Source organism: Copadichromis virginalis, linkage group LG2 (genome assembly GCF_057382275.1).
Source record: "Copadichromis virginalis isolate Kocher_CV1m ecotype Utaka linkage group LG2, C_Virginalis_male_GT1.1, whole genome shotgun sequence".
In the NCBI taxonomy this organism is placed as follows: Eukaryota; Metazoa; Chordata; class Actinopteri; order Cichliformes; family Cichlidae; genus Copadichromis; species Copadichromis virginalis.
Genome location: NC_140619.1, coordinates 6936308 through 7173807, shown reverse-complemented (window position 1 = coordinate 7173807; position 237500 = coordinate 6936308). Strand labels below are relative to the sequence as shown.

At 38.3% G+C, this 237500-nt stretch overlaps 9 protein-coding genes and 1 long non-coding RNA gene across 31 annotated transcripts in view; 4 read left to right on the top strand and 6 right to left on the bottom strand.

Moving 5' to 3' along the window:
* Positions 1-4509: 4509 nt before the first annotated feature.
* On the bottom strand, positions 4510-17260 carry LOC146716898 (uncharacterized). Its single transcript, XR_014922440.1, has 2 exons — positions 17077-17260; positions 4510-5027 (listed from the first exon to the last, which is right to left on the bottom strand). It is a non-coding gene; the product is annotated as an uncharacterized LOC146716898 (long non-coding RNA).
* Positions 16488-24216, top strand: tmem33 (transmembrane protein 33). The gene is made up of 8 exons (XM_085469466.1): positions 16488-16597; positions 17691-17758; positions 18471-18565; positions 18677-18864; positions 22019-22086; positions 22514-22647; positions 22876-22959; positions 23170-24216. The coding sequence occupies exons 2-8, from the start codon at positions 17711-17713 to the stop codon at positions 23297-23299; spliced, it is 747 nt and encodes a 248-aa protein (XP_085325592.1). The 5' UTR covers positions 16488-16597; positions 17691-17710; the 3' UTR covers positions 23300-24216.
* A 1040-nt stretch (positions 24217-25256) lies between these two features.
* On the top strand, positions 25257-33127 carry bbs7 (Bardet-Biedl syndrome 7). Of its 4 annotated transcripts, none has more exons than XM_085469439.1 (20): positions 25257-25735; positions 25835-25900; positions 26630-26692; positions 26767-26942; positions 27042-27228; positions 27316-27385; positions 27477-27584; positions 27908-28038; positions 28217-28301; positions 28409-28511; positions 28619-28811; positions 28936-29010; positions 29114-29179; positions 29297-29436; positions 30527-30631; positions 31281-31445; positions 31559-31668; positions 31779-31882; positions 32420-32543; positions 32648-33127. In XM_085469439.1, the coding sequence occupies exons 1-20, from the start codon at positions 25700-25702 to the stop codon at positions 32779-32781; spliced, it is 2241 nt and encodes a 746-aa protein (XP_085325565.1). In that variant the 5' UTR covers positions 25257-25699; the 3' UTR covers positions 32782-33127. The 4 variants fall into 4 exon arrangements, with proteins under 4 accessions (XP_085325565.1, XP_085325555.1, XP_085325581.1 ...); XM_085469429.1 differs by having other exon boundaries at positions 25258-25735; positions 29111-29179; XM_085469455.1 differs by lacking the exon at positions 30527-30631 and having other exon boundaries at positions 25258-25735.
* Positions 33128-35178: 2051 nt separating this feature from the next.
* Positions 35179-38756, top strand: ccna2 (cyclin A2). Of its 2 annotated transcripts, XM_085469420.1 has the most exons (10): positions 35179-35289; positions 35402-35479; positions 35589-35836; positions 36355-36613; positions 36695-36801; positions 36970-37193; positions 37284-37488; positions 37569-37682; positions 37911-38044; positions 38155-38756. In XM_085469420.1, exons 3-10 carry the CDS (start codon positions 35627-35629, stop codon positions 38204-38206), a joined length of 1305 nt encoding a protein of 434 aa, XP_085325546.1. In that variant the 5' UTR covers positions 35179-35289; positions 35402-35479; positions 35589-35626; the 3' UTR covers positions 38207-38756. The 2 variants fall into 2 exon arrangements, with proteins under 2 accessions (XP_085325546.1, XP_085325536.1); XM_085469410.1 differs by having other exon boundaries at positions 35402-35836.
* A 12030-nt stretch (positions 38757-50786) lies between these two features.
* Positions 50787-74268, top strand: anxa5a (annexin A5a). Its single transcript, XM_085435420.1, has 12 exons — positions 50787-50825; positions 50981-51065; positions 52273-52367; positions 54643-54756; positions 57627-57717; positions 59538-59617; positions 59960-60010; positions 62066-62159; positions 64709-64804; positions 65027-65085; positions 66381-66503; positions 73665-74268. Exons 1-12 carry the CDS (start codon positions 50787-50789, stop codon positions 73722-73724), a joined length of 987 nt encoding a protein of 328 aa, XP_085291546.1. The 3' UTR covers positions 73725-74268.
* Positions 74269-84527: 10259 nt separating this feature from the next.
* On the bottom strand, positions 84528-85325 carry fgfbp1a (fibroblast growth factor binding protein 1a). Its single transcript, XM_085435408.1, has one exon. It carries the CDS (start codon positions 85315-85317, stop codon positions 84682-84684), a length of 636 nt encoding a protein of 211 aa, XP_085291534.1. The 5' UTR covers positions 85318-85325; the 3' UTR covers positions 84528-84681.
* A 1560-nt stretch (positions 85326-86885) lies between these two features.
* fgfbp2a (fibroblast growth factor binding protein 2a) lies at positions 86886-88208 on the bottom strand. The gene has a single exon (XM_085435398.1). It carries the CDS (start codon positions 88190-88192, stop codon positions 87557-87559), a length of 636 nt encoding a protein of 211 aa, XP_085291524.1. The 5' UTR covers positions 88193-88208; the 3' UTR covers positions 86886-87556.
* A 3337-nt stretch (positions 88209-91545) lies between these two features.
* prom1a (prominin 1a) lies at positions 91546-177144 on the bottom strand. 13 transcript variants are annotated; one of them, XM_085469324.1, is made up of 30 exons: positions 176569-177144; positions 141735-141793; positions 141198-141224; positions 136048-136253; positions 116898-117018; positions 116383-116446; positions 115895-115984; positions 111850-112079; positions 111393-111467; positions 111148-111211; positions 110622-110781; positions 110050-110202; positions 109707-109830; positions 108514-108617; positions 107679-107763; positions 105817-105963; positions 104713-104784; positions 103811-103903; positions 101156-101173; positions 100576-100629; positions 100412-100492; positions 100260-100328; positions 99199-99288; positions 98707-98822; positions 97945-97968; positions 97443-97511; positions 95851-95951; positions 95595-95634; positions 94410-94442; positions 91546-93002 (listed from the first exon to the last, which is right to left on the bottom strand). In XM_085469324.1, exons 1-27 carry the CDS (start codon positions 176795-176797, stop codon positions 95882-95884), a joined length of 2694 nt encoding a protein of 897 aa, XP_085325450.1. In that variant the 5' UTR covers positions 176798-177144; the 3' UTR covers positions 91546-93002; positions 94410-94442; positions 95595-95634; positions 95851-95881. The 13 variants fall into 13 exon arrangements, with proteins under 13 accessions (XP_085325450.1, XP_085325452.1, XP_085325449.1 ...); XM_085469326.1 differs by having other exon boundaries at positions 94406-94442; positions 95595-95951; XM_085469323.1 differs by having other exon boundaries at positions 95595-95951.
* A 3001-nt stretch (positions 177145-180145) lies between these two features.
* On the bottom strand, positions 180146-211119 carry tapt1a (transmembrane anterior posterior transformation 1a). Of its 3 annotated transcripts, none has more exons than XM_085469316.1 (15): positions 210870-211119; positions 209156-209286; positions 207374-207492; positions 202624-202656; positions 196812-196974; positions 195304-195439; positions 194528-194625; positions 194192-194261; positions 193191-193271; positions 191754-191863; positions 191562-191621; positions 191368-191436; positions 191084-191160; positions 189443-189612; positions 180146-182953 (listed from the first exon to the last, which is right to left on the bottom strand). In XM_085469316.1, exons 1-15 carry the CDS (start codon positions 211057-211059, stop codon positions 182625-182627), a joined length of 1836 nt encoding a protein of 611 aa, XP_085325442.1. In that variant the 5' UTR covers positions 211060-211119; the 3' UTR covers positions 180146-182624. The 3 variants fall into 3 exon arrangements, with proteins under 3 accessions (XP_085325442.1, XP_085325444.1, XP_085325443.1); XM_085469318.1 differs by lacking the exon at positions 210870-211119 and adding an exon at positions 207942-208016 and having other exon boundaries at positions 209156-209217; XM_085469317.1 differs by lacking the exon at positions 202624-202656.
* Positions 211120-212930: 1811 nt separating this feature from the next.
* The window catches only part of ldb2a (LIM domain binding 2a), a 115884-nt gene continuing 91314 nt past the window's right edge, over positions 212931-237500 (bottom strand). The window contains exons 5-9 of one of the 4 annotated variants that reach the window (XM_085469321.1): positions 232372-232455; positions 224725-224848; positions 222697-222750; positions 221782-221918; positions 212931-214955 (exon numbers count right to left, since the gene is read on the bottom strand). In XM_085469321.1, coding sequence (XP_085325447.1) covers positions 214725-214955; positions 221782-221918; positions 222697-222750; positions 224725-224848; positions 232372-232455 — 630 coding nt within the window. In that variant the 3' untranslated portion in view covers positions 212931-214724. Of the gene's footprint in view, positions 214956-221781; positions 221932-222696; positions 222751-224724; positions 224849-232371; positions 232456-237500 lie in introns of all 4 variants that reach the window. The other 3 variants (XM_085469322.1, XM_085469319.1, XM_085469320.1) reach the window with 3 other exon arrangements.

The following is a 237500-nucleotide window of genomic DNA, read 5'->3' as shown; positions in this document are numbered from 1 at the left end:
GAGAGCACGCATATTGGATTTGTCCGTGCTGTACAACCATTTCCAAAAACAAAACAAAAAACAAAAAATGGTATGCTGAGTAAAATATAAATAAAAATACATATGCATTTTAAATTTTACTTCAATAACACTTTTTAAAAAACAATTAGGACAGGGCCCAAAAAAGACTATAAAAAGTGGCAAAAATGCAAAAAATTAGGTGATTTTATCACCTGAAGTATAAAATATCGTTAAAAGACTCAGAGAATGTGACTGAATATGTGACCATCATTAAAAACATCCATATCAACAGTGTCAACTTTTTGGATTTACTTACTTGGATGATCAAGCATGCATTGAGACTACTGTGCGTAGAATATACGTATAAAATACTGAGAGAAGATTCCAGAAATAGCATTGCCCTTTCCAGGCTTGAACTTCTTCAACATGGATAGAGTGAAGTGGAAAACTGCCCTGTGGCAATGAAAATTTGAAATTCGTTTTGGAGTCCATGGACAAAGAGTACATCCCAGCCACAGATAAGGGGGACTATACTTCATGTTACGAGTGCACATTTCAAAAACTATTACCAGGGATTGTATGGGGGTGTACACAGTATGGAAAACTTAACATCTCTGAAAGCACCATTCATGATAGTGGAGAAACATATGCAGTAATCAAGTCAATATGAATTTTCTTATTTCAGCAAGAGAATCCTGCACCAATTCTGCACATAATGTAACAGGATGGCTCCATGGTGAAAGAGTTCAGGTGTTATACTAGCCTACAAGCTAAACTCATCTCACGTTAAAGCAAGAAGGAGAAGACATTTTGCTTTTAAAATTAGAGCAACTGTTCTCATCAGTTTCTAAATGGTTACAGGAAAAAGTGGGAAATTGTTACAAACCTTCTAATTTGTTTCCAGCACACAAGCATCAGTGAACATTGCATGTATCCCCCTGATTTATACCCAAAACACCATAAACTCCAGCCAGCACCACTGAGGTGAATTTGTGCTAGTTTCCACTGCCCTCAACTTACTTTGGAGTCTGACATCTGACAGATAATTTTCCAGACATTGTTTGAGGACAAAGAACTAAATGTACTTTCAGTTGTAATTTGGAAGATTGTTCTCTGCCACTACATTAACATTTCAACCACAAATATGAAAAGAGCACAGCCAGCTTTCGCTTTGAGTGTATATAGACAAAGTCTTTTTCAGCTTTTATTACTATGAACCATTGAGACCAAATTTTGGACATGCACCATAAAAATAAAAAGTCTATCCAAATATTGCATTTTTATGACAAAGGATGCATCTGAGGCTTTCCTTTTTACTGGTCCTTTAAGATATCTGACTGCTAGTAGGTAAACTAGTTTAAATCAGATTAACCTCATCCAGCTAAAATATTAAATTATGAATGGATGTCACATAAAAATAATTTACTGCAAAAGGAGTTTAGAAGCAGGATTTGAATGCAGGGGCTTTTATTTGCAATGCAGAACTTGTAACTGTATGCTTCAACATGACTTTCAAGCACTGTTGACTCATTCACGTGTACAGAGGGGGGAACAGGTGGATTGGTTTCCCATTGCTAAATAATCACTCCAATTAAGCAATTAAAATATGAGACAAAATCAAGTTATGGATACCCCACGAATGAGCCCCCCACACTAATCACAAATCAATAAAGACACATTTGATTGTTATCTTTCATCAACCTATTGCTTTTGAACTGCTCACACAGATTTTTCTTGTGGCTTTAATTGACTGTAAAGCAATAAGATGTAATTTGTTGCTAGCTAGGCAGTTTTAGGTTCATTAGTAAATAGTACAAGTCATTCATTCACATCATAAGGAGATTACAAAACCCTAATAACAGGCCATGGATAAGAGGGGTTGACAGAAAAGCCAAGCAGCTTCACACTCCTGAACATTAGTCATTATCATTATTGTTTATTTCATAAACCTAGTTCGTTTGTTTGTTTTTAAACCAGTCTTCCTGTGTTGTTTGAATCTTGAAACCTGACCAGTGTTTTCTAGCTTTGCTGTCTCCTTTGTTTTTATTTTTCTCCTTGTTGTAAGTCCGTCCCCAGAGTTCATACAGTTCATCTAAAAACCCCGAAGTCCTGTCTGATCAGACAGTGTGGCCCTAAACCTGCTTTAAGAGGGTTTGTGAATTTTTTTCGCCCTGTGCAATGCTGCTAAAATATTAAACAATTTAAAATGCTCAGTGTCCTGATATAATTTGTGCTCTATATATTTTGAATTAGTTAAATACACTACATTAATAATCAACAAACGGCAAAAGTTGAGTACAGGTCTAATTTACAATCATGTTGCTTTATGTTTATTTTGAACATCTCTACATCCACCTTTATTTCAAATCAATCCTTATGTGAGTGGATTATACTGGTCTGTCACCATTTTTGACAGAAGTACCTCTTTTCTAGTCTACTTTTAATTTGTTAAAGTGCTCTTAAAATATATTTTAACTCAGGGTTAATTCTTGTCCAGTTAAGTGTTTTTTTCTTCTTTTAAAAGTTCTTGCCTGGTTATTGCAGCACTGCAATAGAAATATCCTAAAAGACAAACTTAACTTTTTCTTTAGTGTTTGGTAAGAAAATGTGTATTTGTAGTGCTTCTATAAGACTCATCTACTTTTTTGCACCTTTAGCAGTCATTTCGAATGCTCAGTCGACTACCACCTTTGATTCAGGGTGTGGGCATTTTGGCCAGGTCAGCAGCAAGGCATCATTGTTCAAGGACAGCCCCTGCACCTTCTTCAATGTTTGACTCTTTGGCTGACATTCATTGACTCTTCCTTTACCTGCTAATCCACTGCTGGAGGTTAGGTTCTGTAGGTTTTGATGCTATTTTGGCTTTAATCGCTTTAATGAATCACATTTCTTTCTTGTTCAGGCTGTTCTACTCAGTTTACAGATGGAGTTTTTTCTTTAATGCTTCCAGCTTTAATAGGAAATTGCGTGATTGTTGTTTCAGTATGTCTGCAGTGTGTCTATCCTGTTTTTTAAAATTATCCTTAGGATCAAATACTTGAAAATTCAGTGACTGATACAACTTTGGATATCCAATTTAGTGTTGATGTTGGATCGGTGATAAATATAACTGCAAATATCTTAAGTTTAGACTATTTATTGGACTTTTGGTACATCTTACATGGCAAACATACAAATATAAAGCATGCTATAGCTATGCCTTCTTTATATTGGTTTTATCATAACATATCAAAAAACACCTTCTCCTCATTCTCTAATCTACTAAAATTACAATTTGCTATTAAAATGTTGTTGACTTGAATCTTCTGCTTAGGTTCACCTAAAATCACCCAGTCAACTACTGCTTTGAGGTCTCAACAGCCTGAGGACGTTAGACTTGAAAGCAAAAACTTGATTAGTTTTAACCTCATAAGGCAATAAAAACTGACCTCACAGTCAATGCCTTCATTCACTGGAGAAATTTGTGCTCTGGGTTACTAGTAAGATTTGGGAGATGTGTGTTTATTCTGTTATTGTGATTCCATTTTTGACCTCCATTGTTTTGACCTCCGATGCTATGCCCTCCTGTCACTGTGCTGCAAGGACACATCAGCGGTAACTATGTCCTGGGATATGTTGTTCTTATATGGCTTACAAACCCTTATACCTTTCCTTGAATCTTCATGCAGGTGAGAATCCTCCATTCAATGTCCAGTGCCAGATAACCTCTAAATTTAAATTTAAAATCTTGACTTCCTTTCTAAAATTTGTGAGATATGGTTTGGACATGTGCTTATGAATATATATATATATATATATATATATATATATATATATATATAATATTATTGCATGGTGTGCAAGAGCAGATTAATCAAAGAGCAGATGTAGTTGGTGAAAACTTTGGTAGATTTATTTTTAGAATGCGTTAACACAATGTTCATTAACATGCAATACAAATTCAACGGAAGAAAATGCAGATCTGAATGAGTTAAAATCTGTGCAAAGTATTCTTGGGAGAAGCGCATTCAAACCAGGCCGCAACTGTTATGAAACTTTCATTTATTTGTAAATTGATAGCAAACTTTTTTTTAATATTCGTCCTTATTAGCCCAAGCTCTGGAAAATGTTTCCCTACAACTTTGATCTTTCCAGACCCTCATCAGGCCAACAGTCATCAGGCCAACAGTCCATTCTCTCAACTCCAGCCAGGAGGGTCTGCAGGACATCGTGTAGCCATGCTGGAGTCGCTGAAAGCTGGCTTGGTAGGAGCAGATTATTGCCTAATTGTGCTTTTCAGAGTTGCTGTGAACTAGGGGTTGCAACAGGGCTGCATGGGGCCACAGCCGTGGACGCAGCACCGAAGGAATCCAACCTAGCAGGGTCTCATTGATTTGCTGAAGCAAAGGTCACCGCAGTTATGCATCTGTAGGCTGAATAATGGCCACCAGAGTGGCAGCACTGGGGTCAGATCACTCAGTTTGAGTCTCCAGTCACTTTCTTGTGGTCAACTTTTTTGGCTTTTGATCATTTATAGTGTGCGTGTATGTGTGTGTGAAAAGCAGCCTGCAGATCTCATTTCCAGTTTGGTTCATCCGCTTCCCTTTTTTCCATTATGCATGCTGAGACTGGATGATCCATCTCTCGCTCTGTTTTTCCCTCTCTCTCTTTCCCTGTATCTCCCCTCCAGCACTCCACCAGCCAACCCCTGCTATTTTCACCCCACACACATCCGTCGCTGCACTTATCCAGCCTCAGACGGCTGCTGGCTCGATAGCTAAACAGATTATCCAACAACAGAGCACCTCTCCTTCTCCCTCTCTTCCTCTCCCTCTCTCCATGCACTCTTCTAGCCGTGGGTCCTTAGAGGCGGAGGGGCCCTATTGAGCGGGGCCCAGGCTCTCCACTAGCCAGGCTCTTTATTGAGGCATCTATGGGGCTTTATGCTGCTAGCGCTCGGCCTTGCCCTCGCCATCATCAATCATCCTCGGCTCCAGGGCTGCTATCACTGCCCAGACAGACGGCCAATCACAGCCTTCCAGGAAGCTCTATAGGAGATGGAGAGAGAAGCAGAGGAGATGGCAAAAAAAAAATAAAAAATAGAGAATCAGTGTGTTTCTGTTGCTGCCAGTCTGATTTGATTGGCATCTTCTGTACCTTCTGGGTGAATGACAACAGTGGACTGTGTGATATTTGATTAGATCATGAACTAAGAGTGCGAGTCATGAAAGCACATATAACCATGTTAAAATAATAATTATAGAAGGCGCATTTGTCAGCAATATCAAAGCCTTTTATGACAGATCTATATTAATCTTGTAAGAGTTCAGTATAAAAAATATTGCAAACCTATAAATCCCAAAGGAGAAAAAGGCTATTCTGACAGATTAAAAAAAATCACTAATGAGTGCTGCAGCCGCACTGGAGGGTTCTATAGTAATAATGTGGGTTTATTTAAAGAAAAGTCAGGCAATTTGTATGTTAAAGCCGACTTTCCTCTTTTTCATCAAGCCTCAACAGTATGTTGAATTTCTACTCAAGGCTTAACTTTTTTAATAACGATTTTTCCCCCCCCCCCCTGTTCTTTCTTTTTTTGCCCCATCTCTTTCTCTCCGCAGCCCTGAGCTCTCATCCTGCTCCAGGAGGAATAGGCGGAATCTGATTACAGACCTATTTTACAGCAGACGCCGGGGCGCAATAAAGGGAGAGAGAGCACGGAAACGGGACTCGGCCCATCAATTAGATCTCTATTAGCAGCCAATGCAGACCTCACCTCAGGAAACGCCGGGGCTCTGAAATTAAACAATTCTTCAAGCTCGACAAGCCAGTCAGTTCTGTTGTATCTTTTAGAGGGAATGAGGGAGGGGAAGAGTCCTTACAAGAATGCACTACTAGCCTAAAATCATTAAAAGAAAATACGCTATATGAAAACAGAAATATAACCGTGGTGATAAAAGCAAAAAGAAAGATACAAACCTAAACCGAAAGTCGCTACTTATAAAGTAGAAACTATAAATTCTCATTTGAATAATAAATAATGTAGGAGGGCCATTGATGGGATTTTATATGAGCAGTAAACACGAAGGTAAAAACCACCCCAACAATGTCTGAGTAACATTACACGGCCTGTTATAGCCGAAAACATTGAAGTGAACAAAATCTTAAGTATTATATTGCAATATAAAAAATTACAGTCAGGTTTCCTTGTTACCTCTTCCTACAACCTCCTTCCGGTGTCATTAATCTCCAACTGCTGACCTGTTGCCCTGAGGCGGGACAATATGTCAATACTGGATAATTAGCCGCGGCATTAAGGCCATTTAGATAGAACACCTTCATGGGCTTCTGAATGACCATTAAATCAAAACGGCTTTTTGGGGAAATTAAAAGTTTTAGTCCACTCTAAAGATGCTGCGAGTCTGCACATAATTGAGTTTTAGTCAATGGGATGTGACATTTCCATGTTAATAGAGGTTTATTGGATGGGAGGGAGGGCAGGAATAGTGGACCAGCTCCCTATAGTTCCAGGCCAAAACCTCCTTTAAGTTTATGAGCACGCGTTTCATTTGTTACACTTAACCTGGTAAAATAAAGACCAATATTATCGGTATGATATGGCACCCGTTGATGAACTTAATGTCTGTCTGTCACTCACTGTTTCGGCTTGAGTAGTTGAAAAATAACCTTCATGGCACTAGTGTAAAAAGAGTTTTAACATTTTTCTTAAGCGTGCGTAATACTTATCGTTCTGGTAATAGTGGCCATTAAGCTACTTAAGTTTTACGTAAGTGTGGATCAGTTAAGATCTAGCCTGCTCTTAAGCCTTACAGATTTCCAGGGTTTGGGAAAATGCAGTCGCTAATGATTTGTGGTGATTCATTTCTGGCATGATCTGACGCAAGACCATGAGTCCTCGCCTCACAATCTTCGCCTGTTTCTCAGTACTATGGCACGTATTTCTCTATTTGCTCAATCAAAGGATGGCCATTTATCATCGAGAAGGACAGCTTCGTATTTTCTACCTTGCCCGCTCGGTTCCAGGACCAAATTCAGCATTTTTATGGAAAACTGCAGTCATTTTGATTGATGAAATCCAAAGATGTCCAAAACAATCATGGAGATCCCCAACTGTGGCGCACCGGCGGGGTGCTCCAGTGTTGTCATTGTTCCGCAGAAAGAAAGGAGCGCGTCCGGAGAACACCAGGGGAAAAATCACGATTTTCAGTTCAAAAGGCCCAGAAAAGCAGCATTTCTTTACAGGCAGTGGGAAAGTGCAGGAAAACCTTTTTCCACTTGCAGACGAAAACAATACTTGCTTGGCTTTTTCCTCCTGATGCATTCAGCTATAAAGACATGGTCTAATAGAAACAGGCCAGAATAATGAATTGATTATTTTACTGTGAGGGGTGATGTTATTTGTGTCTGAGCCAGCTGAATGGCTGGTGCAACACATCCCCCTGAAGTCATCCGATTTGCGCATACAGGCTCATTGTGTGTCATGTAGCTGCGAAAAGTAAAATAACTTTTCCTTAAAAGCGATTTCACATAGCCTTTATTTACCCGCGCTTGTCTTGTTTGCTGTGATTCATAATGTCACAAGAAATGTCACCTGTCTGGCCTAATTGCCACCTTCTGTTATTAATACCAGGAGTGTGACTCCCTTTTGCACCCGTGGATATAAGCCTATATTGCGTACTTAATACAGCGTCACCCAAAGGGAGATTCAATAAATCTCCCTTTAACGGCGTTTCCCCTCAAAACTCCTTCAGGCGAGTGGAGGCCGTGTCAAGATTGCGATTGTGCGCCAGTGCTTAGGACCAGCTGCTCCCAGGACAGACAAGCCCTTGTCAATTAGGCGGTGACAAGCAGGTCCTCCAACTGCCTGCAGGCGCTCCACTAGCCAGCAGTGTACAGTCCCTGCAATTAGTATCAATTTCTGTCGAGACCTCCTTGGAGCGCGCAGACACAGGCTGGGTAAATGGCCAAACATTGTCCAAATAACACCAAGAGCCACAAATGACAACGTGTAATGGGCCCAGTGTTAACCGCACGGCGCGCTGCAGAGAAAGAAAAACGTTTGAATTTAGGAAGAGCGGGACATAAACCCAGGATAGCTTTCACATAAACGCACAAACCTTTCGCTTATGACCGCCTTATTGCCTATAATTACCGTTACTATTTGCGTTGCTGCAGTTTACCCCAGGCACTGTTTATATTGGTGGAAGAATGACAACATTATTAAATATTTAATCGGAATAATCTTGTTAACTAATCACTTCTCTGGCAGGCGATGCATTCATTAATCAGTCTAATGAATAAACACAAAAATATGTTGCATGAACATTTTGCATTGCTGCGAAAGCACTTTCTGGTTTAAATGTTGCTGGTATTAGCAATTCATAGATACTTACCGCTGTTAGACTGCAGATCGCTTTTATTTATTTATTTATTTATTTATTTACTGCACTAAGAAAAAAGCTGCAAATTTCTAACTACTGACTTTCAAATGATCAAACACAATGCTATTAGACCTGGGGTCTTTCCTCCCTTAATTACGATGGCAAAAGTTACAGCGTGGGTCTACCAGGTTGTTAACCTCTGTATTTGATGCCTTATTTAAACATATTAATACTTCACTGATAAATTGTATGGTTCTTGTCTATAGTTATTAGCATTAATACGTTTTACGAGTCAGTAATTAACACAGATTATCTACAGACTGTTCTCCCCAGTCAGGTAGTTTTCATCACCTGCCAACTGCCAGCATCTCATTATTAGTGGAATATAACTAATTTATAAAGCATTAGCAGATGCTTTCTTTACCTTTGAACCAATGTACAACTTGGCTCTTTGCTTAAGCCAAACCGTCAGTTTTGATCCTACAAGTAAATAAATGTCAGAACAGCACTGTCACAACACTGACAACCCATAGAAGGATTGCTCACCAAGCCCCCTTTGTAAATGGTGTCACCGCAAGCAGCTGGTGGTGACATTCCCGGGCCTTGGACGCTGCCCTTTGCCCTCTGTGGGGGTTGGACTCCGGACAGGGCGGTCCAGCCATCTACACAGCTTCGTGATAGCTCGGGTCAGCAGGGCCAAGTTTCCAGCGGGGGAAGTTGGGGGAAAGTAGGCGAACAAAAACCCCGAAGCTCACCAGGCCAGTGGGATCATTAGTATGAACGTTTGTTTAACTAATTAGCAAGCTGGGCAACCAGAGGGAGGCTTGTATAGACGACATGGACGTCATATATGGCAAAGGTACGGGCATCCGTCACTCTGATTCAACAGAGGATGAATGCAGTTTGGATCATGTGGATGGAGCACACAAATCCAGCCAAGACTGCGTGGATAGTGAGCATCAAGGATCAGATAATAATCCGTCACATCGGCCAAATTATGATGCTCGGACAGTCCGTCCACTCTGTTTTATAGCAAATTAAAGAGTGTGCAACATTTAAGGGACTGACTCCATCCGTTGGCGAACAATGCGTGTTTTTTTTTTCGACGGAAGATTTTACTGCAGAGTTCAAAGTACAGGATGAGGACAGGGCAGCGCACTGAAGTTCAAGAACAGTGCAAACAGCACATGCCAACAAAAGGAGCCACTGAGCATTCAGCTATGGCAGAGCAGAAGAAGTTGGTGGGGAGGAGGCTGCGGGTCCCGCGTTAAATATGGGAAAGTTTGGGGAACGAGGTCGGCAGGTCAAGAAAAGTCAACAAGAGAGCAGTCTTGATGACAGAAGGAATTTAATATCAAAAATACATAAATCTTCAAGTGAGGGCAGGCGCATAATGGGCACAATGGAGGCGAGTGTTAGAGTCAACACAGATTTGTTGGCGATTAAATGAATCAGGCCAAGTTGTTAACATTTAACACAAAACGTTGGCACTAGAATAGAGGTTGAGCGGGATGGAAGGGGGTTTCCTGGCTGGAGCAGAACTGTCAGGGCGTGCAGAAAGACAGCCAATGTGCAGCGACAGATCTGGCGCAAGACTGCACATTTTGTGCGTTTGATATTATGCAGCAGCTTCGTTATTTTAAATTTGAACAAATAATTCCAATTTAAGTTATATGAGTGTTCTTAGACGATTTGCTGATCATTTGTGCCGAGTTGTTGGTGCGCAATTACACACTAAGTTTTAAGAATTGGGTGACTTATCGCGCGTTAAGATAAACCCACCTCAGTTTGTTGAATCATATGTCACTGCAAGGATATCGGTCATCTCGAACAATAGGTATTAATCTTCCCATGGTGTAGGAAATAAGCCTACATTTGTCTCCACTTCCCTTCTGACTGCTGTGCTACACTGGACGCAGCGCTGAGAACTCTGTCTGACCTTCGCCCTCGCCCCTGCAAAGCCCTGCAAGTTCCCCGGCAGTCGCAAACAACTCTGAATTCCATAATTCTTCACGAAAAGGCACTATTAGGGAAAAATCCTTCCTTTTTGACAATTTAATAGTGCAAACTAATCATCTGGTTGACACGGGCCATTCATCTCCGTACAGGCAGACAAAGACAAGGCCTTTTCCATAGGTTTGTCTGGATCCTGGAGTCAGACCAGCCTCTATTTTGAGATCAAGTGCACAATAAAAGCATTGTGACTGCTTAATGGCTATGTTTGCGAAGCCACCCAAAACCCAGTGTATTAAATGCATTTTTTTGTAAAGAATGAAAAATAGGCAAACGTGGACAAAAGGCCGCAGAACTGACAATAAACCTGTTTCCACGGTATAAAACTTTGTTTGGGTGCTTAAAGCAATCAAAACACGAAATAAAAGAAAAGATTGGGGATAAAAACTGGGCGCCACAAAATTGCTTAAACGCCTCAAGTTATGAATTCGTTTCTGAATCAATTTAGCGGTGCAGGCATTTTCCAAACATCCTCTTGCGGGAGTAACAAGACAGGGAAATTGATCCGGTGAGACCTCACCTCTCGGTGCGCCTCAATAAAAGAGACATCAGCCTCTCTTGACGACTGTATAATTTTTAATATATATGCAATAAATGTTCAATTTGTTTCCAGAAATGACGGGAAATAATAACGTCAAATTTTAAAGCCATCCATTACAACCAAACAATGCTCATGCATAGGTGCTCTAGCGCAGAGTGCTTTGATTAATTCGCATTTTGATTGTGTTTGATAAAGCAATAACGTTACGGCGCTCGACTCTGGACCATTTTACACTCCTGGAAAACAAATACGATGGTGGCTGAGTTTTGATTAAAAAATATATGTATTTCAGGATCATTTCTGAAGCCAACAGATCCTCTTTACTGCTTGTTGTCCGGGTGGAATCTGATAAACTTCAAGAAACCCTAGGAGTGAATTTCCATGGAAATTAAGTAAATCCAATATGAAGAAACAATCTGATTGGTGTCACAGTCCTCGATTTCTGTGGTCATTAAGTGAGCAGTCACAACACCCCTCAACAGAATCTAGTTATAAATTCTGTTTTAGGGGTTGTTATTAGCAGTAAATTCATCAAGATCTTAAATAAACTAAACTTCAAAATAGTAATAGTAAACAGGCTGATTTGTTAGAAAATACATAAAAAAATAGCCATGTGCTGTTTAAATTGTCTTCCACTCCAGACTCATACAGTCCAATAACATCGCAAATATATGATTTAGCCTGTTACATAAATAACATTTTTAAAAAATGGTGCCATAGACACATAGCTACTTTCAATACCAGTATATTTAACACCTAATAAGTACCTACAGAAATGATGAAATGGCAACTCATGCTATATTATAAAAAGTCTCTTGGGGAAAAAAAGGGCAGAGACAATTCAGTTTTTGTGGCATAATAAATGTCCCTTTAGAAATTTGATTCAGCCAGGTTACAGTCCATGCATGGATATGTTCAGATGCAGGAAGTCCAGGTAGAAGGGGGCTGAGGTCCCAGATCACTGCAGACCTTGACACAAAGTGCATTAAGTTGGCTGATCTCTCTCAAACCATTTGATTAATTCACTCCCATTCAAAACCAAGCGAGCAAGGAGTGGAGGGACGTGACCAATGACATAATAGGTTCTGTCAAACAGCCTTGCAGAACGCCCAGACCATTTGTGGTGACAATCCTGATGCCATCAGTTCCATTATAGAACCCCCATTCAAGCCACAAACAAACATGGCTTTACTTCCAAAAAAGGGGAAAAGTCAGCTTTCTGGTAGATCCCTTTTTGCTTTTTATCTCAATAGATTTTGGCTCAGTGCTAAGCGTGGACACCAGATACCCTGACTGATCAGTAAATAATATACACTGATCAAAAAGAAAGACAAAAACCAGAACTATGTGCATCTATGCAAATTGCTCTAATTTCATATAATGTGAGCTATAATATCGATAGATGTACGTTAGACTTTAAAAAGAAATAAGGGCTCACATAATACATTTAAAATGGCTACACAATACAGTATGATTGTACACATCTCCCCTGTTACAGGAAGATAAATCTATTTAACGTTTTACCTTCCAAACAAGTTCATTTTCATTTGCCTTAAGTGTTCTGTGATCATTATGTCAATCAAAGCCAACATGTCAGGGAAGGTTTTATTTCTGAGCACTTGCATAAAAAAGGCTGGCATGAAAAAAGATTTCAGAGATTTTGCAAAATGTGATAAAACAGTTTTTAGTGTGTAAACACATACAGCAGCAGACAGTAATGGCCATCACAAACTGAGGGTCGTTACAAATGTAATGAAGAAAACACACTACATGTAAACAACAGACAAAAATGTGGTACAACTGGAGCCACTTGTCTGTTAAACAGTAGATCACATCTCCTCCAAAAGTGTTTAGCTCAAATAAATATTCCAGGTCTAAATCTCCAACAAGATGGTCCAATATCAGGAGTCAACATGCTGTTTTTGTCATTTTGCCTTATATAAGAGCAGCCTGTTAAAGCAATAATGTGTAAGATGACCACTTGCAGGATATCTTTTGAAAATTGTGCATGGTCTAATAAAATTAAGGGATAATTTGTATAACCTAAAATATTTAATCAAAAACATTTTAGTGTGCTGTTTTCTATCTTTTGTGAAAAAAAATATTAAGATTGTAAGAGAACCCTAATCCAAATAAAATCTGCCAAGAGAACAAAGTATATTTTAACCAGCTGACAGAAGTGAAAACAGGCACAGCAAACTCAAATAAATAACTTAAATAACTGACAAGTTACTGCAGGTAAACGGGTATGTAAATATTTGTCTTTCCTTTAGCCTTGGGGGAGATCTGGTACGCGTCTGACTTTATTCCGGCTTTCTTTGGGAGTTTTAAAGCAGTTCAAATGTTTTTCCAACGCGTGATTGGATCAAAATTAAGCAAAAACATTCATTTGTATAAATTGTACAACTTCACTTTTTAAACCTGAAGATATAAAGATATCATTCGGCCTCATCAGTTCGCCTAGAGGTTTCACACCCACCATTAATCACTGCAGTCATCGTGAAATAAGCTTGAAACGCATTCTTTGAGAAAAAAGGCCAGAGTCTGTTGATAACTCGTTTTATTGTTCTTTTAACCAGTCTGAGGGAAATTCACCGTGTCCTTCTTTTCCTCCCTATCAAACCAACTCTCTCTTAACATCTTCTTCCTCGCTTGTCCCGATTTTCATCCCCTTCCACGCCCTGTTTGTTTTGTCCGAATAGATTCAGAGACTAAGATGGAGCCACTACAAGCGCATTCCTTTAAGCATACACGACTGTTTATTTCTTTAAGAAGCTTTTCGCTTTGGTCTGTCACTCACACTCCTTTCTTTTTTCCCTTCTTTTTTCTCTCGAAAACTGTTGAAGAAGCTTTGAAGGAAAAGATTAAAAGCGGAATAAAGTGAGTGCGTAATGCGTAAAAGGGTGTTTCTTTAGATCAAAGACAATAGATATTGTTCTGCTGAAGTCAATTTCTGTAAGTATAATACTTGCATCGTTTTCCCTGTTACTGATAGTCGTACGTGTCCTCGGACGATAAATAACCACAATAACACTTAAAAATCGAAATTTAAGTACAGTTTAAAAAAGAAAAAGAAAAAAATGAAAAAACAGATTGAAGGGCCCCACATTATGAAGGCAAGACAATTTCAAAGCTTATCATTACTTTGGCTGGCTTCCGGATTGTTTATTTTAGATTTTATATTACTTTATTTTATTTAAACGCAGACTTACGCTGTTTGTGTTCTATTATATTTTTTTCTTACTTTTTAGGAAAAAAAATCGTGTCATATTTTAAGTTCTGGGCTCCTAACCCACAGAACTCGACCCACAGAAAAGGAAAAAATCGAGTAAATTATTCGAAACTGCGAGTTTGTTGATGCTGGTGTTTGATCTCAAGGGGTTTCTAATCATTAAAATGTTTAAAGGCAGTCTGGCTTTCTAAAAGCCAAAATCGTGATAAATATAAAACAGTAATGATATATATTTGTCCCATTTGCTTTCAAACGATAATGTTGAGATTTCAATAACCTTCACCTTTAGAAAGCTTCCTCAGCTGGTTCTCATCCACCCAGCAGCAATGCGGGACTTATACTGGTATCATTAACGTCCCCGAAGTCCCACATTTCTGCAAAAACATCGACATTATAATTTTTGTGACATATTTCTCTCTGCGAAACTTATCAAATACCCGCTCCATTCTTCCGTGGGAGCTCGGCCAAATTAAAAGTTGGCCACATAATGTTCTCTCATTTAAATTCTCACCTTGAGCTCTCTAGTGACTGGTAATGGTCCGAGAGGAGCTGACACCTAAAAAAATCATCAAGGTCTAGTCTCAGTGTACGCTATCGTTCGGAGAGTTCTGTCATGCCCAAAGAAGAAGAAAAAAGATAAAATAGTAATAACGTTTTGAAGCAGGCAGGCAGAATCATCAATTAAACATAGAAAATGCATGCAAGGCAGGGCGCTGCAGCCTTACTTACTCTGTGCTGTGCTGAGTCTCCGCAGTTTAATTACAAGCCCTAATTTCCGATCGCAGATAGTGTCAAAAATCTGCGACTATTTCTCAGAGATTCCCTTTAACAAGTGGAAACTTAGTGTCCTCCTGCACCATTTTATACATGATGAGCCGTCAGTAATGGGATTATTAAACAAAAACGTTTCAGGCGCTGGCGTTAACCTTTTTTAATGCCTAATTAGGTTTTGCAAAGAAATAATTAGATTCTACAGTGCTTACACTGCCTATATTTTCAAATGGCATCTGCAGCAAACACATCATCCTGCGACACTCGTGCCAATAATCTGCGGACATATGCGCCACAGCAGCAGTCAGATGCAAGATTTTAAAACATGATGGGACCAAATAAGGTGCACTTAAAGCTAAAATAATTTTCAGCACATGCTATAGGCCAACCTGCAGCAGAAGGATGCTCTGGTCGACTGCGCCCCCTTGTGGTAGTAGATTTAAGGTTCACCATTACTGAAGGAGATTGGTTAAAGGGAAAAAATAAATTCGATATTGTTATTGTCTAATAAAAAGCCCAGTAAACCTAAAATTTTTAATCCAAGCAGTACCGTTTCTGAGCAGTGCTAAGGCTAAAATAAATAAATACCACTGAAAAGAGCTCTGTGAGGACCATAATATGGGCGTTGACTTTGACGCAGGCGCAGTTTTTCCTTTAAACGGGCATAAGAGGTGCTTTTTAACAACACCAATATCGTTACTAATTTTAGATAACGTTAGACTTCCATCTCCTAATTGTCTTGTTATGACATATAACATTTATAACATTTTTTTGCACATGTCGAGGAGCGTGTCAGGCTACATTTCACTGTGTGTTATACTTGTATAACTATGCATGTGACAAATAAAGAACCTTGAACCTTGAATATCTTTGGTGCCAGACAGCAAAATGGACAATAAAGATGTATCCTCTATATGGGGAATAAATAAACAAAAATAAGTTATTATCTCTTTCTATTCATAGAAAAAATAAATAGAAAATTATTAAATTAAACAAAAAATTTTTTATTTTTTTTATTTTTTTTTTATTGTTAAAAGATACACACTGCGTTTGAAGTACTTCTAATCTTTCGCTTCGTGGTTTACCCTTCTCTTCATGCTATGTTCCTAGCTTTCCATGTTCATGTCACCTCTGAATATTTCGATTTTGTGTATATCACTAACGTAAAACTGCTTTTAATGTTTTCGTTTTTGGTTATCATGTTCTGTGCGAAACCTATGTAGTTTTTGATTTATTACAGCTGTTTATATTATATATCCTTTTTTATTATTCACTGTTCTTTAATTTCGAGTTTGAGCTTTCAGTATTGTTTATATTGGGGGGAGTTTACGGAATGGATTTTGTCGTTTCACTTCAGTTAGAATGCTTTGGATGTATAATTTTAGTTTAGTCTTCATTAGTTCAATTGTAGTATTAGTCGTTTAATTGCCTACAGCCTAATATGGAGGGTATCTGTCAGGAGCACAATTTTCAATAAACTTATAAAACAAAGCTTCATTAGGTACATTAAGACAGTTTTTGATATATCGCGAGAAATAGCGTACTTCCCGTCTTACGCTACAAGGTCAGCTGATCGTTTACTAGAGTAGTTCCCAGAGTGCCAAGCTTCTGCCTGTCACGTTAACCGGTTAGCACGCGACGTAAATCAACGCTGTAGCGCTGGTAAGCAGAATGCTTTATTATTGCCATATATAGGGTCAGGTGTAGCTATTAATTAAGTCTTCTTTAAACTGCCGGGCGACCTAACGTTGACAAAGTAATCAGGGAAGCATTCACGTACGACCTAGGTAGCAACTATTAGCTGAGGCGGTAGCTGACGTGCTAGTAACGATGGTAACAGAATATTCTAGATACACCTGCTGCTAAACAGCGTTAGCCTTAATAAAATACACACAGGGCTGCCTTATGATAAATTTGCAGTCATCAGTCTGGGATTTAACAGCAGTATCTGGATATTTTAACCATTTGGCCTTATAGTGTCTGTTATTAACAAGTCATTACCAGCATAAATTAGCACATCCGCCAGCTAGCTACCGGTATATCTTTCCTTTAGAGGGAATGATCGTTGTTAGATTCCATGTGTCCCATTCATATGTAGTTTGTGCTTACAAAGGTTAACCATTTAATCGTCCCGATTTTACCTTAGCGAATAGATCATCTAAGTGTCCATCTCCAGCGTCAGTTAATAGATGAATCCGGAACCTTTGTGAAAGTTAAAATTTACCAGTATATGGTGAAAGATTCATAAGGCCAAAGGTGGCCTCTTTTGTTTGTTCATCAGACTAAAATCTAAATGAAGCCAGTTTAAAAATAACAAAGGATGGAAAAAACTAACAGAGTGAAACACAAAAGTTGTGGTTTCAGCTTGAAAAACTCAGAATCAATAATAATTAATGTTACTAATTATTTTACCTTTGCAATCAGTCATTTTTATGAGATTTCTGTAGAATAATTGACAGATGTCTGGTGGAAGATTTATGTTTTACAGCAGCTCTTGGTGATACAGTTTGTCAATGGTTTTATATTGACATATATTTTGTTCAGGAAGCTGATGAAACTCAAGCCAGAGAGTGAAAATCATCATTGAGGAAGGGATGATATTTTCATCACTTGTACTCATGTCACACTGTTGTGATCGTGTGATCACATGTAATTGCTAGACAATATTATCGATTGTCCATCTAATCACAGGTGACCTGAAATTTCAATGAGCAGTTAGGGTTACTTCTAAACTTGAATTTTTTTCCCCCAACAGAGAAACCAGCACCCCCAAAGATGGCTGATGCAAACCAACAAAACCCTCCGCCACAGCTAGGCCCTGTGGTAGGTTGGCTGCTTTAACTCTGTAGTTCAAATATTCCAGTATTATTGTGCCCAAAGGTGTACTCTGATTGTACGCATCCTGGTCAGAAAAAAAAGAAAGAAAATGGTGCTTCATTTTCTGTTAATTGTTTCATCAAGAACTTTTATCAGATATTTTGAAGAAATTGGGAACAGTTTTGCTAAGATTTAAGATATCTTGAGCCCCTTACAAAATGTATGTGCTATGCATAGTTTTGACTGAACAGTTTACTTTTTTAAAATTGATATTATTTATTTGAGTGCTTTAGCCCTAGATTGTTTTATTTTCTACATATAATTGGAATGATTTCATCCTAAATCTGTAATTTTGACACCCAAACATGTTTATCTTAGGGGGCAAGTAGAGTAGGGATGTGTGGCATGTATTTCAGTGCTGTTTGCAAGAGTTGGATGACATACACTACCAATCATTCACTTGAGTAACATCAGTTGAATGAGGATGACCAAGATGAGTTGCAGCTGCCCCCTGACTTTTGAAGGCAAGGCGGTAAAATTAACTTGTAGATTGCATTAAGATGCTTTTTAGTTTGGCTGAATTTTCTATGCTAGCCACTGAGAGAACCTGACTGTAAGTTTAAAGTCAGTAAATCTGCTACCAGTATATATGAGAAAAATGGAGACAAGAACAAGGGATTGGTTCGGTTTAATGTTGAGCATCTTTGTGTCTCTGCAGCAATTTCTAATGAGCAACAAGCTGGAAACTGCAATGTGGCTGTCACGACTCTTCACTGTCTATTGCTCTGTAATGTTCATTCTACCAGTTTTGGGGTGAGTTCACTGTGCAAAATCATCTAATTATAAATGTCAATTAGCTTTAAAAGTAATTGTAATCCAGCCAAAATCAGCATTTGAGTCTTTGTCACTGCTTGTATATTTCAGACCCTATGCAGCAGCTAACTTCTATCAGAGAGCGTTGTTAGCGAATGCCCTCACCAGTGCGCTTCGCTTACACCAGAGGCTTCCACGCTTTCAGCTGAGCAGAGCTTTCTTGGCCCAGGCTCTGCAGGAGGACAGCTGCCATTACCTGCTCTACTCACTCATCCTGGTCAACTCCTACCCCATTACAAGTATCCTTTCATTATGAGCAAGTCTGCAAGATTAAATGGAGATTAGAGCAGGGCAATATGGCCAAAAATATTTATCACGATATATATTTGAAAATTTGCGATAACGATATAACCGACGATATAATTGATGCGAGACAAAATACAACTCCACAACATTACTAGCGCAAAAAGACAACCTTCCATTTATTTTCACTTAAACAAGAAGCTGGTTTTTATGTACATTAAAGCTTTATAAAAATGTAACAGTGCAAATGCAAATTCCTTGCTGAAAGTTTAACCAAAAGGCATTTCCAGTAGAAATGGGCTGACATATCCTGAGCATAGAGCTGGGCGATAGAACGATAACGATATGTATCGCGATATAACTTTTACTCGATAGAGAAATTAAGCTATCGCGATAGACCTCGCCGCTCTTGTCCTCTTAAAAAAATAAAATAATCAGCCAATCCAAATTAAGTAGCGCAGAGCCGAACCAATCACAGCCGCAGCGTCACGTCACGTGACTTGTAACGTACAGCACAAGTGCCAAGCCGCACGTGTGTTTGTTTGGGAAGCAGCCAGCAGGTAATGGAGGAAATGAGTGTGCCGACTAGAAAAATCAACCGAGCGTGACCGAAGAGAAAACAGATAATGGTTCCAACGCCGGAGAGATTGTCGAACGGAAGAGCCATAGAAGTTCCGTAGTGTGAAGGTATTTCGGCTATTTCAAGTCTGACAAAAAACAGAGTAGCGTGCACTGTAAATGTGCCGAAAGCAAGTCTGGAAATACAATAAACTGGTGCATGCGTCACACTGTGCGCCACGTTATTGTTTCGGTGAAATGAATTTCTACAATACTGTTAATTCTACTCTCTGCAGTGTTTAAATGCTTACACATACACACAGTTACTGTCCGTCCACACATACGACTCGGTTCTGCTTCTATGCCCCAGCTTTGTTTACTTTTTCCCACCGAGGCTTCTAGACTTCTGATTGGCCAATATTTCTGCACGGTTAGGAATCTAGCGCCACCTGCTGCTTTGCCATGTTCATAGCAGCGTTTTCCTTCATTTCTGCCTTTATGTGTGGACAGGATTATTTTTTAAAACGAAAACGGAAAATCTCCGTTTTCAAAAATACCCGTGTACGTGTGGACGTAGCCTCAGTCTCTGACTGGAAGCGCTAATTCGTCATTCGGCTTTTGTCAGACTAAAGTAACTGTTAAAACTGTTTGAAAAGCTAAGCTATACAACAAGAAGAGATTGAGAATTTCCTTTTAGTTCTCAGTTTATTTGATATTGACAAAAGTTAGTCAGTTTTGTCTGTTCTTCTGTAAAACAAACTAAGATTTATTTTTAGAATTAATATTTTGTTTCTAAGTGGAATTGACAATTTAGTAGTCTGTTTCGTTTGTTCTATTTTGAAACTTAAACGCTTTAGCGGCTGCCTTTTGTGTAGTTTGCAATATTTGCCTTTATTTATCTGAAAAAGTCTGATGTTCCTTAAGTACATCTACCCTGTTGAACTTATTATGGGAAATAAATATTTACATAAAAACAAGCTGCTGATTATTTCACATTTTACTTATGAGCAACGGCACATTTAAATCTTACAAATATAGTTATTTGGCTTATATCGTGATAGATATCGTTATTGCCTGAAATGAAAAAAACATATCGTGATATGAAAAAATCTCATATCGCCCAGCTCTACCTGAGCATAACCATGTATAATATCCACTGAAGTTAAAAAGAGGTGCTTTGCAACATTAAACTGCAGTGTGCAGTACGCATTTTTCGGACCATAAGGTGCACGGGATTATAAGGCACATTAAGCGAAACAAAGCAGTCAGATAAATCAAACTTTATTAAACTCATTCTTCTTGCTTCCTCCACTTCTGTACCATTGATTCATTAATGTTGAATTCTCTGGCAGCTGCTCTATTCCCATGTTGCTGCAGTATATTAATGACTAACCTCGTATTGTGGATGGATTATCTCAGTTGTTCTCCTGACTGAAGTTTGGTCCGTTTACAGCATCCTGCCATGCGATTGCATTTGTCTCTAACCATGAAGAACCTTCACGTTAACTTTTATAAGTGGAAAAGTGTTAGTGTTCGTCCTCCAGCTTCACTGTTTATGTTATGCTAACATAGCTGTGTCGCTAGTGATCACGTAGCACATCATTATATACCAGCTAGCCCAACTTCAGTAACCCTACAAACGTCACTGCTGTTTAGTTTCCTGTCTTTATTTATGTTGGAAGTGATAGCAGAGCTGTGCGTTTGATTTTTTTCAGAAATCTCTCAGTCAGAACATGCAATATCATGCTTAGGTAACTAGCGAAACTAGCGAGCTAACTTCCGCTAGCTTCCTGCTAACTTCTAACTCCGTTAAATGTAATAACTTTTGTTTTCATGGATGCCTGGAAGTTAAACTTTATAGTTACACCTGGTAAAGCAGCAATGCTGATCGTTTTATTAAAGATGAAAGAATTTAGACAGTTTTTAACTCTAAGTGATGCTGCAGTGTTGTTTGACCTGAAACATACGGAGTTTAGGACCCAGATTACTCCCAGATTTAAGAGCATCTTAGTCCGACAAATATGACAATAACAACGGCCGCTTGCATGTTCTGCAAAAAAATGTGCTTTGTTGTGTATCTGATGGACAAACACCAAACCAGTTCCACATCACGGAAGTTGCATCATTTTTACAAACCAATTCTGGTTCATCTGTTTCACTCAACAATCGGCCATGTGCGTATGAAAACAAAGGCACTGCGCATGCGCGTTTTACTCCCATTCTATCGCGATATTTCATTTTCCTATTGTTGCCTAACATTATACCGGTATTACCGTGAACGGTATAATATGGCCCAGCCCTAATGGAGATGATAGCATTGCTACATACATTGTGTGTTTTTTAGTTTTAAACAATAATAAAACACTATTTCACTGCTATAGTTGGACAGACATTTACTTGTTGCTGCAGTTTTTTTCCAAAGACGGTCTGATAGGAGTCCTTAAAGGGTTCAGACCTGCAGTATTACAAATCAATTAGTCTTAGCAGTAAAAGATTTAGTTTTTCCGTAGTTGGAATCATGCTCCCTTATTATTGTATTATTTAGGAGGAAGTTGTTCTTTTTTGTTATTTAATCTTAACCTTGTTGTCCAGTGAGCATCTTTCCAGTTTTTCTTTTTTCCTTGCTTCACGCAACTACCTACACAAAGAAAGTTCTTGATGTAAGTATGAGTCACCACAGTGACTTATTGAAAATTACTGTGAAATCAGTTTAAACATTATATAGCCACAAGATGGGATATTAGTACCAGCCAGGCCACCATGTCTGAGGCAGCAGAGTAGGTTTGTGGTTGGGTTCACACAGTTGCAACAGAGCAGCGCTTTACATGGCTGCTCTGCTTGTGTGTGTGTGTGTTTGAGAGAGATTAGGCAAATGAGAAACACAACGTAAAGAACTTTATACTTAACTGTTACAGTTAAATTGAACTACGAACGTATAATGTACCATTAAGCGACTTAAAGTCTGGAGGCTAATGATTTTTAATGTGTTTTCCTTTACCTTTTACTTCTTGCACCCACTGCTCATTTCAAAATGTTGATTTGCCAAAGCTTTCATTTCACTTTGTGACTGTTTTCTGTTTCTTTAAGACCATGGGCCCAAACAGCATGATGTTTATCCGGGGTCTCCTGGACAAACTGACAACTAATCAGCAGAATATCCTGAAGTTTATTGCCTGTAATGAGATCTTCTTGATGCCAGCAACTATTTTTATGCTGTTCAGGTATGCTTACAACTGTCAACGATTTCTTTTTCTGAAGACCAATTGTAGCATCCCTAATCTAGAGATATGTGAATATTGATTAGTTGCAGTGACTGTTTTGTGGTTATTGTTGTGTTAATCTCATAAATATCTATCAGTTTTCTCTTAACAAATGCAAGCCCTTCTTTGTAATCTTAATACAGAGTGTCCAGTTTTCACATGTTCATGTCAATAATATTTTGTCAACAGCGGCCAGGGGAGCCTATTGCTGCCTTTCATTTATTACCGATTCCTCACTCTGCGCTACACATCCAGAAGAAATCCATATTGCCGGTAAGACTTTGAATTATCCGTTATTGTCACATAGCAACATGGTGACTCAGTGTTTTGCGCTGTTGCCTCACAGCAAGAGGCTCTGGGGTTCAACCAAGGACATGGCCCTTCTGTTTAGAGTTGGCATGCCCTGCTATTCAGAAGGTACAAAGATTAGATTAAATTTGCTTTCAATACAATCCGAGTGAAGTACTTTTCTTTCTGTCTCAGCACCTTGTTCACCGAGCTGCGAATTCTTTTGGAGCATTTCATCATGAAGCCTGCCTGCCCTGCCTTCTTCAGGAGGATGTGCCTCAGCAGTATCGCCTTTATCAGCCGCCTCGCCCCCACGGGGGTTTGATTACACTAAATTTGTTTTCCTCATGTTTTGTTTTTCAGTAAGATGTACGATGTGACTTAACTTCGATGGGGAAAGACTTTGCCATCAATGGAAGGAACCGTTTTTTTTGAATGTCAACTTTACAGTCTGTGCTCCAATTTTTGTGTATCTGAGTGCAGCTGAAGACAAGCCAGTAATGCACTGAAGGCTAATGCTGATATTTGCGTTTCCATCCTTTTAATGTGACCTCATTGAAGCGGTGGACATCCTGTTCTGTTACCTTCGATGGGCCGAGCACATTAGCTTGACATCAGCTGGGTTCCCTGTTTATCGGCTGTTATCATTCTTTCCTTTCATGTCTTATTTATTCATTAAAATCACTTATTATATAATGAAACATTAACATTCTCAGATTAGTAAATTAATGAACATGTGTTTATAAACAATGGATTATGATCATTTCTTTAAATAATCATATTGTACTTTTTCAGTTTCCAACTATGTCTGATTTGTAAAGCATCCAATGCTCTTATGTGTCTAAAAGCCTAAATATTAAATGTATTCTATCAATGCCATTGACTCACATTTCAGCAACATGCAAAATCTTATGTAGCTATGATGTCAAAATGGATGTTAAACTGAGAAAATAATCTGCTGTATTTTATAGGATATTTTAAGGTACCAGATGTTCTGCTGTATGATTCACAAATGGAATAACTTGCAGAAAGCATGCCATGCTTATGAATGCACCCTGACCTCATTTCTCAGTTTAAAAGCTGTTTTGATTTTGAGTCATTCATTTTTTTATTAGGCTATAGGTTTCTTGCTTAATGCATGCCCTGGTATGTTTTTCTTTCCCTGCCATGTTAATTGTGTTTACTTGCCTACAGACAAACCACATTTTTATAATGAGAATAAAGTTATCTCCTAAACAAACATAGTGTTGAAGAATGCTAATTGGGTTTGGTACCAATAATTTCTTGCATTATAATAGTTGACTTCAATATGAACAAATCCTAATAAGGATTTATTTATGCCTGTTTTTAATTGTTATTCAAAGCATAGGTCTAATATAAAAGTATTTATCACAGATAATTTCAGTGTAATTGTATATTGTTTCTCACTAGAGAAATGTGAGTTAGTGAATAATTGTTCAGACCCTATGAGTACATTGTAAAAACAATTTTACATGTACATATCAAATACATCTTATAGACACACTGCACGCCATTTATCTGGGATATATTTGCAAAAAACGATGTGTGATATTTATGTGTCATTTTAAATAAGAGTTCTTTGATTTTATGATACAACAGATATTTATGTGGGAGAGTAAAAAGAGCTTGTTCTTTCATTTAAGTTCATCCACGTACTCTTCCCTGATTACTCCTGACAACGCCAGTTAGTCATCTGAAAGCACAAGAAAGAAGACAATTTTCAAGAAAACTCTGACAAGATACCATCACTAAAACCAAATTTTAGTTTCTCTACAGTATGTGCCAGCATTTGTATAGGTAAAGGACTGTGTTTATTAATGGTGTAAATGAAAAAAATATATGACTATGACTTTTAAGTACCTTTAACATTGACATAATAAATGTGTCACTATAATTAAATGGTGTTTTATGTTTATAAATGAGAGGTGCCAAGAGGGTCTGGATAAGTAGTAAACTTTGTATTTCCCAAAAATAGAGAAAGAGTAAAAGTTGGTACAGATCCTTGAGTAAAAACTATTCAGTTGTTTCCAAAACTTTGAAAATTCAAAAGGCTAATGGGATTTTTCACATTACTGGCAGAATGGCACACTTAAGCCACTTTTAAAAACATTATTGTCATTATTTGCTGCTTTTATGTTTCATTTCTCTTTTTGTCTTCTATGTATTCTTGTATTGTCTGCTAGATATAGAAGTGATATGACGCACCGGTAGAAAACGTGAATGAGATAGCCAATCAAAATGCAGCTTCAATGTCCGTTACTCCCTTTCAACCAGTGGAATTGCAGTTTTGTTACAGCCTGCAACGTTGCCATTAGCAACGGCAACTGCCCTCTACAAGTCCCAAAATGTTGCACAGATCGTTTATACCTGATATCGGCGTTTAATGGGAATTTATTCGCGCTCACATCTACACACATCGACTTCCTTCGTGTCTTTTTTAAAGATGATTTTCGGTCGTTGAGGAAGCCTGCGTGCCAGTACCAGTTAGCTCCGATTGCTAAAGCTAGCACGTTGAGCTAATCCCATTGCTTTAGATAATCCCAGTCTCAGCTAGCATCGTTATCGTCTTGGAATTGGGTTGAACGTTTTTCTGACAAAGTGTTAATTGTAACGGGCGGCTATGGGCCAAGAGTAGTGTCTGAATAACCTGCTTGGAATATTTGCAGATTTTTTTTCCTACTTAAGTTGAAACAGTAGAAAGAAGATGGATCTTCGCCTCAATAGAGTTGATTACATTCAGGTAAAACAAAGCAGACTACGTCGGGTTTATGCTGTGTGTGTTTTTCTCTCTCTTTAATTAATATTAGGAGTAAAAGTTCTCCTCCATTCTATCTCTCAGGTTGGCGTGACATCTCAGAAAACTATGAGGCTTCTTCCTCCACTGGGAAAAAAGGCAACCCAAAAGGTATCGTTTATGAGCCATACAGTAACCTAAATTAATTAACATTTGTGGTGTTAGTATTGTTTTCTGACTAAATCCAGATTGTTTTCCTGCTTTTGCTGAAGACTGCAGATGATTAATTTTGTTAATTGACCCTTGGGGATAAATAAAGTCTTTCTGATTCTGATTTTAAAAATGTAACCAGTTTTATTATTTGGGTTTTAGTTTATTTATCTGTAATACATATTTTGTTTACTAGATGGTCAGAAATCAAAACCAATGACATTGATTTCTGATAAATAATTGCTTTACCCGAGCCCTTCAAGAAGTAAGACTTGTCATGCTGTGCAGTAAGTTGGGCAGTTGTTTTGAAGTTTTAGTTTAATTGAAAGAGGGACATGTAAACTGCTTGTATAGTCAGTCAAATTTCATAAAGATCAATAGACTTTGTCTCAAAACAAGATTTAGACACTATTTTTCCAACAGGCTTTAATTAAACATGTTTTCTATTAGTTCATTGTAGAAAACTTTAAAAAGTGCATTTTGGGTAAACCTCAAGGGTCATATCACCATGTGGGATCAGTGCTCGGTCGAAACAAATTATAGTATATGTAAAGTCTCTTTTATACTCTCTTTTGATACTGGGCTTATCTTCTAGATATGACTCCTTGCCTTTGCTACAATCGTTAATTAAACAAAAAAATGAAATTGGTAAGTATTAGAGTGCTTGACTGGTGTCTCCTCATGTTTTAGGTTGCTATTGCTGATCATGATGGAATACTCACATGTTTTGGCATCAAGAAGGGGGAAGCAGTGGTGAGTAAATATTTTCCTGTCATCACAGAGATTTGAAATGAACAGCTTGTAAGACTTTTGACTCTTTGTTTCAGCCTGTCTTTAAAACACTTCCTGGCCAGAAGATAGCCCGAATGGACCTTGGAGGTGCTGCGGGAACTCCCCAGGAAAAGATCTTTGTCTGCTCTGGTTCTCAGGTCCGAGGATTCACCAAGAAAGGCAAACAGTTCCTCACTTTTGAAGCCAACCTAACTGAGAGCATTAATGCAATGTAGGAAACATGTTTTGTTTTTTTTCTTCATTTTGATTTACATTACACGATTGAGCTGTGCAGAGTTGTGTCATCTTTACCCCACTGGGTCTTTTCCAGGCATGTCTCAGGCGCTGACCTTTTTGTGTGCGCAAGTTACATCTACAACCACTACTGTGACTGCAAAGATCAGGACTACTACCTCTCTGGAGACAAGATCAATGACATCACATGTTTGTCCACTGAAAACCTCACTCACCTCGTCCCCGTCCTGGCATGCCAAGATCGAGTGCTCAGAGTCTTGCAGGTAGACTAAGCTCTCATTTACTGTTCTGATTATGAGTTGCTCTTTGTCAAATGAGAGATGCCAATTGTTTTATGGTTTTGTATGTAGAGATCTGAACTTGCATATGACATAGAAGTTCCTGGACCTCCTTCTGTGTTGGAACTGTATAAAGAGCAAGGCAAGTTGATTTCTTTGTTTACTGTAACCATAAAGCATAAAGCTGCTTTATATGTACCAGTTTGAACTTAATTTCTGAAATTTCTCTTTAGGAGAGGAAATTCTCTTTGGAACCACAGATGGAAAAATAGGATTGGTTGAGATTGGTGAACTTTCAGCTGCGACCAAATGGGAAATTGACAATGACAAAAAGAAAGGAGGTATGTACAGAAATGCATTATTTTCTCATGAACACTGTTAGAAAAGATGGGCATAGCATCGAGTTCTTACACATGAAGCCAGTGTACAGGTGCCTTAAAAGTGCAATATTTTTACTGTCTAGCAGAGGGTGATTGCTCTGAGTCAAAGCAGTCATAAAGCGGAGTCTACTGCATGGGCATGCAGTAACAATTTGTTTCTCAAACAGATCTATCTGATCTCATTTTATACACAATGTATGTTTCCACAATGTTTAAACAGATACTCATGCATACTAGGTGATGACTTAACCTCTGGCAAAGTGATCATGTTTTCTGTCTCCCAGGAATTCTTTGCATTGACAACTATGATATTATTGGTGACGGAGTGAATGATATCCTGGTGGGGAGGGATGATGGGACGGTTGAGGTCTACGGCTTTGACAGCTCTAATGAACCGACATTGCGCTTTGAGCACGTAAGTGATTAAAAATTCACTCTCCATAGATTTACAGTTGTATTTTTGTAACTGTTACAAACCTAAAGTTATTTGAATAATTGTTGCTTAATTTACAACTATTAATGCATTTAGGTATTAAATGACAGACTCCCTTCTTAATCTTCAATATTTTCTCTGCTGTGTTTCCTCATAACAGGTATTGTCAGAGAGTGTGACCTCCATCCAGGGTGGTTGTGTAGGGAAGGAATCTTATGATGAGGTCTTGACTGCCACCTACACGGGTTAGATGATAATGTTTCCCTTAATACTGCAGCTTATGCATTTTTTTCCCCTCAGGAACAATAAGTGTCTGGTGTCTTGTGTCCACTCTTTTCTTCACTTCTTACAGGATGGGTGACTGGTTTGACCACTGAGCCTCAGAAGGCCGAGGCTGGCCCCGGAGATGAGGTCAGGATGAGCAAGGAGACACAGTCTAAAGTAGAAGCACTCAGGTATTAGCAAAATCTTGTTCCCTTTTTTTTTTTGTTTGGTTTACTGTGAAGTGTGATTTCAAAACAAGTCTTTCAGTTTTTCAGTTAGTAATGTTGTTAACTTTCAGGGCAGAGCTGGAGCAGCTGCAGGTCAAAGTCCTGCAGGGACGTGAGCAGTACCAGCAGACCTCTCAATCAAGCACGGCTGTCTCTGCTGTCCCCGTCTTCAGCATCAATGACAAGTTTACACTCTGCCAAGACGATGCCAGCTACAGCCTCACCCTGGAGGTGCAGACTGCCATCGACAACCTGCTGTTGCAGGTACATGTGTCTGTTATACCGCACTGTTAAAAGACAAGTTGCAATACCAAAAAAAAGTACACTTTTCATTCCGTGTAGCAAAAGTAAGCTAGCAGAATATGACTGAGACTAATGTTCTACACAGAGTGATGTCCCTATTGACCTCCTGGATGTGGATAAGAACTCAGCTGTCGTCAGTTTCAGTGAATGTGACTCAGAGGTGAGCTGTGTAAACTATGTGCACACAAAAACTTTTACAAACTAAGTCATAAACCTGCTTCTGTGATCAAAGGCCTCACATTCATTCAGTTTATGTTTAGCAGCCCAATGGGAACTTCCTCCTGGCCACATACCGATGTCAGGCCAACACTACCAGAATTGAGCTCAAAGTAAGTGAAAGTGTGGCATTTTTAAAATGGCTACATAATCAACTTGCCTCAGCTATTTGTGATATGATGTGTTACAGAAGAAGTAATATGTTTAATCCACAACAAACTGTTCTATAGGTGAGGTCCATTGAGGGACAGTATGGAACCCTGCAGGCGTATATCACCCCAAGACTGCAGCCTAAGACATGTCAGGTACGCCAGTACCAGATCAAACCTCTGTCCCTCCACCAGCGGACTCACAGCATAGACCAAGAGAGGTAATTAAAAGAATAAAAGAAAAATTTGCACTACTTTGAATTTTGAAAACAGTCTTTTCAAGTATAATAAAATCATAGAGATGTGAATTGAAATTTGGTAATCTCATTCTTTTTGAAGCAGAACACAAAAGATAGTTTTAAAGACAAAAACACATTATTAGCTTTAAACCTAGAGTTGTGAATGGTTCCTACATTTAGACCCTCGAATTGAAACTAAAATTGTCAGTGCAACATAAGACACAGTGTCCAGTTTGCCTTCCATCACAGTGATAAAGAATCCTGAATTAAAAAATAATAATCTGGATCTGAATTCCCAACAAACATAAATCAAGCCCCAGCTCTGGTGAAATTCTGATGTTATTTTTCCATAACTTTTAGAGTAACAAACCCACAAACAAATAAAAGTGTGAGTGACTACACACATATATACTGACAGTTCCTTTGACATCATGCATGCGTTCCTGGATCCACAAAGACATCTGAAGATTAGTAGCAACTAGAACTGCGATATCTCCCAGTTTTTGTTATTTCACTTTATTATGTGTTTGTTGTGAAATGACATGGAATTTCTAGTTTTGCTTCCAGTTTTTAGCAGACACATAATCTCCTTGGTGGATTTAATATTTTTATTTTATCATTTTTTGTGTGTTGAAAATAAATATGCTTACTTCTTGCTTTTAGGCTACGTTCACACTGCAGGTCTTAATGCTCAATTCCGATTTTTTGATCAAATCCGATTTTTTTGTCTGCTTGTTCACACTACAAATAAAATGCGACAGCAAATGCGCTCTAGTGTGAACGTCCAAAGCGGCCCGCATGCACAAAAGAAGACGTCACACACACAACGCGCTCTGTTTAGACCCAGAGAAAACAATATTGTTTGACTGATGGCCCTTAATGTAAAGACTTCGGACTTTACGTTTCCCAATTTTTGCTTTGAGTTATTTTGTTATTTACATAATAATGTAAATAACCTAATAATGATCCTTATTGCTGTTTTAGAGGAGCGGTGCTTCAAAGGATAGTTGTAGATTTCTGTCAGAATCTGCAGATTATACAGTATAAATAAAATGTTCATGTTTCTCCAAAGTTGTCCTCCCAACAGTTTCACTAACATCTACACTGGATGGCCAGGAAGTGTTCGCGATGTCTTATCGGGTGCTTCTCCGAAGCTGATAATTGGCGTCTGTCTTGTGTAAGTGATGTAAAAGATGGATTTAATGCGACTTGACCTTTCAAATAGCAGTCGCTTTCTAAAACATCGGATATGTATCGGATTCAGTACCACATACGAAAGTGACCCACATCGGATTTGAAAATATTGGATTTGTGCTGTTCACACTGTCATAGCATGATCGGATATGGGTCGCATAGGGTCAAAAAAATCAGATTTGATGCGCTTTCGCCTGCAGTGTGAACGTAGCCTTAGTAACCTCTACTTTTACTATGGTTTTCTATGAGATATGTGTCAGCAACTTTGTGTTGTATGTATATATTACTGTTAATAGCAGCAACACAGGAATGTTCTAACACGGTTCTTTTATCAGGATTTCCCTTTTTTCTCATAAAATCCCATATGGAAAACAAATAGTAAAAACTTATATGTGATTACTCATGAAAGTGGCCACTTTCTCATTACTTTCATACATTGTTTTAGTAAGTATCCAAAACATACAAGTTTCATTATATAATTTTTCAAGGGATCTTATATCTGTTTTCACTCTTATATGCTTTTCATACAAGTTTCACACAAGACAGATACAAACTTTATAAGATTTATATATATCTTTCCCAGATGGGATCATTTGTTTTCGTTTCTCTTTGCTTTTCTCACTCTATTTAAGGCCAATGAACAGGCTCAGTCTGGTTGGGCAGTTCAGTTTTGCAGAGATCCACTCCTGGGTGGTTTTCTGTTTGCCGGAGGTACCTGAGAAAACACCCGCAGGAGAGAGCATCACATTTTATTTCCACAACACCTTCCTTGGCACACAGCTTGAAGCCACCTACTGGTAAATGCAGGCACACAGTAGACAAGCTCTAAACTACATACACTTTAAGTTTTTGAAGAGTTTAATAGGTAGTTTCATATAGTTTAATATATTGAACCATTTTGTATTCACAGCAAAGGGGAGGGTCACTTTAAGTCTGACAACATCTCTACGATCTCCATACTGAGTGATGTTCTGTCTAAAGAAGCTACCAAAAAGAAAATCAATCTCAACATTTCGTACGGTAGGTGTATTATTGTTCTATTTCAATACCATCTGTCAGGTTTTATTTTTGTTTTGTTTTTTTAAATAGAAGAAATAGAAAACCTGTATTTATGTTTATTAATCTTCCAGAAATCAGTGATGACTCTGTGAGCCACACCCTTAACATGATCCATCCAAAGCTGGAGTACCAGCTGTTGTTGGCTAGAAAAGTTCAGCTCATCGATGCCCTTAAAGTAAGTGTAAAAGCAAAAAAGATATTCATTCCTTTGAACTGTGTTGTGGAATTTGCAGTAAAGACCACCCGGTTTGATCAGAATTTAATCAAATACCTTCTAGAAAAAAGTCTTGCAACTCGGCAGCCATCTTGCTAATGCCACAAGCAATTATTTTTAATGGTTATGTAAATGAGAGGTGAGAGAGTTATAACTCTAAGCTGACATAAATTGCACGTATAGAATCTTCAGTTAAACTGATGATTTTAAAATGATGAAAACTGTTTTAAAGCTATTTAAACCTAAAATGAGGATTAAAAAGCTGTAATCCCTGCAGGTTATATTTTTATTACAGAGGCACCAGTTTCACAATATGGCAACGTTATTTCCATTGCATCCCTGCCAATATACTGTTGAAACTGTTGCAAATCTGCTGTGCACGATTTAGTGAAATGATACAGTTTCCTCACATGTTTCTTTTGAGTGTAATTTAATGTAGCTACTAATATCTGCTTCCTATTTCCCAACATGCGTCTCTACTTCCTCTGTGGTCATCAGGAGCTTCAGGTTCATGAGGGGAATGCTGATTTCCTCATTCCAGAATATCGCAACATCTTGGATGAATCCGCTAATCTCCTTGAGGAGTACAAGAAACAGCCTGCACACCTTGAAAGGCTTTACGGTGCAATGTTTTAACAGTTTCATTTAACTGATCTCATTGTGATCCTTACCGTATTAATATTGTTGGCCTATGATAGTTAATATTTTTCATTCTCTTTCCTGTAGGAATGATCACAGACCTCTTCATCGACAAATTCAAGTTCAAGGGCCAGAATGTAAAAACCAAGGTGTCCTCATTGCTGGAGATACTTGATAACTATGACTTGAATTCTCTGTTAGATTTTTTTAATGAGGCCTAAGTTTTTAATAGGTCAGAAGGTATTCATTTAGTTGTCTTTGAATGTTTGTGCTATTTTTGTATTCTAATGAAACACTTGTTTCATGGTAGTATCTCTGTGTTTCTGTAATGTTATTAAATATATTTAGTTACTTTTTGTCATAGCTACTGAGCACAATATTTAAATATTTATGTATTTTAAAGTATCTGGAAATAACTATAAAAAAAGTTACCTGTATGAATAGCTGGCATTTGAAGTGACCAAATATAAGGTTGTTAAAGAAATATGTAATGTATATTTTTATGTTATGGTTTTCATATGAGTGATGTTCATCTCTTCAAATAAAAATGAGATGATGTAAAGTTCATTATTCACTGGACTAATGCTACTACAAAAACCTACTTGTATAGAAGAAGAAATGCATAATACAGTGAATTTTAACAAAGAGCCAATCAAGTCTCATTCATTAAACTGTTACATCTACACTATCATGGACAGCAAATCTATAGATTGCCTATTTGCTTCCATTGTCTGATAGAGTACCAGAGATCAAGTCCTGCAAAATCACACCAACGTTGTGGAAGTTAATTGAATACATATACTTTGAAGGACTGAAAGTCCCAATGTACTTTTTCCACAGAATTTGTATTTTTTGCTACTTTGTGACTTTACACTTTTTACACTTTACACTTTACCATTTATTTGGTATCTAGTTTCTTTGCACTTTTAAATTTGACATACAAGTAGTTTAGAGAATATAAAGCAGAGGCAGATTTAGCAGTTTGCATTGTCCTTTAAACTGGTGCCATCTGAAACGCTCCCTAAAAGACGAGCAAATATATCCTCCTGACTACCAGGAAAAAAAATGTTGTCCTTTTTTTATTTTTTTAAATCCCCTAATGTTTGTAAGGTAATCAGAAGGCTGAAAGGATTTTTTTGGGGAAAAAAAAGTTTTTACTTTTTAGATATCACATGACATTGGAAGGCCAAACATGTAAAACTGATCTTTGATGGCAAACATTTACTTCAACTCTTCACCAAGGAACAGTTTGAAGTCAAGGAACTTGAGTGGTTTCTTCCCCCAAAACTGCAAGTCACTGCTATACTGAAGCCATGAGTTGGTGATTGCCAGATCAAAAAAATAGAGAACTGCACATGCTGTCAATTTCCGAGTGCGAGAGACCATCCTATAGAAACTCAACATTCGGTCGACAAGGTCCACACCACCTATGTTGGTATTGTACTCAGCAATTGCCAGTGGCCTTGGCACCTGGACAAAACTTTTGTTTTTCTTGGACCATCCTATGTGTGTGTCCTGAGGTTGATTGCCATAGGCAGAGGATGCCATGACAACTGGCTTGTTGTCCAACCACTTAATGACAGCAAGTTCAAGAGGACTTCGTCTGAGTACCATCTCTGATGCTCCTCTTTCTTTCTTCTTGAAGGCCTTATTCCCTATGATCTTCTTCATCAGACAACTCAAGATCCTTGTTTCCCTCAACAAACTGCAATAAATTTCTTTCTGCTTCTAAAAAGGACTCCTTTTCTGGTCATTTAAAAGAAACAGAACAAAATGGAGGAAATGACTGCAAAAGTCCACTACGGAGGACATTTAGGAGGATATGTAACATGCTCTGTAAAGGAGAATTTCCTTTATTATTGTAAGTATATTTTGCTGTTAACATTTAGTGAATATTTAAACATTATATTGTATTAAAGATTAAATATTTAAACTTTTACTTGCAATAAAATACTCAAGGTTATCAAAATTGTTAACTAAATAACTGGATGGAAGTATAGTTCAAACTGCTTTGTAAATAAAAAAAATATATATATAAAAAAACAGTCATATCAGTAAAAGCTGATATTTAGTTGCGTTTATAGCAGTGCCTGTTCATATGTCATATGTAAATTATAGCGGTCCACTATTTATGCAAAAGTAGAAGGATATAAACTTTGGTTTTATGTGCAATTTGCAGACAGCAAATAATTAGTTTCAGACTGATTTTAAAGGCAAGCGCACTCAGTTATCCAGGTAACAACTTCTCTGATTATGTATTCATTAAAAATTAAACTATAACCAAGCTAATTCAAAAAGTGGTTTAATTATTGTGTGTATTGCATGCAGTTAGTACTTCCCAACACAAGTCTTTAGTCACTAAGAACAGATTACAAATGGTTCATATGATTAAATGCCTTGGGTAACCTGTGTGTCTGAACATATATGAAGATAGCAAAATAAAAAAAGGAAAAAAATAAAACAAGATCTTATCCTTTATGCGTGCATTTGCTACACAGGCCCAGCTGACTTAATAAAGCGATTTTACGTTCAAACATGCCAAACCGGTTTTGAATTTAGTAATCAGAAGATTATTGTACTCTTCGGTTCCCCGTACATTTTACGCGTCACTGCCTTCGCGGCTTCTGATTGGTCTGTTTCAATCCTCGCGGGCTACTTGAACTGAGAGAAAGCTGCAGTCTCTACAGGTTTCTGTGTAAATGGATCGAGGTTAGCTCCCTTGTTTCCAGGTTTGTAGTGAATTCGAAACTCGTGCGTTATGGCGACTTAAATTCTTGTCTTCCGACTGTAGCCATTGTACCACCAATTGTGCATGTCTTGTTTTTGTCTGCTTTGTTTTAGCACGGGGATTCCAAGTGTGGTTACCATCTCAACAGCTTAGTTTTGATTGTGAACAATTCTTTAAGCTTCCTCGGCAAGGTAGACGCTAATGATAACCTCGCTATAATATCCATATACTTGATCCCTTTATCCACGCATCATATTTGAGGGCTCATTTCACTAGTTAACAAGTACTCAACAATTGTAGTTAAGCTAGCGGAAGGCAGGCTGGAGTTGGAGGGCAACATGTCAGGCGCTAACAGAGCACAGGGAAGCGCGGCTAGTGACTACCAGAATCAGGAAAATGTACTGCAGAGACTCAGAGGCTCGCTTAAAGCCCGACCTGTGGCGACTGAAAACCAAGAAAACCTTCCTCCGAAGCAAGCCGCCAACAGAACCGTGCTAGGAGCCCTGCAGAACAACCAGAGGAACAAATCCCAAGTCGGCGGAAAGCAGGTAACAATGCTAACTGGTAGCTGCTTAGCTGGTGCTGCGCTTTGCTGTTGACTACATGTTTTGGAGCCAATACATTTTACCATGTCCCTGCTTGTTAAAAAAATACTTGATGCTTTTATTATTTCTTAAAACTTAATATTTACAAACTCACGAACGTAGGTGTGTGTGTGTGTACGCCCCGTTCCCACCAATTGACCGCCATTTTAATATCAACATTAAGGTGAAGTCAGTCATGTAGTTGGCTGCTTAAAACAACAAACATGCCTTCTTGAGGGTGCTTTATTAACGTTTCCCTCCCGTCAGCGGATGTAACAATTGAGTATTAACATTGAACCTGACTAGTGTAATATCATCTGAATGTTCTCAGTCAAGTGCAGCACACTTAGTGTTGTAATGAAAAGTCTTCATCTAACCACTAAGTTGAGCAGCATGTATGCCCTTGGATGGTGTTGCTGTCAGATCTAATCTAACAAAGTTTCTATTCTGTGGGCCATGTCTGAATATTTCTTTGCTTCCAGGATTCAACACAATCCTTGTCTTGTAAAAATGAAGACTTTGGGAAAAGCTGCTTTGATAAACCACTGGCCAAGCAACCCGCTTTCCAGATCCATATTGATGAGCCTGATGGAGCCTGTGTCAAGAAGCCACTGCAAGCAGTTGAGAGTATCAAAGCCAAGCCCACAGTTGAACAATCCCCACTGGAGATCAGTGCTGTGGCACGGCTCCGGCAGCCCCTTGCCACTATTGAAATTCCATCAGCGATGGATGTCAGCTTTGGTGGGTTTAAAGGAAATGACGCTAGCAACTGTTACTCTGATCTGGGTTTTTACTGTTTACTAAATATAAAACTCTTCTCAGATTCTCCAATGGACATGTCTGTGGTTGAGGGGGAGGAAAAACCAGTGAATGTAAATGAGGCCCCAGAATATGCAGCTGAAATTCACAGCTATCTGAGGGAGATGGAGGTGAGAAATTAGCATACGAAGTGCTAAAGCAAAAAGCATATGAGAATTTTCTGGCAGTGCTGCCATCTTAGACATGTCCCCTGGCAACATTTTTCAACCTAAACCTGTTGATGGTTATCTGATCCTGTTTGCAAACTGGCTCTTTATAACTAGATTGTCACCCCACAGGTGAAAACCAGGCCTAAAGCTGGCTACATGAAGAAGCAGCCTGACATCACAAACAGCATGCGAGCCATTCTGGTTGATTGGCTGGTCGAAGTTGGCGAAGAGTACAAGCTCCAGAATGAGACACTTTATCTGGCTGTTAACTACATTGATCGCTTCCTTTCCTCAATGTCTGTCCTAAGAGGCAAACTTCAGCTGGTTGGCACTGCAGCTATGCTGCTAGCTTCGTATGTACCTCTTTGCATGTCAGATTCTACAAATGTTCAAAGCCCACTACTTTGCAAACATTACATTTGTTCCTTTTGAATGTTATGCAGGAAATTTGAAGAGATCTACCCACCAGAGGTGGCAGAGTTTGTTTACATCACAGACGACACCTACACAAAGAAGCAAGTGTTAAGAATGGAGCATCTGGTGCTTAAAGTGCTCTCATTTGACCTGGCAGCACCAACAATAAACCAGTTTCTCACTCAGTACTTCCTGCAGCATGCTGTTACCAAACAAGTGGAGAGCTTGGCAATGGTGGGCATGAGATTTCTGTAGTCTGAAAGTGATGTCTTAAGTGCATTGTCTAAACATTTGTTGTTGTTTTTCATCTTCAGTACCTTGGTGAGCTCAGCCTGGTTGATTCAGACCCCTTCTTGAAATACTTGCCATCGCAGACAGCAGCTGCGGCCTACATTCTGGCTAACACCACAGTGACTGGTGCCTCATGGGTGAGCTCTATAGACTTGTACAAATGGGCAACTAGGAGGTATTGGTCTATATGTAGGTGGAAATGCCAATGGTGTCCAGCAGCACAGCCAATAACTCAGAGCTTGCATCTACTCTTAACTGTTGTTTAAAGTTAAACTTGTCCAAGTTTATGCAAGCTTTAGTTTAGTGTGTGGGGAAATGTATTTGTATATTTGAAGACACAAACTGACCAAAGTTGTGCTCCTTAGCCCAAGTCCTTGAACGAGATGACTGGCTACTCTCTGGAAGATCTGATGCCGTGCATTGAGGATCTTCACCGCATATACCTCAATGCCCCTCAGCATGCACAGCAGTCTGTCCGGGAGAAGTACAAGGGCACAAAGTAAGTCAGCAGATTTGTTTGAAAACTTCATGGGGAGTCTTTGTTTACATTTGGAACAGTCTGGGTTTCTTTATTTGTGCTAAAGCACTAAACCCTTGTCTCTTCCACAGGTACCATGAAGTCTCAAGCATCAATGCACCAACTAAACTGCAGCTGAACTGACTACTTCATTCCCTTCTATCCATGTTGTACTCCCCTGTCACTTAATGATGTGTGCCACAATATCAAATGCCCTGCTCTTTTTGGAGTAGCACTAGGTATTTTAGATGTTTTTGACTTTTTTTTTTTTGTGATTTTTATATTGTAAAGTCTAAGATTCATGCCACACTACAGTTATTGGCAAAATCAAGAAGTTTTAATCAGACAAATTATAGGCTTTATAGCACTGTTGGGCTACTTGGCTCCTCAGTGTTGCTAATTGACCTGCACATGTACCTAAACCCACAGAACAGATTGTGGCCTCAATTTTTTTTTTTTTTTTTTTTTCTAGCTTAGTTTCCTAAGCAAGGGTGCAGGGTTGCCTAGTTTTTTTTTTTTTTTAGTTTTTTTTAAGAGGTGTAACCTTGGACCATTTGGCCTAATGGGATGCAGATTAAAGTGTAGTTTGTCTGTCATTGAGTCATTTGATTACATTGGTGTCTTGAAAGCTTTTTTGGGACATCTTCTGCACTGTTAAACTATGGCTCTTGTAAATAAAATTCTTTTAAATACATTTTCTGATGCTTTATCAACACCCTAGACTCAAGAGGGCAGCAGAGGACAAGTTCTTAAAAGCTTACATCAGCTTAGGAATGTGAGCCCTGGTTGTTTGTATAAGGCTAAACTAATTTCTGGGTATCCAAAATGGGATTTCTGTTTGAATTGAGGACAAAGTGCCATTGAGGAGTGGTAATTATGGGAAAGGTAAAGTCAGTTGGTTCTTTAAACCAGTAAGGTTTTCCTGTGCAGCCTTTCTTACAACAGGATAAGTATGGTTTTGAAATATCAAAAGCCCCTCAAGGCATTTAAGGTTCTGTTCAACAAGGGAAGGGGAAAATAAGGACACACACCCCGTGTTTGGAGTTTTTGTTTCAAACAATGCTTTTCCACTTGTCATTCAACAACGGCTTGATTTTTATCTGAACGCAGCCAATAGCATTGAAGGTATTGCACGCTCCCCCTCGTGATAAATTGGGAGGCTGGCTTTGTGCAAGGAGTCTGACAGAGGGGAAGTGGAGCCCAGCCGCAGAAAGGATTTTCATCTCAGAAGCATGGACCGCTCAAAAAGCATGCACTCTCTCAGCAGGTTTCCTTTATTACTGACTGCACGCACTTGTGACTAACGGGAGGATTTAACCATGGAAACTGATGGGAATTCTATAACATAGCCTAAACGGCTGGATACCTGGCTGAATGATGACTCGTGCAGCTACGGCATAACATCTGTTTAACTCCTAAGATCTAACTTTGTTAAAGACCATTTTTGGTAGTGTAAAGAGTGGCTTGCTGCTTAACCCCATGCCTGCCCCCAGAAGATTTGTTGTGGCGTCCACGTCGCTGCCGCTGGCACTGGGCTGGGGCTGGAACCTGAGCTTGTACGTGGGGATGCTTCTCGGTCTCCTGATGCTCATGATGCTTCTCCTCTGGATGCTTCTCAAACAGCTCAGGAACTCTGTGGCAAAATCGATGCTGCAGCCCGTTCGCTCTTTTAGACAGCCTTGCTTTGAACAGAGGTTGGAGCGTGTGTTGTGAAATATGGGACAAATCTGCCAAAACACTGCCAGGACTGAGGCATGTTGGCGTACTTGATTGTGCCTTTGCAGAACTGTGTAAGAAAATTACTTTAAAAATGATCTGTTATGGACTCGTGCTGAAACTGCGTCACAAATAATAAAAGCTCATGATTTTATTCATAGAAACCCGTTTGTTCTTTTACCAGCTTTATATGTTGCTTATTTTCAGATAAGCGTGAAGCAGGGAGCCTTATCTGTGTTCTCCTTCAGTAATTAAAATTACCGCTAATTTTATGCAAGAGCTATTAAGTGTATTTACACAGCCATAGCCCAAACATCTAAACTGCTGAGTAAAAGCAGAAGCCAAGATTAAATCTGCATCCTGATCCATGCTGATTAAAGCAGTGCATTCAGTAGGCCAATTTGCACTCATCTCATTTTCGTGAATTGGCAGGAGGAATATTAAGGATTTCTGCTGATGAAATATATAAAAGGTGCTATGCCACCTTTATTTTTAAGTATTGTACATATCAAGGGGCAAAGTGTCATGAGATTTAAGGTGAGAAAGCTAATATCAACTAAAAGAACTCACAGGGTTAATGCCATTTAACATTTCCCAGGGATGTAAAAGTGGCCAATACACCTGATCTATTGACCACAGATACAACAACAACAACAACAACAACAACAATCTTTATTTATAGAGCACATTTAAAAGCTTTGGGCATACCAAAGTGCTTTACATAAAACAATAAAAGGTTCAAACAGATAGGAAGCTATTTTACTGCCAAGTGTGGAGTCCACTTTTCCACTTATTGAAGGACATGTTTATGTCCTGATGGGAGTGATCTTTTGCAGGATGACATAAGGGATCACTGAATTATCTGATGCATATCAAAATAATGTGCACACTATGGCTTTCCTGATCGCCAGATTTCATACAGCACCAGATAGATGCTCAACACAAACATTAAATCATCAAATGCATAAATATCTTTCGGAAGAAAGACTTTCATCTCTTCAGTTCAGCTCCAGGAACAGAGTCAATGCCAAGATAATTTGTGTTGGGTTTTCCTTTAATTTGCCATTTACCTGTGGTTCTTACTGTGTTTTATTTTTATTCCTCTTCAGTCATTAGTCAGAGGAGGTCATGCAGGCTTTGAATGATTGAATAGTCCCAAAAGGATCAATATCCTGTTAACCTAGAGGGGAGCATGTTCATAACACAATGGCAGCTGATTTCCTTATACTTCAACACAATAATGAAAACACCCATTATTCATATGTAGTGTACCTGTGTGATGCAAGTTATTTCTTGCAAATCATTGTTGCCAGAAATAATATTGTTAAGATTTCTCAAGATCTGTAAATATTTGCATTCCTACATTAACTTTATATTTAAAAGTCAACTAATTTGGAGGTTTTCTTACATCTTTGACTAGAAATAAACAGAAAGGGGTAGCATGGCTAATCCAGCTGCCAAAACTACTAAAGGTCACTTACGCAGATGTGATGGATGTAGAAATTTTTCAATGTGGCTCTCTGCAAGAAAGCAAAGAAGCATAGTGTTCCAAGGTGTCAAGCTGTTTCTGTGAATACTTTCTCTAAGACATGTCTGAAAACACTTCGCCACCTCTCAGCTAATTTCACACCAGTGAATCTTAAGGGATTTTTCTTCAGCAGATTCGTGCACGGGTTATTTCAAAATAATAACAGTTTGTTTATCTGCTCACTCCAGCTGTAACTCAGAGCTCTGCCAGCTCTGATTTATTTTGCACATGTGCTTTTGAGCTTAAAATTCTCCTTTGGTTACAATACTATGATCTCTTTATTTGCAATATATCGTAAAAAAAAAAAAAAAAAACCTTAGTGCAAATCAATCTGAATCCTGAAAAAGTCAAAAGCAGCAGCATCTGCGGTGTAGGTTCCTGTAGAGTCTATGCTGCAGACAACAGAGAGTTAGACTATGACCACGAAATAATCAAAGCATCTGATCTGATGAAGATGAAGAATTCTGCTGAAAAGAGCAACAAAACTGCTGAATCGGACTCATCTTCTGAGACCAGAGATACACTTTTTAAATAGAGACGTGTTCAAAACACCTGCTTGGCAATAATAATAAAATATAAACCAAGGTAAACTCTGATCAAAACACTAACCATTTTATGGACAAAGATTTTGTTCTTTTTGGTATTTTTAACATTTGGGTTGGAAAAAAATTAATAAAATTCATTACCTGTAAAATGGGTAGGCTAGCATTTTTTAATTTTCAGTGAATATTCAAGTGTTGTTTTCTTGATTTTATTAATAAATTTCTAAATTTACTTATTTTGCATTTATCCTCGAAAAAGACGCGTTTTCTATATAAACAATATATTCTAAAATGCTGCTAATCTGACATGCTTACATAGTTTTATGCTGTAGTTTAAGCGCAAAGCTAAAGTCAATCCTAATAAAATATATTTATTATCAGAAATATTAGCTGGAGTTTTATGTACTTTACATCTTTGATTATTGGAAATTAACTATGTATATAGTCAGCCCCCTACCCCCAACCCCCAAAAAGCTAAAAAATAAAAATAAAATAAAGATTACATTTCATGAATATTTGTCTAAATTAAGTCTGCTCTCAAACACGACAGTAGTCTATTTGTTCCCTAATCGCAAATGTTGCATCTAGCACAACATTTATTCACTGGCTTCATACACAAGAGCTGTGGATGGTTTCCTCTTAGTAGAGGCAGTTTATCTGCTCTTTTAATATATTATGATGAACGTTCCTGAAAAGGTATAAGACACAAGTTGAACCTGGCCTCAGCAAAGCTGTAATTTGTGGAAAGTAGTAAACATGTGATCTATGGTGACCCTTTGATTGATGATAGACCTTATTGTCGGTCATTCAGTACTGCATATATTGAGTTGTAGACACAGAGCTCTGTAACACAGCTGTCGCATGGCACACCGCTCATGAATGAAAATCTCTCAGTGATTTGGTTTTAAAGCTGACAACTTGGGAAGGGCAATGGGAAGAAACTGCTGACTTTTGGTTTCACTTCCCAGCAGTTTGCAGGATCACTGATTTAGATGATAAATAATCAATAGATGTTTTCTCATATAAAAACAAATAGATTTTAATACATAAATGTCATATATGATTTTAGAAAGTGCAATTTAAAAAACAAGGTTAACTCACTAACTTTGGTTTTAACATGATTTTCCTGCCACACAAATTGTGCCAAACATTGTGCACATTTGTCTCACCTAAATGTTTCTGATCAAACAAACATGAAAATAGTTTTAATATAAGACAAAGATAACACACGTTAAATGCTTTAAAAAAAAAACTATCCAAACTATCTGGCACTGTTGCATTGCTCCCTAAACCAATAAGTGGTTGTGCCACCCTTGGCAGGAAGAACTGCAATCAAGCATTTGTGATAACAGGGAATCAATGATGAACACTGATCTTAACTGAGACAAGTGAGGTCTGGAGTTCTTTGGATGATGTTTTGGGTTCTTTTGTGACCTCTTACATCAGTTGTTGATGTGCTCTTGGAGAAATCTTGTTAGACTTTAGTAATTTTGTTACTGTTCCAGTTTTTTTTTTTCCATTTGTTGATAATGGTTCATTGTGATTAGCTGGAATGCAAACCTTGTAACTTTTTCCAGACTGTCAAGGACTTTGCTTCTCAGCTGTTTCTTTAGATGGTCTCATGATGTGTTGCTTTTTGAGAGCTGAAACTAGAGTCCAAACATTTTGATTAATCTCAGTTAACTCATGATTTAACAAAGGCGACCTTTACTTTTTCACACAGGGCCAGAAAGGTTTGGATAGCTTATTTTCTCTTAAAAGAAATGAAATCATCATTTAAAAAATTGCAATTGGTATGAACTGGCATTACTAGAATTTGTTTGATGATCACAGTGACAAATGTGTGAAAAAGATAAGAATTCAGGAAGCAGCAAATACTTTTTCATGGCAATGTTTGATGTTTTTTTGGACTAGTCTTCAACTTACAGACAGTATGACCAAGTATGTCTCCTTATGTAAGCTTCTTTTTAAGTACATATGTATCATTAATCACTAACTGTCTGAATTTAACCACAACAGCAGTGATTTCTGTATGACTTGACTTGTTTTATTTTTTTTTATTTTTTTACATTAATCTTTAAAATTCAGAAAATTAGTTAGGTTACAGGCAGAAAAAAAAGACTTATTAGTTATTAGTTATTGCACATATTAATAGATATAGTGTTACTGCATATTTTAACACTTTGCAAATGAAAAAATTGCAATTTGTCTTATTTAGGCTTAGATTAATTATAGTCGTTAAACACAGCTAATGACATCAATGTTTTTAAGACAGCCAATGTCATCCATCACATTGTCATTGGTAGGAAATTATAGGAAAATCCCTTGCAGACTTGTGTGTATATATATATGTGTGTGTTACAGTTGTGTGTTACTGGCATTCAGAGCTCCCTGCTTGCCATTTGATGGAGTGCAGATTAAAAGAACTTTTGCACTGGTTTTACTTTTCAGACCTGAAGTTATGTCCATCTTTTGTTTACTTACTTACTTTATTTACAGCTTACAATCAAAATCATTACAAATAGATATGTATCTGAAACTATCACCCCCCCCCCCCCCCCCCCCAAAAAAAAAAACAAAACAAAAACAAAAACAAAAAACCCCAAACATTTCATTTGAGAGATAAAGATGATCAGCTAAAATATTTTTTTAGGTTAATCCAGGCATGAAGTTTGGTGCACTGTATGAGGATTTTGCTAAAAATATGAATTGTAATTCAGTGTCCGTAGCGTTTTTAACAGTCATTATCTACATGCACATATCACATGAGAGAAAGAATGAGAAATTAGTTTTTGTAAAAACTGCACATATTATCCAAGCACTTCATATGAACACTTGTAGCTTATCCGATTGTGAGATATTAAATACTCAGAGAAGTACATAATCCATTTAGTTTGTGTATGTCTGCCTCTGGTGAGTAGACGATATCTCAGTTACCTGAAAAATATCTCCATTCAATCTGATATGTTTGTTATTAGCTGCTATACGCTTGTTTATGTGGGAATCAAGGAAATTGGCTCCTTGTCAGCCTGGGAGACTGTGAAATGAAACTGTGAGCTTCCGTAACTGGATCACCTCAGAGATGGTATTCACACTCCCATCTTCTCACAGGTGCTCACTTTAATTAAGGTTTGCTGCGAAGGAGACAACTATAATGATATGTGAGCTGCGCCGCTGATCCCTTCCCTCCTATCAGCCATCAAGCATCTCCTCTTTGTGTCCTGTTTGCACATTAACCTCTGAGTAGCCATGCTTGAAACCATGTTAATGTAGAGCATGAAACAAAAAGCTAAATGTAGACAGAGGCAGATTTATTATTTAATAGAACACTAGCTCTCTCAGGCATTCATTCAAGACACTGGAGTAATTATGGGCACATGCTATTAATCACCCAAAGACATTTTCTCATATGCCATTCTGGTTTCTGGGTGGAAGGCAACCAAGTACTGCCAAGTACAATATGTGAGACATGGCTAAGTGGTGGGGCAGAAACAAAGAGCCTTTAAACTGTTCATCAGGTCAAGTGGATCAGTGTTTTATATTTAGTTTGACTGAAACTAATAAAAAATTATCAAAAAAAGAGAAAAAACAAGAAATTAGAAAAAAGTCTGCAGCACCTGCTTTTTTTGACACAAAATAATGCTGCAGCTCCTGTCTGTAATGACAGTATTGCCTCTGATTCCAGGAAATAACAATAGAGTAATAAATTAAATGAATCTTAACTATTTCCTACAATCAACACATCCTGCAAACATTCCCCTCCTGCATACTATACTTAGCACATTCTCCCCAGGAAGTTGACCATAAATGGAATTAAACAGGGCCCTGAATGGTTTTGCAGTTCTTAGTTTCAAACAAGAGAAGAAGTGAGAATAACAAACAAAAGAATCAATACACATCTTAAAGCTTCTGGCCTTCTTTCAGAAAACTCGGTTTTTGCATTTCACTTATATTATACTTCACCTAATTGCTAATTAGGATTTTATACAGAATATATATAAGCTATATGATGATGAATGCATTTTTGTAAACTACTCAGTATTGTCCAAAACATATCAAATTTGCTCCACCTCAGCCAATTGTTGGTCATAAAAACAGAATACAACTATTTTAACTGTCAAACTCAAAGGAGCATTTGTATAAAGAACTACAGAGTACTACAGACTTTAGTCAGGGTTAAATTTAAGATAATTTAAAGCAAATAATCAACCCCATCATAGGGCCACTAAAACAAAGAAAATGTATTTCTAGAGTGCAAACAAAGTTTACCCGCAGAAAAGCTTGGAAACAAAAATATTCAAGACTAGTAATAAAACTTGGAAAAAAAAACATAAGAAAAGAGGAAAGAATAAATGATTTAAAAAATGTATTACTAACAGTTTCAGATAGACTGGTGGAACTTTAACATGTTTGCAATTTTTTAAAGAGTTCAAATTAATTAAATACGTGATCAAAGCTGCTGGGCAGCATCACACATTCTAAAAAATAACAACTGCTGTCTGTGAAAATTTGTAGAAATTTTTAACCGCTTAATAAAAGTCACACAAAGGTGACTTGAAGCATGAGCTAACCATCTCACGTTTGATTGTCAGTGAAAGGCAACACTACCTGCAGATGAGGATGTGCATCTTGTCAGCTTTCCTTAGTGAGGAGGAGTTTTAGGGGGAAGAAAATAAAGAGCGTACCTGACTCCAGATCATCTGTGTGGAGGAGAAGACAGACATCAGTTGGTAAGAACAGAAACTTGTTACTGTTGAGTAATTCCACTCGATTTATACTGTTTTTGAATAAATCCAGTGAATCTAAGCCTTTGTTTCAATATTTTTTTAAATTGTTTCGTTTCCTTTCAGTTGACAGCCATTATCTTCAATCATCAATAAAAAAAAAGCATGGTAAGTGTGTCCTTTCATTGTTTTGTGCTCTGTGAAAAGAGAAGCTATGCAAAGTGCCAAGAATCCCTCCTGTTAAGCTGCAGCTCTAGGACTTTCTTTGTGTAATGAAGTGTGGCTTGACTCTTGAAAGGTCATTCCCTTTTCAAGTCACTGTGACATTCGTTCTGAAACGATGCCCATCACAAATAGCTCAATCAAATGGCTTGCATGTAGCCCTAAATTATTTTTCCCTCTATATATTTAGCTAAATTCTCATTTTTCCAATTTCCTTTTTCCACGAAGACTTGGTGTGTGTGGATACCCTGACTCTTTGATGAGCCTCATTTCACCGAAAGGAGTTTCTGTGTGAAGATGCACTCATTACAAAAACATTAGTATGCCTGCGCTGTATACTTACATTGGCACAAAAAGAGAAGCAGCAGCTTCATTTGATATCCTTGATTTGATTTTATCCCCATCAGTGTGCTGAGATACCTCAGACAGTCTAATGAGGAGACGTGAAGAAAGAACTCAGTTTCAGTTGATGACGGTGGTCTAGTTTGTACCATATTGAATTACCATGTACATGGAAACTGCAGGCACCTGTCTCTATTGTATCCCCACTGGCTTACAATTTCATCAAGAGACAGTTGGGAGATGGCACTGCATGATGGTTTAAAAAGGAGACTACTCCATCTTCACTTAAAAACTAAAATAAGTGAATAAAACAACCACATTTTGAGGTTGGGTATGACTTCTAAATGAACTAAGGCTAAAACCATTTATTTATTCCACCATATAGTCTAGTCGTGAATGAGGTATATTGAAAATGTTGTCATTACAAAGGTCAGAAACACAGGAATAATGATCCACAGTGAAATATATATATATAAATCTACATCAGTAATCCTCTTAAATGTCTTATTTGATGTTCCAGCAGGTGACGTTTTTAGATACAATGAACAAAATATATCCAGCTTATTGCCTCTAGAGAGTTTATATTTGTGTTTATGCTCATTTTATAAAAAGTGCTGGACATAAACACCTTGCTTAAGTAAGTCTAAAGAATCCCATATGTAATTTGGGCATCTGTAATCCATAAATCTCAAGTCATCTTTAACTGATAGGACCTGACCTGTGATCTCTCAGGATTTAGTCAGGAACAGCTTTTAGCCAAAAGAGAAAAAAGAATAAAATTTTAGAAGAGGAGATATTGGTGAAGATAAAGTCAAAGGCAAATGTGTAGTTTTTGAGCATGACTTCAATGGTTATACATTGAATGTTATACACAAAAAGTTATTCTGGTCTCTAAAAATGCTCAAAGGACATGTATCAGTTTTCAATGTTTCCCGCTAATGTACAGAATAGGTAACTCATTTACAGTTTGACACACTCACAAACAAACACCCAGTGCTGCTTTTAAGTTATGTGTTTGCTTACTAATCCCTTATATCTTCATTTAATTATCCATCCATTCATCCAGACAGCTAATGAAAAGTTTGCTACAATACCTACTACAGCATAAAATGGACAATTCCATCTCAATTTTTCATATAATAACAACCAAACAAAGAAAAAAGCCTTCCCCCTGAAGCTTTTGCCTTGAAAAAAAAAAAAACAATCCAGGGAAGAGACACTTCTTAATAAGAATAATCCCTGATGATAGAAGCCTGTATGTAGGTAGCTGAAAGAACAAGTTTCTGTTAATATGCTAATATGCTAATGCTAATATCCTACATTTCTGATGGTTCTCTCTCTCGTTTTCCCGTTTGAATTTTTGAGTTCAGTTATTTGTTTATGGCAGCCAAAGACTGTTTCAGAAGTAGAGCAAGATATTTTAATTCAATTTATGCACGCTCACTGCCCAGTAAGAAATTATTTTTCCTGGCCAAAAAGAGAGTATGTGTAATCAAGTGAGTCCTATTTTCCTTGTGGAGTTTTGCTCTGGCAAATCCAAGCTGGTCAGCTGGGAGGCAGTTGATAAACTGACATGGAATTATCCATCAGTCGTTTTGCTTTTTGTGTGTTATTTCATGTGATGCAGATTTGACTAATTATCCTTCAGAGCTGCTCTTGACCCCAACGTTCAGTGTCGTTTGGACAATAGGTTCCTTCACATGTCAGAGTAAGAATTTATAAAGGACTTCTTTACATGGTTTTATCTTTCAGCCACACATGACTTTTTATCATAAACTGCTTTGTAAAACTGTTAAGATTACTAGTGTATTTCAGGACAGTTGATCTGATAAATGCTGAGACACCTCAATTAATGTTGGGAAAAGGCTAAGTAAACATTTCCAGATGAATATCTGTTCTAGATTCAAGCCTTTGCACCATTTTTAAAACACCAAGATTGCCAAAGTGAAAATGCCCAACTACTGGGAGATGTTAAAACAGATGTCCATCTTTTGTATACATTGTGTGTCTCAGTAGAAAGGTGGCTTTATAGTGTAGTGGTTTACAAATGCTAGTGCAATTCCAGCCAGAGACACAAATTCCCTTTTGTTTTGCAGTAGGAAGGGTGTTTGGGATAAAACTCAAACACGTTGAACTACTCTTGTTACAAGGAAGCATCTAAAACGAACTGTTGTGTGTCTTAGTAGAAAGTCTGAATGATACAATTTGTAGCAAAAAGCAGAAAGAACAATAATGCTAAAAACTGTAACATAAAAAGCTTTTGAGAGGTTGTGGTGCCAAATTGAACTGGTTGACAATACAGGCAGAATAAACACAGTGACAGTAGCACTGACACTTCAAGGAGACGCTGTCAAGTTGCAGAAGGAGGTTGCTCTCTTGAGCACGCTTTAACATTTATAAGCCATTTTTGTATGAACATACAGAATAGCACACACAAATGATCAACAAGAGAAATAATACAAATCTTTATAAAGAGGTGTAGGAGGTGTATTTGTTCATTTCTCCACCTGCACAGTTTATTACAAGGCTGCAGCTGAGGTTTTACTGCTTCTTCTACAAATGGCCTTTTCCCTTAAGAATGTGTGCACGTCCAAGTAAGATGAAAACACATTTTTTTAAAATTACCTGCTGACAAAAACCAGCAGTCAGACCTGATTTAGGTTCTACTTAAAGTATTGCCTCACTGTTGGGTTAGACAACATTTAAACCCATGCAGGTTTTTGATGGCCTTTGGCAAAAGTTTATAGTGCTGCTACTAACAGTCGCTTGCAATTTTCAGTATCTTAAAATTTTTATGCCCACAGAATAAAAAATTTCTGCTGGAGTTTTATTCTCTGCCAGAAAAGGGCATTGCATGAAGCACCATCTACCCGACTAGCTGAAATGGTGCTAAAGTTATGAAAGTCTTGTACTAATTCACTACTACTGCACTACCATTGGTTTTAAATTGAGAATTGATCTGGGAAGGATTTAATTTTAAGTGCAATAGGTGCACAAAAAATAATATAATTGTTTTTTTTTCATGTATGATTCGAGCCAGAATTGGTAATAACCTATGTGTGAAAGTACAGTGTTACGATCCAATGTTGTCAGTGTTTTGTGTTAGGCGTGACTGTTATGTGTTTCCTGTTATACTTTGAAGGTCTGTCTTATCTCAGTGTGTTCAGTTTACGCTTCCTTGTCTCGTCAGTTCTGATTTGCCCCAGCTGTGTTTCCCTCCTGTTGTCCATTCCCTGATTGCTCCCTCCATGTATTTAAGCCCCGTGTTTCAGTTTGTCATGGTCGCGATCTCCCCCCGTGTTGTAAATAGTTTGTTGTATATAGATGTAAATAGTTGTCAATACTTTTTAACTTGTTAGCTGTAGGGGTGAGAAGCCATTTTTCTTTGGGAACCTTTTCTCCTGTTTTTGGTTAGGGAGGCAGGTAAGACACCTGTAATTTTCATTTGGGGTTTTCTGTGAAGGTAAGCCAGCTGCATTTCATTTCTAGAGTTTTTGTTTGTTTTGGCCATGCTCACCCTGATGCCTGCTACCTTTTGGGACTCAAACTGACTGGCTGTTGTGAAATCCGTGGTAGCTGTTTTTTGTTGGTTCGTCCTCCTTGAGAGCAGGGAGTGTGGGGGGCATTTTTTCCTTATTTTTATTTTCCTTATGTTGCACGCCGGTTCCCTGGTCTGGGGTGTAACAACAGTGAGTATTGGGTATATAAAATGCATGCATACTTGCACTTACATGAGTGCATTCACATCAGCATGCTAACTGTTGTTACTAACAAAGACAGATGAAGGAAACCTTTGCTTGTTACAAATGTTTTATTACTTACATGTGTTGCTCTCTTCCTACAGGCGTACCGAGGCAGCGTTAGACCTTACGTCAACTTCAATGCCAAACATGATGCTGAAATCCTCCATAAGGCCATGAAAGGGATGGGTCAGTATCCTGCTTAAATGTATTGCTGCTCACTTTCATTTCACATTGACACTAGCATGTCATACGACATTAACTAACTATTGTATGCAACATTTCACAGCGATGACCATAAATACAAAAAATGAATTCTTTGCACAGTTGAAAGCTTTTTTTTTTTATAGCTGCTTAGGTGTGTTTATTTATTTACTTGGCAGGTCCCTATGTAAGTCATTCAATGAAAAAGCTGTACCTCTGAAAATGGGGAACTAAGTATAAAACTACTGTAATTTCTAAATAGTCATGCACAATTTTTGTAACATTCCTTGGTTTAAAGCTGAAATTCTGCACATAATTACATATTGACTGCTTGCTTTAAAGTCCACTGTGGTGATGTAAGGAGGCAAAGCTACAAAAAGCATGACCAGTCATTTCATCCTATATTAATTTAATAAAAAACTGTTGTCTTCTTATTTGTCAGTAGTGGTTGTAAATACAGGAAAGGATGTGAAAACAGATAATGAACAAAGATAAAAACACATTACTGACACAGCTGTCAGAGCATCTGAACTGCTCCCTTTTGTAAGCATCATCTGAAAGATGGGAAAGCAATTCATTTTTCTAGTGTGTTTTACCAATTAGTGTATCACCAACATTAAAACTGACGCATGTGTCAGAGAGAGAAAGCGATAACACTGTAAATTATATTTCCTAACACTTTATGACCAGTACAAGCAGAACCATTAGATCTAATTAATGGTTTCCCTGTCTGCAAACTACTGTGGACTCAAACTTGAAACAGCAGACTTGCACTACTTAAGTACAGTTCTTTAGTCAGTGCTGTCACTGCAGATCAGCTGGGCTTTGTGCCATAATTACCTTTCACTAATTTAACATTTGATCCCTGAATTGAAAATGATACATGCTGCTTCAGCCTGTTTGCGTCTCTGAGCCTTTTTTTTTTTTTTTTTTACTAAGGTGCTGTTGACTTTAGAAAGCTATTGGTTGTTAGATCATCTGCCATGCCAATCCTTTTGAATCCTGATCTCATGCTCTAACAGGCTGACTCATTTAGGTTAGGATATACTGGAAGCTATCATAATAAGGATTTGTGTTGTGTTTGAAAAGAAAGACTTGAAATGAAAAGCTTCTTTTGTCTTGACCCACATTGCAGATGATTTCAGAGTCATTTTCCACACATTATTTAAGGTTTATATGATTTCTGGTGCAGGTACAGATGAAGATGCCATCCTCATGCTTCTTACAGCCCGCAGCAATGATCAGCGCCAGCAAATTAAGGCAGCATATAAAAAGGCCCACGGAAAGGTGAGAAGAGCCACTAGGAATTAAACAGAGAACTGATATACAATTACAGGTCGTGCCATCCACTCTGCATTCCTCACTTCACAAAACCAACCTGGCTGATGGTCAACTTCACCCCAGGCACTGAAGACTGAGAATATATCATCCTTCTAAATATGCTGCAGGTGTTTCACTGAGCGTGAATAGTTGTCTGTCTTTCTGCATTCACCATGGGATGTATTAGTCTTGTCATGAGTGTACCCCACCTCTTGCACACTGTCAGCTGTTATGTGCCTCCCCACCTTCCTGCACCATGCTTCTGTGTTGGGCTCACAAGTAATAAGCCCAGAAATGAGTATCTGTCTACAGTAGGTTTGTGCATGTGTAACATCTTGACTGTTTTAAGAACTGTATATTTAACATGCACTTCTCATGCTCATTTCCAGCCCAGTATATTTAGTCTTAGACTCCAGCTGTGTGTGTGTTTCACAACTCAAAATAATCCTTATTTATGTCAAATTGGGCCTTGATGCAACCTCTCACTACTTTCTCTGTCTCAAAAAAGACAGTTTAGCTCCTCTTCCTTTAAGGTAACTGTCTTCTGATTGGCTGCCCCTCACAAACTAAAACTCTGAACAGCGGGTACTTGGGGCTTCTGTGTTATTTGACATCAAAACAAAGGGGACTACAACGTGTCGTAGCTTCCAGCTATCGTTTACACCTGAAGGCAATTTACAGTCATTATATTTTACTAATTTATTTTTTTTTTTACTAAAAATAATAATAAAAAAAACAAAGAGGCCCTAGCCTGAATTTAAGGACCTTTTTGCTGTGAGGTGACGGTGCAAAGCACTGCACTAGCATGTCAGAGTCACATTTTAAAGCTATTAAAGAATGAATTAGCTATGTTCAAAATACAAACAAATGTGCTTAAGTAAAGACCTCAATATTGCACTTGATTAGTTTTGAGCTTTTCCTTGGATGAGTTCTCCAATACCTATTTAATCAATTAGGGAGCAGGTACAACTGATAGAGGAATAAATCCTTATGACTTATAACATTTCCATTGCTTTTTGTGCACCTAACTAGGTGAAATTTTGCATACAGGACCTTTGCTTGTAATTTTTTCACATTGTTATATTACTTAAGTATAGAATCTTGCTGGTTTTTCACCATTGGCTGTCTTCTGTTCATCAAGTTTTAACAGCAAAAAGGCAGCCAAAAACATTAAGTCTGTGATTTAAAGGGCAAGATTTTGGATCAAGACTGAACAGTCCTCAAATAAGTGGCAGGAAGGGCAGTTCTCGCCAGTCTCTATGGCGCAGAATTCAGTGCAGCTAGTTAGACAGAATTTTAAGCATCCATAGTCTCACTGTTCTGTCACACAGTGAAGATTTTTTTTATGCCCACCTGTGGATTGAAAGCTGAAAGCTAATTTTCTTTCTGTCTCAAGTATAAGTAGATGGAGGAGTTTGAGAGAGCATAGATGTATCACAAAACAGCTCCAGGGATAGCTCTGTATATTACAGTGTTTTATCAAAATGACCCAGAACGTGAGACTTTTTGCTTTGCTCAGTATTGCAGAGAATCTTTATGAGATGTATTAAAATGTCATGACGCCATTACACAATTGTGCTCAACTGCAAAAATATCTGAAGCCTGAGTCTACTTTTTTCTATATAACCGAACAAAATATTACATCCTCTGTCATTTTCTTTTTTCCACATTCTTTGTAGGGATTTGATTAGTCTGACTTGAGAAATTTAACTCGTTCTACACACAAAAAATACGGTAACAAATAGATGGATTGTGTTATCCAGAAATATGGGGAATTTCTGCTTAATATCTAATGTATTCAGCTAGAATCGTGATTTCTGGACTTCTCCAAAGAGCACTTGGATGAGCACAGTGCTGTGGGTGTTTTTGTGTACACAAATAGAGCCACATACTCAAATAACAATGGTATATGCTGTTGTTCATTTGGTTCCTGCAATGCACAAATCATTGGAGGCAGAAAACAATTTAGAGAAAGCCAGCTGTGAGTAATTTGCAAAGTAAATATATTTTCCTCTTCTGCAGGTCACATTGAATACTCTAAGTATAAGCGAAGCAGTGAGATGTAATTTTTTTTTCCCCTCATCTTCTTCACATCAAGGTCCTGAATGGCCATTTTGTGTTTTTTAACTTGTTTTTCTGGTTTTAATGTTGGGATCTGGTGTGGTTTATATAAATGTCCCTGTTACCAATATAGTTATTACTGTTTTAGCTCCTCTCATTATTATTAATTATTTGACCACAGGACTTGGTCAGTGCACTGAAATCTGAGCTCGGTGGACTGTTTGAGAGTCTTATTGTGGCTCTGATGACCCCATCTGTCTTATATGATGCTACTCTCCTGCACAACGCTCTCAAGGTAACAACTTAAACCACGTTACAGGTCTCATGTAAATGTGAATGTAGCCTACGTTTTTATTGTGATGGTTTTTGAATAATGTTTGATTAGGAAACACTTCATAGTTGACAACAGACATTTCAACTTCTCAAAGCCAGACAAACAAATGAGTAAATTAGGGACCACTGAAATTTCAATTTTTGGTGTATGTGTGTGTTTTGCTGTTATTCATTATTCACTTTGTACATAGAAACAAAATAATACTGTTCAGCAATGCAGTGGCTTCTCAAACCAATAGGTGATGTCATTATGATTATGTCCATCTTTTATTCAGTCAATGCACTATATTCATATTGAAGCCACTTTACAGATTTCAACTACAAGAGATGAAAAGGTTTAATTTTTTTAATCTACATTACACAGTTTCAACATTAGCAATAAAGCATCTAATACATGAAAAAAGAGTTGCAAACATAATTGCTAGTAAGATATCATGCACACTACCAGCTCCCTCCCTCTCTTTAGCCCACATAAATGGAACTCAAACATTACTGAAAAAGTGTTCTGAAAAGTTTGGTTGAAAAGGTAAAATGTTTGCCACCAGAAGGACCTTTTTCCAGTTTGTCTTTTTAACTAAAAGCAACAGTGGCAGGAACTCTTTCTACATAATAAAAAAATAGTTCCTGCCACTGTTGCTACTAGTCTCTTAACTCAACTCAGCTTCGTTATAAATCTTTGGGCCAACAGGTAGGCCACCTAACATGTATTATTATCTGTTTTCCCACATGACGTTCAAAACCTTTTATTTTATGTTAACAGTATGCGATAGAAGCTGCTTGACAACTCCACAAAGACCATTTAGACCAATCTCTGATGCCCATTCTTTTTTAGATCAACATTTTGGCATTACATCACATTTACTGATATGTTACAATGCTATCATCAAGCTCGACTCCAACAGCAGGAAGCAGCTGTTTTCAACCAATAGCCAGGGCTCGTTTCCAGAACACAATAGTTTAGGGTGCTTCTAAAATTAGTGGGAGTGCACTTGTACTGACAGCCAAAGTGATCATCAGCCATTTAAAAACTCATTACTCATACTTCTTATTATCTGACTATTCAGTTTTTGTAAGTCTGCTAATTCATATATCTGAATCAAACAGAAATATAATGAAAATGCAGTCTTTGTAAGTCTTTAATATTTTGAACAAGCAAATTTTTAAAAGAATACCATAATAATGCATGCAACCACTAAAGTATTATTTATTTCTCATTAATTCATACATATTTGTTGTTTCTAATGCCCCTTTTAGACTTCCTAGATTAAGAAACTATGATTATGTATTAATGTAATAATAGCTGAAGTAGAAAAATGTTAAACTCTAGGCTGTCCAGCAACAAATAGCTAGTGGAGACATTATATTTATCTAAGAGTTAAAATTAATAAATTGAATTAAATTTGTTAAAATTATAACATTTATCCAGAGTTTGTGGATGACAAGAATAATATTGGACCTGTTTGTCAAAAGTTTGCTGGAAGTTCACCACAGTTTGATAGCAGTAGCAGCTGTGATGACTGCATAAGGTGATCATACTGCTGGCTTTGAGTTTGTCAGCTTATTGCAGAGCTCTTTTCTTTCAGATTACTTTGTTTGTATTCAGCAGCTTGCTTTAGACTTCAGACAATGTAGCCATGACTAAGACATGTTTAAAACTGAGAACAAAGGCAAGGACAAAACAATTAAATTCAGGCACAAAAGACTTATTGTGTTTTGTCACAGGTACTACATGGTGGTTTTAGCCTTTTTGTTTTCATTGTTACAGTAAAATTGAAACTGTCATCTGATGACTTAGCTGCAGGGGGTAATGCCTAATGATTCAGGGGGTTTTGGTGACATCCAGACAATGAATGACTGATAATCAATAATAGCCAAGACTTTCGGTTCCATGCACTTGATGAATGCACATAATTGTATTTAAAGTTAATTCATAGTTAACTCGTTGGCAGACCGTAGCTCAATATTTTGAGATTGCAGATTTGACAGTTTGTTAAATTGTCAATACAATTTTAAATTCAAACAGACTAAAACTAGAATCTAGAACGTCTCAAATACCATAACTCTTTTTTTCTTTTGCCAATATATTCCAAAAATTCATATACAGATATCTTTAAATTGGTTAAGCTTTCTCTCTATATCTCCTGCAAACATTTTGTTTTGCAGCATTGGAGCATTGTAGTCCATTAGATCTATCTTTTGTACCTTCAGTGAAACTCAAATGAAAAAAGATGTCAGATCAAACTGGACATATTATATTATAGACATTTCAGACATTTTATGAGTGCTCTTTTTCAGGTCACAGGAGGCTCATAAAGTTAGAAGGGAATTGCATGAGGGAAAAACATTTAGCAAACTCTCAGATTCTCATATGATTTACAAATGAAATTTTTTTTCTGTCTCATTATTCTTCAGACACATTTACATTTGCATTACCCATGTGCAAATGAAGTGTTTAGTCAAAGTGAGAGCAAAGCATTTAGGACTTGGCCTCAACATTCCTATCACACCCACTCCTCCATTAGTTAGGTTTGCCAGACAGTCTTGCTGTAAGGTTAATTGCAGCATAGAGAAGTGAACGTCAAAGATAATTCTCTTTAGTATTGAACCTATTCGTTCTCTAATTGCAAACCTTTTAACTCTGCTATGCTCTCAAGTTGTACATCTTTTATTATTTCTATATTTTTCTTTATCGACTTTTAGGCTTTCTTTTTTTCATATTACTAATCAATGATATAGCCTAATGTATAATAAACATGTACTAAAATTTAATATTGAACAGATATGGATATTGTTTCACACTGACTCCATTTATCTCATGCGTCGGGTTCCCAGGGTGCCGGGACTGAAGATGAAGTGCTAATTGAGATCCTGGCCTCAAGGACTGGCGAGCAGATTAAAGAATTCACCAAAGTGTACAAGAAAGGTAAAACACTCCACTGATGAAGAGGCAGAGAAAAACAGACAAACATGGTTACTGTGACTACTACAAATAATGACGCATCTAGAAGAATGCATTAAGATCTTTTGTTTTACTGGCACTGCATTGGCAGAAGATATCTGCGCCTTTAAAAGCTTTATAGCTTTTTACTTTTTTAAAAGTAAACTGCCATTAATGTTTTGATAGTTTTTGGCACAAAGGGGATTTGATTAATGTCAAGATCATGTTTTGATTAAAGCTTAATTGGTTATAATTGTCACAGTTAAAAATAACAACGAGGAAATGAGTCATAATTAAAAGAATCCAGTTTGGATTATTAGTGGAAAATGAGAACTTACCAAACGTAATTTAGTTACATGCCCATGCCCACAAGTTTTTTGGGGGCGCTGAAAAAAACACAACAGTTTATAAAAGAACTAAGATGACTATGCCACTTCCAAGTCATCATTTTTCAATGTGTAGGGTTACTGTTGTTACAAAAGTGTGTGTGTGTGTGTGTGTGTGTGTGTGTGTGTGTGTGTGTGTGCGCGCCTACGAGGCCTTCAAATATTCAAAATCAAGATACCCAGTCTGTGTCTGGAGTGATTTTTTTTATAGGTAATTAATTGTCTTAAAACTATAGAGATGAAATTCGATCCATCCATTTTCTTAATTGCTTATTCCATTCAGGGTCACTTAGTAGCAGGAACAGTGTGTAACAGTGTGAGAGGCGGGGTACACTAGATAGGCTGTGAGTCTATCACACGTTTAAGGATTACACTGACTTGCTAATTAGCTAATAGGCTGAGTTAGCTGAAAATTATCTGGCCTTTCCTTGTGCTTACAATTCCAAGTTGTCCAACTTCTCACTCAGTTTAATTTGTTCCAAATCTTCGTTAAATTTATATGATGTTTGTGTAGGAAACTTGGGGATCTACATTAGAGTACACAGGACAAGTTTGAATCGCTTTATCCTTATGACTCTGTAAGCAAACATAGATTTTATAAGACAACTGTGAATAAGAAATTCACATTTCGAAGCCAAAACATTCATTTTGGACACCACAAAAGCCAGAAGTGACCATATTTAGACAAGATGGTTGAGTGCTAAGTTATTAGCTGAGGGTAGCAAGCAAGGGTATACAGCTTGGATATCCAAGCTGCATAGGAGCAATGCACAGGCACTCATGCCTGCTAGTAAAATAAAGGTCTGGGCTCATTCCCAAGGGCTCACCACAGCAGATGGATCTGCATACTTGAGTTGTAACAGATTTTACATTAAATGCCCATCCTAATGCAAACCCCTCCCTCAAGTATTTTAGTCCCAAACCTATGATGGCGTGCCTATTGTCAATTTACTGCATAGTACAGAAATAACAGTATATCGTATATAGTTTCTTTATTCATATAGATTTATAATATCTCCTCTTTTCTCTAGAGTACCATGCTTATTTAAAGCCCATAGCGTGGTGCTGATCCTTTTTATTTTCAGTGTAATATGTTCTGTCATCCGAGTAATAAACACACTGCACCTCTGTATCACCTGTCACACTTTAATGAAAGGTCTCTAACATAGCAGCTGTGACTTACAACAAACCGTGATGGAAAATATGTGATAACAAAGGCTCAAATGGCCCAAGGCAGAGAATGCAGTTTATCTGATCTGGACGAAAGCATAGACCCTTAGTCAACTAATCAAATCTCTCCTCTCATGGCTCATCCTGCAAAACAGAGGACAGCCTACTAAGGTCGACTGAAATCATTAGCAACTGTCGTGAACAGGAACTGTAAGCAATCGTCTGACCCCCTTCTCTTCTTTCCTCCAGAGTTTGGCGGAAAGCTGGAGAAGGATATCTGTGGTGACACCTCAGGGCACTATCAGAAACTGCTGGTGATCCTGGTGCAGGTAAAGAAGGGCACTGCTGGAAAGACTTATGTTTCTTTTCCTGATAATGAGATCCTACAGTGATGCCATTAGAAAGTCATGAGACGTGTAGGCTGGAAAGGGGGAGGGGGATGACAGCACATTTAGTTTCTTTAATGTGATGTTTATACAGAAGGAAAAGTAATTTTCATGGTTCTTGTAGATTTGAGGGATCATTTAATTAGGTGTTCAGATGTTACCTGGGTTGAGAGGTCTGAGCGCACCATGTTTCCATCCACACTGACCTACTTTACTCTATGTTTGTCCACCTGTCTTTGTACCTGTCTGGTTTCCTACCTCTCTTTTTTTCGTCTGGCTGCAAAGGGGAGTAGGGAGGAGGGAGTAGACGAGGAAAAGATCGAGAAAGACGCTAAGGTAAGAAGGAAGAACATGAGATAAAAATACACATGGCAAGAGCTGGCTTTCCACTTTAGCTTTGTGAGTTTGTCCAGCGAATTCAAGCAACTTCAACACTACATTAACAAGAAATCACTGTTTTTATTATTACCCAATTACACTGGTGTTAATCGAGCCGGGTTTTTTTTTATTTTTTATGTCTAATTCCATTGTTTTTACAGGACTACTATGTTTTCCTTATTTTTTGTATACAGTACTTTGAAAAAGTCTTGAGTTACACTTCATTTCTTAATATTTTACTTGAAAATGGGAAATAAGTGCAGCAATTTATTGAAATGTGGAACATATATGACAAAAACAGAGCTTATGCTATTCTAAAAAGGATGAAAGTCAATATTTGACCATGTTTTAACACAGCCTGAGCTTTCTTGTAATTTCTTTAAGTAGCCTTCAGGAATAGTTGCCCAGGTTTCTTGAAAGATATTCAAAGCTTTTCTTTGGAGGTCGGCTGCCTTTTTGTTCTGTTCTCTATCAAGATGATCCCACACTGCTTCAATAATGTTGCTGTCCAGGCTCTCCTGCGAGCGGTCAATGCCCATAATAGTGTTCCATTGTGTGTTTTTTCTATCTATGCATGCTTTTACTGCCCTGGCAGTGTGGGATCATTGTCATGTTTAAAAATTAAGTTGTTGTTATCAGCTGGTATTGCATGCTGGATCAGAATCTAATGGTTCTTCTCTGCATTAATAATTCATCATTCCATTAATTTCAATAATCTCCAACACCTGTGGCTGAAATAAAGCCCCAAACCATGACAGAGCCTCCACCATGTTCTACGACTGCAGACACTCACTGTTTGCCTATCAGAACAAGGTTAATTTAAATAGGAGGAGATAAAATGGGTTGTTTCAGAGAAAGAATAAATGGAGGCATCTCACCAAAGCCCATTAAAGGGTCAACAGGGATTACTTTAAACATTTCGTCACTCATCCCAGTCACTTGGATAAGTGACGAAACGTTTCTCCGACTGAAATCAATACATCCAGATCAACAGAATTAACTTTTTGGGTAAGGTATAGGGAGGCTTAGAAGATCATTTTTAACATGGCAAAAAAAAATGTAATAAATAAAAAATAAGGATTATTTCTCAACTAGTATTGATTTCCAGCCACCCAGTGAAGATTCCAAGAAGTTATAGCTCTCTACCAAAAAGTCCTGCACATATCCCCTGCAGTAAATTATTGAACTGTCACGTACACACTTCGATCTTTGTACTGGATAAATAATGTGTGAGGTGTTGAGGTGTAGGGAGGCGGATTTTGTTACCTTTGGAGAGACACAGTCTAACTGTTTCCACATGTCCAGTATGTGTGCTAAGCTCACTGCATGATGTTTAATAGATAGACATTGGGGTATCACTATAAATATACAGTTTTCCACATATTCAATAAGTCTGTTTAAGTTTAAGGAAATGGAAAGTCTGTGCCTCAAGGGGAACTTTACACACTGATATAATTTGTATTACTTCCTATACTTGCACCAAAAGTTGGCATTAGACATACAGAGGTGTGTGTAATTATGGCATCTTGTTTTAAAACCATTACATGTAGCAGACATTAACATTCAATAACATGTATCTAAACACACACCAAATTATCATGACTAGCAGTCCGTCTTGACTCATAACACCAGAGCGTTGTTAAGCCACTCTGTGATCAAATTAGGAGAAATAAGCAATGCTAATTCATTAAAAAGCAATAATAAATGACTCATATGAATATGTTATTATTTTGGTATTTGATCATATGATAAAATATTTCTGAGCAAGGATAGAAAAAAAAAAAAAGCAAAAACCTTCGTTTGGTGAAGGACATAAAATCAGGAAATCTAGATTTTCTTTATAATAACAAATAGGGGGAAAAGACATTGTTGATTTGGCACAGTACAAGGCTGTCATTTCTTAACATGTGTTTCAATAAATCAAGTCAGCACGAGGTGTGTGTGTGTGTGTGTGTGTGTGTGTGTGTGTGTGTGTGTGTGTGTGTGTGTGTGTGTGTGTGTCTTCCATTACAGGACTTGTATGCTGCTGGTGAGGGAAAGTTTGGCACAGATGAGGAAAAATTTATCACAATTCTGGGCAACAGGAGCGCTGAACATCTCAGAAAAGGTGAGTTTGCCAGTTTGCCTGTGCCAGCCCATTTGGATGTCGTGATATGCTGTGTAAGACAAACACTGAAAAAAAAAAAAGGAAAACAAAAAAGTCAAAGTGTAAGAAAATGTGCAGGAAATATCAGTGAAGCATGCTTAAACAGCACAGATTGTGGAGAGTAAGTTGAGAGCGTAGAAAGTGCAATGGTTTAGTCAGATGTGAGCAAACAACAAACCGATCGATGTGCTTTAGCAAGTCTTTTAAAAGTCAGTTGTTGGCAAGTTTCTATCAAATTACTTTGACTGCTCGTTTCACAGTTTTTCTGATCTAGTAACTTTAACTTTTTTTATTAAAATAAAAAATGTAGACAAGTTTGGTTTAGTAAAATGACGCAGCAATACTAAGATAAAATACAAAGTAACATATTAATTTCACAATTAAACCAATATAACATAACATATGACAGTGGATATAAACCTGTTCAAACACGTATGCTGACCTATTCTCTGAACTCTAAAAATTGTGGTCCTCATTAAGAGGCGAAAAGCTACTAACTTGCTCCACAACTGCAATATGTTGTTTATCAGGAAAGAGTTAAGTAAACAACAGACAATCTGTGTCTTTTTTGTGGTTGGGACAGTCTCTTTTGCATTTGCGTCAACATTCAACTTTTTAACTGATGAGGCAGTGAGGTACACCAGGAATATGTCAGTTATTTCAGTTTACACTGATGCCTCTGTATCTGTGCCAATTAGTTTAGATTAGCCTTTATTGTCTTCCTTGACAGAAATTTACTTTGGAGAATCGAGAGGAACACGTCATGTACAATAACACACACATATAAACACTTATTTACAATTTCACCTATTACCATTCAGTAATGGCACTAGAGACAGTTTTAACCTTAAAGTTGTCACTTGTTCAACCTTCTCTCCACTAATGAAAACCAGACCGTGATCTCCAATAGATCTTGGATTTATTGGAGATAATAACTACTTGTACCATCCTTGAGAACAACAACATCAGTCAAGCATTTGCAATAATTGGCAATGAGCCTTTCACATCACTATGGACACATTTTGTGAATTTTGACCCACTCTTCTTTGTAGAATTGCAAAATTCATGGTTCCATTGATGGAGTTTGGGTAAGTTGTCCAGGCCCTGAAGCAGCATAGCAGCCCCAGGCCATCCCACTACCACCACCACATTTGACTGTTAGTATGGTGTTATTTTTATACAATGCTGTTAGTTTTGCACCAGATGTAATGGGACTCAAAACTCCCATAAAGCTCAACCTTTGTCTTGTTAGTCTACAAATTTTTTTCCCAAAAGTCTTGGGGATCATAAATGGCAGACATGAGACGAGCCTTTGTGTACTCTCTGATTAACAATAGTTTTCATCTTAGAACTCTCCCATAGGCATGATGCCATGATTACCCAGTCTCCTCCTTGTTGTTGAATCATGAACTCTGACCTTAACTAAAACAAGTGAGGTTTTCAGTTCTTTGGGTGTTGTTTGGGGTTTTTTTTGTGACCTCCTGGATGAGTTGTCAGTGCGCTCTTAGAGTAACTTGGTAGATAGCGCAAAATGTTCTCAGTTTGTGGATCATGGTTCACACCATGGTCCACTGGAGTCTGAAAGTCTTAGAAAGTCTTGCTTTGTAACCGATTTACTAACAGAAGTCAATGACTTTGTTTCAGAAACAGAATCGGAGAATGAGAGAAACTTTATTAATCCCAGAGGGAAATTGAGTTGTCATAGCAGCAAATATACAACAAACAACAAGTACTCATAAAATGTGAGTGTAGAAACAGTTATGATAGATAAATATTAAGATGAATAGATAAATATAGAGATATAGCATACATATAAACATAAATATACATATATATAAAAGAATATGTTCAAAAATGTCATGGTGTACAAAAGAGACAGGGTTCATTGAGGTGCAATTAATACTGTATGGATGAATTAGAGAGTCTGATAGCAGCAGGAAGGAACGACCTCCTATAACGTTCCCTCAGACAGCAAGGTTGAAGGAACCTGTTGCTGCTCTTCAGATTTCCAGTGTGTTATGGAGGGGGTGGGAGTCATTGTCCATGATTGCCAGCATTCTGTCACTGTTTCTTATCTCTTCTCGAGTTTCTTTAAATTGTGGGATGATGTGAGATCTTCTAACCTACTTCATTTTCTCAGACAGGTTATATTTAAGTGATTTCTTGATTCAACAGGACTGACAGTAATCAGGCTGGGTGTGGCTAGTGAAACTGAACTTGACTTTCCAAAAAATGTGGTTAATCACAATTAATTCATGATTTAACAAGGGATGGTCAATTACTGTTACACACTGTGCCAGGTAGATTTATATAAATGCAATAAAAAAATGTAATCCAGTAAACTCACCAAAACACTCGTATTGTGCACAAAGAGATCATCTAAGGGCTGAAACTGACATATTTTTTGCCCTGAAGTAAAAACAGGTTCAAGTTGAAAATTGCTTGATGTGTTTCTCTCTAATGAGGATGTATGAGTGTCTGTCACTGTGGCTGTTTTGGTTATTTTGCAGTATTTGCTGCCTACAAGAAGCTTTCTGGCTCTGACATAGAGGACAGCATTAGAGGCGAGACCACTGGGAATTTGGAGAACTTGCTGCTGGCTGTTGGTAAGAGCCGCAATTTATCTGGGTGATAATTTAGGCGTCACATACGGGGACAAGTAATCAGAATATCCCTGGATGGGGTTTTCTTTCAAGAAATTTTGAATAAAATATGACAGAAGATAACACTTGATAGCAAAAAGTGAACATCAGACAGTGTCAGCTTAACTTTGCAAAAAATGTAGTCTTGCACATAGCCTCATCAGTTTTTGTCTTTTTCCTCCACAGTGAAATGTGCCGGGAGCATCCCAAACTTCTTTGCTGAGAGACTATATAAATCTATGAGGGTATGTCTCATTATCACATCGCTCTAGTCTAATTAATGAAAATACTCACCGATCACTCACCTGTAAAATATATGATATGTATATAATAAATAACAATCTTAACAAAGTTAAATCTGTCAAAAAAGATAACTTGACTACATTAGATTTTGAGGTTAGTGTTGGTGTCATTTTTAACCCTCCATGATGCTTCAGCAAATTGTTTTCATGTTAGTCTTGCTCAAATATGAGAATATCAATATATTAAGAAGACTTTAAATTCAAATCAGAAGAGTAGCTACAATACAAGCTGTTGCATTAGAATGAATAGGGCAACAAAAGTGAAGTCAAATCAAGGAGTGACTGTGTAGTCATTTTCCAGTAAACTAAAAGGCTGTTTTCTACATCTAAACAGCAAAAAACAAAAAAAAAACAAAAACCCAAAACAAAATGGTGTTTACAGTGATATAGTTTAAAAGCTTAACTAACCTGGAAGAGGCCTGAACCTGCCTTTCAACTCTGGGCAAGAAAATGTACAAGCATTTTTTTCCGAAATGTTGAATTAATATTTGAAGTGCAAACTAAAGGTTCACTGTGTAATAACTGTAGATTTTGGGAAAGAAAGTACACCTTCCATTCTGAAGTTATAGTCATCAGAACCTCTGAGGATCACCACATGACATCATTCAGCGTGTGGAAATTTAACACAAAAAAGCCAAAATGCTAAAGCCGTGTAGGCGGAAGTAAGTACACCCTTATTGTAGCAGCCAGCTACTGCTAATCAAAATCACTTGATCAGCTGATCATCAGCATGTTTAAAATTCTGTTTAGAAATGTAATGTTAACAAAATGTTAAGAATGAACAACATCAGCAATAACTCTAGAGAAGTCATTGTTGCTGCCCATCAATCAGTAAAGGGTTAAAAAGCTGTTTACAAAGAAACTGAAGTCTATAATCTAGAATGATAAAGACTGTTAATATAAAGAAAACATGTGAGGCAGTTGCCAATCTTTCCAGGAGTATTATTATAGGGCCTTTACCTTACAATATAAAGTGCATTGAGGCAACTGTTGCTGTGATTTGGTGCTCCAACCCAGTGTTAGACCACGCAATGCCACAGAAATTGCAAAGACCCCAGAGCTATATCTCAGACTCTACTGGCCTCAGTTAGCAGATTGATTTCTTTCTTTCTTTCTTTCTTTCTTTCTTTCTTTCTTTCTTTCTTTCTTTCTTTCTTTCTTTCTTTCTTTCTTTCTTTCTTTCTTTCTTTCTTTCTTTCTTTCTTTCTTTCTTTCTTTCTTTCTTTCTTTCTATTTAGCGAGCTGGAACTGATGACGACACTCTGATGAGGATAATGGTGTCCAGGAGTGAGGTGGACATGTTGGACATCAGAGGCAGTTTCAAGAAGATATACGGACAGTCTCTGTACACCACCATTCAGGTACTGCTTCAGCCCCCTCAGGATTTCTGTTCATTCCCTTGTGCTCTTTTTTTAATGAAACATACTGAATAGTCTATTACTTCAGAAGAATAACACATTTCTGTAAAATGTAATTTTCCTCAGTTGTCTCCATATTCTGCTAAATATACTCATCTGTCCCTCTGCATGACTTTAGAGCACCAGCTGGGTTTACTATGGATATGATGGCTGTACACTACTCACGTCAGTGCAGTGATGGAGTGGGGATTAGTGATTTACTTTAAATGTCTCCCTCAGTGTGCTTCCCTTCTTTTCACACCAGATGAAGTGAATAATCTGTTCTCCTAATGCCAGATGTTCCTCCATTGAAGAGTTATTACGATCCTCCTGTAGCACTAAATGGCCAGTACTGAATAGATAATAACACATTATGAAATAATCTTGAATAAATATATTATATATTTTTTACAGTTCACCAGAGTTCATTTTTTCCTTAATTATGGCAGTTATTCTACAATTTCTCCACTTTTTAAATAATTTATAATTCATTCTGCATGTTCACAGTCCCCGTACTGTGTACTATTCACTTTGCCTTCCAAATGAATCAGAGCTACATAAAGCTAATGACATTAATTACGCCTGTGCTTTTCCTGCTATTATAAGAGCACGTTTATGTCACACAGTAGTTGCCACAATTAATGGTGTCTAACATGTAAATAATGATAATTTCAACATACAAGCCGTAATTATGACTTGGAGACTTGCTTTTTGAATATTTTCTGACAAAAAAATACCAACCAACCATGGATGCCTGACATTAAAAGTGGAATAAAAATGTAAAGCCTTAACTAAGCTTATTTAAGGCTTTACATTTTTATTCTAAAGTCAAAAGCTATTTTAAGCTTTTGGCTCATTGCTTATACTTAGGCTTACACCCTAGCGTCCACCATTGTAACTGTATTTATATGAGAGAAAATAAAAAAGCTTAATAGGTCTCCTTTAAAGGACAGTGTGCTAAAGTTTCAATGGAAGTTTTCAATGAGGAGTGATTATAAAGTGATATCAAACTTTGCTTTTCCTTATCAATATGATGTAAACATGGATGGTGTAATCTAATGTGTATTGAATAATAATCAACCATGAGTAATTAGAGTGGATCGCTGTAAGCAGTACTGTATAATGCAGAGTATTAATTGTCCTGAAAATAACGTCTCGATTATGCAGGAAGCACTTATTTAATTTGTATCATGGATATAAGTGACGCTGGGATCTCGGATCATTTCCCAGTTATATTTGATACTGGCTTATGTACTAACGAACTACATCCTGCGGCTCCCCTTCGCCCACTACGTGTAATCAATGCTGAAGCGGTGTCAAACTTCTCTATGTCTTTCTTGGATTCTGCATCTGTCACTCCCGACTGTTGTTCATTTCGCTCGGTTGATGACTGTGCTAATACCTTGCTATCGTTATTTTCTTCTATCCTTGATACTCTTGCCCCTGTTGTGCCAAAAAGTGATTGTCTGCCAAAAACTGATTGCTTGTATTTAAACTGCTATAAATAACTTGTTGATCTACAATATGTGAAACATATGTCAAATATATCCCTCATGAATTATATCAAGTCATCTTGACCAACAAACAACATTCCCGTAACGAGGTAGAAGCCGCAATCACTTTTTGGCAGTGACTTTTATGTATCCTTTATTTATGCAGTTAAAAAAAAAAAATTCTTGTTTGCTTTAAAAATGTCTCTTTTAAGAGTAGTCTGGCCAAGAGGACAGCTGAAATTGCAACAAATGCAAAAATAGTTCTGTAAACATATTTTAAGTGGACAAAAGGAAGCTGATTGATTATAATTAAGTACAATAACACAGCTACAAAGATAATTGAGAAACAGGTAATTTTTTTAAATTGTGTATTTAACCCCTTTGCAATACCTGTTCACCGAAGTCTATTTAGCAACATACGTAACAATATTACACATAAAAAACACACAGAAACATTGGAAATCAGTTTTTGGCAGGCAATCACTTCTTGGCACAACACCCCTATTAAAATGAATCGCCCTAGAACCTATTCTCAGTGTTGGCTTAATGACACTACGGGCGCTCTACGTCGCGTGTGTCGGCGCGCTGAGATAAGGTGGAAAAAAGATAAACTTCAGGTTTCTTACGACATGCTACAGACTAGCCGCTTAAAACTCCAAAGTGCTGCTAAAATGGTCAAAGCGTCTTTCTTATCCAAAATCATCCGGGCCAATGGTCATAACCCCCGCACCTTATTTAGAATTTTTAACTCAGTGGTTAACCCTTGCCCAGACATGCCTTTACCTTATTCTCAGGCTCTTTGTGAGCGATTTCAAATTCACGTTTTAGAGAAGGTCTCATCTCTTAAGTCCTCCCTTCCCCATGTCCTCTCCCCATTCTTGAGTGCATTTCAACTTTCCACCAGTTTTAGCCTGTGTCACTTTTGTCTCTTAAGCGGCTAGTTGATCAAATGAATAACACCAATACTGTGCTTGACATTCTTCCATCTCGCATAGCTAAGGACTGTTTTGATGTAATTGGACCTAGTATCGTATTTCTTATGAACTTTTCCTTGCTCTCAGGCTGTGTTCCTTTGGCTTTTAAGCATGCTGTAGTCCACCCGATTCTTAAAAAAAGAAACAGACTGTTATGACCTTTTAAACTACAGACCGATCTCTAAGCTTTCGTTTTTGTCCAAGATCCTGGAGAGACTAGTTCTCTCCCAGCTCCAGGCGTACTTGGACACGAACAATATTGCTGAGAAATTTCAATCTGCCTTTAAGCCATTGCATAGCACTGAAACGGCGTTGGTTAGAGTTCTTAATGATATTCTTGTAATTACTGATACTGGACACTCTATGGTCCTAGTTTTATTGGACCTCTCTTCAGCTTTTGATATGGTGGACCATAACATCTTATTATTAAGACTTGAGCACACTGTGGGTATTAGAGGCGCTGCCCTTGACTGGTTTAAATTATACCTCGCTGACAGGTCCTTTTCGGTTAACTTGGGCACCTTCTCCTCTTCCTCCGCTCCGGTGTGTTGTGGTGTACCTCAAGTGTCAGTTTTAGGCCCTATTCTTTTCTCATTGTATTTGCTCCCTCTAGGCGTAATCTTTGAAAAATACAATATCGTCTTCCACTGTTACGCCGACAGCATACAGATCTATTTTGAACTTACTGACGACCTTGCTGTGTCCCTGCACTACTTTCAAGAATGCATGCGTGAGGTCAAAGAATGGTTCCTGAGTAATTCCCTCGTTTTAAACGATAAGAAGACTGAGATTGTGGTGTTCAACAGTAAAATCCCTCGTGTCCAGCTTTGTGCTGCCCTGGGTCCCTTTGCTAGCTCTTCCTGTGACTATGTCAGTAACTTAGGTGTACTGCTGGATAGCTCGCTCAAACTCGATGAGCAAGTCTCTGCTGTAGTGAGATCTAGCTTCCACCAACTGCGCCTTATCTCTAAGGCTAGGTATTATGTTCCGCATGAGGACTTGGAGAAGCTTATTCATGCTTTTGTGACCTCCAGGTTGAATTATTGTAACTCCTTGTACTACGGTCTTCCCTCTTCTCTTCTTCTTAGACTGCAAACAGTCCTGCCTCTTGACTGGTACAAGGAAATTTTGCTCTATTACTCCTGTTCTAGCTGGCTTGCACTGGCTGCCCATAAAGTACTGTATTCAATTTAAAATATTACTCCTTACGTTCAAAACTATTGATAAATTAGCACCGAGTTATCTTAGTGAACTTCTCAGGCCGCATACTCCTGCTAGAACACTTAGATCTGCCACTCAACTACTTCTGCCGCAACCTAGATCTCGGCTGAAATCTCGGGGTGACCGTGCGTTTGCACTGGCTGCCCCGGTACGGTGGAATTGATATCCATGCCTCTGATTCTATTGCACTGTTTAAATCACGACTAAAAACCCACTTATTCAATCTTGCCTTTCCCTCTAGTTAACATTTCTTTTATGATTTATTATTATGCACTTTTATGCTCATTTAATTCCTTGTTTGTTCCTATGTATCAGTGACAGCTATCTGCTTGCATACCTAGTACTTGCTTTGGTCCTATTTCTGTTATCTTCCTTTTATTCTCTATGTTACTTGTTAAGCACCTTGGCATACCCTTGGTTTTAAGTGTGCTTTTTAAATAAAGTTTATTATTATTATAGTCACCTCGGCTAGCTTTGCCTCAGAGGAAATGACTGATGGTAGCAGAACTTGAGTACCTGTGGAAATATTTCCCAGCAAAATAGGAAAAGATCCAGAGGAGGCAAAGAACATGAAGAGAGAGAGTCATCAAGCATGCTGGAGCATGACTCTAGACTTGAGAGATTTGCCAAACAGTTGGCATTTCTGTTATATTTTTGATGTTTTGTTGCTTAGTAAACTTTAAATTCAACTGTCTGCATGAAAATCTCTGGGATGATAAATAACGTGCAAGCTTATAAAACCATTCCACCATAAGTATGGTATAACACATGGTAGCTAGCTGGATAGCCATGTAGCATTTTGCTCAGAGAAGCAAAGTAAATTGATATTTTATTGCTGTATTTATTTATTTACAGCAGTACCTAGGTGACGTAGCCCTGTGATGGCCTGGCGATTTGTCTATGGCAGGGCTGCCCAATCCCAGTCCTCGAGAGCTACTATCCTGCAGCTTTTAGATGCATCCCTACTCCAACACAGCTGAATCAAATGAATGGCTTGTTATCAGGCCTTTGCCAAACACGATGGCATGCTGAAGAGGTAATCAAACCATTTGATTCAGCTGTGTTGGAGTAGGGATGCATCTAAAAGCTGCAGGACGGTAGCTCTCGAGGACCGGGATTGGGCACCCCTGGTCTATGGTGTCCCACCTCACCGTTTGTTCGATGGTTGGCTCGAGCCTTCCTTCCAATCAGGATTAGATAAGCAGTTAAGACAATGGATGGACAGGTTAGCTGACCATTAAGAACATGAATGCTCTAGATAAAATATCTGTAACATCAACATTTCAAGGTTTTTTGTCAACAGTTGCAGTTATTAACTTGATATTTTGAGATAACAGATGAAAAAAATGGGACTTTTGATGGCAGAAAATCTGCATTGATATCAATGCACGTGTCAGGGGGAAAAGGTGCTGTGGTTAACTCAAACTGGACACTCTCTACCTTACTCTGTGTAACATCAGATCAGCAGAAGTTGAAGTCAATGTGGAAGGAAAGCTCATATATGTTTATAGCTTTAGCTTCGATTAGCTAAATGTTAGTAGCATTTGTGAAGCTGCCAAAAGACACTGGGACATGTGACTAACTGGAGGATGTTGATGTTGAGTTAAATGCTTTTACTCAAGGACAAACTGACATGTGGAGAGGAGGAGTAGGAGAGCCAAACACCTGAGCTACCCACATGTCAGTATACAGGGAGTGCAGAATTATTAGGCAAATGAGTATTTTGTCCACATCATCCTCTTCATGCATGTTGTCTTACTCCAAGCTGTATAGGCTCGAAAGCCTGCTACCAATTAAGCATATTTGGTGATGTGCATCTCTGTAATGAGAAGGGGTGTGGTCTAATGACATCAACACCCTATATCAGGTGTGCATAATTATTAGGCAACGTCCTTTCCTTTGGCAAAATGGATCAAAAGAAGGACTTGACAGGCTCAGAAAAGTCAAAAATAGTGAGATATCTTGCAGAGGGATGCAGCAGTCTCAAAATTGCAAAGCTTCTGAAGCGTGATCATCGAACAATCAAGCGTTTCATTCAAAATAGTCAACAGGGTCGCAAGAAGCGTGTGGAAAAACCAAGGTGCAAAATAACTGCCCATGAACTGAGAAAAGTCAAGCGTGCAGCTGCCAAGATGCCACTTGCCACCAGTTTGGCCATATTTCAGAGCTGCAACATCACTGGAGTGCCCAAAAGCACAAGGTGTGCAATACTCAGAGACATGGCCAAGGTAAGAAAGGCTGAAAGACGACCACCACTGAACAAGACACACAAGCTGAAACGTCAAGACTGGGCCAAGAAATATCTCAAGACTGGTTTTTCTAAGGTTTTATGGACTGATGAAATGAGAGTGAGTCTTGATGGGCCAGATGGATGGGCCCGTGGCTGGATTGGTAAAGGGCAGAGAGCTCCAGTCCGACTCAGACGCCAGCAAGGTGGAGGTGGAGTACTGGTTTGGGCTGGTATCATCAAAGATGAGCTTGTGGGGCCTTTTCGGGTTGAGGATGGAGTCAAGCTCAACTCCCAGTCCTACTGCCAGTTTCTGGAAGACACCTTCTTCAAGCAGTGGTACAGGAAGAAGTCTGCATCCTTCAAGAAAAACATGATTTCCATGCAGGACAATGCTCCATCACACGCGTCCAAGTACTCCACAGCGTGGCTGGCAAGAAAGGGAATAAAAGAAGAAAAACTAATGACATGGCCACCTTGTTCACCTGATCTGAACCCCATTGAGAACCTGTGGTCCATCATCAAATGTGAGATTTACAAGGAGGGAAAACAGTACACCTCTCTGAACAGTGTTTGGGAGGCTGTGGTTGCTGCTGCACGCAATGTTGATGGTGAACAGATCAAAACACTGACAGGATCCATGGATGGCAGGCTTTTGAGTGTCCTTGCAAAGAAAGGTGGCTATATTGGTTGCTGATTTGTTTTTGTTTTGTTTTTGAATGTCAGAAATGTATATTTGTGAATGTGGAGATGTTATATTGGTTTCACTGGTAAAAATAAATAATTGAAATGGGTATATATTTGTTTTTTGTTAAGTTGCCTAATAATTATGCACAGTAATAGTCACCTGCACACACAGATATCCCCCTAAAATAGCTAAAACTAAAAACAAACTAAAAACTACTTCCAAAAACATTCAGCTTTGATATTAATGAGTTTTTTGGGTTCATTGAGAACATGGTTGTTGTTCAATAATAAAATTATTCCTCAAAAATACAACTTCCCTAATAATTCTGCACTCCCTGTAATCTCCATTAATTTTCTCAGGTCGCCAATCTGTTACTGGGCAAAACTAACTCTGTCAGTACTTAAATTAAATGAAAAGAATTCAGTCATTTCTAAAACGAACATACAAGAGTAGATAAATGAATGTTCAACCTCCCAAATTAAATGAGACTCTTTTTCTTCTTCTTTTTTTTTCTCTTTACAGGAAGACACAGCTGGAGATTACCAGAAGGCTTTACTCTACCTGTGTGGTGGGAAGGATTAATGCAACCTTATGACGCATTTAGCAGCAATGAATGATGAGCCATCATGTTGCTGCTATACACATGAGATGAGGATATTGATCTATAGTTCTTCTTTCTGTTAGTGTGTGTTTATTGAGTTAGTGTGAATTACCTGAGTGTCATTTTGACTTATGACAATATTATATTGTATGAATATTATTTACAAGGCACTGTTCTTTTTTTGTTTGTTTGTTTTTTAAATGCCAGACAGAACATATAGCTCTAATTTAGTCCTTGGTAAACAAGCAGTTTTAATTTTAATGCTGATAATAATGCTTTCTGAAATGATGAAATGCCTGATTAATTTAAAATCTTTGACCTCTTTCTCTTGTCAAGCGTACACACAATGTTAGCAGCTGTTTACCTTATTTGAGCTCGCTTCTCACAGCATGTGTTAAATGCAAGTTTGAAAATACAATATCGCTACTCAATTATTAAACCCTACATGTTGACAACCCCGATGCTCTCATTAATAAGAAATGAGACTGTGATCCAGACTTGACGTGCAATGCGGCTGTCAGTGATCAATAAGTAATGGGACGCTATTAGACATTTGTTGATGCATATAATGAGATCTATTGCTTCCATGCCTTTCTGCACGATGAGGCCAAATGTCAAACAAACGGGGTCCCTATAGGTCACTCGGTGGAAAATGATTTTATTTTGCTGGAACTGAACCACAGGGTGGCAGCAGAGTTTGAAATGAGGACACAATGTCTTTATATTGTTTCTCATTACAGTGATTGATGAGATAGTGTCAATATATTTTACTAAAAAGTAATTTTCTTTTCACAAATTAACAAATTCAAATGCAAATAAATGGAGTGATTACAACAGGGCCTTCGCAGACTAGTACTCGGGCCCTAACTATGTTTTTCAACCCTCCCATTTTAACCACACCGCATATCTTAGGCAACATGTGTAATCTTTCTCATATATCACTGCAATGTTTCCTCATTTTCTTATAATTCAACTTCACATATTTAATACCTTTTAAATACAAATGGGTTATTTAAGTAAAGTTCTTGGTTGGTGAATTTGCTCATTAATGGGCATATTAGCCCATTAATGAGTGCAAATGATGACTGTTATTGATTAAATTTGAGGAGGATGCATATAAGGATGAGTCATATAAATGTTGATCTGTTTAAAATTATAAAGTCATTAAAATAACCCAGAACAGATGTGCATGTCAATACTCTCGAAATGTATCATTTCTCAGTGTGGTTCAGAAATATTCAGTGTTTCAGTTCAGTGTGGTTTGACATATTTTACAGTCATGTGACCTAGACACTGTTAAGTATTCAGAAAGCACCTCAGGGTTAAACCTGCAAAGTGTTTTCATGTATAGTCATGCTTTCTTCTGAGGCTCCTGCTCTCTCTGCAGACACAAGTCCACACTGATTCATTGCAAAAATGACTGGAAAGTTGATGCTCCACATCTCTGTTGGTATTTATTCATCCAAAGAGAAAATTACATTTGCTTTTCAATGCAGCTATACTATTGCTTTACAATGAATCTGCTGTTTATTTACAACTGGATAGATTCCACAGCTCAACAGAAATGCCAGTGCAAAATAAGAAAATAGCACAATCCATATAACATTACTCCAACCAGAATAAAAATACATACATACAGTACAATGAATAGCAAAAGAGAGACACATTAAAATTTAACATATTTAACATCCAATGATTTGAAGGGTTTTGATATATTTAGGTGTAGTATTATAAATTATGAATAGCAGTGCTGGCTGTTAATGACAGTCCAGTAATTTGAGATAAATCACCTCATTTTAAACTTTTTAGTTTTAAGTTTATGAAAAGGGGGTTAATCAGGAAAAAGTTTAGTTAAAGTTGGTAAACCAAAATATCCTTAAATTTAGTACACCAGATGGAGGAAAACAGGTACCCATGTGCAATGTAAACCATACACATATTTTGTGTATGGTAGATCTTTGAAATGTGCAGTTTAAAGTCTTTCCTGTAATCACTGTCACTGCCAGTGCCTATCATAAATCAGGCTTGCTCCATACTAGATGATCATTTCTACTGCAGGACGACGCTGTAGAACTTAATTGTCAGTTATTTCTGGGAAATCTTTGCTCTGAGTCACATTATTTTAAAATGCAGCTTATGCATGCATATTGAGCCTTTATAATATGTCTAGAAAAACGATACTCATACAGCCAGATGGATGGTGATGTTTGTTTGGTCTAGACTGCCCACAACAGCACACACTCATCTGTCTAACTTCACACTAACAGTGCCATTTTATGGCATTTATTTTTATTCCCTTCAGTTCTTTGTTATCTTGGCTCCACTGAGCCTAAAGCTTATAAACGAAAAGCTCACTTGCACACATACAAAGGCATTCATATAAGCTTATAAGCCTGACTCACATACACACTGTGCCAGATCTCCTTTGTGTCAATAGTGCTGAAATGTGTTTTGAATATTTTCAGCTTGACCAAGCCTTACATCGCCTCAGCCAATCAGGAGTGGTTGCAGGCAGTCACACCACCTGTACGCCCACCCTTTCCTGGGTTCACTTACTGGGGAAAGATTTGGCTTTACATCCATTCACGTATCATGAAATTAATAGCAGGAACAGACCAATGTTAACATTTGTTTGGATTTTGTTAGAGGCCACCTGATGAAAACATCTTACTAGCTGTTTTTGTTTTCACATACTTATTTCTGCTAATTGGAGTCACTAAACAGTTCTTTTTTAAAATGGTGCTGGGGCTTTTAGAAGCATTTAAATGCAATGATATGACAAATCTGGCTTGGATTTCTTTTAACACAAAGTCTGAAATGAGGTTGTGTTAGTGAGTGAAATTCTAGTTCATAAAGATAAAACTTGCTAGCCAGGTTTTTTGTTAATAGCTGCCAGAGGTGTGGACTCGAGTCACATGACTTGGACTCGAGTCAGACTCGAGTCATTAATTTTATGACTTTAGACTTGACTTGAAAAAATGTTCTAAGACTTGTGACTTGACTTGGACTTTTACACCAATGACTTGGGACTTGAATTGGACTTGAACCGGTTTACTTGAAAAGACTTGATATTTTACCCCAAATACAAAATTTAACATGCATATTATATAGAGATTGAAAATGTGACGTCATTCACGGGTAGAACCGCAAAGGATTCTGGGAACTCGTGGCAAGCGGTACTAGCGCACGCAGGCTTTCAATTAAAATCAGTTATACAGCGATAAAAAGAAACACAAGAAGCCGTTGTATTATTAACTGCAATAGCCGGTCGCATGACAGCCACGGGAAGCCGACGGGTAAAGAGATCGGTTGTTATCGGATTACCTCGTTGAAGAGAAATTGTTCGAGCCATGTTTCCAAAGTAACAAAGAGGCAACGGGTGGCCTGGATTGCAGCCATTCAAAGGTCAAATATAACGTCCCAGAACCCTCCAGCTCACAGGTTAGTCTGCTCCAAGCATTTACACAAAGGTCAGTCTGCTGTTGTAGTTAATACGTAATTTTCATAACATAACTGGTGATATAGGTTACAAGCAAGTCTGGCGCTGAACGCGCGCTATGCTCCTTTATTTATTGTGCATAAATAGTGAATTGTCCTGACACAATATTGCGTTTCGCTTCTGTTATTATGGTACATTGACAAAAACATATACTTTTATTCACAGGATAAAACAGGTTTTTTGTATCACTAATTGCCCAGTACGATTACAGCATACAATATTATTGTCACTGCTACATTTCTGTGATGCTACCAGAAATTATTTCCACTACTAATTAATTACCGTTGAGCTCAAAGGTCCTATTAATAAACGGTTAACGAATGTGTATTTATGACGACGATTTGTGAGACTGGTAAACTTATGATACGTACGATGGTCTTTACTTTCTACACGGTGCATTTCAAGGTCCTGCACCCATCCGGCGGTAAACTGTACCTGGGCTTGTTGCAGTGACCTGAAGTTACTAAACTTCATGAGTGTATGCACTCACTCCAAGAACCGTATGATTATAAATATGCATATAAATATGCTACGATGAGATAGCTGACTTCATCTAACTAGCAAATGTTTTCAAGGCTACGTTGGTGATTCAGTTTTTTTAATGTGTATGATATTTTTGTCATGCGATTTTAAAGCCGGTCCTACAACCGCATCCAAGAATAACATGCAGCGTATCTCAGAACTGTCGGTGAAAATTATTCTTGGAGCTAGGTTTAATTGAGCTGCATTTTAAAGAGGTGCAATTTCACAATTTGTGTATATTTTCTAAGTTCACTATTTTGTCATGTGTTGAGAAAAACACAGATTTTAAAATTACATGGTCTAACATTTACATTTAGCATAACTGCAACATTATTTTTTCGTTGTTTTTTTTTTTTAAAGACTCGAAAGGACTTGAAATTCAAAGTTTCAGACTTGTGACTTGACTCAGACTTTTACACCAGTGACTTGAGACTCGACTCTGACTTGCCTGACATTACTTGAGACTTGACTTGAGACTTGAGGATAAAGACTTGAGACTTACTTGAGACTTGCAAAACAATGACTTGGTCCCACCTCTGATAGCTGCTAACTTACTACTTTTGTTTCCACTTCTGGCATCATAAAACCAATATGTTGATGTATACAAGGGTAAACTGAAGAACCTAAAATTGTAGTCCACAAACGAATTGGTGACATCATGGAGGAAACATTTGTCTGATAATTCTTTCTGTGTATTTGTGACTGCTTTCAAAATGAATTCCCTTGTTTAACTCACTGGAAATGAGGAGATCATTAGTGCAGCTTTAACAATGCCATTAAATACATGACTTATTGACTGTAAACAAAATAATGAATGCAGAGACCTACATACATTTTTAAAGCTATGATGAGCTCATAAAGATAACGTTAAAATAAAATAGTACAAACAAATAAATCAATGTTAAACAATAAAATCATATTTACAAGACATAATATGAAAACACATTGTCTTTAGCCCTATTCCTCAAAAATGCTCACCTTCATTTCCTGTAATCATTCTACAGATACATAACTGAGATGCATGATGTGCTTCTGAATAACACTGGCAAGAGGAATCACAGTGCAGAAAACATACCAAAAAATACATAAATAAATCAGTCGCGCTTATCCGAAGCTTTTATGCAAAGTGTGCCACAGCATCACAATAAATGTGTGACCCCTGTTTGTTCACTCGCAGAGCTATAGAGCTCAGTCCTGGAAAGCAGTTCATTTTGGTCTTTTCTTTGGATCCTTCACTATAAAGCAGAACTAGAACATGTGGCAGTTATGTGCTTTGAGGAGGTGGGGGAGCTGCTAAAAGCTGTGAACTTCCTTTTGTGTTTCATCTTGATGCATTCTCAATCATCCAGGGAAATAAATCTCCAAAAGTCACCAACTTGGAGTGTTTCAGTTTGCCATCTTAGGGAGAAATCAACACACATGGGTGTATGTCCTTTGTTGCTGAGATTTATTGATAAAAACAGAATAAAAACAGAATGGAATCCAGAGCCACACCACTGTGCCAGCCTCTCTCTTCACATGGCGCTGTTGCCTCCTGTGAGATTCCTGACACCCCTCCCCCACCCATCACCTTCACTCAATACCAGGTTGAGATGCAAATGAGGAGACTTCACTCAGGCAAGTCTGCTGGACCAGACGGAGTGAGTCCCCTTGTCCTCAAGACCTGTGACCCCCAGCTGTGTGGAGTCTTTCATAAACTGTTTATGCTGAGTCTGAGTCTGCAGAGGGTCCCGGTGATGTGGAAGACATCATGCCTCGTCCCTGTACCAAAGACGCCACGTCCCAGTGGCCCCCAGGATTACAGGCCCGTGGCACTGACCTCCCACATCATGAAGACCCTGGAAAGGCTCATCCTGGACCAGCTGCGACCCATAGTAAGACCACACCTGGATCCCCTTCAGTTCGCTTATCAGCCTCGTCTCGGAACTGAGGACGCCATCATCTACCTGCTCAATCGTGTCTACACCCATCTGGACCAGCCGGCGAGCACTGTGAGAGTCATGTTTTTTGACTTTTCCAGTGCTTTCAACACCATCAGGCCGACCCTCCTGGGTGATAAGTTAGCAGCGATGCAGGTGGATGCTTCTCTGGTGTCCTGGATTGTTGATTACCTGACAGGAAGACCACAATATGTACGTCTCCCACAGTGTGTGTCTGACAAGGTGATCAGCAACACAGGGGCACCACAGGGGACTGTCCTCTCCCCCTTCCTCTTCACCCTCTACACCACAGACTTCAGCCACTGCACAGAGACATGCCATCTTCAGAAGTTTTCTGATGACTCTGCGGTGGTTGGATGCATCAGCAGGGATGATGAGACAGAGTACCGGGCTGTGGTCGACTCCTTTGTCACGTGGTGTGAGCAGAATCATCTGCAGCTCAACGTGGCAAAGACCAAGGAACTGATCGTGGACTTCAGGAAGACCAGGAAACACTTGACCCCTGTTTCAATTCAGGGGGTCAGTGTTGACATTGTGGAGGACTATAAATACCTTGGAGTACACATTGACAATAAACTGGACTGGGCTAAAAACACCACAGCACTTTTACAGGAAGGGCCAGAGTCGTCTCTATTTTTTGAGGCGACTGAGGTCCTTCAACATCTGCCAGAAAATGCTGAGGATTTTCTATGAGTCTGTTGTGGCCAGTGCGATCCTCTATGCTGTTGCATGCTGGGGGAGCAGGCTGAGGGTCGCAGATGCCAACAGACTTAATAAACTAATCCGTAAGGCCAGCAATGTTGTGGGGATGGAGCTGGACTCCCTCAAGGTGGTGTCGGAGAGGCGGATGCTGTCCAAGATAAAGACAATGTTGGATAACACCTCCCACCCACTCCATGACATGCTGGTCAGTCACAGGAGCTCGTTCAGTGAGAGACTGAGATTACCGAAAAGCACCACTGAACGACACAGGAAATCATTCCTGCCTGTGGCCATCTCCCTGTACAACGCATCCACTTAACACACTGTTTGCTGCTACAGCTACACATGTTTCTTTTCCAACTATTTATTTATGAGTGACTTATGTATGTATGTATGTATGTATATATATGTATATATTGTACTATTCTTAGTTAGTGTATTGTCTGTCTTGTCTTAATGTTGGTTTAAAATGGAGCACTGTAACAAAAAATAATTTCCCCCAGGGATCAATAAAGTATTCTGATTCTGATTCTGAATAGAATAGAATAGAATTCAACTTTATTGTCATTGCACATGCACAGGTACAGGGCAACGAAATGCAGTTTGCATCCATCCAGAAGTGCTTTAGTGATATAGATATATTACAATATATATTAGCAATAATATAGATATGTGAGTATATTACAGAAATGGGTCTATTATGGTACACGGTATGAAGTATGTTGTGAATATTCTATAAGTATGTACAGGCTGTAGTGAGTACAAGCTATGTACAGGATATGAACAGGATATAAATATGAAAAACTATACAGAATATGAAATAAATAACTACAGAATCTGAGATATACAGCTATACAGAAGTGGGAACTATGCAAGTTGTAAACAGTTGTAGGATTAAAGATTATCGAATGTACAGAATGATTATTTACACAGAGCTATACAGTAGTGCAGTTACGATAAGTGAGGGTGTAGATAGTTTCTACAGAGGCTATATAAAGTGCTAGTGGTTGTGAGTGGTGGTTCAGTCCATGTTATTATTGTGTGTTTGAGGGTACAGTTGTCCATTGTGGGTGTGTGTATGTTCAGTCCATGAGTTTAACGTGAGTCAGATGTCAGGAGGCAGAGTTCAGGAGTCTGACAGCTGTGGGGAAGAAGCTGTTCCGGTACCTGGTGGTCTTAGTCCGGAGGCTCCTGTAGCGCCTCCCAGAGGGCAGGAGGGTGAAGAGTCCATGCGATGGGTGACTGGGGTCTTTGATGATTTCCCCAGCCCTTTTCAGACACCGCTTCCTGTAGATGTCTTTTATGGCAGGAAGTGGTGCTCCGGCGATGCGCTGGGCAGTTTTCACGACCCTCTGCAAAAACAGTACAAAAAACCAACCATTTGTACACATATTTACAAATAATAATAAAAAGTGAGTGAGTACATTTCAACATTTTCAGCAATCACTCACAATCCTGGTACTGCCATGGTATCTGTAGTCTGCATTTACCACATGTGTATCTGTTGCAGTGAACACATCGCACAGTGGCATGATTGTTCTTGCATTTGTGTTTGACCTGACACATGGCTCTTTTTCCAGGGCTAGGTGTGGAGGGTTGTGTCCAAAGCAACTGTTCTTTTCTTGCCTTCTTCGCAGCTACATGAGAGTGAGCCAACTCTCTTGCAAGCTCCACCAGGAAGTCCACCCGTCTTTCCTTCGTCCCGGTGCATGCTTGATACAGCACATGTGCATTCAGTGCTGCCATGTCAATCATGTTCGCTGCAATTTCCAGTGTGTGGGGATCATTTGTCACCAACAGCATCACGTGCTGCAACCCTGATCTACATATCACCGTTGATGAACAGCTTTTCCCATCAAAGACTCGGTGCTGTTTCCTGCAGTATATTGCAAGTAAACCTGACAAGTTTGGGATCAAGTTTTGGGTGGCTTGCGACCTAAAATCCAAGTGCATTTGCAATGTCTTCCCATATCTTGGCAAGGACCCCAATCGTCCCACTGGGGAGAGACTTTCTGAAAATGTAGTAATGAGGCTGATGGAACCATTCCTAGACAAGGGCAGAACTGTTACCACGGACAATTTTTTCACATCGCTTTCACTTGCGCAAAAACTTCTTAGACGGTGTGTTGATTTCTCCCTAAGATGGCAAACTGAAACACTCCAAGTTGGTGACTTTTGGAGATTTATTTCCCTGGATGATTGAGAATGCATCAAGATGAAACACAAAAGGAAGTGCACAGCTTTTAGCAGCTCCCCCACCCCCTCATTCATACACCCCCACTCCCCTCCCTCCAGAATTCCCAGGTAACAACCTAATATACATATGAATGACTAGCCAATTTAGCTTCCACTTGGCTGAAGCTAAAGCTTAGCTAAAAGCCTACCACCCATTTGGCTGCTCTCCGGGTTTTATAGGTAGAAAAGCCAAATGGCTGCTCTCTGGGAGTTTAAGTTTAATAGAAACTGTTTAATTGAGCTCAGCAGAATTTCAGTCTTGTTTTCAGCAGCTGTTGTTTTAAAGTCCTTCAAGGAAAGCTACTCCTTATAAGTCTGTATTCACTACATTCCAGCAGTGACTTTGTGGCTGCTGTATAATTTATTTTTTTCTGCAGCCACACTGTTTTGGCCTTTCTGATCCACCAGCAACAGATTTCCTACTAAGCCCAGAATGCAACCTGCTGAGAGTCTGAACTTGATGGATTTAACCTGTGGGCAAACCATTAAGTTTCAGCAGGAGATGAAGACTAAGTGATCACAGAAAGCAGAGTCATTCCACTGTCTAAAATGACAACATGTCTTCCAGCTCTGGCTGAAGAATGTTCTTTCTGGCTTTCACAGAACTGTGTATGATTGGAGAATATTAACAATGGAACTTTTGGGAATGGAATTTTCTGGGATTCCTAGAACATAAACAGCCAGTGTGTATCTTTACAGGACTATTCCCATTAAGTTTTATTTACTTTCTCCTAGTTTGTTGTTCATGGATTGTCAGTACTAGTTTTTTTTCTTCTCTTTGACATCACCTCCCAACCAAGTGTAGCAGATGGCTCCCTGTCCCTGAGCTTGGTCCTGCTGGAGGTTCATTACCACTTCACAGTGTCACCAAGTGCTTTCTCAAACAGAACTATCAGGCCATCTGTATTTTCTCTATTATAGCAGAGATTTTATCTTCCCGTGTGAAACAGTTTTAGGTGATATATAAAAATATAATAAAATCAAGTTGGTTTAATTCAGACTGACGACCTGTCCAGGGTGTACCCTGTCTCTCACTGGGATAGGCAGCTGGGATAGGCACCATCTACTACAGTTTCCTTGTAGTACAACTTTAATTGTTCTGCAAGTTTTTATTTAAATTACTTTAACTGGTAACCTCTCCATTATCAAGTAAATATTGACAGTAAAAAAAGGAAATCAAATTACCCAGGAATGTACTTCATTAGTTAGTTTATACAGCTCATTGATACAGTAATATTAGAAATATTAACTCATATTCCAGTACAGCTTTTCCAAAGCAAATAGTAAGAATTTTACAGTATGTACAAGTGTGGTATGCAAACTTAATTCAAGCTAATTCAAGCTAATGTTATCACGGAAATGATGAATAAGTATGAGAACTTCTACTGATCATAAGTGCCAAAAAATTATGCTAAAGTCTTCGGTTTAACCTGCAAAATATTATTTCTGTTTTATTTTGTCCGTTTAGATACTGGTATCCCTTGATTATGCAAGATGAACATATGAGGTTTTTATGGCTTCACACAGTGACTGTGGCTTCACAGACCTCTCGTTGCCAAGGTATGCAGGCTGAGGTTTCTAGAAATCACACTCCCCCTGGCTTAAATTGCTATGTCAATACCAGACATTCCCAAACATTTAACCTCCCATGAAAAGACTTCAGGCAAGACTGTGCACATTTGGGAGAGACAGAAAATGGTTTGACATTATTTTAAGGAGTATTTTGTCTTTTTATTTAAGTAGGCATTTTATATTGAGAAGGAGAGGTAATTTCAATATGGCTATAATAGGAAAAAAAAAACCCAAGTGAAATTACAAGTTACAGGAAAAGAAATAAAAATCGAGAAACTAATATTCTACATATTATATCTGTCTCAATAGGCTTGAACGCTTACACAAATTTCTCCAAAAGCGATAGATCAAAAACTGTTCATTGAGTATGTTTTTGTTGAGCAGCAAGCATCTATATGAATAATCTATGGGACAAGTATTTACTGTATGTGACTGCAGAAAAGCTGAACTAATTCCAGTTTTTCTGTATCAGCAATCATAATCCCGCACCATAGTAAATAGAAATGTGCAAACACTTGACCAGGAGTTGTTGCAGAACTCCTCTGCTCTCTTCCTGTTATCAGCTTGACAGGATTTTACAGCTTTGACTGGAGAAGTTGGGGTATACAGTGGAGAAGTCTTCACCCTCTGTGTTACATTCAGTCTGAAATGAGCCTCTCTGGCAGCTCTTCTGCACATACCTGCCCTGACAAAAGCACTGCTGTCCTGGCAGAGACTGTTTAGCTTCTTCAGCTCCCTGCCGATCTGCTTCCAGTAAAGTTTAACATTTGAGGCATACTCAGGACAAGCAGTAGGTCTGGCAATATACTCGCAGCTGAAGCTCCTGTCCTCCTTCTTGCACGTGATGCTGAGAATGACGATATCTTCACCTGTTGCAACCCAAGCACATTCAAACTTGTCTTTGGTGACCACTTTGCCTCTCATGAGCTGTGCAGAGACGGGCTTTGTTTGGCGGCCCACTTTTGCTCCCGACCTATTCTTGTGCTGTCCTTTGTCCATGCCTCGTCCCCTCCGTCCACCGCTCTTTTGGCAGCTACCCAACATCACCTGATGGGAAATACAAGCCAAGACCAGGAGGATGGTGACGTTTGTGAGGAGAGCCATGAAATCAGTAGAACACAACCTGCCAAAGGATTAAATCAGATTTAGATATTTGACCTTAAAACCCTTTAATTTCCCTTTGGAGAAAGACATGTCTTAATCCCTCCGTTAAACTAACATTTCAAATGGAAACTGAATGTTGTGGGAATAGTTTTGGCTTTAGACAGCACAAAACAGCATTAAGTATTTTTTGTACAGCACATTCAAGACAATTTCAAGTCAAAGAGGTATTTTGAAGAACAAAAAGAAGAATGCAAAGATGCAATCTAAAAAATATTCCATAAACGGAATTTTGAAAAAAACATGGAGCACATGCACCTTTTAGTTTGACTTTAAGAAAGGAAGAGGTTTAAAAACTGTTAAAAAGAAGCACAGATTTAAATACTGATTAAAAAATAAAAATGTAAATGCATCATACAATTGTGATGGTGCAATTATCCCTTGATTATGCAGTTATGCAACTATATCGCCTACAGTATAACTACAACAGTTATAAACAAAATACAGACTAGTAAATATTGGAAATAGAAATAAAGACAATGTGTTTAACAGGTATTTTATAAATATTGAACCTGGCAACAAGGATTTCACAGAATGCATTTTACAAAAACTTAACTGTGAGCACATTAAATATATACTAGGCTGATGTAAGTAGCACACCCCAAATATTATTGCCAGATTAGGGTGCAGCTTAAGTTGTGGTGCTTTTCCTTACCTGAAGTTTTTAGAGAAACTTCGGTTTGCAGTCCTCACACATGAGAGTGTTGCCCTTACTTGCAGATTGCAATATGCTGCCACATAATCACCCCTCCCCTTCAAATATATACACTTGCACTCACACGCTCAGTCACACACCCTCACACACACACAGCATGACTGAAGAGCTTATAAAGTTTATTGAGGTCTCGAATAGATTAGGGATACTTTGAACCTGGTACCTGTGTCATCAAACTAAACTGTGTGTGTGTGTGTGGGGGGGAGACATTTAAAATTACATGGCTGATAGAAAATGAAATTACCCTAATACATAATAAAAACTTTTTATAAACACTGTCAATTTAGAACCAAAACTTCATCAACCCACAAGTGATACAAGTGTTAAACTTGTTTGCAGCTTCTATGGACCTGAATAATCATGAGCACTTGCAAGGCTTATGTTAAGCTCCCAAAACTAAAAGTTATCTGTTGTTCCAGATTTTCTGCTTCAAGTTCCACCTGCTTTAGAATAATCTAAGTTCATATTTTAAACAAATGCAAATAACCTAGAGTCTTAAAGGACCTTCACAGGGCCAACTGTAAGTGCACCGTGCCAGAGATGAAATGGCTTTGAATATCTTGAAAGGAGCCAGATGTTTCTGCTGGATAAAACTGCTGATTGATTGAACTTAGTCTCAAAGCACCAAACACCTAATGGTCATATACGGTACAGTAGACGAGTCATATGGCTTAAAAATATTAAACTGCACACTGCCATAAGACATAACACCCTAGACAACTCATTTTCACAAATACTGCTGCTTGCAGTTTTATTATCTAATATTTTTAATCAGGAATGTTAATGAAATGGCATTAATCAGCACATAGAGATTGAAAATGGTTATTTAATAAAACATTTTCACATTTATACATATTTTGGGACAAATACACCAGCATGGAAAACCAGAGCAAAAAAAATAAAACAATCCCCCAATAATTCTGAAGGTAATATTGAGTGATGCAAACAGATAATATGCAAGTAATAAACATAATAAACATACATTATATGTTAAAGCAGTATCATTCAGTACAGGTTGTTCATGCAAAACATTTGTCATTACATAGTCAAGTGAGACCTTTAAGTTCTTCCAGCTTGGCTCTTAATGGAGGCTGATAATTGTTGGTTTGAGTGAGAGGAGTACTTGAAAGTCACTGTAATAGCACAGCTTGCCCTGAAGAGGGTGTTACAGTTCTACAACAGGCTAACAAACTCCTCGTTTGGAATTTTCCTCCAAGGGCTGCTTGAGCCAGACGCCAAGTTATTTTCATTAGCGGTTAAAAGCTGTGAATATAACACATAATGTGTGCAAGGTGGAAACTGGGTGCATAGGCAATATAATTAGGAGCAGCAAAATAAATAAATAAAAAAAATGCTGGAATCTAACTTAATTAAATAGCCTCATTCTAGATTAGTTATAAATGAATATTTTTTTAAAAAGTGTTGCATGTTAACAAACAGGCCCAGTACTGCTGCTCACCTTTCTGGTTAATTACGAAACAAACCAATGAAGAACGAGCAGATGCCCTGCAGCGACCTCCAGCAATTCTGCCGAGCCATTCTTTTAGCGTTGCTCTCAACAGCAGGTGTTGTTGGTGGTGGTTGAGTACTAGTTTCCTGAGTGGTCTTTTCTTTTTGTGGCTCTTGAATGGATTTTGCGTCAGCTTGTCTTGTTGGTGTAGGCCGACGTTGAGGTCTTGCTACTTTCCTAGAAGAAGCCTCTGCTCGTGACTGGGAGAATGAAGATGATGAGAAGACCATCTGAGAGTCATCAGTTGCCTTCCTGCACATGTGAGGTTTAATCTGTCTTGGTGCTTGGCAGGCATTGTCCAGCTTTCTCAGATTCCACATCATCTGCACGAAATAGTGTCGAGGATTTTTGTTGTAAGGGGTGCAGGTGTGAGGCTTGCCTATGTAGTCACACCAGTAAGAGCGCTTGTTCCTCTGGCATGACAGTCTCAGCCTCGTGAATTCCCCTTGACCGGTGACAATCATGGTGCATGAGTCTTTAGCCTTGGTGCTGAATTTGATAGGTGGATCCCAAATGCTTTGACCCCTTTCAGTCTGAGCCTCAGCTGGCCAGAGGCAGCAGGCGAGCAGCAGAGCAGCGGTCTGGGCCCACATAGTTTCCAATGGGTGCTAAATGTGAAACTACTGGAAATGAGCGTCCCTCCTGCTTTTTATTGGCCAAGCAAAGAAGGAATTCAGGTTCCAAAAAAAAAAAGAAAAAAAGAAAAAAAGAAAACAACCCAGTAGACTAAAAGAGGCCAGCTCCATGGGAGGAGGAGAGTGGCCTTACCAGTTACAGCTGCCAGAAAAAGGAAAGCGCTACGTGCAAAACGATGCTGACACATGTAGGTGTTCGGTTTAAAAAAGAAAAAGAAAAGTACATCCTCTCATGCATGTAACCACTTCTCAGTCATGTTAAATTTACCTCATGGAAAAACATCTTAGTTTCACTTGTTAATAAAAGTTCATTGCAGAATGCAGGCTTAAAATGTCTTGCTTGCTGTAGAAAACAGTAATAACTCTTAACGATGTAGTGCAACCTATTTTCCTAAAAGATCTAAAGTATAAAGAGAAGTGTGAGAAGCCACTCAGACATTGGTCATAAAGTGTATTATGAGTGTCTTTAAGAGGCTTTATTTTCTGGGTCCATCTGTATCTGCATTGAGAGTGCTGTCAGTGATAGAAGAACAAGACATGGTACTCAAAGAATCTATACAGGCAGTATAACTTCCAGGGTTTTAGTGTTTTGAGACTAAGAAGCAATATATCATTGATCTGCATTTAGACCACAATTTTAGAATAGCTAAAAATTATATTCAGTTGTGAATTTTCCATCAGTAATTTGTCTCAGTTTCTAGATGCAAGAGATGAAACTCTTCAGCTATAGTGCCGGTTGGTGCCAAACACAATATTAGCAGTTTCTTCTTAAAATATTCACTACCCTTCCCTGTGAATGTTTCCATTTCCCTGAAATATCAGCATGTTCATTCCCACACTTGAAAATCATAATATGTGGGCTGCCCACTGTGCATAATGACAGTGATATCAGAGCTCAATTTTGTCCTGTAAAGGCAAAAGTATGGTGGCCAGGTGAGCTCACTACACTATAAGGAAACATCATTAATTTTTCATTGAATGTGCAAAATACAACATAACCAAATAAATAAAATCTATTTATTTAGGAAATGGAGTAACACCTGCAAATTGCATGTGGCAGAGCGATACTCGTCAGTGGTGCTGAAAAACAATGAAAAAATGTCTTTTGTGTTTCCTGAAAAATTTTCCATTGTGTTCTTTATAGTTGCGCTGTGTATATTTTAAAACTATGTCCCCGGCACAGCGTTTGATCTGATGTAAACACACTGAAGAGGGTTTCTCTGAACCGCTGCTTCTGTTTTTATGTAGTTTTGTGCTCATCTCTCTCTACACAAGCCTTTTTAGAAGTAGGGCTGCTATGCGGTTGTAGTGGTGGTGGTTATTCATATACTGAGCTATTTAATGTCTCAGAAAACCTCCAACCAGAGGAACAAACAAATGCTTATGGAAGATGATAACCTCTTATAGAAATAGCTGACCAGTAACATAACAGTGGCAGCACCACATAAGAATGTGCACTCTTGCGTTAAACTGTTTTCCTTTTTAAGTTTTTTTGTCTTGTTTGTTAGAAAACCAAATAAAGAAAAAATGAAATTGTTGTGAACTACATTTGCCCATTTAAAACAAGTTGATCCAAACTGTATGGCTCATTCAAAACACAGACCACAAAAGAAAAATGTCACTGAAATGCAAACTTTGGATTTTAAAACTTTATTCACAATTTATACACTTTCTTTCCATCACATCATATAAACCTACTCTTCAGTGGCTCCATCAGTGCCCAACTTTGGAGCATCACAGTTCAAACCAGTTACCGCTGTATCTGATCCATCCAGGGTTAGCATACAGGATATCTAGTGTAAGCACTTAGTAAATTCAAACATTTTTCTCTCACATCCAAACTTTCGCAGAAACCCAATGATAGTCCTGTGAGCACACGGATACTTCAAAAATGTCCATTTTAACAAGAAATGTGTCTCAAAATAAAAAGAACATCAGTGACTCAATAGAAGCCCGTCTGTGTTTAAAGTTCAATATAATTCAGAAACTTCATCTTGATGCTGGGAGTTTCCTACACTGCAAATATGTTCTATTACTACATCATAATTTAGGTTTATCTATACAGAGTATTTCTTTTCTCATCGTCACTTAGCCCTGGTTTACAATAACACAGCTTTGGAAATTAAAATATTGAAATAAGATAAATAAACTGGATATTTCAGTCATATTTCTGATGCTAATTCATTGATGCCAATGTTAGAGACAAATATTCTTATCACTTTATTTTCCCCTAAATTAATGATTGTGTGGTACTTGAAAGAACAACTGTGCTATGTTAACAGAAATATATGTTTCAGTGTTAAGATGGACATTTTTTTTGAGAGTGTGCATCAACACCATGCTGTGCAAAACATGAAGCATGCTTATTTTTCTACTCTTGATTGACAGCACTCACTATTCCCAATCATGGATTGTCTAATTTCTTTTCGCCATCATTACTCTGCTAACAGCAGCTGCAAATCTAACCTGTAAACATAAGGGCAAAGAGAGTGGGACAACTGGATCTGTTTGCCCGTTGCGTTACACATAGATTTCAGCATATTTCTCAAATTCCATATCAAGCAATGTGAAATAAAAAGAAAATAGCTCTTGAATACATTCACTTTTTTCATAGCTTTAAATGTATCCATAGCTACTGTGGGTTTATACAAAGCAGAGGAACAAAATAAGCACATAGTTGATAGACCCCTAAAGACCTGAGAACTACAGTTTAAAAAAAAAAAAAGAAAGAAAGAAAGAAAAGATTTGGCTTGAGAATTATTCTCCACTGTAAAAGTATCACCACTACGAAAAAACAAATCATAATAAAAATATTATGTTAGTGAACTCAACAAAACTTGGTCCCATGTGACAAAGGATTCAATCTGCCACACAGGGAACCTAAAAGCCAGACATATGTCTGTTTGTGTTTTGAATTAAGTCTATGATTTAAAGGGAAAATCCACCTAAAAAAGCTTACACTGTTGGAAAAAAACTGGTGTGATTTTGTTTTATGGTGCTGAAGGTCTGTCCACATCAGTAACATGCTATATGGGGATGAGACTTCCTCAAGGTTCTTGTATACCTGAGATATCCAGAAATTATTATCAAAACAAGGGCCGAGGAGGTGGGGGGTTAGCCCCAACATTTCTGCCCCATAGTGCCATTAAAAAACCAGCTTACCTAATCTATGAGGTTTCATTGACCCATCAGGAAGCATTTAAAACCTAAAAGATTAAAACATATTCAGAATTTGAATTGGAGCAATCTTATTCCCAGGGCATCAAATACAGTAATTTTGTCTGAGATGCACATTTTGAATGTAGGACGCACCGGCTAATAGTGAGATGAGTGTTGCTATATGGACTCTTAATTACAAGAGTCCAATTAATATCATTTTTTTCAAGTTGCAGCGTTGTTAAGGGGAATATTTTAATCAAAACGGCCATTTTTTCCTAAAAATAACCAGCTAGTTCTCGTGCCTAAACCCAACCAAGCACCCAGTGAAGGTGAACGTAAAATGACAACAAAACGGACATGAAACACAAACACTGGAAAACCTGTAATTTACATCATCACCACCTTGCCTCCCACATAATAAAGATGAATATCCTGGTCTCTCAGTATCAAATATTACAGTCAGTGCGTCTCCATATTAACACCACAGAACACCTCGCACGGATCAAAGAGGCCAGCAGCCACAGACAGAATGGCGGTGTTTGACACCCTGGGAAGATAATGCATGAGCAAAACATACTGCGGACATCATCGTCACAGTAGAAAGCATTACAGAATCAGTTTGTTACATTTCATTTCATCTTTTTGAAATAAAGTAATATAACATCCCCACTGGATACAAATGACTTGTTTAAAAGGCATTCTGGAAAAATGTAGGGAATTGCCACCTGTAGATGTAGATGACACAGGGTACGGGAAGATAGGTATTCTAGGAAAAAAAGAGTACAGTTTGGATCTTTACTGCACAAATAACTCCCAGATTGTTGATTTTCAGCAGTGTAAGATTAGCTGTTGGCAGATTTCCTCTTTTAAAAAGTAGCAGCTCTCAAACTCCATACAAAGGCAACCAGTCTTTTGTAATGCGCATCAAACCAGCAAAGATAAACGTTCCTGTGATATTGTAAACATTTTAAAGAGACTAATGTTTTTGTAGAATACCCCCTAACCTCTATTTTACCACTTTACTCAAATTCTCAATCATGAAGACACCACAGATCCACCACTTCACACATGCTGCACTTAAAAAAAAGTATTTGCACTATTCAACACTTTTTAACAGGCTGTTATCGTTAATTTGCATTCATCACAGATGTAATGACACACTAGTTTGCCACTAGTTTGAGTTGAAAGTGTCACATCTCTTTTTAAATGCAGGAAGCAGGAGAAGGAAAAATAAAGAGTCCTCTGCTTGCAGTTACCTTCGTCTGACCTTCCAGCTTTTGTTTTCGTAAGCACAAAGAAGCACATTAAAATGAACAAGCATCACAGTTAATGTCATGTCCCGTCACTGAATATTTTTCTGCTTTGTTTCATATCTGAACAAATGTAAACGCAGACAAAGCAGTCCTTTACAAAAAATGCAGAACAAGCCTGGCTCAGATTGATGCTGAGGGGAGAGGAGTTTGATATCCTGCAGTCTGTAACCGTACTGAAGGCCGAGAAGGTTCGGTTCATCGCTGAAGATAACGCCTGCAGGGCAATTGTTCTTTTGTTGTGAGGAAACCAGCTTTCACTGAGCCTCATCTGGTCCAAGGATTTAGGAAATTAAAAGCTTAAAAACAGATGAGAGAATAACATGCTTTAGTTAGTCAACCCCAAAAAAGACACCTGGTGGATGTGATGCTGGATAAAGTTAGTTCATAAAGTATGTAGACACAATCACGTTTTGCACATTTTACTATAATGTACTTTACTGAACTGAAACATGCGTTTAAGAAAGTATTTCAAAAGGTATTCAGACATACAGACATAGATCAGATCACAGGTATAAGCCTATTTTTAAATCTTTAAGCAGGGTTAAGATATATGCCCAAACTGTGTGAAGAACAAGCAGTTCTCTCGTCAAGGAGATGACTAAAAATCACTCTAACAGAGCTTCAGTTGTCCTCTGCACAGATGGACGACAACTCAGATAAAAATTCAACCTCTTTCATTTATCAGGTTTTTACGGTAGGGCAGGTATAAGAATATTCCTTTGAGAGTGAGATCCTGGATTATCTGGGCAGAACTCCAAGGATGATATTAGTTGTAGCTGTCAGGGTCAAGTGGTTGACCGTTTGGTCAGAGTGGACTAGAAACTAATCAATACAATGTCAAAGAAGCTGCCAAATGCAACTTGCCTAACAACAAATTCTAAAAATACTGTGAGTACTGTAGTAGTGAGTACTGGCATTTGTCCAGATTTGGAGCTGAGCATAGTGCTACCTTACAGAAAAACAGATCTGATGCAATTTGGATTTTGTTCACATAATTCTGCAGAAACAGCAAATTGGGTCTTTGTCTTTATCATTAAACGTCCATCCTCATTTATTATAATGAGCAGGGTGGCTATCAACCTGCAGCTTTAGCATCATTGTCAGGGTTTCCTTTAGAGCAATTTGCAATCCCAGCAGTAGTAGCGCAATGTGACCAGACTGCTACCACTGCATTGCCAGCTCATTTTGGCTGCTTTCTAAACATCAACTTCAAGTACTAATAGTTCAGTTGATACCTAATATAGCCCATCTTTTGACAGATGCCACTGTGATGATAAGGGGTTTAAATCTTATGGATGATTGGTGCACATTCTTCTCAACCACTGCCCTTTTTAAAATGATAATTATTTTTAAAGTGTAAAGAAGCTACATAGACTCATTGCACCACATAGCACAAATCAACATTTTCAAAAATAAATAAATAAATGAGATTTAAAAATTACCCAGGCCCAAAAGAATTTTTGTTATCTTCATAGTGATGAGCTGTCAAGTTACTATAACTACTCATTTTGCAAACTTTCCCACTTCCTTTGGGGAAAATTGGATTTGCAGAGTGTAAGCTGCTTGTTAAATTGTCACTTTAACAGCAACAGTACTGAACTACTTTAATACCAACTATTGATCCAGGAATCGAAACTCATTCTGTTGATAAAGCCACTGTGGATTCAATTTAAAATGTAAAAATAGTAAAAAGGCAAACCTACTATGACGTATTTCAGTTCCAGTTTTGGAGGGCACTGAGAACACAAATGTTAAGAGAAAAGAGAATTAAGATTTTGTTTTTTAAAACAATTCAGTAAATAACTTAAAACATACTGCATTTCTTGAATGAGATTTATGGAGCTCTGGCTGCTTTGTAAAGCAAAAAAAACAGTCTGTCATACTCCAGAGAATATTTTTAAAGACTACACCGAGCCTTTTGTGGATACAATACTCGCATGAAACCTGCTTTCCACAGAGCTTAAAGCATTTTCCCTGTTTTTGAATTTAAAATGATTCTGGAAAAAATTTGATATTTAATGAACTGCAACTCAAAGATATCATGATCATGTACCAAATTTAAAATGAGAATAAAAGCAGGTCCTTTTTAGTTCTGCAACTGTGAGAATTATATAAAAAAAATAGGAATATTTATTTCAAAATAAAGAAAGCCTGCAAGTGTTGAAAATAAGTTTTTTCTCAGAAATAAAATAAAACTTAATAAATTAAGAAAATAACAATTAATTGTGCAATTCATTACATCTAGCACTTGGACTGCAACAGTATTACCAGCATGTGATGTTAGCCATTACCCAGCTGGCAGTTTACATCACTGTAAAAATTGCATCAGCTAGTTTTCAGATACTGCAGCTTTTCTCTGTGCTTGTTCTGCTTTTCCATGACACAAGTACTCAGTTAGGAACAATTCAGTACAATGCAGTCCAAAAAAACAACACGGCCATTATAAAGTGTCTAGACATAACACTGTAAAAAAGTGCAGCTTGCAGCAGTGTGAGGTGTTGATGGCATAGTAGAATGCACAGAATTTAAAAGTACTCCTATTATTTTGTAGGTCCCATTAAGAAACCCAAGGAGAATAAAATATTTGGAGAAAAGCACATTATATCCACTAAAAACACAAGCTTTTTATCAGAGAAGTGCAGGTGTTACCACTGCTTTGTTGTATTCACACGTCTCAGTTTCAGGAACTTAAAAGCTAAGTGACTGAATGTATTTCACGGCTTGTAATTGTGACACATTTAACATTTTCTCCGAAAAAGGCATAAATGCAGCGTTTGTCAAAAACAAAACAGAACTTACAAGCGACAGAGAACAAACACAGCACACCGACTAAGCAAGCCGTCACACTGAATAAAGATGTTAATGATTCCAAAATTAGTCATTCTCACCATGATGGTTCTTCAGTGAGCAGAAATGCACTAAAACAAGCTGTAAAGAGGTGTTACAGTAAGAGAATTAGGTCAGGGTACAAATACAAAAACATAAGACCAAAAACAGGAGAGAGCACGATGGCACAGTTACTGCAGACAGAACGTCAGGATAAGATGGCAGCTGTGAGAAGGAAAGATGTGAGACTGGAAAGAAGGAGGATTAATTAAAATCATGTTAGAGAAACAGTTGTCTGATTCATTAGCTTTGCAGTACCTTTCAGGAGCCAGAACAAGAGGCGGCTCTGTCACCAGTCGATGTGCCTCGGAGGAGCCGAGGCCCGCGGGAACCTGTTCATAGTATCATAGGTAGGGATGCTACCAGCACAAGAACACACAAGATACACAAAAAGGAGACAACGTTAACAGCTAAAATTCAACAAATCCATCATCGTTTTGTAAAGCCGCCGGTTTCTCCTCTTCATTTATTTGAAATGGAAGAGGAAAAAAGACGAGCGGCTCACAAGGCAGAGAGCAAAACAGCTGCATCGATATCGACTCAGTTAAACTGGACGGCCAATTAAAGAGGCATTAAGTACAATTACTGCAAATGAGAAATGTAGTATTTCACGAGGCTGTTGCCGTTGTTATTGATAATACCTTCAGATTACCAAAAACTGATGCAAAAATCTTTCCATCTCCTGGACTGTTCCGAACAGCAGAGAAAGGTCATCAGGTTGTAGAATACTTACTGCCCCTTTATTTTTTTAGAGAGCTTTGGCTAGATCTTGGACTTTTAACTGGATAAATAAAGGAAAATGCAGGTTTCATTCCATCTCATATTTGTATTTAAAAGAAATATGAACTGCATCTCATATGAAATGTAGGACAGTGAGGAAAACTGCACAAGCAAAGACCATCTTGAGACTGGACTCATCTGTAATTTAGCTGTTTTGCTCTCTGCCTATAGCTCCTGTTAAGGTTGGCTGGTTGGCCAAATTCATCCTCGTCCAAATGCAACTTAAAAATACATAACATGCAATTAGATGTTTTGTTAGTTTAAGGGAAAACAAATAAAAGGAGCATTTCCAGCATCACACAAAAGCTTGACATGCTTGCCTCTCTCTGAACATAATGATCAGGTGTACATTCATCGGACTTTGGCTGACTCTAAACGAGAGGAAAGAGGAAGATTCTTCACTCCACCAGAACGTGTGCACAGAGAGCATGCCTAGTTAGTAACATATTCCTCAAAAGACACAAAGTAAAAAACTGGCAAAATGAGAAAGTGAAAAGCAATCGCAGCAGTTCCTAACTAAACATGTAACTAAAAACATTAAAGGTGGAGGAAGAAGAAAAACTACATCAACCAACCACAACACTTTAGTATCTTAATAAATAATACTATGTAAAGCACTTGAATACTCCTCCACCTCCAACACTGGTTGTTTTGCATAATAGTTGAGCATTAGAGGCCCGGGTAATTAGATTTTTTTCATCTTACACAAAGCCGGGCTATCCATTTTCCTTTACTTCCAGCCTTTAAATTACACTAGTACCTCTTGCATTGCTCAGTGCTTGCACAGAAGTCATGGCGTTACCATCCTGTTCTCCTCTAATCCTACAGAATCTAGATACTGCAATACATCACACAATTTGTTGATAATACTCTGCTGGCCTTTTTAGGTTTTCACGTTTTCTGCTGCCATTACTTTTCAATTTTATGACCTCCAGATATTCAATATGTCTACACGTGTACATGCAATGAATCAGCTCCCCTGCAGTCTTGCACTATGCCAGGCCAAGCTCCTCCGGCATGCTTCCACCTCCACCATCACATGCACTTAACAGGATTAATGTAATGTTTACCTTGTCATCATAGGATTAGGAATACCTTGTAAGTGCTCACTATGATAACCATTATTACCAATTTCCATACTGAAAACAAAATATTGTAAAAACAAAAACAAAAACAAAAAAAGAGCGATGAAAAATGTAAGATAATACGCCATGCTGAAATGCTTGCATACAAATGCTTTCTTTTTTTTTTGAGAAGCTAAACTTTTCAAAGATGTTAGGAAGTACACATATTTGGAGTAGAAACCATGTTGTTGTTATTTACACTATAACTTACAAAAACAGGTGGACTTGTAAGGTAATGATTGCAAGAGCCCTTCATGAAAGGTAAGGGGCACTTTTCAAAAGGTAGCACATGACAAGAAGCCACACCATCCACCCATAAGAGCAATTCCAAGCTTAGAAATGCAAACCAGCACCAAGAATTTAGTAAACAGTTCTATGTACAAGAATCAGAGAAAAGCACAGAGTGAGAGACGTTGAAAAGGAGAGGGAGGTGGATAAAATGTCTTACGTTTTCATGGGAATTGTCTCAGGGCTATAAAGATACACACAAAAGAAAAAAAAACCAGCAACATAACATCATTAAGTTGGTAAAGGAAATGCACCAGATAGTTTCTTGTAATCAGTCAGATTACAAAGTAAGGGATCCCATTGATCATCCGAGACGTTATAGAAAAAACTACTGTATGACTGCAGAGTCAAAGAACGTTAAAAAAATGTGTGTAAAGAAGAAAAATAAACAAACAGATGTGCCAATGCTTCTTTTTAAAGTGCCAAGTGCTTGATAGAGAGTGATGGGGAAAAAATGAAAGTTTAAATAAGGGATGTGGGAAATGGAAATAGTAGAAATGGTTATCACAAAGTGAAATGCCAAGTCCCAGAAACAGAGGAACTACAGAGAGGAGAAAAGGGAGGAAAAGAAAGTCAACTGTAAACTTGTAGAGCCAACGTGACAAACAAGACCCATTCAAAGTTCATTTGACTGCAATAAACCCCAAAAATTCAGCTAAAATATTTATATAAAAAATAAAAACTTGATTCCTTCATATGATTTGCAGCTCAACATGCACAAAGCAGATAGAAAAGACAGAATAGAAATAACAGAAGGATGTCCTGCAACCATTATCAAAATGTGACATATAAACTGTCTTACAGTATGTGGACATTCACAGGGCAGTGTAGATGTTACTTAACTTTACACTGACTAGGTATTTAATATGAAAACTATAAATACATTTAAGGGAAAAGTAGAAGAGAATGTACAAATACTCACTCATCGTAAACATCCTCTGTGTCCATCCTGCGGTAGTACTTGGCCAGTTTTACTGCTAGAATAATGCTCGGGAGCAGGAGGAGAGTGCTGCAGCCCAGGCCCATCCAGAAAGTGTTCTGTTGGAAAGGCAAGTACTTAGGGTGGAAATGATAACCCATCAGGATATAAATTCATAATTATTTTAGCCTTCTGTTATTACTGAGGAAAGATTTCATGCAAAAGTTCAGGCTATGCAAGTAATATAAAATATGTCTTCCCTCAGGACATTATATAAATCAAATGAATAATAGATTAAGATAGACAGTAGTCGCTCCAGTTAGAGCCATTTAAAACTGTCACACTTTTGCTATGCTCATAACCATCCATCAAAACAGTACTGGATGTGACTTTTACAGTGGGAATCAACCTTCTTTACTCAGTTATAGAGTTTTTAACCCAAATATAATCTGTTACAAGTCTGTTTAAACAGGCTCTGTCTTCTAATATTGTTACCATAGAGTCAACCACGAAACTGCAAGCCATGATTTCTGCTGTGTCCACCATGTTGCTGAAGGGCTTGCATGGTGCAACTTCCATAGCCAGCTACAGAGGATATAAACAGGAAATGTCAACACACAACAGATTCAGTAACACTGTACAATTACGTTGCACGTTAAAGTCTGTCTTGGAGATGTAAACAATTGCACAACGTCTCCCTGCAGTGTTCTTGGCAAACAAAAAGAGACTTCTGAGATCAACAGAAAAGCTTCATGATTCAAGCATCTTGTTTTTTTTACTTTCATTCCTTTAGTTAACTAAAGCAGAAACCAACATGCCACAGAGCAAATTCCTCAAATTTATAGAGGTCGTAACTGTTATATTTGACTTTTCTTTATACACTCCAAAACCTTTATGCAACATGCAAAGTTTTGCAATGCAACATTTGCTTCAGGCTAAATTAACACTGTGAGAAATAGACCCACACCTTCAAAGGGAGACAGAATGTTCACATTCCAGCAAGTGAAATATGGTGTTACTGAGAATTATTTCTTGTAATTCCTTCTGAATTTTATCCTTTGTAGTTTGAAACATTTTATTGGAAGACTTGAAGTGATTCCAATGGAATCAATGTGAGTCGACAATATAAAGTCTCAATGTAGACGATTCAAGTAAAAGGCAGATTTAAATGCGATCTGACTACTGTAGAGCCTGAGACCTAAAATGTCTTGTGTGTCCAGCTCTCTAGTGTCGTAGTATCTAAATCTGCCTGAGAAAAGAAAGATTTAATATGAGCTTTACATCATTCCTGAAATAAGACAAAGAATGAGCCGTGTACTATATATCAGATATGATAAATATCATATCTGCTGATTGAAGTTTTCATCGTTTGTGGAAGTGCTATCTAAATCTTGGTGCAGGTTCTTAATGATCAGTAACAGGTTGATATTTGCTTAAAAAAACAAACAAACAAAAAAAGCAAACAAACAAAAAACAAACAAACAACCTTTTTTGCAAAACTGTAATTTTGTTTCCCCTTCTTAGAAAAAATAGCAAATTAGAACACCAAAACTTACAGATGTTTTCACCCATTCAATGTATTGATGAAAGTAGCCAATAATGGTGTTGGTGTACTTTCTGGACTCCTAAGGAAGATTAGGACACAATGTAAGTACAGCATTTTATACAAATCAAGTATAAAAGCAAAGAAAAATAATTCAGCTGTTACCCGATTTATTAAATGCGTAGCGTTCTGCGAGATGAGGAACTGCGCAGCTTTGATGGCATCAAGAACAGCTAAGATTTTGTTCTACGGAGAAGAAACAACGGGTTTCGTTTAGACGATGATGATTAAATTATTTCTGACTTAAACTTGAGGACTATTTTACTTACAGGAAGATCAGAGGCTGTTCTTTCCAGGAACCTCATACTCTGGTTCAGCGCACTCTGTAGAGCACCAAAATTTTAGGTATAAAGGTCAAAGTTCAGAGGTTAATGACATCCGTTCAAAAAATAAGCCAGTGAAACAGAAATGGAAACCAGAATCAACCGACACTTGATGAATAACATCTTTGCATGCTAAAGAGTTCTGTTCCAAAATTAAATATCCACAACGAAAAGAAAAACATGATTCAGTTAGCTTCAAAGGCCAATTAATTGTAACATATGCAACAACTAACCGGTCTTTCCTTTGCTTCCACTAGTGACTAAGTAGATAGGGTTGCTACACAACATTTCTTTTCTTTAAGTGGATATTTCTGACATTTTAGCACAAAACTCTTCACGTATAACACCAGAGTACATGAGTATAATGTACATTTAATAAAAACACACAATGCAGCCTAAAATTGGACTTTTCCCACCTCTTTTTTAAAAAATAAATAAAATTGCTCTAAATGATGTCAGTGTTTGTTAATGTTCCACATAACGAATGGGGACACTTATTACACAAGACGAACGCATTTCTGCTTACCCTTGCTCTAACATACTTCTTGAAGTTGAAAGAGGAAAAAGAACAACATAAAAAAAAGCAGCTGTAAAAATCTGTGTTGAAGAATATCACTGCTCGTCTGAACTGCTTGTAGCTGTAAATAATAGCTGTTATTCAGAAGAATGGCATAAAACTGAATATTTAATTTGTTTTTCACAGTCATGTCTTAGATGACACATGCCTGAGGGTCAGAATTTCCCATTTAAATTATATTAAATGAATCATATAAATGTCTTATCTCTGTCAAGGTTTATGTAATTCTCTGAAATATATATTTGCAAATGTTAACAGAAAATACTCCTACTTGGTAGCTTTGAGTTTGGGATCCTGACATCTAACACATATCGATATAGTCATTTATAACAAAATAAATCTACAGGGCTCATGTCTTTTAGCTCTGTTGTGGTCCCGAGTAGAGCAGGGCGATATGACCAAAAATATTTATCACGATATACATTTGTAAATTTGCGATAACGATATAACTGACGATATAATTGACACTAAACAAAATACTTTACAACTCCACAACTTTATTAGTGCAAAAAAAAACCCAAAACCATCAATGTATTTTCACTTAAACAAGCAGCTGTTTTTTTATGTGCATTAAAGTTATATATAAATTTAACAGTGCAAATTCAAATTCCTCGCTGACAGTTTAACCAAAAGGCATTTCCAGTGGAAATTGGCCGACATATCCTCAGCATAACCATGTATAATATCCACAAAACTTAAAAAGAGGTTATACACACACAATACGGCAATATTATGTTGAAGCACAGTACGTATCACTCCGCGAGGCTCCGCCTATGATAGCCGTAATGCTCCAACAATCCATCAAGCGGTGCGGGTTCGTAGCTTAGCAAAGTCGTACTAAAACATTTGACAGATTTGCGAGCGCTGTGTAGCACATAAAATCATTTCGAGGTCAGTAAACACAACCAGAATTCATACATAAGGCACACGGGATTATAAAGGGCCACTGTCGATTTTCAGAAAAATCAAAGGATTGATTTAAAGTGTGCCAGTTCCACACCACTGAAGCTGCAGCATTTTTACAAACCAATTCTGGTTCATCCGTTTCATTCAACGATCCGCTTTCGCCTTCCTCATTCTCCGTCGCCGCCGGCATGCTTTTTCCCATATGCGTATGAAAACAAAGGCACCGCGCATGCGCATTTTACCCAAATTCTATCGCGATATTTCATTTTCTTGTTGTTGCCCAACATTATACCGGTATTACCGTGAACGGTATGATATGGCCCAGCCCTAGTCCCAAGTAAAATATGGAGCTCAACTAGCCACTGGTTGCTTATGTCTCTGTATTTTGGCACCAGACAAAGTGTTATGTTAGGCGTCAGTAACACAGGCCTAGAGACCAGTTGGTGATCCCCAGTCTGACTGAGTGGTCCTCAAGGTTACTGTATGAAATAGGTTGTAAAAAGGGTGCTGCAACAAACTCCTCCTTGTAAATGGACTGATTCCCATATAGCGCTTTTCTACTCTCCTGGAGTACTCAAAGCGCTCTATTCAACATGGTGCATTCACCCAATCACACAAGCACCGTCTTCTAAGTTTCTTAGTGCGAACATATCGGAGAGCAATTTGGGGTTAGTATCTTATCCAAGAATACTTGGCATACAGACTGGAGGAGCCAGGGATCGAACCATTAACCTTCTGATCAGTAGATGACCTGCTCTACCTCAGTGTTGTGATAGGTTATATCACTAGCAGTCCATGGTACTTTGCATGGATGACACTAAATGGTCCGCAGACACTCATGAGGCTAACCACTAAAAGGTAATGACACTTGAAAAAGTGTGTCACAAATTGGAAATGGAGACTGTCTGCCTATCTTGGAAACCAAAATGTTTCAAAAGGCACGACATATACTTTGAAAGCAAATGATGACGTGACCCATTTCACCAAGCGACTGCCAGCAAACTCCAGCAACAATTCACCAACTTGCTGGGGAATGCACATTTTTTCTTACCGACCAGTAGTTACCAACCAGTACACAGTATAGGCCTGTGCAAGTAGGGCCTCAGGTTTAAAAAGCCTAAAATCAACTACCCACTGAGGTGGGAAAAGTAAAGACAGTGGACCGAAAGATTTTAAATATTCTTTAGAGCTTAAGAGAACTGAATTTTTTGTTTACGATCATACAATATATACATAGCAAACAATATATATATAGGATGCTGCCACCATAATGACACCCTATTTTTTGTCAAGTAAATATCTTATATCTTATTCCGCTTCTTTCCCCATCCTCTTAATTAATTCATTTTTCTTCATTTTTTTAAAGTTTGGCCACTGTTTAGTTAAAATGAAGATTAGCTTGTAATACTTACTGACTAAAACTAACTTAAATAAACACACACCAATAAATGCATCTAATACATCACTTCTATAATTCACCTGAAAGTCATATCAATTCCTGTCTGAAGGGAGGGGCAGACAAACAACCATGACAACTGAATACACCAAATTAATGCAAATTAAATCAGCAACCACTGGCACATAGTTTTGAAATGATGTAGGACGAATCTTTCCTCAAAGAGAATAACTAAATGAATCTAAGCAGAAAACAGAAATAGCTATCTCAATAGTAAACAGAGAAACACAGTAGGGCATTACCATGGATTGCTCCATTGGGACGATCTGTTGCCTGTGGATCTGCCGCAGAGTGCTAACGTGGCCTTTCAGAGCAGACTGCAGATTACTTTTGGGCTGAAACGCACAAACAACCACACAATTTAGTATTTAGTATTTAGTATTTATTTATTTATTGTCATTGTCAAGAACAATGAAATTGCGTTTGGGGCTTCCATACAACCCAAAAAAAAGAAGAAAATAATAAATACCCCTTAAAACCCAAGTGTACATATTTAACCCAGTGTGACTCCAATGCAATAAGACAATCCTTAGCAATAATGTTCGTAGAAATTCAGACAAAGACCTGAGAAACATGAAATATATTACATATACATCTTGAAATATATTAAGATAAATATATCAAAGGCTTAGATGGAATTGAAGCACATATATTATACATTCTTAATTTTTTCCTTGCCTTTTATATAACAGTACATTAGAATATAGTTCTTTATCCCTTTCATCCAGGAGAGGAATCAAATTATTGAATTTACGGAACAGCTGGGTTTACTTCAGGACAACAAACTTATGGGACCTTTAGATTAAAATCTCTTTAAAAGCCCCTTTCTCTAAAATCAACTAACTACAAACTCCATCTTTCTACAGGACCCTAATGGACTTAGAAATTGAAAGTGAATGAGCATGTTGTGCTGCCCTAAATGCAATGGACGGCAGTCACACATCATTGAGAGCTTTTATTTGTTCAGGCAGAGCCGTTGAAAGAGAGCTTAGAGAGCAAGAACACACGTATTTTCTTTTCATTTTTTGCCATCAAGTGCTCCTGTGGCATTGTAAGTACATAAGCAAATTAAATCAGTGTGCACACAAAAGAAAACACTTTATACAACCACTACTGGGTGCTTGTATAAAAGTCAGATTCTTACCATCAGGTCTGTCTGGGCCTCCAGTTCTCTGGCAAATGAGAGTAGATCCACTACAGTGACCCCCTTATTCACCTAAAGACATCAAAGTAAAAGAGAACAAAATATAAAAAGTAAGGTTGTTTTCCTTTATAGTAGCAAAGTTAAATTAAAGATGTTGTTTTGTCCACTCCTTTTCTTTTAGCTACATTTTCACCTTCATCCTGTAGTTTCTTCTGTAGCAGCTTTTCAACTGCACAGATTCCAGTCAATTAGACCGCTAGAAAGCTATTTAATATAACTTTTTGTCACTTATATTATTTCCAACAGACAGCAGAGAGACATGCTGCACATAAAAATGTGTCAGCTTGACTTTTGCAGGGTGTGTGCGTTGAGTATCAGTCAGTCTTTAAAGCTTTTTTTATTTTATTTTCAGTCACTCTGGGGAAATAATTCTAAGTGAACCTGACGGGTTGTGTTAGACAAGACATGAAATGCCAAGTCCCTGCCTGTTCCTACATCCTCTTTGCCTTGGCAGGATCACCTTTGGATAATTGAGCTGCAGTGGTCCTCGACGAAACCCACTGTTCTGTATCACACTGAAGCTCTTATCAGGCGAAGCATGGCTGCCTGTTGTATGTTAACTGACAGCAGTGGAGGTGCCTCTTAGACTGCGCCCACAGAAGTGAGCTATTTCTGGTAGCACACCATTAAAGCACAGCTGAAATATGTTTGTGTGTAATTATGTAAGAATTTATAACAATTCATTATTATTTGACTCCCCACTCTTTCTACTTGGATTGTGCTTTCTCAGATAAACCGGTGCATCTACAGAACAATTCAGTCTAGTAATCACAAAGAAATACCTTGGTTGTGTAGCTGTTTTACACAAATATTGTGTGTGTCTCCTTCTGTGTATTGCTTCTTGTCTTTGTTGTGTATGCTGGCCTGTCCCTTGCAGGCACACAAAACCACACTACTTCCTGCGTGGTTTTGTGTGCCTGATTATCCAATTATGCCCTTCCCCCTTCATTCATGCATATTTTAAGGGATTTATTTGTGTTGCACATTTTTTTCTTTCCCGCTGATGTGTTTGCTCATTCCAGTATGCTTGTGCTGATGCGTCACCTCCTCCAGGTAGTCGGCGTAGTTGATCTCTGACAGCCCTGCTTCAGAGAAATCCAGGAGGTTCTGCCTTCCCTCTGCCTCCAACAGGATTATGCCTCTCAAGTCGATCTTAAGACTGTCCAGCTGACTGACCACATCCTTTGTGAACTGTTAACACAAAGATATAAAATACTTTTTTGTTTAGTTGTTCTAGAATGTATATATTAAATGTTATTCATGCATATTTTATGTGTATGTTCCAATTTTCTTGACATAACATCAGAAAAAAAGACAATCTGGTAATCTTAGGACTTTGAGTAAATTTCCAGTATTGTGACTGTATAGACATGAAAATAATGAAAGGCTTCCAAAAACACAAAACAAATGTTGGCACACGAGCGACCCAAAATCTTAAAGATGTGGTTTGGATGGAAGTCTACATATACCAGTGATGTTTTCTCTTGATTTTTTTTGTTTTACAGTCCCCAGTCATACATTTCTCTACATAATCCTTTCATTTAACATTAAATAGTAAGAGTACTTTTGCTTGCACTGGACTGTATGCTTTAAGGACTGTTGTCCCAAAAAGCAAAGCCATAGCCGTACCGAGACATATCTTGGCAAGTGTGATTTTCGTGAAGGATGTCGTGAATAGAAATATGTAATTTCACAACCAAAAAAGAAGTTGTTGTTTTGTGGCACTTTAAAGACAACCAGACCAAAAATACTGACAATAAAAGCTGTTCTCAGATGACATGGTTGTATGTTTATGTGTTTCCAATAACACTAGAAATGTCCTGCATGTGATGGGTTGCACAACTTTTATTTAATATAGAAAATTCTACAAAGAGATGAGCTGTGCAACACTCCATACACTGAATCCACATACGCCAATGACACCCCCATTTACTGCCTGAAAATATTAATTTTTTTAAAACTTTTTTTTGTAATGAATTTTGAAATGTGAATACTTATGATCAATTCAAAGGTATATATCATAGACTATATAATATAATTTCATGTCACCATTTGGTGTTAAAGTTAGCACCCATGCTGCATACAACCTAGAGCCATGTGAGAAACTGCTGTGCATTTATACAGTGAGATAAATTACTTGGTTACTATGGTGATAACAAGCATGTTAGCTTAAATGAGGGAAGCTCTCCTTAGAATAGATGTATATTCACAATAGGGGGGGGGGGGGCTTTTTAGATTTGCTGCTTATAGCTTGTATGATTGGTAAATTAACAGAATAAAAAGTGTCAGACTTTTAGAAAGTTTTTCAGGCTTTAATGAAGAAAAATGAACAATATCCAGAAGCCGCATGGAACATATCATCTGTTGGCGACAATGAGTCAAGGCAATTGTGCCAAGTGTCAGGAAAGTGCTGAATGTAGAAGTGGCTGGCTTAAATCAATATAATGTCACACAGGCATACACTGACTTAAGGGCTAAAGCATGCTGAAATTATCAGCTGTCAGCATCCCTTTTAGTTTGGGACCTAAGAACTTATAAGGTAATGCAAATGAAGTACTGCATGCAGCCTTGACTGCAGATGTCTGGGACCTTATTTCCTGTAGAGTCGTTTTTAATCCAGCTGTTTTATCATGTTTTGCGAGTGGGAGGGAAGAGAGAAAATGTTACACGTGGACAAAGATTACCCTGACTTTACCCTAATATGTGAGCAACATCAGAGTTATTCTTTTTCAGCTGATTAAAATTTGTCCTATTAAAGGTTAATATCATGTATCTTTATATGAACTAGTAATGTAAAGTGTATAACACTTTAGGAGAAAAAAAGTAGCTATTTTAGTTGCTCAGCTATTATAAGACAGCATCCTATCATAATAATAACTACAACAGAGTACGTAAAGGTTACTAACCACTGTGGTGTTCAGGTAAGAGGAAATATTGAAGACTTTGTCCAGATGCATGGCAGAGTAGATGCCTTGGTTCTTTTTGCAAGTACTAATGAAGACAAGTACACGAAAACAAATACACACAGAAATATCAGAAAGGGGAAATAAAAGAAAGAGAGAGAGAAAGAGAAATATCAATATGTAACTTTCTGTCATAGTAAAAATATTTGCTGCCACCAAGTGAAACTGACTGGAAGTACATGACTAATATGTCCATTTATGAGAGACAGTGTATTATTCACGAAAAGCTTAAAATGTTTGCAAATATATTAAAGCTAAAAATGCCTTGAAAGCATTTAGGTAGCCACATATCTTAGACTTGCTTTATAAAGTGTGAAAACTTGAAAACACATTCTGTTTGAAAATGGTGACGATGAATCTGCCATCCCAGTATACTGAGAATGTGCAGCATCACACTGCAGGAAGATGATGAAAGCTCGTGTAATCACTAAGAAAGGGGCTGCAGAAAAGCAGTGCAGACAGCGTAGAAAAAAACGATCCTAATTAGCAAAGCCAGGTTAATAGTAACCCTCTCCTTCTTTCTCATTTGCATTTCCATCAATGGAAACAAGATACTCAGTCACATGCTTGATGTCTGACCCTAAGCCAAATGAAAAACAGCATCATCGATTAATTTTGCAGACTATACTTAGATAAATGGGTTGTCTTGCTGAAAAAAAATCATTCATATTGTTGTAAACTAGTGTATGCATGAAATATAGAGAAGACAGGTGGAGAAGGGTGTGAGAATAATGGCATGACAGTGTCATCTAAATACACAAAAAATCATTTTCTTTGCCTGTATAAGCTCTCTGTTGTCAACTTCAGCTCAGAGTCGTTGTACATGTAGCCAGGGATGAAGTTCTTCCACTCTGGGTTGATCATATATGGAGTATCCACAACCTGGTGAATTAGAGAGCAGGAAACAGGATGTATAATCAATAATTCCTATGGAGAAGCAAAATGAATCCATCAGTAAATTCATTATTGTAAATTCAAATTAGAAACAAATGCACATCATCATCCACGATGCAGTTCGTCCTCACTGAGGCGGCAAGAAAGTCGAGAAGAGCAATCATGGAGGCACAGAAGAAAATGCTGAAAATGAATTTCATTTGCAGAAACTTCTATAAATTACTTAAGAGACCCCGCTCCAAATCTGACAAACTTCGTTCTCTTTCATGAGTGCCGATGCACCATAAATTAAGAAAAATGGCAGAATATTTCAGCCTTTTTTTGCCCATTTCTTTATTTGTTTTTTAAACTTGAGGCAAAATTAGATCTTCTGAATTATGGATGGGTTGAGTGCAGATGCATTCAGACTTAACGCACATAACAGCTTGCCCTTGACAACTGGTAGCAAATGCTATTCCAATGAGCCCACCTAAGGGACACCAAGTTTTATGTAGTGTGCTTATACTAACAATTATCTGTGCCAGTGGTTCCCAGACTGTGGGATCTCAGAATTATAACTCGGGGTGGAGTGAAGCTGAATGAAAATGACACATTGGTTCTGCACTGCTAACAATGCATGGACACGTTTTTGAGAGGACTGCCCAGTAAAGCTAAAACAGATTAATCTACACCAAATGTCACAACCACCAAAACAAAAACTAAACACTATGACGAAGCACATGCCGGCCTCAGCTTCACCACAGTGGGTAATGAAGAGAGATCACAGTGTGCTGTGTCTGAAAATATTCACTTCTGAATGTATGAAGCTAAAGTGAGACTGTCACTTTGTTCACTATTTACATTTTTAGTTGTATCACACACAGATACACACGTTGGATTTTTCTATGAATTACAGTCAGTTTTCAAAGAAAAATATATAGAATGTTTCTTTTACTCTTCAAGTAGGACTTTTATTTAATAATATATATTAATCTTTGAAAGCAGGGCCCTTTGTATGCTTTATGTGTGGGATCCACTTTTACACAATCAAAAAACACTCTGTTTACATTTTATCTCCCTTATCATTGCATGACTTGCCTTGAAAAGCTCTTTGGTGTGGAATGGTTCGCACACAAGTTTCTCCATGTTCCCTCCAGCCAGGAAAATGATGGTCACCACTCCCATCAGTACCCAGGAGAAGAGAAAGCTAAATCCAACTCCACTGTGGAGAAGAACAAATAGTCCCTGTGGTACAGCTGATGTGTACAATTCTAACACAGTGAACTGTAGCTTTATAGTGAAACAAGCTGTCTGTCATAGTACAGTTTTAATAACTGTAAAAACTACTAGAACATGTACAGTTATACTACAGTTGTACTTGTAAAATAGCAACATAAACCTGAGTTGTGGCAGCTTTTTACACTTTGCATACTGGACTTACGCCATAAGCATCGTTCCTCCCGTATTGGAGATGCAGCCCCGTGTTGTAGGTGAGGCATGTTTGTCATAGCCCAGCGTGCCGCACAGCAGGCCCAGGTAGTTGAAGGCCAGGACCAGGACCACCATGCAACAAAGAGCAATGCAGCCAATCCACCTGAAGGCAGCAGGCAAAGCCAAACTATTAGAGATCTCACAGAAGGTGGTTTACCAAAATATAAATAAGCACAGTTCCCACTGTGGTTTATATCAACAAACTGTCAAAGCATCCTCGAGAAAGAGAGCTTTGCTCCACTTGCTTATACAGCCAAAAAAGCACATAAGCACAGAAACTAGGATGGGTACAATGAAAATAGAACACAAAGCTTACTAAAAAGGAAAAGAGAAAAAACATAAAGCAAGATAAATGTCAAACATCAGGCATATTGCATTAATATAGTTACCTCGTTTCAGCACATTTACATCATAGTTTCTATTTAATAAAAATGTTTTTTTTACTTTTACCCTTAGAGGTTTTCCTTTTATGCAAAGCACTTATAAATACACAGATATGCTTTGTGAAGTGAAGAAGAATACCTGTAGAAGTCCATTTTGTCAATTTCTGGGTAGTAGTCTTCAATCTTGGCGTGCACATGGTTAATGAAGATGGTGAAGTTGGACAGGCAGCTCTGCACTGGGAATGCCTTGGAAAAGCTGCTGATGTTATTGCCAATGCTATCCACCAAATTTGTTACACCTGAGAGAAATCATTTTTTCAAAACAGAAAAAATGAAGAGTGTAAAGATACTTGAAAAATAAATAAATTCATCAGTTTTACCATTTTAGGAAAAATATTAACCCGGATTTAAATTTAACATTGAATTAGACTACGATATCAACAAATGTTTAAAGTGAAATCTGTGCAATTCAAAAAGGCCCCATTCTTGCTACAAGAAACAAACTTACAGTACATAACAAAATAAACATAAAGAGAAACGCAGAGAGTGCAAGGAGAACACAAAAATCCATTCATTTATATAAGCACTTATTGTAATAACATATATCAAGAGTTATTAACTTTTGTGTTTGATTTCAGAAAAACATCGGTTCAAAAGCCACTTACTCTCAACAACACTTCTGGTCTGTTCAATCACCATATGCGGCGTGTCATTCAAAGAGGAGAAGCCCTGTGAAAGGAGGAAAAACAAGAAGGAACACCAAGTTTCTTTGTCCATTTTGTGGCTTTGGTTGGATTTGAAAAAAAAAATCAGGAACTAAAGATGAACAACTAAACAAGAAAACTGACAAAATACATCAGAAAATAGACTGGAAGACAAAAAAACTCCAATTAATGTGGTTCATGCTCACCCTCTGAACGACAGCGCTGAGGTCTGTTTTCAATACATCGTTCATCTTTTCCAGCTGTGCATTCACATCGGGTAGCTAACAAGTGAAAAACACAGCTTTGATAAGTATTTGCAATAAGAAATTATCAAAATGTAACAATTCCTGATTGCTGTTCAGAAATCTATTTTTTTCACTAGTTCAAATAACTCCTTAAAAAAATAACCTAAACCTTTCTATTGCTGTATTTCACTGTGCAGCACACTGCATGAGAAACAATGGGACAAAACAATTATTTCTAATGCTTAATATAATGCATAATCTTTAGGGTCAATATAGAAAGGTAGATGATTACTTTAAGACAGACGCAGAAAACGTTGAACTTATCCATTAGCCCAAAGTACTTAAGCCTGATTTTTAAGTGTGAACAATTTTATTGCAAACACGTGCCAAAAAGAGCACCACAGTTACAGTTTTGTACCCGTGTGAAATTTGAGCTGATCTGCAGCTGGGACAACGACTGGCGAATGTTGCGGCATAGCTGGGCTGTGGTAGCATCCGAGTCTTCATCATGGCAGTCAGTGTCATTTAGGGTGTGGTTGATGCTGGTCCGGACTTGGCCCAGGTTTAGGCTCAGTTTCCCTGTTCCATCCTGAAGCACCTCCAGAGATGCATTAACGCTCTCCAAGGCCTCCTTGGTTTCTCGCATGGCTGAAATAACAAGACCACAAGCGACATGGCAAGTGAACTGGGTTTAATATATGAGGGAAAAACCAATAAAGGAGAAATGCCCAAAGCAAAGTACCTAAAAAGTAAAAATGAAGAACAGTGGTTTTTGGGACTGTTCTCGCTGCAGTCACATGTTCTTCCAAAATGTAAATAAAGTCAGCTGGATTGTCTTATATCCTCAGAAAAATAAAAATGAAGGTGTTTTTTCACTAGTTATCTTGAAGAAAATTTTTAAATTAAAGGAGTTGTCATGTAGGGCTTTTCGATTAACTCTATTCCCATTGGATACTACTATGTGGTTTGGCTTCAGATGACTCAAAGAATCATGAATACTTTATATGAATCTTTCAGTTCTCTTCTGGAAAATACTGTAACAGTAAATGTGTGATATTAGACAGCCTTTGATTTCACCAGTGAAGAGGAAGTATGGAGCTGTTTTGTTTGTTTTGTTTTGCTTTTTTTAAACAGTGTATTGGTAACACAAATCGGGTAACCAGAACAAGGCAGTGGAGGCCAGAGGAAATCATAATGGTTGACCAGAAATAGCAGAAATACAGCTTAGAAACAGATATAGCATGATTTTTCATGCTTGTGTGCAACCCTGAACCCTGTTATAAAAAGCATTATGTGTAAAATGGGACTACGTAGGAAAAGAAAATTGTTTCATATTAAATAACTGTTTTGCTAAGTGGTAAAGGAACTATTAAGACCCTTTACCTAATTAAAATCACAATCTTACAATGTCAAAAGAACACATTATGCTGCTTGAATCATTGGATCATAATTATTGAAACATTAATGCGTATTTCATTTTAATGTTTCAGCTGGAGGTTATTTAAATTGCTAATATAGTAATAGGTAACTTTAGCTATATTAATAAAACATTATATATTAGTGACTTTATATAGTTAACATCTGCAAAATACTAAGCATTTCAAGTGTTATGTTATGGTATAGAGTACAAAGTACAATGTTTGTTTCAAAATATAATGTAGTTGAAGTAAAAGTCAGCAACAATGAATTATTTAAATAAAGCACAATGATATTAAAACTGTACTTTGTTTCCCAGGCACATACTAAGAAATCCTTACTATCAGCCCAAACTCCACAATCGGTGTATCCCTAGTAAAGCCCAGGCCTGATCCAAGTATATCTTTTGAGTTTCTCATCCAAGCTAATGGGGTCTGACATTTTGAGTGTGTCTGTAGTGTTCTCGTATACTAGTGTGAATCTCTAGCATCTAAAATTACACTGTTAACTGCACTGCATGCAACAGAATCGCTTTTGGCGAACATTAAGCAAACAGGAATGCTATGAATAATATGAGCCATTATTAAAGATGTCGCTGTTCAGTAAATGACGCTTTTCCATGCATTTGGGTTCATTGTAAGACAGCAGCCAGTGTTAGTATAGAGTCTGTGAGCAGCCTGCATAGGATGCTTAAAATTCAACAGGATAAAGAAAACAAAAACACTAGCATCCTTGAACAGAGGCATAAAAGGTGAACAACAGGAAACGGTAAATACACTCTCACATAGTGGCACGATTAGCAACACTGTGAAGCCATAGATGGACGCTTAAGCACCATTTTTAATTGTAGTAGTATATATCTCTTGGTTTTGTATTCCCTTTTTCTATCTTGTTACACTCTGCATTCTCAGTGAATAATAAAAAGCTTTGACAACTTGGCTCAAACCCAACAGAAACCCAAAAGGATATGAATATTAAAAACCCAAATTACAGTACAATCACTGCCATGCCAATGGCCAAACATTTTACCAACTTTACTTTTTTCATGCTTACTGACAGATCTTTCATCTTTTCTTGCTGATGTGGTGCAAGCCTATATATTTGGGTCAAACATCCACACAGTAGGGGTGGGGGAAAAAATCGATACTGTGTAGTATCGTGATAATAATAATAATAATAATAATAATGGATACTTTATTGATCCCCATGGGGAAATTACTTGTTTTTCTCTGCATTTGACCCATTCACTCAGTGAAGCAGTGGGCAGCCCACTAAGCAGGCGCCCGGGGAGCAGTGTGTAGGGACGGTACCTTGCTCAGGGGTACCTCAGGGTAGCCGTTAAGTGGATTCGAACCGCCGACCTTCCGATCATGGGGCGACCACTTTACCTACTGAGCTATCCCTGATATTTTGTTTGCTAATAATGTATCGATACAGGGACAGCAGAAATCGATATTTTGTTACAAAAAAAGTTTTTGTGGACTGGAACATGCTCTGACTTCAGAGCATGTTGATCAGCTCCTTTTTCTGAGCAAGAATCCTGACATTCCCTCGCTGTCCAAATGTGTTTAACTTTTTTTTATTGCAGCAATAAACATGACAGTTTGCTTATTTTAATTTAAGACATGTTTTATTTTAATTAAGTTTAAAACTTTTTTATTTAATGTAAAATTATATTTTGTTTTAATTTACTTTCAAATTCTTCATTTGCTGAAGGGGCTGCATAGTTTTCACAAATTGCATAGTTTAGAATAGCTATAATTGTACCAGATGGTTGCATTCAGTTAAGTTGGACTAGACTGTAATACAAACCGTTCAGTTTGTCAACAATAAAACTGACTGAATAAAACTGTGAGACTTTGTTATTAGATAAAATGAATATTGATAAAGTTTACCTTTATGTACAGAATCTGAATATCGCAAAATATTTTAAAAAATTGCAATAATATCGTATCGTGCGTTAAATATTGTGATAATATCGTATCGTGGGATATATGGTGATTCCCACCTCTACCACACAGCATCTAGTTGTAATTCAGAATTTAAAAAACAAGAGAAAAAGAAAACAAGGTACTCTCATAGTTACATATTCAAATAAAAAAAAAGAAATAAATAATAAAAGTAACATGATTGGTTACACAAACATGTTTTTTATGCTCACATCACACTGGGGTAACACAGTTACAGTATAAAGGGTTTGGGGATTTTGTCAAAACACCATGAACTTAAAACTGCACTAGGCTGGATTTTTTTTAATCATTTCCATTTATATTCATAAATGGAAAGAAAATTGAGAGAATTTATTTGTCCAATTTACCTGGTGACAACAGAAGCAGACATTCACATAAAGGAATAAAGCATGAATCTAAAGTATGGATGCCTTATAGTAAAATTATATATATATATATATATATATGTATGTGTGTGTATGTGTATGTATGTATGTATGTATGTACAGTATGTATGTATATATACTTCCACCCCCACAAGAAAAAAACCTTTCTACTTTCTTCACTCTGTGGTCACCAAAGTAAGATATAGCATAGTGCAGTTTTTATATACTGACTGTTTATTTTTCATCAAAAACTCAAGAACTGTAACTCGGGGCTCAGGTAGGCATCAAGGAAGAAAACAAAGGGGACGAATCACAGTAGCAACAATGGTGTCAAAATTCACAAAGTCAAGGGTCAAAGGACTGTGGGTCAGTTACTAAGTTATCATTACCTTTAATGGCCCTCTCGATTTTCACTTTATAAAAAAAAAAAAAAGCATAAAATACAAAGATTAAGGATTAATGAAACTATTATTATATGGTGGAGGACTTATTACTTATAGGAAAATACTGAAACGAGTCCTAAACCTGTATTTCCACCAAAAAAAGGTTATTCACACTTTAAATCACACATTTAAGGGAAAAACATTGTATTCATCACACAACTGGCAGCACTGCAATGTTTGCAGTGAAGCTGTAGCTGGCATTTAGTAGCTTAGAACCTGCAATATTTAGATCTTAGCTAGAGGAGGAAATTAAAAGTGAGCAACTGTACCTCCAGCCATATTGAGAACTTGGTCCAAGGCAGGACGGACCTCCTTATCCAACTGATCATGTATTCTTCCACCCAATAATGGACCTATGTCTGTAGAAAACATCAGCATAGACACGTTAGTCCAAGTCACTCTTGTTCCCAATTTTGTTCTCTAGTAAACTTGTGTTCTAATGGTTTGAGTATACAAGGCATAACTTCTTCCTTTTTTTGTTTTTAATTTAAAAGCTTAAAATCCTGGCTCTGCTTTTGCAAGTCACAACTTCTAGGAAAGAACTGCCTCCAGAAGAAAGTAGCAGGAATACTCAAGAGATGTTTTTTAAAAGTTGCTACTTTGCCTATGGAGCTAGTTAAGTCACAGTTGTGAAAACAAGTAAAGCAGACACATTAAATTCACATAATAAGCATGCTACACAACTGAGTGTATAAACTTAGTGACTTGTTTGTGTCTACCTAATTTACTATTGGAGAAACAGAGAAGAACTACTTACTATCTAGGTCATAGATGACTTTGTTCTTGGCCGTGGCATACTGTGATATTAGGTATTCAATTTGCTGCATAGAGGAAACACAGAGACGAGCAGAGTCTTAGAAATAGCTGCACAAAAGTACTTTATTGGTCTAGACACCAACAAACTACTTCCGTGTTACACAATTTCATTAATCCACTTGAGAATCTGGTTGGAGTTGGTTTCTTCAGCAAATACCACCCATAAGAGTGAGACTGATTGTTGGAGAAATTTCACCGTATGAGAACAATCTTTTCAAAAGCAACTTTGCAGGTGTTGCGTGCACAAAAGGTGAGAAAATTCTCTTTTCCCGTGTGAAAGGATTACACAAAGCCAGCATGACAAGAAACCCCAGTTTCAACAAAGAAAAAAAGAAATAATATGCACACTGATTCACAAGTGTACCCTCAAGGAAAATTCGTAACTGAACCATCTATAATGCTTCACCCCAATTCTTTATGTAACATCGTGTTTCAAATGGAAACTTTCTGCCTCACCATCGGTGTGTCGTTAGCAAAGGTGTGCAGATCCCTCATGTTGCTGTTGACCAGTCTCCGTACGTTCTTCACCTGAGAGCTCAGGTTCTGGTTGGCGGCATACGCACACAGCACTCCAATCCTAATAAAACAGTGGAAACAAGAACACAAACATGTAATCTGCCTGCTGTCGGACATGTCTGAGTGACCCTGCTGCCCCTGTGTCAGTCAAGAGTAAGGCAGGGGCGAGCCATGCAGAGCAGGGTGATGACAAGCCATCAGCAGTAGGGGTCAGTGTGCACCACCACATTCACTTTACTTTGTTTTTGCAACTGCCACTGAGTGCACCTGTAGAGTGCCTTCATTCTTTGAAAGCCAGCATTACATTGGACTATTCTCGTACTCAAGAAAATAAATTTACCTTAAATCCATTTTAATTAACTGTTACATACAATTTCATTCATTTAATGTAAGTGTTGACATGAAAACACAATTTCCTGTTCATCAACAATGTTTTTAATAGGCTAGAATAAGGTAACATAACAGGCATAGAGGTCTTGTGTAAATGCATCTTTACAATACTGTATGTGTGTGTCATATACTGACATGTTCTGCAGTCTCAAGATCTAAACAACTATTATTTCCCCAAGTAATTTAGAAATAGACTCGTAGCTATAAACCCAGGTGTCTTATCTTTATAATCTAAGGTCCCTGGGTTGTAAGCATATTCAAATTGAATGTGAAAACACAGAATCGCATAGAGCAGACCATTAAAGTGAATCTCTTGCATACTTCAAACAGACCTGAGTAGCTTACTACAAGGCTTAATTAGCTCGAACAACATCAAGGGAAAGACAGCCCATAATATTAAGCGGTTTCCATGACTCACTCTCATCCCAGCTGAATTTTCTCCTTCAGCACCTCACAGCTACTGCAGCACTACAGTGTGTGCACGTATGTTCTTACTGCTACTGATGTGTGTTATTGAGGTTCGCGCGTGAGCAGCTTAAGGAAAGGCGGTCAAAAAGGAAAAAAAAAAAAAAGCTTCTCTACAATTGACTCTAAGGATCAAAAACTCCCAAAGTAGAGTTGTATGACACAGTGAATCCCCTTCATGGAAATGCTTCAGTGGAATAAGCAGCTTTATGAATGATGTAAGATGACTGGCAGAGAGGAGTAACAAAAGAACTGACTCAGAAGCTTCTGGGAAGGTTTAGATCAATGGTGTAGAATCGGGGTGCTGTGACTGACTCTATAAAAAAGGCAGGGGTCTTTATGTGTAAGTATGACAACAGGTTGTACGTATGTGACCACAGTGCACCCAGAGATGGGGTTTCTATTGTCTTACTGCTAATGCATGAAGACATTGCTGGGCGCCGTTCTTCTTTACAGAGCAGTAAAGTACAGCCACTGCTGTAATCACAGTTTCCCTTTGTGCATATAATCTAATTTCTATCCTGGATTATGCTGTGGACATTTTGCAACATTAAGCATTGCAGTGTGTTTGCACACTTAGTGTATGCATAAAATGTTTTCTACTTTCAAAAAATGCAGCGCATTGGAGTACATTTCCTTCCACTTTGTTAAACGTATGTATTTTTCTTAATTTCTGGCATGGAAATGCAGGGGAAAAAATGTCTTCAAATATTGTTACACTTTATTCTGTATGCAGACACATGCTTAAGTTTAGGCAGTCTAAGTCAGTACTTGTCAGATATCACAGCATGTAGCCAGCTAAGAGTCAGCATGTTTAGGATTTTTTTCTGGGGTTTAAGTCAGAGGACTGAAGAGTTAATGATTCAATAACAACCTAGTAAAGTTTGAATATTTATAAGCAAGAGGGACAGTTTCACAGATATGCCACAGATACTTTGAGTGGGCCAGTCAAACACCTTGGTTATTTTCTTTTTTAGACAGTTAGCTGTAAATGTGCTGGTGTTCTTGGGCCAAGAACACCTTTAGCTGTGGTTGAGACTGACTCTAAAATACTTTGGTATACACAGGAGTTCATGTTCAACTCAGTGAATGCAACAAGAGGAACCCAAATCATTATGTGGTATGAGGTATTTGTGCTGATATACTGTGCTTGGTTTTTGCCCAGCGTGGCACTGTGTATTACATTCTTGTCAAAGTCTTGCCATTTGTTCAGATGTAACTTTGCAATCCTTTGCAAACTTGCTACCCTGTTCACAGGATTCCCTCGACATATATTTGGTTTGTTTCTAAATCAAAATGAATGTAAATATTCACTTGCTGGCATCTGAAGGAAATTCATAATGAACATCTTTCAAGATAAAAAAGAGCCTTCTAACAGCATTGTCATGGTCTTTAAAGAACAAATGTGTTATAGGATGTGCTGCCCTCGGGAGAAAAATTCACTGATCTGCATGGCATCAAGCTGCACCATCTCTAGTGGATGTGTGATAATGTTTGCCATAAATAGTGAGTGTGCCAACAGAGTAAACACTGTCACCGTACAAGTGGCGACTTAATGAGAAACTAGGCCAAACAAGTAGGCTGGGACACAGTGAAGTGGAGCCATCCGTAACCAGGGGAAGATTCAAAATGGCCACTTTCACAACAAAAGCCTTTTGTCAAACACTTTCTCTGCCCTCCCTCTGTATCTTTCTCACTCACACTTCATACATTTGCTTTCCTCTTTCACACACAAATTCACAATCCCGCACTTTTCTTTTCTATGCTTGCTTTTGGTTGTCTGCTTGTCTTTATTACTTTACTTATGAAGCCTCTATTCCACACCCTCGCTAAACTATTTCTTTCTCTACACCAGTATTTCTCCATATATCTCCCTTGATGAGGTATTTTTGTTTGACTATGCTTTCTTACTCTATCCCAAAGTGAAACGTAACTACCATTTTCCTACTCCACCCTTTCTCTTCTTTAATCTCCTCCTCGGTCTCCTGTTTTGCCCTCAGTTACCTCTCTCTTTTCCCTCTTTCTCTCTCTCTCTCCCACTTCCTACCTCCTGTCCCTTCCTTTGTCTCTCTCACTCCCTCTCGTAGCTGAACAAAGACTCTTTGAGGAAACAGCCTGGTGCTTTGCAACAAGCTGTGTTGCTGACTGTCCACCATATTTTATGAGAATCATGTTTGAGTTTAGCTTGAGTTTGCTCACGTTCCAGTTTGAGTCTGTTTTTTAAAAAGTGATTAAATTAAATGAGGGTCTAAAGCTGCAAGAAGACAACAAGGCATACACACATTTGTATTTGAATACGAAATGATCAAACAACCATCAAACTTAAAATGACAAGCAGGGCTTGCTAACCCGCTTTCTCACTTACAGCGTCTGTATCCACGAAACATGCCACTAAGGACTCAATCCCCCTGCAGTGTCATCTTCATTTCACCTTCTATTTAATGGTGTTTATTATATCACATGTGACAGAGAAATATTCCATGGCATTCAGCTGATGATAAGCCAAACTATAAAATTCACTTATGAAAAAAAGATGTGAGCTTTGCATGACAACAAAGAGAAGATCTGAAATTCAAAGCAGATCAAACAGGCATCAGTTCATTATATATATCTCCGATTGAGCTTCTAGCATTTATTCCTATCCTTTAGTCTGTTATCTAAAGTTTTTGTCCATATAAAAGGTTTTCAAAGTTATAAATGCCAGACTCCTCTCTTATGTTACTTATCTACATCATCATATAAAAAGCCCTCAAACCAAGAATAAGCATTTGCCTCCCGGAGGAGCCAGCAACCTTTAGCCAGAGCTGCTTTATTGCTGGTCAGCACAATTTTTAGTTTTGATGACCATATCCTGTTTGCAAATCAGTTATAAGAACATGTGCCTAACATGGTTTAAAATGTTTACAGTTTCTCAGGGATCCTGGATTTGTTTGAATGTTTAGTGTTAGCACTATGTTCACCTAATGCAAATAGACCGGCACTTATATATATATATATATATGTATGCTAACTGAGCACTCACAGCCCCTTTTTTTCTACAAGCCCCTAATCACACACATGTACTTTACCTAAGCACCTTTTTATAACATTCAAATTAACACTCAATTCAGTATCTTGCCCACACAGACTGGATGACTGTCCACAGCCACTACAAGACATAGGCTACTGTTCCATCTCTTTACCTTTCTCCTAAGCTCGGTATTTTCATGCAGCCAAATTCAGAAAAAAAATAACTCAAAATTACAGTTTTTCCACTTCTTTTTTTTTTAAGTCAACAGAACAAGTATGAAAGAATAGCAATAATGAAACTTATTCAAACTAATGTAAACTAGCTCTCACTTTGAAGAGAGTCGCTGATTTGTTGCACTGCTAAAATCCTCATGAGATTCATCTTTCAAATCCACGATGTACTAATGTGCCACCAACTGTTTTCTGTAAAGTACTTGGTGACTCCTGTCTATAAAAAGCATCAATATTGTTTTGAAATAGGAATATAACTATTGATTGCTTATTTGCATATGGAAACTTTAAAAACCTTTGAAAACTGTCTGGCTTGTACCAGACTAGTGTGACGGCTTTAAAATTGACACCCTCATAAAAAGAAATGTTGCATTTCAATGAAGCAGGTGGCCTTTAAAAATACCATTTGTCACCTCATCTGTGCACTTCAGCCATTGATCTTTTGTGCAGCATCATCACATTTCACTGCTATCAGCAACGTCTGAACTGCACAATCAACTCTAGCTATCAACTGTATGGCTGCTTTTTGACTGCAGGGGACAATTCAAACACAGCAGGAGGCAGATTTACCTCCAACAAGCTTGAAAAAGGGCTTTAATTCCTGCTTGAGCAAAAGCCAAATGACACATGAAACTGCCCCATGACAGCAGACGAAGAAGAGCAACAAACTAATGCAGTGCCCCAGAATCTAGGGCACTACTGGGGGCTGGGCAGTGAGTGTTCCATGGTCTGGTGGTTCCATAGCTTTTACAAACTTCAACAATGGCCTGCATTCAGTGTAACTGTAGTTCAGAGGCTGGGACAGTCCCCTTACAGCCCCTTCCTCTTTTAACACTGCCGGAAATGTCTCTTTATTGTCCAGCCTCAGTAAGAAAATGATCATTCTAGTCACTGTAATAACTACAGTGATCATTTTAGTTCAAACACATCGATAGACAATGGCAGCGTAATCAGCACATGTGCATAATTAAATATTCTGAGTGCAATATAAAACAGCTACTGTAACTGTCAATCAAAGCCTTATCCAGAATAATCACTATAAGAATAATAATTAATATAAATAATTTTTTTAATTATTATTAAATCTTTATTTTTGTGCCAGTCTGACCTGAATGCAAACGCTAACGAGAAGTGATGCATTTTGGTGCATGTGGGACAACAGAGGTGTTGACTGAAAAATGTCGGGCCTAAGCAATTTGTCCTGTCATATACTGTAGGTTATGTAGCAAATCTTATGTAATCTGAAATAATTCATTAGACATTTTATTGTGCCAACAGGTCACTGCCACAGCCAGCAACTGCAACTTTTTCTAATTTTAGCCACTTCGTGATCTCATTACTCCACTTATTTAAATGTATATAAATGTAATAACTGAATTGCTATTGCATTCATTTTAGTACCTACATAAAGCCTTTGGTTTGCCTGTTTTCATTCCATTAAACTGCCCTTTCTCCTTCAAGTGGCTATTGTTATGTATTTTTATTTGCTGTGTTATTACTGTCCTCAGAGCTTGCCAAGTCACATTCTGAGCCCAACTTCCCATTGGAGCATTGTGTCCTGTGAAGAATTTAATCAAGCAATGAATGCTTAAGCTTCCTGGCTTCAAGGCCTTTGCTCCGAGCATGACAGCCCAGTAAAGACAGTGCTATTAGTTCTCAGTTTTCTTCCTACTCATAAGGATGCTGCGCAAGCTGCTGTCAGTTGCATGTGAAGACTGTCTGGACTAGGTTGATGGGAGACAACAGACCATTAATTTCACAGTAAACAGTCCAGGAATGATATGAATACCAAACTCTGAGCCAAACAGCCTCACGGGGTTGTGTAAATAACACAGAAGGTCACTGCAGCACAATAGGATTTTTATTTTTTTAAATCTGTAGAAGGGCCAAAAGACAAAAAAAAAAAAAAAAAAAAAATCTTCTGCAGTGCATGCATTTTTCTGATTAAATTGTCAAACAGTGTAACCATTGATTAATCATTTTTCCATCCTAAAGCATAGCTTATACTAATATTTGTTTTTCCTTCAGTGACTGAGTTTGCTCAAATATGATGCAAATGACACATTGTTAAGGACACTACCCTGATTACCTGGGCAAGGACTCTGGTTATCTGGATATCTTTGCTTTTAAAAGTTAAATAGTAAAGTTCTCACAGAAGCAGTCTTTCTATAATTTGTCTTCTTAAGGATGTCCAAAACGCTTTAATAGACATCTGTGTTGCTCAGTAAACCATCCCTGGATAGGCTAAGTTTAATTAACCCCCTTCAAGCAAACATTAGTGGTTTGATTTAAAAATAAATATCAGCTGTCCATAACTAAATAACTTGTGATAGCTAATGAAAAAATGAGGAAATTCAGAGAGCAGATTATTTAATCAGCAAATGCTAACTTCATAACACATGAATGCACTTTATGAAGCATTAACCAGTCAAACCTAAGCGTAATTAACTATTATTTGCATATAATTAATCCACTTTGGAGAAGAAGACGAAGTTTAAATCTTTTACACCTTTTCAGAGGTCCTGGTTTTCTCTGAAGTTAGAGGTCAGCTGAATCACACTGATTTGCTTTGATCGTGCCATCTTCAGTTATTTAGCGAGTTCATCCCTAGTAAAATAATGTTAGTTTGAGGTTTAGCGTCCACTGAATGTGAGAAGAATTCAAAGTCATTCAGTGTTTTCACACAAAATCATCATTAATCCCCTTTCAGATGAACTGCAGTGCAGTTTGTAGGAATTGGCAAAGAAAATTAAAGTATTGACAAACAAAATTACAACTCTAGTGTCTATCAAATATCAAATACAGGTGCAGGTAATTGTGTGGATATCATTGCTTTCATGCTACTGTTCTAATGCAACCATCAGTGGCTTGGTGCTTAACAAAGCACACAGGTCTTGGTTTGAATCTGCGGCCACAAACTTCAGCGTGAAGTTTGTGTGTCCTCCTTCCGTCTGTGGATTCTGGCTTCCTCTCACACTCCAATGATATGCATGCTAGGTTAACTGGTCAGTCTAACTTGGCTGGAGGTGTGCATGTGAGTGTGGATGTTTGTTTTTCTCTGTGTGTTAGCCATGGGATGACTCTTTTCCTATCCAGGTGGCATTTAACCACTGGGATGAGCTCCAGTTTTAGGGGATGGGATGAGTTTGTACACTGCTAGTAAAGATGGCCCTTTGTACATATGCTGTATTATCCTGTGAGTTCTTGTACGTTTCAAAAATCAAATGGTTAATGTTCTGCTGATTACGTTGATGACCTTTTTCTTGTTCTTCCCTCCCAAGCTTCTAATAATTTGACATTGTTAATATTGTTAAGCTGCTATCATCAGAACCCTTGTTTCTACACTAAACGAAACTACAAAAAAACTACTAAAAAGCAGTTTATTCTATTTGCACTGTTTCTTCACCACTCACCTTTCTTCACTTTCTATTATGAATCACTTTACATTTAATCATTAGTTACTATTAATAGGGGTCGTCTGATTGTTGGGGTTTTCAATATATTATTGTAGGATCTTTATCTTACACTATAGATACCCTGGAGGTGACTGTTGTTGTGGTTTGGTGCTATCAAAATAAAATTGAATTGAATTGTATTATATCTGAGTAACACTCCCAATATAGCCCCCAAAATACTATTTGTTCTTTTATAACCACAAAGCTCTCATACAGTGGCTCATTACTAGTGAGCCTGGTTAGTATAAAGTTGCCAGCCTTCATTTTGCTGGGGTACACCCTGATGACCACAAAGTGACACAAAGACATGTATGACAGATCCATCTCCCAGAAATGCTGATATTTCTGGGTTATACCTCCTACTCGTAAAGCCATCACAGATCCCTGCAGCTTTGCCTTCTCCTATCTTTTCTCTCCTGTGTAACAATGTGCCATATCATCACTACTGTAACATAAATGTCTCCTATAAATTTGAAAGAAAGCCCGGCCTAGCTAGGAAAGTCAGTTAGCTTCACAATATTGAATTCTTCTAAATCGTGTGTTGATTTACAAGAATCCACGACCATTAGCATCCCAGGGTGAGAGGAAAAAATTCAATTAGTAAAAAATAAGGCGGATTTCAGCTATAAATGCAAAATGAGGGAAAATTTGAATGATTAGTATGAATGAGGTCTCTCCAGGGGATGTGATAAATTATGGGATGCACTGCAAATTCTGAGAACAACCCCTCCAGTTAATTAGCTTGGCTGTGGCATGTGTAAAGCTGCCATTGTTTGGTGTTTGTGTGCTGTGAACAGGAGATGATAACTTTTTTTTAGTTTATTAATAAAAAAAAAAAAACTTTAAACAGAGACAATTCAAGAGAAAATAAGGATAAGGCTTAAGGGCCAATCAACGTAAAAGAAGAGCGCAAATACATATTTATGAATCAGAAACATAATTCTCAGTTGCAGCCTGAGAAATTACACAGACTGAAAAGCTGTATATACAAAAATAGCCAGAGGTAAGTGGTTAAAAGCTTTTTGATAACAGTGATTTTTTAATGGGTGGAGTTCAATGAAAATCAAAGCATTAGATGTCCAAAACAATTATTTACTTTTTTATTCATTTATTTACTTATTTTTTTGATGAGAGACTGTTACACACTGCAATGTATTAAAGTGAGATGTTTCACGCTGTTCGCTTGTGCACATTTTCCCCAACACATTAGGTAACCCACATTTCCATGAGCTATGTGTGATTTTAAGATGCAAAAATAAAATAAAAATCAATGGAGACAGTTGGATAATGCACATAATGCATGTTAGTAAAGAGTAGAAATCCTGTGCAGATCTCACCGATTACCTGCAAGCTTTTGTTCTCTTTCTAGTCTGCAGATCAGAGGGGTGTCCAACTCCAGTCCTCGAGAGCTACTGTCCTGCAGCTTTTAGGTGCATCCCTACTCCAACACAGCTGAATCAAATGGTTGGACGACCTCTTCAGCATGCCATCAAGTTTGCCAAAGGCCTGATAACAAGCCATTCATTTGACTCAGGTGTGCTGGAACAAGGATGCGTCTAAAAGCTGCAGGACAGTAGGTATGTCCCAATTCATAAGCTGCACCCTTGAAATTGAAGGCCGAGTACGTCACAGCCAGGCAACGAAGGCTGCTCCAATTGCGGCCTTCATTTCATTCAGCTCTCAAGGGCTGGAGTTGGACACACCTGCGGTAGATTATGACATGCCCACAGATTGCACTTAAGTTCACACTTCAGGTACATTTTTGTTCTTGTTGATGGTTTTAAATTCTCAGGATATCTACCTTATTTTATTATCATTTTAGATTTTCGAATTTTGTTCGACTCAACACTAAATATAGAATGGAGTACAAGAAAAAGGACTGGAAGCCTAGCAAAAACCACCTGTATGGCATTTTTTCATCATTATCATCAACAACAAAACAACAGCGACAACTACTACTACTACTGCCTAATGCATAATGCTATATATAATGCTATACATTATACTGTAACTATACTCTCCAATATATACAACAATAATCCTGGCTATTGCTGGAAAAGAACGGAGCATCAGGATGGGTTAGTTTCTTCATTCTGTGCATATAATCTCAGTCAATCATACTGAAATAATTACTTTGCTTTACTGTACTTTTAATTTTATTTTTAACATCAAAATGTGTTTTTTGGGCTCTCCTTTCACACTAGAATCCTGTTACTTTTGCTGCTACTACTCCAAATCCCCTAGAGGCTTTTAAGTAAAATGTAATTTTATATTTTGCTAGTGTAACAGCACCCTAATGCCGCTCTGCACTGAAAATAAATTACCTCCCAGTAGCCTGACATTTAGTGAACAAGTGACATCTTCATAGTTGTAGCTTCTTTCGTGAAAGAGTTGATGCTCATCACACTATTAATGAGCCCCTAAAAATAGTCCTGCATGTGATTTCTCCCCAGGGAGGCTGTTAACTGAGCAATGTGTGGGTTACAGAAGGTGCAGGATTGTGGTAAAAGTTTACTTGGCTACTTGTGTTTATACGTAGCTAATTGTGTGCTAGTTTTTGTATGTGACAGAATGCAAGAATATGTTTGATCTGTTATCAGCAAGTGAGTGGTTTATAATAAATTCAATGAAAATACTTTTGCAGGTAGATAGATGGATGGATATTGGTTTTTCTGTTTGATCAAAAGGACCTTATACAAGAACTCTTCACAACCACGTGCAATTATTTTGTACAGAACACAGCACATCTGTGAGACAAACTTCAAGGCTTTTTGAAAATCTCACCATTTACCAAACCTCTCAAAGAAAAAACCCAGACAAATTTATTTTAATTTGTTGTGTTTATTTTTAGTATGTATATTGATCAATTTTTATTTTGTTTGCTATTCTATAGACCTATTTTGCCTCATTTTATGAAGCAACGTTACTTTGAGCTATTTAGTTTTATATTATTGATTTTTTTTTGTGATTTCTCATTATTGTAGTAAGCATTTACCTCTCAATATCCAGTTTTTGGGATGAAAGTCACATCTCACAGATTCAATCAGTGATGGAACTTAGGGTCATCGGGTATTTCAGGTCCAGCAGGAACTGTTCATGGTTCCATACTCTGGATGCAAAGCCACCCAGTAGCCTTCTCTGTGACTTCAGATGCTCCATTGCTAAATGATTGCCCTGCAAATCCTGTTCTCTTCTCATTGCAATTTTAATTTCAACATGATCAATTAGTTGGTGGATTTGAATACGATGATCATATCTGGCTGCAGCCATGATGGTGTTATTTGGGCTGCAAAATTCAGCTGCTTGCCAAGGTCCCCTTCCATATGCCAGCTGTTGGAGGCAGTGAGGAGCCCAGCATTTGTTTAGCTTGTGGGTCAGGTTTCTCTCCAGCGCTAACAATGGCAATGGTCTTTGCCTGACGGTGGCCTCTGATGCCTTTAAAGGCCACGGTCCTCGATAAGGACTTAGTTATAGTGTCAGTGATAGAGCCAATGTCCAAAGGTTTTTAAAGCGTTCTGCAAAACAGGTTACATGTGTCGAAACAAATTAACTTACGCAAAATGAGCTGTGATTGCCAATGGTCAGTCTTCTACATTTGTGCATTATATTATATTATATTATATTATATTATATTATGATTTCACAAAACATCAGCCTTGTAGAAACATTTAGCTGATTAAAACGTTGAAATTAGACTGCCATCTTCAGTTTTGTCTTTCAGCTGGTGGAGATATGGATGTAAACAAAGTAGTCATTGTGCACAACACTGTCAAAGATTGTATATGTATTAAAAGATGGATCACTCTGTAACAACACTGTAATAAACAGTTTCCGCAGGCCTTGAAAATGCACAAAGATTTTCTTACTGATCCAATCATGTCTGCAGTTAATCTCTCATTTAAACTTTCATTCACCTTTTTTTTATAAATAAAACTTTAAAAAAGATCAGCTTTAAGCTCCAATTCAGTACTTTCAGTACTCCGATCAAGTTACACATTGTTAGAAGATAAAATGTGCTAAAGGAAGCATACACAATAACTTTCCATTCCATTTTAATGAGCTGTGAGAATTTCAGTGGGAGGAATTATATTTTACAAATAACTAAAGGAACATGCTGGTATACTGACAAGTTTGTACTTTTATTTCACACACTTTCCCCTCATTATGTGAGAGGAGATAATACTACGGTTGAAGTCTTTTGCTAGGAATGTCAAGGGTTTTAAGGGTTTAAAAGCTCCGAAGTCAAAAAGTTAATCTTATGCGTTGCATTTCTAGATTAATGTATGTAGTATTGCAGAAGTAATTATTTTGACTGTGGCTGCTGAGCTCCTGGTGATGTCCCTTCTGTGTGTTGTGCTCCAACAACTTAAGAATTAATTGGGTCACTTTATTAATAATTCAGCAGGATCCAGTGCTATAACTCACACACCACATAAACAGAAGTGGAACTTGTGTTCACTTTGTTTTAAACTAAACTGACCCATTAAAATAAAAGCAACTACTTTTTGTGTTTAGCCTTGGTTATAAAAGAAAACACACACACACACACACACACACACACACACACTAGAACAGAGCTAAGCCGAACACAGAGACCAGTCTTTGCATTCCTTCACTCCTACTTTGGCCAGAAAACTGTCTGATACACTGGAACTTTTATGAGCTTTGCTTTTTTTGTTTATGATTGTGGCGTGTATTATCATTCTGCGACACCACTAATCTATCTACCACTTAACAGGCAAAGCTGCAACAGTGAGAAAATAACAACATAATATCTTTGAGAAGGTAGGGGAATCTGCACAAGCTTGTCCAGTAGCATAGCTGTCTGTGGACAAGCATGTGCTCAGAAATTTAAGTTTGGTCCAACATAAAGGCAGAAAGTCTTAGCCTGGTTTAAAAAAAATCAAATTTGAATTAACTTGCATACTGAATTCACAGTGGTTGTTTTTCATTCAAGCAGTGATTTCCCATGATATACGAGTATTTTACTCAGCACATCTAACATGGTTTTGCAAGGTCATTTGCTGACCTTCTCTTCCTTCATAAACGTAAAATGATGCACAAAAAGATTACCAACCAAAACTGAATCAGTACAAGATATATTGTACATCGCTTGGGATGCCCATTTATAGATATCCCAGACATCAGATAGCTCATTTACAGACAAACCCTTCAAATCTAATCTGGGTGCCTGAGATTTAAAATTCAGCTTGCTGAATGCTCAGTTCACTGTTGCCTGTATTATCATTAATAAGACCCCATATAATTAGCATGGATTACTAAGTCCATAATATTAGGACTTTTTGTGTTAATAATATTGGACACCCAGCAACTGAAATAGACTGCTGAAGCCCATACTGGATAACAGCATGGGGCAAGGGTCTTCCACTTGGTCAGAACAGAAGCAAAGATCTTATGTCTGTCATTTTCTTATTATAAATCCATGCGGGTGTTGTGCAGAATCAGAGCTGATTAGTAGAAACTGAAATAACTCCTGCTGTTCTTTTAATAAAACAGAGTGGGAATATACAATAGCTGGCAGATATAACAAAACATGCTGTTTAGCATACAGTACACATGTGAGCTACGATATATTAATGGCACAGTGCTGAATGGCTAATGCGTTGCAAAATTACCCCAGCGGTGGCAATCACATTCACAAAAGAAGCATGAGGACACAAACATTGACAATTAGCCCTTTTCATATAAGCAGGAGTTAAACATTTATCTTACCAATTTGCTACTGACATGATACAATCTCTCTTTATTTTAGGTTAGAGATATTATAAAATAAACACTAACCATAAAGAAGCAAACTCAAAGAGCCCAGATATCCCCAAATGATAAGGATCCAATCATATTAAAAAACATATTAATCAAAAACACCACACACACAAAGGAATTATGTAATATAATCTCACTGTGATGCTAATTCAAACTCTGTAGCACACCCTGATATTATTAAACAACTGATGTCCCTTCCTTCCCCAAGTAAGTCTCCATTAAGGCATCCTTCCACTAAGATGACATTGCACCTCGACCGCAGGTTGTTTAAAAGAGGAAAGGTGAAATTTGTCAGCCCTTGGTTCCCCCCAGACTGCCCTGAGCCCCAAGCAGTTGTGTATATATATTCACAAGCTGATGGGGTGACTACATTAAAAAAAGAAAGAAAAGAAGAATCAATAATAATAATAATAATAATAATAATAATAATAATGACAACCAATTATCCAGACCTGCAAGTTTCCCAAAACTTGGCCAGGTAGAATTTTTTTGGACAGATGGACAAAAACCTGAATGATCAAACATAATATCTGTGTGAAAGGTATTAATGCATATTCATTATTTCTAAAGGTTTAATCTCACTGTAAACTGAGTTGGATTCTAACTTACTCACTGTGAGTTTTCCATGTTTCTTTTGTTTGCTTTGCTTGTGTCTTTTCCTGCTATGTACCCAAATTTAAAGCCCTATGAGAAATCAGTTTAACGTGCTTACACGCCACAGTAATTATCAATTTCTCAAGGCCTGTTTAATACATCATTTTATGCTTAATTAGATTTCAATATTCCTTCACCTAAATTAACCTGGTGAATGTGTTAATAGTTCAGCTCCACTAATTGGCAAATTGCTGTAATATGTTTCTGATTAAATTATGAGTATGTCCACAAATGTAATTAATCATTCTCATCATGTTTGTTCCCACAAAGCCAATCCAGTGTCTCTGCCTGTAAGATACAACATTAAAAGTCAGTGATGAACATCTGCTTTGTGTTTGGCAGAGTTTAGCACACAATGACAACAATCCTGCCTGCTTTTACTTGGGCAGTACATTTGTAGCCGGAGCAGAAGTGCATGCATTTTCAGCATGACTGGCATCCGTGTGAATCAAACCCCATAGCCCTACAGCGCTACTCTAACCCAGTGAACATTACTCATTCACGTTTACAACTGCAGCTCATTGGCAGCTCCTCTGGGATTTGACCCTACCACAGTAGGAGGATGATATAAGAGGGAAATTTTCTCATTAGCTTTCTTGTTACAGATTTTTTTCTTCCCATTTCTACCTGGTTCACCGATTTGCTTTGTTTGTTTTGCTTTTTTTGCCTCCTTTATTTGCCACAGTGAATCCAGGAATGCTCAGTCTGTCGCACATACGCCAGAAACCTTGGCTACATATATACAATTCGCTCATTCAGGAGGAAGTCTTCACCACACACTTCACCGGGTAAAACTGGTAAACTGCTTGTTAACCCCTATCAGATAATCATAGGAAAGTAAGCCAAAACATTTAGATGTACACATGATGAGGTTCATACTGAAGATTGAACTGAGTAGGGAATGGGAAGAAAGATTATTTGCGTGACTCTGAATGTGGCATGTTTGTTGGCGCCAGATGGCCAGGTCTGTTTTTTTCACAAGCTGCTGATCTACTGGGATTTTCCCCATACAACCATCGCTGCCCTCCACAAACGGCCTCCACAGACACCAGGTCTCTCTCTAATAGAGCACTTCTGAGAAGTGGTGAAACAGCACATTCAGTTCATGGATTGGCAGGGAACAAATCTCCAGCAACTGCAAAATGCCAAAATTATTCCAATTCCTATTAATGTTTTTGGCATCTTGTGGAACCTGTGTTCTGCAAGTGAACAATGTTCCAACAAGGAACACCTCATGGAGACACTGGTGTATGTATATATTGCACATCAATCACAATTACAAGTTAAAATATAGCACTTGTAGCTGGTTTTAAACCCAAAACCATAACTAGCTTTGCATGTCTACAGGTTGCCATAGTGATCTAGCCAGGTAAAATTTGAGGTGCCTGCCTTTTGTCAGCCACCTGTCAATGTTTCCTTTTTGCTCCCTTAGATGACTGTTGTTTCTTTTAAATGTATTCTTTTGTATAATTTTACTCTGAGGTTTTTATTTTATTGATTTTTGATAGATTTTTTTATATTATGATTATTACATTTTTGCTTTGCTTTTCAGTGTATTCATGTTTCTGTTTATGTGGGCTTTGTATTTATATTTTTAGGGACTTGAACTGTTAATATGTTTTCCTCGGCTGGAAAGCACCTCAGGGCAACTCCTGTTGTTTTTACATGTGCTAGATAAATAACAGTGACTTGACCTGACTGCAGAGGCCCCACTGCACAACCTACAGGACCGAAATAATCAGCTGCCAACGTCCCAGTGCGAAACACCACAGGACACCCTTCTGTGTTTAGGCAGGTGGTGTACAATAGCAAAAATCTGACTGATACCAAATTCTCCTGACTCACTTTTTTACCATTCTGTTTTTATTTCTTAATTCAGGTTGCCTTCACATTTGGCATGGCCATTATTTAGAGGCAACTATGACTGCTTTCCACTCTGTAATTAGGATAAGGGTATGGGATTTACCTTTTCAGTAAGGGCATGTTATCTAAACTCAGGAAAGTGTAGTGTCTTCAGGCAACAGTCAAAGGCTTGTTTGACATTTCTGGCAGAGTTGATAAGCCCTTAAGCCTATATGGCAGGCTGGATTGTGACAATGTTATCTGTGTGCTTGGGTGTATCTCCAGTAACAGCAGCTTGGTAGCCATCCCGACACTGAAATCCACTTTGCATCACTCGGTTTTTATAAATAAAGACACAATCCTTCATAAGATCTTGTATATTGAGAGATTAAAACCTTGCTGAGTTAACTGACAGCAAAGCAAGGTAGTAAGAGATTACATCTCTGTCTATACTACTTAGATATGAAGGGATGACTGGAAAGTGCTGCGAAAACTTCCCTACAATGAATTCTTAGCATCAAATATGAGTTGACATAATGCATAATAAAGAGTTACTTGCACTATATTATCTCACAGTGCAACAGAAGGTGATGCCCAGGTTCTGTAGCCATCATTTAGCTGTGTTTATATCTCATTTGTGGTCATTTCGATGTTCTCACCCTTACCTGGGAGTCTTTCCCCTCTCTTAATCCGATTTTAACACTTCTTGGAAAATAAATGTCACCCCCGCCACTTTTCTGTGCCTGGCTGTCAGCTTTTTAGTGGCAGTAAAAAGCAGTCTTGGCCTGGGCTTGGAACTCATCCCTCTCAAGCCTGTAATTGCTTCATTAGAGCCTCTGCTGCATCTCTGCCTGGTAGCTCGGGAGATTTAATAAGAGCTGTGAGGATGCTCTCAGACTCTTCTGTCTGTGCTGCTGGGATGTTGCTGGGGAATTTCATATAACTAGGCTTTGTTCCAATGAAGACTGAAAGTCGAGGAACATCAAACTAAGTACACTCCTGGATGCCTTCAGTCTAGCTCAACTGTTGTTTTCCCACATCTTTTGTAGTGTTGCTATATCCCCAGTGGCTATGCTTCTTGTGCTGCTGAGACTGTAAACCAGAATGGAAGGAAGATTAGGTTTCTTGTGGTCCATTTTCTGACAGATGAGACTCATCAAGTTACAGGACAGTCTGATGGGCTCATAAAGAAGAAGTACAGGGTGAATGTAAAGCTTTATTTCATCCATTTTCAACTGAAGGCAGCTGAAAAGACTTTGTATTCCCCTCATGCCATATGTCTGAATGAGAGCATGAATTGTTGTCCGTCTCTGTGTTAACCCAGGAAGAGATTGCTGACCTGTCCAGTGTGTATCCTGCCTCTCGCCCTATGGACAGGCTCCAGCTCTCCTGGATTAGATAAGCGGAAGAAAATGGATGGATGGAAATCTATATTTTTGCCAAATATGTGCCTGGTTACATTATAATCAGTAGTGATTGGTGATGTCCATCAGTCACTGACTGAAAATGATTTTCATCCAAATATTAAAAACAATCCCCACATTTAAAGTTACACTAGCTCGTCTAGTTATTTTTTTAGCCTCTGAAAAACAGGGTACTTTGTATATTGGAATACTTATAGACTTAATTGAATGTCCCACTTTATCTAACACGATTTTCATGTCAGAATTATGCTCTTAATACACATAGAAAATGCTAGCTTACAACGAGGTTACTGTCCTGCATGTACTTCGGGTGTAAGTAACAAAAAAAAAACAAAAAAAAAAAAACCTGGGAAACAACAGCAGATAGCTACACTGGCAGATTACTGGCTGCCAGATTAGTATTAGCACGATAAAGCAGCCAGATACACTCACATCCTATCATCTATTTGTAAAAGCATGTGTTTAAACTGACATGCATGCTTATGTGGCATAACAAGCAGAACAATCCCAGTTGCGATCAGCATTGCAGTAATGTGCAGTTCCATTTCCAGAGATTTGCACGTCACGTTGCAGTTGAAGCTAATGAGACTGTCAAAGAAACGGCTAGACAGTATATCTGAGGCCGATTGGTCAGTTTGGTTACGGGGAAAAAAGGGAAAGTGCCGCTAAAGAGAACAGCTCATTCCAAATGAAAAACTAACACTTTAAACTTCGAAAAAGTGAAAGAACTCATATAGCATCTTAAAGCTTTATCACTTGCATTCGTTAAAGCTGAGCTAACAAATCCAATCTAACATTATCAAACTTGGCACATCTCCTGGATAATTGAGAATGCATCAAGACAAACTTGGCACACTTTTAAAGCAGCAAACTAACTCATGTTTACCAAGAGTTTGACTTTAGCCCATAGCTACCTTTTCTATACACTTCTTATATAAAACTTTTCTATCACACCACAGCAAAAAGAGTCAGACTTTAGAGAAACAGATGTGTTTCTGTGTGTGAATATGCAGAATCTGTGGGCAAAAAGGCCCACAGATTTTTGTTTTTGTTTTTTAAAATGATGTGGTCAAAGCAAGTGAACAATGGGGAAAGGAAAACAAAATATATTTTTTGAACTGAAATCTTGAAAATTAAGTCTGCTTTTAAACTCACCGCAGTCCTATTCGAGAAAGCCACTGCTTAAAATGTGCATATAAAAGACAAACAATGACGACTGTGCAGTAATGTGAAAAAAGTTTAACGGTATTATATTCATTACAATGAATACCAAGGAGTACAGGTCTAGGTGAAATTGTGTGTATTGTCAAAAGGTCAGAAGTGTTTACCAGAATTATTGCGGTCAAATTCCAAAGCATATTGCGGCTTTATCTTCGATTTGTAGTATTTTAGATGTGCACTGAGACATTGCCACAAGAGTAAATGAAAGCTTTCAGTCTGGATCCCCAGAAGGTTATAGTGACCAGAGCTTTGAATGAATAAAAGAATGAAGGGTGCTGCCACATGCAATCTACAGTAGGACTCAACTATATATAGCAAACAGCATGGGGGAGGAGGAAAACTGATGACTGTGTGTGTGTGTGTGTGTGTGTGTGTGTGTGTGTGTGTGTGTGTGTGTGTGTGTGTGTGTGTGTGTGTGTGTGTGTGTGTGTGTGTGTTACTAACATGTGTACACATGTGCATGAGAGTATCGCCGTAAGAGACAGACATGCATCTTGTTTATAACCCCAGTGTATGCATACATGCATGTCTGCATGCAGAATGTGCACGTCTGCTTGCAAACCGATTTCTGAATATTTCACTTATGTGTGTCATTTCTGCATGTGTCATACTCACGTGATGACCAGTGAGGTGGAGAAGAGCAGCGTTCCCAGGAGGCCACGCCGGCAGTCTGCATTCTTCCTCTGGCGTTGGTGCATCTCACCACCACAGTTGTCACAGCAGCGGCACATGCAGAAGAAGAGCCCGGCTATTGGCATCAGAATGGTAAAGAGCAGGCCCACTGCTGCACAAACTAGGAAGCCTATCTCATAGTAGATGGCCTGGGGTCGGGGGAGAGGAGTGAAAGGGAAAAAGAAAATGAGATGCAGAAAGATGGACAAATTATTTATGAATAATAACAACAAAGAGAGGTGAGTCAGTAAATGAAGAGATGAGGATTGGTTTGGTAGAAGAAGGAGGGGGTGAATGTTTAGGAGTGAGGGAGAAAATGAGGAGAAAGGGATAAATTAATAGCAGAAAACACAAAAAGACGGAAGGATGCACACAAGGAATACAAGGATAAAATGATGAACAAATCTAAAAATATCTGGTAGAATCCCCCCGCTGCGAGTTCTCTCTAGTTGTCCAAACAGGATTTGCAGATGAACAAAGACATTGCGTAACACTACTCACTGCAGGAGAATCCTCTCTTTGTTAAATACAGCAAGCTAATTCAATAATTCAACTTCCTGACTGCATTTTTACACAAAACAAATGCCAAAACTAAAACAAAAAATGAGTAGGATGAAGGTTTTTGTCCCTGCACACGATAGTGCAAACTGAAAGTGAAAGGGGAAAATGTGTTGAGACTGTTGCAGAAAGCAATTGTTGGACATTGTTTTTGCAAACATTTTAACCCAACAGCAAAATGCACTGGCAGGATAGTAACAGATGAAGCATGATGGGAAAATACTCAAAGGAGCTTCCCCTGTACAGTAGGCCTGTGGTACAGTTCTTCCCACTATAACGAAGCAAAAAGACAGCATTTCTGATGAAAAACCTGCTTCAATAGGAATGGATTGCAACGCAGTTAACATACTAAAGGGAACGACTTCCTAATCTTTCTTCTTTCAAGAAAAATCAGGCCCCAGAGTGAGATCATTATACCTGTTTCAGTGGAGCTCTGCATTCATTGAAAATAAGGTATATGCCTAAGACCATTATAATTTATTTAAGTTTAGGGAGTCAAACCATGAAGCAAGCGAAATCATTTGTTGGCAGTGGATGATTCTTCTAACTTCCAGGATTCAGGAGAGGATTTTAGTAAGTAATTGTGAGGTGAAGTTCTAAAACAAATAAACAAAAATAATTAAACTTAGGTGGCTGAAACTGAAATTTTACTGTGAAAATTTGTAGCCGGTAATCAGAAAATGTAACCATTTCCTCCGCCTAGCTAAAACTTGCATGCATACTCAATCAGTCAGGTAAGTAAATCCCAAAAGGTTAATCTGTTCATCTGGACATAGCGTTTTCAGTGGGAGAAACGATTCGTCATTCATCCAAGTCACTTCTTCAGTTTCATAAAACAACCTTACAAACTTCAGGAAGATTCTAACGAATGTGTCCATCTTTATTAGACCGAAATACTCATCTTATATCAACTTCATTAACTTCTTAGCATAAGACAACACAACAAGAAGTTTTAAGTTCTGCACCTGAAAGAAACAAAAACGGACCTGGTTTAAATTTGTCTCTGCATTGCTCTGTTTGTGGTGCTCCTGCTACATTTGAATTGCTCCTAGGAAGTCCTGCTCTGACCCCTTGCAGGTGCACAAATTTTATACCCCAGAGGTCAAACTTGAGCTCTGTGGCAAAGCCTGTGGCCTCCAAGCATAACAAAGCACTCTCATCAGTAGCATCATATCAAGAGTGCAAGCATGAGCATGCAGATATTTTTTAAATATATTTTTAATATATTTATGGGTCTATATGTGGTGAATTCATCCCCTAGGGTCAGACTGTCAAAACTGTGAGAAGGCACATTCTCCTTCATCACTCAGTATTTTCCCGAGTCAGTTCCTGCAACTTTAAAATGAAATGCATGTTAAAGGATCACTGTTGTGACACAGTGGAGGAGATTTTGCATTCGCTGTAGATGTGCACCTCCACAGCACAAGGGCAAGCCTGGAGACGGTGCTTTCTATTACTGTATTTACTGGAATTAGAACCCTTTCAACATCACCTATGAAATCTGCACATCATTTGTCAATGACGGCCTAAATAATCCTTAACTTTCAATATTCAATATGACAAGCTTCTTTAGCAAATTCTTTCTGATATACTGAGAGTTAAAATGCTGCTGTCGGCAGCTTCTCACTTGCTCTTCTTGTCATGTGCCACAGTGCTCCTACTTAATCTGCCCCTACCTAAACTGCACGCAGCATAGGCTCTGGAAATTGTCAAAATTAAATAGGGGATTGGTAATTCCCACACCATATGTAACTTGTCACAATGATGTTCAATAGCTTCTCGTTATGAAAGGATCAAAGCAGCACTGCTATCACTGCTTTGAATAGAGGAACTGCTCTCCCAGCTGATTTTTACTAATCTTAATCGCCCTCACAAGTCAGTGACCTGCCTCCTTCAGGGACTCCTTCATTGGCTTTTGGCTAAAAGGTAGGGTAGAAATAGATTCTGAATAAGACTGAGAGGAACAGTCTTCTGGTTCATTTTTAAATCTTTACGCAAACATGGAAAACTCGAGTAAAGATAATAACCCACAGTCCTGTCGCTAATGTTTGGAGGAGTGAAGGCTCCAGCTGTGTGACTACATTAATTTCTAAGACATCAAAAAAGTCTCTTAATCGCTTTCTTTATGACCTTAAAAATATAGACTGCAGAGTCCAAAGAGAAAAAGGGAAATCAGAGATTCTGAAAATGCTGTGAGGCAAAAACTAAAGGAAAGACTGTGTGTCTGCGTGGGTGTGTGCACATATGTGTATGTGTATCATCTAAAGGCACCAATGTCAGCACAGTTGTTGAGGACACTGTGCAAACTGTAGTGCTTGCATTGTCATTCTCCTTCTGGGCTCTGCTTGTTATTGGGTGAATCTTCAGCAAAAAAAAAAAAAAAGGTCAAAAATGTGCCGTTTTTTTTCCACTGCCACTCTTAAAGGGCCTCCAGCTCTTACTATTTTGGGACTATAGCTTTGTCTTGGCAAGTGCCCAAAAGAAGAAGGTGACCTTCCAATAAGAACAAACTGGATGATGGGTTGGCAGCATGTCTGAAGAGTGAAGATGTGAATTTCTTTAACATGAAACAGATTTAATGCCAGCAGCAGCCATGAGGCATGCTGAAGCATCCTCAAGCAAGAAGCCGTTTCCTTGATTCATTAACAGTTAACTTAATGCCCAATAAGAGCTCAGCCTACTTCTCTGCTCTATTTTTCTGGGATTCTGTATGTTTACTATTAGAGTGGATAGATCTAAAATGGCCATGTTTATTTATTTATTTATTAACCTTTATTTAACCAGGAAGATCCCATTGAGATTAAAAACCTCTTTTTCAAGGGAGACCTGGCCAAGATAGGCAGCAGCAGATGTCTCACAGTTACAGAAATTACTCAAACACAGGCAGCAACAACACACATGCAACAATGAGGCCATGTGAGGCCATATGAAGCCCCACTCACCTATTCAAATCAACACAAAGCTTAAGAAGAGCAGCCTATTTTAAGAAAGCTTTGTTTAATACAGGGGAACTGAGATAAAATGAATAACTGTAGCACGGTTGAATGAAGAGGTAAAAGTGTACGATTTGAAGAATTTTGTCAAACTGATTTTTAAGTAGGTGTATAGCACCCACTAACACAGAAAATACCCTATAAAGTCATGAACATACATTTATGTATAAGTACTCTTTAACATCATATACTTGCAGGAAAACATGTAAATACACACACTCTCAAACACACGGTTGGACAATTTAAATCCACCGTAAGCAAACTTTGGTTAAAACTAAGACTACCGTACACACTGCCAGCTGTGATTTTGCATTAAATAGTCTTTTAAAGCCTGATGATTGATTTGCTTTGCATTTGTCTATGAGGGCTATGAAAGGCTGTTCTTAAAAAAATAAATATTAAAAAACAAAACAAAAACTGCAATGCATTGGGCCTGATGTGATAAGCAATTTCCCCAATATGAGGAAGAATTTATTTTACAAAATGTTCAAGGTAGCAGGCATGACACTGGATAATATCATGCTGGGACAGAGTCTATTCTGCTTTGCTCTTCCAATAAAAGTTTGAAATCACTGCCTTTTACAGGCAGGCTACAAGCACAAATTCAAACCATTTAAAAGCTCTGCTGTAGAATCACAGTAAAAATCACTGTTACAGTTTGTTGACCTGTGAGGTAGTCCGGCCTGTTTATGCTGATATAGAAAAGATTTTTAAACCAGGGAAAATGCTGCACTTAATGCATACTACAAGTCCAGGTCCAGAGTTCTGCCACCATCAGGATCCCAAACATAATGTATCTGTTGTGTTACATGTGGCTTTTACATGCTGTGTTTTTAAGTGGATGTCAAAGTAAATACAGCTGAGATGCTGACTAGTGAATACAGAGATATTCACCATGAGCACTGAACACTGTTTATGCACTGATATAATGAACATAAGTATAATATCCTTGTTAATCATTATAATAATAAAAACTAAAGGAGGAGACTACTTTGCAGTTCAAAAAAGTCAAATTTGAGTGACGATGCTTGGATTGATATGGCAGTAAGTGTCCCGTTTTGTGCTACATATTAGCCTCACAGTAGGTCCTCAGGAGCCAGTGGAGAACTATAGGCAATATTTTACCATAACCCCTGTAACACGAAGTTCAAACTAGATGAAATTCAAAGTAGAATTCTCTGACACTTAGTGGTATAAAACATTTTTTCTATGTTTCTCTATCCAGTCATCTCTGTCACTTCCATAAAAGTGAAAAAACAAAACTCTGCACGAGGATGTGCTTCAAAAAGAAAGAGGGGCTACGGTTTAGGTCAAGCTAAAGGGAAGGTTCCAAGGTGGCTGTGAGGTTGATGGGATGGCTGAGAGAAAGTTACAAGGCTGCAAAACTAATCCTGTATATTCCAATTATCAATATGACAAAATAGACAAAATATACAAGATTAATATCTCAGCTATGATTGTGCAGCCTTGATGACTTTCATAGTGGAGAATTATGGGAAGGGGGGGATCGGTTAGACTTTAAGTCCAGTGTGCAGACTTTACCTGAAGGGTCAGCACTATGTTCTCTGGCTGAAGGAGGCCAGATCAGATGAAGAGGGCATGCAGAAGACAAAGGCAATGCAGCATCAAAAAAAAAAGAGCAAAGCCACAAAGTGAACACATGTGATGAAAGAGAACAACAAAAAGAGAAATTAAAGTCATGCATTTCCATACATAGCACATAAATAAGACTGCAAATTGCACTCTTTATTTAGCTCTCAGGCCTAAAAAAGCCTTTGGTTGTCAACCCTGTTTGCTCCAATGAGCTCAAATGATTTATCTCTCTAAATTTATAGGTTGCGCCAGAAGCAATAACCATTTTTTTCCCCTGGAATGCCGGTAAAAAGATGGCATTGCCTTGGCTAATGAAAGCTATTGACACCTTGTTTTAGAGAAGTCACAGACTACTGCGTTTCTACATTTCTAATGTAATGTATTTCATGAGTTGCTGTTTCCAATCAGTAAAAACATGCAGCAAGGAGGATGAAAGGCACAGAAAAGCAATCATTTCACCACACAAACAAGCACACACTCAGTTACCTTTTGATATTCCGTCTGAATGGCTCCAAACTTGTCCTTTGCCAGTTTGACAATAAGATCTGCAGCGGCATAAAGAAAACAAACACATGAAGAGAACTTTGGTGTTTTCCTGTAATAAAAAATGACATGCATGGAGGATTCTTTTATCCAGCAGATTATATCACACTCTCATTAAATTGTATGAATTTCTAGCATCCGTGGCAACGTTTTTAAACACATCTGCCTCTGTTACAATTTAGACATTTGATATTACTACAGGATACAACACAAAAACATTACATGTCCCAAATTAGTCCCAAATAAATACAAAAAGTGTTCCATACTCTATACTAGTCTTAATTGGGATTTTTTTAGAGTGGTACACAAACATCTTTATAGTTCATGCTCAATATTACTGTTCAGCATATTGATTGACAGTTTGTTTATAACAGTCTTAGTATTGACACTTTACTTAGGTAGGAACTGGAGTAAACTGTAGACTCTGCACATTTTGAGAAATAATTTATGCCAGGCTGAAGAAGGAAGTTGACATTTTTGACAAGAATGTCAGGAAATCCAGAGCCACACTGTGACACTGCAGCCTCCTCATCCCCAACTCTTGTGCTGACAGTGTGAGGAACTTGTATTTTATTTAGTTGTAGTCTGTCTATATGTTTGGACTCTGTTGTAGCTATTTGTATCCTGATTACTTAAAATACTCTACCTGGTGGATGTCAGTATCACGATTTTGTTAATCAGCAAAACCACCAACATGTCACATTATTGATATTAAATTAGATACCAAAAATCAATCAAATTAAATGTTTCTCTCGATGAATTCTTAGCTAAAAATATGAGTGTGCAACACCCAGATCACTTTCTATTTTACTGCGTCTTTAAATAATGAACTAATGTTAGTTATTGCTTTAGCACATGCAGCAGTGGAAATAGCAATAACAGTCACGCTATACAAGAAAATATATATATATATATATATATATATATATATATATATATATATATATATATATATATATATATAAATAAAGTTAACTGAAATGGACTCATTTTCAACTTCAAAAGCAGAGTTTTTCCTTTTACCTTTCCCCAAATAATCTGAGTAACAAAATATCTCTGTACTAAAAAAATATTTGTGAAATGATCTTTTTGCATGATTGTTTTCTTTTCCCACTTTCCCACATTTGTCATCAAACCATTGCAGAACCTACATAACTATAGTTCTATGAAAAGAAATGCTTCTTGGCAAGAAATCTTATCTTATTTCCTTATAAATAGTGCCACATTTATACGGGAACTATATCTGTGAGTATGTAGACCCATGAAAAACTTGCCAAACCTTTCGTTTAATCTACCTCTTTTATTTACAGTGTAATTCTGATGACTTTTGGTAACATTTTAAAAGCCTTAATTAAAGCCATCCATATGTATATAGAGCAATATGAGCCATTTAGATTTTGGTTAGTTTTCATAACTACGTGATTACTTGGTATCGTGTGTATTTTGTATACATATATACATAAAACGTAAAATTTATTTATTTTTTACACTTCAACTAATAAAAACAGAGATTGTAACAAGAAATGTGCAAATTTATAACAGATACAACTAATAATCTTAAACATGACTTTCACATATGGAAATACATTCAGGACCAGAATTTCTGACCTCACTTTGCTCTGTTATACTTCTTTAAAGTTGTGATAGCAGTGTAAGTATGTAGACATTTGTGTTTCTGTCTGTATGTATGGTACTGTTCATTTAATTGGTAACTGTTCTGCTAGGCATTTAGTAGAGCCTATAACTTACAGTCAGACAGAATTTAAATATGAAATCTTTAAAGAGATTTAGAAAAGAAAATGTTGTCCACCTACAGATTCTTAAAACTCTGAGGAAGGATATTTGTTATCTTCCAAAAGTAGCCAGGAAAGGAAATGAAAAGGCACCGTTTGTTACAAGAATGGAGATGGGGTATTTCCTGATACAGCTGAGTAGCTAAGATAATTAGGTGTTTTCCCAGCAACAGTGATGCATCAGCAGTAGTTTCAAGGTAGACAGAGCACATAGCTCACTGTGTAAATGTTGAATAATCAGTAACATTGCACACCTTTAGGAAGAGTAAGAGTAGTAAAAAGAATATGCAGGGGGAAAACAAAACAATTTGCTTTGCATTTTGGCTCCAGGCCCTTTCCACGCAAGATTTGTCTTTGCCGTCCACTGAAGAATAGCAGCTTTGTGACACGTATCTAAAGATTCATGTCTTTTTGTTTTGTTCTTAAGAAACTTAAAGTGGTAAAAGTTAAACAATGGTAGACCTGTAGTGACCTTACCAAGAGATAAAACTGTCCTCAAGTGGACCCTTTCCACTATGGATGAAGCCAATTAAATACAGTACAGTTGTATTCAATGTTAGAAAAGGAATTTCATGGGTACATCCTAAACAATTATATCTCCTGTCAAACAGAGCATCTTGGTGTTATCTTTTTTATCTACACCTGGAGCTGGCTGTGACTCATCATGCAATGATGACAGAGACAGCAAGGCTTCTTGGAGGCAAAGGGTTTCCAAAAATAATGATGTCAAAGCCACAGCTTGAGTTTTCTTCTGCAATGCAGTGAATACAAAAAATATCTTATGGAATTGTTGAGAAGAATTACTTTTCATTCTAACAACAGATTGTTAGACATCGTATGCTTGCGTCTTGTTCACAGCCAGATTGGTATTAATGGGAAGTTGCTTTATAATAATCTTTAAACCATATATTATGGCTGTTCAGAAACAGGTTATGTCCAATTGTTCAATTTACAGTTAATTATGATGAACATGAATTTGACTAAGAGGCTTCCATGGGCTTCTTTTTTCACATTCATCTGTCTGGTATACCTACAGGCGTCTGCTGGCTTTTGTATTTGATGCCTTGCAGCAGCAATTACTGTAACTACTGTAATTGAAAAGCTGAGCTTTGTGATATACTTTGTCTGAATTTTTTTCCACCACATTTGGGAAACATAATTCTCTATTACAGGTCGATCGTGTCAGTGTTTCCAGCTTTCAGGGTAGTTCCTACACCCCTGCCAGTCACTATTGTGCATTTTGAGCCGAGGTGTAAAATAATCCAGCCTTCTGGAGGAAAACAAGTACAGTGAGTCAAGCCCAGCTATTATCTTTCCTTGTGCTTATGCACATTTGAAAGAAGCTACTGACCTTTTTATAAGGCGTGTTCCCTTTTATTCAGAGAGGATGAAACCTGTGATGTTATCATTTCAGGTAATAAAATATCTCCAAAACAAGTTTTGTGAGGCCTGTACAGTATGCTAACGTGTAACAGCACAAGAAGCGAAACTTCACTTTTGTTGACTTCAGTCAAAAAGTTGAAATTAAGGAAAAAAAGGGCAAATTATAATAGCAATATTTAATTTTGACTTACATTTTATATCTCAGAATTTGTAAACAGTTAAACAATTATTCAACTTAATAGCTGGAGACGTTCTTCTGATTAAATTAGGACTGCTACTACATCCATAAATGTTTTAGTTTCCTATTAAAAAGCGACAAAAAAATTAGAATATAGTTCACAAAATTATCATCACGCTGCATTTGACAAATAAATATATAACTATTGAAACTATAAAATCAGGAAAATGTTTTCTGCAACTGTAGAGCAGATTTCAAATAATCATCCCAGCTGTTTAGTGTACAATGATTATCTTTAACACTGAATACTGACAAATCCAATGAATAATACTGATCATCTCATTACAATGCAATATTCTGATAGGTCCGGGCATTCAGGTGGATCTTTTGACATGCACCATCCACCTAAACATTGTTCTAAACAAATCCCTACTCCCCAAAGGAAATGCTCAGGATTTGGCCAAGAAACACAACAAAAGAGGCAATGATCTATGCTTTAAAATCCTTTCCAATCTGACATTCACATGCTCAAGTCCCACCCCGCTACTCACAAGACTCCAAGAACGTGCTGTATAAATCCAAGTGCCTGACATCACAGGACACACTTTAAGCTCCAGTGTTTTTACCCCTTTGGGTCAGAGCTGTTTAGGAAGCTTGAGGGAGACCTCCACAAGATTAGAAAGATGTTGTGGTTGATTGGTGTATGAGTGTGACGAGCAAAATGAATGAATGAAAAGCAGATTCTGTTATTACTATTGCCAATAAATGAATTGATGAATGAAAATGGGAGCGATTTTCAACCATAAGGAGTAAAAGAATGTCTGCAGACTAGAGGAATAGAACACAAAGGAAGGAGAAAGATCAAAGACTGCAGGATCACAAAGGAGAGAAATAAGAGGTGAAAGAAAAGCAACAGGGAGAGAGTGCTGGACTGAATCCATCTTCGGCAGTGAGAGGCATCTAATCCTATGTGAACGAAAACCTCACTTAATTCTAGTTTCAACTCACGCTCCCTCTCCTCTCAACCCTACTGCTGGTACTTGTCATTTATTAAACACATACATATATTAGCCAGGATTCTTTGGCCTTTAACCCCACTAACCTCCTTGTCATATAAACTGTGGCTTCAGCAATTTAAACGAATTGTTCATGGATTTTGAACTGCTTACCCTACAAAAATGTGTTACAGTAATGAATGCTATTTAAAAAAAAAAAGTAAATGCCAGCAGTTGAAGCTCCGTCAGTATCTTCTGAACTGAAAACAAAAATCAAAGTAGAGTTTTTCCAAAAGATGTAATGAGGCTTTGCAGGGAGCTCAAGATAAGCAGAACCTGGCAAGATAAATTTTTCATCACTTTGACTAGAAATGAGTCACCCGCCCAGAGGACTCCAGCAGGTCTCTATCATGGTTCCTCTGCTCAGTGTTGAAATGGGAGAGGAAGAAGATTTCTGGACAGCAATGAACAGTGGGGGTTTTCAACCTACTGTGCTTGCTTGGACCGGAATTTTGATCTCACTAGGGTGGAAAAGTGAATTATTCAGCCAAAGCATATCCTCTGGCTTTCCAGCGTAATTGTATAAAATCGTTTTAAAGAGTATTCTTACCTTGTGGAGCATGGATATGTATATTGAACAGCTCTCTGTGAGCTTGACAACAGGGAGTCAAAACAAATCTGATCGCAACACATCTAACCTTAGTTCTTCTGGTCTTTAAGCCAGCATGAAATGCATAAAAAAGGTTTCAGTGTTACCAGCTCAGATCCACTTTACTTCAATTTGACATGTTTTATAATTTGCTTTTTTGTGTTTTATCATTTCTCAACATGCTGCTCTTTGAATGGACTTAAAATCAAAATTCAATACATGCATTTTAAAGGGTCAAAACAGACAAAACATCTTAAAATACACCATCCATCTGTTATTGGTCTACACTAAATTAAATGTTTGCTTTGAGAATTTGTGTTTTTTACAGTTCCATTAATTTTGCCACCAAAATGTACAGATTTAATCAATAAAAATAGGCTGGTTAATACATAATAAAAAGAGTGTTGTGACAGATGCCAAGCACAATACTTCCAACTGTAAACATCATCCATAGCTCTTTACTATAAGAGCTTGCATTTCATTGGTTAATTAGAGTAATACATAAGAAAAGCAAATTAGATGTGTGACTGGTAATCCTCTCAGGAACTTCTCCAGAGTTCCTGAGAAAAAAACAACAAGAAAACACAAAACAAAAAGGCGATTAGACCCATGGATTAAATGATCTGACAGGAGTGTTCAAACCTACACATTTAGTGACTGAATATAATAAACCCCAAGTTCTGCTGTGCATTGATTGTTTGTAGGGATTTAGGGCAGTTTCAGATTTAAGGCTCCAGTGTTGGTGAATAGTATTAAGGCACACTCGTATTTTCACCATATGCTGTATTCCAGTTATGTAATTAAGAACACAAAAAGCACTTCTAAATGGCTTTGGTTTAATTTTAAAAACAGCTGAGCTTACAACACACACACACACAAATGTTGTAGTTGTCCTTCTTTGCCACGGTGATTAAAGTAGGCTGCCTATAAAAAGTCTGTTGTCTTCATCTTAACTAATGTCTGTTTCCTTCTTCTAATTTGTTATCTGTGTAAGTTAAAACTGTGTCAAATTCTTCATGTCAGTGTTTTTGTGGTGGATTTATCCTATGAGGTCCATCATCAGTGATGACCCCAACCCTTCTTCTAACGTCAAGGTCAGGGGTGTCAAACTCCAGTCCTCCAGGGCCAGTATCCTGCTTGTTTTTAAGATATCCCTGCCCTACCTGCTGCTGATTACCTGGACCAGGTATGCTTTGCCAATAAGAAGCTACAAGGCCAGGTTAGTTGGAAAACAAGCAGGACAGCGGCCCTCGATGCCTAGAGTTCAACACCTGTGGTCTAGGTAATCAGATTACATAATTTCTGTTCATTATTATATTATTATCTCAAGTCTTGACAAACCTGGAATAAAGAAAATAATCGTGTAACTGAAACACAAGGGAAAAAGAAAGATGTACTTTTTACTTTTCTCAAGAATATGCAGTTAGCATAAGGTTAATGTTACACTTACCATTTATGATGGCTTGGACCTCAGAGGGTTAACACTTTTGATACCAGGACAGTAAAATATCATACCATCCACAATAACATGGTATAGATTGATACACGATTAAATAAAATGTCATCTTGCAGTATCAATGGTATGATGACACCACAAATTTACAACCCTAGCACACAACACAACATCTGGTAATGATTTAGTGTCTAAACAGACTTATGCTATAGCATTATACTTTAATATTGCTGTTGCTGGCACCTTTTGGCAATAGATTTACACTTCGAATTATGTAGTTTGTTAGTAATGATAGCAGCTAACTAGATAACAACGATGGATAGTACCCTTCATGTCCTTACAGTCACAAATGCTGCTATTTGATCAAGATCCCCAACTATGAATTTATAAAATCTTAGTGTTTAGAATTAAAATCATATCCTGTGAAGGTCACTTTAATAGAGAGACAAAGATCTTTCTTTCAGCCTCCTATCAAATAAAATCTGCATTTATTAATTCAGGCTTCCTGTGAAACTTCATTTACTATGTTGGTCGTATCATATGATGACAAACATTAAAAAATATTTATATATTACTGTTTCATATAGGAGTATACATATTAATGGATATATGTCTGTGATCACAACATTCATATTCAGTTTTGTCACTTATCAAATGTTTTTTCCACCAACAGTAGTTTTTACAGTGTTATGGAAACAACCAGCCTTTCTGTTACGAGGCTGTCTGTGTAACCAATAGGACATCCTGTGCCTGTTATTGAAGCAGAGCTGTTGAAATGACTGACCTTTGTAAACGCTGCGCTGAGGCTCAAACAGCATCAGCTATTCAGGACTATCATTTAACACAGTCTTTGAAAAACCAATAACCTTTTTCCTGTGGGGAACTGGAGCCTTTTTGCTCAAATAAAAGACACAAAACAGAGGTCCAATTGACCATGAAGCTGCCTGTTGGGGGTAGAAGCTATACAGGACTTTCCCGCTATAAAAATGAAAAGAAAATGCTGCAACCACGCTCAAGTTTCACCAATTCAGTGCTCAATCGTCACCCATTCATCAACTATGGCAATTCTGTTGTTTATTAATGATATAACCTTGTCAGAGATGTAAATGTCAATCTGATGTCTTGTACTATGCACAAATCTTTAGTTACCGCTCATTTCTTTATACACTGCTTCAAAGGAATTAGACTTTTTTTTTTAAATACATTTTTAAGTAGTCTCGAATGATGGTTCTTCAGCCTTTCTGAAAGTTTTTCAAAGTTTTAGTTTGGAGATTGACTACTTCTTCACTCAGTGTCAGTTCAGTCCTTGGACCTGACCATTTTCAGAAGAGTCGGTTTTTTGTTAAGCCACTTAACACTGATCTATGAATCATTCAAGCATAAAAAGAGATCTAACGTTTTAAGGCACTTAAGAAATAAACCAATGTTGTGTCTACATGTAACAGACAAAAAAGCGATTCTAAATTATATCATTAGGGACTTTGGTGTCTAATGGTAACTGTATGATAAATGATGACATTTTTGTAGTTTATTTCCCAATTATATATACTAAGAAATAATGAAAAAGGTTTTTCACAAATTCATCTGTCTAGAAATTGAAATCAAATACAGAAACCGGACTTTAAATGGAGCAAATCTCGACAAATAAGACGAAAACCCTGGCACACACACACATGTTCACTGCTGCTGGGTTTCAGAATTTATGCTTATTTTACATACAGACTTATTTTAAGTGGTTCCGCAAAAAAGCATAAGCTGAACTGCTAAAATGCAAAAGCTGAAAGTGTGAAAGAAGAAGAGAAAGACATCTAAGTGTAACAGAAGGATCTGAAACAAACCAAGACAGATGGACAAAGAAAAACAGCAGAGCAAGAGTGTCAGAGGCAAGCAGAGAGAATACTTAAAGGAGCGGTGAACGTATCATGGAGAGTTGGTAAAAATGCACGAGGTGGTAAAATGGGAAGAATTATAGTTTACCTAGATTGTACAGTATTACTGCTCTTGTCACTGCATATACAATAGAGTACAGAGTATTTACTGTTGGCGCAAAAGATGGCAGAACTTTTATGAACTACACACAAAAAAGGAAAAAAGAAAATTCCAATCAACTTGCTCCAAAAGCCACTAGCCGAATCAACAAAACTCTAATATTTCCTCCTGCTAAGCCCCGACAGTCGTGTGTGACAACATCCATTGCTAACAGGCTTATTATAAAAAATAAATAAATAAATAAATAAGTAAGTAAGCCTGGCCATGAGATACACTTCCACACCACAAAACTCCATTTAGCCCTGCTCTGCTTGTGAGGCGAAAGGAGCAACAAAAGCAGACAGCCAGTTGGGGATTTTTCCTGAACAGAGGGACGCTGTTGGCAACTACATGGATTCATCCTCACAAAGTTATCTGAGGCCACATACATAAACAGGGAAGAGATTTGTGGTAAGGAATACATTCAACAGGAGTTGTAACACTAATGCAGAATGGAAACTCTGCATGGACCTCATTTTTTCCCCCTCCTGCATAATAACTTCTGATATTTACATACAAATAGAAGTATGCAAAGCTGCTATAATCAATACTTTTTGGATCAAATGATGATGAGCATGTGCAAAAGGTCACATGAATAGATAAGTTATCACCTGACTGCAGTTTCCTCTCACCTTTAAGGGAATTCTATGGTTTGGGTTTTGCCATCTGAAACCTTTCATTGTATGGCTCATTCTGACAAAGTTTCATTTGGGGTTTATTTGTCATGTTCAAACACCACAAAACCTGTTGAAATGAATGGAAGGAAAGGACAGGAAGGAAAAAGCTGATGACTGCAGCCTTGAGAGGAGTAGATTATAAGTTGATTCAAGAACTTGCCAGAGCTTCACAAGGAGCCGACTGAAAGCTGTGTCAGCGCATCAAGAGCCACCACACACACACACACGTGTGTATTTATATCCTTGTGGGGACATCTCATTAACATAATGCTTTCCCTAGCCGCTTACCCTAACCCTAACCATCAAAAATGAATGTCTGACCCTTACCCTAAACCTAACCATAACCTAATTGTAACCCTGACACTAAAACCACATTTTGAGTCTCAAAAATGCCTTCAAAGTCGTGGTCCCCATGAGGGCTGTTTGTCCCCACAAGTATAGTAAACTACCAATTTTTGGTCCCCATGAAGATGTTAATACCCGTCCCCCCCCCCCCAACCACACACACACACACACACACTTTCAGGAAAGGGGTACAACTGTTGCATTAATATAAAGACACTCCCAAACTCACTTCATTTGGAAATCAAGGTCCTAAAATTAAAAAAGAGTGGAGAAGCACAGAATCAAATGTGAAGTTTCATCAGTCTGCGATAATTCTGCTCCAAAGTCCACACAGGTGTTTAGCAGCAGGTCAGGCATCAGGGTTTGTAAAGATGCTTATTTCATTTTAAAGCAGGGCGTTCCAAGACAACTACCAAATGGTTTGCTCACCATGTACTAGGCTGGCCAAATTGCCTGAACTGAGCCCCCATAGAGAATCTGTGGGATGTGGACAAGAAAAAGATGAAAATTCCAGACCCCAAAACAAGCTGAAGACTGCTATGAAAGTAGTCTGGGTGTCAGTAAAGCTGATCGCCTCCATTCCATGTTGTACTCATTCATTGTAAAGGAGTGTGTATAATGAATGAGTACATTTTTATAAGTTGGATGTATCTACTGTTTTATAGTTGACATTTCTGTATTGTGAATCCTTTTTTGATTGATCTTAGGAAATGTTCTAATACTATGCTGGACCCAACAATATATCTAAACAGATTTTTCTGCTTCAAACACACAATTATCGACAATACAATATACCGAATATTTCTTAATCGTCATACCATTGTTATTTTACATAATATGCTGTGGTTGTATTGTATCATTAATTCTGATTCCCATCCTTAGAAGCAAGCCACATGTTTAAAGCAACACCAAGTTATCGGTACAGGAAAGTCTATTTTGAGTATAGCCTTTAGAGCTTCTGCTAGAATTCATAGGATATCCAATTTGACAGCAAGAGTTGAGTTTCTACATAAGACCTGGCATCACACGTCTTCTCCATTTTTTTGTTTGTTTACGTGGGTCTAGTTGCACCCACTCATGACGCCAGTGGCATCATGAGTGGGTGCAGGCATCTGGTACTTCCTGTGAATCAATATTTTAGGTTCCAAACTGATCCGTTTTGAAATTCTCTGTTTGTGGTGTTGGGGCGTGAACTTTAAACCACAGAAAAACTACTTAAGTACATCTACTCACTTCATGATAAATGTACATTTCACTTGGTAAAATTTATACAAACCCGTGTAAATATGAAACCTTTGGACTGTGCTGAAAATTATCAGCTAGAAACTAGAAACTTTAAAGTCATGTAGGTTACACAAAATGGGAGAGAACAGAACAGAATAAGATCTCATCAGGCGGACAGAAGAATAACTCTAATATTGACTTAGATAAACTTGTTCATAGCTTGATTCTTCAGCCTACAAGTGAACAAAAAATTGAAAAAATAATAAATTAAAACATAAGCTTGCATGGTTTACCAATTCAATAACGGCATGTGTCTTTCAAATATGTTTTCTCTACTGAGGCATGCTAGTATCCAAACCCACCCTCTCACACTTTCTGGAGGTGTCTGAACCTGACACGATAATCAGACATGAGGTTTTTCTCCAAGTGTTTCTGTAGATGGCTTGAGTAACACAAGGAGCTAAAAGCATACAAGGAGCATTTCATCATCCTTCAACCTGTTGCTATGCAACAAAAATGTTTTTCAGCACTTTTAGAAAATGGCTTTGTCCTTTTTGTGTTTACTATCTAGTTCAAAGTGAAGGCAGAAAAGATAGACTGAGAGAGAGAGAGAGGTTCAAAGTTGGCCGTTGTAAACATCCTGCCACCAAAGAAAACCTCGAACTTCTGACAGTGTCGTATTTTAGGATGATCCTCTTAAAATATCACCCGGACATAATAAAATCAAGGTGTAGCGTTCAATAAGCCTTAACTGGAAATCTAAGTGAGAACACCTAAGAAAAGGGTTATTTCACACTGAATCTGGAAGATATTAGCCATCCTATTACTGCGTTGACGTATGCGGCGATTACAAGTTTACTATAGCTTCTGCTGTTGTGTTCCTTTATTAGTTATTGTTCTTAAATTATTTGTTTAAGACTTTCTTTACTTAGAAGTCTGTGTTTATAATGGTTGAGCAGAAAAAAAAAAAAGAACTGTACCAACACTGGATATTTGTGAGGAAAAAAAAAACTTTTTAAACCTTTTATTCTGGGTGAGAAACAGCATGAATTTCAAATCTGTTTTTTGTTGTTGTCGTTTCTCTACATGCAGTTTTTATGTCAAGGTGACCACAGAAATTAATGTCGAGGCTCTCTCATTGTTCATTTAAAAAGAGGCTTCAAAATAGAACTAGTGGGAAATGGTAAATTGCACTTTTCTACTCAATTTATGCACTCAAACCGCTCAAAGAATCCTGTATTAATTCTGTGTAGCAGAGTGCTCAGTGACACATTTAAAAAGAAAAAAGAAAACAAATCTAAGAAGCTTGGGAGAATAAAACCCACACCATGTTCCCTATAACCATCCCACACTGTGGCCTGAAGTAAACTCATTAAATTGAAAAATATTTCTGTTTGCCAGCATTTACCTGTCAGGTTTGCAAAATTCATTATTCAAAATGTTCATCTATGAGCCTGGGTACACCTATTCAGTTCATCATCTGTCTGAAACAAGTATTATAGCTCCTTTTCCTGTCTTTATGCAAGTTTCCTTTTGATTGGCTGACGCTCATAAACAGAAAATTTGTGCAACTGGTGGTTAGGACCTGTATGGTGGCCCCGAGCGGTCAAAAATAACAATATGATGATTTACCTGCTTTTGACAGCTAAACTTCTGTTAATAGGGTTTATTTAAAGCTGTGGTACAGTATACACCATTGACCTTATTATTTGAAACTTCAGCCATCTTAAATATGAGCATCCATTGTAACAGTATAAAAAAATGAGCCTTTTGGCAAGAGCCTGATTACTTTATACCAAGATGTTGAATTTGGCATACAAGAGAACACTCCACGAGGTGTCACTTTTTGGTTTATCTGCTTACAACTAATACAACATATTGAGTTTACGAGAAAACCATTTCACATGACATCACCTTGAAGCCGTGTGGTCATAAGGCTACTATATATGTATAATAACAAATTACCAACCTATAGAAAGGAGGCAGATGCAATACTTGGTTTGGGTTATTCTTCCAACACATTCTGCTTGGCAGTAAAAACTTTGCTGACATTTAACTTAAAAGCTCCCAGTAAAGTAGAACAGGTGTATGTGTTTGTGAGTGTGTCCTGGGGGCTGACTGTTAGCATCCGAGCTGACTTCCCATGAGCTTCATGTTAAAAACACTGGATAAACACACTGTTACCATAGAACCTGTAACTATGGAGAAACAATCTGGCTTAACTTTACACAACTAAAAAGACGACAGGGGAGAAAACACACAGACACACTCATATGAGGTGGAGAGGCATTTAATTTAAAAGTGCTAATCTTTTACTTCAATGCAACAATGTTCCCACCCGTGACATATGGAGAATTAAAGTGATTGAGAGGTTGAGAGTGTGTGTCTTTTCTTGTGTGTAACTAATAAAAAAGGTATTAGTTGAGAATTATGACTTAACCTGCCATGAGAAAGTCATCTCACATTTCAATTAAACAGAATACTCCACAGCCTTACGATAGATCTTGATGTTAGTGCATGAAAGATGATGGGGATGGATTTTTCTGTCTAGATACATAAAGTGAGTGTGTAGAGGACAGTTCTATGTGAACAGCTGAGGCTTTTGACTACATATACAGCTGGACTCCTACAGTTCTTATAAATATACTCACCTCGCACAGGGGCCAGATGAACCCATGACTAAAACATGTTAATAGTAAAAAAGTCTGTGAACCCATCAGCTACTCTGATGGTTTAGCCTTTGGGGTCAAAGAACACATTTTTGGGGCTTCTCGAGTATCCAGAAGATACCTGGATCAAGAGTTTTGCATTTCCGTCCACTGGATATGGTTTAGATTGTGGTAAAGATATACAGATTAAAACATTTTTCCTGTCATTTATGGCTATTTGACAAACAAAAATGTCTATTTATTTTAGCCTTCATTTCTTCAACAGGACAGCATGGATGGCAGAGAGAGTAGCAGGAATGACACGCAGGAAACAGAAACTCAACAGTGGCCCTTCTGCACATGGGTTGCACACTCAGCCCAGCGAGCTATACTGATGCCCTAAAATCACTTTGCTTCCTCTCTGAACTTCCCCAGGTAAAAACCCTGCTGTCTCAGATGTTTCAGTTGCCATTCAGTTAAGGAAGACACGCTTATCAGTTATTAGGAAGCCCATGCATGATCATTTATTTCATGTGATAAAAAGAAAACTGATTTAAAACCATTTTTGGTTAGACAGCGTATTTCTTTTACTGCACCATGGTTTAAAGTCCCATATATTTGTCAACTCAACCAGTTAGTCATTACTCTCTTCTCATGTAAAACTGACAAATAGCATTTAAAACACCTCTGACACATTAGAATGTAAAGTTTGCTCAAGTTTCTTTCCATGCTTGAAAATGGCTAATTTTTCTCCTTGTGACTGTTCACATAGTAGTGCCAGAGCTCAGTAAACCAGACTGAAAGAGAAAATGTATATGTTATCAAAAGTGTTTTCAAAAAGGGCCGTTTGGTTTTACAAGAAAAGATGGAGTTTAGCAAATATGGACTTCTTTTATGAGACCAGACCAGAGCACTTCCACCTCTCCACGAGTTTATGCCCAGCACAGTGGATGAGAGCATTTGCTGAATTAAATCTCAAAACAATACTAAAATGCTAAAAGGTTGCAAAGCTATCTATTAAATAACTATTAAATAAGTCACCACGGAAAGATTTATTTTTTAAATTGCTGCTTTTGCGTTAAAATGACACAATATCACCGTATAAACTCACTCTTTAAATGCTAATACTGCCCATGTTTTTAAAGTACATTATTCTGGAATTCAGATGTAAGAGAAAACAATCAAAAGACTGTAAGGTTGAAATTAACTGCACTATATTATATTACTGCACTATATCAATCACTCTATATTAATAAAAACAAAAAGTGTGTAGTTCATTGCACATGGTTTCAATACTTTTGCCTCCAGTGTTTTCCCTAGTGTGACATTAGCATTACCTAATCTGAGTGGGAGACTGACGCAGGCTACGAGCAGTAACTGTTAAGTGAGTGCCAACAGCAGCCAAAGGATTGCATTATTATTTAAATCAGTAATGATAAGTACTGATTGAAATGGAATTTATGTGTAACAGCTCAGATAATTGGCCAGGCTTTTAAAATGTGGACCACTACTTAGACCATTGTCCAGATTTCAATCACAATCCAAGCAGGTGACTCTCTTTGTTTCCCCTCTCTCGTTCTGTGTGCAAAGGTAACAGACCAGATTTAAATCAAATGAACACAAAATATGGTGAAATTGGCTGGTAGCTGAGTTAGTCTTTAAAAGAATTTAAAATCTTCTCAAGCTCTCTGTTTACATTCTCAGCCTCTTTATGAGGATAAACCTTATTGGATTGTCACAAATGCTTGAAGAAGGAACATTGAAAAGGTGTGCACCATTATTCTCATTTGTATCATTCATTTTCACGATACTCAATGCAAAGAGACTCATAAGATAAAAGAGCAAAAAGGTCAGAAAGGCAGTGTGATGCAGCCGGGAGAAGGTTATAATCATAAGCTTTTAGCTCTGATACTGTGTGACTTTTATATCTGACCAGATATAAAATCTGCCTTTAGATGTAGTCAAAATTTCTACTTTCTTAAAAGCCCCATGTTCGAGCCAGTTTTTGGCGACATTTTGTATTGTAAGAGCAAATTACTATAGCACAATGTTACATGAATTAAAACTGTAACAGAAGTGATTTTGAGAGGAAAAAGAACCTCAGCTCTGTATATACTCACATATACACAGTGAGTCAGAATTAAGGTCTTCCGGTCATGAGCCTACTATTCTAACCTTTAGCCCAAGTAGTTAATTGAAAGTACCAAGGCACATGTAGTCTGTAGTGGAGTCTGGTCAGCATGTCTACTGCCTGACAACCAAGAGGATTGTCTCTGCAGTCTGGCCCAGGTAAACAACGACCCAGATTACCATCAGCTAATCAAGGCTGAAGCAATGCTGCAAAGGTGACAATGACAGACAGGACCAATGACCTGCAAAGGGTGAAGACTGACCAATCACAGGAGACAATCTAATGGCTGCCTGGTGACAGATAACAGGAGAAAGCACACCCACACACACACACACACACATACACACACAAACTTTCATTCTCATTCCAGTTGATGTAATTTTTCTTGTCAGATATAAACTCAGGTTCTTTCTTTTTTTTTTTTTTATTAAATGCTTGATCCATTCATGCTGATGACTACTGTCTGTCAGTTTCCCCACACGTCGCCATAACTACAGTTTGCTCCTAATTTTTGTTGTGGATGTATTTAAATTCTGTCATGTTCTCTCTAGAGAAATAGCCACAGTGCTCCGAGTGCACTCTACATGCCAAAATTATTATTGTCAACCCACATCACAAACAAAGCACAGTATTTGCAGCACATAAAATTATTTTATCCTATCTATTTTATAGAAAATTATACAGTAAAGTCAACAAGCATGAGCAATACGGTTCTCGTTACAATGTCATAAAGTTCTCATTGTGATACAATTTCCACGCTTTGATAAGAGAGGAAGCCCTCAAGCTGTCACTGAATGTGCCTGCTGTTATAAAGTAATATACTGATATCAAATTCCCAAAGGTTTGGAAAACATACAAACACAGTTAGCCTATCATTTCTACATGATAGGGCATGTTGATTGTTGAGGAGATATACAAACTAAGTGCTTCCCACAAATTTGGATTCTATTTGTGGAAGATGAAGGAGGCATGTGCGCAGTGAAAAGAGGCACACACACACTTTCCTAGAGTGAGTTATTAAATAAGTCCCTTCAAAAGTTTCTGCTGTAAAAATATATTTGCCAAGTGCTTTGTGACAAACAAATAAGCAATACATTAGTTCATCATCCTGTGGATAGGTTCCAATGCCAGTAACTTGAACAGCAGTTGGCATTGGTAGTCTTTGTTCTACAGCCTCTTTCAGCTTGGTGTAGCTGCACATGAACCGAATCTCCACTTGCAGCAGTTTATGGTTTGAGTACCAGCCAGCTTGGAGCAGCTCTCCAGAAAATACTAGGATTACTGTAGAGTGAGGTTTGAGATTCAATCTGAGGAAGCAGTTAAATGATACACTGAAGGCTCCCACAACAATGCAAGCCGATCGTTAAGATGGAGACAGGAAGGTCTTGGGCGTGCCAGTTAACTAGGTGTTTGTCGACTACTAAATCCACCACAGATAGCATCTTTCATTCAAATGAGGAAAAATAACCGTTATGCACTTAGGTGCAATTAAGTGGACAACAGAAGACTGGAAAAACCTTTATGCGTCCTATAAGTCTGGATTTATTCTGCAATTTTCAAATGTTAGAATCAGAATTTGATGTGAACAACGTGAAAGCAAGGATCAATCCTGGCTGATATCATCTACCTAGTTGCTGACTGCTGGTGGTGGTAGTCTAACGATTTGGTTTATATATTCTGGCAAAATGTCAGGGTAAAACCTTGTGTGGGAAACACCGCAAAGTGCTGCTTAATCAGCTAGCACTTGACTTTTTGCCATCCTTTATTGTAAATAGTAGCTGCATCGACATGGTGTTAATTAGTTTGGAGCCAACTCAAGCGCCAAGCTTTACTTTCAGTAAACATTTTACATAAACCAGCTGGACTCAGCAGTCCCCATACGGTAAGTTCGGAGCAAAGGAAAACACACAATTCAGCTGCACACCAAAAGTCTCTGAGTGTGGCATAGTCGTCTTACTGTGATACATCCCACTCAGTGAAACAGTCTCTGGAACGCTGAGTGAAGGGTGCAAGGATATTGCGAAGCGTTGTGACGAGCGGCTAAAGAAGGAAGAGCACCATTTAGAGTAGTCATCCTTGGAGTTGGCAGGTTGACCCTCTTTCGCCACACATCTGCAATTACAACTCACCATGTCCCCAGAGTCGACTCGTAGCAGGCACCGCTGCACCCACCAATGAAGCGGAACAAAGGGACAGAGAATGCATGACTTGCCATCCATTCAGCAGGACTGAGCCGCTTGCTTCGTCTCGACTCTCCTGCTTGGCTACCCAGGCCTGACCCAAATATGACGTTCCCGAATGAAACAGGGCTTTAGCAGCAGCTGGGGAACCGACAGCTCTTTCACCAGCAAACTCCCTGCATTTATTTCCTTTCAATTTTGCTTCTTTCTTTAAATAAGCCCATATCTCCACAGCTTTTCTTACTACAACGATCTTTAGATTTTCTACCTGTGCTGTCCCCATGTATGGCTTTGCCACATTTCTCACCTGCACTGTCAGATAGCTGGGAGCTTAAGCTGATGGTGGCATTATAATATTACCCTGAAATGTCTCAACTTATCTTAATGCCACAGCTCTTATCTCCCCTTACTTCATCTGCTAATATGCCAGCCGTTAGTGAAGCAAACCTTCTAAATGAGATGCATCACTTTTCTCTCATAAACTGCCTGTTCAGTCTATTGAAGTACGCATTTCCCTTTAAACCGGATAGAAATCTTTCAACACTGAGACTGAAAGGTATACTGAATGGCTTTTCATTTCAAAAGGTTCAAACCAACACTGTGATGTGCAGTGCTGCTAGAGTCCTACAGTTTCTTCAGTATTGGACAAAAACGAACGAGTGCTGTTTCAGTGCTGCAGCTCTAATTATAAAATCATTTGCTTGATGAGCTAGTAGTCCGAATGGTCTTAAAAGCAACAACTCATAACGATTCTCTTGTGTTGCAGTTACCACCAATAATGAGAACATATTGATGGAATTTGTTAGGCAATTTAAAGATCCTCATCTCTCTTTGTCCTCATTTTCTGTCATATAAAACCATGTAATTTTAATGATAATTATCCTTACTCTGGAAAACAATTTACAATTTTCCAATTATTGTTAGTTTTAACAAAATTGTCAATAGGAAATAGGAATACATTTGCTCTTAATTCGAGGCGATTCATTGGGAGGTTAAACACTGAATGCCTGCACTAGCAGGCTGGTGGAAAGCCGAAAGCAAACTTGTCAGTGATGGTTCACACATTTAGTCCCGAAAATAGAAGAGTGTCAGTCAACAAATCCCTTACATATTTTTCCCAAGCGAGACATCAGACTCTGTATCCACCAGCTGATGCTCTGACCTCAAGTAAGAGCAGGGTGAAGGTTAAAGATTGTTGCTAATGTAGACTTGCTGTAACGATGTCACCTCTGACAGTATGATTGCCTCAATATTAATCTAGCTACGTCTCATCATTTTACTCAAGTCAATTTATTAGAGCAGAAAAAACTAACAATTCATCTCCCTTTACTAGCAAAATTAATAATATCATGCCCATTTTATTTATTAAATGATTTTTCGCAGTTCCTCGGGTAAGCTTGGATTTGTTGGTGTTTAATAATTTGCTGTTAAACATGTCTTGTCCTCTTTAAATGGCTGTGTAATATATTTAGCATTGAGGCAATTCATTTAGAGCTGGCTACCTCACCTGCCTCGCTGAGCCTTCAGAAAGACTAATCCCAGATTTGTGGATCCATTTCAAGTGTAACAACACGTAGCTAAAGGCTATTTTGATATCTATTCACAGGGCTAGAGCTGCAGGCAGGGAATTAAAGTGCTTTACAATATTACTTTTTTGTTCTCATTATGCAGTGTGATCTTTTCTTACAAAGCTGGGGCAGCAGCAGCTTAAATGGAAGACATCCTGTTGTGCGACAAGAGCATTAGCAGTCTGTATACTCTACCTACTAGACATGTTTAAGATAGGAAGAAAAAGCATGTTTCTTTCATTTATCCTATCAACCTATCAGAATACTAAATACCACAACAAACACATGGTAAAGATATGTTCCTTTGGCATTAGGAGAAAAATCTTAGGTAACAGAAAACATAATTTATTGATCCAGATTCAAAAAAAACAATCAGACCAAGAATGTGTTGATATTTATAATAATATTGCTATACATGGCAAGCATTGTTGTCTATGTAATTACATTGATGCAACCCTGAAAATGTTAAATCCTGAAAAACTTTAATCTTGGGAATCCTGAGATACACCTGTTCAGATTTTCATCAACACAAATATCTAATCAGCCAATCAAATGACAGCAACACAGTGCATTTAGACATTAAGGCATGGGGATGATGACAGGTGACCTATCTGTGGGATGCTATCTTGACAGCACACACCAAAATCTCTGAGGAATGTTTCCAGCATTAACATTAAGGTAGTTCTGAAGGCAAAAGCTGATTCAGCCTGGTCCTATCAATATTTGCCAAACAAACTATACAGTGAACGTATATTACCCCACTCACAAGCTCCATTTTTAAGCAGCCCTAATATGCTTCTGTTCTCAACCAACCATCTGTTGTGAAATTTCAGGAAATTCGTCAACGTTGTCCTGGTTCCAAATGTAAAGTATCAAAAGTTGAGACTGGCATCAACCTCTGCCGACTGCACCAAGTATACATGGAATAAGAGTAAGTCTGTGTAACCCATGACAAAATATCTGAAACAAGGAGATCTGTGTGGCCGAGTGTACATTTTCACCTGTGATAGCCTCTTTAGCACTGTGCTGCACACAGTGACACATCGCCTGTGGCAATCAGCTGCCATTATGCTACAGGCGACTAAGGCTGTCCCTGTTTGTGTCCTCAAGCATCCCAGCACTAACAACCATCACTGTCAGTGCAATGACACAACTGTGTGTGACAGCACAAAACCACAGCAGAAGAACCATACACATCACTTTCTGTCATCCAGATGCTCCAAGAGTATGACTGGGCCAGGGAATCATGCAGTGATGCTAAATTACACAGCAGTTTATTTATAGCCTGGCAGTTTAGTAAGATTGTTAAAAATGAACCAGATTTTGCAAACAAAAATGTATCTTTCTGTTACATTAAGGATTTGTGAAACATACAGATCAGTTGAATAGATGGTTAGATAATGAGATGATAATAAATCCACACACAGTCGTATCAGATCTTGTTTAGTAACAGATGGAAGCTATGAAAAGTTTAAAATACTGGAGGACATGAAAGTGTTCCTCACATGTTTGCATCATGGGCCTCAGGGCAGTAGTTCTACAAAATAATGAAAAAGGCAGCAACGTGACCCTGTTTCCTCTACATATGTGTTACAGAAGCCTCGATAAACATGATGCAGTTGCCCCAAATCTGTGTTTTTATAATATTTTAAACACTCTACACACAGTAATTAATTATAAACTGAATATTGCACATATATCCGCTAATATTGTACATATTTTAGCCTGTCTGCAGACAAAAACACAAAAATTCTTAGCAGATGATAAATACTTATAATGTAAGGAGGAAGGTGACAAAATATTTCTTAGCAGTCCTTGTGTTACATATGTTGAAGTGCTTTAATCAGATCATTATGGCTTATAATATGTTTACGAACGATCTTTAAAGTAGACTCAATCTGCTATTTTTCCCTGAATACATGATTCATTAGCTTTTTGGGGTTCTCCAAAATATTATGCAGTAGGGTTAATTTCATTAATATTGCAAAAAAATTTGATATTAATATCAATAATCAGAGATTTGACACTTGAAATCCCAGTAGGATGTGACAAAAACACCTTACCCAGGAGGTGTCCAGGAAGCAACCTAGTCAGACACCAAACCATCTCAGGTGGCTCCTTTTGCTGTGGAGTAGAAGCTGTACTCTGAGCCCCTCCAGAATGAGCTTTTATGTGCAATCTACTCTTTTGGTCACTATCCAGAGCTTGTAGCCATAGGTGAGGGTAAGAACCTATGTTGACAAGTACCACAGAAGACCAGTACAGCATCCGCATCATTGAGGACATTGACAGAAGGATTGGCCCACTGTACGCTCACCTCTTGTGAGCAAGAGTTTAAGACATATCCCCCCCCCAAGCATTCCCCACAGATTGCTCCAAGGTACGCAGTCGAATAGCATCTCCAAGTCCCCAAAACACTCAATGCCAATTTCCATAAGGCCAAACAGAAGAACAAAATTTCCCATTCAGTCTGTGCTCAAATCACCATTATTCATAATTCTCTCTGTCGGCAGATAAAAGATTTATAAGGGATTTGGTATTCCTTTCTTGCCTTTGTAAAACAGAAATAAAATATTTTGGGGGGAATATTTTTTTTGCAATAAAAGTGTACATTTTTATTTTATTCCTGGAATAAACGGTCTCTTTCCTCTATGGTCTCTATGCCTATGTTGTGCTTACAGATGCACAGCAGGTAGCAGCAGCTGGTTTCTTATTCAATTCAGTTCAATTTTATTTATATAGTGCCAAATCACAACAATAGTCACCTCAAGGCGCTTTGTATTGTACAGTAGATCCTACAATAATATATAAATTATTATTAAGATTCTTATTACACATATGCTTGACAGTAGTATAACAATAGTAACAAAATTACCAATAACAAAAGTAATAATGATTAAAGAATTCTAACTCAAATATGTCTGAAGAATTTCATTTGTCTTTGTGACCACAAAAGTAAACTTTCTTAAAAGCCCCGGCAATGTTAGCATACCATCCAACCATTCACCCACACCACCCCCTGTGATTAAGGGCCCTCTTACCTCACACCAAGTCTCTCTCCCTACTGTTGGATAGACTCTGAACTACAGCTGGTAACAGAAGTTCATGTTCTTGCGCTTGAGATCTGCTACAAGCTCTAAGTAGAACATACAGGAGGTGGAGAGCTGGTTCTGCTACACAGAGCAGAACATGGACTACCATTTGTTGGTGTATTACCATCTTCATCTCACAGCAAGAGGGGCCTGGGTTCCAATCCAGCAGCCAGATGGGGTCTTTCTGTGTGGAATTTGCACTGTCTCCTTGTGTCTGCTTGGGTTTGTTTTTTTTGTAATTTTGTATTTTTCCCCAGAAAACAGTTCAGTTTCCCCAAGTTTAACATTGTATTTGTGAACAGGAGGTTGGCAGATTTTTAAAGAAAGCTGACTAATGAACATTACCACTTAACTTTGTGACAATTTAACAGAGCAACAATCACTGCCTGTCCAGTAAGTTCTTTATTCTGTGGATGGACTTGCGTTTCCCTGTTTTGGACTACAGCTGCAGATGGCAGTCCTTGTTCTACTCTAGCACCAGCTCTCCACGTATGTTCTACTTGGAGCTTGAAGCAGATCTCAAAGGCAGAACAAGAACTTCTGTTACCAGCTGTAGTTCAAACAGAGCAATTAGAGCCTGTCCAACAGTAGGGAGAGAGACTTGATGTAAATGAATGATACTGAGTACATTGAACAACTTGACCAACCTGTCCCCAGGGAAACACTAGATAGTTAAGACCAGATATAGCTGGTTACCAGCAACTGAACTTAGACAATAAAACAGAGACTACTAAATCAAACATGTGAAAAACTTTGAATATAAAAAGCAGCTGTTTGTGAAAATGTGTCGTATCTACTGGACCTGCCAGTACCATCAACAAGCTATCCTGAAACTGAGATCTGTACAGCAAAATTTAAGTACGGGTTGCATACATAGTTTATACTGGTTTCAGTCTAAACTTTTTCGGGATGGCTGTAGCTCATGAGGTAGAGCAGGTCATCTACTGATTGGAAGTGTCTGTGAAGGTTCTCAGTCATCCAGGTCATCGTAGTCAAAGGAGCTTGCAAAGAAAAGCGTCTGGACTTCTTTAAGTTGCTTGAAGACGTTTCACCTCTCATCCGAGAAGCTTCTTCAGTTCTAAGGTCAAATGGTGGAGAGTCCCAGATATAAACCTAGTGGGAGTAACCCCCCACAGAGGGACAAAAGGACCCCCTGATGTGGGGGACAAAAGGACCCCCTGATGTGGGGGGTTACTCCCACTAGGTTTATATCTGGGACTCTCCACCATTTGACCTTAGAACTGAAGAAGCTTCTCGGATGAGAGGTGAAACGTCTTCAAGCAACTTAAAGAAGTCCAGACGCTTTTCTTTGCAAGCTCCTTTGACTACTGATTGGAAGGTTGGTGGTTCGATCCCTGGCTGCTCCAGTCTGCATGTCAAGTATCCTTGGGCAAGATATTAACCCCAAGTTGCTCTCCGATCGGAGTGTGAATGTACTTAGAAAGCACTATGTATAGAGACAGTGCTTGTGAGAATGGGTGTGATTGGGTGAATGTGGCATGTTGTATAGAGCGCTTTGAGTACTCCGAGAGAGTAGAATTAAGTATAGTATATAGGTTCTATATAAGAATCCATCCATTCACTTTTTTACCTTTATGCACAGTGCTTCCACTGTGTCACCTACTCAGCAAGACATGTACACAGTAAAGACTTGAAATACTTGTTGAATTTGGTCTGGCAAGTAAGCCTAATTTTTTTCACTGGATCTTTGTGTCTCATAACAAAACGTGCAAAATAGGACACCAGCCCATCATGTGGGCACATATTGTTCTGGAAGTCATCTGTTTATCCACTGACTTGTATTATGAATAGAGAACTGATTCAGATCTGCCAAACATCGTGATTGTAAATTTAAGCCCCTTTGAGCGAATCACCACAGCATCTAATAGTAATCTCCACAGATGTGCCTTCTGCTGAGAAAATCTCTAATTAGGAAAATGTTTAACTGGCTGGAAAAATGCTGAAAAAAAATAACCACTCATGACTTAGTTTCCCATATTTCCTTCTTTACTGTGATCCCCCCCAGTCACCCTCCTCAACAGAAACGATGGGGTCAGTAGCAGATACACTCAGTATCTTGCTCAAGGACACTTCAGCAAAACAGATGCTGGCTGTCAAGGGGCTCAAGCCACGACCTTCCAAATGAAGGACGCTCTCTTTAATCACTTTAGCGCTAGACTGTTATCTGACAAGGCCTTTGGCATCACCCAGTCATTCTCATGTGCTATGAATGACCTTTGGGCATGTGCAATTCAATATCCAACACTAGCTTTTTGGTTGAGTCAAATTAAACCCTGAAGAGTGGACAGCCTCAGCTGTATTCAAGGTCAAACATCAGAAATAACCTAAACCCTGCCAACCTCTCTCTCATCTGCATATGTCATCTTTTTCCCTTCATTTTTTAATGTATCAAACAACCTCCAAAAGGCAGACAGATTCCAAATATTACTTTTGTAAAGCCACATATATTGGAGAGTAATGAGGATGTAGTGCCATAATCAATTTTACAAGCAAATCAGTATTTCGTCAGCAAATTCTCAGATTTGTAAACCTAGTAAAACATTCAGCTAAAAACACAGAATGCCAAAGGGTCAGTGTCTGCAGTCTAATCCCACCGCAATAATCTGTTATTCCTATCATTTTACTTTTTTTCATAAGCTATAATAATGTTAATCAGCTTCTGCAAAAAATTCAAGGCAAGAAATAATGTTCACATTAGTAGAACTCTCTTAATGTGACTAAAAATAACTAGCTGCCTTGGTTTTTTAAAACTGAGTGTTTGCTGCTATGGTAAGAGAAAGTTAGAAAAAACTATATGCGTTTACCAGCAGGATCAATTCTTCTGTCATCAGAAACCATGTCTGAATAAACAATTATTCAAAAAGTATAAATACCCATCTTCTATCAGTCTAGTTCATTATACGCAGCAACAATCATGGGGAGACTGCTGATGTCCAGTTGACTGTAATCAACACCCTCTGCAATAAGGATAAGATACAGTAGGTCATTGCTGAAAAGGCTAGGTGGCCACAGAGTGCTGTATGCAAGCATATAAATGGAGAGCTGAGTGAAAGAGAGAAGTGTGATAGGAAAAGGCGAACAAGCAATACGGATGAGATGGACATGAGATGATTGTCAAGGTGATTCAAGATTTTGAGAATGCTTCACAAAGAGTGGAATGATACTGGTGTCAGTGTATCAAGAGACACTACACATGGATGTCAGGAAAAGAGCGGCAACCGTCGGACTCCTAATATCAAGAAACTCCTGAAGAAGAGACATCATGAGTGTCTTACCTGGACTAAGGAGAAAAAGAATAAGACCACTGCTCAGTGGTCCAGAGGCCTGTTTTCAGATTAAAGTAAATGTTTTGCATTTCATTTGGAAATCAAAGTCCCGGAGCCTGGAGGACGAATGGAGAGGCACATAATCCAAGGTGTCTGAAACCCAGCAGATGAAATGTCTGCAGTCTTTAGAAAGTCATTTCATCTGCTGGTGTTGCAGGTGGTGGTCCACTGTATTTTATCAAGTCCAAAATCAATACAGCAGTTTACCAGGAGATATTATGTTGACAAGCAATATGGAGATCCTGTGTTCCTTTTCCATCAGCATCTGTCCACAGTGCCAAACTACTACCAAATTGTTTACTCACCATATTACTACTGTACTTGACTGGTCAGCCAACTTGCCTGACCTGAACCCCAAAGACAATAGCCCATTCTCTACAGGGTATTGTCTCTAGAGGAAGATGAAAAACACTGGAGCCAAAAATACAGAGAACCTGAAGACTGTAATCAAAGCTCAAAAATCTCAGCAGTGCCAATGATGCATTGATGTAGAAATTCATTGTAAAGGAGCCCCAACAAAGTAGTGAGTGTACAAATTAGCATTAGATATATACAAATCGAAACTGCTCTGTTAAGGATTACCAATGACCTTCTGATGGCAGCTGATTCTGGTCTCCTATCCATTCTCATCCTTCTTGATCTTAGTGCGGCGTTTGATACCATTTCTCACAATATTCTCCTGAACCGGTTAGCTTCCATTGGTATTAGTCATACCCCACTTACCTGATTTACCTCCTATCTCTCAGACCGCACTCAGTTTATCCAACTTAAATCCCATTCTTCAGCTCTCTATCCTGTTTCTGCTGGTGTGCCCCAGGGTTCAGTATTGGGGCCTCTTTTATTCATTATTTATATGCTTCCTCTTGGTTATATATTCCGAAAATATAATATAAATTTTCACTGTTATGCCGATGACACCCAGCTCTACCTTTCTTCTAAACCCAATTCATCCCTCCCACCTACCTCCCTCTCAGACTGTCTTATTGAGATTAGATCCTGGTTCTCCTCCAATTTCCTCAAACTTAACAGTAATAAAACTGAAGTTTTACTTGTTGGTACACCATCTATCTTAACCAAATCCTACAGCTTTTCCATTAACGTTGAAAATTCTCCCACCCTTCCCTCCCCTCAGGTTAAGAGTTTGGGTGTCATACTTGATAATACTCTTTCATTCCAGTCTCACATTAATTACATAACACGGTCTGCTTACTTCCATTTACGTAATATTCACCGACTCCGTCCCTTCCTTACTCCCCATGCTGCTGCCATCCTTGTCCATAGTCTTATTACATCCCGTATTGATTACTGTAATTCCCTCCTATTTGGTCTCCCTAAAAGGTCCCTTCATAAACTCCAACTTCTTCAAAATTCTGCAGCTCGGGTCATAACTTGCACTCCGTTAAGTGCTCATATTACCCCAGTTCTTCAGCAGCTTCACTGGTTGCCCATAGAAGCCAGGATAAATTTTAAAATCTTACTTCTTGCATACAAGTGTATCCATAAATCTGCTCCTTCATATTTGTGTGACCTGCTCCATATCACCACTGTTTCCCGCACTCTCAGATCATCATCTGCTATTCATCTTACTGTTCCGTCCTCACACCTTATCACTATGGGGAACAGAGCTTTCAGTCGCTCTGCTCCTCGGCTCTGGAACTCTCTTCCTCCTGCACTGAGAAATATTGACTCCCTCTCCATATTTAAGACACAGCTCAAAACACATCTGTTTAAACTGGCTTATTCGCTTTAATGCTGATTTTATCTGTTGTCACGCTCTGTTTTGTAATTTTAACTTATTTTATGTATTTTATGACTATTGTTCCTTTTATTAATTGTGTTTTTTGTAAGATGACCTTGGGTTTCTGAAAGGCGCCCTCAAATAAAATGTATTATTATTATTATTAAATCAAATGGAGAGGGATCTAAATCAGCCACTCAAGTAATCCGTGGTGGGGCAACCATAAGAAAGCTTGTAACAGTAAACATAATGGGACACTTAAATAACCCTCACCAAGGTAAATATATAATTTAAAGAAGATTAAAAAAAAAAGCAAAGTTGCTAAAGTTGAAGCTATTCTGAGTTCAGAGTGAGCCACTAGCCAGCAGCCACAATATGAGCAAAGAATCAAAGCAGTTAGACAAATGAGGAGATAAGTGAAAAACAGAAGAAGGTTGCTATCCTGTTATCTGCTGAAACAAATGTAAGTAAATCACATGCGTTTTGTTATACCAATCTTCTGTGCCTGATTTTGGTTGGTATACTAAAATGCATCAGATAAAGGTGGGTGTACGTCAACAAATTTTCAGTTAATTATTTGTACCAGTATGAGAGCACAATTTTCAGTTGTTTTTTTTTTTTATACACCTTTCCCTCAGAGTTTTAGTGTGTCCATTTTATTTCTGTAAACTAATGTGTTTTTATATCTAGTTTTAGTTTTTAGTTTAGATTTCGTTAACTATAAAAACCTTGGTGTTACTGTAAATCCCAGCAAATCTTGTAGCGCTCAAGAATGAGAGAGAACACTAACATCTTCTGATTAAATCCTAGTTATTCCAACCTTTTACTTTCATTTAGCTACTTAATTGAGATTTCTCATCATTTAACTTTAAACAAACTCTGCTATATTAAGATTTCTTCCAAAGAACATGAAAGAAAGAAAAAACCTCAGAAATGCAGCTCACGATGAGCTTCCTTGTCTTTGTCCTTGGTTAGAAATCTTTTGAAGTCTTCCTCTTCAGTTTCTTTCATGTCTACCTGTCCCTCACTGAACACTAAAGTCGCTTCATGCCTCTTTGCTGGAGAAAAAAAAAACCCACCCTGGGTTCCCTTCGAATGAGTGTTAAATAACAAACATTAGGTAAGACCATATACCCTGAGCTGCATAAATCTACATAACTCCACAGTACTTTTCATGATCATGATGATGCAGTAAGATACACAAGCCAGCGAGGTGAAGCAAATCACACAGGTCATGATCACTGGTGATGGGTTTCCCTGGCAACTGTTAGGTTCTTTGAAAAACGTCCTCTGTGGTCTGAATTCCACCTAAACATGGTTTCTTGAGAAAAGGAAACACTAATGAGGAAACACTTTCCAACAGGGATCTGCTGCACGATAATGGCTGGCACTGGCTTCCCAGCTGCGCCCACCCACAGGCATGAAATGGTACATTTCAAAACCGCAGACGCAACTTAATGCACAGCTATTCTCAAGCGATGGCTGACTTACACCAGGATTAATTAGCAGACATGAAAACCTAAATAGATGCAACTAAATGCAACTATTATGTCATGTTTACATTCTTACTAATTCGGGAAGGGGAATTGATTGAATGCTTTCTGATACTGTTGATATCAATATTGTCAACCTACATTCATGTTTTCTACTGAAATGCTTTTGAGCAAAGCATGTCATTACTACTTAATCATTCCCCTGACAGGCAAACTGGATGAGAGTAAAAGAAAAAAGAAAACGTTTCTAAATGAGCTTGCAATATTAGGATGAGTGCGGGCACTATGAGGACACTATCTGAAATCTACTAGTGTATTGGCTCTTATTTTGAAAGTTCAGACGCTGCCTAGAAGAAAGCACAGTCCTTTCCTTTTCCTTGCGATTTCCCTACCAGCTGGCTCGTAAACCAGTTTGCTGCATTGGTCTTGAGATCATTCACCTTTGCTTTAACAAACACAGATGATTCAGTGTCCTGCTCAAGCACCCTTGTGCATTTGAGGGAGTAGGGCTCAAACCTCTAACACTGCAAACTTTTCAATTCACAACAGCGATACTACTACTTCCCCTGCATCTGTAACCTCTGGTGTCAGAGGTTACACAGGACCCTGGGCTTTTTTGGAAAGTATCCATTCACTTTTGATGAAAAAAAGTCAACATCCTAATGAGAAGAATTCATCACAAAGCCATAACTGCTGTGAAATTGCAGTGTAAAAAGGGTTTGTGATCCTATACATCAGCTTGAGTATTGGATTGTAGCATCTGTGTGTCGGTGAGAGTGTGGGTAAGTGTGAGGGAGGCGTCAACAGCTCCTGGAGGCTTCCACACTGCAGCTGTTGGAGACAAAAAAGTTAGAGAATATGTCGCTGTTTGTTCGATTTGTGTGGGTGCTGATGAAAGACATTTGTTGCTTCTTTTCTAATCAAACCTCCTACGAGCTCGGAGCCGCTTGCCGCACATACAGCGTGATGAACACATCAGCTGACTAAATTGAGCATTCATGAGATTATAAAGACATTCCTCAATGTAATGTGCTATGCGCACTGATAGTAAGAGATGTGATGATGGAGCGTCGCTAATTACTCATCAACATAATGTTCATCTCACACTTGTTTATAGGGTTAGCCTAACTGGCTGTTGACTGTATTGGATAAAAATCCACAAGGGTCGAACAAGCCTCGGGGATATAGCACATGTATGAAACCTTTGATATTGGAGCTATAATTTAAAAAAGGAAAACAGTTTCATTAACTGACATTAACATGAAACACAAGTACTCTGCTGTCTATTCAAAAATCTGAAAATATGACAATAATTGTGTTTTCTGTGCTACCAAAAGCAATGTTCAGGTAGATGTAGTGGATAAATGAGAAAAGTAAGACCTATATACGCAAATGCCTGCATGTTAATGTAAAGCAGGGGTGGGGAACTCCAGGCCTCAAGGGCCAGTATCCTGCAGGTTTTAGATATCAGCCTGGGTCAACACAACTAATCCAATGATTAATTCATTACCAGGTCTCTGGAGAACTTCAAGACATGTTGAGGAGGTAATTTAGCCGGTTAACTCAGCTGTGTTGGATCAAGGACATCTAAAAACTGCAGGACACCAGCCCTTGAGGTCTGGAGTTCCCCACCCCTGATTTAAAGGATGGTATGCTATCCTTTTCTGTAGCTCAACCTTCTCCTTTTTCCATCAACAAAGGTACTGCGCCAACTACACATTACTCCTGCAGTGCTCATCCATGGAAACCAATGCCATGAAGCTCATGACACATAGTTTCGGTGCTGATGTTATACCGAGAAGAGGTTTGGAATTCTGCATTTATTCAGTGAGCAGAACGTTGTTGACTTTTACCATTTGCACTGTGCACCTCAGCACTCGGTGACCCTGTTCTGTAACTTTTTATGGTGTGTCATGGTCTAGAATAAAGGGCTATTCTATTCTTTTCTAGATAGGAAGAAATATTATGAACTGACTTGCTGCACTGGTGGCTTTCTATTACAGTACCTCACTCAAATTCAGTCAGGCCATTCTTTTACAATTGTCTTTAAAGGCAGACTACATGGAAAGGTGCTTGATTTCATAGACCTGAATTCAAAGGTTAAAGGTGTGGCCCGATACTTTCGCCCATATAGTGCTTGTCAATCAACTGTAAATAAATTACAAAAAAATATTAAAAATGACTCATTCTCTGCTAATGCTCTGAGTATGGTTTTGCTTTCAATTATGGGTTTGAGAAACCTTTGAAACAAACACCTGGTCCAGATGTTGGGGAAGGAATGAGTGGCTGACGCTGCTCGTCTGTATTGGGATATGAATAACAAGATTTGTCATGGTCCAAATGTATCCACAAAAATAAATACATAAATAAAGTCACATCCACAGAACTAGTGTGTGTGTTTGTGTGTATATATAGCAAGATGTTCATTTGCACATTTTCTAATATCTTCATTTTCTAACAGAAAATAGAAAATTAATAAAACATTTGTTGTAGCCATCATCATCTCAAACAAATGCCCAACAAATGAATGGTAGTTAGTAGTGGGATCACTCCAAAAGACAAGATGTTGTTTTGTTTGGGAGTGAACTGTCCCTTTAAATGAGGTGAGAATAGAGCCAAAGAGTTGAATCTGTTTTTCAATAGATTCGACACCACAGTGTCTGCTCCCACCCCCACAACCTCACCTGTAGTCAGCCTGGAATCCAGAACCACACCACTGTGCCAGCCTCTCTCTTCACATGTTGCCTCCTGTGAGATTCCTGACACCCCTCCCCCACCCATCACCTTCACTCAATACCAGGTTGAGATGCAAATGAGGAGACTTCACTCAGGCAAGTCTGCTGGACCAGACGGAGTGAGTCCCCTTGTCCTCAAGACCTGTGCCCCCCAGCTGTGTGGAGTCTTTCATAAACTGTTTATGCTGAGTCTGAGTCTGCAGAGGGTCCCGGTGATGTGGAAGACATCATGCCTCGTCCCTGTACCAAAGACGCCACGTCCCAGTGGCCCCCAGGATTACAGGCCCGTGGCATTGACCTCCCACATCATGAAGACCCTGGAAAGGCTCATCCTGGACCAGCTGCGACCCATAGTAAGACCACACCTGGATCCCCTTCAGTTTGCTTATCAGCCTCGTCTCGGAACTGAGGACGCCATCATCTACCTGCTCAATCGTGTCTACACCCATCTGGACCAGCCGGCGAGCACTGTGAGGGTCATGTTTTTTGACTTTTCCAGTGCTTTCAACACCATCAGGCCGACCCTCCTGGGTGATAAGTTAGCAGCGATGCAGGTGGATGCTTCTCTGGTGTCCTGGATTGTTGATTACCTGACAGGAAGACCACAATATGTACGTCTCCCACAGTGTGTGTCTGACAAGGTGATCAGCAACACAGGGGCACCACAGGGGACTGTCCTCTCCCCCTTCCTCTTCACCCTCTACACCACAGACTTCAGCCACTGCACAGAGACCTGCCATCTTCAGAAGTTTTCTGATGACTCTGCGGTGGTTGGATGCATCAGCAGGGATGATGAGACAGAGTACCGGGCTGTGGTCGACTCCTTTGTCACGTGGTGTGAGCAGAATCATCTGCAGCTCAACGTGGCAAAGACCAAGGAACTGATCGTGGACTTCAGGAAGACCAGGAAACACTTGACCCCTGTTTCAATCCAGGGGGTCAGTGTTGACATTGTGGAGGACTATAAATACCTTGGAGTTCACATTGACAATAAACTGGACTGGGCTAAAAACACCACAGCACTTTACAGGAAGGGCCAGAGTCGTCTCTATTTTTTGAGGCGACTGAGGTCCTTCAACATCTGCCAGAAAATGCTGAGGATTTTCTATGAGTCTGTTGTGGCCAGTGCGATCCTCTATGCTGTTGCATGCTGGGGGAGCAGGCTGAGGGTCGCAGATGCCAACAGACTTAATAAACTAATCCGTAAGGCCAGCAATGTTGTGGGGATGGAGCTGGACTCCCTCAAGGTGGTGTCGGAGAGGCGGATGCTGTCCAAGATAAAGACAATGTTGGATAACACCTCCCACCCACTCCATGACATGTTGGTCAGTCACAGGAGCGCGTTCAGTGAGAGACTGAGATTACCGAAAAGCACCACTGAACGACACAGGAAATCATTCCTGCCTGTGGCCATCTCCCTGTACAACGCATCCACTTAACACACTGTTTGCTGCTACAACTACACATGTTTCTTTTCCAACTATTTATTTATGAGTGACTTATGTATGTATGTATGTATATATATGTATATATTGTACTATTCTTAGTTAGTGTATTGTCTGTCTTGTCTTAATGTTGGTTTAAAATGGAGCACTGTAACAAAAAATAATTTCCCCCAGGGATCAATAAAGTATTCTGATTCTGATTCTGATTCTAAATCAGATGTGATTAGGAAACAGATGAACAGAATTTAAGAGCCTTTTTTGCTACAGGATTCAGTGATTCATTCTTTAAAAGCCTGCTGTAACAACGTTAACACTGTATCTTATCACAGGCTGAAGAGAAACGACACCCAGGTCGACCCAGCCTAAACAGTGCTCCACTCTGACATCTGCGCCACTTCAAGTCACAAACCACTGGAGTGGAAACCGAGTGCAGATCTTTCTTCTGGCTCATCTTATAGATTTTAACATAACTCCAAGTTATGTAATGGCGCAGCACAAGAGATGTAGTTGACAAGCCGTGAAAGGCCAATGGTTTCCTGCAAACCAGCTTGTAGCCTTATAATCAAAGCAGCCCTGACAGAATTGGATTTAGATATGCAAACATGCACAGGTTCTATTAATAACCAATGACCTTTACTTGCAAAATTTCCTTTCATGACCCCCCCCAAAAAAAGAAAAAAGAAAAACATCTGCGTGAAATTTCTAGTCAAAGAAATTAAACATACATGTCTCTGAACTGTCGTTTATTATCCTATCCCACTGTTTCCACATGACTTCCACCCTCTTCCTTGGATTATTTAGTGTGTGCACCCATGAATGAACTAACAGCTTCACTGCGCAGTGGTCTGTCTGCTCCATAGGATTAGGCCATGAGCCCCCAACTGCCGGTGACAAACTGAAAACTAAAAACGCCAACAGCATATGGCGCAGGGGTTTATGGGATTACTCAATTAACAAGGTGACTCAGAGAGATACTAATCTGCAAAATGTTTCTTCGACTGAAATGCATGCAGTGGAGTAGAGTCTTTTGAGCACCCAATACCCAATTAAACACACACAGAGACACCTCCGTGTGTGGGGGTGTGGTTAAGCAGCCAGGTATAATTGTATTAAATGTAAAGCCATGCGCGTTCAAGCTCTTCGGGTGCTCATACCAACAAACTACCCAACGACGTTCATTCACAGAGGCAAAAACAACGTGCACCGCTGCTGTCAGCGGGAGGCTCATTAATTGTAATTATCCTGACACAAAGTGCGCCGCAGGCAGAAACACCACCTTCAAGTGCGTGCTGTGAGCGCTGAACGGGGCGCATGACGCACAACTGGACCAATCCGCAAGTGGACACCTTTTTCACGCAGTGAGACCGAAGAAGCGCTATAAAATTCAAAGTTTTGATTCCTAACCCAATATCCACAAAACTAGAATAAATATTTATGTGCCTAATTCATAAAAACGTTTAAAAAAGTCAATTTGTAATCCAGTATAATAACCTGCAGTTTCTTTCTTGTTCGTGTCCCTGTTTGCGTCCCACAAGACAACCAAGCGGGAACAACACTCATAGATTCTCATAACTTATTCCCCCATGACTTCCATATACATTTCAGACACGTTGCCCAGGGCTCGGTCTGCATTTGTTGTGCTGTAGCCACCGTGAGCTCGATTGGGGATGCTTACCGTGTGGAAAAGCGTTGGGTTGTACCGCATACAGGAAAGCATGGACCATGTGGAACAGAATCCCTATCGGTCCAGGTTCGTAATGGGCCAGCGTCTCGTAAACTCCCGCTGGCACATAGCCGAAATTCAACTTTCCTGGGGGTGGGAGTCTCCGCGGCTCCGTCTCTTGCTGGAGTTCGCCGGATGCCAGCCACAGCAACAGCAGGAGGAGGGTTCCCGGCTTCCACATCGTGTCCAAACGAAACACCGACCTGTCGTGAAACTGGAACTAAATTCTCAGTGATCGAGAAAACTGGACGGCGACTGCCCGGAATCTTGATTATTATCGGAGTGGGGGAAAAGAGAGAATACAGATAAAAGTGTTCCGCAGCTTTTTAAGTCCTGCTTCCCACCGAGCGACTTGTTCCGAGCATCGTTCCCCGCGGTCTGGAGCTCTTAGACGGACGCAAATCGGACGATCTTCTCCCACGTCCCCTGTATTCGATGCGTTTGGATGAGCGCGCCTGTCGCTTCCACTCCGGCATCTGTGCAGCACGGGGATGCGCTGCGTCACGGGAGCGGGCGATGGTGCGCGCCGCCGTTTGCAAAGGGAGGACGGGTCCAGAGGGAGGTGCTCCTCCTGCCGGGGAGAGGAAGTAGAATCTTAAAGATCTAACCTACTAACGTTTTGATTGGAGAGATTAGTTTGGGGCAGAACACGTTAAAACCACCTTTAGACAGTTTACATATATTGAAATGCCGTTTTGAGGCACTGTTCCCTCGGGTCTGCTGGAAATCATTCGATTTTATATTAGAAAATCATGCTTATCCAGCAATATTTGACTTTAGTATCACTTAAACATGTTTACAATTAATTCCTCACCTTTTGATAGCATTGGATTGTTTATAAGATCCATCTACACAACCCACATTAAGCGTTATTTTTAAAAATGCTGAGATGTGAGCTTGAAAAGAGACAATGAATGTTTTTTTTCCACAACAGGAATTCTAGTTGTGATAATAATGAAATCTTAGCTGTAATAAATATGCAGTGTTACTGTGTTAAGAAAGCTGATTAATTTTCAAATAAATACTTTAAACAGTTACAACTTTCATTTTCTTATATGACATTTGCAGCTAGCTTTCACCCACTGGTTAGTTTTAAGAACTAAAAACAATTTTTTTAGGGGGACACTATTGTGGCTGTGGGTTAAAATACACTGCTCCACAGAGGTAACCCTTCAAGTTGAAACATGCCAAGTTGGGAGGAAAAGTGATGTCTAATGCCAACTTTATGGTTTATGCACTAGGACACCTTGTTCCCTATAGGACAGTAGATTTGTTAAAAGCAGATTATTTTATTCCCCGGAAATGAGAATGACCAATTACATGTACATTTTCAGACCAGGTATTAAGCAGTATAAAGTCCATGTCGAATGTAATATGTGGTGCTCCAGTGGGTCAGGCAGAAGGCTTTTATCTGGGAGAGTGGGGTTGGGGTCCTGTGTGAAGCCAAAAGCAGCACTGAATTACATTTGCCAAGTATCAAACACCTGAGTATCCATGCACTGAAGAAAAAAGAGGAAAAAGGCTTTTTTTTTCTCTTTCACCTTTTCTGTTCACTGCAGCTTTAAATTGTCAGTTGTGGGGGAATATTATCATTATATCCACTACAGAAGTATAATTACTCTTATTTAAGTTAGACTCAAAGTTAATAAGCTGATTACAGCCTTAGATGTTCATGTGGGGCCATTCTGGCTGTTCCCAGGCTGAGGTTTAAATCTGAAGGTTGTTGTGTTTTCGCCATCTTAGATTCTGACTCCGGAACAACCTTCCTGAGGAGATGAGGTTTATGGAATGACTGACTTCCTTCAAATATCTTTTGAAAGCAGAGTTTTACTTACTTGCCTTTTTTCATTTCAGAAATTAGAAATGTAATTGTTATGCTCTTCAACATGTTCTTTAAATGTGAACAATACAATATCTTACATAATTTCTAATGTAAAAATGTTTTCTTGTATCAGCTATTCCCTAGTCAGCTTTCTCTTCTTCCCACTATCAGGCTCTTCACCTTCTTGACCTTTGACCTTTTCCCCCAGAGGGCAGACAGAGGATACCTGCGTGCAGCTCATAGGATTGATTTCATTGGCAGAGAAGCAAACAGGTGGGTTTTGCTTCTGTCTCTTTACACAGTAACATCCTTGTCCTCTTTCTGGAGTGCATGGGGCCCCAGCTCCTGGTGACAGAGGGGCCTCCTGTTTGGAAACCTTTGATCACTGATTGTGAGCACATTTCTTCAGTGACAACACACACTCATTAGACCTGCAGAGGAGCAGATGAGACTTTCAGTTTTACAGACACATGATATGCTAGACTGAGGCAGTAGAATTAATTAGTAGATTCATTAAGAACAGTTTTTAGTGTATCTACAACTAAATGCTCTCATTAAAAATATAAATGCAAGATTAAATTCTGTCCTCCTTTTTCATACTGCTCTAGAAAGACGATAAATTTAACACTTGCTGCATCATGACTACAGATAATTTTTCTCTTCTTTCAGCTGCTGATAGTCTTCCCTATATTGGTTTTAATAATTTTATCAAGTAAGATGTTTCAGAAATTGGAATGTAAATGACCACCATATCTTGCGTATGGATGTGGACTTTGTCCAAGTGTCACTATCATTCCCGTCAACCTTTCTCAAGACAAATTCCTGTCAGATCTGACAGAGCTGAAGCTCGTCTCAGTTCTCAGCAGTGTAAGGAGCTTAGCCCTCTAAGAATGTCTGTTACAGATTTACTCTGCCTGTCCTTCACTTCTGAACAGGTACTCAGGTACTGTGCAGCCCAGTATCAGGTCAGGCAGGGTTCATGGATAAAGCTTACAGGAAGTTTGACGGGGGGAAAAAAGAAGCACCTTGATGCTTCCTGTCATCAACAAAAAAAAAGGAAATCCTAATCTGACTTTGTACTCTGAAAGCTAAAGCCACTGATGAGTGGTTCTTTAAATGGCTAAATTAAAAACATTCACTCAGTGACATCAGTTTATTTTCTCTTTATACTTCTGGAAGCACTGTAGGCCTGCATCTTTTTGTAGCCTGCATCCTTATCACACCACTGGTATCCGTCAGCAAAAAGTTTGCTCAACTGTCCTGCAAGCAAAGCAGTTTCTATGATTTCATTCATAGAGCTGTAAGAACTTTTTACCAATGAACGTTCGGTCTTGACCTTACAAAATCCCAACTCAAGATCCAGTTCCCAATGTTCATCCAGAGTTCGAGTGTATCACAGGGAGCGAGTGATACAGGTCAGGATCATCTGAAATGATGGATCATTAGATAACAAGCATTATCATATAATTTAATACAAAACGTTTGATGCTGCATTTGGGTAAGTAAAATAAGCTTGCGCATACTCACAGTGAACTTTAAAACATAGTTTCAGACTTGAAGTTTGAATAATTCTGATTCTCAGTCATGAACTTGAGTTAAACAGCAAATAATTTGAGGTTCGAAAGTGAACTTTTTCCAAATACATACCCTCAAAAACACAACCCAGAATGCTTTAGCTCTGCATGTAGCTACAATAAAACAGCACACTTAAGAAATCAACTTTATTACTCCAAATGGGCAAGTTCATACAATATCAAGGTAGGAATTAAATATGGAATCAAACTGAAGAAACAAAGCAGGCAGTGTACTGGACCATCGCAGCTTGCATAAGAGCACTTCTACAGTGCTTCTATATCCATTAACCCCGTTAAGCTCAGGTGTGCTCAGCTGGGCCCAGTTGAGGTTCGGTCAGATCTCCACTGCACACCTGGAACATCAGCACCAACTCTGTGTACAGTGAAGACTGAACCAGCTCCATCAGGCAGCTCCAAAAATAGATCGTCCTTATTACAATAAAGAAACGTTTCTCCAAAATACAATCAAACAGATGCTGATACATGTAAACACTATATACACCTTCTGTTTAAAAAAACAAAAAGCAAGCTTTCTTTGCCAAAATAACATTAAATATATCACTGTTAAGTATTTTACAACCAAAAAAGTACTTGTTTTTACATCCCCAAATAAAAGAAGCGATGGGCAGAGTGCGTCAAAAAAGCGGAACGTGAACACAAGTGACCTGAGTTTTTAATCTGATGATTATAAAATAATTAGTGTGAGTGAAGGGTTTGTCTAACTCTGCCATTTTTGATTAGCTGCTGTCAATCAAAATGCTAAGATCAACTTTGTAAACATGGAGGAAACAAGAAAGTGCTCAGTGATATATTGCCGTAATTTTACAATTCAGATCTGATGAAACAAAAGTGATTGAAAGATTTGGCACAAATTTGAATCATAAACTTCTAATAAAGTTAAAAAAAATGTATTATGTTTAAACTAAATTACACAAATGGGTGTCAAATTAAAACTTGATGACATTCCTGGTCTCTTTAAGGTGTTTTTACTTTTAGATGATTCACACAATTTACCAAAAAAAAAAAAAAAAAAAAAAAAATCATAGCGAACAACTCTGCAAGGTCAGTCAAAAAAGAAAAGTCTTAAAACACACACGCAAAAGGCATTTTGTTGTGTAAATATTGCTTCTATTATCCTAAGATGTAAACATTAGAGCATCACTAGAGTCGAATGAGAAACATGACCGTATTTAAAGGCAATACGGCCCATCAGTGCATTCAAAAGTAACTAAAGATTAAATACCATTCATCAAAAAATTATGCTCCAATTTGAGGCACCCCACCAAAAGAGAACTCTTCCGATTGATTATGTCCATTTAACAGATAGCTGCGTGTAAACTGTCTTAAACTAAGTGATTGGAAAATCAAGATTATAATGGGCTATGACATACAAATGCACTTTTTCCATAATTTTAAAAGGACTTCTGCTCTATGACTGGCTATGTAAGTGGGTGGTAGATGCAGCAGATTTAGAGTCAGCAGTCATTAACTGCTTTGGCTAATACTGTACGCTGACTGGGTTGTTTAATGAAAGGCTGTTGAGTTGGCGAAGGCGCAGGATGGCTGCAAATGTCTTTAGCTAATGGCTGTGTAAATGAATGTTTTTTAATCTAAAAAATAATCACTGTTTTTAGCTGTGTTTGCAACACCTGTAATTCATACTGGATTGAAAAATTTGAACCAGCTTCACTGAGGTACGGACTTTAATCAACAGATCTCTAATATTGACAGTGTGTAACCGTTCAGAGCCATGTTTCCTAACCTTTCAGTCATGTCAGTTTCAGTCTCTTAAATCAAAACAATGTCTGATTAAAAACCCTTCATTATTCAGTTTTGACTCCAGTTTTTTCTGCTCTGCTTTTTAAGTTCATCTGAATATTTTCTAGACAACCACAATGTAAAAAAAAGATGAGAATTTTGCGAGCCTTGGGTTGCAAACTGCCATATAATAACAGAGCTACATTTCTTAGCTCAGATGTTTTAAATAACCTCTGTTTTTGTTTTCTTGCAAATTTTCATATGTTGAATGTTTAGTACTTAGTACTTAAAATAAACCCCAACACTTGTTTTCTGGTGGAAAAAAGCAAATTCTCATCATTCAAGTGTCACTTTTGATGTCAGAGTTTGGAAGTTTTTTCTGGCTGCTGAGCGAACTGAGAAACTTCTCTCCTTCTGGTCCCACTGCTGCTCATACAGGAAGTGCTAGAGTGCCTTCACACTTACACATATGCTCACTCGCACACACTCTCGCACCCCAACCCTGATCCTAAATCGCGTGCACACACAAACACACACACACACACACACACACACACGCTCTGACATATGCCAGTTCATCCTGACAACTCGGCTGCAACACTCTCACTTTCTGTCCTCTTCTGTTTTATCAGCCAGGTGAAGTTTTCCCTGTGAAACTTCTCGACTTCAGCTTTCAACAGCAGCAGGATTGTCTGACTTTTTCTTTTTTTTAACAATAATTTACTGTAATGTCACTGATTTTATAAGTACTCAGCGTTCTGCTGCTGTTGGCCAGGAGAGCCAGGCTGGGAGGCCATTGGTCTCCGTCTTTCCTGAGTGGTTAGTCACTACATCAGTGTCTGCTTGGAGGCTGATCAGTCAATGCGGTTTCCACAGATTGTGAATCGGTCAATCTCAAGGAGGTCTTTTTTGGAGGTCTTGTGCTTTGTTTCAGAGGGCAGCTGTGCCTCCTCCTCCTCTTCCTCATCCTCGTCATCTTCCTTTAAGAGCATGGATGGAAGTTGTTCAGCATCAGCATCAGGTGGTGGACTAGGTGGACGGCTAGCTGGTTTAGCAGGTGAGGGATAGGTAAATGGTGGAGGAAACAAATCAGTCCTAGGGATAGGCTGAGTGGTCACAGACGAGATGGAAGAGGATGTTGGGCTGCAGGGAGTGGCAGGGATCTGCACCACCTTAGATTCACCTGTGAGGAACAAATTTAAAAACACATTTAATGACAAAACAAATACCATGTAGATGGGTTCATTTATGCATAGGTAATTTGCCACTAAGACTGGCTTTAACAAAGAGCCAACCCAGCAGCTTCAATCCCGCTCGTCTCAGTTCTACACGTGAGCTTAGGAACAGTGCTCTGTGCAGTCCAATCACTGTAGGAAGTTGAGTAAAACACAAGTAAACAAATCTTCACACCCACAGTGCAGGCAAAATGCAAGCTGTACAGAGTAGACCGCTAGATTTATTCAAGCATGTCCCTTTCATCAAACAAGTGTGAGGCAAGTGAAAACTGATTAATGTCTGTGTAGACAAGCTTAACATTTAAAAGACATAATTCCACTGGTTTTTCCAGTTATTAAGATTAATCCCACCGTTATACGGTCCAGCTGTGTACTAGTTCAGTTTCAGAATCACAATACTTTATTAATTCTGATTCTAAAATCGAACTGATAGGCGGGAGGAGGTTGACTGCATCTGCACGGACAATAACTGGACAAACCAGTTTCAACACAGCAGGAGAGAAAGACCTCACAATTCACTTCATTATGTTTAGAGAAACACTGCAAAGGCTTTTCACTTTGAGAGCAGACCACAGTTACTTTAGGAAAATCAATTAAACAGAATAATTCATCATATCAGAGAGAATTGAGCAAGAAGACTGTCCACAGAGACGACTGCCTCGCCCCGGGCTATCTGACTACAGCAAACTTTTGGTTCTTTCTGTAGACAGAGATGAATAGACATTTAACTAGAGAGAAAACTACAACACACTGAGCAAATGGACTGTGTAGGTTAGACACGCACTACATGTGTGTGTCTAAGCTATCAAAGAAAAAAAACATCAACCATGATAAAAGCCATGAAAAAACAAAAATCAAAAAAACAAAAAAAACCCCAAAACAAAAATAAAAGAAAGCAAATGTTTTAGGCAAACAGAATATAGGAAAATTCCACGTTCAGTTCCACCTAAATAATTTAGCATTAAATCAGTGAAGAATATAAAATGAGGCATACCTGTCAGTGGCGTGCACACCCTTTCTAAGCTTCACCATTTCATTTATTCTGATGGGGTCAGGCTTCACAGTACTGCTGTTTTATTAGGTGGTGAATGTCACATATTTGAGAGCCTTAAATTCTTCCCATGACAGAAAAGGTGGACTCTGACCAATCAAAGCTCCTCATTTTCACAACTTATCTATTGTGTGGCAGTTCAAATTTTTTTTTAAAAAGAAGCCATTTTCTACTGAGACCTGACAGCATCAATGATATTTTTTGATTTGAACTGAGGAAAAAAATTATATATTTAAACTATATGAATGAAACAGTCATCATTTGCATAATCACAGCTGTTATAAGAGAAACATGACACTCAAAGAATCCTGAACTGAAACCTAGGAAAAGCAAAGCAAACTATTTTATCAGACAGGCAATAAAAACTATAAATGTATTAAAAAAAAAAAAAGATTGTTCAAATGGCTTACTTTTAGAAGCATTTTCTTATTAGCAAAATATTGATAAACCGATCAGACAGAGTCTTCTACCTCAAAACATGATGTAGTGAATGCTCTGCTGCTATAGTTGTACACTCAGTTATTCTTGTGTTCCTCATTAACACAGAACTTGCCAATGATGCTGAGGAAATATGTAAAAGCAGTTCAGATTCTACACCGAAGATGGAAAAATCGAAACTATCAGTTACCCTGATGGCAAAAATCACTCTGCAACAAACAAAGAAGAAAAAAATACAGTATCAGTTGATAGCCATCCTCTCATCTCCTTAACCACTTCACTTATCCAAATTATGGTCACAGGTTCAATTCAATTGACTGATTCTTATATAGCGCTTTTCTACTCTCCCAGAGTACTCAAAGCGCTGTATACAACATGCCTCATTCACCTATTCACACCCACTCATACAAGCACTTCTAAACTCAAGTGCAAACTAATAAACATTCACACACATTCACACTCCGATGAGCGCATCAGAGAGCAACTTGGGGTTAGTATCTTGCCCAAGGATATTTGGCATGCAGACCGGGGAAGCCAAGGATCGAACCACCAACCTTCCAATCAGTAGCTGATCTGCTCTACCACCTGAGCTACAGCCACCCCAGGTGGGCTGTGGTTTATCCTAGAAACTGGTTGATAGGAGGCTACAGTCTGGACAGGTCAACAGTCACACTAATAGCCTCAACTCAGAATCAGAATCAGAATGGGGTTTATTGCCAAATGTTGAGCAGGTTTACAACATTAGGAAATTGCTGCGGTGCTTCAGTGCAAACATGCTGTCATAAATAGCACTTAAATAGACATGGAAAAAAATAAAAGTAGGGATAAGAATTAAAAGTGCTACGTGGAAAGATATGTGCATGAGATATACATGAGATATATACATGAGAATAAGAATTAAGAGTGCTACGTTGAAAGATATATACATGAGTGCAGGTGGTGATCAGTGCCAAACATGGAATGATGCAGTGACACAGCGTAGGGTCATGTGTTAGTGGCGGGTACAGTCATATGGTTATTGTTCATGTGTCCAACAGCAGAGGGGAAGAAACTGTTCTTATGGCGAGAGGTTCTGGTGCGAATGGACCGGAGCCTCCTGCCTGAGGGGAGCAGGTCAAACAGACTGTGTCCTGGGTGAGAAGGGTCAGCTGAGATCCGAGCTGCACGCCGCAATGTCCTGGAGGTGTACAGGTCCTGCAAAGATGGGAGTCTGCAGCGAATCACCTTCTCAGCAGAGCGCACAACACGCTGCAGTCTCTGTTTGTCCCTGATAGTGGCTCCAGCGTACCACACGGTGATGGAGGAGGTGAGGATGGACTCGATGATTGCAGTGTAGAATTGCATCATCGTCCGTGTTGGCAGGTTGAATTTCTTCAGCTGCCTCAGGAAGTACATCCTCTGCTGGGCTTTCTTGATGACGGAGGTGATGGTGGGCTCCCACTTCAGGTCCTGGGTGATGGTGGTACCCAGGAAGCGGAATGAGTCCACAGAGGTGATGGGGGTGTCAGTCAGGATGATGGGGGGGAGTGGGGCTGTGTGCTTCCTGAAGTCCACAATAATCTCCACTGTCTTCTGGGCATTCAGCACCAGGTTGTTGTGGCTGCACCAGGACACCAGACGTTCAACCTCCCTCCTGTAGGCAGACTCGTCCCCGTCCGAGATGAGTCCAATAACGGTGGTGTCATCTGCAAACTTGATTAGCTTGACAGACTGGTGGGTGGAGGTGCAGCAGTTGGTGTACAGGGAGAAGAGCAGAGGAGAAAGAACACAGCCCTGAGGGGAGCCGGTGCTGATGGTCCGGGAGTCCGAGACATTCTTTCCCAGCCTCACATGCTGCTTCCTGTCCGTCAGGAAGTCAGTGATCCACCGGCAGATGGGATCAGGCACATTCATCTGGGAAAGCTTGTCTCGGAGATGGTCTGGAAGGATGGTGTTGAAGGCAGAGCTGAAGTCCACAAACAGGATCCTGGCGTAGGTTCCTGGGGAGTCCAGATGCTCCTTATAATCAATGGCACAGAGCAGGAACAAAATCATAGCATGCTAGCCTTAAGCTGTCTTCCACTATAAAGCAACCAGGCCAGATGCTCATGTCAGTTTTGTCAATGTCATTTAGCTGCTAAGGAACCAGATATCGGTTTCACTAGCTTTTACATTACAAGGATATGTAACAAAAAAAATCAAGCGCTAAATTAGCGCTTCTTGTGTATTGTGTACAGACAGACAGATGATGTCTGTTGTTATTAAATATCCCATTATCTAATTTTTATATTAACTTCCTAACTAATTTTTCCAGGTATAGTCGAGGGGGCTACATTCCCTTCAACCCTAGAAAAAAAAAAAAATCTATAGATCTGTTATTTGAGTCACACATTGCAGCTTTCTCCATTTCTCTGGAGATATGTGAGCTTTAATAAAAGTTAACCACCATCTGGCTTGAAATGGCTACTGTGAAACCGCTCATTACACATTTCTCCCCTTTGGAGAAAAACATGCAGTATAGACAGATGGCAGATCTTCGTATTATTTGAAGGCAGAGCATTGCAAAGACAAAGACATAGTGCAGTGAATCCAGTTGAGCAGCAGGTAAAGCTTGAGGCGCCCACCAAAGTAGTTTAATGTCAGAAAAGTGAGCATGGTATTTAAGGTCGACGGTTCAAATCCCAAAAGCTAAATATGAAGAAAGCATAAAGAGACTTGCATTAGCTTCCCACAACCTCAAAGCATTTATTATTATACTCTGCATGCTGGAGCGTGAAGCTGTAAGCCATGTTGCTGGAGCTCTGTGAGAAACCAGATTCATTAGAAACATGAATGCTTTTGATGTTCCATGACATGATGCACCATCAGGATCTTTGTCATTTTAAAGCTCCTGCTTCGGCACAGCAGGCGGGTCTGAGGCACACACGGGAGAAAAGATCTGCAGGGATTTGGCTGAGGATGACAGGGAGATAGTGTCACCTCCAAATCTGTTTCATCAAACGTAGGTGCGGGACCAGTGAAACTCTATGCCAGACTATGAACTAAACTCTTTTGAGGAAATTCACGTGTAAATATCAGAATACAGAAAAGGGTTTGCTGTGTACTTTTTTGTTGAATAGTCTTTTTCTTAGAATATGACATAAGATGACGATCCAGTACAAAGTGCTATGACAGAACACTGCAACGTTGTATGTTTTACTACATTAAGTGTAGTGCTGGATATGTCTGTATAATTTACCAGAGAATACTGTGCCCACCTTTGTCCATTCTATCAAATATAGAAGACAAATGAAGAATTTGTTCAATAAGTTGAATAACAAAACACATTTGATAAATGTATGTTTTTGAGCCCAGACAAATTAAATTCATCACCTAATCAAAAGGTTGAAGTTCTATACTGTAGCAAATCAAATGTTGCATTAGTAGTTATTAATTGCTTGACAAAAACATCTCCAGGCATAACAGATTCATTTTGTAATTAACATCATAATGTACCAGGTTACACAATGACAAATATCAATTCATTGCAGCTCTGGAAATAAGCATCAAGGAAAGAAAAGGAAGTAGATAAAACATTATGTATACTGTTTGATTTTTTTTTTTTTTTTGCCCCGCAAAATAGTTTTGGGATCACAGAGTTGTGTTTTGGTTTTTTTTGGGTTTTTTTTAATGCTGAGGGAATTAATCAAGTGCTAACCTGTAATCTTGAAAAGACTTACCTGACCCAAAAAAATCTAATCAAATCAAATCAAGGTTTCAAGGATCCCCACTTTCTGCTTGTTTCCACTAAATGTCTGAAGCTGAGCCGGGGCTTTACCTGTTGCCACATTTGTCTGTACCTAAATGTCAGCTAAATGTCCAACATTTACATTTAAGTGCCAACTAGATACCTAAAAAGATCAACGTAACTCTGTTAGGTGGGGGGCCCATTTGGTAAGACTTTAGAAATTGCATGAGACTGAAAGCAATATCTAGCATCACTTCAACAAATATGTAAATTGCTATTCTGAATGGTAGTCTGAGACATAAAGAGTAATAAAACATTGTTTTCTTTTGAAAACCATTACAGGTTTCTATTGCTGAACAAAACGAAAGAAAGGAAGGAAGAAAGAGAACAACTGTGTAGGAGAAAGAGCAATACGAAACATTCATCAACAAAATTAAATCCCAGGACGTCTCATTTACAAGATATCTATTCCTGCCAGCCAAACAACACCCTCTCAGGTCCCAGCATTTTTCATATCTCTAAAATAAGATTCAGACTTCAAAATACCACAAAAGTTTCAACCAAAAGTTTTTTGTTCAAAGGTGGTGTGTATGTAATTCCAAATAAATACTTATGATATATTTGTACTGTAGCTATTTAAATATTAATAATTTATGTCAGTGCTTCATGTTCTGCATGTTCTTGACTGTTGGAGACCTGATAGATACAGTGTAATTAGTAAAAGTGAGTATAATCAAGCTGAGGTGAATGTATAATTACGTAAAATGACTGGTAGCACTGACCATTAGACAAGGTCAAACTCTGGTTTTCTTTGCGCTGAATGTTTGATTATAATTTATTACGGACTGGTTAAGCTACTGGTGACATGCTCTACGCTTGAGGTCACAGCTGATGTCATCTTGTTTAGAAAGCATCACATTTATAGATATAAAATGTAATTGCTTTTATGTGTAATTTACAATTATCTATTAAATTCATCTTTAAAAAGAACCACTAACACAAAAACTGTTTTCTGTTTGACTTTTCACATTTCTCTGGCATGCAAATGTTTCATGAGTCATGCTGAATCCCTTCAAGAGATAATTAGTGTTGTAGTCATAAATCCCATGGGGACTCAAACCTATGGATCCTTGTGGGTGTAAATAATAGCTTTTACAAAATATTAATCCATAACATATCTGGGATTTTTATTATAACCAAGGTTTTTTCTCATCTTAATCTTTTGAGGGGTTTTTTCTTTACCTGAAGGTGTGCGGCACCTGGCTGGGTCAGCTTTGCTAGGGCTCTTGGCAGAGGAGGATGGTGCAGTCGAGGGCCTCTCAAACAGTTTGTCCTCCATTTTGGCTCTCTTGACATAGACACATGATTTCCCCAGGAGTACAATACTGTTCAACACTTTCAGTGTTACCAGTCTACAAAGGGAAAGGGGAGGGAAAGGGGATATTTGATTAGAAAAGACTGCATTTTTTTCCTGTTCTTCAGGTAGTATTGCAGAGCTTTAAATGTACCATCCAGCTAGTCTGGAGAGATGAAAGTCTATTAAAAAAAACTTACTCTAACTTAAAGTGATGCCATAATTTAAAATCAGCTTTAATTTCAAACATATTAAAGCTTTGTAGTTTTTTCCAGTCTGCGGGCTAAATTAAATAATAAATACATTAGGTGTCTACATTTTGATCAAAACACAGCCTTCTAATGCAAATTACCATTCATATAATAGCTTTTTGAATCTTTCTTTGTTTTATTTAGTGCTGCATAGCTATAATGAATCTCTTACCATCTGGCTTCAATCGCCAGTGTTCACATCCCACCACCAACGCCAGGATGTTAGTGTGCACTGTCTTTCTGTGTTTGTGGGCTTTGCTATAAGGCCGAGAGTCTGGTACTGTGATGAGTGAGAGACAGACACATTTGGGTCTGTGGACCACTCCTTGCTGTGACAGAGCGTGTCAGCGCAGCTGAATCTTTGCCAAGGCACAGCGGTCTGTTCAAGCTAGGGCTATTTTTAAATCGGAGGATAGGGGAGGCCAGAGATGGCACTAGAGATGACAACATTGTATTCTTCACCCTAAGGGAAACTCTTCAATGGTACGTGCCCCAATGGGATCCGGCAAATGAGAATGAGCAAGGCTATCAGCAACTCAGCACAGGGTGGATGTGAGAGCACAATGTTAATGCTTATGTAACTGTGTGTGTCTCTGAATATGAATGTGTGTTTATGACAGTGCCTGCATGGGTGAGTGTGCATCCATGAGACAACGCAACCATGTTTTTACCTTCACCATGTGACGATGTTTGTGTGAGGTTCTCTGCATATCTAGCACAAGTAAATTAAAGTATCCCAATATTTTAGTCTTTACTGACTTAAAAAAACATGTCATGTTAAGTGGGTTAAGCATTTAGTTTACTAAACAGAAGGGGTTATCACAAAGACCAGTTTCAGTCATCAATCTTTCCTAAAGATACTTTTCATGGTCAGATTATATTACAGCCGAGCCCTGGTATTCGTGGGGGTTAGGGACCACAACAGCCCGCGAATAGCTCAAATCTGCGAAAACTTTAGACCCCATCTAAAAACGCTTATAATTGCCTATATTTTAATTTTCTGAAGGCTTTGTATTTGAAATTTGCATACTGTTTGGAGAATGTTCTTTTTTAAGAAAACAAAATTTTCTGTACAAATACAGAAAAAAGTGAATAGGTGAATATATGATTACTGAACTGCAAATGGCTGGGGTTCAACTACACTTGCATGTATTTAAAACAACAACAACAACAACAAAAAGATCTTCTGTGAGGTAAAATGGCATAATAAGGATTAAAAGCTCACTCATTTTGCAGGATGTATAAAAAAATCAATACAGGACAACTCTAAAAACTCACCCAAGATAAAAGAGCAGTACACAGGTGTATGATAGTGCTCCCTGCAACCTCACTGAACTCATCACCACTCTGATGAGCTGTTAAAAAAAACAGAAACACCAGTATTAATGGAATTATTTATCCATTTTGAAAACAAAATGGAAACATTTCATTTTAGCAATAATAAGAACCATTAAACACTTTTAGAACATCGTGGAGTTTTGAAACTTGCTTGTGTGCCAACAACCAACTCTATTCTGGTATTTAGTTCCTGAATATCAACAACAGACTGCATTCTCTCTTACCAGAACAGCCAATGGCAGGGGGATGAAGCCCATCCTCCGGGCCACTGAGTCACTGTAGTCAGTACAAGCCTACACAGTGACAGACGAGCATAAATTACAGCACTTGACAAAACTGAATTGATTAGCTGTGTGGGCTCCACGCTGTTTATGTAAGTATAATGATGGCAATGTGAAAAAACGAGGCAGTTGCTTACATTCTTCTGCCGACTGCTGACGAGATCAAAAGCCAAACTGGCTCTATATTCACTGTACACCTGGAAAATGGACAAGAAAATAATTCAGTACAGGAAAAAGAAAAAGGCAAGGTATCCCATATAGTATCATACATGTTCTCATGCAAAGTCACGGTGATGACTGAAAGAAAGGACAGCAGGTTCTGTTCTTACATCTGCAGTGATGTCATTGAATTTTGTGATAAAGGCATGTTTGATGACATCAACTGCAACTTCAGAGGTGACAACCATAAAAACGTCAGGGAACAACACCCACAGGTGATCTGAGAGGGGAAAAAAAAAGTTAATTATTTTAGCCAAAATTTTTGGAAGGATCAAATAATCCTTCAATATTTGTATATGTATGTTTCTCCTTGTTTTGGTTGTGTTTTATTTTTTTCTATGTTAATACGCTACACCATTAGCCAAATTATTGAAGTCATCTTCTAATTGTATCTGTTTCTCTAGTGGCTGCCCAAAGAAAATTTACATTACTGCAAACCTTCACTGAATATACTGGACTTGCAGCACTGCAAGTTTTCTTTGGGCAGCCACTGGAGCAATTACAAAAATAAGTTAATTAATTCAGTTAATGGTATAGGGTATTAAACAGAAAATACTAAAGCATAACCAAAATAAAAGGATCATTTTCCAGTGCGTTTGATTCATATTGATACAAAAATACCAAAACAGCAAATCCTCATATTAATTGAGATGATGGCCACCTTAATATTTTTACTGTTTCACTAAACCACATCAGTTTTGCGTGATCAGCAGGTCAAAATATTCTTTGTCTTATACTCATAGTCAGTCTGTCCTAAACAAGACTTTCTAACAACTCCCTTTTTAAGACCAGACTCTCCCTTTAAGGCAGCTTGCTTCTGTTTGACACTCCCATATGAACACAACGAAGCAGGAAAAACAAGGGAAGCAAGTGTGAAACTGAGTATTTAAAGCAATATTAAGCCTGAGCTTGTCACTCTTAAGAGAAACATTAATGATTTTTTAAAGGTGTTCACTTAATGGCATTTCCATTTAATGTACAAAACAGCTAAGCTTTATCCATTAGGGCTCAGTAAATATTGTGCTGTTGTACTGAGAAAAGCTCAGCCCATTCTGAGCCACACCTGACAAATTATATGTTGTTTGAAAGTTTTTGTGATTTATATACCTCTTTAGCAACAGTAGCTCTGCTGGTATTAGTAAATCAGTGTTATGATTTCAGCTGACAAGCCACATCTGTCATCTACTGTGTGTCTGACTTTGAAACTGGCAGGAGGAGCTGACTTTTCAGAGAGCTGTCATAGAGAAATATCCCAGCCCTCACTCCTCACTTTGCTCCGTCTCATTGACTGAGGTTTACTGGAGAAAACTCCCCAAGGTGTTGCAATGTATCAGCTGAAACAGCAAGAAAGGAGCTGCTCAGGATTTTTGTAAACATTTTTACCATGGCAAGCACTGACCCCAGTCTGTTTTTTTCCTGTTGTTGTTGTTGTTTTTTTACTTTTAAAGACATTTATGATAAAAAAACAAAACAAAACAACAACTTACTTTTCTAGTAATATAAAAATGTGCATAAAAGTATAGTTTAAAGGAGGGAAACATGATTACCGGGGTTCCAGGAGAACTGCTCCATATTTCTGAGACAAACGATGAGTAGAAGGACATAGCTGGTGAACCGTTCTTTGATATCTGTGGGAAAAAATTGTTATTATAGTCTCCCATCTATGGAGAAACCTGTGTAAGAATATTAGATAGATAAGCATCTCCATTTTAGCTGAACACATGGTCTTCAGTCTGCTGTAGTTCAATATCTAAACAGCTTGAGTCAACAAGACAGATCTGTGAATTTTCAAAAAGCATTTCATGTTACAGTGGATTTTGCGACAGCAGTACATCCTATAAGCATCGCTGTATTATAATTTTAATAATGTGGCTACAAAGGTTTGGTTATTATCCATACAAATGATCTTATGGTAACAAGAGCCCAGCTCCATGACCAGCCATTGTACTGGGATGGAGTAACCAGAGAGGCAAATGGCAGATGATTCAGGGTTGTTGTGTTCCCCTGTCATCTGATTACAATAAGAATGATCAAGATAAAAAAAAAAAAACCCAAAAAACAGTGCCTTTGGGAATACAAAAAGAGAACCAAAGTTTTTAATCAAATACACTGGCTGTACTGTTCTTTCAAAATGCAAAATGAATTAACTTTCCCAATGAAGCAAGATTAATTCAATTCTGTAACTTAAATCCATCCATCAGTTTTTTAAAGATATCCAATAGAAATGTCATGAATCTATCTAACTACAGTATTTTTCTATCTATCGCCACCATTCTGACTTTGGTACAAGTATTTCCAAGGGATAATTCAGTTTTAAAGAAGCTTCAGAGAACTTCGAAGTATATAATTTAGTCTGGATTCTAAACTTTTCCTGTTACTACGAACAAATCATTCTTACTGGTGATTATTTTTGTAGTGTAATTGTTGACAGTGACAAAGCAGATGTGAAATTCAATAAAATACATGTTTTATGTATTTTTAGACCAGTACTTTTCTAAAATAGTACTAATAATGTACTGCATTTTTGATAAAGCGCTGGATAGCTCACCACTGTTGGACATTTGGAATAAATTGTTCTTCTCAAATTTCTTGAACACACTTCCTTTGATTTCCACAAACTATGTTTGAGAGAAAAGAAAAAAAAAAGACAGAAATGTAGTCAGCACTTTTATGACAAAAAATAAAAACAGAAGACGGTCATGTTGCAGGTACAACATTTCATCACTAATATACCAGCGTTAATGTTTCTGGATACACCATCATGCAAATACTTTTTTTTCTGTTTGTATAAGTGTTTCATTGCAATTCAAAAAAAACACTTCAGGTGTACACTATTGTGTTTTATACTACAACACTCTGTGTGTGTGAGTGTGTGTGTACTAACATTGTTGGACATCATGATGGTGAGCAGGGACTTGTTGTGAGAATTAAAAGCGACATTCAGGGTAGAGGCTTGGACCATGATGAGGATAGCATGAAGGACTGAGGAAATGATAATCAGGAAAACAACATCCGAATCAACCTAAACCAAACAATATGATCACTGAACTCAGTCACATTAAAAATGAATTAAAAGTAATGTAAGCTAGTGCTTAGATCAACCCTGACCTGAAACAACACATTCAACACTTAACTTGGCATCTTGCAACTATAACTGGGAGTCATTCCTTTGAGATACTCTTGAACAGCATTACGTCTAGTCCTTTCACTGAAGGCTGTTTAGTAAATAATAAATACAAATCTCAGCATATGAAAACTTACATCAAGCAACAGATGTATTAAATGTAACAGTTATAAACTTAAGGAAACTATAGCTAAAATTATATTGCTTCAGTCTTCCTCTAGACTACAGCTAAAATTAATCTTTGTTGCCTTTCAGTACCAGTCTGTCACTCAAGCCAAAAGAAACTCAAAACAAAATTTCACTCTAGTGGCACTTGGAAATGAAGAGTTCACAATGAAAAATAAAAACTACAAGTATTATGTGAGACTATAACTGTATATCATCTGTCAAAAATAAAACTGAAGCTAAAAAAAAGAAAAAAGAAGAGACTAGAAGATGCCGCCCTTAAAATCCAATTTGGTGTACTTTACTGATGACTTTAAAACTTGCCTCAAAACTCTCACAACGCTGCTATGAAGCTTTAGCAGGAAGGATACAGACATAAAAGACGGCCATGAAAAAGTGAGGGATGACTCCAATATTATCTCTTTTCCGTTCTTTGGGTTCTGTGGCTGTCCAGTACAGAGCATCCAGGATGTCTTGCCCAAAAGAAGAGAATAGACGGTCTGCAACCTAACAGTGGAGGGAAGGATGAAATCACAAGTTAACTTGATATAACGTAACTTAATATGACAATAGTTACATTAGTAATGTCTAATATAATATATCAATATCTTATCTGTATGAACAGGTAAGATTTTAGCAACAAAGCCGCAGGTGTTTCAATGTTGACTTATCATATGTAAGAGAATATGCACAAAGGGAATTGTCAGGAAAGAGATGGCTGTTTGGAGACACACCCCTTTTATTAATATTTTGAAAAACAAGTTATGGGTACATATTTGCATAACTTTTTAGGTATATGAAGTGACACGGCTTTAACAAGAAGAAAAGTCAGTCATTCACCACCATCTTCCTGCGCACTAAAACCACCAAAGTCCTCTTCTCCGGTGTCGGAAACGAACAGGCTCAGGGTGGCTTCGTCATCCACTCTCAGCTTCTTTCCTTCGTTGTCACTTACAAAACCAACCAAAGAAATCCTTGTTGTCAGTGTCGGAGTCGAACACCCTCAGAAGGGCCGTGGCGGTGTCCTCCTCTCCATGCAGCAGTCCAGCCCTTTGAAATCCGTTGGTGATCGTGGATGTTTTCACACTTTTCCACGCTGTCAGAATCCACCGGTGGAGTTGAGCATAACTTGCTTTTCGCAAGTTTATCGGCGCTCGTCATCCACGCCTCCCGCTGAACGCGTAGCGCTACTTTGAAGTTTGTTTTTCGCGCTACTTGTACAGCACTATGTTGCCTGGCGGATGGACATGTGACCAACATACCACTCTTGATCCCCGATACTGTGTGTCTGATCACATGCCCTTCCGCCAGGCAACGTAGTGCCGTACAACAGCGGAACAAACAAAACAAATCGTCTTACGATATGACAAAACTCATGGACAATCCATAGAAAAGCCGCACCTGACTAAAAGCCGCAGGGTTCAAAGCTGGTGCAAAAAGTAGCGGCTTATAGCCCGACAATTACGGTAATAAAATCCATCACGTAACACGACCATCACTCTTTAGTGTAGTAATCCTTGGGTACTTCCCTAAACTGGCAGTGTACACACGGGCTGCATAAACAAACTGACTATTCATATAAAACAGATGGAAAATAAAATTACAAGTAAAATTTGTTGTAAGGAGGCAAAACAAGGAAAGTAGAAGTAAGATGTAAACAAAGACAAAATATGTCTATACAGTTTGTATTTAATAAGCACATGTTTTAATAATTGAAACATGTATTCACACTAAACTGTAAAAACTAATGTTAAAATTCTAGTTTGTCTCAGATGTAATGTCTTTGCAGGAGCAACATCTGCATCCTTGCATATAAGCATGTGATCAAAGTATAAACTGACATCAGTTTTTAGACATCAATGTGTGAAGTGTGGGTTACCTCGAGCATGTTGTAGATGATGTAGAGTTTGATGACGGACTGTCCTCTGATCAGGTGGTACATCATGGAGTAATCCACATAATGCATCATGGAGAAGCAGAGCACCAGGATCAGGCCTCTCAGCATGTCACACACCTGCGCTGGCTGCAGAAGCCGCGACCCACTGACCCCACACACACACACACACACACACACACACACACACACACACACACACACACACACACACAAAGTATTGGCATTAATACTGAAAGACAAGAGTGCACTGCTTTGACCATTCCTGTGTATGTAAATGCACTGTGCCATGCTAAGACATATATCAACATGCACACACGAAAAAGGTTAAACGTGTTATTACACCTTATAACACCATGCCAAAAGGTACAAATGCTTACAAATACAAACACATTTTTACCAGGGGAAAAGTGTGAACATGAAGACATACAAGCATTTAAAGCATCAACACATAAAAACACCCTTTTCTAATCTTGCCATCAGTAAGAGCTTTTCTAGCAAACAGTGTGGTCAAAGCAGCTGAGTGAAGACCAAGTACACAGACAGCTGATTTAATTCACTACCAGAACGAGCTCTGTTTTCTTTCTTTTTTTTTTTAATCTCACATGAGGAAACATAAGACCAACACAGGCAGGGAACAAGAATTCATTTCTGTTCAAAATGAGATAAACCTTACAAAGGAAAAGGGAACCGGGAGTGATAACACACAGAGTACATGATGAAATATTAAAGATAGTATCTCCTTTATACTAAAGTTATCTTATTCATAAGATTTATCTCTTTTTAATATGGTTCTGTCTTTGTTCAGTCTTGTCTTTGAACATCTGTCTTTATGGACAAATTAGTGCAGCACTTTGAACAGAAATGTTTAAAATAGTGAACAAGTAAATGAAAGGTGAAAAAAACAAAACAAAACAGGCTTCAACATCACATACTGCAGTGATAGTAGTGTGTTCATGTCTTTTATGACCACATGTGTCAGAGTTGCATTTTGTTTTAATACTAAACATCTATGGCTGGCAGTGGCAGCGTGTTAAGAGGAGGGCAGACAAATCCAGAGGACCATTTAGTATTTAATATGTGGCTGGGAAGAGCGGCTGAGAGCTTCATTCTAACACATCCTGCATATTTTCCATGTAAACTGTGACTGGTCTGTATGCGCAAAACTCCCCCTGACTACTGCAGTAAAAATACATTGCATTCATTAGATTTTTTTCACAAAGGGAAGCAGTTTCCATAGATGGACACTGATGTGCTGACTTTTAAAATACGATGAAGCACAATAGTTTAACTGATTTTAATTACGAGACTTTCTTGTAATGAAGTTATTTTGTTGTTATTTGAATACAACTTACAGTACAAATACTATTTAATGGTCTTCAACTAAACTAGTATAACCTACACTAAGAAATTCACAAGACATGGCAGTACAACAGTTAACTCTAACACCCATCATTACCTTCAGTTAGTTTAGCTGAAGCTGATTAATTAAAAATAAATAAATAAAAATCACACGTGAACAGAACATGTTTTGAAATAGCAGTGCTGGAGACATTGAAAGTAGGGCTGGGCGATATGGACTAAAATTCATATCGCGATATAATTTGAAGCACGTGCGGTAACGATATATATCACGATATATTCTTTTCTTCTGTATAACGTATTTTCCACACTATAAAGGCACACTTAAAATCCTTTAATTTTCTCAAAAATCGAGAGTGTGCCTTATGTATGAATTCTGGTTGTGCTTACTGACCTCGAACCGATTTGGGCGTGCAGAAATCTGTTAAAAAATGTTTTTAGGGACAAATGCAATCGCATAGCAGGATGCTATACACGGGCCAAACTTTTTTTTTTTTTTTTTTTTTTTTTTTTTTAAATGACATCAGAAACAGCAGTATGCGACATTACGTGATGGCAGAGCTTCAGTTCATCCTTTGTCTTTTTTTTTTTTTTTTTTTTTTTTTTTTTAAATAAATAGGACAGGGGGAATGAATGAGAGAGAGAGGGGGAGAGAAAGAAAGAAAACCCAAGGGGAGAAGAGACGGTGAGAAGGGGGGGGAAGAGAGACAAAAAAAAAAAACTCCTGGGTCACCTGTATGGAGAAAAAACAAACAAACAAACAAACAAACAAACAAACAAACAGAGGAGACAGCAAACAACAAAGAGCAACATAATAATAGAGAAAACAAAGCACCATCACAATAAACTAGCTAGTCATAGATATCAGTATTTACTAAGTAATAAACGATATTGTGCAGCACGCAAGATAGACAGCGCACAGTGTGCTTTGAGGCAGCAGCCAAGAAAGCTTTAGTCCGCGTCTGTGAATACCCATGTGTGCATACCTGTGTGGATCAGCATGCTTGCATTCCAAAGGTTTCTCCATGTAATGATCTGCTAGGGAGTGTGGGGGGGCCACAGCCCCGTCCTCCAGGGTGTGAAGCGGGTATGGAGGAGATCAAAACTCCAGACATCCAGAGGCCCCCAGAACACAAGAGACCATGGAAGACCAACAGAGGGGCAGCCGCGCCACTGTTCCAGTAAGAGCTGAGGAGAGTCCCAGATGAGGGCTCACTCAGCAGCCGCGGAGCAGAAGCCAGGGGGGGTTGCAGTGACGCGCCCGTGAGCTCCGCCGGCCCCCAGCTGCGCCTGAGTGACCGAGCCCTAGGCCGAGAGGCCGGGGGCACCCCACCTCCAAAGGGGCCCGAGCGAGCCCCAGGCCCCAGGCCCCGACAAGCGGCCGCCAAGGAGTGAGCCGGTGTGTACCCGGACGCCCACCCCCAGACACAAAGAACCACCAACACACCGACACCTGAGGGAGTCCGCCACCGGCAGGGGAAGTGGTGGTGGGTGGAGATAGGCCTCCAAACCTTGGAGGGCCTGAGGTGTCCCCAGAGAGGTGGCGTCTGATACCCAACCTGACATATAGACACAGACATACAGGCACACACAGACACAAACATCCATTCCCACCCTCATGCTCTCATATGCACTCACTCCACACTCAACCAACGTGGAGACAGACATAAAGAGACGCTGTACACACAATCACACTCCCCAAGCGTACTCTACAAACCGGGTCTAGGTACCCTTGCCCCTGGAGGGGGGAATTGCACCCAGACCCAGGTGGTGTTACCCTTTTCCCTGCGGTGGGGAGAGGCAGACCACCCCGACTCCGCAGCAGCAGGGAGGCCCCACACCCCAGACCGCAGTCGGACGGCCAACTCCTCCTACTAGCCCTCCCGCTCCAGCAGGCCGCAGAGAATGGGGGTGGGAGAAGACTCCAAACACGGGCCAAACTTCAGTCAGGAGAACAACTGAGATTATTCATCCACAATACGAGGTTAGTTATTAATATACTGCAGCAACATGGGAATAGAGCAACTGCGAGAGAATTCAACATTAATGAATCAATGTTACGGAAGTGGAGGAAGCGCAGTTTTTGGCTTTTCCCTTATTTCGAAAGTGCTTCATGTCTTTGCTATGACTGTCACCCGGCATAATTTGCAGATGATAATGGTTGTAGCCGGTGCGATGCTTTCGACTAAAACAGGCGCAGCTTAATGACATCATCAACATGCGCTATCGCGATAGAGATTTTGACTATATCGCTCTATCGTTGGCCAAATTTATATCGTATATCGTATATCGTTTATATCGTTTATATCGCCCACCCCTAATTGAAAGTTGTAAAATATGAATTATTCTGGGAGCTGACTACAAAATGAGTGTTTAAAAAAAAAAAAAAAAAAAAAAAAAAAAAAAAAAGGAGCTGAGCTTGTGAAGATGTGATGTGAACCAGTTTTGTCATGACTCCCTCTCTTTTTTAAAATCACTGCACAGCTGAGCACAAAGCTAAGAAAATAAGATAAAGAGCTGTGTTTTTTCTGTTAAGCAAAAACTACAATGGTTGTCCCAACAGTGAAGAACTTGGATGTTTACACAAAAAAAATAGATATTCAAACACAGTTGTTTGTTGCGGAAACAACTGTGCAAAACCAGAGATAAACTTATGGCACTGATGAGTTCTTCCCCCCCTTCTCTGATGCAATACCGCCATCCAGTGGTCACACTAAAGTCATTCATTAAAAGATGTTTGAGTAGAAACAAAAGCATCAGAGATCCTGAATTCTTCATTATGAATAGTTTTACTGTTGTGCACCAGGATAAAAATGTGCTGCCAAAAAGATAAAGCTCAGTTATAGACGCAGTTGCTTAGAGATATAGTAAGTGTGTAAGGTGAGTGTAAGAAGAGTAAACACACATAAAGTTTATGATAATTTTATCATTTTTCCACTTAACTGGATAATTGGCTTTGTCTGCAAAAGACAAAGTGAGTTATTAAAGGAAATGACTCCAAATGTTGTTTTGTCTACAAAATACCTCAGGCATTCATTTATAACTATATAAAATAAAAGCAACACGATCTCACACTTAAAAAGTCAATTTAAAAGACTATTTATCCTGTCTTATTTGGCACATTACTTTTGCATTTAATAAATTGTTGAAGACTTTATTCCAATCCAAAACAGTTGTACCCTGCTCTCTAAAATATGATTAAAGTGCTAGCAGAAAACAAACCCCCTTACCACACATACTCCTCTTATTCTAAACATACTTTCTAGATACAAAGCTGCTTCAGACAGCTGGTAAAGCACACTGCGCAAAGTAGTTGTCATAGTCTTTATTCTAAAAGCATTATCTCCACAACACACATGATTATTATGTTTTATAGTTAGCTATGCGCTGCATTTAAAATAGCCATCACTTTGTGCCAATACAAGACATCAGCCTAAAACAGTCATTCAAAAGCACAGACCAGACATGAAGAGCGCTATGATAGAACCTTGCTAAAAAAGCGGAGTTTTTTCCTACCAAAAATAACAACTGAAAGCAAAGAAAATAAGCCCCAAACTGCTCCAAACAGGCAGCCTTCCAGTTTGAGCTAGTGTAGTCACGGTCACGCAATACTGTGACAAGAACACAGTCTCACAACAGTTTGTGAAAAAGTCACAACCTGTAATCTACTCATTCATGTTTCTGGACATGAATTTTAATATTCTTTCGTTTTGTGTCCCTAAACATGACTTTTTCAATGGTCTCATATGTACACAAACTTTATATTGACCGTTTTTAAAAGGTTAAAAAGTTCAAATGTAAAAAGTTCACCTTTGAATGGTGGTGGATTTGGTGGTGGAGTGAATAATTTTAACACCCACACACAGGACATATTTTTGGTTATGCTTTTTACTTCATGTATCTTTGGTAAAATGCCTTGGTTATGTTTCAGCATTACAAAACAAACAAAAAAAAACGCCCAAAACTGCTCATATTTAGAAAAGAACACTTCTTTTAAAGCCCTGTGGTGTCATATCTATGATGGAAGAGTTTGGACAACAGTGCAACAGACACAAAATATCATTCTTACTAAAACACATTCGTTTTGCCCAAGTTGTGCCAACTGTCACGAAATAAAAAGAAGAAAAATGTGACAAGTCATATCCATGAACACAAACAGATAGGTTTTTTTGTGACTATTTCACATTTTGTTATGAGACGGGGCTGGATAAGACTACCATGCACACTTATTCTTTGGATCAGTGTTTGGGGGGGGGGGGGGGGAGAGAAAGAAAAACATAAGAGACCAACATGGAAGCTTTGCCTTGGAGACTGGGACATGATTTGCGGTGGCAAGCTATATATTAACAAACATGACAGACATGAAAAACCCATGAATGGATGTCGGGGACAGTGATAATGTTTATGAATCCTTAATGCCCTTGTGGGAGCGTACCTGCTTCTTCTGCAGTAGGGGCATGTGCGTGCCCTGCATGGGGAGGAAGGCAAGGGGAGACAATATACTATCAAGTACTACATCACAACAATGTGACAGCTGGCTTAAAGCTACACAGAGCACTGGCACAAACCAATAATTTCTATTTTGTTGTGGTGAAACCATTATCAAATAAACTAATTGCTAACTACTAAATCTGTAAATAAAAAAGAAAAAATGTTGGGAGTTAAATTGCAGAACAGACACCACAAGATGTCTGGAAGACCTATTTTTAGACACAAATTTCTGAAAGTTTCTAAAAATACTGAAAATTGGTGGGTAGACTGGTAAAATCAGGTGTTAGGTGTTTCTGTTAATAAAGTAACTGAGTACATATGACCTACAGACTGTATATGGAGGACTGATAGAGATTAGTGACATTCCGGGCATTTTGATCTGACAGAGAAATCATATGGCATTTCCCACTTATAGGGTATAAACTCATCACAAGGTAGCCCATCTTAAAGCACACTGTGCTTTATCCTTCTTCTTCTTCTATTTTTTTTTTTAAACACATTTAACATCATGTTGTACTTAGAGGTATTTGAAAACAGCAGCGACCTTTCCTTATCTGAGATCACAAAAAAAATTAGCTCAAGGGATGTTTTCTCATACACTTTTCTAAAACTCAACTTCTTTCATTTAGAAAGGTCGGGAAAGAAAGCAGGTTTAAGGCCTTCTGCTTCACTTTTCACACTCGGGCACCAACTCCATCTTTAATATACAGTCTGTAATATGTTCATGCTAAAAGAAAGGAAACACAAACACACTGTCAAAACCTGTACTTGAAGTTCAGGTCAGTATTATAAAAGACTACGTGATTAGATTCATAATAATATCAAGGTAAAGCTCAAAGACAACTCATCAAAAAAGGATCTGTTCAAGATCGAGAATCATTAGAAGCAAACACCAGGACAAAGTATGAACTTACATTTAACAGAACAAAACCATCTGACCAAAACTTCCATTATCAGATCAATATATGTTTGTATATGTATCTAACTAGAGCTGGGCGATAGAACGATAACGATATGTATCGCGATATAACTTTTACTCGATAGAGAAATTAAGCTATCGCGATAGACCTCGCCGCTCTTGTCCTCAAAAAAAAAAAAAAAAAAGGTCAGCCAATCCAAATTAAGTAGCGCAGAGCCGAACCAATCACAGCCGCAGAGTCACGTCGCGTGGCTTGTTACGTACAGCACAAGTGCCAAGCCGCACGTGTGTTTGGGAAGTAGCCAGCGGGTAATGGAGGAAATGAGTGTGCCAACTAGAAAAATCAACCGAGCGTGACCGAAGAGAAAAAAGATGATGGTTCCAATGCCGGAGAGATTGTCAAACGGAAGAGCCATAGAAGTTCCGTAGTGTGAAGGTATTTCGGCTATTTCAAGTCTGACAAAAAATAGAGTAGCGTGCACTGTAAATTGTGCCGAAAGCAAGTCTGGAAATACAATGAACTGGTGCATGCGTCACACTGTGCGCCACGTTATTGTTTCGGTGAAATGAATTTCTACAATACTGTTACTGTTAATTCTACTCTCTGCAGTGTTTAAATGCTTACATATACACACAGTTACTGTCCCTCCACACATACAACTCGGTTCTGCTTCTATGCCCCAGCTTTGTTTACTTTTTCCCACCGAGGCTTCTAGACTTCTGATTGGCCAACATTTCGGCACGGTTAGGAATCTAGCGCCACCTGCTGCTTTGGCATGTTCATAGCAGCGTTTTCCTTCATTTCTGCCTTTATGTGTGGACGGGATTATTTTTTAAAACGAAAACGGAAAATCTCCGTTTTCAAAAATACCCGTGTACGTGTGGACGTAGCCTCAGTCTCTGACTGGAAGCGCTAATTCGTCATTCGGCTTTTGTCAGACTAAAGTAACTGTTAAAACTGTTTGAAAAGCTCAGCTATACAACAAGGAGAGATTGAGAATTTCCTTTTAGTGCTCAGTTTATTTGATATTGACAAAAGTTAGTCAGTTTTGTCTGTTCTTCTGTAAAACAAACTAAGATTTATTTTTAGAATTAATATTTTGTTTCTAAGTGGAATTGACAATTTAGTCTGTTTCATTTGTTCTATTTTGAAACTTAAACGCTTTAGCGGCTGCCTTTTGTGTAGTTTGCAATATTTGCCTTTATTTATCTGAAAAAGTCTCATGTTCCATAAGTACATCTACCCTGTTGAACTTATTATGGGAAATAAATATTTAAATAAAAACAAGCTGCTGATTATTTCACATTTTACTTGTGAGCAACGGCACATTTAAATCTTACAAATATAGTTATTTGGCTTATATCGTGATAGATATCGTTATCGCCTGAAATGAAAAAAACATATCGTGATATGAAAAAATCTCATATCGCCCAGCTCTATATCTAACCCTCAAAAACACAAGTGCTTATTTTCTTTCCTACAGTGTATACATAGAAAATATTTACAATGTTATTTCCAGAATGCTACTTATCTTATTAACAGTGAGTCAGCAATATTACCAAATGACAAAAGAAAGAGCCTAAAACTGTGGCTCACTCTCTAAACAACCTAGGGAAGGGGGTAAATTAATCATCTGAATTAGTTTGCCAAACTTTGTAGTTAATAAAAGTAATCCCGGTTTTATTTTTATTTTTTTAAGCAAAAGCAAAATTTGGACAGATTACTATATCCGAGTCATATCATATATACTTATTTCACCACACTCTGAAAAGCTACAAAATACAACAAAGACAGCCAGATATTAGGGGTGCAACGATACACAAAATTCACGGTTCGGTTCGATACTTTGGTGTCACGGTTCGATATTTTTTCGATACAAAAAAATGTTCATGCCTTTTTAATTTGTCATTTATTACAATTATAAATATATATTTTAACTCAAAAGTACAGTTTTTAAATTTAACCCTAACCCTTGTGCATGTTTTTTATTTTGACAGTGAATGCACATCTGCGGACCACTTATGTGCACCCCTGGTTATTTAGCTCGTCATATTGCAACCACAGAAATTCTTTTGTCCATGAAACCATAAAGCTGCACTTTCTTTTTGCCTCATAGTCTGATTTGTCATAACTTTTCCGTTTTGTGGTAAGCTTTTCTTTGGCTGTCACTTCTTCACCCTGACCTGTCTTATTTGCCTCAGCAGAACTGAAATGCTTTTACACACGCACTCACATAAGCTCAGCGATTCTCTGCACGATCAACCTCTCACATGTGTAAGCTGCGGGAGATTTCACTTGTCATGTTTGCATAGTAAGCTAACGATTGATAAGAAGATGTCAGAGGAATTGGTGCACAAATTATCATCACTCACCAATCAGTGCTGTCGCTCTCTATACACAGTTCGCGTGATTGCAAAGTGAAAGCAAAAATTCAAACGCGATTTCAATATGTCACATATTGACAGTGGCTCACCGATGCCAATGACATAATTACCCAGCTACATTTCCGAAAGAATGCAAAAGCATTGACATATATTTTTCCTTCCTACAATAGCCTGACGGGCAGGGAAGAGATAGATTTTGGTAGCCCGACTGGAAAAATCGCTAGCCCCAGGACGTCAGGCTAGCGATATTGCGAGCCCTGTATCTGATTGAGGAATCACTCATATTTGGAAAAGAGAGTTTATTACAGAGAAATGTCTCTTTCCAAAATAAAAGCTATACTATACGCTTCTTCTGGGCTATATTCTCAGCAGCATATTAAACATATCAAATCCCCATAAGGAGAATCATGTGCTAACGGCTGTCTAAATGACTCGGGTAAAGTTTGTAGCATGCGTGCTTGTTGTTTTTGTCTGCTTCCACTTGTCTTTGCACTAGGATGATGTCAGCGTAAATGTGCAGTCATATTCGTTGTGTTCCCGCTAGTGCTTTCAGGTTAATTTCGTTGAAATGACCTTAACGCCACAACACAGCAAATCTCCGTTAACGAGCTACCCCTGATCACCCCGTGCATGGGGCTAGACGGCCAACACGTTACTGAGCTAACTGCGCTAACACACTAGTTCCCACCCATGTAATTGAGCATTGCGTGGCACATCCAACATACTGTTTTACTTTAGTCCATGACGCGCTTACCTTCAGGGTCATACGTCACATGAAAACCAAAATAGTTCCAAACGCCAGATCTGAATGAGGATGGGGGAGGTTCAATTTGCCATGTTGCAAGGAGAGCTTAACTTCTGTCTCGCTAGCTTGCCCTGCGCTTCCTTCTGACGATGCTGTCTGTGTTGAGCGCTCAGTGAATCTACTCCGCCTAGGCTGCACTGTCGAGCGCAGATCCACTGACCGCTCAACACAGACAGCATCGTCAGAAGGAAAGTTGATAAAATAAATTACAAATTTTGTATTGTTCGATACATATGCGTACCGAACCGAAAGCACTGTATCGAACGGTTCAATATCGATACGAATATTGTTGCACCCCTACCAGATATGCCTAGTGTTAACGCTAAGAAGCCAAAACAAAACTTATAGTTTGAAGTTTACAAATATACCCAGAAATGGAAATAATTAATGTGGGGTGGTTATATCTTATATTGTGCTCCATCTTTTGTGTCATTTTATCTTATTAAGCTTTTTTTGTACTGTATAGCTTATAGCTCATTTTAAATGATCTGGTTGCTGTAAGACAGTAGTTTCCCAAAAATAAAGTACTTCTTGTCACATCTCATCTTATTCCTTTAGTAAGCAGATATAAGCAATGTATTTTACCTGAAGCCACAGCAAGGCAGAGTGAAGAGCCGGAGAAGGGCCAGCAGCACCCTGAGGGGCAGTAGGGTGAAGACGTACAGAAAGGCATCCACACACAGGAAGAAGCCGAAGATCATCAGCTGGAAAAGTCACACACAACACCACCACAAATCAAACTATGAGTCTGTAGGGTACATAGTGATCAATCATCATAAGGAAAAAAAGATGAATGAGAGTATGTACACAAAGGACATCAATCAATTACAATAACATGATGAACATAAAAAAGGTACGATTTTATCTATTTTTTTTTCTTTTAACAAGTGGAAGAAATTGTACATAGGAGAAACACCATATGTGACAAAAAAAGTACACTTAACCTTTTTATTATGCAACAGGCACATACCTTTACAGTTTCCAATATATGAACAGCCATTACCTCATCATATTCAAAGGAATGTTTTACAAGAAATGCATTGAAATGCATCTGACATCTTATTCCTACTTCTAACAGGGAAAACAGCAAGGCAACAACTACTGGTAGAATCTGGTGGGAGGGTCTGTTTGTCATTGGTGGATCCTGTCTGACCTGGGGCCTCCTGAGGTACCCTGAAGGTAGTAAGCCTGTTTCACCGGCAGTTTGTGGCTACACACATTCCTCTCCCTTCAACAGGAAAACCAAGCCAGTAACAGATATGTTAGTCTGGGATTATAAGGACACACAGCAGCTGACAAAGCATCAACTCTGAAATAAAAACAAATAATAAAGACCTTTACAGATGAGGAGGAACTCAATAGACTGTGTGTAACTGTATAGGCATCACATTAATTTTAACTTTAGTTGTGACCAGGTTAGATGACATATATATTGAAGAAATACACATTTATTAGAGATGCCGTTAAAAATGTATGATTCCTAGAAAGTCAATATAATGTCCAGCCTGTGTGTCAGAAGAAATCAGTCTTTAAGTTCAACACTGCCATCTGGTGACTACTGAGAGGAACAACAAAAACCAAAAAATTACTAGGGTCAGTAAGGCATATTGTAAACAAACAACATAATTTTCTGATATTTCGGTGTCTACCTAATATCTATATTAATTATTAATATATTTCCCAACATTGAAAGTATGTTATAATGATTTCTCTTGATATCTGTGTAGATTTCAGTGAGGGTAGTCTAAGGACCGTGTCTCAGAATGGAACAGGGAAGAAGACCTTGGGAAAAAAAGTGAGTGGATTTCCTTTAAGTTTCATGAAGGCGTTTTACCTCTCATGCAAACCCAAATGGTGGAGAGTTCTAGGTAGGACCCACTATTGATCATGTGCCTTATCACCTTGGCTTTTCCACAATAACTTTTATATGATTAATTCATTCATTTTATTCCTTGTAACTTCATAAAAGGGTTAACATGGCTTCAATGTCTTTTTTAGCCTTGTAAGGGTTATGTGGCTAACTCTTGTACATACAAAGTTATAAGGTCTCAAAAAGAAATAAAATAAAACAATGTAAAAACCATCAAAGCTAAATGAGCTCACTGTGAAGGACTCAGGTGAGATGTACATATCGATAATGTGGCAACCTAAGAGCAAGTTCAGGAGCAATGCAAAACTGACTGAGGATTCAGAATTGTAGCAAAGTCAGGAGCCAGAAGAAGAAGTGTCTCCAAATAAAGCAAGCTTACGGGCTGACTGTAAAATAATCGTATGCTTTCTGTGTACTGATGGAAATGACAACAGACAGATGGAGAAAGCTGCAGAGAAATCAGGGCAGATAAGTTCAGGGCTGTTAATATACACTACCTTCTCGAGTTCCTTGGGAATACGCATGCATGTGTAAACTCTCTCCCTTCGTTCAGTGTACTTTGCCTCATTGTGCTCCAGGAAGTAACCTCTGGTGAGCTCGGTGCAAATGAAGCGCGTCAACGATGGATCTGGAACAACGTGAGAGCAACAGTGTTATGACAAAACCATTGTCCACAACAAATACAGCTGTCAACACAATGAGAACTCCAACAGTGACTCTGTAAAGTGAAAGAGGAGGAAGCATCTCTGTATGATGAAAACTAAAAAGTGAAGGTTTAATGGCCTTTTTAAGTGTTGTTTCAGTGTTTGACTCAAGGCTTAGACAGCTGATATACAGTGTCTGTGGCCTCTCTCTCTTTAAAGAATAACAACCATCTGCCTATGACATAATGAGTCTTGTGCTCCAACTACAGTAATTCTTCCATCATTACCAAAGAAAATATTCTATAGTTTACTTACAATCTTTTGTAACTGAGCAATTAGATGAAATAGCAGTTCAATTACAATTTAGGTTTCCAATTGTTATAAGAACAATTGAAAAATGGTGAAAAATGTCCACCATGATTTCTGTCAGGCTATCACAATAAAAATCTGGAGGGTTTTTTGTATAGAACAAAATATTGGACAAAAGAATTGTTAAAAATAGTTTCAGTCAGATTTATACTCTAATTGCCACTATCTGTGAGAACATGTCTGGCATGTCACGCTTCATAAATTGCAAACAGTAATGATTTATACATTTGGGTTTCTTTTCAGCTACAGTTTTTGTTAATAAATAATGTTAACAGTCACATTGAAAATGTATCAGTGTCCACTTTATCTAAGCCACGGTGTATGTGTTCAACTGTGTTTGCCTAATTAGACACACACTTGTAGTTAAAAGAGACGCAACGCGTTTCGGCTTGTGGCCTTCATCAGGGTCATGACCCTGATGAAGGCCACAAGCCGAAACGCATTGGTCTATTATTAAAGTTGTTCATCTTCCCTCAAGTGCTGCTGGAGTTCCTGCTTTGAAAATACTGCTGCTGCCAAAGCAACTGAATATTGTCCTATTATGTATGGGGTCAGGTGTTTCCTACTACAGCTCTTAAAATCCCCTCTACGTACTAAAGTTTAAAGCTTCCCAATTGGGGCAAAGATATCTATATATAACATCTGTTGTCATCAACTCTGGTTAACTTTAATTTCAACATTAATTAAACAGCAAAGGAGACATGTGATCTGAACTAAACCGGCCACAGCCTTACAGGGAGCCATTGTCAGACATAATCTTGTTTCAATAATTGTTGTAAGCCAAAGGTAGTAGGTTACAGGTTACAGAACCTGATCTGTGACAGGTCATGCAATAGGTGGTGTGAAATAACGTATAGAGAAACTTAGAGCAGATACAGAAGAAGGTTATGGAGCCATGCAAACTCACTAAATAGATAGTTGCACTGCCAAGATAATACGAGAGATGTTGTTTTCTCCTCTTTCAGTTGATGTGAAGCAAACGCTAGCACTGACTGTAAACAAGCTTCGACACAGCTTTAACAAACTACAGTCGTTACAGACGAAGCTTCACTCACATTAAACACTACTCTTTTGTTTAAAACGTCGTATTCACGATGCCGCAACATTATCAGAGTTAATGCCCACAGCCCCCCCAAAATAAGTTGGAAACATTTAAGACGTCTAACGGTTATTATTAGCAGTGCGACCCGACAGTTACCTGCTGACAGCTCCCGTTGCTCCCTCCTGACAGCGCTTATGTCGTAAAATCCCAGGGTTTCTGGCAGTTCCGGGGTTATGCCGATTTTACCCGACTTGTGCAAGCCCTCCCATGTTCTTTTTTGCCTTTTCTTCAGCTCAATTTCGGCTTCTTTCTCCTCTGACAGCTCGGTCCCCAACTGGTCCGCCATCTTTACTTTGCCCGCCTTGTCGCCCTGCGCAACGTCATCGCGGTGCGGCTGACAACGTGCGACGTCACGATGATAAAGGTAGTTTCAACATTTTTTAAAAAACATATTTTTGAAATGTTTTTTATTGGCATTAATATTTATACATTTTACTTTTCCAGTGATTCTCCGTTTAATTTAATCTAAAATGTACACAAATCTGCCATTTGTTTCCTTATTTGTTCTTTAAAATAATAATACAAGATTTTAAAAATAAAGTTTTTGGAAACGCCTTAAATAAATGATTACCTGGCTGGAAAATGGTTTCCCAGTATGTTTCTGTGGACCAACTAGTCACACTAATGGGGCTTTTTATTTGATTTCAACAACAAGATAAGAAGAAAAAACGAGCATAATAATAATAATAATAATAATAATAATAATAATAATAATAAATTAACTCTTTATATAAAGAACGTAAATGTATGTACACATAGTGGTATTTTTAAAAATATATTTTTCCCGGCATCACAACTTTTTCTTAAATAAACGCATATGCTGTTAGGAAATTAACAAAATGAAATATTGTTAAAGACTTTCCAGTGAATATAATCATTGGTTACGAAAGAGGAAATATATTGTGTTATATTATATTATACTATGTACTTTCTACAGTAATGTCGTATAGAGATCGATAACAAAGAAAAGTTAATTGAGTATTTTGCAGTACCCAATATCCTCCACTTGGTGTCCCCAAAGTTCCATGAAATCTTCTTGAATTTAAAGTCTACCCAACAACAGTACTGAGGCGTCTTCCCACTGATTTATATATACAAGTTTGGTACGAACGGCATATATAGAGGTTATAGTTCATGTTAGAGGTCGTTCTGAGTATATTCAGGTATATTTTGTTGACGTTACTCAGGTGCGGTCATCTACATTTTAATATTTTAATAAAACCTAAGAGGATATCCCAGAATAAATAGACTAAATCTCCAGTGTTTAAAATGCTGCTATACATAACGCCTACGTTCATGCGCCTCTTGAATATATACCTGACATTTAACTGCTCATCGAGTAAGTAAAGAATGTCCATGTCCTTGTGGTCTTTGTGCAGTCAATTTACCTTAACGGCAGTTATAATTAAAGAACAACTCTATACTATACCTAGAGATACCTTGTCCTCAGTTATTATTCATGTACTTACATTTCCCAGAATGCATTTTAAGAGGAAGTAGTGTATGAACATGTAGTTAAGGGTCTTAATATTAACAAGGGTATGTATGAATGTATGAGGCATATGCATTTAAGTTGACCCCTCTAATGATTTGACATCTATGATCATGGCTTAATATTTAAAATTATGCTGCACTGAATTCTGAACTTCTGCAGCAGACATCTCCCAGTATGCTCATTAAAGGTCATTAGAAAATCCATGAAGAAGGTGTTTTTGGTAGATGACAGTCATTTTCTGCTATTATATCCTATTATGGATACAGGGAATATGAAGAAGTGTGCCTTGCTTTGGCTGGTAATGAACAATAATAACAAAAACAGAGCATAAAATAATGATTATGCCGCCAAAATATGATTTCCTTTCATTTAAATGTGTAGCTGAGAATTTAACTCTACCCTCATCTTGCTGTCTTTGTCCCCCCAAAAAAACTGTTTTGTGAAAAGCCCTTCAAAATAAAAGAAAAAAGAAAAAAGAAGAAAAGAAGAAAAGAACCTGCAATGATAATTTATCAACTTGATCTGCTGAGTTCCTCCAATAACATATAAATACAGCTTTTTAATGATTTAGACTGATGAAGTAAAAATTCAACCCCTAAAAAAATCAGACTGGAAAAGTCCGGCTCCATGCTCACATCAAGCATAATCAAACCAAATTCAACTACTTTGTAAGCACGGTTTATTGGCACACATAATGGTAAAGCATACATACCAGACATCAGATATGACACTGAACACCTCTGCTATATAATGTACAAATGGTGTCTAATAATACTAGGCGCAAACATATTTAGAAACGTGTTAGCTTCCTTACAAATGCACAAATAAATACCCATAAGATCCAATTGTATAAAGACATCCATCATTGTCTTCTTGCCCATTTTTAAACAAAAATCCAACAAAAGAGATCAGGGATATACTGTAGTATCAATTCAATTAATGATTAAAGAACAAGTGTGAACACAAACACAGGGATCTCAAAGTGTTTCTGTCGGGTGGATGGGATTTGATCTTGTCTTTAAAATGTTACTGTTGCTGTTTTTGTGGGGGGGCGGTTCGTACAATATGTCACAGAGTACACAACAAATATCATCATGTGACTGTGTGGCTGTTATTAACATTGTGGCTTTGGTTCTCCACTAGCTAGAGAGGACATTAAGAGTTTGGTTCTGACAGAGGCAAACAGGCATCCATCCAAACCACCCAACAGAAATCTGAACCTCCTGTACAAAACAAAACAGCTGCCATGTCCAAACTGCTTTCAGTGGCTGATTTACAGTGGACAAAATAGATTCCACCTCTATTTACAGAGCTACAAACCTTGTAACAGTGTTCCCAAACTGATGAACCCAAAAGGAAAATCCAACAGATGAGTTTTATAAAGCACATAGATCAAACAAAAAAATAAAATTCCTATAAAATCATGCAGGAAAAGGCTTTAGTATCAGTTTGGGAGTAGGTCGTTAAAGGGAACGAAGTCCAATTTTCCAGGAAGAAAAAAAGAAAAGAAATCAACAATAACGCATCAACGCGTGTCGGCAAAGTTCACATACTGATCTGCAAAATTACAATGTGATTGCAAAAGGATTCTGAGAGAAGCGAAATACCAATAGACTACAAACACAATCAAACTGGTTTGCATGAAATCACAATCTGTGACGACCGCGGTAATGTGGAAAAACAATCGTAGGACACGAGTTTCCCTTGTTTCAAAGGAGTCCATAGTGGTAGAGAACTTTTATTTCCCCTTAATTGGAAATGGAAATAAACAGCAACAGCAGAAACAAACCAACAGCCGACTGAATTTCCAATAAAAATGCAATTGCCTCAAACAATATTTCATTTGTCTCCAATGTGGTTAGATGCTTCCAATGGCTCTGGTGGCTGTTAAAAAACACTTTGCCTTCTTGAGCTTGCTTATTTTTTTGAAGACATTTTGTTCGTTGTTTTTACTCTTCTTCTTTTCTCCCCACTGTCTACCATCAGCAGGATGACTTGTGACCTGAAGGTCAACCAATCACATCTGTGGTATTCCACTAGATGAGAGGTCTGTAGCTGAGGGTCCAAAGAGGAGAATTTGATCCACAATTTTCCACTGCATTTTTGGAAAAAAAAGAAAAAGAAAAAAAAAGAAATCCCACACCTTGTTATTTTTACATTATAGTTGCATACGACCTGTATGCATTTCTTGTCTGTGGATATTGCTGTGCAATGCTGCCAGTTCTCAGTGTTCTCCTAGATGTTACAGTGATTCAGAAAAGAAGAAAATATCCGGGACGGACGTACAGTATTTTGGCTGGACATGCCGGTGGTGACTTTGCAGACGGGGGGGTTCTGATTCAGTACAATGTTATGAGGCATAGAAGTACTGCCCTCAGGGGAAGGGGGGAGGTTAAAAAGTCCAGTCCACATGAAGTCAAGGATCTGTTGGGCTTTTTTTTCCCTCTTCTTTTGTTTTACTGCGAGGGTTGTGGCGCCGTGCTCTCGGGCTTGCTATCCTGGGCGGCGGGGGCTTTGCTGCTCCAAGGGGCGTTGTTGCCCAGAGCTGGGGAACTATTAAAGTCGTCTTCGTCATCCAGGCCGTTGGTGGCATCGTACTGTGTGTTCTCCAGACGGGTGATCAAACGCTCATCCTCGTCCCCAAACTCGCCGCCCATCAGGGTCGGCTCGCCTACCACCATCACGTCCTTAAGAAAGAGAGAGAAGAAGAGAGGAAGGTATATGATATTTTTTATTCTGAAAACAGAAAAACACATAATTTGTCTTTTTTTCCTCCTGGCTTTTCCAAAGGTAACAACATATTTAAACTGTCCCGTCAGCTGGGTCACTTTATCAGTCACTTTTTAATTGCGTGCTTCCTTTCACGCCCTGAATATTCACATTACCATACAATGGGTTCACTGCTGTATATAAGCAGGGGTGCATTTTGGCTAGACCACTGTAAAATTTGTAGCTTATCCAATGGGAGTTTGAACAGGTTTATCACAGAGATAAGAGATACATGCATACAAATATAAAGCAAGCCCTAAATACACTTATAGTACATGCAAATATTATTGCAAAAAGCCACAAAATTCACTGCATCATCCTTCCGTCAACTGTTTTATTTTTTTTTATTATTGCTGTGTGTAATTTTTGTCCTCTTTTTGTTCTTCTTCTTTTTTCTTTTTATTAACTAACTCATCCATTTGTTAATTTCACTCATTTACATTCTTTAAAGCAGTCTCTAACTAGTTTTGAAGTCTGGCTTACAAATATAATTAACTTTTACACAGGGAGCCGTGGAATGTTTTTGGTTTTGTGCAGGGCTGGCTGTATTTAGCCTTGGGGTGATTCAGAATTAATATGCTAAAGTGAGTGAGAAATCACCAGAGAAGAAATTAATGCATATCTGTTTCATCTAATTCTCAGACCAAAGCACCATCTGAATATCAAATGAACGCAGATCCAACCGAAAAGACCTTATAATAACATTTTCATTACTTCAAATAAATGATTATGTATGTTGTCTGTTTCCCATAATTAGAATTTAATCAATGACATTTTAAAACAGAGGGTTAAAAAAAGCAAGAGGTCATAAAAATAAATATTTAGTTGTACTCTAGACCAGACTTTATCATAATTTTTGTTTGAAGAAGGTATACCCGGTTGCTCTATGATGGTAGAGGTACAGTGTGTGTTTTTCTGCTTCAATTATCATCCCTTTCTTCCGATCTAAAGACAGTACATGTGTGCTCTTCAGTGGGGGTTTTTGGACAGACGCTGGCATATTAAGTGATCTAATTTCTCTAAGCACCCCATGCAAAGGAAACATTCCCATCCAGATAGGAGATTCCTCCAGTGCCTAAGCATCTGTACTCATCCCAATCAATGCTCATCATGTAAGACATATTTCACAGAGATGGCCCTCCCACGGGGGGTCAAGGAATTAAAGGAGAAAGATTTATCTATTATCCACTGATATCGGTGACTGTTGTGATGTGAAGGAATCCTGATGGAGGGGGATGCCCCATGTGTGAGCTTGCATTTTGTCACGTTGCTAAGTTCATCCTCACTTTGACTAAACATAATCACTGGAGTGGAATCTGTGAATCACTGTGAATACTGATCAGTAGGTTCTGAATCAATCACAGGTTTATTTATTTGTGCATCTTTCTAAGTCTTTGTGTCTCGCTTTGGCTGCCTAAGCATCCCCCGACTGGCGAGCCCCAACAACATCCATCGTAACCTGGGAAAAAGCTGTTCAGTTGAATGGAGCACACGCTTCACTGGCCATGTGTGTCAACGTTGCCCTGCTTAAGAGATCTCGCTCTCCTCAGCCATCTCCTCTGCAGCACACATACAAAGGACAAACAGTACACTGGCACACAAACCTAGATAAGCTTACGTGGCGATTGTGGCTTAAGAGTTGGGAGTTTGCCTTGTAATCGGAAGGTTGCCGGTTCGAGCCCCGGCTTGGACAGTCTCGGTCGTTGTGTCCTTGGGCAAGACACTTCACCCGTTGCCTACTGGTGGTGGTCAGAGGGCCCGGTGGCGCCAGTGTCCGGCAGCCTCGCCTCTGTCAGTGCGCCCCAGGGTGGCTGTGGCTACAATGTAGCTTGCCATCACCAGTGTGTGAATGTGTGTGTGAATGGGTGGGTGACTGGATATGTAAAGTGCTTTGGGGTCCTTAGGGACTAGTAAAGCGCTATATAAATACAGGCCATTTACCATTTACTGTACAATCGCACACCTGAACATAAACACAGTCAGTCGGATGCAGATTAGTCCTGTAGGTGAAGTACACAACACACACACAAGCCTCTGGCTACAGACCCGAATCACACAGAGCAGAGAGCACCCATATGGAAAAGATATATATAAATCTTATAAAGTTTGTATCTGTCTTGTGTGAAACTTGTATGAAAAGCATATAAGTGTGAAAACAGATATAAGATCCCTTGAAAAATTATATAATGAAACTTGTATGTTTTGGATACTTACTAAAACAATGTATGAAAGTAATGCGAAAGTGGCCAATTTCATGAGTAAATCATGTAAGCCTTATATGATTTACTCATGAAAGTGGCCACTTTCATGAGTAATCACATATAAGTTTTTACTATTTCTTTTCTGTATGGGCAAACACACGATCACACGCAGCAATCATTGATGTAAACATACAAATAAAACTAGACAACTTAGCACACCCTACAACTACCCACGTAAAACACACGCAATCTTTGATGGGAAGCACCAATGAGGAGAGGCAGTTTATTTATCCAAGCCATCCCCAAAACCCCCCCAGCGACCACTTCTACACCCCACTATGCCTTAATCAGGCTAATTAATTTAGGTGAGCTTTTCAACTAAATGACAATATCCACACTGATTTGTCAATTTGCATAGCTAATTAAGTCATTAGCTAAAAACGTGCTGATTGCCAACAAGCCTTGCATTCACCATCTGTTCCTGTGAGGAGGCCTGTCAACCTACCTCTGGCCAATTTTGGGCACCCCCCCTCAAAAAAAAGAAAAAAATCCCTCGGGTGATAACAGCTGGTGGCTAGTCTGAGACTGGGGAGCACTAATTGTGAGCTAATTAATAGTGTCTACTTGTCTACTCATCTCGTTAAGAGTTAGCTTTCGCAGTAGCTAAGCGGTGAGGTTTTGAATAGGCCGACTCAGGGATGAACGCCTCCCTGCTCCCTTCATTCACTGAGCAGTGTCATTACCATATTTTTACAGAGATTAGCTGTGTGGAGCGTAGAGAACATATTTTCTCCACAGGCCTCCGAAACAACAAGTGTGATTTAGATGGGATAGTGATGCCAACAACAGGATAAGAAGACACAACTGTCCCTTAAAGCAACAAAGATAAGAACACAGCATGAAGTAAGACAATAATGTTACCAGATCCCTGTTCCTTCTCTATTTAAATATAACGTACGTTTCATGACTATATTTATTTTCCCTGATGCTACATTAAAAAAGGGGGAAAAAGACGAAAGCCTTTAATTCCCTCTAAAGCATTGAGATCATTTACTGTTATTAAAAACATGCATGACATAAATAAGTCACAAATGTATTGTTATGTTAAAAAAAAACCTTAAGTTTTAGCTTTATTATTATTATTATTTTCAGTGGTGGATAAATACACATTGGGTAGGTGCGTGAATATAAGAAGTATTTATTATAATTAAATAGGGCTGACCCAAGCTTTGGATTCATAGATACTTTTGAATGTTCACTGTAGATTTTCTCATGTGTACAATTCTGCCGTCAGACAAATGGATTTATTAAACAACATACTCAAATTCCAAATTATCAGTAAAGATGTGTATAAAACACTCATCAGAGTTACTTCTGTTATGTCTCACGTCTATGGCACTTCAAATTCCTTTCTCATTGCAGAACTTTGAATGTTATGCTCAAATTCTCTTCAGTTACAGCTCTGTTGTTTATATACATTGGACAGACTTCGCATTAAGGCTTTACTCTACGATATGTCTTCTATAATATGCTCCCTATGTGACAATCTTACAATGAGAACTAACTGGGGATTGCTGTTTGAGATGCCTGCTGGGCAAAGAAGGAACATGTGCGCAAAACTTAATTTAAACCACTAGAGGTCAGTGTTGCTCATTCCATGAACACACCACCCCAACACGCCACCACCTTCCTTCCCCCACACCTCCTCTTCTCCAGCCACTGGTAACCCCCCTTCCCCTTGTGAGGGTCCACTCCTTATTGTTATTGGGCTCACGTAGGCTTGTGTTCAGCCACAAACGAACAACTTCTCAGACAAAGACAGCAGGCGCACAACATATGTAACCAGCATGTTACCAGCCACGCTGCCAGTCTTTAAGAGGCGTGTGAATGCACGACATGAGTGGTACGGATGGTGTATGCGTGTGTGCGCGTCTGTGTGTGTTTATGTGTGTACGTGTGGGTGGGAAGGAGGTGGTGGGGGCAGTAGTGATGGAGTAGAGAGTGTGCATGAGAGGGAGGATGGGGTTGGGGGGGTGGAGGGTGTATACAGATATCGGTAATAATGAGAGCTGGCACAGAGCCACGCTGCCTTCTAGAGAGAAAACAATTTGCGAGTGCTTTGTGTATATGTGTGTGAGTTGTACATTATGTATGTGCGAGATGGAGGGAAGGAGGTAAAAGAGGAGAGCGAGGGCAACAAAACTAAAAAGACGGCTAACCACAGGACAGAATATAGAGGGTCAATACAGCGTGAGCGTGTGTAGAGGTGACCCAGAGTTTGTTCCTTATACAAGAGTAAAATTAGAATAACAAGAAAAACAAGAAAAGCAGCATTAAAAAAAACACAACAACCCTGCATAAACTGAGAGGCAGCCAGTCGATCCGGCATTGAAATCATTCAACCTAATGGGATGTAAAGTTTCTACAAGTTCTATAATGTCCCTTTATTCAACCCTGTATCCTAGAAATGACTTGCATTTACTTCAAATAGTTTTTAATTAGTGAATTTGCCATTGTGCAAAGAATGTTTATGGAGGACCTTTCATTTGCTTTTTTTCCCTTTACAATATGCAACCGTGGAATAATACATGTCTCTACTTGTAGTTTGAAAGGACCCTTGAACTTTTTTGTGGTTATATTTTGCCGACTTAAAGGTCTTGGTAAAAGTCAGAAAAAGATTACGATCTTTGTCAAATACTGAAAAAGCCAAAAGAAACACCACGTTTACTGCATGTTTACTTTATTAAAATTACACTGAAACGATTTTATTTCTGAAGTGTTTTTGTTGCTTAAACTTAACCACAGACACTCTCCAGTGTCCTGCACTTTATACACCACTTTGTGTGTAGTGCTTACATGCATGAGTTTCCTACACTGCAAAAAAACATCCCTAAGAAGCATAATAAAGATTTTTATGGTTTCTTTCGAAGCAAGCAGCAGTATATAAACATCTTTTCTGGGAGATCTGGTTGTTGTTCCGCACATGCTGTATAGAAAAGCATTAGAACCTCAAATTTCCCATTAAGCAGTATTAGTCCTACGTACAAGACAGCCACACATTAATGGTAACCGGCGACACTTTAATGTCAATAAATTCCTTTTATGTTTGGAATTGGCGCATTCTCAACGGCACTGAAATGTGTGTTGAAAAACAGTGCACCAGTGTGGCTACAGAACAGTAAATTGGATGCTGTAGTGTAAATATAATACAGTGTGTGCATAATAAGCAGTGTATGGAATGACAGTGCAGCCTTTGCAGACTCTCACAATGGCATTGAATCCTCGAGGGGAGTGCCAAGCATGTGGTGTGATACTCAGCTGTTTAAGAGGCTATTTAACCTCTAACTGTGTCAAGTGGCCTTTTATGGAAACCTGTAGCTAAATCAGGCATTCATACACAATTGTAATTAGTTTCACACTGAGTAAAGGTGTTCAAAGTTGATCTGAAAGCTGTTTTCTTTTTAAGTTTTGGACATAAGTTTTATATCTGTAGTGTAAAAACGATTAAATGTATATGTAATGTAATGTGTTAATAACACATATTTGAATATGCAGCATGTTTGTTATTGGTTACATTGTTTCTTTTCATTTTAGATGCTTCTTGTTTTAATTGTGTTAATTTAATTTACATTGGCTTATCAATATTTCTGATATTTTCCATTTACTGGTGCTTAAAGTTTATTGTTTAACAAAAAGGTGAAAAAGTTAGTAAGTCAAGAGTATGTATTAAAAAATAACTGTTCTAAAGCAGCTACAGTATAGTTCTATAGTATATGGATGTTGGCATCAGCTTCAGTAATCCCACATCTGCTGGACTTCAGGGATTTAAACAAGAAACCTCATTCAAAGGAGAGCAATCAGTATCCTTAAGTTTTTTCTTGGTTCTTGTTTGTTTATGTCTTCGTTACATTTATGTGAAAGCAAGTACAGCTAGCCACCAGTCCTCTGGACAGCTGTGAGTTCAGGTTCTTGCTCAAGGGCATTTCAAGCGTGGTGGCTGAGAGAGGGCAAAGTGTCACCTACCCCACCCACATTTTCCCATTTGGTCCTGATATTCAAGCCTTTTTTTTTCCTTTTTAAACCTCCAGGCTTCAGCCACTTGGTTAAGCAACAGGGTCAGCTGGGTCTTTTCGAACATGCGTATTCTGACAAGAATAAAGTTTACTCTGAGATACTGAATACTCAAGAAAAATTAAGTATGCAGCTACAAAACATGATACAACCCACGGCAAAAGAAAAAAAGCAGCAGAAGAGTTTCATTCACCTTTTTTACTTGTTTTTCATAAACCTGCTCTTGTACTGTATTTTATGTATTTTCTCTTTATCTTTTGGGGCCACATGTTTTCATTCACGTCCCACAGGGTTTCTTTGTCTCAGAACCGAGACTTTAGTTCCTTTGTTACCCTCATTTGCGCAAATAATCTAAGCTTAATAGCTGCACTAGCATTCAGAATTTCCTGTTTGTTACCCTCTAAACTTGCATGTGAAGACTTCGCAACAAAAAAAAAAAAAAAAGAGGAGGGAAAGTGGAGCTGATGCTTACAGGTACCTGACTGGAGAGGCTGAAGTTGGTGGCCGGGCTGCGTTTCTTGCTTGCAGTGGTGCCCACACTGCTATTGGCGCTGCTGGCTGAGTTCTTCCGTTTCCTCCTCTTCGTGGTTGTCTGTCGGGCAGGCTCAGCTTTGGCGCGACCAGCAAAGAGAAACAGAGGCCATGCCAAGAACATAATGCATACAGACGGAGACAAGGTGTAGGGGTGTGCGCAGTATGCAGTGTGCATGTATATATGTGTGTGGGGTCAAACAGTAGACGCTTTGACTGTCAGAGTTACATGCAGATACAGAAAAAACATGGACAGAAATGTTTAAAAGGCCAGAGTACATGCACGCATGCAGAAAGAACACATGCAAAAACGGGCTATGCAAATTCTACAGAACCCATGCTTTGTTTTCTTCTGAGGTGAAACCACACGAGTGTTAACATCTTCCAAGACATGCACTAGTAAGAAAGAACCCCTTTTTTATTTGCATAAATGCTCAACAATGGACCCTGATGCTCATCGTAATGTAAATTTGTTAATGATTTCGGCACAGCACCGACTGTGGTGTTCCTCAATCGCACGAACCAGATTAAAACTGCTCTAGTGAGGCAGAAAGCCCATCTGTGTTTGTCTCACTAAATATGCTTTTATGTATGCATTCTTGCACATTCGTCTGAATTGCTGAGCACGAGTGTGTATAGTTTTAATCACTCTGTTTTAGAATGGTTTAACATGCATCATCTAACCTGTATCTTTTTTTTAAAATTCAGTACAGGTATGAGGACTATTTTATTGACATGCAGTTGAGCATCCATGAAAAACTTGCACACAAAATATATTTCAGTGCATCCCGGTGAGCACCAGGGTGCTGTTTTCTTTTAAGGCTACAGACAATAGACAATGTAAGAGAGAAGATACCTTTTTTGTGATTTGTGGGAAATATTTCCGTTTTGAAGTTCTGTGGGTGTCCAGCTGAAACCGGAGCCAAAATCAGTTTTATTTTACTCAGAAAGTTGGATCATTTCTTAAACAATTTAAGACAAAAGAAGACCAGACCAGAGATGACGACACAGAAAAGGGAGAGAAATAACTGAACATTCAATGCCACACAGATGCTATTGAACCACTGTGCACCACTGTGCAAACTAAATGAAATATATTATTCTACTAATGAGCCATACACGAGTCCTGAAAGTGCAATTAAATTATTAAACCATTATTATTAAAAAAGATATAAAGCACTGGCACAGGTTAAATAGAGATCTTAGTGTTTCTAGTATTAACAAAATAATTTATGTAGTGCATAATTTATGAATACAAGATTTTGCAAATCCTGCCAACATTTGTTAGAAAACATTATTCCTTTTAATCTCAAGAGAGAGAAGAAAACACTGCTATGATCTTCAAACAGATGTCTGAAAATGAAATACATTTTTTGAGGTTCTTACTAATCACACCAAGGGAGATGCTTTCATATTCAGTTATAACAACCAGCGACTCATGATACAAACAAAACTGAAACTATAAATCAGAGGCAAAACAAGAGGAATTTTTATCAGTCTTTCTTCTCTTTTGATTCCTGACTTTGACAGACGTGTGTGCAAAAAAACAGAAAGAAAGGAAAAGCGGGCCCATTGTCAGAGACAATCATTTCTGTTATCCGACTGGTTTCCTCCGATGCTGAACCAGTGACGCACTAAAATCGCTTCCATTTCCACCAAAAGGATTTATCAGAGCATAAATGCGCCCGTGGCTTCCTTCCTGGCTAAATCCCAACCAGTTTCCAAGCTGGAGAAGAATTGCAGGAAAAGGAGAATAACACGCAACCAATAAGGAAAACCCCAATTCCAGCTAAACTGCAAAGATCAGGCAACTGTGATGTCAAAATAAAGACAGATGGTGAAACGGACTCAGAGCCCTGACCTCAAGGAAGAATCAGACTTAATTTTTACACGGCGGTTCAGAGCCAGCACTCCCACATAAACGCTACCAAGCCAAATAACACAATAAACATATATAAATAACTCTATTTGGTATATGATGAATCTTTAGCAGCTACGGGGGATTTCATATTAAGCTGTATTTTTATACCATGAGCACAATTAACTATCAATACAGGAGTCTGTTTTTTTCCCTAAGACTTTATATTCATAAAATGCCTTCTGTTTTTTTTCCCTCTCTGTTTTCTTTTTTCTTTTCTTTGAAGAACGTCGTCGACGCTGGGGAGCCGCTGGCCAGGGAGCTGGATCTACTAGTTTGATTACACCCAGCACTCTTAATTAAAGTTACACAGGTCTGAGTCAAAGGCTTTTTGACTGGTGTTGGTTTTTAAAGACATCTCGTCACGCCTCGCTAAGCATTGCTGTAATTTGCAGCCACTCCGATGTGTCCAAACCCCCCCCCCCCCCTTCCCAAAAAAACCTCGGCTTACTCCTTCTCTCCAGCTTAAGAACCACACAGCCAATTTAAGCCTGGTACTTTTCAGAAACCACCCTGCAAACATCAATCATAGAAAGCTAAGAGGCTCGTTAAGATTGGCAAGGCTGAGATTCAAGAGGCAACCCTGAATTCTGATTAATTTCATATACCTGACAGGCAAAACATATTTATGGGATTAAGACATATAATGGCAAATTTGGGAACATAAATGATGCAATGAAAACACATTCTGAGTGAAAATATTCAGATTCCCACACAGAGAGTGACAGGCTGGAATTAAAAGCTGTTAAAAGGAAGAATCTTAAAAGCTCAGTAGAGGAAACAATTAGATCTTGGGCTTGGATCTGAACATTTAAGAAGATGTTGTCATTATCCAATCTAGTTAATGCCACTTGGAACATCAAATGTTCACTTTCAATTAATTATTATTACATGAACTGCACAGTAAAACAGCTTTAACTGAAAACACATTCTTCTAAATCTGTGTATAAGGTAATGGGTAGTTACCTGGTGGGGCTACCATTCTCTGCCATTTTTGGAATAGGCATGTCTTGAGACAGTCCCGGGGGCTGAGGTTGTAGGTCTTGTGCCTTGACATGAGCTCCTGCATGGGCTCCAGGATGACACACAACTGCAAACACAATAGCACAAGCCACACACTTCGTTAGAGGAGACAGACACTGTCATCTTAATGCCGCTGCTGTTCTTATTAAGGTAAAAAGAACAAACAAACATAAAAATTATGAGTTTGTTGTCTAATTAATCATGCACATACAGATTGGGAGTTATTCATTAGGCAGTAAATCTAGGTTTTATGGATACTATTAATATAGTACCTTTAGAAAACAGGTTACTATTAGAAAGTGTTTCACAGAGAAACAGAATGATGTGCAGGGTAAGGCTTTTAAATATAAGCAGTCTTTGTTGAGCTGTTTATAATTCATAGAAAATTCAAATTCATGCACACAAACTTGGACATGTGTGTGTCTGAGTGTTTCTGCTTTAGACACAGCCAACTCAGACTGGCCTCATCGTTCCCACACTGTCCTCCAACAATATTCTGCTCTTAAGGAGACTTTAAGTAGAGTATTCATCTAGGGGAAAACTGTAAATCTCTGGTGATATCTTGTAGGAGGAATCAGGGGTCGTCTTGTCATTTTAAATACATCAGGATAAGCTTATCCAGATAACATCTGGATAGCATTACAAGTTGGTCAGCCCAACTTGTTCAGCAGCAGTAACCATCCAGATGCTTGTTGGTGTAGCTGGAGGACAGCCATTGGCCAGTTGCAGGCCTGCCTGCATTAAACCAATCACAGGAAAATACTAGGATCAAACTCCAGTCAGCTAGCCTGGTTCATATCCTCTAACTGAATAAAACGGTTCTGTTTTTCTGACTCACTTTTGTCTGTCTAGGAAAAATTGAGCATTAAACGTTCTGCAACATCCATCCATCTATTTTTGTAAACTGCTTATCAAACTTGGGGTCACAGGGAGGCTGAAAGGCAGGTAAACCCTGGTAAGGTCACCAGTTAATCACAGGGCTAACAAAGAGAGATAGAGAGCCATTCAAGCTCACGTTCACACTGACGGCCAAATTAAAATTATCAGTTAATCTAACAAACTAGTCAAAATGTTAAAACTGGTTAATTTCTACATGGAATATTTTTGTTCTTTACTTCTCAGGACTAGCTGACTCTGGAGGTTGCACATGCAGGTGCTATGTGGAATAGATCCCCTCTGGTGGTGTTGCAATTTGCAGCCACGGAGTGCACTGCTTATAAGAACTTGAAATTGTCTTAAGTGAAATAGATGTTCTCCTGACACAGGCTACAATTAGATTCTGACCTTATATTACATTCTGGTCTGAAAAATCTACCCCGCAGAACAACTTGAGGCTGATTCAAAAACACAATACTTAATTGCCATCTTTAACACGTTCACATAAGCACTTTCCGATCAAGGCCTGCATCAACACAGTGGCACAATTTGCTTTTGAAAACTGATAAATGAAAAGAATTTTTGTCCCTCCTAGGGAAAAAGGGTTTTGTTTGAGTTAGGGCATCACAAAGTTTGACTACAATAACTACAATAACTTTTTGGTTAAAGTTAGAGAACAATGATGAACGTTGTTAACAAAAAACAGAGTAAGCAGGAAATAGAAAATACATTAAAAGTGAGCGACATGGCAATAAAAGTTTTATAAATGAAAAAAATAACCTGTTTTCTATGCCAGTTGTGTTGTTGGTGGAATACAGAAGAAGAAAAAAAATCACAATTACAGTGCTTTGGTAATTGGGTAGAGCAATTTGGAGACAAAGCTAGAGAGGTGAGGCTGAGGTGGAGTGGACATGTGTACAGGAGAGATAGTGGCTATATTTGGAAAAGGATGTTGAAGACAGAGATATCATGTAGAAAAGAGAGAAGGCTGGTAAATATAGTGAAATGCAGAAGGTGGTGTGACCGACAAGGATGCTAGGGATAGGATGAGATGGAGACAGATCATGAAAGAAGGGAAAAAAGAATTAAGTATTGAAGTATTTTGGTTAATATTATAATCTTGATCGCTCACATTATTCTTGACAAACGTGTGTTTACTGGACATTGAAAAATGGGTGTTTTTACATGGTACTTTCATAAACTTAACTTTAAATGTAAGAGATAAATGAAAAAAAGAGGTGGATGTGGGGGTGTACTAGGGCTGAACGATTATGGAAAATAATCTAATTGCGATTTTTTGCCCCAATATTGCGATTGCGATGCGATTATTTTTTAAGGTCTTTGTCTTCTGTATTATTAAACAAAGACAAGCAATACATCATATAGTATGGCCAATACTATATTACATTAATTTTAAACTGTTCTTTCCTGGAAGACAGACCTCTGTTATGATGACATGAGGTGATGCATGAATTGATGACTGACATTTTTATTTAACTTCTTCAATCACAACAGTATATTTGAACATACACAATAGTTTATTTTTAGCTTACAAACATCTGAGCATAAAGTGCTGACAAGGAACCCTGGTGTAAACATTAAAATGAAAGTCAGTACAATGTGCAGATTGCAGAAATATACATTAAACAAAATCAGTGGCTTTACCACACTCAGTTTTTCGACATCTGTGAACTACTAGACAGTCATTCAATTAAAAAATAATATTAAATAAATAAAACTAATAAATAAAAAATACACACATCTTACTGATCTCTGCAGTCAGTAACATTACACATAAAGTGCAAACATAATAGCAATTGTATAAACACACACACAAACACGCCTTTAAAATTTAAAGGCGTGAAATTGGACGGTCTAGTTCTGATTAGCGTCACCGCTGTCTCGGTGGAGTTTAATAAACTCGGCCGTCTGCTTCTTGCTATCTAAAATATAACCAGACACTGGCGTAAATTCTCGACTGTCTCATACTTCTGTTTAATAAGTTTTCTGTTTGACGTTTAGTCAGCTGTGTGAAAACCAAGGAGGAACCCACCCGGGGGATTAATAAAGTTTTATTTTATCTAATCTAATAACTTTAATCTCAGCCAAACCGATTTACTCACGAACAAACAAAACACTGAAAAAAGCCCAACAATAACATTTTTAGGTTGTCTAAGTGACTTATATATTACGTTTAACCCGAGCAGCGAAACTCCGCGGTGATCTGAAAATGATGTGCCGGGAGTTGTGCCGTTCTCGGCCGCATCAGTAACCCTCGAGCTCCCGGCTAGCTGTCGAGCTGGTGGGTAGCAGACGCCTCTGAAAACGTCGAAGCACTTTTGCAAATATGGGATATCTTGATAAACCGAGCAGATATTTGATGTTTACACAACTACTTTCTCGCCTGAAAATATGTTAAAAGTTTATTTTGTGACCCAGAAAGATTAGTATGAGTAATTTTAAAACTTAGTAGCGGCCGCCATTGTTGGAAACTGGAGTTTGGCTGGGCCGCGCTATGAATTCTGGGATATGGTAGTAATTTGGACAGCCTTCGGCGCGTCGCTGTGACGTAATCGGTCTACAAATGCGGCCTCAGGAGGATGCAGCCCATGAATTTGGACATGTCCAGAGTATAATCGCAGCCTTTGCGGTTAGAAAATTGCACTTGATCATGTCGCGATATTATCGCAAATGCGATATATCGTTCAGCCCTAGGGTGTACACAAGGTTTTCACTGGGATTTAGGAGCAGACAAGGGGGTGTTTTTGAGCTTAAAACCTGTCTTGTAAGCTGGCCTGCAGACCTTCACTTTGGAGACAGACCGGGGCTAGACAAAAGCAGAATACTTAATAAACAAGTAACATAATATTTACTCATATGCTTTGATATCAACGTGTTTCATGCCTTACTTCCACGTATGGTTTGACTTGTACACATGACTTATTACACATTCATATTTTCAGACACGTGTTTTTAAAATGCAGGGAATTCCGTTCTGAGCATAATGAAGTCCTTGCCAAAGAGACAGGATGTGCAGAGCTGTCAGCACAGCAGTCACAAGTAGAGCTGAAGTAACAACCAACCAAAAGTAGACGCCAGAGAGAGACGCCAAATGAACTTTTTCAAGATATTTCTTGTTGATCAAAAGCTCATGTTGGCTTGAGCTAAACTAAACAGTGAAACAGCTTGGACTTTCAGGGAGAGTTGAAAAGTGCCCCAGGGTATGCTCAATCTAAAACAAAAAAAAAACCAAAGCAAAATGAGAGCATCATAGGAAAATATTTTATCTCTTGTTTTATCTAATTTATTTTGTTTTCAATATCACAATCAAACATCCAAATTATATATTAGAGCCAATTAATTGCTCGGTTATAACTGATGCTGTAGAGAATGAATTCACACTGGCTACCACGCAGGTAGCTAGTGTATCCACTTCTTACTTTAACAGAGATGTACATAAAATGTATCCATTTTCTTGTAGTATGAATTGTCATTTTTTCAGCCACAATGATCAGTTGGCACTCTGAACTCTTTTAATGAAACTATACAGCTAAAGTTAAAACTCAAACATAAAAGCATAACTTTCATGGATTCAAGCTTTTAAAACTTATTTTGTGTAAAGTTACCAAACTTTAAAGCATTTTTAAATCAAATTTTACTGTTGATCCTACAAGTGTTTTTTATGTCCTGAAGACCGATGAAGTGCCCATCTCCCAATTTATTTAGATAGCAACTTTAAAGTAATTGCCCACATAACTGCTTAGAGGTGTTAGCAAGATGGCTACGGAGTGGCGAAAACTGCCTCTAGGACTCTACTGCTGGAGTTATATACCATAAAATTGCTTCTACAGGTTCTAATTCCTATCAATGTTCATAGCTAGATGGTTTTATCTATATAACACAATCATATGCTGCCACTGGACATTTACTGAAACAACTGCTGCTAGCTTTTGTTCCAAGATGCATTTAGGAAGACTGAAGTAACACATTTCACAACATGCTAGAATCATACAACAAATAATGTCTTCAGTCTGGTGTCAGTCATTTGGGCCACTGCAGCTTCATAACTATAGTGCTGCCAACCGGAAAACGAATAGTTGTTTCTACTGTATCCCAATAAGATTGTGATACAAGGTGAAAACTGCTGCAGTCAAAGTAGGCGTGGCCTAGTAGGTTGCTCAAGGGCACTCTAACAGTCATTACTGAGAGAAAGGAGACTGTTAATCATTCACTGCATGCTCAAATGATCTCATGTGACCTTCAGCATCACACCATTCCTGCTATTCTGATGTCAATTCTAATCAACATGCTCATCCCATCTTCAGATGTACTGTACAGCAACACAGAATAAAAAAAGAAGAAGAAAAACTAAGAAAAGTTTAAAGTTTGAAGGAGATTTTTATCACGGGCTGTATGTGTTATCTACACTGCTCCTTTGATTACAATAGCTTTGGAGGCTTTTATTCAAGTCGACAGCAATACCAGGAATCATGTTTTACCATGATGGATATTCAAACCACTGACCAGACAGGGGCTTTAAACTTAGTCATTCTAACAACCATAGACTCAGCTGCTAACGCCAAATTATCCTACATAAACATAACCACGTCTGTTGCTTTTCCCTCTGTTAGGACGGCAGTGTTTTGATGCCATGCCGCTCGAGGTAAAGTGAACATCCCTGTAGCAGACTAATCCCATGTTCTCCTCTGATAGTTCCCTTCTGACACAGTAATATCCCTCCCCAGCTCAGCCAACAAGCCCTGGCTCTCAGCCTGAAAACAAGGGCTATTTTCAGGCTGAATAGTAGGAAGTCGGCAGCTCCAATACATGGAAAGGCTTAAATACTCCAAATGAAAAAAAAAGAAAGTGTGTGTGTGTGCCTCTGTGAGTAAGAGAAAGGCCGGTTGTAACCCCTAAGCCAGGAAACTGTCAGTCTCTTTAGAAGGACTGATAAACACTGGGAAAGGTCTTTTCCAGACACACATTATTGCTAGTTTAATGTGAGGAAAGGGTGTATTTTACCTTGACACCTTCAGATAACAGTAAGGGGAAAATATCATTTGCAAAGTGAAAAATAGTGACTACACAGCAGTGATTCCCAACCTGAATATCAGGACTGCTACAAGAGGTCAGACAATGAATCTAAAGGGATCGTAAGACGGTTAATTGGGTGTTGGAAAGAAAGGAAATCAGTTGGCAGTTGTTCTTGTGAAAAATAAGAAATGAAACTGTCTAATAAAAGCAACCTAAAAATCACATTTATCAGCTGAAATGGGATCATAAATCTATGCACCTATAGAAAACAGACAGATTCACCGCTACAGGATAAATGAGTCTTCAGCCTTCCTGACGCCCCTTTAAACTGAAAATTTCTCGCAAATATTACTATTTAACACGTGAAATAATGTGCAGCTTGTTTTCATTATTACTGAAATTCAATTAAACCTCAAAACAACGCTAAATCATTTGTTGTGTTTCACATTTTCTGTTCCATTTGAAATAAAACCACACTGTATTCTGAAATACATCTGAGGTTCGGAGGGCTGACACAGTTCGAGTCAAGCTGCGACTGTTTAGACACAAACAGCTTAACCTCTTCCATGAAATGCATGGTGTCAGCAAACAGAAAGCAAGACACAATCGTTGTTTCATTTGCCAAGCACTGACCAAATGAATCAACAAAACAGAGAAAGACCAGAAACTAAAGCTTTAGCAACTAATTACAGATACTTGATTTTTTTTTTCTTTTTCAGCCACATAGCAGCTACTTTCTGTATCGACGATCATTGTTATAGAAAAACAAAAACAGTCACCCTGCTCCCTCTCACCCCCTCTGTGTGTCTTTCTTCACTCAGTTATTATAAGCAGCGGAGGTGCCGTTCCCTGATTCGCGCGCCATTTCACAATTATGAGTCTCAACAGGGAGCGTTCATTAACGTTATGCTAATTTTCTGTATCCAATTAATTCTTCCCTCTCCCCGTCTCTCTCCCGCTCGCTCTTGTTCTCCCATTTGGAAATCGTAGCTGTCAGTCAACTGTGGTGTCGAAAAACACAAACAGAGCGTTGTGAAATAATCACTAATGTATTCAGTCGGCTTATACTTCCCATTTCCGTAAATTATATTGCTGCGGTCAGGTACAGAAACACGTATATGCAGACAGTAAAGAATAAATAAGTACTTCTTTTTGTTTTGATGCCATGCACTTTTGAAATTATACGCTTAAGTTTCACTGTGTTCAGCACATAAATAACAGCAGCAGCTAGTAAAAAAAAGAGAAAATAGGTACATTTGCACTAACAGTATAACTGAGGAGTGGAAACAATGTCTAGAAATGATGTTCAAGTCAAACTTATATATTCAAACAGTCAATATATCTGCAAATAGAAAAGATTAATCGTAGCCCGTATAATGTAATAGTGCCAAAAGATCACATTAACGATGACAAAACATGAATATATAAGTTTATTCAGTCTAAGCATACAAGATACTTAGAAATTATGAGAAACATGAATTACTGTGTTTAAATATGGACAAGAATTGCTCCTCAGTGCGCATCAAGTGTGACAAGATGAGAAGAAAAACAAAAAGCAGAATGACAGTCATAGACATTGTCAGACAGACACACATTCATACACACATACACACACACACACACACACACACACACACACACACACACACACACACACACACACACACACACAGTACTTACCCTGAGGTAGTTGAGGGTGAAGTTGGTCAAGCCCATGCGAGTGATGTTTTTGGACAGTTGTTCCAGCACCTGAGGGTCTTGTGCCTAAAGTTAGCAACAGAGAAATGAAAAGTAAAAACGAGTTATATAAAGTATAGTTTTACTTTATATCTATACACACACACACACACACACACACACACACACACACACACACACACACACACACACACACACACACACACACACACACACACACACACACACTTAATTTTTATGTTTGTAATCCACAAAACGAATTATCTACAACCAATTAGGCTAATTGGCATTCACTGGTTATGCACAATCGACACCCTCCAGTCATAAATGCACCTACTTAACACTGTTACTACAGTTGTGCCCTGAACCTGAATAGAAGCTTTTTTTGGATTTCATTTCACACTCTTGTCAATTTGTGAGCTAATTAATCAGTATTACTTTGTCATTTCATTAAAATTTAGACACCGTTCCGTTTTATTCTATCTTGAGTGGGTTTGATGATGTTCCTCGACGTATGTATAACGGCCCGGCCTGGAGAGAACATTTACAAAAATAATGAGAACTGTCTGAAAGCTATAGCCAAAATCTGCAGATGCAATCCATAATTTATACTTTTATGAACTGCGTATATGTACAGAGTGATCAAGATGTCAATACGTGCACAAAAGATTAAGGACTGACCCCATACAAATCATTAGAAAAACTGAAATACAGCTATAATGTTACAGTATGAGTAGGAGGGAAGAAAAGATCTTAAATGAGAAGAAAGTTAAAAACAAAAAGCCAAACAGCAATTATATGAGGGCGTCTAAAAACACACGATTATTCGCTAAGCTTGTTTGCCACACCACGAGTGAGCATTCAAATCATAAAAAGCTGAAGGTATCGACAGAGCAAAATATAGCCCAGCCTGAGCAGAAGCAGTGAGCATAGTTGCATTTGGAGCCTCATGAAAAATGCATAATTCTATCTCCAGTCACATCTCTGTGTGGAGCAAGTCAAGAGGGAAGCGAGGGAGTCCTTTTGTACCATCAGCAGACCAACATGAGTGACAGGGGGACTGAACTAGTGCACATTATTGGCAGCCAGCGGATTGCCATCTGAATTACTTCACTCATCAAGCAGAATTAGGCTGAGTGTACTGTATACAAGTTTGTCTTGGCATCTCTTGTGCAGAGATGTTTCAACAATTTGTGTAGTAGTTAAATGCTGGCACATATGGTGCAGGGATGACAGAGGCACTCAGTTCAAGAGGCCACACAAACAACAGAGTACAAATTCGGAGCCACATACTCAGAATTTAAAATGCGTGGCAGTGGTCCAAATATAAAAGTTTAAACAATGAAGAAAATGTCAGTGGGTATGTGCAGCAAACTTAAAGTGAGAGGACACAGGACGCTGCTCAGCAGTGGGGAAACCTAATCTACTGAAGCACTTAAAATGCTAAAATACTCCTTGTAGATTAAGACAAATGATGACCTCATAAAATATCACACGACCAGGCCGTGCTTGCTGTGCTTAAATCTATCTTTGATGCAACTTCCATAATTATTATGATGCTTCACTGTACTATAAGTTTTGTTATTTTGCCTTTTAAAAAACTGTTTGCGTTCTTCCTATCGTGTATATGTCCCAGGTTTATGTTATTTAAAGGCATATCTAGGAAAGGCCATTGCAAATAAACTTTTAGACTCTCTAAATAACACAACAATAAATAACAAACAGTAAAAAAGACAAAGTGTGCACACATTGAAGCAAAATCTTTTAGGTAACAGCCCAAATTTGTTAAAAATAAAAGGAAAAAGAAGAAAAAGAAAATCATAATATGTATTCAAAGACGGGAAACTCTTCACAGTATTTGGATCCAATTTAAGACAGGTATGTGTGCCTGAAGAAAATACGACTGATTGAGACGTTGCCTTTGTAGGAATGCTTTAAGAATTAAAATTATTAAATAGGAGCCAAATGGTGTGCAAATGTTTTTTTTCCCCTTTTGAAACCAGGGATTGAGTAAAGGGGGGGACCTGGGGTGACAGTGTCCCACTATTTAATCTTAAATAATATTACATGCAGTGAAAGCCTATTAGTTACCAGCAGTATGGACTCCCTCCATGCACATCACAGTGGGTTAGTCCACTGCTTGACATGTTCTAACTCCATTGCTTTGCAAACCCTCAACAAAGGATATTTACTTCTACTAAAATTACAATTCTTTACTTTTGTAACCAAAAATATATTTAAATAGTTCATTCTTTTTGCTTGGTTTTTATTTCTAGTAAAAATGTCAAATGTACAAAAAACCTCCCAGAAACACCCCTGCTTGTAATGCCACAGTGTAATTGTGTATTCTGACTATGTATAGTCTTACTTAAGATCCAAATACTTTTTCTACCATGCTCTCTCCAGTTGCAGAAGATATTAGGACTGTCTCTATTAATTTTACTCAAACAATGCACTGTATCAAAACACACAGTGCATATAGTATATGTCTCCTTATGCACTATAGATTCTGCAATAGCCATTTCATGGGAGTTACTGTGCATTTATGAGTTGTCCCCACAATATTTGCATTATTGTATATTTGTCATACTCCCACAACATGGACATTTACTTTCCACCAGTGATGCAAGTCCATTTATTCATTGATTGTAATTAGTTATGAGTTGCCTTTATTTTAAAAGAACATTTCCATTTTTATCGTCCCTTATTTCTTCAGCAAAAAAAAACATTTATCAGACAAATATTTGCTGATTTCACTGATAAAATTGCAAGCTACTGTAGATTAATGTATTACAATTAAAGATCAATCCAAAAAAGCTGATGCAAATTATTATAATAGAACTCAAAAGTTTCCAGATGTAGTTTTAAACACAGTGGCCATACATAAATCTGTCCTTGACGAGGCATAACAACAAAATGATGTTTTGATTATTTATAATACAGCACTGTTTATAGGGTCCGCTTGGTATGATGGGTACAATTACTCCTAACTCTGTATGAATATGTGTCTGTCCCGAGTATTTCAACAGTGGAGATGGAACATATTGAAAACTAAATGATCAGGATACGACGGTGCTTTTTAAAACATACATTTCAATCTAAACTAGAAACAAACAACTTCATCAACCAGTTTCTGAAGATTTAGTTTCACTGCTGGCAGTCACGATGGCGGAACAAGACCTGAATAATAAGCTGATACACCTGTCACTCAAGTAAATGAGTGCCCTCTGTAATGGCACTCCTAAAAGCCATCATTAAAACAAACACATGAATAAAAGTACAAGTAAAATTTAAGCAAAAAGAAACAGAAAAAAGAGAAAGGTTTGCTTCTGATAGCTTCTGCATTGAGTGGACTTTGCAGGAACTTTAAATTACAGCTTTAAAGATTTTGCAGAAGAATTGAGGGGAATTTTGTTGGCTTCATTATTATCATCTTTCTGAACTGCATGCACAAAAACTGAGACACACCTGGGTCCCAGTGATTACTGGTGTACCCACCTTTATCCTGCTAAATTCTAGCAAACTATTAATTCAGGTTTTAAAAGCCTTTAGTGTACTTCTTTGTGCTTGTCTGCACTGGTTAACTTAAGTTGAAATACACCTTTTAGATGTTGCTGAACTTGATCTTATTTCTACGTAAACACATTTAGATGTACAGCCTGTACATACTTATAGTTATAGAATATTCATAACATACTTCATACTGTGTACACTATAACATACCATAATAGACCCATTTCTGTAATATCTATATTATTGCGAATATATATTGTAATATATCTATATCATGGCTAAAGCCCTTCTGGATGGATGCAAACTGTACGTTTCCCTGTACCTGTGACATGTGCAATGACAATAAAGTTGAATTCTATTCTATTCTATATTTGATTTGATCATTTGGTGGGGAATGGTTAATATTAATTGCTGGCCAACTTCTAAAAATTACGCTAAGAACAAACTTTATTTCTTTTCCAAATTCTTCCTCACGAGAAATGAGAGAAAAAAGCAGCAGTAGCTCAGCTCACTTCGAAACATGGTTCTTTACACTACATCTGTACTAGTATCTACAGTTTCAGCTTTCCTATTCTGACTCCCATGTGCCTGTATCTGCTTTCATTAGTCCAGGCAGTGATCAAAAGAGCGAACTCACACTCACACACAAATCACCAAAGATCTGGCCAGAACCCACAATACCCCACAATATCCCACTCTCCAGGAATTAAAGTGAATACCCAGAGGGGCCAATTTATTGGTGAGTGAAATTCATATGAAGATTTGGCCAAAAAAAAAAAAGAGTTTGCCGCTTACGTACACCTTTAGCTCCAATGTGTAAAAAGAGAATGTTAAAGTAATGAATCCCATTTTACTTATCAAACAAATGGGAGATGGCCAATGTATCACAAATGTAAATATCACTGATGAAAAGGAAAATCCGCAAATACCCACTATAACTTTTGCTTTAATAACAATTTTCTTTAAGAGGAAACACGAAACCTTTAAACACCCCTGACTTCATCCATTAATGGTGGCTTTTATCATTAAGACATGCTCCTTACAACCTTTTTTCAGACATGACATTAACAGAAAGAGCAACATGCGCGTGTGATATTTAGTATTTCATATGTGTATGGAGGCAGCATCACTGATGTTAAGACAGCGGGGATTGAAAACTTTAATGATCTGAAGGAAAACAGTGCACTCTGTTCCCTCACAGCTAGATTTTAAAACTTGTTTTGCCACTGAAGATGTCATTAATGACCACAGTGGGTGCGATGGATGCTCGGCTCACAATTCTCTCATCAATTAGGTGGAAAACTATGCTGTCTGTTGTTAAGTCCAGAATGAAAATGGCTTTTTTTTTCCTTAGCGAAAGTAAGAAAAAAATCAAGGGACTTTTTAAGATTAAAGTCATAAACTTTCTAGAAAACACTTGCCAGTTTACAAGAAAGCAAAGGGAAATTTATGAGGGAAAAAGGGAACATTTGTATCTGTTCATGGTTAATATGGAAAGAAACTCATAAGAAAAAAGCAAAGAGAAGTTATACACACACACACACACACACACACACATATATACACATATATATCTATATGTGTATATACATATATAC

What these genes read in the sequence shown, in the direction of transcription:
- tmem33 (XM_085469466.1), top strand. Translation starts at nt 17,711, where the DNA reads ATGGCTGATGCAAACCAACAAAACCCTCCGCCACAGCTAGGCCCTGTG. An exon ending in TTCATTCTACCAGTTTTGGG is followed by an intron (nt 18,566 to 18,676) that starts GTGAGTTCACTG and finishes TGTATATTTCAG; the next exon opens with ACCCTATGCAGCAGCTAACT. An exon ending in AGAAGAAATCCATATTGCCG is followed by an intron (nt 22,960 to 23,169) that starts GTAAGACTTTGA and finishes TTTCTGTCTCAG; the next exon opens with CACCTTGTTCACCGAGCTGC.
- bbs7 (XM_085469429.1), top strand. Translation starts at nt 25,700, where the DNA reads ATGGATCTTCGCCTCAATAGAGTTGATTACATTCAG. An exon ending in CTTGACTGCCACCTACACGG is followed by an intron (nt 28,302 to 28,408) that starts GTTAGATGATAA and finishes CACTTCTTACAG; the next exon opens with GATGGGTGACTGGTTTGACC. An exon ending in ATAATTGGCGTCTGTCTTGT is followed by an intron (nt 30,632 to 31,280) that starts GTAAGTGATGTA and finishes ACTCTATTTAAG; the next exon opens with GCCAATGAACAGGCTCAGTC.
- ccna2 (XM_085469420.1), top strand. Translation starts at nt 35,627, where the DNA reads ATGTCAGGCGCTAACAGAGCACAGGGAAGCGCGGCTAGTGACTACCAG. An exon ending in AGCGATGGATGTCAGCTTTG is followed by an intron (nt 36,614 to 36,694) that starts GTGGGTTTAAAG and finishes AACTCTTCTCAG; the next exon opens with ATTCTCCAATGGACATGTCT. An exon ending in CAGTGACTGGTGCCTCATGG is followed by an intron (nt 37,683 to 37,910) that starts GTGAGCTCTATA and finishes TGTGCTCCTTAG; the next exon opens with CCCAAGTCCTTGAACGAGAT.
- anxa5a (XM_085435420.1), top strand. Translation starts at nt 50,787, where the DNA reads ATGTTGCACGCCGGTTCCCTGGTCTGGGGTGTAACAACA. An exon ending in TCCTGCACAACGCTCTCAAG is followed by an intron (nt 54,757 to 57,626) that starts GTAACAACTTAA and finishes TCGGGTTCCCAG; the next exon opens with GGTGCCGGGACTGAAGATGA. An exon ending in TGCTGGTGATCCTGGTGCAG is followed by an intron (nt 59,618 to 59,959) that starts GTAAAGAAGGGC and finishes CTGGCTGCAAAG; the next exon opens with GGGAGTAGGGAGGAGGGAGT.
- fgfbp1a (XM_085435408.1), bottom strand. Translation starts at nt 85,317, where the DNA reads ATGGCTCTCCTCACAAACGTCACCATCCTCCTGGTCTTGGCTTGTATT.
- fgfbp2a (XM_085435398.1), bottom strand. Translation starts at nt 88,192, where the DNA reads ATGTGGGCCCAGACCGCTGCTCTGCTGCTCGCCTGCTGCCTCTGGCCA.
- prom1a (XM_085469326.1), bottom strand. Translation starts at nt 176,797, where the DNA reads ATGTGGAAGCCGGGAACCCTCCTCCTGCTGTTGCTGTGGCTGGCATCC. An exon ending in TCAGCGCTGTCGTTCAGAGG is followed by an intron (nt 111,212 to 111,392) that starts GTGAGCATGAAC and finishes CTCCTTTCACAG; the next exon opens with GGCTTCTCCTCTTTGAATGA. An exon ending in CTACGCATTTAATAAATCGG is followed by an intron (nt 100,329 to 100,411) that starts GTAACAGCTGAA and finishes AATCTTCCTTAG; the next exon opens with GAGTCCAGAAAGTACACCAA.
- tapt1a (XM_085469316.1), bottom strand. Translation starts at nt 211,059, where the DNA reads ATGGCGGACCAGTTGGGGACCGAGCTGTCAGAGGAGAAAGAAGCCGAA. An exon ending in TCATCTACAACATGCTCGAG is followed by an intron (nt 195,440 to 196,811) that starts GTAACCCACACT and finishes CTCCACTGTTAG; the next exon opens with GTTGCAGACCGTCTATTCTC. An exon ending in GTACTGCTCTTTTATCTTGG is followed by an intron (nt 189,613 to 191,083) that starts GTGAGTTTTTAG and finishes TTCCCTTTGTAG; the next exon opens with ACTGGTAACACTGAAAGTGT.